The following is a 288,358-nucleotide window of genomic DNA, read 5'->3' on the forward strand; positions in this document are numbered from 1 at the left end:
TCTCCGGTGTTAGGAAGGGGTTTTGCTATTTAAAGAAGAAAAAGACTACAACGCTAATGACAACTACAATGATAAAAACAATGACGATGATTCAGAAATTTGCATTGATACCCACCCCTGATGTTTGAATCCTAGATGGGGTGACTAGCAAAATGGAAAAAGCACGTAGAGCCAGGCCTATCTCTGTAAGAGCACTTAAGAGTAGGGGCATGACTGGGGTATTCTCTCTCGCTTTACTGCTTGGCACATTCAGTAAATACTTGTTGAATGAATTCAGTAAATACTTGAATGAATGGTTCAAACATGAGATGCCATTTTTCTTCAGGTTATGAATTTCTAAAATTAGAAAATGATTACTTGAGACATGGCATACTTCTTTACTTTTCAATGAAATAATTCAAACTTAAAATTGCAAGAATAATATTCAGAATTTTCATATATCCTTTACCCAGATTTACCAGTGTTTAACATTTTGCCACATATTCTTTTTTTCATTCCCTACATATGTGTGTGTATATATATATTTTCTGAACCATTTTAGAATAGGTTGCATATATCATTTCCTTTTACCTCTTATTACTTTAAAAAATTCTTTATGTATATAATTTATAGATGGGGGTCTTGCTATGTTGTCCAGGCTGGTCTTGAACTCCTGGGCTCAAGCAGTTCTCCCACCTTGGCCTCCCAAAGTGTTGGGATTACAGGCATGAGCCACTGCGCCTGGCCCCCCTCTTCTTATTTGTGTATTTCCTGAGAACAAAGGTGTTCTCTTATATAGCTATACATCGATTATTACATTCAGGAATTTAACATTGAAAAAATCGTAAGTCTTCTTACCTCAACTTTTTCAATTGCTCTGATAATGTTCATGAAATTTTTTTCCCTCCAGTCCAGGATGATGTTTTGCATTTTGTTGTTTTTTGTTTGTTTTGTTTTCTTTAGTCTGCAACTGTTCCTCAGGCTTTTAGTAGCTTTCATTAAATCAATCCTTATTTTACAAATGTTCTTCAATTTGAGTTTGTTATACATTTTCTTAAGATTAGATTTCAGCTAACTTATTCCCAACCCAAATAATATATTTTTTCCAGTGTATCACATCCTGAGGCACATTTTGTTCCTCTCTTCCTCATTGATGATCATTTTGATTAAGATGTTGTCTGTTTTCTCTACTGTAGAGTTACTGTTTTACCTTTTGTAACTAATTAGCAGTTACAAAGTGGAGAGACACTTTGAAACTATTTAAATATTCTGTTCCTCACCAAACTTTCCCCCTAGATTTAGCATTCATTAATTATTCTTGCTTGGACCAACCTTTACGAGGATGGTTGAGAATGGTGATTTTCCAATTTCATAAGGTTGGTTGAGAATGGTGATTTTCCAATTTCATAACTCTCTTTACATGTTATCAGTTGGTATAAGGAAGGGCACATCCCATTCTTATTGATTGATTATCAGTATGACCTAAAGAATTCCTGTTTTATAACCAGAGTTATAATCCATTATATTCTTAGTTTGATGCTCACATTTTCTCACAATTGGCCAGTGGTAGCCCGTTCAAATTGGGTCCTGTGTGCATTTAACAATCTCCCATCATGTTTTGAACACTTTCTCACTTCTTGGCTTAACAAGCTGTTCGAGATTTATTTTGTACTTCCCTTACCCCAGCCCTGGGACCAGACATTCCTCTAAGGAGTAAAAACCAAGATAAGGCTTTAGGTGTGCTCATTGCAACTGATTTGACATTGTTTCTAAGCCCTTTCAGAGTTAGGAAATTTAAGAGTTATAAAAGTCCATACTGATAAGTCTCAATCTCAATCCAACCTCCGATTTTTTTTTTTTTTTTTTTTGAGATGGAGTCTCGCTCTCTCACCCAGGCTGGAGTGCAATGGTGCAATCTAAGCTCACTGCAGCCTCCGTCTCCTGGGCTCAAGCAATTCTCCCACCTCAGCCTCCCAAGTAACTGACACTACAGGTGTGTGCCACCATGCCTGGCTAATTTTTAATTTTTTTTTTTTTTGTGGAGACAGGGTTTCCCCCATGTTGCTCAGAGTGGTCTCAAATTACTGGGCTCAAGGGATCCTCCTGCCTCAGCCTCCCAAAATGCTGGGATTCCAGGTATGAGCCACTGTGCCCGGCCTAATTTTATTATTTATTTATTTATTTATTTATTTATTTGAGACAGTGTCTCACTCAGTCACTCAGGCTGGAGTGCAGTAGTGTGATTACAGCTGGCTAATTTTTAAAAATTTTTTGTTGAGATGGGAGTCTCACCATGTTGCACATGCTGGTCTCAAACTCCACCTACCTTGGCCTCCCAAGTGCTAGGATTACAGGCGTGAGCCACTGTGCTTGGCCCAGTGTAATTTTAATCTGCATTTCTCTTACTATGAGTGAAGCTAAACATTTATGTGTGTGTGTGTGTGTATATATATATGAGCATATATATACACATATATATGAGCATATATATGTGTCATGCAGGCTGGAGTGCAGTGGGGCAAACGCGGCTCACTGCAGCCTCAACATTAACATCCTGGGTTCAAGCCATTCTCCCACCTCAGCCTCCCAAGTAGCTGAGACCACAGGTGTGACCCACACATATATATATGTAGACCACTTTTATATCTTTTTGAATTGTCTGTTCATGCCTTTTGGCCATTTTGCTATTGGGTTTTTGGACTTTTTGTCCTGCTCAATTTTAAAGACAGTTTTATGTGCTGTATCAGGGATAGTAACCATTTGTCTGTGATGTACGTCGGGAATACTTCCTCCCAATTTGTATTTTGTCTTTTAACTTTATTTACAGTGATTTTTTTTTTGTCATGCAAAAGTTTTTTTATGTAGTCAAATTTATCAATCTTTCATTTCATTTAGATTTTGAGTCATAATGAGAAAGACTTTTCCTACACCCATTTTATGGAGAAATTTGCCCACGTTTTCTTCCACTATTTTTAGTTTCGTTTTTTACATTTAGATCTTTGATCTATTTGGAGTTTATGCTTGTGTGAAAAGATCGTGTGAAGAATGGATCTAATTTTACCTTTTCCCAAATGGCTCTCCAGTATTTTGTTTTTCTTTCTCTTTTTCTCCCTAAGCCAGACAGATTTGGCATGTTTGGTTGTTTGAATATCATTTATTTAAAAGCCCACCTTTTCCCTGGTAACTTCTGGTACCACCTTTATCATACACTAAATTTCTATTTGTAATTGTGTCTATTTCTGGGCTTCCTATTCTGTTTCATTAGTCTATCTATTCATGCTCCACAATGATACTCTATCATACCAGCTTTGTAATGTGGTTTAATGTCTTACAGGACTGGTATCTCCTCAGAGCCCTTCCTTCTTAGTTTTCCTAGCTATCCTCACATATTTATTTTTCTATATGATCATTTCAATTTGTCTATCTCCAGAAAAAAAAACAAAAAAACCTTTTGAGAATTATATTCGGATCACATTAAATTTATATATTGACTTAGAATTGAAATCTTTTTTTTTCTTTTTGAGTCTGAGCCTCGCTCCATCACCCAGGCTGGAGTGCAGTGGTGTGATCTCAGCTCACTGCAGCCCTCTGCCTCCCAGGTTCAAGCGATTCTCATGCCTCAGCCTCCCAAGTAGCTGGGACTACAGGCGTGTGGGCCACCATGTCCAACTAAGTTTTGTATTTTTAGTAGAGACAGAGTTTCACCAGGTTAGCCAGGCTGGTCTTGAATTCCTGATCTCAAGTGATCCTCCCACCTTGTCCTCCCTCTCAAAGTGCTGGGATTACAGGCATGAGCCACCACACCCCACCTAGAATTGAAATCTTAATGAAGCTGAGATATCCTAGGCAAGAACAGAAGTCTTTCTTTTTGTTTAAGTTCACTTTCAGGTCTTTCAAGAGTGTTTCATAGTTTCATTCATACAGGTTTTGAACATTTCTTGTTAAGTTTTATTTCTATTTTAGCTTTTTGTTGCTTTTGTAAATGGGGTTTTTTCTTCCACCATTATATATCCCAACTGGTTATTACTTGTGTATATGAAAAAATATTACTTGTGCTGATTTTTGTATGTTATTTTTACATACTGCTACATTGATTTTCTTTTTTAAATTGAGTTTATTTTATCATTTTTTCCCAGGGTCTCAGGTGTGCTGTCATGTCATGTACAAATAGAGATACTTTCACTTTTTCTTTTCTTCTAATTTTTATGCCTTTGCTTTGTCTTGCTTTTTTATGCCTTTGCAATTGTATTGGTCAAATACCTGTTGTGTGAATACTAGTGGGCCGGGTGTGGTGGCTCACACCTGTAATCTCAGCACTTTGAGAGGCCTAGATGTGCAGATCACCTGAGGTCAGGAGTTTGAGACCAGCTTGACCACCATGGTGAAACCCCGTCTCTACTAAAAATACAAAAATTAGCCACGAGTGGTAGCAGGTACCTGTAATCTCAGCTACTTTGGAGGCTGAGGTGGGAGAATTGCTTGAACCCGGGAGGTGGAGGTTGCAGTGAGCCGAGATCCCGTCACTGCGCTCAGGTTGGGCAACAGAGCCAGACTCTGTCTCAAAAAATAAATAAATAAATAAATAAATAAATAAATAAATAAATAAATAAATAAATAAAGTAGTGGAGACAGTAGGAATCTTTGTCTTGTTTCTGACCTTAGTCGAAAAGTCTTTAGTATTTCACTGTTATGTAAGATGCCAGCTTTAGGATGGAGATATATATCTCCATATACCTACACACACATGTAATTTATATAGGAGATACGTGCATATAAATATATGTACTGATGTATATATTTTGAATAAAGTAAAATATATGTGTATGTATGTTCATGTATGCATATCCATTATGAATTGTGTCTTTTAATATTAAACATGTCCTTTGACACATTTAATACCTTATTGCTAGATATATAATGTTATGTTTTTCTTTATGTAGTACATCTTTACTATTTTTCCTTTTGGTATTTAGGAACGTTTTCATTTTTGTTCTAATTATATTACTTTTTTTTTTTGAGATGGGGTCTCACTCTGTTGCCTGGGTTGGAGTACAGTGGTGTGATTACTGCTCGCTTCAGTCTCAAATTCCCAGGCTCAAGTGATCCTCCCACTTCAGCCTCCCAAGTAGCTGAGACAACCACTTATCACTATGCTTGACTAATTTATTTTTTATTTTTTGAAGAGATGAAGTCTCACTATGGTGCCCAGATTGGGTCTTGAACTTTGGGGCTCAGGCGACTCTCCTGCCTCAATCTCCCAAAGTGCCAGGATTGCAAGCGTGAACTACCGAGCCCAGCCCACCTGTTTTTGTTTGTTTGTTTGTTTCCGAGACGGAATCTTGCTCTGTCATCCAGGCTAGAGTGCAATGGCATGATCTCTGCTCACTGCAGCCTCCGCCTCCCGGGTTTAAGCAATTCTTTTGCCTCAACCTCCCAAGTAGCTGGGATTACAGGCATGTGCCACCACGCCTGGCTAATTTTTGTACAGATTTTTAGTACAGATGGGGTTTCACCATGTTGGCCAGGCTGGTCTTGAACTTGTGACCTCGTGATCCCCCTGCCGCGGCCTCCCAAAGTGCTGGGATTATAGGCATGAGCCACAGTGCCTGGTCCCCCCCTTTTTTTTTTTTTTTTTTTAAACTAAACCTTTTATTATCTGGTCTGTCAATTTTTTTAATGGTATCAACTTACAATCTAACACTCAATGATCTTATTCTACTTTCCCTTCTCTCTCCTCTCTCCCTTCTCCTCTCAATTTTTGTTTGTTTGCTTGTTTGTTTTGCCTTTTTCTCTTTTTATTTTGGAAACTTGCAAATGTGTACGAAAGTATATAAAGTAATAAGGCCAGTGTTCCTATCACCCGCTTTCAACAACTCTCAACATTTGGTTCATTTTCTTTCATTTACATTTCCCCAATTCACATGTCCCTAGATTATTCTGAAGCAAATTTCAAACCTCATATCATTTTATCTGTAACTATTTAAAAGTATATATAAAAGATAAAGACTTCAAAATTACTGCCACAATACCATTATCCCAGTTAAAATAAATGAATAAGAATTCCTTTTTCTCTCTTTTTCTCCTTTTTTTCTGAGACAGAGTCTCACTCTATTGCCCAGGCTGGAGTGCAGTGGCAGGATCTCAGCTCACTGCAACCTCTACCTCCTGGGTTCAAGTGATTCTCCTGCCTCTGCCTCCTGATTAGCTGAGACTACAGGCGTGTGCCTCCATGGCCAGCTAATTTTTGTATTTTTAGTAGAGACAGGGTTTCACCATGTTGGCCATGATGGTCTCAAACTCCTGACCTCAAGTGATCCACCTGCCTCAGCATCCCAAAGTGCTGGAATTACAGGTGTGAGCCACCGTACCCGGTCAAGAATACCTTAATATAAAATATCCAGTGAGTGTTCAGACATCTCCAGTTGTTTTATAATTTTTTTACATGTTGTTTGTCTGAATTAAGGTTTAAATAAGTTCTAGTTATTTGTGTTGGTCAACATATCTCTTAAGCTTCTTTTAATTTAAAGGTTCCTGTTACTGATGACTAGGGATTCTGGGCACTTTTTTTCTTGCATACTGGCTATTCATATCTCTTATGAAGTGTCTGTTCAAGACTTTTGCCCAATTATTTTTAATTGGGTTTTTGTCTCCTCATTGCTGAGGTGTAGAATTTCTGTATATGTTCTGGATACAAGTCCTTTGTTATGTACATCTGTCTTGAATATAGTCTCCCATTCTATATGTCTAATAGACAACTTATCTATTCATTCTCTTCACGGCATCTTTTGATGAGCAGAAGATTTTAATTTGGATAAAGTCCAGTGTATTTTTTTTTTTTTTTTTTTTTTTTTTGAGACGAAGTCTCACTCCGTTGCCCAGACTGAAGTGCAGTGGCACGATCTTGGCTCACTGCAACCTCCACCTCCCGGGTTCAAGTGATTCTCCTGCTTCAGCCTCCTCTGTAGCTGGGATTACAGGCGCAGACCACCGCGTCTAGCTAATTTTTATATTTTTAGCAGAGAGGGGGTTTCACCATATTGGTCAGGCTGGTCTCAAACTCCTGGCCTCCAGTGATCCACCCACCCCAGCTTCCCAAAATGCTGGGATTACAGGCATGAGCCACTGCCCCCGGTCATGTTATACTGAATATTTTAAGTATATTTTATTATGCTTAATTTTACTATATTTATATACTATACTTAATTATATATTATACTTAATTATACTATAATTCATTATATTAAGTATATTAATATTTAAAATTTTAACAATTTAAAATAATATTTTTAATTGTTTGGAGGTGAGTTATGAAGAGGCACCAAACAGCACAACCTTAGAGGCTAACCCAGTTACAGCATATTTTTTAAAGGTGTCTTCATTGTTTTGTTCTTGCTCTTATTTTAAAACTAATAACTCCTCTTAAAAACTAACTCAGAATTCAGCAGAAAGTAAAAGTCCTTCATAATTGAGGGGGGTGGGGGGTGAGATGGCGAGTTAGGTCTGAAGTGAAACTTAAGTCCATTGCACCTAAAGAAAGATTTTACATTTTTAAACAAATCAAAACAATCATATCCACGTCCAAGCCTCCAAATCCCCTACAACAGAGTAGCAGAATCAAAATGTCTTGCTTTTGTGCTAAGCTTTTTAAAATAAATGGAATTTAATTTTTTTAATTTGAAACAATGACAAAGGCTATGGAAAAGGTGGAAACACAGTACAAAAATTTATTTTCTAAACCATTTGAGAGTTGCTAACCTAATGCATCATACCTCAAACACATATTTATTTCCTAGAAACAAGGACGTTCTCCTCCATAACCATGAGACCGCCATGGAAACGATCAGCACCATCGAATTCTCACGCCCCACTCAAGTTCCTTGATTACTTCAATAATGTCCTCCATAGCAAAAGGATCTAGTTCAAAATCGGGAGCTACATTTCATTGTCGTGCCTAAAACATAAGAATTGCTCATTTGCTTTGGAGCAGTTCTTCAGTCTATCCTTGATTTTCATGACCTTGACACTTTTGAACATTATAGACCAGTTATTCTCTAGAATATCTTTCAATCTGGAGTTGTCAGATACCTCTCTATTATTAAACTGAAATCTGATATTCCACCAAAAACATATTTTTGGTGGAAATATCACAGAATTGACATTGCACTCTCCTCATGACATCCTGTCTGGTGGCCTGTGATTCTATTTTATCTCATTACCAATGGCGTTCGTTTTGAGCATTTGATTAAGTTGTTATCTGCCACTGTAAAGTTGCTATTTTTCTCTTTATAATTACTATGTTGTAGGGAGGTATTTTGAAACTATGTAAATGTTTGCTTGCCCATCAAACATTCCACTTGTTCAGTGATTTATTTGTATCTGTATGAGTTTATGGTTTCCTATTTTAGTCAATGAGTTATAATCTATGACTATCATTATTTAAAATTTTTTTTCTGTTTTCTTTGGTTCCCCAGCAGGAAACGATGACTATCATTATTAATTTTAGTGCTTAGATTGTCCCTGATGTGACTCGTGGCAGATCCTTCAAGTTGGCTTCTTTGACCTTTTGACATGTCCCTATTATTCATTTTATTGTATTTATTTATTTATTTTTCGAAATGGAGTCTCACCCTGTCACCCAGGCTGGAGTGCAGTGGCGTGATCTTAGCTCACTGCAACTTCTGCCTCCCAGGTTCAAGCGATTCTCCTGCCTCGGCCTCACCTTGTTGGCCATGCTGGTCTCGAACTCCTGACCTTGTGATCAGCCTGCCTCAGCCTCCCAATGTGTTGGGATTACAGGTGTGAGCCACCGTGCCCAGCCTACTTCCTGGCTTTATGGCACAAGATGTGCCAGTCTTGTCTAATACCCTCCCTGCCCCTGCCCTGCGGTTACCCATTTTTGCAAGAAGCCCTGGTTTCTTTTAGTGCAATATGGCATTTGGAAGCCAAGATCTGGGTGTCAGGTGTGCTCCTATACATCAGGGTGGTCACTGCACCTACGCTCCCTTTATGAACAGAACTAGGGAATATAGGAAACACATCCAACACCTACTGAATCAGTCTGCAGTGTTAACAAGATCCCTAGGCGATTTGCATGCACTTTAAAGCTTTGGAAGCACTGCTCATCTACAGAGTAGACTCTGCTCTCCAAGCTAGCTATTTGAGTGTCAGCCATCGTGTTGCACGTTAGCCATCACGTTTCATTTCAGCCATCAGGAAGGAGGAGTGGAACAAAAGAATTCACTTCCTGTTGAGTTAGGTCCCTTGAATCCCAGAAGTCTCTCAGAACACTTCTGCTAATGTCTCATTATTTAGAACTTAGTCACATGCCTACACGCAAAGGAGACAGGGAAATCTAGTGTTTTAGTTGGGGGCCATTGCCCAGCTAAATAAAATTAATGTTCTTTTTTTTTTGAGATGGAGTTTTGCTCTTGTCGCCCAGGCTGGGGTGCAGTGGCACGATCTCGGCTCACTGCAACCTCCACCTCCTGGGTTCAAGCAATTCTCCTGCCTCAGCCTCCCAAGTAGCTGGGATTACCAGGCATTCACCACCACACCCTGATAATTTTGTATTTTTAGTAGAGATGGGGTTTCACCATGTTAGTCAGGCTGATCTCGAACTCCTGATCTCAGGTGATCCACCCACCTCGGCTTCCCAAAGTTCTGGGATTACAGGCATGAGCCACCGCTCCTTGCCTTAATGTTCTGTTTCTAAGGAAAAAAAGAGATGCTAGCTATTGGGTGGGTTATAAGAGTCTCTACACCTCTGGTCTCTCTTAGTAGCAGCCTGTGTGTCCTCTCAGCATACAGGGAAATTGTTGGTAGCAGCAGCCAACACCGGGCACAACAACCAATCACCCTTATGTGGACAGCAGGGAAGTCACTATGGTCAGCTCACAGTTGAAGGACAAATGTAAAACCCCTACCTCAACTCTCTTTCTCTTTCTTTCTTTCTTTCTTTCTTTCTTTCTTTCTTTCTTTCTTTCTTTCTTTCTTTCTTTCTTTCTTTCTTTCTTTCTTTCTTTCTTTTTCTTTCTTTCTTTCTTTCTCTTTCTTTCTTTTTCTTTCTTTCTTTCTTTCTTTCTTTCTTTCTTTTTCTTTCTTTCTCTTTCTTTCTTTCCTTCCTTCCTTCCTTCCTTTCTCTTTCTTTTCTTTTCTTTCCCTTCCTTCCTTCCTTCCCTCCCTCCCTCCCTCCCTCCCTCCCTTCTTTCTTTTCTTTCTTTCTTTCTTTCTTTCTTTCTCTCTCTCTCTCTTTTCTTTTCTTTCCCTTCCTTCCTTCCTTCCTTCCTTCCTTCCTTCCTTCCTTCCTTCCTTCCTTCCTTTCTTTCTTTCTTTCTTTCTTTCTCTTTCTCTCTCTCTCTCTCTCTTTCTTTCTTTCTTTCTTTCTTTCTTTCTTTCTTTCTTTCTTTCTTTCTTTCTTTCTTTCTTTCTTTCTTTCTTTCTTTCTTTCTTTCTTTCTTCCCTTTCTTCCCTTTCTTTCTTCCCTTCCCTTTCTTTATTTCTTATATGGAATGCTTTGGAATTGGTGTCATCCTTGCACAGGAGCCATGCTAATCTCTGTATCATTCCAATTTTAGTACATATGCTGCTAAAGCGAGCACTCTTTCTTTCTTTTTTCTTTTTTTTTTTTTCTTGAGACAGAGTCTTGCTGTGTCACCCAGGCTGAAGTGCAGTGCACTCTCTGAGCAGCGCAATCTATGCTCACTGCAACCTCCACCTCCCGGGTTCAAGCAATTCTCGTGCCTCAAGAAGCTGGGACTCATGCATCACAAGAAGCTGGGACTACAGGCATGTGCCACCAAGCCCAGCTAATTTGTATTTTAGTAAATGGGGTTTCACCAAATTGGCCAGGCTGGTCTCGAACTTCTGACCTCATGTGATCCATCCCCCTCAGCCTCCCACAGTGCTGGGATTATAGGCATGAGCCACCGCACCTGTCCTCTTTCTCTCGTTCTCTCTTTTCTTCTTTCCATGAGTGCACTGGTGCAATCATGGCTTACACCACACTTGAACTCCCAGGCTCCAGAGATCCTTCCACCTCAGCCTCCCAAGTAGCTGAGACTACAGGTACACACCACCATGCCTGGCTACTTTTTTTATTTTTTAAAGATGGCATCTTGTTGTGTTGCCCAGTCTGGTCTTGAACTTATGGCCTCAAGTGATCCTTTCACCTCAGCCTCCCAAAAATGCTGAGATTACAGATGTGAGCCCCTGCGCCCAGCCCCAAACCCTCACTTTGATATAGACCCCGTTACTATCATGCCCACCAATCCTATCTGCCCGGCCCCAAACTGGAACCAGGGCCAGAATTCAAGGAGCAATAAGGTAGAAAAGAATGTTTGGAAGGCACTGTTTCACACAGTAGCTCAGCTGGCAGACTCTGAAAACAGATTGCTCAGGTTCAAATACCAGTGCCACCACTTATCAGCTATGGGGTTTTCAGTAAGTGATAGCTCTTTGCTAGGGCTCAGTGTACTTGTATTAAAATGGGGATGAGGCTGCGTTCAGTGGCTCATGCCTATAATCCCAGTGCTTTGGGAGACCAAGAGGTAGGTGATGGCTTGAGCTCAGGAGTTTGAGACCAGCCTGGGCAACATAAGGAGATCTCATCTGTACTTAAACAAAATTTTTAAAAAGTAAAAAAAAAAAAAAAAAAACCCCAGGCACAGTGGCTCATGCCGGTAATCTAAGCACTTTGGGAGGCTGAACCCAGTGGATCACAAGGTCAAGAGACTGAGACCATCCTGGCCAAAATGGTGAAACCCCGTCTCTACTAAAAAGACAAAAATTAGCTGGGCGTGATGGTGTGCGCCTGCAGTCCCAGCTACTCAGGAGGCAGGAGAATCACTTGAACCCGGGAGGCAGAGGTTGTAGTGAATCGAGATTGTGCCACTGCACCCCAGCCTGGTGACAAAGTGAGACTTCGTCTTAAAAACAAACAAACAAACAAAAAAAGTGGAATGGGTGTAGGGCTACCTCACAGGTTGTGGTGAAGATTTGATGGAAATAACTATTATGCAAAGCTCTTGGAGCACCTAGCCCACAGTGAGCTCCCATACACCTTAGTTCTTATTACTAAGCAGAGACACTATAGCAAAGATAGCACCGCCCTGGAGGTGGCTGCCAAGCCTGACGGTGGGCTCAGGCCCAGAGACCCGTTCCACAGAAAGTACAGAAACCACGAACTTGGAGGTGCCATCGATTTACTTAGTACTAAAGCATTCAGTAAAAAGCCCAGTGTTTCCACCATTTTGGAGAAGATTGAAGCCAGCTCCATTTGCCATTCTACACCTCTGTGACAGGCACCCAGGACTTTCCTGTTTTGTTACTGCGTAGACAGCGTCTTTTCTTTCCCCGAGTTTGCTTTTTTTTTTCTTGACTGCTGGAAGTATTTCCAACAGATTTTTTTTTAAAAAACAATATTTTGGAAAAAAACAAGCAGGGAAACAAATTGACCTGCTAGATAGAGCATTTGACTTTGCACACATCCTCTGCAAGACAAAACCTGCCGCCACCCCTGCCCCTTTACAAGAACTTAGCAAACCCTCGCAAGTCTGCATCCGTCACTCGATACGTGAAAAGTGGCACCATCATTTTCTTAGACAAACATCCTGGCAGTTTGGCTTCTTTTACTTTGTCGTTAATACAACCGGTTTGGCTGAGTACCTGAGGGAACCTTGAAAGACCAGTTCTTATTATTTTAACTTCCTCCCTGGCTTATCATTTTGGTGTATAATTCGAACATATTTGCCAATGGCCTCTAGGTACCACTGAAAGAAATACCTAAGATAAACAAAGACCATTTTTTCTTCTTAAGATCCATGTCTCCACATGACAATGGGGAAAGATTTAAAGAATGCCAAAGAGTGCACGAGTGTGTGTCTTTGTGGGTCTTTATGCAAAACTAGGACTAAATGTTCCTGTACAGTATGACTGTAGCTCATTCTGCCACTTCCAAGGCTGGCTGAAACTATTGGAACTAATCTCTGTCCTTTTAACCTCCAACTCAAGCTGGGGCCAAGATGCCACCTCAGGGGCCAGGGAAATGGCTGAGAAGAGTAACAGTGCCCCTCCTGGCGAGTGCTTATGACAGTGAATTTGACAGTAGGAAACCTCCCCCAGGGGGCTCCTGAAGCAGCTGGAACGTGACCTTTGGTGTCTTGCCCTATAGCATATGCAAACTCATGTTTAACGGCAAATATAAATGTAGCAGTTACTACTAAGTATCTCAGGGCAGCCAGAGACTGGCCACTCTATGTTTTCCCTGCAGTGGCTGTGGTAGCTACAGCTGGGATCTGTTCAGCCATTTTTTCCATCCTTCTTTTCCTGGTAACAGTACCACTTCTCTTCAGAAAATCTCTCCCAAACTCTACGTGAATCCAGTGAGTTTGATCAGCCACAGTACCTGATCCTGTCCATAGGGGTGAGAATGGGATCCAGCCAGGCCAAACTTAGTCCTGCATCCCTTTGGACATTGTTGAGTAAGCTAGAAAGCTGGATGTCATCCTCGACAACATCCTCTCCCTTACCTGCCATATCCAAGCTCCCAGATCTGCCAATTTTGCCTCCTGGATCTCTTTCCTGTCCATCTCCTCAATCACCCAAGTCCCAGCTGTTATTATCTAACTTCTCAGTTAGTGTCCTCCTAGCTGATGCTCTCACATTTGCTCTGGGCCACCTCCATGCAGCCTACTGCAGCTGGAGTCTTTTTTTTTTTTTTTTTTGAGACGGAGTTCTGCTCTTGTTGCCCAGGCTGGAGTGCAATGGCGCAATCTTGGCTCACTGCCACCTCCACCTCCCGGGTTCAAGCGATTTTCCTGTCTCAGCCTCCTGAGTAGCTGGGATTACAGGCGCTCGCCACCATGCCCAGCTAATTTTTGTATCTTTAGTAGAGGCGGGGTTTCATCATATTGGTCAGGCTGGTCTCGAACCCCTGACCTCAGGTGATCCGCCTGACTTGGCCTCCCAAAGTGTTGGGATTACAGGTGTGAGTCACCATGCCTTGCCATAGAGTCATTCTTTCAAAGGACAAATATGATTGTGACACCTTACCCACTCCCAATTTTGGTCTCGGCTTCCTACGGCCTTAGGATAAATGCAAAATTCCTTAATGTGGCCCATAAGCCCCATGGATTACTCCCTGCGCCTCTCCTGTCCCACCTTGTCCTGCTCTCTCTGTTTTAGCTACTAGACATCCTTGCAGCCCCAGTTTCTGGTATTAACTAACATGCTCCTTTGTACATAGCGGTTCTTCCATCCAAAATGCCCTTTCCCTAACCCTCCACCTAGGTAATTCATCCTTTTTGTCTTAGTGCAAGCATCATTTCCTTAGGGAAGCTTTTCCCAACCTCCAGGGTCAAATCCTCCATGTACACTCTTAAAGTACCACCTATCTCCTTTGCAAAGCACTTGCCACAGTGCAGCTTCACACTTGCTGGCTAATTGATTTATGTTTGTCTCCCCAGTGATTATGAACTCCATGGGGCTAGTCCTAGTACCATTTTTTGCTCATATTTGTTGAATGATTGGCAGTAAATGAATTGGTCCAAGAGGAGGGCATCCAACATAAATCAGGCCAACTGGAGCCTTTCCCCCAAATTTCCCAAATCAAAGTGGGAGGAGAGTTGCTCTCCTTTCCTCTGGGATCATAAGATACAAGGAGGCAGGTTCTGGGTTGCAGATGACTATCTTTCCTGCCTTATGTGCTCACCTGTCTACAAAATAAAACCTGGCAAGTAGAGAGGAGAGAAGGTCCTGCCAGGTAGGGTCCCTCATTCCATCCCCAGGTCTCTGGGCTCAGGAACTTTTCCTTCAGTTCTCCAAGCCTCCCAAGTCATTCCCAGTTGTGAAAGCCAACAGCTCTCCAGTTTAGGCAGGCTTGTTTGAGTTGGGGTTTTGCCACTCACAAAATAAAGATCTCTGGCTAAGGCAAGTTAACCCAGTGGCCTGGGTCTAGAGATCCAGGACTGGAGAGACATTAGGTTAGGACATTAGGGAAAAAACTGGCCTAAAGATGAGGTAAAACTTGTATCTGATAGGCCAACTTTGCCTACTACAATTAGACTGCACAGATGCCCATTGCTATCTGCCATAGAAAAGGTGTTCATAACCTGCTGGCAAGCATTTGTGGCATGGCTGAGATATTTCATTTGAATGGTGAGTACACGTCTGCAACGAACAAGCAGCCACATGTCTAAGCAGCCATCCGGTGATGCATCACACATGCATTGTGCACCTATGAGCAACACAGATGCTACAGGAAACAGTGAATAAGCTTCAGTCCCCTGAAGAGGTTTATAGCATAGTTTGTTAGGGAGTGTGGCACAGACATAAATAGAAAGACAGAAAGTGCCCAGACCTCTGATGGAGCTCACTCCTGAAAGGCTGGTAATAACTAACATGCTGCTTTGTACATAGCGGTTCTTCCATCCAAAACGCCCTTTCCCTAACCCTCCACCTAGGTAACTCATCCTTTTTGTCTTAGTGCAAGCATCATTTCCTTGCATGAGGGGCCAGGCAGCATGCCCAGGAGCACAAACTTCGGAGCCAGGAAGACCTGGGTGTGAATGTCGGCTCTGCTGCTCACCGCCACTCGAGCTTACATTGTTTCCTCTGCTGTAAAATGGGGATAATCATGCCCTTGTGGGTAATCAGGAGGATTGACAGAGATAAAATACATAAGCTCCTCAGCAGAGGAGCATTTGGCAAATTGAAGTAAGTGTTACCTTATGCCCAGGTGATACTTTGCAACCCACCTAGACAGTCCCAGGCCCAGATCATACTGTTTCACCCCCATGAAAGACATAGCTCTTGAAATCCCAGCATTAGGGATTCAGTTTGGGGTTTATGGTTTGATTGCTGGACGACCCCTGTTAAAATGTATACACACTATTTAAAACCGCTAATACTTTTTTTTTTTTTTGGATACGGAGTTTCGCTCTTGTTGCCCAGGCTGGAGTACAATGGCGTGATCTTGGCTCACTGCATCCTCTGCCTCCCAGGTTCAAGTGATTCTCCTGCCTCAGCCTCCCAAGTAGCTGTGATTACAGGCATGCGCCACCATGCCCGGCTAATTTTGTATTTTTAGTAGAGACTGGGTTTCACCATGTTGGTCAGGCTGGGCTTGAACTCCTGATCTCAGGTGATCCACCCACCTCGGCTTCCCAAAGTGTTGGGATTACAGGCGTGAGCCACCACTGTGCCTGGCCTAAAAGTGCGAATATTTTTATTTGTACTTTTTAATTAGTCATTGGAAGACATAGACACTTATCAAGGGTCAGTTACATTGATCAGCAAAGAGCAGAATAGGACTTGGAGAGGGAGGGAAATGATAATGGAGCCCTGCTGCATACTATGCACCGTGGATTGTGCTTCTCACATCAAATTGACCTAAGCTCTTGGTGGCCCAATTTCCACAACTGAAGACCCTAAGGACATTTAGTCAGGTATGGTGGCATGCACCTGTGGTCCCAGCTACTCAGGAGGCTGAGATAGGAGGATCGCTTGAGCCTGGAGGTCAAGGCTGCAGTGAGCCCAGATAGTGCCACTGCACTCCTGCCTGGGTGGCAGAGTGAGACCCTGTCTTAAAAAAAAAAAAAAAAAAAAAAAAGAGCACCTGTCTCATAGGATTGTTTTGATAATTAATCAAAAGCACTTGCCACCGTGCTTTAGCAAGCCAGCATTGGAGCCCACGTGTCTGAGTGGCTAGGAAGCGCTTGAAGCCAAGGTCCATTTGGTGAGGGAACAGACAACAAAAGAGGAGAAGACCGAGCACGGTGGCTCACACCTGTAATCTCAGCACTTTGGGAGGCTGAGGTGGGCGGATCATGAGGTCAGGAGTTCGAGACCAGCCTGGCCAACATGGTGAAACCCCATCTCTACTAACAATACAAAAATTAACCAGGCATGGTGGCACATGCTTGTAATCCCAGTTACTCCGGAGGCTGAGGTAGGAGAATCTCTTGAACCCGGGAGGCGGAGGTTGCAGTGAGCCGAGATCGCACCACTGCACTCCAGCCTGGGTGACAGAGCAAAACTCCATCTCAGAAAAATAAATAAATAAATAAATAAATAAATAAATAAATAAATAAATAAAGGAGAAGAGAGGGTGCTAAGATACCCTCCGCCAGGAGCAGGTAAGGATGCTGTGCTAACACGACCAGGTTGTACTGCTTCACCGACTGAAAAGGCCACAGATGCAGCTGGAGCCTTTTACAGTAGTAACCTGAAAGAAAACGATGTGACCAGACCTCACTTACCTTCAAGAAATCTGTTCCTGAACTTTCACCAGTTCTGAGAATGTCACATTTCAAAGTGCTTTCTCTCCTCTTATACTTTCCAAGACCTAAGATGTGCTCTCTATCTGGATTCTAAGACAAATGAACTGAAGATAAAATGATGCAGGCAGGAAAGATACTTGGTTAAAAGATCTAAAAGCAACGTAAACACTGGGACTTCTTATTGCAACAGTCCACAGGGGGGCATTGCATGCCAGTTCATAATTTGTGGAATTTTCCATTCCATTGCTAGACACCAGAAGATGAAAAACAACTCCTGGACATAGACAAATGACAACTCCATTATTGTCTCAATGGGGAAACTTGCTGGTCTTCATTAATTCATGCTCCTCTTTCCTCTTCTGACTAGCAAGCAAAGGGTTAATGAAAAAAAATTATAGTCACTCAGCCTGAGTCACTCCCACAGTTAGAGGAGGCTCCCCAGCTGCATCAGGGACGTCCAGGAGCTTTGACATGTGCTCGATTCCCAGGGCCTGTCCCTTGGAGAACCTGATTTAATAGGCCTGAGGTAGGAGGTTGGGGTCATGGTAGAGACTGTTTTTTTTTTTTTTTTTTTTTTTTGAGACGGAGTCTCGCTGTGTCGCCCAGGCTGGAGTGCAGTGGCCGGATCTCAGCTCACTGCAAGCTCCGCCTCCCGGGTTTTTACGCCATTCTCCTGCCTCAGCCTCCCGAGTAGCCGGGACTACAGGCGCCCGCCACCTCGCCCGGCTAGTTTTTTGTATTTTTTAGTAGAGACGGGGTTTCACCGTGTTAGCCAGGATGGTCTCGAACTCCTGACCTCGTGATCCGCCTGTCTCGGCCTCCCAAAGTGCTGGGATTACAGGCTTGAGCCACCGCGCCCGGCCGAGACTGTTTTTTTTTTTTTTGGTGACGGAATCTTGCTATGTCACTCAGGCTGGAGTGCAGTGGTGCAATCTCGGCTCACTGCAAGCTCCGCCTCCCGGGTTCACGCCGTTCTGCTGCCTCAGCCTCCCCAGCAGCTGGGACTACAGGCGTCCGCCGCCACACCTGGCTAATTTTTTCGTAGTTTTAGTAGAGATGGGGTTTCACCATGTTAGCCAGGATGGTCCTGATCTCCTGACCTCGTGATCCGCCCGCCTCAGCCTCCCAAAGTGCTGGGATTACAGGCGTGAGCCACCGCGCCCGGCCTTTTTTTTTTTTTTTTGTAAACAGCTTTATTGGGATACAATTCACATACCATACAATTCACCCTTCTAAAGTGTACAATTAAATGGGTTTTAGTATACCCACAAAGTTATGCCAAACAGCACCACAATCAATTTTAAAACATTTTAACCAACCCCAAAAAGAAATCCTGTGACTATTAGCTGTCAGTCCCCAATCACCCTGTCTCCCCAGTCTCCCCACTCCTAGGCACCCACTCACCTTTCTTTCTTTCTTTCTCTCTCTTTCTTTCTTTCTTTCTTTCTTTCTTTCTTTCTTTCTTTCTTTCTTTCTTTCTTTCTTTCTTTCTTTCTTTCTTTCTTTCTTTCTCTTTCTTTCTTTCTTTCTTTCTTTCTTTCTCTCTCTTTCTTTCTTCTTTCTTTCTTTTTTCTTTCTCTCTCTCTTTCTTTGTTTCTTCTTTCTTTTTCTTTCGTTCATTCGTTCTTTCTTTTCCTTCCCCTTCCTTCCTTCCTTCCTTCCTTCCTTCCTTCCTTCCTTCCTTCCTTCCTTCCTTCCTTCCTTCCTCTCTCTCTCTCTCTCTTTCTTTCCTTCTTTCCTTCTTTCTTTCTTTCTTTCTTTCTTTCTTTCTTTCTTTCTTTCTTTCTTTCTTTCTTTCTTTCTTTCTTTCTTTCTTTCTTTCTTTCTTTCTTTCTTTCTTTCTTCTCTCTTCCCTTCCTTCCTTCCTTCCTTCCTTCCTTCCTTCCTTCCTTCCTTCCTTCCTTCCTTCCTTCCTTCCTTCCTTCCTTCCTTCCTTCCTTCCTTCCTTCCTTCCTTCCTTCCTTCCTTCCTTTCTTCTTTTTTGAAACAGAGTTTCACTCTTGTCACCCAGGCTGGAGTGCAATGGTGCGATCTCTAAAAAATTAGCCGGGCGTGGAGGCGGACGCCTGTAGTCCCAGCTGCTGGGGAGGCTGAGGCAGCAGAATGGTGTATTTTTAGTAGAGATAGAGTTTCACCATGTTGGCCAGCTGGTCTCAAACTCCTGACCTCAGGTGATCCGCCTACCTCAGTCTCCCAAAGTGCTGGAATGATAGGTGTAAACCACTGCCCCTAGCTCATCTACTTCCTGTCTCTATAGATTTATCTATCCTGCATATTTCATATAAATTGAGTCATATATTAATATTTTGTGATCTTTTGTGACTGGCTTCTTTCACTTTCCACAATGTTTCCAGGTTCATTCATGTTGTAGTATGTATCAATATTCCATTGTTTTTGTGGATGAATAATATTCCATTGTATGGATATCCACATTTTTGATGGACATTTGGGCTCTTTCCACTTTTTGGCTATTGTTAATAATGCTGGTATGGTTATTCATGTACAAGTTTTTGTGTGAACAAGGCTTATTTTTAAAGTGCTCCCTGGTTGGGCACGGTGGCTCACACCTGTAATCCCAGCACTTTGGGAGGCTGAGGAGAGCAGATCGCCTGAGGTCAGGAGTTCAAGACTAGCCTGGTTAACATGGTGAAAACTGTCTCTACTAAAAATACAAAACTTAGCTGGGCATGGTGGCACATGCCTGTAGTTCCAGCTACTTGGGAGGCTGAGGCAAGATAATTGCTTGAACCTGGGAGGCAGAGGTTGCAGTGAGCCGAGATGGTGCCACTGCACTCCAGGATGGGCGACAGAGCAAGACTCTGTCTCAAAATAAATAAAATAAAATAAAATAAAATAAAATAAAATAAAATAAAGTGCTACCCTAGGAAGCTGAGGCAGGAAGATCTCTTGAGCCCAGGAGACTGAGGCTGCAGTGGGCTGTGTTCATACCACTACACTCCAGTGTGGGCGACAGTGTGAGACCCTGTCTCAAAAAATAAAAATAAAATAAAGTGCTCCCCTAGGTCAGTGGCTGTCAGCCAGTCTTGATTTTTTTACCCCCAGACGACATTAGGCAATGTATGGAGATATTTTTGGTTGTCACACCTGGAGGAGGGGTGGTCCTGGCAGCAAACAGATAGCAGCCATGGATGCTGCTAAACATCCTACAATGCACAGGGCAGCCTCCACAGCAGTCATCCTGTGAAATGTCTATAGTGCCGGGGTTGAGAATCTCTGCCCCAGGTGACTCAGGTGCACAGCTAGGAGTCTGGGAAGCCCTGAGGGTCCTTATTCTCCCTTCTTCCAACTGAACCACATCTAGACAACTTCGAACCTTTCAAACCTCCGGCCTTGGCTCAGTGCAGTGGTTCATGCCTGTAATCCCAGCTTTGGGAGGCCAAGGGGGAGAATTGTTTAAGCCCAGGAGTTAGAGACCAGCCTAGGCAACATAGTGAGACCCCATCTCTACAAAAAAAAATCAAGAAAATTAGCCAGGTGTGGTGGTGAATGCTTGTAATCCCAGCTACTCAGGAGGCTGAGGCAGGAGGATTGCTTAAGCCCAGGAGGTTGAGGCTGCAGTGAGCTGTGATCACACCACTGCACTCCATCCTGGGTGACAGAGCATGACCCTGTCTCTCAAGGAAGGAAGGAAGGAAGGAAGGAAGGAAGGAAGGAAGGAAGGCCAGCTTTATTTTTAAAAAGTCTTCCAGAGAAAGAGGGATTCTCCCCACCTTTTTTTTTTTTTTTTTTTTTTTTTTTTTTTTTTTTTGAGACAGAGTCTCACTTTGCTGCCCAGGCTGGAGTGCAGTGGCATGATCTTGGCTCACTGCAATCTCCGCCCCCCAAGTTGAAGTGATTCTCCTGCCTCAGCCTCCCCAGTAGTTGGGATTACAGGTGACTGCCACTGCGCCCAGCTAATTTTTGTATTTTTAGTAGAGACAGGGTTTCACCATCTTGGCCAGTCTGGTCTTGAACTCCTGACCTCGTGATCCACCTGCCTTCACCTCCCAAAGTGCTGGGATTATAGGCGTGATCCACCGCGCCCGACTGAGAACCCATATTCCTTAGAACTCTTTCCAGGGTCTGAAATTTATTGTTTATAATAAGGATTCTTAACCCAGGACTTGGGGCAGTAGGGAATTTATAAACCACCTGAAATAGTTTACAAAATTGTAGGCACATGTAAGTTTTCCTGGAGAGTGGGTCTTTATTGTAAGTAGGCATGTGAGCCAGATCCTTCATGTCTTCTAAATCAATTTTCTCTTATCCTGAGTTTTCTGCAGCAACTCAGATAATTGTTATCTGATGTCAATTAATCAAGACTCAGAGCTGAAAGGGAGTCACTGTGCGGATAAGATGGAGGTTAAGCAATTAGTTTGTCCAAGGTCACCCTGTTGACTGGTGGCAGAGACTAGCCTAGACTTGTTCTCTATCTCTCACAGGGAAGGGGCCTTCAATAGAATATGGTTAGTGGTTAAGAGCAAGGGCCTTGGAGCCAGATGGCCTGGCCTGGCATCCCTGTTGTGCCACCTGTGGTTGTGTGAGCTTGGGCAACACACTTCTTTTTGTGCTTCAACTTCCTTATCTGAAAAATAGAACTAGTAGTAATAACCAACTAACATGGTTGTGAGAATTAAGTGATTCAAGTACTTAGAATGATACCTACCAACTGGAAGAGCTTTGTTAGTTTTTATTTACATGGTGCTGCTCTCTATTTTTAAAAACATATGAATAATAAATGTTAAAATATAAAACAGCTGGACATGGTGGCTCATGCCTATAATCCTAGCACTTTGGGAGGCCTAGGTAGGAGGATTGTGTGATATATATCACATATATTATACATATATATCACATATATATAATATATCACATATATATTATATATAACATATATGATATATATGATATGTAGATCGTATGTTTTATGTATATATAACAATGCTGACATCATTCTAAATGTAATATAATTTCCCATTGTCATGTCAGTGTGACTTTTTTGGATGGCTCTGATGTTCAGTATATGATCTGTTGGATGGCAATAAGTGCTGTATAGAACAATAACAGGGGTAAATGGGGCAGGAGTGAAGGGGTGGGAGGAGGGCATGGAGGGGTTTGCATAGGATGTTCAGAAAAGGCATCTCAGAGGAGGTGACATTTTAACAGAGACCTGAAGAAAGTGAGGGATGAGCCAGGTGGCCATCAGGGGAAAGAACATCAGGCAGAGAGAACAGCCAGTGCAGAGGCCCTAGAGTGGGGAAGTGCTTGCTTCAGCCATGAGTCCAGAGTGACTTCCCCCAAGGAAGGGAGAGCAGGAAGAGATGAGGTCAGAAAAGGATGGGAGCAGGGTGAGTTACTACCCCATGTGAACTGCTGGAAGCTGGGTAGGAGTGATATGGCCTGGCTTATAGGAGGGGAAAAGGATAGAAGCAGAGGGACCAGTTGGAGTCTATGTTATTACTCCAGGTGAGAGAAAATGGTAGTTACACCAGGGTGGGTGTAGGAGAAGGTGAAAGGGGGTGGAATTCTGGATATATTTTAAAGGAAAGCCAACAGGCTTTGTCAATGGATGAGTTATGGAGTGTGTGAGGGAGAGAGAGAGAGTCCAGGGTGTCTCCAAAGCCAACAGTAGCCCCCTTCTACAACACAGTTCAACTCCTGTAAATGTTAATATGTTAAGCTATATTTACACATTAAACATATTTAACTTTAAGCTCCTCGAATGCTAGACTAAGAAGCTAAACCTTCCCCAAATACTTAAGCCACCATAGGAAAGCTAATGAATTAAATGAGTAACAACAGTGATTTGCCAGTTATCTCAAACATTACAATATTGTTAATAAACTTGAAAAAATGCTATTTTATTTTTCAACTTAAAATCTAAAGTCTACAATTGAATACTCAATTACACATTTTACACTGGACTCCCAAGGCTAATGTGTTGCATACCCTACCATGCCAAGTCCTCTTAAACATCACAAACATTGTATCATTGCAGGTGCCTATTGATAAATATTACATAGACCACTTAATTAAATGTAACACAAAAACATTGATACAGTGGATTTAACTTTATTATCTCTAAGATTAAGTCTAAGAGTTTCCTGGGGTAAAGTCACATACCTGGGAAGGAAACATTCCAGGCAAACTAGGGGGTACCTTCTATTGACTAGGCTAAGATTACTGACCAATCAGATAGTTTTGACCAGGACGCAAGTTCTGAAGATACAGAGATCTAAGCAGAGTTTTTGGTGTTTTTGTTTTGGTTTGATTTTTTTAATGACAAGAAGGAGCACGTTGAGCCTACAGGAAAGGATTTCTTGCTTTCCCAGAAGGTTATGGTGGGTTGGGGTTTAACAGTCCCCAAATTTAAATTGCTCAAATACTCACTGCTTAATTCTTTTGTAATTTTTGTTGACTTTATCCCCAGATTTGAGGAGACAATATTTTATAACTCCACTCAGGTTGCTTTACCACTTGATGGGATTCAACTATGAACATGGTTCTTAAACTTGGCTGCACAGTGGAATCAACAACAGAGCTCTGTAAAATTGAGGCTGGTGTCCCACCCAGAGACACTGATTTGATTGATCTAGGGTGAGGTCAAGGCATTGGCATTTTAACAGCTTTCAGGTGATGCCAGTGTGCAGCCAGCTTTGAGATCTATTGGTGGAAAGTGCTACTCTTGTTAAGTGTGAGGCCACAGCTTCCCAAGTCCTGATCATGTGGCAATTCAGGGAACTCTTTAGGGTCTTGGAGTACCTCAGGGGCCAGGGCAGGAATATTTACCAATGTTGAAATGATGCAGGATATTTTTTAATGCTGCTTTGCCAGCTGAAGACCGCCACAGTTGGCAATGTTCCCACTCACTTGGCCTGCTGGACCACACCTGGCTTGCACTCTGGGGTGGATCCTGCAGCCTTTGCAACTGCACATGCAGCCTGCAGCAGGAGGGAACATGTGAGTGAGTGAGCGTGTGGTCCAGCCGGCTGCTCCAAGCACTGGCACAGTCGTGGGCTCTGTGCAGGGCTTGAGACTCGACCAGGCATGTTGCGGTGGACTCCAACGTCTAGACAAGGGGAATGCAGTGGCACCCGAACAGGGATGCCCATGACCCTGAAGCCCTAGGGGGGCGTTACAGCATGCTAATAGCTCTTTTCTCCTGCCATCCACGGACCAATGAATGGGGGCATATTAACAGCTCTGTCAGTCCTGTTGCTCCACTCTGGCCCTAGGCTCTGGAACTAGCCCAGCCCTACCACTGCTTCCTGCCATGTGGGGCAGCTACCCTCTGCCAGCAGAGGCCAGAAGGGTTATAGTGTTACAGACTTCTTCATATTTGTGTTTGGTGGGTCTTAAGCTCTTGTCCCACATCCAAGAAGAATGAGATTACACTGACAACTGGATGGTGAGGAGGGCGGGCAGAGAAGAGTTTTACTGAGTGACAAAACAGCTCTCAGTGGAGAGAGGACGTGAGGGTGGTCCCCCACCTGAAGTCAGGTGGTCTCTCTCTCAGTGTGGCTGGGTCCAGGGCTTTTACGGGCTAAGAATTGGGGAATGCATGCTGATTGGCTTGTGAGGTCTGCAAAAAAGGCTAAAACAAAAGTGCCACTCAAAAGTGGGCATGACAGTGTAATAAACCAATTAGGGAAGGGCAGTTATATGTAAGTAAAATAGGTAAAGAGTGGGGATCAATCAGAGGTAAGTGTGCCAAATAGGAAGAAAGGTTCTCGATCCAGTCCATGAATTTATCTGGGACTTATGGCTAGGCTTTAAACTGTCCTCAGCTTGAAGGTGGGGTTCCACTGGGAACCCGTCCCTGTCTGCCTAGGATTTCTCTGCCTCCTGCTTCTATCCATTCATTCCTCTAGGGTTTGTTGAGTGCTAACTCTGTGCCAGCCACTCCCCAAGATACTGGAGGTACAGCAGTGGAGTAGACAAATCTCTGTCCTGTTGGAGACTGTATTCTAGAGGGGAGGTGGTTGGCAGTCAAGTGAAGTCAATAGATAAGTGACAATGTAGAGAGCAGCTATAGAGCCTAGTGGTTCAGAGCCTGGACTCAACCTGGCTGGAGTCCAAACCCTGGCTGTGTGTGACCTTGGGCAAGTTACTTAACCCCTTTTGCCTCAGTTTCCTCATTTGTTTGTTTTTTTGTTTTGTTTTGTTTTGTTTTGTTTGAGATGGAGTCTCGCACTGAACCCTGAGCTAGAGTACAGTGGCACGATCTTGGCTCACTGCAACCTCTGCCTCCCAGGTTCAAGTGATTCTCCTGCCTCAGCCTCCCGAGTAGCTGGAATTACAGGTGCCTGCCACTGAGCCCAGCTAATTTTTTGTATTTTTAGTAGAGATGGGGTTTCACCATGTTGTCCAGGCTGGTCTCGAACTCCTGACCTTGTGATTCACCTGCCTCGGCCTCCCAAAGTGCTGGGATTACAGGCATGAATTACCGTACCTGGCCTCCTCATCTGTAAAAAGAAGATGATGAATATACAGCATTAAGAGTGAACACTCCAGCCTGGACAACAAGAGCGAAGCTCCATCTCAAAAAAAAGAGTCAGCTCTAATATAAACGATGGACTCTGGATGATAATAATGTGTCAGTGTAGACTCATCAATTATAGCGAAAGTACCACTCTGGTAGGGGAGACTGTGGGGTGGGCAGCAAGGAGTGTATGGATGGAAATTCTCTGCACTTTACATTCAATTTTGTTGTGAACCTGAAACTGATCTAAAAAGTAAAGTTTATTAATTTTTGAATTTATTTATTTGTTTTCCCACTATATTCCCACCTGTTTTATCTCACTATATTGACCAGACTGGTCTCAAACTCCTGGCCTCAAGCAATCCTCCCAACTTGGCCTCCCAAAGTGCTGGGATTATAGGCATGAGCCACCACACCCAGCTTATCATTTTTTTCAAAAAAGATGATAAGAACAAGCTCAGTACCAATTCATAAAGTTATTGGGAGAGAATTAGTGTTAATGCCCTTAATTAGCTGCGTATGGTGGCATGCACCTGCAGTCCCAGCTACTTGGGAAGTGGAGGCCAGAGTACCACTTGAGCTCAGGAGTTCCAGGCATCTATGAGTTATGATAGTGCCTCTCTATTCCAGCCTGGGTGACAGAGTGAGATCCTGTCTCAAAAAAGAAAAAAAAAGTTAATGTACTTAAAACACAGCAATTTCAGATAAATACATGCACACACACACACACACACACACATGTATTTTGAGACGGAGTTTTGCTCTTGTCGCCTAGGTTGAAGTGCTATGGTGCGATCTTGGCTCACTGCAACCTTTGCCTCCCGGGTTCAAGTGATTTTCATGCCTCACCCTCCTGAGTAGCTAGGATTACAGGTGTGTACCACCCACCTGATTTTATATTTTCAGTAGAGACGGGGTTTCACCATGTTGGCCAGGCTGGTCTCGAACTCCTGACCTCAGGTGATCCACCTGCCTCGGCCTCCCGAAATGCTGGGATTACAGGTATGAGCCACTGCACCCGGCCTAAATAGAAAATATTTAATAGGAAGTAACCGTTATTTTAACATAAGATACTGATAATATTTTCTTCTCCAGTTTTATTAATGAGACTATTTTGATGAAAAATCAAACTAGGTTAAGGGATAAAACAGGCAGGAATAAGAGAATAAGGGCTGGGAGGGGAAGTGAGAGGGGTTCTTTTAGCTGGGTGTTTAGGGAAGGGAAGGTCTCTTTGTGGAGGTGGCAGTTATGCAGAGACCTGAAGGAAGAGAGGAATGGACTCATAAACTATCTAGGGATGAGAAAACAGCCAAAAATAAGGGCCTGAGGCAGGAGTCAGCTTGATGGGCCCAAGAAGAAGAGGGCAGCAATGCATGGCGTGGAGTGAATGGGGAATGAACCCATGGTGTCATCCAGCACTTCTGCTTGTGGATCATGATCTCACACTAGCTATGAGTCTCAAGTCTTTGTATCACTCGGTCCTGTACCAGGCCATGGAATATGCTGTACAAATGTTTATTGAATAAAGAAAAAATAATGATTAACCTGTACAACCCCTCCATCAGCAAATTAGAATATCAATATTCTAGGCTCAATTGTTCACTCCCTAGTTCCAGGCACAACCCAGCTCAAAGAAGTGATATTTATGGAGCTCTCCTAAGGCTTTGTTTTTATTAAAAAATATAGAGTTCAGCCCACAAGGAGGATGTCCAGATGGGCAATCAGTTGATGAGAACAATGCAAATCCTTTGCTTGGTTCTTCCAACTGAGTGGATTCAATTCCCTGGAGTGCCATTATTATGTACAACTGCTTATATGCAGTCAGGGGTTACCAAAATTAGCCCTCCACTAGTATTTCCTGGGGACTGATTCAACATTCAACAGAGGAGCTTGGCTGCCAAGCCCAGCTCTCTGGCATGGCCATCTCCCACTGTGCACAGCATAGCTGGAATTCCTGCCAATCTTAGGCAGGAAGCTTTGTTATTGTTGCATCATCGATGTTGTTTAGAGGGGATCATGGCTCTCTCTTGCAGTTTTCTTGCATTTCAATGATCATTTTCTGTTTCTCTTCATCCTTAGCAATTTGGTTTGTTGTGGACTTGTTCTGTAAGCCCTGCAGGCTATAGTAGGGAATGTTTTGTCAACAGTTTACCATTTCTTAGGTTTCTAAGTCTTTTTCTATGTTTTTTTGTTTTGTTTTGTGCATAATTGTTGCTTTAGCCTGTCCAGCTTCCCTTCTGCCTTCATGTAATAACGGCACCCCATTTTCCCTTTCGGGAGCCCCTCCCTACTCCATGTCACCTTGAGGGGCTATGTATCTTGGGGTCCTGCCTATTCTGTCTCCCTCCTTACCCCTTTCCAAAGGGTGCCCCACTAGCCAAGCTAGCCAGGAGCACTTTCTTTCCTGGTCACCCCTTGGGTTCAGGAGTGGACTATGACCCACACTAGACCATCTGGCTCATCCTTACAAGTTGGCAAGGTGATGCTCATTAGGAGGGAATACACAGTCCTCTTCCTCTAAGACAGTGGTTCTAAAATCTAACACTTCCTTTTTATAAACAAGTACTTTATTATCCTTTTAATATACTGAAAGGTAATTCATAGATAATGTACATGTTATTTAAAACTTCAGGCAGGGTGCAGTGGCTCACACCTGTAATCCCAGCACTTTGTGGGTGGGAGAATGGCTTGAAGCCAGGAGTTCAAGACCAGCCTGGGCAACCAAAAAAGACCCTGTCTATACCAAAAAAAAAAAAAAAAAAGTAAATAAATAAAAATCAATATGATGCTGTAACTGTAGTACAAAAGAGAAATTATAATAGCTTATAATAAAATAAAATCATTTTTAAAATAGCATGTAATAGAATAATAATGCATCAATATGTAAATGCATGGTTATGCCCACACCAGAAGACACAATGAGGGAGTCGGATGCTTGCTCAAACATGTAGAATCACCGTGAGTGTGACAGCCGCAGATGAAGCCATATGCAGGTGTGCTGTGTGACACCTTCAACACCATAAGTGGCATTGCCATCGGCGATGTGGTTTCTGAAACAGTGAAATCATGAACAGCCCTTGGCAAAATTTCAAACAAAAGAAAATACAACTTTCCCTTGTTTTATACAAGGTAGTATGTATGGACAACACAATATATATTAAAACTGTGCAAGAAATACTTTATACATAAAATGGGGTTAAGTCTAGGCTCAATTAATTACAAATAGGCTTTCCACCCACATAGATGTCCAGTTGGACATTATAAATTTGTGTGGGACACAGGATAATTCTTTGTGTAGGACTATTCCACGTTTCACAGCAAGTCTAGCATAAAATGTAAGCAGTAGCTTTCCACTTCATTGTGACAACCAAAACCATCCCCACAAATCCCCAAAATGCTCTTCAGGGGGTGCTACTGACCTCCCCTTCCACACATGGAGAAGCACTGTTCCGGGATGAGTGGCTGTAACTGCCGGCAAACCAGAGCTACTAGTAGTCATCTTTCCCAGCTTCATGGAAGCAGCCATCTATAGAAGCAGCAGATGAAACCAACATGGAGAGGAAGGCAGAAATGAGAAGTGGTAAGAGAGAGGCAGAGCCCCGAAGGTATTATTTGAGCTCCCAGATTCATGTATGCATGATGTCAGATCACATCTGTATTTCCCAGTTCGCATGAATGTTCAATTTTCTTTTTGCTTGAGTTACATTGAGTGTAGTTTCTGACATATGCAACCAAAAATTAAATCAGACTAATACTTATTTCAAAAGGCCGCTGTACATATAATTTAACCTTTTTGTTTTGCTTCTTTAATGATATTTTATTATTATCACAAATTTATTTTTTAGTCCTGTAAAGTAGGAATAGAAAGAGGAAGTGAACTCCAGAGTGCTGTGTCCTAGCAGGTCAGACTTAGTAAAGCCTGTGAGCACAGGGCCCTACCTTTTCTTTTTCTCATGGAACTGCTAAACACACACCACACGCGCGCGCGCACACACACACAGGCACACACACACGCACACACACACACGCACACACACACACACACAGGCACACACACACACGCACACACACACACGCGCACACACACACACACCACACGCGCGTGCGCGCGCACACACACACAGGCACACACACACGCGCGTGCACACACACACACACACACGCACACACACACACGCACACACGCACACAGGCATATTCATGTAGGATGGCCACGTTCTCTGCTGATTAGACCAGGCATAGACAAATCAAATTCTCTTTCCCAGGAACTTCAAACCAGGGCGCTAGCAGACTGAGTCACTCTCTAAGGCTGGAACTGTTACAGGTAACATGAAAACGAGGATGGAGAAGGGCAAGAGTTATACAGTGACTATATTCTTCCAGGTTATTTTGGGAGGAAGGGAAAATGGATTAGCAGATGTGCAGAGAAAAGAGATACAGAGAGTTTCAGAAACTTTCCAGTTTCAAGATCCATCCCTTCTCAAGACGCAACTATATATATCCTGTCCTACAGTTCTTAAAAGAATCCCTGTGCACTAAATGCATTTCCCCCTTTTATTCAGGATGTCTCAGCCATGCACGGTGGCTCATGCCTGTAATCCCAGCACTGTGGGAGGCTGAGTTGGGCGGATCACTTGAGTCCAAGAGTTCGAGACCAGCCTGGGCAACATGGCAAAACCCTGTCTTTACAAAAAAAAAAAAAAGGATATTTCTAGTGAGTTTCTATGACAAGTGTCTAAAGAGTTCTAAGCTCACATCTCACTTCTATAGCTTCTAAGTTTTCTCCTCACATCAAATTAGATAGAATTAGATCAGATTACATCGTAACGCCACACCGCATAGCAGGATCAGCTCCTGCAAAATTGCCTTCAAGGGGTTTGGCTCGGGGATGGAGAGGTAATGTGTTGCCTTTGGGTTTAATCAAATGTCAACATAAGAAACAACTGGAGTTGTGGTTCAAATTCAGGCTCGGACTCTCATCAGCTGTGTTTCTTTAGGTAAATTACTTCAGACTCTCTTGATCTTTAAACTTGGGACAATAATAACCACAACAGCTAACTGAGATGGTAACAAATGTGCTTAGCACAGCACCTGGGCCTAAGTCAGGGCCCAAACATTGTTTCTCCTATGTCTTCCCCTTTCCTCCTTACCACATTTCAAGAAAAGGAAAATGGGCCAGGTGTGGTGGCTCATGCCTGTAATCCTAGCACTTTGGTGAGGCTGAGGAGGGTGGATCACTTGAGGTCAGGAGTTCAAGACCAGCCTGGTCAACATAGTGAAAACCAGGATCTACTAAAAACACAAAAATTAGTTGGGCATCATGGCGCGCATCTCTAATCCCAGCAACACAGGAGGCTGAGGCAGGAGAATCGCTTGAACCCAGGAGGAGGCAGAGGTTGCAGTGAGCTGAGATCGCGCCACTACACTCCAGCCTGGGTGACAAAGTAAGACTCTGTCTCAAAAAAAAAAAAAAAAAAAAAGAAAAAAAAGGTGGGGAAGGGGAGGTGAACTCCAGTATTTTCAGGTTGTTTAGCTGTTAACCAGTTCTTCCCAAAGCATTAGCACAACAGGCAGTATCTTAGAATTTCAGATCTAAGATTATCTTAGAAATTCTGATAAAGTACAGAGGTTATCTAGTCCCACCCCCTCACTTGATTTTATTTTTCATTTTTAAATTTTTTATCAAGACTGTAGTTGTATACAGGTTAAAGAATCAACTAGTTCTATAAGATTTATGTAGATGAGCTCACCCCATTGTCTCCCTCTCAAGAGGCAACGTTTTTCTGCATCTAGCTGATCACCCTCTATGCCACCAGACGTCATGCTTGTGATGTCACTTCTTTTCTGGAGTAGGCACCAGCCACTGATCTCCCACTGTGGAGAATGAAGATCTGCCTCCTCGTTTTGCAGATCAGAAAGCGGATATGGTTAGAGCCGGGTGATTTGTCCAAGGTCATACTGAAGCAGATAATGGAATAAGGCCAGAGACCCTGCACTTTTTAAAAGCTCCTTAGTATTTTTTTCACACTCAAGTTTGAAAGCTACTCCTAAGGCAGAGAGAGAGAGAAAGCTTTGGAGGCAAAACTGCAGGATTTAAATCTCAGCTCTGATGCTGTCTGGCTATGTTATCTTGAGCAAAACTTTTCTAAGCCTCAGTTTCTCCTTCTTTATTTTGTTTTTTTGAGACAGGGTCTCACTCTGTCACCCAGACTGGAGTGTAGTGGCGCGATCTCAGCTCACTGCAACCTCCTCTGCCTCCCAGTTTCAAGTGATTCTCGTGCCTCAGCCTCCCAAGTAATGGGGACTACAGGCGTGTGCCACCACACCCAGCTAATTTTTGTATTTTTAGTAAAAATGGGGTACACCATGTTGGCCAGGCTCCTCTTCAGCTCCTGGCCTTAAGTGATCCACCCACCTAGACCTCCCAAAGTGCTGGGATTACAGGTGGTAGCCACCGCACCTAGCCTCTGCTTCTTTAAATTGGGCACATTTTAAAGGACTTATAGAAATAAAGTGAGATGACATGGTTAAATGTTGTACAAGGATGAGTGATGATTGGGAGTTCCAGCTACAGAAACTTGGGCATGTTACTTCACTTCTCAGAACCTGATTTTTCTCTTTAGTACCGTTGAGCAGATAATACCAACCTCATGGTGTTGTTTGTAAGATTATATGAGGTAGGATTTGTAAAGCAAAACTGAATCCTTGGTGTGGCCTGTGGGAGCCCTTGCACTCAGCAACCCCCCATGCCTCCTGCACTTTCCCTCCAGGTCACTGTGTCTCCAAGAGAACTTGAAGCTTTCTTTCTTTCTTTCTTTCTTTCTTTCTTTCTTTCTTTCTTTCTTTCTTTCTTTCTTTCCTTCCTTCCTTCCTTCCTTCCTTCCTTCCTTCCTTCCTTCCTTCCTTCCTTCCTTCCTTCCTTCCTTCCTTCCTTCCTTCCTTCCTTCCTTCCTTCCTTCCTTCCTTTCTTTCTTTCTTTCTTTCTTTCTTTCTTTCTTTCTTTCTTTCTTTCTTTCTTTCTTTCTTTCTTTCTTTCTTTCTTTCTTTCTTTCTTTCTTTCTTTTTTGAGATGGAGTTTTGCTATTGTAGCCCAGGCTGGAGTGCACTGGTGCCATCTTGGCTAACTAACCTCTGCCTCCTGGGTTCCAGTGATTCTCCTGCCTCAGCCTCCCAAGTAGCTCAGACTATAGGCGCCTGCCACCACACCCAGCTAATTTTTTATTTTTAGTAGAGACGGGGTTTCACCAGGTTGGCCAGGCTGGTCTCAAACTCCTGGCCTCAGGTGATCCGCCTGCCTTGGCCTCCCAAAGTGCTGGGATTGCAGGTGTGAACCACTGCGCCCGGCCTGAAGCTTTCTTACATTTGCTGTTTTTTTCTGACTAAACTCCCTTTGTTACTGAACAAAAGGGATTCGGTCTAGGTCCTGTTGCTCGCTGCACAGAAAACCAATCAGTGGGACAGCAGTATTGCCAGAAAATAAGGCTTTATTATATTACAGGTAGCATCAGCCAAAGAGATAGGAGCTAAGCCTCAAATACATCCCGCATTTCCAGTTAAAGCCAGGCAAGGAAGTGGCATTGGCCAGCAGGCAGCAGGTAGTTGAATGAGGTTTCTAGAGTCTCACTGTAACCATGTGTAGGAAAACAGGAGTTGGGGGGATGGTAAGGAAGGGGAGTGGGTCAGCAGGCAGCAGGTGCATCTCACTGGGTGAATGTTCAAGTTTCTCCAGCTTCAGTTCTATGGGCATTCAGGTTGTCGGAAAATTGGGCTGGTTTCACCTTCACTCTCACCTTCTACGAGACCTCTTCACCTAGCTAATCTCAACTCATGCTTCAGACATTGATTAAATGTCCCTGGTCCAGTAAGCCTTCCTGTGCCCAGACTCAGGGCTGACTTCCCCAGAGCTGCACCTGCTGTGCACAGTCACTGCTCTGTGCTTGCCCTTCCTAGAGTGGATCACGCTTGGAATCTGATCCACTTGTGTTCTTTCTTGCCGAATGTCTGGCTTCCCCGTAAGACTGTACGAGCACAGAGACATCTACTGTGGGACCCACAGCCCATCCACAGTGCCAGACCCACCGTAGGTATCCACTATATATTCATTCTCTCCTTTCTTGGCTGAATACCAGGCCACCTTGCTTGGCCAGCTCACTGCCAGAGCCGCCAGCTCAACCTTGCGCCTACAACTCCCTGACTAGAGATGCAGAAAAGCTGGTTGTCCCCAAGTTCATGTTTACTTAACCGAAATCAAAGTCCGATAGTTGAATAGTAAGACAAGCTCAGCAGGCTGGACATACCCAGGCACATTCTTATTTATAGTGCACCCTGGCATGGCTGAAAATGCCTTTCCTTTATTCTCCAGCCATGGAGCTGTGGTTCTCATTTCTGCTGAAGAAACAAAATCTTCTTTATATGACCTTTTACTCGATAGGGTTTCCAGAGGGCCCCACTCTGACTGCTTCAGAGCTGGGGGACATCGCCGTCTTAATTCACATGGTATCCTCGCAACTGAGGAAGAGGAGCCAAAAAGAATCAAAAGCAGAAACAAAACAACTCTGAAAAAGCATTCCTCAAAAGCCCTGTGTATTCAAAAAAGCCTTGGTTGGGTAATTTCCAGTCGTACTGTCGAGAAAAGAGCTATCTCTGTCTTTTAACTCTCAAATACAAAGATACTGCTCAGTGGCAATCAAAGATTCCTGATTTTTGTTTATTTCTTTTTTCATTTTTATTTTGGATTTGGGGGGTACCTGTGCAGCCAATACACTGCATGATGCTGAGGTCTGGGCTTCTAATGATCCTGTCGCTCAAGTAGCAAACATGGCATCCAACAGGTAGTTTTGCAACCCCCGTTCCTTTTGGAGCCCCAGTGTTTGTTGTTTCCACCTTCGCGTCTGTGTGGACCCAGTGTTTACCTCTCATCTACAAGTGAGAACATGCAGTATTTTGTTTTCCGTTCCTGCATTAATTCGCTTAGGATAATGGCTTCCAGCTACATCCATGTTGCTGCAAAGAGCATTATTTTGTTCTTTTTTTTTTAATAGAAGAGCATTGATATTTTTTCAAAAGTCAAAAATATGTATTTTTAAATTAGGCCAAGTGTGTTATGATACTGTATTTTTGGGAACAAAAATTTCTAACACTGAGCAAATTCCTACTTCAAAATATTTCCATTCAAGCAACAGCTGAAACAGATATTGTAGAGGGGACTTAAACATCTGGTGGGACAGTTTAGATGAGAAAGGATGGCAGTTATTTATTTTTATTTTATTTTTTTGAGACGGAGTCTCATTCTGTGGCCTAGGCTGGAGTGCAATGGTGCAATCTCGGCTCACTGCAACCTCTGCCTCCTGGGTTCAAGTGATTCTCCTGCCTCAGCCTCCTGAGTAGCTGGGATTACAGGCACCTGCCACCACGCCCAGCTAATTTTTGTATTTTAGTAGAGGTGGGGTTTCACCGTGTTGGCCAATCTGGTCTTGAACTCCTGACCTCAAGTAATCTGCCTGCCTCCATCTCCCAATATGCTGGGATTACAGGCGTGAGCCACCATGCCCGACCCAGCATGGCAGTTATTAAGAGCTTGGGTGCTGCAAATACATGGTATATAGGGTCCAGCCCTATGGGGCTTGGCGGGTGTTCCCCCTGTGTGCGGAGACAAGAGATTGTAATAAATGAAGACACAAAACAAAGATATAAAGAGAGAGCAGCTGGGCCCGGGGGACCACTACCATCAAGATGTGGAGACCGGTAGTGGCCCCGAACGGCTGGGCTCGCTGATATTTATTGCATACAAGACAAGCGGGCAGGGTAAGGAGGATGAATCTTCTAAGTGCAATCTCTTAGAAGGTGAATACTCTTCTAGGGTGAAGCAAGTCACGTGATTACAGGATAGGGGGCCCTTCCCTTTTAGGTAGCCGAAGCAGAGAGAGAAGGCAGCATAAGTCAGCGTTTTCTTCTCTGCACTTATAAGAAAGATCAAGGACTTTAAGACTTTCACTATTTCTTCTACCGCTATCTACCACGAACTTCAAAGAGGAACCAGGAGTACGGGAGGAACATGAAAGTGGACAAGGAGCGTGACCACTGAAGCACAACATCACAGGGAGGGGTTTAGGTCTCCGGATGACTGCGGGCAGGCCTGGATAATATCCAGCCTCCCACAAGAAGCCGGTGGAGCAGAGTGTTCCCTGACACCTTCAAGGAAAGGAGACTCCCTTTCGCGGTCTGCTAAGTAACGAGTGCCTTCCCAGGCACTGGTGTTACCACTTGACCAAGGAGCCCTCAAGCGGCCCTTATGCTGGTGTGACAGAGGGCTCACCTCTTGCCTTCTAGGTCACTTCTCACAATGTCCCTTCAGCACCTACCCTATACCCGCCGGTTATTCCTTGGTTATATTAGTAATGCAATGAAGAGTAATATTAAAAACTAATGATTAATAATGTTTATACTAATGATTGATCATTGTTCATCATCATCTCTATATCTAATTTGTATTATGACTATTCTTATTCTAACTATTTTCTTTATTATACTGAAACAGTTTGTGCCTTCAGTCCTTTGCCTTGGCACCTAGGTACTCTTTTGCCCACAATGGTACAAGTGCCATCTCCCCCCCTGCCCCTGACAGGTGTTGCTAAGTGATCATAGCAGTTTAGCACGACAGTTGAGAATACCAGCTCTAGAATCACACTGTCTGGGTTCATATCCTGGTTCTGTCATTTAACAGCTGCGTAACCTTGGGCAGTTTTCTCAATCATGCAGTTCTTCAGTTAGCTCATCAATAAAGGGAGGAGCAGAAGAGTACCTACTACATGTCATGAGGTTAAATGATTTAATATGGCCACGCACGGTGGCTCATGCCTGTAATCCTAGCACTCTTGGAGGCCAAGGCAGGTGGATCACTTGAGGCCAGGAGTTCAAGACCAGCCAACATGGCAAAACCCTGTCTCTACTAAAAATACAAAAATTAGCTGGACATAGTGGTGCATGTCTGTAATCCCAGCTACTCCGGAGGCTAAGGCACGAGAATTGCTTGAACCTGGAAGGCAGAGGTTGCAGTGAGCCAAGATCATGCCACTGCACTCCAGCCTGGGCAAGAGAGCAAGATTCTGTCTCAAACAAAAACAAAAACAAAATAGGGGCTGGATGCAGTGGCTCACACCTGTAATCCCAGCACTTTGGGAGGCTGAGGCAAGAGGATCTCTAGAGCCCAGGAGTTTGAGACCAGCCTGAGCAAAATAGTTAGACCTTGTTTCTACAAAATTTTTAAAAAAATTGGCCGTGTGTGGTGGTGCATATTATAGTCCCAGCTCCTTGGGAGGCCGAGGTGAGAGGATGACATGAGCCCAGGGGGTCGAGGCTGCAGTGAACCATAATCCTGCCTGGGTGACAGAGTGAGACCCTATCTAGATTAAAACAAAACAAAACAAAACAAAAACCCAAAAAACGACATTAGCTATCATTATTTCCCACTAACCTTATTCTTTTTAACACAGGGCCTCAGGTGTTCACTACCTGAATCAGAGTCAACACTCAGTTCTAGCCTTATCGGTTATCCCTGGTTTTGATGGACTTTTTTGATCCTCTTGCATTTATGAGAATTTATGATTATATAACTTTCTAATCCTCTGAACCTCTCTGGGCCTTAGTGTTTTTTGTCAGTAATATGGAACTTATAATATCTACCTGCTTTTCTGGTAGGTAGGATTGTTGTGAAGATTGAATGTTCATCAAAATGCTCCTAAAAACTGTATGATATGAGGAAAATATAAAGGGGTGATCCATGCTGCATTAGTGCGAGTGTGTGTTTGCCAGGGCTTGGTCTGCCAACAGAACCCGATACTGAGTAGAACCTCTCAAAGCAGCCCTTTTACAAATATTATTCAGATTTATGATTTTAGAGTAAATGCCTTTGTGATCTCATTCTATGGCTAATCATTGGGGTCTGTGGAGAGGAGGGATTCAGAGCAAGGACACTGGAGTTTGACAGGCCCAGGCCAGGTTGCTAGGAGAGGCCAGGCCAGGCTGCTAGGAGAGGCCAGGCCAGTGTTAGTGGGGAAGGCTGAAGAGAGGAACTTTCTGGGCATCAGGTTTGATCCCTACAGAACCTTCTTCCTTTGGGTCAGGGACCCCTGCCACTTGAGTTAGAGCCCAGTGCTGAGTGACATTGCAGGACCTGGTTTGACCTCTTGTGTAAAACACGATTATTTAGTATCACTCTGAAGAGCAGGCATGGGTAAAACATTGTGTTTACAGGAAACAGCATATGTTAGTGGCTAATAACTCAAATGAAGTAAGTTTAAAATAAATAATAAAAATTGCTGCAAAGAGTTTAGGCTTAGAGAGCCTGGATTCAATTTCTTTCTGGCCCTGCCACTTTTAAACAGTGTGACTGAGACAAGCTGACCTCTTTCTGCTTTAGTTTTTTAATCTGAAAATCGGCATTCTACTATTACTATTACAGCTAATACCATTAGCTAATCTGTGGGTAGGTGTGAAGATTGAACAAAGTAGTTTAGGTAAAATGGTTCTCTGGAAGATGCTAAGTGCTCAAAGAAAGGTAAGTAATAATCATAATAACTGATATATAATTTAAGCAAAATCATTTCCACTGTCGTAATTTACTTTCAGCCGAAGAGTGATCTCAATTATATTTTCATTCTTTTTTCCTCCTGTAGTTCCTAAATCATTTTTCTATCTGTTGTTAATCCTTCTATTGTCATCTTTTTCATTATATGGGAGAAATGATACAGCAGAGTTGTCAGTAGATCAAAGAGTTTGTCTCATTTTACCTATGAAAGCAGAATAAGGAGAAAAAGGAAAAGGATTATTAAGTGAAAAAAAAAAAGCTCTAAAGCCGTATGTCTTGAAAGACCTCATTTTGAGGGTGGGGGGTAACTTATAAAGCCAGAGTTTAAAAGACTGGAAAGATATAAACTAAAATTGTACCAAATGTTTGCCAAAAGATCCAAACCAAAACACAAATAGTAATTACTCTTTGTCTTGGGGTTGAGGAAGCTTTTTACTCTCTTCTTTTGGTTTATCTATGTTTTCTAAATTTTATACAATGAATGGATATTGCTTCTACAAAAAGAACACTTAAAAAATAGTTCTGATATCTACGGAGTTGCTACCTTTGTTCAGAAAAGCAGGAAACATTCTCGTTACTTGTAACCAATAAAGATAGCCATCTGTAAGCAAGCAAAAATAATTAAAATGCCTCAAACCGAATATCTTAGATATCTGTCTCTGAGACCTGTACATGGGACAGCCTCAGGCATCTCCTGCTGTGCTCCTTGACCCTGAATGAAAAGAACAGTGATGTTCCCCAACGCCTTTTTTTTTTTTTTTTTTGAGATGGAGTCTTGCTCTGTCGCCCAGGCTGGAGAGTGGAGAGTCTGGAGTGCAGTGGAGCTATCTTGGCTCCTGCAACCTCTGCCTTCCGGGTTCAAGTGATTCTCCTGCCTCAGCCTCCCGAGTAGCTAGGATTACAGGTGCCCACCACCAGGCCCGGCTAATTTTTACATTTTTAGTAGAGATGGGGTTTCACCATGTTGGCCAGTCTGGTCTTGAACTCCTGACCTCAGGTGATCCACCCACCTCGGCCTCCCAAAGTGCTGGGATTACAGGCATGAGCCACTGTGCCCAGCCAGCCCCCATGCCTTCTTATGTCCCTTACTTAATTCTTGATCCTGCTTTGTAATCCATATGTGAATCCCACATGAATCTAAGTTCTTCTTAAATCAACATATTTCCCGCCTTTACAATGCAGTTGGAAGCAGCTGTATTAAAATTTGAATTCCCCCAAGCCTAGCAGCCAGTGGGCACAGAGTAGGTCCCACCAGGAGTGATCAAACAGCAGTCATTGGTTCACCCCTAACCGAGACCTTGACTCATCTCAAAGAAGCTCTTGAAAAGTATGGTGATCCTGGAAACATCTCGTGTGTGCTTACACAAAGTCCACATTGGCCGTGCCCCACTGTGGTCCTAGTGTCTCACAGGTCACTGAAGAGCCTGGGCACTTGAGTTTCAAATTCTGGCTGTGGGACTTACCAGCTGTGCAACTTTGGGCAAGATACTTAACCTCTCTGATCTCAGTTTCCTTGTCAGTAAAGTGCATACAGTAGTACCTATTTCATAGGGTTGTTGTGCGGATCAAGTGAAGTAATATTGTAAAGTGCCTGAATAGTGTCTGACACATGGGACGTACCCACTGCATGTTTACTGTGCTCTTTAATACTGGCTAATGCCTCTGCAGCAGCATTTGAGCATCCACTCTCTGTCGCTCAACAGGTTCCTAGCAGCACAAGAAACAAACTTCCATTCTACGAATGAATGAAAAAGACTTTGAATAAAATCCCAGGCAATGTTTCACAGACTGCAGTTTTGTCTCTGCAAGCTGCTTGGATGAGATTCTAACGCAGCTTCCCAGGGAGGCATTTCTCCAACAGTAGCCTCCATCTCCTAGACAGCATGCTGGAGCCAAAATTGCAGCCTTCAGAATCTTCAGAGCTGTGAGGGACTCTGACCATGGTGGGTTTTGCTCACTCTCCAGTAGTTTTCACACTTGGGAAGCATTACCATCCCGATGCCCAGGCTATCCTCCAAAAACCAATTAAATCAGGATCCCTGAAGTTGGGACCCAGACATCAGCATTTTTTTAAAGCTTCCCAGATGATTCCCATGGTCAGTCTAGGCTGGGCTGAGCTGACCTGCCGAGGTCTAAACAAAATGCAAAGTATTTGTAATATTTCACAGTGGTAATAAATCACAGGTGGGGACCATTTTTTTAGGGTTGTCTTTGTTGTTGTTGTTATTTTTATTTTTATTTTTTTGAGGTGGAGTCTACCTTTGTCACCCGGGCTGGAATGCAGTGGGGCGATCTTAGCTTACTGCAACCTCTGACTCCCAGGTTCAAGGGATTCTCCTGCCTCAGCCTCCCAAGTAGCTAGGACTACAGGTGCCCGCCAACATGCCTGGCTAATTTTTTTGTATTTTTAGTAGAGACAGGGTTTCACCATGTTGGCCAGGCTGGTCTTGAACGCCTGACCTCAGGTGATCCATCTGCCCCGGCCTCCCAAAATGCTGGGATTACAGGCGTGAGCCACTGCGCCCAGCGATGGTGACCAGTGTTACTACTGAAAACCATCAGCAGATGTTAATTTCGTAAACTGACAAGAATGAAGGGCAGAAAAAGCTCAGGTATGAGACCCTCAAGACACCAAAGCCGTAAGGTATTTATTCTGTTGCCTGTGTGAAAGACGCTTGGTTTTGAGGGGTTCCTGGTAGTAGTGCTTGTGTCCTGGTATTTTACAGAGCTTTATGGGAACGGCACCTTCCATCTGCAGACATCCACCTTGCTCTCCATAGAATCCCCCCGGAGTCCAAAGAGAAGACCAAGCTGGGTGAGCCTCACATCTCTGAAGTGGCCCTGCTCTCTCCGGTCTTCTGGGGTCTCACTGAGGAGAGCTGATAGACAGAAGGTAAATAACTGGCCTCCAGCGGTGCTGAAGGCTTCCCGACAGGAAGCCAGGCCCGGAATCCTGGAGCAGGGGAGCTGCGGAGAGTCCCAGAGGAGCTGGGGGCTGGCTCAGGGGAGGCCACTAGGGAGGGTCTAGTAGGGGAATGTCCCTGGGGAAGCTCCTTCTGCTCACCGTGCCTCTGTTTCTTCAAATATAAAATAGGTATAATAGCGCCTCTTTCAAGGTCACTGTGAGTTAGTACAGAATATGAAAAGTGGGTAGTGCTTGGCCCTGAGAAAATCTTCCAAGGGTTAGCTGTACTTACTAATACTATGGAAAGGAGCGATGATGATTTAGACTTTTCTACACCTTGGCTGAAATTTTCCTCAATAACATTCTCATCACCTTTGATAGGCAGAAAACTCTTTTCCATTGTAGCTTTTGGGTAATGCTTTGAGTGGTCCTTAGAACTCTGATGGTCAAGATTTGTATTTATGTTATCATCATGATTGACATCCATGTGACAGCAATAGCGTGTGTTCACTTTTATCTCACTTCTTGGAGAAAGTCATCTGTCTTGTATCATTCTCATTAAAACCACTCATCTTTCCACACACACAAAAAAGGCTGTGCTGCCCTTTGGGGCAGTTGCCAAAGTGGGCGCTTGCTCCCAGCCCCCTGTGGGGATAGGTCAGGCTCAGAAAGGACATAGGGACCAGGCTCCCAGGAGACCAGTGTGCTAGCCAGCCTCTGCTCATTAAGGTGCCACGGGGATGGGCATCTTTCCGTGAGACAATATTCCTGTCTGGGCTCTGCAGAGCACCACCCCCTTCCTGGTATTCTCAGGAACCCGAATGACTAATCAGAGGCTGTTTGGTGAGCATCGGTTCGAAGCAGAGAAAACTGGATGGTCTTGAATGAAATTTTACCCTGGCTGTACAGAGCTTGCTGAACTTTTCCTGCACCCATACTGGGGATTAGAATCCCCATCTACAAGATGCACCTCCTCCTCCTGTGAACGGACCGTGGAGCAGCCTTGGCTTATTGGGAGCCTTTTCCTAGGCAGTCCACCTACTCCTCAGGACCCTGAATATTTCACATCCTTTTCCAGACACTCACAGGATAATGGCATTGGTTAGAGTATGGGTCTAATTGCACTTGGCTCCCAAAGAAGTCTTCCGGTTGCCTTGGCCATACCTGGCAGGCTTTGACTAAGACTCAAGACCATGAGTCCACTTCATTCCTCACCTCTGGGCCTTCGCCAGGTGACTGCACCCTCTCCCGTGACCCTGATCTTGACCCGTATTCCCAATCCCCGTCTTGTCCCTCCACTTCAGATTGGCTCCCAAGCCCTCCAGCTGGACCTCCTTCCCACACATCCAAGCACAGTCTAGACTCCACAGCTACACCTGCTGCCTCCCCAAATGAGGTCCCCTTGGCCAGCAAGCCTGTTCCACCCAAACCCAGAGGCAGCCTCGGGGCTCCCTTCCTTTTCCTTTTTTTTTTTTTTTTTTTGAGTTGGAGTTTTGCTCTCGTTGCTCAGGCTGGAGTGCAATGGTGTGATCTTGGCTCATCTCAACCCCTGCCTCCTGGGTTCAAGCACTTCTCCTGCCTCAGCCTCCTGAGTAGCTGGGATTACAGGCATGCACCACCACACTCTGCTAATTTTGTATTTTTAGTAGAGACGGGATTTCTCCATCTTGGTCAGGCTGGTCTTGAACTCTCGACCTCAGGTGATCCGCCTGCTTTGGCCTCCCAAAGTGCTGGGATTACAGGTGTGAGCCACCGTGCCCAGCCTCTCCCCCTTTTCTTTACTTGCCATGCCTGATTAATCCAAGTCTTGTGTCACTTTCCCTCCTCATTTTTTTTTTTACAATACATTTTAACAAAATATTAATTTACTGTAAGGCATACCATCTTTCTGTGTAAGCTTCATTAGTATAGTGAATGACTGTCAAATGCTTGCTCTTGCACCTGTATTTCTTCAGAATTCAATGCCTGGTTCAGTTTTTCCATACTTCTCACTGCCGGACTGGGACAGAGCAGGCTCACATCTGGAAATCATTGTTGGCAGCAACTATTACACATGAAGAGAGGATCTAAGAGAAAGGAAATGAAAACCACCAGAAAGTGGATCAAGTACAAGTAGCCAAACTTTGCAATGCATTGTGAAAGGATCCCAAAGTGGTTTAGGGTCAACAAATCATTAAAGCCTAAATGGTTATCTTTTGGCTTTTTGAGGACGGGAGCCATTTCTAGCTAATTACACAGTTTGTGCTTTGATCTTAAATTTTTTATTTGTTTGTTTGTTTGTTTGTTTTTGAGACAGAGTCTCACTCTGTCGCCCAAGCTGGAGTGCAGTGGCGTTATCTTGGCTCACTGCAACCTCTGCCTCCCAGGTTCAAGAGATTCTCTTGCCTCGGTCTCCCGAGTAGCTGGGATTACAGGCACCCACCACCACGCCTGGATAATTTTTGTATTTTTAGTAGAGACAGGGTTTCACCATGTTGGACTAGGCTGGTCTCAAACTCCTGACCTCAGGTGATCTGCCTGCCTTGGCCTCCCAAAGTGCTGGGATTACAGATGTAAGCCACCGTGTCTGGCTGTTTCTTTTTAATTTATTTTTCAGAGCAGAAGTGGAAGTTTCTTAAAAAGCTTTAGAACAGTAAGGAAAGGAAAAGAACAGTAAGGAAAGAAAAAAAGGAAGGAAAGTACACTTGGAAGAGGGACAAGCGGGTGACTTGAGAGACCAAGCATGCTTCTTAAATATTTTAAAATCCATCCTTTTGGACACCGCCCTAGCCTAGGCCTCTGTCTTCTGTTGACAGACATTCCTGAGACATTAGCCCCTGCGATGTGAACAGGTACAATGTAAAACAGAGTCCCAGGTTTCCTTGCTGCAGACATCTCAGAGCCCTCCATACACTAAAGCACTTTGTGAACATCCAAGTGGGGTTATCACAGATGATGCCACCCAGGCCTCCCACCCAGTTTTTGAGGAGCACTTTACAAAACTCATATTCTACAATCTTTTCTGTCAAAAAACTTCCTTGCTGGTCTGACTGCCTCTAGTTATGCGACAGCCCCCTCATTCCCTGCACACTGGCCACAGTGATCTCCATCTAGAACACATGCTGTCCACACCTTCTTCCATAGGTAGCTCCTCTTCATCTACAGGCAAACTCCAAGCTTCTTGGCCCAGCAGCTGCAACCTTCAAAAGATCAGGCTGCCTCCCTCCCCAGCCTCACTGTCCACTTCTTAGGCCTCACCTATACTTCTCCATAACAACAAACTCCTGCTGATAAAGACATACTCAAGACTAGGTAATTTATAAAGAAAAGAGGTTTAATGGACTTACAGTTCCACGTGGCTGGGGAGGCCTCACAATCATGGCGGAAGGCAGAAGGTGAAAGGCACTTCTTACATGGTGGCAGACAAGAGAGAATGAGCCAAGCAAAAAGGGGATTCCCCTTATAAAACTATCTGATCTCGTGAGAGGTATTCACTACCACGAGAACAGTATGAGGTAAACCCCCATGATTCAGTTATCTCCCACAGGATCCCTCCCACAACATGTGAGAATTACGGGAGCTGCAATTCAAGATGAGATTTGGGTGGGGACACAGCCAAACCATATCTCCTGGCTTTTTGTTTTTGTTTCTTTTAATTACCCCAGGTCTTTGCTGTGTTGCCTTCCTAAAATGCTCTTACCAGTTAACTCTTCCTGAATAATCTCTCTCAAACATCACCTTCTCCAGAAAGCCTTTCCTTCCCCGCTCCTCCTTTGTGCCTGCTGGGTCAATGTCCCTCCTGTGTGCTGTTGTGGCTGACTGGACGTCACTGTGCCCCATCCCCAAGGTGCTGGTATTTAGCAGTTTTTGAGTATTGTCTGCCTCCTCTTACTAGGCAGTGAGGCAGACAATACTCTGGCAGCTGGCCCCACTTGCTGTTTCATTTTTTTTTTTTTTTGGAGACAGATTCTCACTCTATCGCTCAGGCCGAAGTGCAATGGCACAATCTCAGCTCATGCAACCTCCACCTCCTGGGTTCAAGTGATTTTCCTGCCTCAGCCTCCCTGACAGCTGGGCTTACAGATGTGTACTACCACGCTTGGCTAATTTTTGTATTTTTAGTAGAGACAGGGTTTCACCATGTTGGCCAGGCTGGTCTCGAACTCCTGACCTCAAGTGATCCCCATGCCTTGGCCTCCCAAAGTGCTGGGATTACAGGCGTGAGCCACCACACCCGGCCCCATCTGTACTTTTTCCATTTTCATCTTTCAATTCCCACATTGAATGTGGTGCCTGCACAGAGGCCCTGGAAGGGATGTGTGCTCCTCAGCAGCACATTCCCAGGTGCCCTGGGGTGGGGGTCACTTCTGCCATAGCTCGATTCCCAGCAGTTTCATTTCCATAGAATGGTATTTTCCTGATGTCACCCCTCAAATCTGGAGACTCTGGATTTTCCAGAGTTCCTCACATGAGTAAGTACAGACTGAAAAGTTGTTTTTGTTTGGATGAGTGATTAGGAGTGAGGGCTTTGGAGACTTTCCAGGCAGCCTGGATTTGAACCTTGACTCTTCTCTTACAAACTGTGTGACTTCGGGTGAGTTATTGATTTCCCTCCACCTCAGTTTCATCTCCTATAAAATAGGGATAACAATCACACCAAAGACCACGGCAGTGGCTCACATCTGTAATCCCAGCACTTTGGGAGGCTGAAGTGGGAGGAGCACTTGAGACCAAGGGATTAGAGACTGGCCTGAGTGACATGGGCAAAACCCCATCTCTACCAAAAAAATAAAAAAATTAGCCGGGTGTGATGGTGCACCCCCGTAGTCCCAGCTACTTGGGAGGCTGAGGTGGGAGGATTACCTGAGCCTAGGGAGGTCAAGGCTGCAGTGAGCCATGATCATGCCACTCCACTCCAGCCTGGGCAACAGAGCAAGACCCTGACTCAAAAACAAAAACAAAAACAAAACCAACCAAGTTCAGATGGTTGTTGTAAGCATTAAATGAGTTTGTGCATGTTACACAGAGTTACGTCTGGCCCAGAGTGAGTGCTGTGTAGGGTTAGCCAGTCTTGTTACTACATTCAGGACACTGTTCCTCAGATTGCAGGTCTCCTTTCCTCTGAGCTGCTCTTTCTCTGTTCCATTCTCCTCCCAGATGCACACATGGCCAGGGGCTCAGCCCTCTGTTCTCTGGCATGAGGCTGACTGTGGCCACAGCATCAGTGTAGGTTTTTCTCATGGCTGCATAACAAAGTGCCTCAAACGGATGGCTTACAACCACAGAAATGAGTTCTCTCGTAGTTCTGGAGGTTGGAAGTCTGAAATCAAAGTGTGGCAGAGCCATGCTCCCTCTGAAGGCTCTAGGCTGACTCCTTCCTTGTTCTCCTGAGCTTCTGGTGGCCTGAGGCGCTCCTTGGCTTCTGGAAGCAGAACTCCAGCTCTGCCTCCATGTTCACATGGCCTTCACCTCTGTGTCTCTGTATTTCCTTTTCTGTGCCTTATAAGGACACGCTAATTGGATATAGAGCTGCCCTAATCCAGTAGGATCTCATCTTGAGCCTTACCTTGATGATGTCTGACAAGACCGTATTTCTAAATCAGGACACTATTCAACCAACTACAGTGAGTCTCTGAGTTTAGATGTTCTGGGCCAGAAAATCCTCCAGGAACCATGGACATTTTAGAACCACTAGTGTGATTTTGTAGTTCTCCTATGTATCATATAATTTTGTATATTTCCTCAAATTCCAAAAGACCCTAGAACACTCAACACAGACCAATACAGGTAAAGACAGAGAAAGACACACATCCCAAGCCATCCAGCCTTACCTTTCTGACTCACTGGTCTGAACCCCAAGAGAGTGAGGAGGAGGTGGGCAGATGAAGAAAGATACACAGGATGTGAAGCCTTAACTCTGCATACCCCACCTTCCAGCTCCTCTCCCTTTCTGTGTTTGCTCAGTATAGGTGTCCACCAACCAGGAATCTCTTCCATGTTTGCTCAAGACCGTTTTTTTCATATGGCGACAGTTTTGACTGTTGGGATGATGTGCCCAACACCTGGGCTATAAGAAAAGATTCAGCAAAGGAACCCATAATGCACATTGGCTGAGGTGTAGAGCACCAGCCATTAGGATCCACCTTGTTGGTTCCCTTGTGGACCCTACTGCCCTCCCCATCCCAGAGGCCCAAGGGTGTGAAGGACTCAGGAGAGGTGGAAAGTTGCACAACAAGACAGAGCCATACCTCATTATCCATACCTCCAAAACAGTGTGGGTACCAGATATCAAAGAGCCAAAAAGATTACACACCAAGTAGATGAGAGGCAACATGCAAATAATGCCTAAAGCTTTAAAAGTAGGAAATAGTGTACTTGTTCTATAACACTATGGACCACACTATAGAAATTGCCTCTTTTTAAATAAGCTTAGGCTCCATGACGTTAGGGGACTGAGGCTGCCATGTCTAACAGTCTCACTGCAGCACCTGGCCCATAAGAAGCACTCAATGAATACTCCCTGAATGAAGAAATATTAAGCTTTGATTGAGTGCTGAATCTGAGCCAGGCACAGAGTAAATTAAAATACCCCTTGGAAACAATATAGAATTGATTCAGAAATTGAACACCATAAACGTTTATTTCAAACTCCATTAGGAATTAAAAACTTGTGGGCTGGGCGCGGTGGCTCACGCCTGTAATCCCAACACTTTGGGAGGCCAAGGCGGACGGATCAGGAGGTCAGGAGATCGAGACTATCCTGGCTAACACGGAGAAACCCCATCTCTACTAAAAATACAAAAAATTAGCCAGGCATGGTGGCGGATGCCTGTAGTTCCAGCTACTTGGGAGGCTGAGGCAGGAGAATGGCGTGAACCTGGGAGGCAGAGCTTGCAGTGAGCCAAGATTGCGCCACTGCACGCCAGCGTGGGTGACTGAGCAAGACACCATCTCAAAAAAAAAAAAAAAAAAAAAAAAAAACATTAAAAACTTCTGAAGGGTGCACTTGTCAAGTCATGGTACAGATTTCCCCAGACACCCCTGAAAAGCAGCTTCACAGAGCACAGGCTCTAGAGGCAGACCACTTACTTCACATCCCCACTCTACCACTCACAAATTCTGCAATTCAGAACAAGTTTCTTCATTGCTCTATGCTTCAGTTTCCCCATCTGTGAAATGAGAATAACATCAGTACTTACTTCAGGCAATTGTGAGAATTAAATGACTTCATTCATGTAAAGTGTTCAGAGCAGCGCCTCCAATCGCGTAAGCTACCATTATTATACTTATCTCTTGGTTATGTTTGAAGATTGTCTTGTAGTGTGGAGTCCACAGAAGGAGCTCAATAATGTTCACTGACTGAATGACTGAATGGCTACAGCAGACGTCAGGTGTGCAAGAGGACAGTGACTTACACAGAGGCCTGTCCTGTTCCAGTTCAACTCCCGGGGGGCACTTAGTGAAAGGAAGGGAACGGCCCTGTGTGGACATCGCCATGGGGTGAAGCCAGAGTCCAGGCCATTCACTGGAGCAAGAAAGTTCCAGGAAGGCTGGGGCCACTTCTGGGTCTAACCAAAATGCTCTGCTTTGCCCTGAAGATCAGACCAGATTCCGGAGCTGCCCTGATCAGCCTTTGCCCCAAGAGGCACTCAGGAATGCCCCTGGCCTTCGTATAGGGAGGCCTTCCAGATCAGAGATGGCCTATGGGCAGGGGAAATACCCTGAGGCCCATCTATCATGGAGTGAAAATTCCCTTGAAGTGAGTAGAGTTATTAACATGATTTCATAAGAAGGAACTGCAGCTTAAAGAGTGCACTAATTTCACACCTGTAATCTCAGCACTTTGGGAGGCTGAGGTGGGTGGATCACCTGAGGTCAGGAGTTCGAGTCCAGCCTAATCAACATGGAGAAACCCTGTCTCTATTAAAAAATACAAAATTAGCCAGGTGTGGTGGCATATGCCTGTAATCCCAGCTACTCAGGAGGCTGAGGCAGGATAATCACTTGAACCCGGGAGGGAGAGGTTGTGGTGAGCTGAGATTGCACCATTGCACTCCAGCCTGGGCAACAAGAGCAAAACTCTGTCTCAAAAAAAAAAAAAAAAAAAAAAAAAAAGAGACCACTAATTTGCCCAAGACCTCTCAGCTAGAAGCCACTAAGCCGGGACACGAATTCCTGTTGCCATTCTCTTAACTCCTATATGATATTGCTTCCCTCACTTAATGGCCCTATGTCTCGATTCCCTTTTCTATAAGACCAGAGCTGTCAATCGCTCCTAGCCCAAGGTGATTGTGAAAATTAAATGACATAGCGTATGTCAGGTCCTGGCACACAGCAAGCACACAGGAGGCACCGGTGTTTGTCAGGCGTCACTTCCCCTTCCCAGACATGCAGCTCTTACCCAGAGATGACTGGCATTTGGAAGAACTTTCAATGATCCTGATGAAGTCCTGCAGTAAATGACTCAGACCCATGAAAAAAATGCCCTGTGAGCTTGGACAAGTTCCTCCTCCCCCTGGGCCTGTTTTGTCCATGGTAGGATGTCCTCTGACACCTGGAAGAGTTATGGGTGGATTAAGGGAGAGAGGGAAGAATAGAGTTAGCCCAGGGCTTGCTACAGAACAGGTTGGCGAGGCCTGCAACATCTCTGTGCTCATTGATCACGGCGAGATGGGAGGATTTCTAGTCTCATTTAACTAAAACAAGAGAATTAGGAAGATTATTTTCCACAGCAACTAAAAATGAGAGACTGTTTAAAGAACTTGCACTGGGTAGTCCAGAGAACCAAGTGTTCACGTGAATGCACCTGTCTAAAAATGAGGGCTTCTCAAGGATCAAGAGAGACCCAAGCCATTTCCATTTTGGGGGGCTTCTGGTATTTAAGGGGAAAAAGCAAGATTGAAAGAATAACGCTAAAGCAGGGTTGCATATATTGCTGAATGTCTTGTGTTACATTTAACAAATGCCAATACAAAAAACTGACCAAACATAACCCTGCTAATCATAAGGCAGTTACCAGATCTATGTAATTCCAGAAATCTTAATTAGTGCACTGCAGGCAGTGTTGGCAGGTAATGGAACTCAAACTGTTTTCAAGCCCCTCGCGGGCCTGCTTGGAGAAAATGCCAACAGTGGCCGATGTCCGGGGTGGGGGTGGCCGTGGATGCGCCCCAGCCCCGGTCGCCACCTATTCCGGGACCGAGCAGCGGGGCTGGATGGGGCGGGCACTGGGAGGCGGCGCGGCCCGGCCCCGGCCCCACCTGTGGATGCCCCGGGCCGGGAGAGCGGGCGCCGGGGTTCGCCCTGAGTCGCGTAGCAGACCCAGCTGCGTCCGCTGCTGCCGAGCTCAGAGCTGCGCACCGCGCCGCCGCCGCGGGTCGGGTTTCCAGCGCTGCTCCCAGGCCACCGCCCAGCCATGAAGATGCATTTCTGTATCCCGGTGTCCCAGCAGCGGTCCGACGCGCTGGGGGGCCGCTACGTGGTGCGCCCAGGGCCGGGGTCAGGCTGGGCAGGGAGGGGGCCGGTGACAATGCTCACCTATCCCTCGGCTTACCCGGGACGGGGTGTCTGTGTTTGCAGCTGTACTCCGTGTACCTGGACGGGTTCCTCTTCTGCAGGGTGCGCTACAGCCAGCTGCACGATTGGAACGAACAGGTGAGCAGGTTGGAGGCGGGTACGAGCCCATCCACTGAGACAGGTGGAGAAAGTTGTCCCCAAAGCGCTCTGTTCCTCTGACTCTGGCAAGACACTGGGCCTTTCAGGGCCTCGGGCTTCCTATCGGGCTTCCTATTGTGAAACAGGGTCGTGGTAAAGATGAACTGAATTGCTTGGCATACAGTTGGATGAATGCACGCTGCGGCTCCTGGTGGCCTACAGCTGTGAGATGAGGGAACGGGGCGTAGGTGATTCTCCCAAGCCCCTCGCAGCCCGGTGATCTCCGCTAGCCCGGCCTGGCAGGGCGCTGGGGCTATGCTGAGCCCCATTTCAGTGCCCGCTGTTCCCCAGGACAATGTCTCCCTCCAAAATGAGCAAACTGGGTCTAGATCAAGGCCTAGAGTCTTTGGAGTCTTGTACATGGGTATTTAATCTCCTTTGTCTCAAGAGTTTCTTAAGTTTGCCCCCTTTAAAAAGGTGTGTCACTAGTTTTGTTTTCGAATGGCCATGAGGCTTCAAGTACTGGCAGGCTGGGAACCAGGGAACATGAGTTACCAAGCTAGCTAGGATTGTTTCTCACCCTGCTGTCTCCACAGTATTTTCTCTGGGAGGCAGACTGATTTATTAGTCTGCTCTAATGGGTTTCATTGTTCTTATAAGGAGGTGTTATAAGTCTTCAAAATGGATTAGAGAAGTAAATGAAAGTTTAGACATAAGCTTTACCCTCCTCCTCCACTCTCCCATGAATAGTGCTTTTTTTGTTTGTTTGTTTTAGATTTTAGATTATAAAGAGCACATACCTAACATTAAAAACAAAAGTATAGCCCAGGCACCTTGACTCATGCTTAAATACTAATACTTCGGGAGACTGAGGCAGGAGGATTACTTGAGTCCCAGAGTTTGAGACTAGCCTGGGCAACATAGCCGAGACCTTGTCTTTATTAAAAAAAAAAAAAAAAAAAAAGAGAAAACAGAAAAAACTTGCCCAGAGGCAACAACTATTAATTTTTTTTTTTTTGAGAGAGAGTTTTTTCAGACAGTCTCTGGGTTTCTAGTGAGTTAGATACGCCATGTTTCATTTAACCATCTTCTGTTGACCGACAGCTTAGTTTGTTTTTTCTGCTATTGAAATTGTCACTGTAGCAAGCCTTCTTGCTCACACATCATAGTGCATTGGAAAGTCCATTTTCAAGGTGAGATTAAGTATCTTTGAAGTCAACCAAGAGCAGTTGTAATGTGGTTACTAGTTAATTTGAGTGGTCTTCTTTGTGTTACTAGTGCTGTGACCCAGTAGGTCCTTTGGAACGATTGTCAAATGATTGAATGAAGAATGGCATAGATTCAGATCTCCAGAAGATAAGAAGCTACTTGTGACTGAAACACATGGGGAATTGTGAGGACCGCAGAGGCAGGGATCTCAGAGGAAGAGAAATAATGGGTGTCTTAGGCATTGGCAGGGGGAGGCAGGGTATCCTCTCCTACCCTCCTCCGTCTTCCTGCAGCTTGAGGTGGGGAAGGGAAGGGAGCAGAGCAGGAGGCAGCAAGACAGCCTGTGACTGATCAACTGCATCCTGGCTGATCGCCTCACCTCTCCTCTGGCCTTCAATTTTCTCATCAGAAATAATAAGCAAATAGGTCCTTATGGGTGTCAGCCTCACAGTTTGCTTGTGAAGATTAGGGGCCAACTGTTCGTAGAGCCTGGTACATAATGTATGCTCAGCAAACATTTGTGGACTCAGAGGCTTCAAGCATTCCTGAATCCGGCCCTCCTTACCCAACAGACTTGGGAAAATGCTTATTTTCAGGAAAACTCAGATGAACCAAATCCTGGCAGGTCCAGAAGCAGAGGCATAGAGTGAGTAACTTTTATTCTTGATCTTCTATTTGGTAAGATATGAAGTAGAAATTGTCTGTTATTTACTATGGGGGCCTTTAAATAAATATTGAATTACCATGGCTTAGTGCCCTCAATAGGGTATACAATAGATTTTAATAAAATAGATTTTAATAAATATTTCCTATTTGTCCCAGATTTCTCAAAATCCTAAAATGGAAATTTCTTTGTCTAGTTTCCAACTTCCATATATCTTATATCAATATTTATCATTTTCCCCCTTTCTATACAAACTACTACATTTTTAAAGAAACTATTTAGATCTTAGATGGCTGGTGGTATTTATAATCAATATGAAACAATAACAAGTAGTTACTGTGTGCTGAGTTTGGTACCAAACACTTTACCTGTAATAGCTTAATTTTTACAATAGCCTTATTATAGGCTAGCATTAGAATTAGTCCAATTTAACAGATGAAGAAACTGAGGCACAATTTTCCCAAAGTCATATTGTTACTGTTGGAGGCAGGATTTGATTTCCAGAACCTGCTCTGACCTATTACATTAATGTGGTTTCTTTCTAAAGTTGATAAAATAAATCGTATTAGTAAAACAATGAGTCAAATGACTAAGTCCTAAACTAACATACTTTTACTATATTTTGGAATCGTGTAATGAAATAAAATTCCCCAACTTTATGAGTTCAGTGTAATGAATTTTGGTAAATGTATACAATTACCACCACCATGATCCAGGTTAAAAATTTTGTTTTGCCTCACTCTAAAAGTCCCTTGTCCTTGAAGGAAACCAAAATATTTTATCCCAAAATGTACTATTATGACATATTTCAAGATGGCTGTGTAGAGAGCTGGAAATATCAGAATAGCTGAAAAGCTGCCTTTTGTGGGGGAGATTTGCACCCGTAGAGAGAATTTGTATTGATGCAGCCAGGCTTTCTCTGAAGTCCTCTCTTGTTCAGATTCAGGAAATAATCACGGAGAGTCTGACACCTTTAAACGTCTGAAAGAAATGTTTACCAACTATTCTCTCTGAGAGCTGCTGCCTGTGGGTTTCCTCTGTATACTAGACCACCTTTGCTAGCCAGGTCTCTCCTCTTCTTACCATGACCTGTCTTGCCACCATAACCTGATTTGCCACCATAGCCTGTTTTTGGCCATGCTCTAAGCCCTGCTTTTTTCTGTAATCTCAAGATGGTATAAAACCATCAACCATCTGGTCATTTCTTTGAGTTCTTATATTTTGGAAGACTCCCGCGCATGTTAGTGAATTTGTATGCCTTTTCTCCTATGAATCTGCCTTTTGTCAGTTGATTTTTCAGTGAAGCTTCAGAGGATGAAGGGGAAGTTTGCCCTTGGCCCCAATATTCTTTTTGCTCTCAATCCCCTTCACTCAGCCCTGACAGCAGGCCTCCAACATCCACTCTCTGTCATGAGAGCTCCAGACACAGGATTTTGTTCCAGCAAGTCCCCAGTGAGGTCAGCAGTTCAATCATCATCATCACTCTCATTTTATAGGTAAAGAGTCTGAGGCTGGGTATGGTGTTTCACACCTGCAATCCCAGCACTTTGGGAGGTTAAGGTGGGTGGACTGCCTGAGCTCGGGAGTTCAAGACCAGCCTGGGAAACATGGCAAAACCCTGTCTCTACCAAAAATACAAAAAATTAGCTAGGCATGGTGGTGCTCCTGTAATCCCAGCTATTCAGGAGCCTAGAGTGGGAGGATTGCTTGAGCCTGGGAGGTGGAGGTTGCAGTGAGCCCAGATTGTGCCACTGCACTCCAACCTGGGTGACAGAGTGAGACCCTGTTTCAAACAAACAAACAAAAAAAACTGGAAGAGTCTCAGTAGGGTCGCTAGATTTAGCAAATTCAAATACAAAGTCCTCCAGTTAAATTTAAATTACAAGTCAACAACAAACAATTTTTTTTAGTATGTCCCATGCACCACTTGATACATATTTAATTGAGCATCCTGTATTTTATCTGACTACCCAAAGTCTGAGACTGAAGGGTTGGGTGACCTCTCCCAGATACTTCTCAGCTAGTTTTTATTTCTCCTATTCAGTGGAGGATGTGAAACAGCTCAGAATTCTTAATCTGATTTAACACAGAGCACTGTCAAAGACGAAATAGTAGAAAGTCCCATCTGTGCGTGTGTTTGGGGAATATGAGTTTATTTCCAGTTTATTTTCTGGGAAGTTCTGCATCCTGATAGGATAGTTTTCATCTATAGAATTAACCGATTATTTGCTTAAGAAATATTTACCAAGTTTCTATTATCTGCCATGCATTCTGTTAAATTACGACTATTACTGTAGCATGTGTGATCTTCGGCTTTAAGAATTGGGCTTATATTTTGCATGTTGGATAACGAGATTGAGGGGCAGTACCTGGCACAGGTGAAGTGGCCTCTACTCCATCTCAGCCAGGGTATGTGGAGAGCTAATGCATAAAAACTGGACCTGTGTTGGCCAGGAGCAGTGGCTCACACCTGGAATCCCAGCATTTTGGGAAGCCAAGGTGGGTGGATCACTTCAGCTCAAGAGTTTGAGACCAGCCTGGGCAACATGGTAAAAGCCTGTCTCTACTAAAATACAAAAAATTAAGCCAGGTGTGGTGGCATGTGCCTATAATCCCAGCTACTTGGGAGCTACTTGGGAGGATGAGAATTGCTTGAACCCAGGAGGCACAGATTGCGGTGAGCTGAGATCTCACCACCACTGCATTCGAGGCTGGGCAACAGAGGGAGACTCCGTCTCAAAACAAAAACAAAAAGGAAAAACTGGACCTTGGGAAGAGGTGGGTGTGTTTCCATGGGCTCTGCTGTGACCTGCACCCCCTGTCATCTTCACCTGCAGTCCTGTCTGCAGTGAGGCTCCCTCAGGCTCTGGCAGCTTGACCCTGTGTGCTCAGTGCTGCCCGTCTTCCTGCTGTGTGAACTGGCTGGCCCCAGCTTTTCCTGTGCCTTTAGATAAACAAAACCAGTTTGATTTATGCTCCTGCTCTTGCCGGCACCACCCTGCCCAAATAGATTTAAAGAAATCTGTGAGGGAAGCATTAAATCAGCTCATTTCGACCAAGTTACAGATGAGGCCATCTTGTGAAAGTGATATGGGGCTCTGTGAACAGTGATATGGGACTCCATTTCTTTGTACTCTGCCAGCATCAGACATGGCAATGGGGACAAGTTGGGAAAGCTTGCAAAGGACCCGTCAGCAGGAGGGGAGGGCTGTGCAGCCTGTATGCGCTGGTTCAGTTGTCCTCCCTGCCAAGTGCTGACCCAACCTGGCTGCTTCCCCTCTGACCTAACCTGATCTCCTCTTTCCCTACCCATACCTCCTGTTCCTAGCAGGCTGGCTCACTCTTTGTTTCTGACTGCCTCACTTCCTCTACTGGGGATGACTCCTGGTTTTAGTCTACCTGTCAAGGGAGCAATCGTTTCTCAAAGCCCACCTCAGTCCCATCTCCTCTAGGAAGTCCCCCTTGACTGCATGAGATGCCTTTCTCTGATTGCTGTGCCACCTCATGTTTCAACCTTGTCATGTTCCTTCCTCTTTTTGTGTGTATATTTTGTCTTCCCTGATTATTTACAAGCAAAACGCAAATATTTGAATGAAGGGACAGAATGAAGGCTTGTGGGTATGGAACACCCAGCCTGGAATTCTGCCTTGGTAGTTGCTCAGCAGAGATTTGGCGGAAAAGGTGATGGTGGTGGTGATGACAGCAGTGAGAAGACTGACTCCATCTTCTGCCAGTCATTAGCTTGGACGTCCTAGTTTTAAGTCACTTCATCTCCCTGAGTCTGGGGTTGCTCCTGCTCAAGGTGGAATTTGACAATGTTCGTGGTGCTGAGGATCTATCTACCTCGTAGTAGTGTTTTGAGGAACAAATGGGATAATATGCAAGCTCTAGGCCATGCTCTTAGGGGCTAGATGCCACCACCCAGACTCTGAGCTGTGGCCCATTATCTAGTGAATTTGGGTTTTTAACTACAAGGGGACTTGGAGAGGTGGGATGAATGAGTTGACTTAGAAACAGACACCGTTTGTGTCTGTAATTCTACTTGTCCCTGGCCATCACCATTTTGGCATAGGTATTGGGGGGTGTGGATGCAGTAAGGTGGGGGAAGTAGTTGACATTTTCAACTGACCTGTAAAGTCCTCTTCATGTTAACAGGGAGAGCTGTACGAAGAGGAAGTTGGTACAGGAGATTGTTCTGGGATTTTTTTTGTTTTTGTTTTTTGTTTTGTTTTGAGATGGAGTCTTGCTCTTTCACCTAGGCTGCAGTGAAGTGGTGCGATCTCCGCTCACTGCAACCTCCACCCCTGCCAGGTTCAAGTGATTCTCCTGCCTCAGCCTCCCGGGTACCTGGGATTACAGGTGCCCGCCACCACACCTGGCTAATTTTTGTATTTTTAGTAGAGACGGGGTTTTGCCATGTTGGCCAGGCTGGTCTTGAACTCCTGACCTCAGGTGATCTGCCCGCTTCAGCCTCCCAAAGTGCTGGGATTACAGGCATGAGCCAACGCCCGGCCTGTTCTGAGGTTTATGAAAATATTTGTCAGATAACAGTCTTAAAAAAACCCCACAATACCCCAAACAAACAAAAACACCACATAATAAAAGAGCAGAAGAGGTATGTTTTCCTTTTGATCTCTTTAAATAGGTTTTTGAAAGACAGATAGGGCTGAACTGTAGTACCAGATAATTCTCAGTACGCTGGTGGTTTTGATAGCTCAACTGTGCACCGAGACCCATAGAATAGGTCATCTTTTGGTGGCGTTGAATTTGGATTTGATTGTTAACTTTTGGCACATTTAAGTACTCAGTTTCTTTTATGTTCATTGTCCCCCTTAGATCGGTATCAGAGAAGGGAGGGGAAAGATTCCTTGACAAGTCAGCTCAGGTTGTAAAAACCTGCTGGGAGGGTTTCTGCTTTGTGATAGGTATTAGAACCTTAATCCTTGTTGATTTTTCCCCAGATCTTGGCCTCAGAGCTTCCCCAAGATACTGCCTTGTAGATAGATAACTCAGGCAGCCCTGTTCATTCAAGGCTGCTGTGATTAGAACTGATTCGGCAGCATCTGCGACATTAACAAACACATGCCAATGAAGACAATTGCCTTTTCAAGATCACTTCATCAGTTAGCCAAGAAATAATTGTACACAAGAAGTCAAATTTTTGCTTCTATTTAATGGAATTAGCAGAGATGGGTGCATCAATCCCAGGTTGTTTCAGCAGCACTGCCTGGGATAACGCTCCAACTGGGATGCCTTTTGGCAGTTTCTGGAAGGGCAGAAAAATTTCCTTGAGTTTAAAAGAAACAGAATTGTCACTACAATATTTTATACTAGGTTTAATCATACTCTAGCCTAGGCCACAGGAGTCTCAAAAAAAAAATTATTCTAGGTTTAGATGAGAGATTGCAAACCTAAATGGCTACAGGCAAGTTTTTATATATATACATATATATAATATATAATATATATATATAATTTTTGTTTTGTTTTGTTTTGTTTTCTTGAGACAAAGTGTCACTCCTGTGGCCCAGGCCGGAGTGCAGTGGTGTGATCTCAGCTCACTGTAGCCTTAGCATTGACGTCTCCAGCTAAGGTTATTGTCCCATCTCAACCTCCTGAGTAGCTGGGACTACAGGCACATGCTACCACACCGGGCTTAATTTTTTGTATTTTTAGTAGAGACAACATCTTGCCATGTTACCTAGGCTGGTCTTAAACTCATGGGCTCAAGCAATCTGCCTGCCTAGGCCTCCCAAAGTGCTGGGATTACAGACATGAGCCACCGCAGCCAACTGGCAAGTACTTTAAATGAGAGATGAGGATCAAGTGAACAACAGTGGAGAGTGGTGGGAACGGCTTAGGTCCCCTCACCAGACAGTTGCCTGAGTGTGAACCCATTGATTGCAGATCTCAGTTTTCAAGAGAAGCCAGAACATCAGTTTTTTTTTTTTTTAATAAACTTTATTTTTTGAAACAGTTTTAGTTAACAAAGAAGATAGGACAGAGGGTTTCCATATAATCCACAGTTTCCTCTATTATTAAGGTTTTATATTAATATGGTACATTCATTACAATTAACAAATCAGTATTGATACGTTCTTATTAACTACAATCTATAACTTTTCAGACGTCCTTAGTGTTTACCCAATGTCCTGTTTCTCTTCCAAGACCCCGGCCAGGGTTCCATGTTACATTGAGTTATTAGGTCTCCTTAAGTTCCTCTTGACTGTGACAGTTTCTTAGATTTTCCTTATGTTTAATGACCTTGATAATTTTAAGGAGTATTTGTCATATATTTTGTAGAATATCCTTCTTGGAATTTGTCTTACATTTTTCACATGATTAGATGGAGGTTACGGGTTGGGGGGATGAAGACCCCAGAGATAAAGTACCACTCTAATCACATCGTATCAAGGGTACTTGCTATCATCTGACTTACACTCTTGATGTTGATCTTCTTCACCTGGGTGAGGTAGTATTTGTCAGGTTTCTCCACTGTAAAGTTCCTCTTTGTCTTCTCTCTCCATAGCGTCCTCTTTGGAAGGAAGTCACTATGTGCAGCCCACACTGAGAGTGGGGATTTATGCTCCCCCTCCTTGAGGAGTATCTATAGAAATTATCTGATATGGCCCAGCGTGGTGGCTCAGGCCTGTAATCCCAACACTTTAGGCGGCCGAGGTGGGCAGATCACTTGAGGTCAGGAGTTCAAGACCAGCCTGACCAACATGGAGAAATCCCATCTCTACTAAAAATACAAAATTAGCCAGGCGTGGTGGTGCATGCCTTTAATACCAGCTACTTGGGAGGCTAAGGCAGGAGAATCGCTTGAACCCAGGAGGCAGAGGTCGCACCATTGCACTGTGGCATGGGCAACAAGAGCAAGACTCCATCTCCAAAAAAAAGAAAGAAAAAGAAATTATCTGATGTTCTTCTGCACAAGAGATTTGTCTAGTTGCTCCTATTTATTTAATAACAAGTCTATAAGGACTCATGGATATTCACTTTATACTTTGGGCTATATTTCACTACTACTTGGTTGGTCAAATGATTCCATCTTGGCCCATGGAAGCCTTTCATTTTGCTCCTTTGCCTCTGAGGTACTCCCATTTGTGACTTGTTTTTTTCATTTGTTTTGAATATTTCCTTACTTTCTGGAGCTACAAGATACTCCAGGCCCATCTTGTATATTTCCTGCCTCAGTCCTAGAAATCAGCCATTTCTCCATAGATCCTTGGTTGCATTTATTGTAGAATGGTATTGGAAATTAAGATCTGGGCACTAGATATGTTCATTGCTACTGGAGTGTTGTTGCATCTATGTCCTCTCAGCTGACAGAGCAAGGAAATATATGTGTGTATACTAACCCATGTATATGGACATATGAACAAATATTTCTATATGTAATCATCTGTATCTATATTAAACTAAACATGTGGTCATAGTAATATATTCAACTCTAGTGCATTACCACATGGATCATTCTAGCCCTTTTCCCTTATGTGTAAACTCCCACTACAACAGTTGGAAACCTGACTCCCACTATCTGCCATTCATTTACTTGTTTGATTCTGTATACACATGTAGGAGTATAGCGCTGTTAACCTATACTCCTGTGGGAAACAGCTTTATCAGCCAGAGTCCAATGCCTGTGTACAGTTAGCTTCTTTGCCTTTAGTTTACAGACTCCACTCAGTTAAAGCGACTTAGGTCAGCACTTTGTTTCTCACCCCGTTCAGTGAACCGGTTTCATACATTTGTAACGTAGTTTTATCACATTCTACATTCCATCCTCAGATTCCCCCAACCTCCTAAATTATTTCTAAAAATATTTGCAAACATGAAGCTTCTGTTGTAAACTTCAGGAAACATGAAGTTCTGTTGTACTTTTGACTAATGCATAGTGTCATGCATCCACAATTCTAGTTTCATATAGACTAATTTTATTGCCCTAAAAAACGTCATGTGTTTCAGCTATTCAGTACCTCCCTGCCCCAAAACTTGGTGGCTGTTGATCTTTTTATAAAATCTCTGTACTTTTGCCTTTTCCAGAATGTCATATAAATGAAATCATATAGTATATAGCTTTTCCAGACTGACTTCTGTCACTTAGCAATATTTATTTACGTTTCATTCATGTCTTTTGTGTTTTGATAGCTTATTTCATTTTATTTCTGAATAACATTTCATTGTGTGGATATATCACAATTTGCTTATCCATTCACAGATTGAAGGACATCTTTGTTGTTTAAGTTTTGGGGATTATGAATAAAGTTGCCATAAACATTTGGGGGTTATGAATAAAGTTGCCGTAAACATTTTGTATGGACAGTTTTCAAATCAGTTGGGTATTTATTGCTGGATTATAGAGTAAGACTATGTTTAGCTTTGTAAGAAATTGCCAAACTGTCTTTCAAAGTGGTTGTAATATTCTGTATTCTCTTCAAGATACACATTTTTAAAATTTTAAATCACACAAATAACTGCTGTTACCAAATTCCAGTTATCTAAAAATCAAACAACCAACCACCAAAAAAATGAACGAGGGGACCAGGTGTGGTGGCTCACGCCTGTAATCCCAGCATTTTGGGAGGCCAAGGCAGACGGATCACGAGGTCAGGAGCTCGAGACCATCCTGGCTAACATGGTGAAACCCCGTCTCTACTGAAAATACAAAAAAAAATTAGCCAGGTGTGGTGGTGGGTGCCTGTAGTCCCAGTTACTTGGGAGGCTGAGGCGGGAGAACGTAGTGAGCTGAGACTGCGCCACTGCACTCCAGCCTGGGTGACAGAGCGAGACTTGGTCTCAAAAAAAAAAAAAAAAAGCATGTTTTGCCCACAGGCAGGCAGTTAATAACCGCTCCAGATGTTAGACCAATGTTTTTCAATACAACTTTTGTGCTGATGGAAATGCTATATATCTGCTTTGCCCAACTGAATAGCAAATTACAATATTTCAAGTGGCTATTAAGCATTTGAGATGTAGCTAGCAAGACTGAAGAATGAATTTAAAAATTTTATATTATTTTAATTAGGTTCAAATTTACTCACAGGTGGCTAATGCCTATCATATTAGATGGCACAGTTCTGAGTCATTGTAAGAATTTTGGGTTTACTTGATTGAGATGAGAAGTTGAGGAGGATTTTGAGCAAGACAGTGGAATGATCTGACTGACTTTTCTTATTTTAAGAGATGATAGAGTCTTGCTCTGTTGCCCAGGCTGGAGGGCAGTGGCTATCATAGTGCATCGCATCCTTGACCTCCTGGGCTCAAGCAACCCTCCTGCCTCAGCCTCCCAAGTAGCTGGGACTACAGGTGTGCATTACTGCACCTGGCTGACTTACATTTTAAAAGTATCACTTTAGGCTGGGTGCAGTGGCTCACACCTGTAATCCCAGCACTTTGGGAGGCCGAGGCAGCCAGATCACCTGAGGTCAGGAGTTTGAGACCAGCCTGGCCAACATGGCAAAACCCCATCTCTACTAAAAATACAAGAATTAGCCAGGCGTGGTGGTGCACACCTGTAGTCCCAACTACTTGGGAGACTGAGGCAGGAGAATCGCTTGAACCCAGGAGGTGGAGGTTGCAGTGAGCCAAGATCATGCCACTGCACTCCAGCCTGGGCAGCAGAGCATGAATTTGTCTCAATAAAATAAAATAAAATTAAAATAAAGTATCACTTTAGATGCTATGTTAGGAATAGACTGAAGGAGTCATGGGTAGGAGCAGAGAGACTTGTTGGAAGTCTACTGCAATAATCTAGAAAAGAGATGACAGTGGCTTGGACCAGGGTGATGGTAGTGGGCATAGAGAGAAGTCATCAGATTCTTGACTTTTTTGAAGTTAAGGCCTATCTATGCAAGGTAAATATTTGCCAAATACTTACTGTATTTGTGACAAAGGCCATGGAATTAAAAATTCTTACTGTTTGCAGCCTCATTTTTCTTATTCCATCTTTCATTTTCTTTAAGCCACTGAGTATGGTAATAGTAAGATTTCAGCCCTCCTGCTCTAGAGGTACCATGTTAAAACCTGATTGGATTTCTGAGTGGTTTCCTTTGTCTTATTTTCAGGAGAATGATTCTGTGCCTTACCTTCAAGCTGCCACTACAAGTGTAGGGCTGGAATAATTTTTTATGCATCCACTTTTTAGGTTCCATAAAAATAATTACTACCATGGTCATGGGTCATAGATGAGTAAGTGGGAGAGAAGGGCCTGGCTGGTTTCTACTTGGGATCATATGTCAGCATTATTGGAATTCTGTAACCAGCACTGGTCCAATAGAAACATAACGTGTGTCTCTCGGCTGGGTGAGGTGGGCTCACGCCTGTAATCTCAGCACTTTGGGAGGCAGAGGTGGGCGGATCACCTAAGGTCGAGAGTTCAAGATTAGCCTGGCCAACATGCAGAAACACTGTATCTACTAAAAATACAAAATTAGCCTGGCCTGGTGGCACATGCCTGTAATCCCAGCTACTCAGGAGGCTGAGGCAGGAGAATTGCTCGAATCCGGGAGGCGGAGGTTGCAGTAAGCCAAGATCGAGCCATTGCACTCCAACCTGGGCAACAAGAGTAAAACTCCATCTCAAAAAAAAAAAAGAAAGAAAAGAAAAGAAAAGAAAAGAAAGAAAGAAAGAAAGAAAGAAAGAAAGAAAGAAAGAAAGAAAAGAAAGAGAGAGAGAAAGAAAGAAAGAAAGAAAGAAAGAAAGAAAGAAAGAAAGAAAGAAAGAAAGAAAGAGAAAGAAGGAAGAAGAGTCACCTATGTAATTTAAAATTTTCTGATAGGCACGTTAAAAAGAGTAAAAGGAAACAGATGGAATTAATTTTAATAATATATTTTATTTAATTCAATGTATCCAAAATATTATCATTTCAACATGTAATCAATATAAAAATTATCAGTGAGATATTTTACATTCTCTCTTCTTTGAAATTTGGAATGCATGTTATACCTACAACACATCTCAATCCAAACTAGCCACGTTCAGGTGCTGATTCACCACAGGTGGCTGGTGGCTACCGCATTAGGTAACACAGCTGTAAGCATATGTCAAGTTCAGATTTGGTGGAGGTAGGGTTGAGGAATTTAATTCCCATTGTCATTGATATCACAGACACTATTGTGGAATGAATCAAGATAATATAGTATGATGTGAGCAGTGGCTAGTCTTGTAAAACAAATGAAAGATAAACATACATCTCAGCTCTATGAAACTTAGACTGGAGCTGCCGGTCTGTGATATGTCTAGTAATATCTCCAGAATATATACTGAAATAAATTCCTCCTTAAGAAAATCAAATTGTCCTCTTTTCCCGCTTTGAGCCACCAGGAAGGCTTAACTTGAAATAAAGTGCTGGGATGGGACTTGCCCTAGAGGAGGCTTTAGTAATCTCATCAACCCTGAACTGGTAGGTCACCTGCCTAACTGTGTTTCCTGGATCTTTCAGCTAAGGCGGGTCTTTGGAAATTGCCTGCCACCCTTCCCACCAAAGTACTATTTGGCAATGACCACAGCTATGGCTGATGAGAGGAGGAACCAACTGGAACAATATTTGCAAAATGGTATGTATTTGCAGGGTTTTTTAAAAAACAGATTTATTGCAATGTAAGTTATATGCCACAAAATTCACCTGCTAAAGTGCACAAGTCAATTCTTTTACAATATATTTATGTAATTAATTGTGTGACCATTACCATAATCTAATTTTAGAATATTGTCATCACCCCCGAAAGAAACCTCATACCCATTGGCAATCACATCCTCTTTCCCTCCCCCACCAGGCCCTGGCAACTACTACTGTAATTTTTATCTCTAAAGATTTGCCTATTCTGGACATTTCATATATAAGGGATCATATAATATGTGTTCTTTGTATTTGGCTTTAAAAATACTTTTTTTTTTTTTTTTTAAAGAGATGAGGTCTGGCTGGGCATGGTTTCTCACACCTGTAATCTCAGCACTTTGGGAGGCTGAGGCAGGAGGATCACTTGAGGCCAGGAGTTCAAGATCAGCCTGAGCAACATAGAGAGAACCTGTCTCTAAACAAAATTTTAAAAATTAGTCAGGTATGGTGGTGCGTGCCTATAATCCCAGCTACTCAGGAAGCTGAGGTGGGAGGATTGCTTGAGCACAGGAGGCTGAGGCTGCAGTGAGCCATGATTGCTCCACTGCACTCCAGCCTGGGTGACACAGCAAGACAGTGACTCTAAAAAAGATCAAAAACAACAACAACAAAAAAATAGATGAGGTCTCACTATGTTGCTCAGGCTGATATCAAATTCCTGGGCTCAAGTGATCCTCCTGCCTCAGCTTCCTAAAGTGTTAGGATTACAGGTGTGAGCCACCACACCCAACTTAAATGTCTCAGCAGTTATATACTTGCTGATTTTATTTTATTTTTTGAGACAGGATCTTTCCCTGTTGCCCAGGCTGGAGTGCAGTGGCACAATCATGGCTCACTATAGCCTCGATGTCCTGGGGTCAAGCAATCCTCCCACCACAGCTTCCCAAGAATCTGGGACTATATATGCAACACACCATGCCTGGCCAATTAAAAAAAATTTTTTTTTATAGAGATGGAGTCTCACTATATTGCCCAGGCTGGTCTCAAACTCCTGGCCTTAAGCAATCCTCCCATGTCAGCCTCCCAAAGTGCTGGAATTACAGATATGAGCCACTGCACCCAGCTAGTATGTATGTATGTATGTATTTATTTATTTATTTATTTATTTATTTATTTATTTATTTATGACAGAGTCTCGCTCTGTCGCCCAGGCTGAAGTGCAGTGGTATGATCTTGGCTCACTGCAACCTCTGCCTACCAGGTTCAAGTGATTCTCCTGCCTCAGCCTCTCAAGTAGCTGGGATTACAGGTGCTTGCCACCATGCTCAGCTAATTTTTGTATTTTTTTAGTAGAGATGGGGTTTCACCATGTTGGCCAGGCTGGTCTCCAGCTCCTGACCTCAAATGATCCACCCACTTCAGCTTCCCAAAGTACTGGGATTACAGGGGTGAGCCACCATGCCTGGCCTACTTTATGTATTGATATAATAATGTTCAATGTATCAAAATCAGGAAACAACATTGATACAATGATGTTCAATGTATCAAAACCAGGAAACAACATTGATACAGTAATTTATCTAGAGACCTTATGCAAACTTCAACAATTAGGCTAGGCATGGTAGCTCATGCCTGCAATTCCAGCACTTTGGGAGGTTAAGGCAGGAGGATCCCTTAAGCCCAGGAGTTCAAGGCCAGCCTGGGCAATATAACAAGACCCTGTCTGTACCAAAAAATAAAAAATAAACAAAAATTAGCTGGGTGTAGTGGCACGTGCCTGCACCTACTTGGAAGGCTGAGGTGGGAGAATTGCTTGAGCCCAGGAGTTTCAGGCTGCAGTAAACTCTTATCTTGCCACTGCAGTCCCTCCTGGGCAACAGAGAAAGACCCTGTCTCAAAAAATAAAGTCAGCAAACATAAAACTGCTGAGACATTTAGGCTGAGAGTGGTGGCTCACACCTGTAATCCCAACACTCTGGGAAGCTGAGGCAGGAGGATCACTTGAGCCCAGGAATTTGAGACCAACTTGGGCAACATAGATCTCGTCTCTTTTTATTTTTATTTTAGAGTCATTGTCTTGCTGTGTAACCCAGGCTGGAGTGCGGTGGTGCAGTCACAGCTCACTGCAGTCTCGACCTCCTGAGCTATGATTTGAGCAACTGCACTCCAGCTTGGGTGACAGATGGAGACCCTGTCTCTAAAAATAAATAAATAAAGCATCACCAACTATTATACTAATGTCCCTCGTAGCTCAAGAAAAAAGATTTTCTCCTGTATGTTGACTTTTTTCTCTTAAAATATATATCTTAGAGGTCATTCTACATCAGCAGTCATAGATTTATCTCATTATTTTTCATGGCTGCATCTTTTTCTTAAACATAGTACGTAAAAATTCTAGAAGCCACCTATTTCCCATTAACTTTTTTGTTTTGTTTTGTTTTTTTGTCATGGGACCATACTTCTTTTTAGACCTACTGAATGAGCTCTTTCAAAGTTCAAGTTCAAAATGTAATATCTTTTGAATTTTCATTCTCCCTTGGTTTGTTTTCTCATGTCTCAGCAAAATGCTCCTTTAATACCTGGCCTTTTTACAAGTTCTCACACTGCTTAAGGTTTTGCTTTTCCAGGACTGGTCTTTATTCTTATCAGAATGACTTGTGTACCCTCTTTGACAAGGTCAAGTAAGAAGACAGTACGGCTTTGCCTCATGACTCAGAGCACAGGTTCTAGAATCAGACCCAGTGTCAAATTCCACTTTAGTTCCTTACCAGCTGTGTGACCTTGGGCAAGATACCTACCTTCTCTGAGCCTCCGTTTTTTTTGGTCCATGAAATAGAAATAATTTACCTCAGAGTTTGTCATGAAGATTAGATAAGCTAAAATATACAAAGTTTTTAGCCTAGTACTGGTACTTAATAGTCATGCAGTAAATACCAGTTGGGTGAATACCTTTTTCAGCAGCTTTCCTCATTCCCAATAACTTATGCTGATGAATATAGCTATTCATAGTTTGACTATATGCCCCATTGCAGAAAATAATGCAAGGGCTTCCCCTCCTCCACCCTGGGCATCACCCCTCAGAAAAGACAGAATGATTTTTATAAATAGTTTCTCGTGTTGCAGGGACTTTCTCTCTTCGTTTATTTTGAAAAACATGATGTCTTTTGGGAAAGGCACAGCCTGCAATGAAGTCAGTGATAAAAAATGCTGGTAGAGGATGTTTAATGAAATTAGTAAAACAGGCCGGGCATGGTGGCACATGCCTGTAATCCCGGCAACTTGAGAGAATGAGGCAGGAAATTGCTTGAACCTGGGAGGCGGAGGTTGCAGTGAGCTGAGATCACGCCATTGCACTCCAGCCTGGGTGACAGAGCAAGACTCCGTCTCAAAAAAAAAAAAAAAAAAAAAAAAAAAAAAAAAAAAAAACAGTAATGAAAACAGAAGGAAGAAAGAAATTTGGCAGCATTTAGTAAGTATGTAACACAGGATATAGGAGAGGATCTGTGGCAAGGGGGGTGAACCAGGAGGAACCAGGCTGGGCCATACTTTGTGGGTTTGCAGTTCTCATGGGGGTGTGTCTGCCCCATCTGCTCTGCCCATATCTCCTGGCTATTTGTGTCAGGAGCTTTAAAACTAAGGGTGAAAATATTTTTGTTAAGTATAGAAGAATGAAATATTTTAAATCTCTCTGACTGCCTTGTCATTGGTTTTTTTTTTTGTTTTTTTTTTTTTTTTGGTAACATCTTGAGAACTCCTATCATTCAAAGGGGTGCTCTTGGCTGGGCGCTGTGGCTCACACCTATAATCCCAGAATTTTGGGAGACTGAGTCAGGCAGATCACCTGAGTTTGGGCATTTGAGACTAGCCTGGCCAACATGATGAAACCCCATCTCTACTAAAAACACAAAAATTAGCCAGGCGTGGTGGCGGGTGCCTGTAACCCCAGCTACTTTGGAGGTTGAGGCAAGAGAATCACCTTAACCCAGGAGGCAGACATTGCAGTGAGCCAAGATCACATCACTACACTCCAGCCTGGGCGACTGGGTGAGACTCCAAAGAGGTGCTCTCAATCGATGTTTCTTGGTTGAATTACATTTTCAAATTACCCTGTGTCTTGTTAGTCTGGGAGTCTAGATGTAGGTTTTAAGATCTTTCTGATTCTTCATATAAACTTCATTATCATCCTGGTAAGGCAACAAAATAGATGTTGAGTAGTATGGGTGTGTATAAATAAAGTGAGATGCCTGGGAACACTGTCACCCTGGATGGGTGTCATGAGTTCCTGTTGTTAAGGCTGCCTGTAGGAGGCAACCTTTGGGGGTTTTCCTGTATTTGAAAGGTTTCAACATTCATCACTTCAGGGAGGAGACAGAGTACTGGCAAGGCATGAGCGATCTCTAGAGGACACAGCAATTAATAGGCAAGGCCCAGCCCAGCTCATGCTAACCTGGCTCACCGTCCATATTTTTCAGTAACCATGGACCCAAACGTGTTGAGAAGTGATGTCTTCGTTGAGTTTTTAAAACTGGCACAGCTGGTAAGCTTGCTCTTCTTTAATGGGGCCATCATTCCTCTTCAGGACACTCTTCATGAACCATGTGTGCAGGTACACACACATGTGTGCACTGGCCACAGCCCCACAGAGCCTGGACTTGGGCAAAATATATTCATTTCAAGTCAATTGGGGGATGATTCCTATTTTGTTCTTTTGGAGGTTTAGACTTTAGATGGAAAGTGAAGTGTGTCACTTGACCTTTGGCTCATTTTATTAAGTAGATCCCTTTTTCTGTAGCCTAAGAATCATACATCTCAAAACAGGACATGAAGAAGAGGACCTTTGAGTATAGTACAAGAACTACAGCCTTTATCATTAAGGGTTCCCATAACATGTCTCTGACCCTGCTTCTGTAGCTGAGATTTCCAAGTGGGCCACAGTGAAGACATCAGGAAAGCAGGCCATGCCGGCTATTCCTTGTGTATTCTCTACTTCTACCTTTATTGTAAATGAATCATGGAGAAAATTCAACATAAACAGAATGACATACAGCAACTCCCTTTCCTTTGTTGATCTAAAGAATCATGGGTCACTTGCTCCCTAGGCTGAAACTGTTAAGTACATTTGTTCAGAACAACACTCATTCTAACGGCACATAAAGAAACATTGTTATGCCTGTATGTATGAGCTTGGCTGGAAAAGCTCTGAAAGAATTGACGTTCTGCAGTAATATGATACTAGTTAACTGGATCCTTAGCCAGGGGAGGGAGGAAGGATCGGATTTGCAAAAACTGGAACACATTTCATTCATTTATTTACTCATTTATAAAATAAAATCCTATTGGGTTCTCAGAAAAAGTCTCATGTAGACAGGGGTTCAAATGTGTTGGGATATTTACTGGCCCACTCAACCTGAGAAATGGCCCTAGAGCCTTCTGTTCTGTAGTGGTTCATATTTTCACATTTGCTTGATGGTTTGTATATACACATACTTTGTTATTCTTTGAAAAGTTTGTTGTGGAAGTGGTGATGATAGTAAAATTCAAATAGCACAAGTGTATACAATGAAAAGTAACTTTTCTTCCCTTATGATTCCCCTCCTCAGTGACAACTGTTGTTTATAGTCTAATAGTTTATAGTGCTCTTTTGCTATACATACATGCACATATATAAGCATGCATATATACACATACATGCACATATATATACATACATGCACACACACAACCATGTGTCACTTAACAATATGGATTCCTTCTGACAAATGCATCATTAGGCAATTTTGTTGTTGTGTGAACACCATGGAGTGTACTTACACAGACCTAGACAGTAGAGCCTACAAACCTGTATACTACGTTACAGTACTTCATACTGTAGACAATTGTAACACCATGGTATTTCTGTATCTAGACATAGAAAAGGCATGGTAAAAATATGGTACTATCATCTTATGGGACCACTGTCATATGTGCAGTTTGCTGTTCACCAAAATGTCATTAAGGAGTACATGACTACACACACACACACACACACACACACACACACACATTTTATTTTATAAACAAGCGCACACTCAACACACTTTTTGAACTTGCTTTTTAATGACTGGGTGCTGTGGCTCACGTCTGTGATCCCAGCACTTTGGGAGACTGAGGTGGGCAGATCAGCCGAGGTCAGGAGTTCGAGACCAGTCTGGCCAATGTGGTGAACCCCTGTCTCTACAAAAATAAAAATTCAGCCGGTTGTGGTGGCTCACGCCTACAATCCCAGCTACTTGGGAGGCTGAGACAGAATTGCTTGAACCCGGGAGGTGGAGGTTACAGTGAGCTGAGTTCGTGCCACTGCAATCCAGCCTGGGTGACAGAGCAAGACTCTGTCCCGAAAAAAAAATTTTTTTTAAATTGACCTTGCTGTTTAAAACCTATGTCTTGCAGATCGTTCTATATCTGCACATATGATGGTACACTGTCTTTAGTTCAGTCATCTTTTGGGGGTGCATTATGGGTTTTGCTTTCCGTCATTCATGGGATCATTCAGTGTTTCTGAGCTTTGTCTTATATATCCTTGTTTGTTTGTTTTTCAGACGGAGTTTCACTCTTGTTGCCCAGGCTAGGGTGCAGTGGCATAATCTTGGCTCACCGCAACCTCCACCTTCCGGGTTCAAGTGATTCTATTGCCTCAGCCTCCCAAGTAGCTGGGATTAAAGGCATGAGCCACCACGCCCAGCTAATTTTTGTATTTTTAGTAGAGACAGGATTTTTACCATGTTGGTCAGGCTGGTCTTGAACTCCTGATCTTGTGATCTTCCTGCCTCAGCCTCCCAAAGGGCTGGGATTACAGGCATGAGCCACCCTGCCCAGCCAGTTTTGTATATCTTATTTTCCTGATAATTTGAAAGGTTTTATACCTGCTTTTAGTTCTTCAATATTTTGCCTTTGTGACTTCATACAAGAGCCTTATACCTCTAGCTGTGTTTTTCAGTGCCTCTTTTTACTTTTTCTAACACAATTTTCACTTTTGTAATGGCTTTATTTTCCTCTTCCATTTCTTCCATGAACTTTGCCAGCTCACTTTTATATCTTTTTGTTATCTTATTTCTTGAGGCTTTTATCTATTCTTTGAGGTCTTCATTCAGAAACACCTTCTTTTTATTAACCCATCCATCATTTTCATCTGCTTAATGATGCAATTTTTTTGGTATATGTTTTTTGCCTTTCATTGGTCACGTTTCTTTCCTCCTTTCTTGCAGGATTGTTACATAGGTCTCTTGCCAGTTATCTTGAGGTCATCAATCAACTTTGAAAGGGGCTGCTGTTGTGAGCTAGCTGTTTGCTGACACAGTATTGGGGAGGGGGCCTGAGTTGAATTCATTGAATCTGTTGTATTTCCAGTTCTTGTTTCTTGTTTCTGAGCACTTTCTTATGAACACTCTACCCTAAGGCCTGAGTAGACTGTCTAGCAGCAAAGCTTTAAACCACAGCTCCTCATACCATGATCTAGCCTTCTAATATTTTGATTGACTAAGATCAGCATCCCCTGACCTGGTTTAGGGGTTAAGAGTTCAGGCTAAGTAGTGAGATGGCCTCGATTCAAATTTTGGCTACCCTACTTTTGATTTATATGACTTGGGTCAATTTACTTAGGCTTTTTGTGCCACAGTTTCCCCATCTGTAAAATGGGGAGAAGAGCTCCTGTCTCTTGGGGTTGCTTTGAGGATTAAATTAACTGATGCCCTAAAAACATATCATCTGGCACAATGTTAATAGATGTGAGGTAGTCACTCCTTCTGCCTCCTGGGTTCAAGCGATTCCCTGTCTCAGCCTCCCGAGTTGCTGGGACTACAGGCGCGTGCCACCACGCCCAGCTAATTTTCGTATTTTTAGTAGAGATGGGGTTTCTCCATGTTGGTCAGGCTGGTCTTGAACTTCTGACCTCAGGTGATCTACTCATCTTGGCCTTCTAAAGTGCTGGGATTATAGGCGTGAGCCACCACGCCCGGCCAAGACATAGGTTTTAAAAAGCAAAATCTTAATGCCAGTCCCTTTTCTTTCCCCAGCCATGCTGAGAGATTGCCTTTTGCAAAGATGGAGTGTCTGTATGTCTCTTCAGCATCCCTGCCACTAGGTGGTGTCCAATGGGGCCCGGAGTAGCGCTCCCAGACAGGCTGAGCACCACGTGATTCACTGCTTTCAGGCAGCTTATGCATTGCTTGAGTTCTGCAGCACTTTGAGACTTCTAATTCCCTCCTTCCTGACCAGGTTCAATTTTCACTGCACTTGGCAGCCCTTCTGAAAACCTCAGGCTATTTGTAAGTTTCTTCAAGGATGCTTTCCTTTTCATTGTTTTCTGTCTGCCTCTAAAGAGAGGTCAGGACAGAGGTAACAGTTACTTCCCAGAGCCTTAACACGTTTTAAAATATGTGCTCTTTTTGAGTTCAATTGGGTTGAATTTAACAACTGGAGAAATCTTTTAATTTTTCAAGGAGATCAGTGCGCTTTGTTGCTATTCTGCTCTGAGGCAGAGGAATGTCTAACAGCCATGGTGCCCATCCAGGAAAATCCATATGCAGATTCACCGGGCTGAAACCTCATCACATGCAATGATGGGCCACTGTCATCTCTCTACAAGGGAAATGGGAAACATTCTTAAGAATGTTCCTCTGCCTCAGAGCAGAATAGCAACAAAGCGCATATTTTAAAACGTGTTAAGGCAGCCCATGTGTTGGCAGATTTTGAGGTTTCTTTAAAATGAATGTGTTTTTGTTAGTTTTCTAGCATGAATTGTGTTTTTTCATTTCTACTGCATCATAGATCAGTACGGCAGCTGGGCCAAGCGCATGGCAAATGGCTCACACCTGTAATCCCAGAACTTTGGGGGAGAATTACTTGAGGCCAGGAGTTGAAGACCAGCCTGGGCAACATAGTGAGACTCTGTCTCTACAAAAAAAAAAATAATAAGAGATATTTAGATGGGGGTAGTGGCACGTGTCTATAACCCCAGCTACTCTGGAGGCGGAGGCAGGAAGATTGCTTGAGCTCAGAGCTTTGAGGCCACAGTGGGCTATGATCATCCCACTGTACTTGAGCCTGGGCAATACAGCAAGACCCTGACTCAAAACAAACAAAAAAAGATAGCAGCTTATTTAATGTTTTGTTTTTTATACAAGCCAGTTCTACCAGGTTGACTTTTCCCCACAATTGGTTTTTGTATTGCTTTTACATTTCATTCATTTTGTAAGTAATACATTAAAACATTCTAGTAAAATTCAAAGATCACAAATAGAGCCAAATTGTTCTTTGATTTCCACTCTAAACTTGTTTGATCTGTTTTGTGGTTGCTTTGATCTTATCACACAAAGATCTTTTAATGCCATCAATTCTCCTCTTTATTATATTGCTCTGAAATGTTTGTTTACTTACCAAAGCAAAATGTGCTTATAGTTAGGAAAATGAAATAGATATCATGGATGGAATAAAAGTTTAAAATCTAAAAATAAAAGTGAAATAGTGCTAAAAAGGATTATAACACTCCCCTGTCCTCCAGAGGCAATGACTTTCAAATCGTACAGCCTTTTCTTCAGATATTTAAAAATATGGAGGTTAATTATATATATATATATCTTATTCTTCATTTTATTTTTTCTAGATACAGGATCTCACTATGTTGCCCAGGACTCCATCTCCTGGGCTCAAGTGATCCTTGCTCCTCAGCTTCCCCAGGAGCTGGGATTATAGGTATATGCCATAGCACCCAGCTATTATTCTTCAATTTTTAGACCCTATCCACTGACTGTAAGGGAGGTGAGGATTTCAGCTTTCTTATGTCACTTCTTCTATTCTTCCCTTCTTCCCAACTTTAATTTTAAAAAATTAAGTCCTTAGTCAACACCTTCCCCTTGCCCCCGCCGCATCCCCCAGCACCCCCACCAGCTGGAGTTAAAACTGAATCACTTAAAAGAAAAAAAAATATGCTTAGTTGTCTCAAAACATATGACTAACTCCTTCCGTTATATAGCAGTGCTGAAGACAGAATTTTCCCCATAGTCAAGCACATCAGGTTCTTTCCCTTGGAGATGATCTACCCAAAGTCTCTGACTTTCTGTTTTTTGCTGGTGAGTAGGAGCCGGTAGAGAAGGAGAAGTGGAAGATGGCAGTATGCAGGAGGGACCTTGATAATCAGTGGCTCCAAGTCCTTCTGGAAGGAGAACTGCACAAGGTCTGGGATCGGGTGGAGGAAGGGCACCTTTTAAATTGAGTGTAGGACAAAGAAAGATAGAGCAAGGCTACAGGCAGGGTCCAAGGCTGGACAGTGAGTGGAAGTCGAGTAAGTTCCCATCTTGCTGTTTTCTCTGTGACTAATAGGAAGTGAGGTTAGCTGGTGGGAATGAGGGAGGAGGAGAGTGTGGCTGGAGTCCTGGGGAAAGTGGATGAGGTTGACGATGAATGTGAGTCAGAATTCCACTGGGTGGGGCAACTGTTTGGTTTTCTGTTCTCCCCCAAATCCCATGTTGAATTGTAGTGCACAGTGTTGGAGGTGGAGCCTGGCAGGAGGTGATTGGATCATGGGTGGTTTCTCATGAATGGTTTAGCACCATCCCCTTGTTGCTGTTCTTGTGACAGTGAGTGAGTTCTCACGAGATCTGGTTGTTTAAAAGTGTGTGGCACCTCCACCCACCCTTGCTCCTGCTCATGCCTGCTTGCGCTTCGCATTCCACCATGATTGTAAGCTTCCTGAGGCCTTCCCAGAAGCTGAGTAGCTGCCAGCATCACGCTTCCTGTACAGCCTGCAGAACAGTGAGCCAATTAAACCTCTTTTCTATATAAAAATTACCGCATCTCAGGTATTTCTTTATAGCAAGGTGAGAACAGAGTAATACAAACCAGTAGGGTGTGACAGAAGGAGGAAGGAAAGTGAGGGCAGTTGCCAACTGATTTGTCCATCCTGGCCAATGGCTGCGGGTCGGGTGGCTCTTTAACCTCTTGCCTCCCTTGATGTGCAGGTTCTCTACTGAGAGGAGATTACGTCAGCCAAAGCCAGTGCTGTGACATCAAAACAGAACATTGGAGGCTTTAACCTTAATATTCTCTTCTTACATATCTGTAGGATAAGTATGCAGTCGTGGGCTAGAGAGGGAAGTTCATGTATCAACACTCTATTTTTAAATGCCCCCATTTAATTTATTATATGTATGTGTGTATGTGTGTATATGTGTATGTGTGTGTGTGTGTGTGTAGAGAGATATATATATATATGTATTTTTTTTTATTTTTTATTTTAAGAGGGAGTCTTGCTCTGTTGCCCAGGCTGGAGTGCAGGGGTGCAATCTCAGCTCACTGCAACCTCCCCCTCCTGGGTTCAAGCAATTCTCCTGCCTCAGCTTCCCAAGTGGCTGAGATTAGAGGTGTGTGCCACCACGCCCAGCTAATTTCTGTATTTTAGTAGAGACAGGATTTCACCATGTTGGCCAGGCTGGTCTCGAACTCCTGACCTCAAATGACCTACCCACTTCAGCCTCCCAAAGTGCTGGGATTACAGGTGTGAGCCATGGCGCCTGGCAAATGCCCCATTTTGGACACTACTATGCTAGTAATTTTTCTCTTCTCACTGGGATTATTTTGAGAAATATGGAACCAAGATTATTAAGTGTCTATTTGTACAGGGCACTCTTCAAGATAAACTCACCACATAATCCTAATCTGAAGGAGCTTACCTTGTAGGTAGCCATCTAACCTGGCTTTAAACTAATTAAGTGTAAAAAAAAGCCAAGAACATTCTACAAATAAGCATTTACAGTGGAGAAGGTAGAACTCAACTACTTCCAATTAGTCAGGTGATTTTCATTGTCAAGGCCAAAATCACAAAAGAGAAATTTGTTTATTTAACTAAAAGGTCATGGAAAGTTGGCTGGCTCCCACTTCTCACCCCTACCCCAAACCCTGCTCTTCTCTACGTTGACTTTATTCTCACAGAGTTTCCCTCCATTTGCTTCAAGATTAGCAGCCTCAGCTGAAGGCAAGGACCCTGCCCTTCCTTCCTCCTTCCAAGGGAGTGAGAATTGCGCTGAGGTCAGGAGTTTGAGACCAGCCTAGTCCAACACAGTAAAACCCCATCTCTACTAAAAATATAAAAAATTAGCTGGATGTGGTGGTGGGTGCCTGTAATCCCAGCTACTCAGGAGGCTGATGCAGGACAATCGCTTGAACCCAGGAGGCAGAGGTTGCAGTGAGTTGAGATCACGCCACTGCACTCCAGCCTGGGCAATGGCGTGAGACTCCACCTCCAAAAAAAAAAAAAAAGGTGTGGAAATTTATTTTGCTTTTCTTTTGCTTATAGAATACATTTGACATCACCCCCAAGAAAGCTTATCTGGACATATTTCTGCCCAATGAAGAGAGTATTAACATCGAAATTATAACATCAGACACTGCTGAAAGAGTCCTAGAGGTAAGCTTTGTTTAGACTCCAGCTCCTGAACTGAATCTAGGGATAGTTCTGTTTGGAAAGCGGAGAGTGGGATACGGCTGCCTTCCAGGAGCTTCTGGCCTGTTGTGTTACTCTGTGGATGATTATCTGCAGAGGTACTGGCATTTCCTGGGAGAACAACCAAGGAACTTGAGACACAGCCAATCCTCCAGGGCCTCTTTGATTTCACCCTTCCTGGGGACACCAATTTTCCAGAGATCTCTTGGAAGGCTGCTGGCATTTCCTTGGAACTTAGCCAGGGATGTGGCCTGGAAATATGTAAAATGCTTTATTATTGGATGTCCCATCGTTGGGAGCAGGAAGGAAAGTGGGGCTTGGCAGAGTCTGAAACAGGTCATACCTAGGTGTGCGGGTGACACTTCCTGGCAGAGGGTGACAGGGGAGTTCTTGAAGGTTCCTGTTCTCCCATAGGGAAAATTCTTGAAACCACTGCTCCGTCAGGGCTAATTCTGGGTGCAGAGGGCCCAGACGTGAGTTGTAGTCCACTCTCCGAGGACTAACAGGACAAGACCCAGAAGGCTTCATCCTTCTTCAGCAGCTCTGCCTCCCAGACCCCTTTTCCATCTGCTAAGCAGGGCTGCAGAGGGAGGGCCGTCTTCTCACACCCACATCCTGCACCCCGGGGTCAGCTCCCAGGCCCTTTTCATCTGGAAGGTTTTAGCTCTAATCCTCCAGAGAAACACCCAAGAGAAAATATAAAGTTATAAACATGAAGAAGAGTCAGAAAGTTTCTAGGACCTTTCAAAGGACAGAAAGTTGTTGTTTTTGGGTTATGGTGTCTGACCCTTTCTGAGCTGAGAAATGGAAGCCCTCCCATTTTGGCTGCTAGCTCTTCCGGCCTGCCTTGACTTAACCTATTCCTGTATCTCCAGCTTCTCTCATATTCATTGCCTCTCCGTTTCCTCCTCTCCATCCTACATCCCGACCTTAGTTCCAGCCTTTATCGTTTCGCAGCTAAACCTCTACTGCTGCCCCTAAACTAATCTCCCTGCTTCCAGTCTTGCTAATCTTCTGTATCAATTTCCAGCATTGTCTTTCTAAAAAGTATCAAAGGTCCTTGATGCTTGAGGGAGTTTGTATCCCAAACACAAAAACCTCAATTGCCCAGGATCTAGAAGTGGGAGACCGACTCATAAATGAAGTAGGAGTAGGAAGGCAGTGATAGAGTCGGAGCCACAGACTGCATGTGTCTAGGGCCAGGCAGGTAGGTCTGGGGCAGCTGCAGGATCAGAGATAATTTGGAAATGGATGGAATTGTTCAGAACAGGAGAGAGCACCTCCCTTGCCCAAAGACATCATCATTGACTTCTTTTTTCACACACTGGGCTTGCTGACCAAACTAGACATGCCTGCAGCTGAAGGTGGTGGTGGTGGTAGTTTGGGGTCTTCTATCTTCTGGGTTTAGAATGAGTCCTGGATTCAAATTACAGTCATGTGCCACATAATAATGATGTTTCTGTCAACATTGGACTGCATATACAATGATGGTCCCATAAGTTTATGATACAATATTTTACTGTACTTTCTCTATGTCTAGATATGTTTTGGCCGGGCACGGTGGCTCATGCCTGCAATCCCAGCACTTTGGGAGGCCGAGGCGGGCGGATCATGAGGTCAGGAGATCGAGACCATCCTGGCTAACATGGTGAAACCCTGTCTCTACTAAAAAATACAAAAAAATTTAGACAGGCATGGTGGTGGGCGCCTGTAGTCCCAGCTACTCAGGAGGCTGAGGCAGGAGAATGGCATGAACCCGGGAGGTGGAGCTTGCAGTGAGCGGAAATCATGCCACTGCATTCCAGCCTGGGCCACAGAGCAAGACTCCAACTCCAATAATAATAATAATAACAATAGATATGTTTAGATACACCAATATTACAGTTGCCTACAGTATTTAGTACAGTAACATGCCTACTATACTACTATAAACCTGGGCTAACAGGCTTGTAGCCCAGGAACAGCGGGCCATACCATCTAGCCTAGGCATATAGTAGGCAATGCCATTTAGATTTGTGTAAGTTCACTTCGTGGTGTTCACACAACAACAAAATCGCCTAACGATGCATTTCTCAGACTGTATTCCTGTCATTAAGCAACACACAACTGTACAGTGCTGCTGTGTAAGGACTGTGTGAATTTGGGTAAGTTACTTTACAGACAATGTCTAAGTAAATAATTATAGAAATAGTTCACGTTCCTGAGACAATGGCAGTTGTGTTTATTGATCATTATTGGTATTGGTATTGGTATTGATATTGATATTGGAGGGAGTGCTGAATAGGGTTCTGTGGTACTATCTATTTTGTCCATTTCCCTGGAAACTAATAGCATACATTTGATGAGGTATATTCGCAATCAGAAAAATGTGCTTCCTCTCTTCCAATCATGTTGGCTTGTGAGAAATTCAGACCCAAGACAGTGACATCATCAGACCAGATAAGTTTAACTGGAGGTTCTACCCTAGAAGTGGTAGTTTCTGTAACAGGTGAAGTGATCACTTGGCCAGCGACAGGTGTGAATTTCCTTCCAAGAGCTGGGAAATTCTCTAGCTTGCATAAAACCGTAATTCAAGTTTTGTAATTAAAAATCACCTTCTGCATCTTCTCCAGCACACTTGCTGCCATTCTCACTTTGATTCCCCAGGTTTGCCTTACCCACAGCCTGCTTTTTACTTTTCAATGGTCTCTTTTTTTTGTTTTTTTGAAATGGAGTTTCACTCTTGTCACCTAGGCTGGAGTGCAGTGGCGCGAACTTGGCTCACTGCAACCTCTGCCTCCCAGGTTCAAGCGATTCTCCTTCCTCAGCTCCCCAGTAGCTGGGATTATAAGCACGTGCCACCAGGCCCAGCTAATTTTTTTTTTTTGTAAAGACGGGTTTTACCATGTTGGCCGGGCTGGTTTCCAACTCCTGACCTTAGGTGATCCACCCACCTTGGCCTTCCAAAGTGCTGGGATTACAGGCATGAGCCACTGTGCTGGGCCTCAGTGGGCTCTTTAAGGGCCAGCAGCAAGCTAAAATCTAGGACTACTGTGGTGCTAGTGATAGTGTTCGTGTTTTGAATCATCATTAACATTTGCTAAGAGGAAAAATATTATTATGTATTTTTTTGCTGATGCTCACTCTTCTCAAAAGAAGGCATTTATATTTATGTCTTTATGAATGTGAAAGGCTTCTTCATTCTCCTTTTGTCTCCACACCTTTCCTCTGTCTGCCTTGGCATGTAAGCTTGTTGTTTTCCCTAAATTAGACAGAAAAGAAGGAAATCTAATTTGAGTGGACCTGGGTCAGGTTTACTCTGGGAAAGAGGTCTTTGCTATGCTGTTACCTACCACACACTCACCCACTGCGTTTGGCTTTTGGGCGTTTTGCAACCCAAAGCATGGGGGAAAGAGAGAGACAGAAAGAAGGGGAAAGGGAATTGCTTTGAACGTGGTGAAACTATTCCTGAGCTGCTCTTTATTTTCCAAGCTATGCTGAGAACACCCACTCATACCAGCCACCTAATCAGACTGCTTCCTGGGGGTAATTTATGTATCTCTGACAAGAGAAGGCCCCCTGTGAGCCTGGTATTTGTACAACTGCCACCTAGAGAACTGGGAGCCGTGGGTAAAGCAGCTCTTGAAGGCAGTGCCTGGAGGCGACTCCTTGAGTGTTACAGAGGTGATTTAGTGAGTTAAGACCAGGAGTATAAAGAAATTACTCGAGAGCCCAGTGTTAAAGAGGGAGGTAGCCTGTGGTCATGTAGAAGTTTCTGCTAAGGGAGCATGAGTAGATGTCCAATGCAGTGAGGTGACACGTGATAGGCTGATGGCAAAAATGAAGCCACTGGTGTTGAAATGAAAGCTGTTTGATACAAAAGTCAAAGAGGAATGTGAAGGAAGGCAACCTGTGCCTGGGATCTGAGATTTTTTGCAAACATCATAGTAAATGACAGTTGACCATCGCAGGAAACATCAAGGTGAAGCAGGCCTGGCGTGTCAAAGGCGGGCAGTAGTGCGTGCATGTTTGTATGCCAGCCGAGCGGCGGGGAGTGATCCTTTTCCAAATAGCTGGTAATGCAGCCCACAGGAAGGTAAATTAGTGTGCAGGCTCCAAGGACAGACATCACAGAAGGACAGATGTTCATGGAGCATGGCTGCTGCCCTCCAGGGGAAAATAAAGACCAAGACGATCGGGGATCCTGTCCACATCTGAGATGGGATGACCAACCTCAACTGGGGCCAGCCTCTGTCCACTGTGGTGGGACTGATTTTTATTTTCTTTATTCTAATTTTTTGTGTTTTAAAATTTTCTAAAATGGATACTGTTTCTGGATTCCAAAAAGCTTTCTTTGAGTGTTCACTAACCCATGACAGCACTTTTTATTGCTGTGTACCGGCCATTTCCAAGTCTGCATGTCACAGTTAGGATGCATGGTGGGCACACCTAACTTTTCCCCCTTCTGCTTGTTTTTGGTTAAAGGTGGCATCACACAAAATTGGACTGTGTCGGGAGCTCTTGGGCTACTTCGGCCTCTTTCTCATTCGGTTTGGCAAGGAGGGCAAGCTCTCTGGTAAGAAGGAAGGAACAAATGAATCAGCTAGGAGATGGGGTGGGCAGGTGTGAGCAGGGGCTTGATGCAGGACTCACAGCTGAGGGACTGGCCACCCACCGGGCTATGATCCCTACTGCTGTTCTCAGTCACTGGGTTAAGGGTTTGGGGAACGGGAGGTTGCGTCCTTGTTAGGGGAGAGTGGAGGCAAACCACTCATACCTTGGGTGGTCCAGTAACTGCACTTGTGCACCCCCAGCCCTAATTCTGATGCCCCTCCCCTTTACTGCAGACTGGGCCTGACCACTGACCACCTGCCTGCACCCTTTCCTGTGAATGGAGTGCTAGACTCTGGGGGTCAGGACGCCCCACCACAACATCACTTTTCCTTGTTAAGGAATATTTGTGGATGATATCAATGAGTTATTAGATACCTTTTTTAAAGCGTAATGAGATAGTGTAAGAAGACAATCTGATTCTCATATCTTTTGTTTTCTCTATAGTATGTTTTAAGATATTACAAGGTTTTTGTGTGAAATGGTGTCAGTTATATAAAAGTAGTTTGTAAATGTCCTCAAGAAGCCAGGGGAGGTGATTTTGAGTTGGAAGATAAGGGGCTTGTGTAGAGGGTTGGCTGCTAGGCCCTGTGGTGAGCTGCAAAGGCGCTGGATGTCTCTGGATCTGTTTTTTCATCTGTATCACAGTGTAAAACATCCCCCACTCAAGGGGCTGATATTTTTGAGGATCAAATGATATTTATTTTTTGAATGAACTTCAGAAAGTTAAAATTACATATAAATACAGAGGATATTCTTACTGTGATTTTATTATTTCCAATAATAAGGTTTTATTTTCTCATTTGAAAGCTGCTATATATAAGCTGTCTGTGCTATTTCAGCCAGTAAGACCGGCTTTCCCCTTTCTCTAGTTGTGAAAAAATTGGCCGACTTTGAACTCCCTTATGCTAGTCTTGGAAGTTCTGAAGTGGAACACTGTAAGGTTGGACTCCGAAAGTGGTAAGTAGGTACCGAAAATGACAGAGGCGCTTGAGGACATTTCGCCATTGCCCATCAAGACTTATCAGAGTTCCATCACATCCTGCTCACAGCCTGACAGCTGGAGACCAAGAACTTAGAGAAGGTTGTAAGAAAAGCAATGAAGGCCAGGTGCTGTGTCTTATGCCTATAATCCCAGTACTTTGGGAGACCAAGGCAAGAGGATTGCTGGAGCCCAGGAGTTCAAGATCAGCCTGGGCAACACAGCAAGACCTCATCTCCACTAAAAATAAAAAAAAAAAAATAGCCAGCTGTGGTGTTGTGCATCTATGGTCCCAACTATTCAGGAGGCTGAGGCAGGAGAATCACTTGAGCCCAGAAGATTGAGGCTGCAGTGAACCAAGATTACACCACTGCACTCCAACCTGGGCAGCAGTGCAAGACCCTGTCTCAAAAAGAAAAGAAAAGCCATGAAAATGAGAGAGGGTGAAATAAACTAGTTTCTGAATATTTGTCCTAAAGAATAGGATGTTGAGGATGACTTTCAGTAGTCTCAGGTAAATACTCGGGGCTGGGTGGGGTATGAAAATGAGGAGGGTAGTCATCTTTCTGTATCTCTACTGATAGGCGAACAAGAAAGTAAGACTTGAAAACCAGGGGCGGGGCCAGGGGATGTGGATCAAAGCAGGTAATGGTGAGAAACGGCTGGCCTTGGGTTTGCTTTGCAGTGCATCACTGACTGTATTAATGGAGGGACTTTGTTGGTGATTACAATCAGATCCGATTCATCCGTAGAAGTGTGGCATTCCCTGAAGGTGAAGGGTGGAATCAGCCAGTTTGCAGTGAATTTGAACTCTAAGTACTGGGCTTACACAGGCCTAAAGGATGTGTACCACAGCCATCTGTATTCCTAGATAGATAGGACACAAATGTCCCTCAGCAGAAAATACTGTCATTTCCTCTACTAACACAGGGGCCTGTGGAGAACAAAATATTATAGAAAATAGCACCAAGCAGCAGGACCTTATGCATCCCCAGTCCTATAACCTGCAGCTCCCAGCGTTTATTACTGTGGCCACAGGGGATTGCTCCTTAGGCTCGCTCCCTCCCAGTCCATTTATTCTGCTATCTGAGTACAGAGGTTTTAAAGAAAAGTATTTTGAAATCTAAGAATTCCCTTGACCTTGTGATGCCTTGCTCTAGAGCTCCAGTTTGTGGCTTTGAATTATGGAAGGATATTCCCAGCGAGGCAATTTGTATACTGCTGTTCAGAAGTATCTTGAGGAATGGTCCAGCTCTTGAGGTGTGAAACCCCGAGAAGGGGAGAAGGACTTGGTTCCATTCAATGGTTTAGAGAACAGCTCTTCTGGAAGCTGCTTACTGTAGTGAGTGGCTGAGCACAGTTGTTCCTAGAATTACAGTATGTGAATCTAAGTCGCGGCTTGCTCAGGTCTTAGCTGCATAAACCTAGCCAAGTTTGTTCAAGCTCTCTAAGCCTCAGTTTCTTTATCTGTAAAATGGGAATAATAAAAATAGTGTCTACATCATAGGATTATTGTAAGGGTTATGTAGAATAGTCCCATATACTCAGTAAGTTTGGTCATGTTTGTGACTGTTATATTGATGATATGGTGATTATAGGAAGTAAAAAAAAAAAAAATCCCCTGGGGCTTAGATTTTCACTCAGGTGCTCTCCTGAAAACTTGAGATCAAAGGAGAGATGACAATTCTGTTTCTTATCTTGAAGCTTGAATTAGAAATTAGGCACTGCCTATGTCTTTATTAAACAGGTAAACTCTAGGTGATACATGCAAGAGAAAACATCTACCCCAAATTATAAGCCAGCAGCTCAGATTCAGGCAGATTGCCTCTGTTGATGGGAACTGGGAAGAAAGGAGGTCCCACTTCTGTTGTTACAGCTAAGGATCAGGTCTCTGGAGGGGAGATTCTGGCATAGGCTCCTGCAGGTGCCTTGCCCTCTTTCCTGAGGGAAGTCTTGTTGGGTGGGAGCTGGAAGGCTAACTCCAAAAGCCGAGTGATTCCCAGCAGGTGAAGCCTCAGTGAGGCCTGAGTGGCATCTTAAGAACTGTTCTGTCCTTAAGGAGAGATGCCTGGGTGCATCTCTCCAATGTTGATGATATGGCTTCCTCCAGGCCAGAGGGTGCCTGTGCTGGCCTGTGGGAGCCCCAGTCTGGGATGGGTCTTTTCTCTGCACACAGGCGCCTCTGGGATGTGTGGGTGCATAGTTACCTGGAATGTAAGTAGGGATGCTTCAGTTACTTCTCCCCACCCCAAAAGGAAGTTGACCTTCAAGCACCATATTTATCCCTTTCGTGGTCTAAGCCAACCCCATTGGTCTAATCACCCTATTCTTCTGAGCGTAGCAACTCTGCTTACCTCTGCCTTCTGGTTGGTAGAGATCAGCCATCACCCTTTCCTGACAGTTTCAGTCCCTTCTTAACATACTACTGTGCTTCTACAGTCATTAATTTCAGTTCCTCGTGATTCTGGATCTGATAGGCAGACACGGAGCCCCTGCGATTTGCAAATCACTCTACCAAGATCCAGAGGGGCAACTCTGGATAGGCCCCTGGCCTTGGGGTTCTTCACAGATGGTGTCAAGAAAACTTAATCAGGGCGGCGATTGGAATAAACTCAGGGTGCAGAGGAAGCACAGTGGATGGGCAGGCTAATACAGCCTTGGGAAGTAGGGACCAGAGGAGGGGGCATTGCTTGAGGCTTGCAAAGAAAGGCCAATCAGTCAGGGGAGGAGATTGGTGAGGGCTTGGTCTTCCAGGCAGGGGGACAGGAGAGAAAACATGGTTGGAATGTAGCATTGGTGGTGGGGTTGGTGAGAGATGGAACTGGAAATGAAAGTGGGGGTGGTCCCGGGAGGAGCCTTGAAAGCGAGCAGAATAAATATCTAACTCTGGAAACCATGAGAGTCTGAAAAGTTTCACAGGAAAGACCACTCTGGTTAGAATGTGGAGCATGAGGTTAAGGGCACATGGCTGAAACAGAAAGCCTGGGAAGGAGGCTCCCAGAGCAGCTCAGGCAACCGATGAGGGTGGCCCTGCTGCAGGGTGCTGAATATGGGGGTGGGTCCGTATGGGGCAGACGACTATGCCAGGTATTGTGCGGTGGAGAAAGGGATTCCAGGGCTTGGTGGCCAAGAGTGAGGTTGAGTATGAACAGGGATGCAGACCATTCCCCTAAAGCTTTATTTTTTGTGCCTCTTTACTCTCAGAGCCCTCCAGGTAAGAGCTTACAGTGTAAAGAAATTAGGAAACAAAAGAGGTGGAGGGGCAGAGTGAAAGCTGGGCGAGTGGAGGTGTGGTTTTGTTAGAAAAGGGGGCCCCAGTTCATAGGGTAGAGGGCCACCACTTTCCAAAGCACTTGCCAGGTGTGTCCATGAGCCATGTCACAGGAATGAATTTCGCGCTCCTGAATTTTGCAGGTATATGGATCCATCCCTCGACTCCACGCTGATGGACTGCAGGGCGGCCTTAGATTTGCTCTACATGCAGGTGAGGGTCACCAAGAGCTCTGACAGCACCGTAGATCAAAGGCCATGTTGGCTTGGAATCACTGAAAAAAAATCTATGGTAGTTAATAATTCTACCTCCATACCTAAAATAGGCAAATTCATAGAGACAGAAAGTAGAACAGAGGTTACCAGGGGCTGCGGGGAGTGAGGAAGGAGAAGTTGTTTGATGGGTGCAAGTTTTTTTGGGGGATGACAAAAAGTTTTAGCTCTAAATAGTGGTGACGATTATCCAACATTGTGAATATATATAATGACTCTGAATTTTGTGAACAGTTAAAATGACAAGTTATGTTGTATATATTTTACCACGATAACAATAAAATGTAAAAAGTAGAGGAGTTTAGAGAGAGAAAAGGAACTCTATCTCTGTTTTAACAATCCCCTCTGAATTTGCAGCTGACGCACCATCATCATGAGCCTAGAAAGGCTATCCCTGATAACTTAAAGTCAAAGGCTATCCCTGGTAACTTAAAGTCACACGTGATCCCTAAATCTCAGTCTAGCATAGCCTTCTCGCCCCTGAGCCAACAAGCAGCCTGGGAGGGCATGTGGCCCGCGCGGTTGCGCTGGGCTCCGGGCTCACAGAACCCATGCTTCTGTAATGATCGCTGTTATCATCTTGAAATTCTTCATTTTATTTTTATTTTTCATTAAAAAAATTAAATTTTCATTGGTACATAGTAGGTGTATATATAATGTTTATGGGTTACATGAGATATTTTGATGCAGGCATGCAGTGTGTAATAATCCCATCAGGGTAAATAAGGTATCTATTTCCTCAAGCATTTATCCTTTACGTTACAAACACTCCAATTATACTCTTTTAGTTATTTTTAAATGTACAATTAATTTCTTTTTTTACTGTAGTCATCCTGTTGTGTTAGCAAATACTAGGTCTTATTCATTCTATTTTGTTGTGCCCATTAACCAAAATTTTTAATTTTTGAACAGCATTTTCATTTTGCACTGGGTAGACCCTAAAAATTATGTAGTTGGCCCTACCTACTCCTACCCCCAGCCTCTAATAAAGTGAATTTTGAGCTTGGCTTCAGTTCTCTTCTCCTGCTTCGTGTGGTGAAGCTTCTGCCAAGTCGTGGAATGGTCAGCCCGTGCTGCCCCCAACATACACACCCAGGTCACCAGCTGCCCCAGGTGTTCACACTCACCACACCGCCATCTTCAGAGACCTGATCTTTTCCAGGCTTGGCTTCCACAATTCTGGGAAGAAAGCTCAGAAACTTCTTTCAGTGAGTTCCCTGAGAATATCTCACAGTCTATTCTTAGGCAGCAGGCAGGGTGGTGGGTCACAGCCCTGCCCTGCTCCAACCCCTCCCAGACTTTCCGTCTCACTCAGGCTAAACCCCAAATCCCAATGTCCTTGTTCTGTTTCCTCCGCAGCATTTCTACCATCTGCCAATGTAAGTATGTGTGTGTGTTGTGTATATTTGTTTACTCTCTCCCTACTGGAATGATTTCTCCATGAAAGTGGCTATTTATTTGTTCACTGCTGCGTCCCCAGAAACTGGAACTGTTCCTGGCATGATGTCGGCATTAAGCCCTGTGGTGGGCCTGGCATCGTATTAATTAAGTGCATTATGTCATTGGAGCTTCATAACAACTCTGTAAGGCAGTTGGTACCATCCACATTTTCAGGAAGAAAAACATTAGGTTTGCTGACAAAAGATTGAGTAGTGGGTTTGGATTAATAGAAGATGTAGATGAAGAAATTTAACAACACTTATTTGCAGGTGGCTTTTATTTAGCGTGATTCTAAGCTGCTACACTCGATAGCTTTTATAAACTCAGGAGAGAGAGAGAGATGGTGGGTAAGTTCTTATTTTTAATGAGCTTTTCAAGTGGAACGTTAATAAAACCTTCTGTAGTACTTTGTGTATAGAAAAAGGTCAATGGTGGATTTTGATACCCTGGCTTACCAGAGGGCGTAGAAGAGGGAAAGAAACTTAACCCATGCCTCCTTAAGTGACTTTTAGAGATCAAGACCCCAAAAGCTCTTCTAAATTCTAAGAGGGTAAATCAAAATATCACTTATTAGATGTTTAATGTTCACTATTGTATTTTTATGGCTAGAATATAGCTTTGAGTTTATTCCATATTATACATTAATCAATGTATAATTATGTTCTGGTTCAGCCTGGGCACGGGGGCACACACCTGTAATCCCAGCACTTTGAGAGGCTGAAGCAGGTGGATTACTTGAGCTCAGAAGTTCAAGACCAGCCTGGGCACTATGGCAAAATCCCATCTCTACTAAAAATATAAAAGTCAGCCAGGTGTGATGGTGTGTGCCTGTGGTTCCAGCTACTCAGGAGGCTGAGGTAGGAGGATGGCTTGAGCCCAGAAGGCGGAGGTCACTTGAGATGTGATCACACCATTACACTCCAGTCTGGGCAACATACAAAGAACCTGTCTCAAAAAAAAAAAAAAAAAATCACGTTCAGTGTACTTGTGTTATATGAGTTAGAGCATAATTTTCCACTCTAAATGTTTATTGAGGCCCATCCTTGCTACTGTATCCTTGCTATTATGATACATTATTAGCTGTGTCTGGTTTGATACCACGTCCTTGGTTGAGATTGCATCACATAATTCTAATATTGTTCCTGTGGGAAATGTCATCTTTATGGCATGTCTTTTGCTTCTCATTATGATGAGAGGTCAGAGCTTTGAGCATCATAATGTGACTTTTTAAATTTGTCTTCATTAAAGAGTTATAACCAGAGGGAAACAGATGATGGTACTTCCTCTGCTCAAAGCTAAAAAAGAAGGGGGCTTCATGGGAGGCACACTGAATTGCAATTTAAGAAATGAATTCTGTCCCTTGTTCTGCCACTGGTCCTCTCTCTGGGTGACTCTGGGCCAGCCACTGCATCCTTCTGAACCATGACATCTCCCTGTTGAGAGGAGGTGGAACTAACATCATCTCTAAGTTTTCTGCAAACTTTAATAGACTGTCATTCTAACCTCAGCTTATTGCCTGGCAAAGTCTCCAAAAAATTGTCGTTGATGTCATAATAATCTTTATCATCACTGTTATCATCATCATCGTCATCATCATCATCATCATCATCATTGTTCCCTGAATCTGGGTAGAGGAGCTAAGAAGTCAAAGGTGGGTCCAAGTTCAGTAGGAGAGTCAGGACCATAATCACTACCTCATTTGGGAGGCCTGCCTTGGCTCTCCCCAGAAGAAAATGCCTGCCTTCCTCCAACTTCTCCCAACCAGACTCTGAATGGCCAAGGGCAGAGACTGTCTCATTCCTTCTGTGTTCTGGGTGCCTGGAATATGTGAAAGACTAAGAAGTGGCCAGGCGTGGTGGCTCACACTTGTAATCCCAGCACTTTGAGAGGCCAAGGCAGGTATTTTGAGGTCAGGAGTTCAAGAATAGCCTGGTCAACATGGTGAAACCCCGTCTCTACTGAAAATACAAAAATTAGCTGGGCATGGTGGCGCACGCCTGTAGTCTCAGTTACTCGGGAGGCTGAGGCAGGAGAATCACTTGAACCCAGGAGGCAGAGGTTGCAGTGAGCCAAGAATACGTCACTGTACTCCTGCTTGGGTGACAGCATGAGACTCTGTCAAAAAAGAAAAAAAAAGACTAAGAAGCAGTTATCCTTTAAAAAAGTTAACATGAAAAGCTCTTGAGTTCTGATAAATAATGGAGCCATCATAATTAACTATTAAGGGGCACAGCTTTGATTTTCTAAAGCAGATGTGCCCATTGATAGCCAATGAGTCAACTGAATTCCCACAGCCTGTTTCCTTTCTTCTCCTCCTCTTTTAACCTGAGTTTAAAAATGAGAGATTACATTTAAAACTGTAAGTAAGTATAAATTTTGAAGGCTCAGTCAATTCTGGGCCTGCATTTCAGCAGGGCCATTGCTGGCCTGGACAGTAATACAAATTAGAAAAAGGTACCCCATCCTCCAGGTGGGGCTAGCCCTGCGTCGGGGCCCATGGCTTGGTGAGTGGAGGAGGGCTGACCTTTGGCTTCCTGACTCCCCCATGCCCTGGTGACCTTGTCCAGGCAAATGTGTCCCTCGCCCTTCTTTACCACGCATTAGCCAGAACCAAGTGGCAAGTGCCTGCCTTTGAGAGGCATGTGACCTCCATTTCTCGCTACTGTGCCCTCTGCAGAGGATGCTAGAGCATGTGTGATCGAAGCTCAGGAAGACCATGGCTTATGTGATTTTGCTTGAGTTTTAAATTTTTTAATTTTATTATTTTTTCTTTTTTTCTATCTGCAGCACCTTTAGGATGCTTGATTTTTTTAAGTTCAGTTCTGCATAAACCCCTCTCAGCCAGTGTTCAGGGAACCATGTAACTGAGTAGACTTGCCTAGACTCGACTTTCATTGTCTGGACCTACTCAGAGTGAGGCACCGTATAATATCGCATTTGAGTGATGACTTGTGAACCCATAATCAGGGTCAACTCTTTTCAAAGGTAATGATATAAGGCTGGGCACAGTGGCTCACGCCTGTAATCCCAGCACTTTGGGAGGCAGAGGTGGGCAGATCACCTGAGATAATGAGTTTGAGACAAGCCTGGCCAATGTGGTGAAACCCTGTCTCTACTAAAAATACAAAAATTAGCCAGGTGTGGTGGCACACGCCTGTAGTCCCAGCTCCCAGCTACTCGGGAGGCTGGGGCGAGAGTATGGCTTGAGCCCAGGAGGCAGAGATTGCAGTGAGCTGAGATCACATCACTGCACTCCAGCCTGGGCAACAGAGTAAGACTGTCTTAAAAAAAAAAAAAAAAAGGGCCAGGTGTGGTGGTTCATGCGTGTAATCCCAGAACTTTGGGAGGCCAAGGCAGGCCAATCATCTGAGGTATCTGAGGTCAGGAGTTCCAGACCAACCTGACCAACATGGTGAAACTCCATCTGTACTAAAAAGACAAAAAATTAACTGAGCATGGTGGCACACGCCTGTAATCCCAGCTACTTGGGAGGCTGAAACAGGAGAATCACTTGAACTCAGGAGGCAGAGGTTGCAGTGAGCCGAGATTACACCATTGTACTCCAGCCTGGGCAACAGGAGTGAAACTGTCTCAAAAGGAATGAAACAAAACAGTTACGTTACCTTTGCTATAGGACATCTGCATCTCTGTGTCTGAGGATCCAGTTACTCTGATGGTGAATGACATGTCTTGGGTTAGTACTTACTGCCGTGACTCCTGTTTATCTTTACACAGCCATCCCTTCTTTTCGATACTGTTCCCCTGTGCTAACAGACCTTACCGGATTCTACCATCAAGTACAATTCAGGAAAGAAGGCAGTGTTTAGTTCTTTACACCCATGCTTTCTCGTATGGTCTGTAGATTTGGTTTGAAGAAGAACTGGTGACAAGGAGAAAGCCTTGGGGTAGGTAGCTACCTACCTGCTAAGAATTCAGTGGCTTGGGCAAGGGTAGAAGGGCCTGCTGTAGTGCCCAGACCTGGGTTTGCTCTAACTCCTGCCACTTACTCGCTGGGTCATCTTGAACATCATAACCTCTCTGAACCTCAATTTACTCATCTGTAAAATGGTGGTATTGTTCCTCCCCACAGAATAGAGTAGGCCCACCTTATTCTTGGTCTGGCTTTCTGTGGTTTCAGTTACCTGCAGTCAAGCATGGTCTGAAAATATTAAGTGGAAAAATTTCAGAAATAAACAATTAATAAGTTTTAAATTGCACGCCATTCTAAGTAGTGTGATGAAATGTCTTCCTGGCCCGGAACATGAATCATCTCTTTGTCCAGTTTATTCATCTTGTCTGCATCATCCACCCATCAGTCACTCAGTAGTGATCTCAGTTATCACCATCCTGGTATCCCAACACTTGTGTTCAAGGCCCCAGTTTTACTTAATAATGGCCCTAAAGTGCAAGAGTAGTGATGCTGGCATATTGTTATACTTGTTCTATTTTCTTATTAGTTATTGTTGTTCATCTCTTACTGTGCCTAATTTATAAATTAAACTTTATCATAGGTGTGTATATGCAGGAGAAAACACAGTATATATAGAGTTTGATATTATCCATGATAGTACCAGTCCATCCTGTCTGGGAGTCTTGGATAGTATCCCCCAAGGATAAGGGGGACCACTGTAGTTGGGAAAAAGTCAATAACAAAATCGATCTAAAGCAAGTTTTCAACAAATATTAGTTATTTTTCTTCTCCTCTCTAAACCCATGTCCTTTTCCCAGCCTAAAGCAATATTGAAGGCATATTCAGCTTTTCATTATTCTCTGAGAGATAAAGCAAAACCTGCCAATATCACTGAGGGATGTAACAGATAGGCTTATGTTCAGACTAAGGTGAAAATAAGTGCCTGATAATTGGCAAAGAATTGCTGGGCATTGCCGTATGTAGGACACTGGGCAAGGCACGCTGAGATGACGGGCGCAGTGTCTTCCCTTAGGGGTTGACAGCCTAACTGAGGGACAATGGCCAGTTCTGCTCTGTCATGACAAGTCAGAGCAGCACAGGCCGAGTGTGTGCAGCTGAGGAGGTGGACAGCTGATTCCATGGCTTCCCCGGGGCCAGACTGGCTAAAAGGGGAAGGGAGCTGGGTGCCGAGAGGAGAGGGAAGGAGCACAGGAAAAGGTGCCTAGCTCAGGGAGGGTAGGCTGAGACAATAGGCTTTGTTACTTCCACGTTTCATGTTGCTTCACCACAATCCTGACGGGCTTCCACAGGGGGCTGTTGCCTTCCAGGAGATTTCTGCCTTTGAGCCCAGTGTCGTTCTGCTGAAGTCTACAGTGGATTAGGAAGCAACCAAGAACCCCATTAGGGATTTAGAGTTTGGGAACACTTGCTGGTAGTGGTTACCCTAGGCTGACCAGACAGGACCCAATAATATATTCAACTTTAATTTTTTTAATGTAAAATTAGTTTTTATCTTATAAAAAGTTTGCAAGTGTGGAAGAGTTCAAAAATGAAAGTAGATGTCACCCCAAATCTTAAATCAACCAGACATATAAACTATTAATTAACTCTTTGGGCATATTTATTTCATATACATTTCATGTATTTGCACATCCATTTCCTTGACTCGTAAGTATCCATATGAGGAATTCTTGTTGTTTTACATTTATTTTTTGTTGTTTTATAAAAATTAGGGTCTACTACTAGACTCTTACTTGGTAATATGATATTTTTCATGTACATTACACACATTTCCTATGTTGTTAAATATTCTGTGTAATTTTTAATGATAGCATAGCCTATTATTTAGTTATACCCAAACTCAATTACCTCTTTTGGGGCATTTCATAACAGTACTTACGTCATAGGATGGCGGTAAGGATTGACTTTTGTTCTGAAGCAATTAGAACATTGTCTGACACACTGTAAGCACTATACATGTGTTTGCCACTATCAAGTTGAAAATGTTTCATTGTTATAAACAATAGCAGTAATTGACTTATCGATATATTTTTTTCCAATATCTATGTTTATGATTCAAATATACTTATTATTTGGAATTCCTTTTTGTCAATTGCCAATACATAGCTGTTGTCCATTTTCCTGCTGGTGATGCTTACATTTTTCCTATTGCTTTATATAAATATTAACTGTTTGGTATATATGATGCAATCGTTCTCCTTGGTTTTCCATTTGATTCTTAGTTTTGTTTTTGGTGGTTTTCATGTACAGAAGTTTTATGTTTTCACGTAATTATATATGACTATTTCTTCATTATGACATTTTGTTTTTATATCTTAAAAAAGATATTACCTACCTCAAGGTCAGATAAAAATATTTACCTTTTTTTTTTTTTTCTAATTGTTTTATGGTCTTATACATTTAAATCTTTGTCTGGAATTTATTTGATTGGGTGGTGTGGGGAAAGAGCTGATTTTATTTTCTTTTTTGCCAAGTGTTGCCAATTGTCCCCAAGCTATTGAACAATCCTTTCTTACTAATTTAAAAAATAAGGCTTATAACATGCTAAATCCCTAAATATATATCCACTTGGGTTTGTTTTTATATCCCTTCATACAAGAGTATGTTTTTGTCAGATTGATTAATTTCTGCTAAGACTGCTAATTTTACAACTTCTGTTATTTTAAGGCAATACAGGACATTGAAAAAGAGTGGGCCAAACCCACACAGGCGCAGAGGCAGAAATTAGAAGCTTTCCAGAAAGAAGACAATCAAACAAAGGTGAATCAAATATTGCTCCAAGAGAAATCCCTTGGAAGGGAGTTAAAGAAACATATTAGAATTGAACTGTTTCTGTAATTTATAAACCTACCAAGCACTAAAAGTGGGGCTCTTTTTAAAAAAATGAGAATACCTTCATTGATTGTTCTGAGTACGGAATTAGTAAAAGCTTATTGTTTAAAGATTCTAAAAAAATACAGATGGTATATTGTGAGTCCTCTGCTAAGTTAATTAATATAGATCCTCCGCATTATTTTTAGTGACTACAGAGTATTCCATTTTATGGTTATATTATCGTTTGGCTAACCACTTTTCTGTTATTGGAAGTCGGGTTGTTTCCAGCTCTTGCTGCTATAAATCACTTTGGCAGCAAGAGCCATGAGGCCCAGGGCTATATCTAATTTATACATACTCTGCGTATTCACAGCACCTGGTACAGTTCCTGGCTGAAGTCCCTGAATACTGCAGCCAACATCCTCTTTCTATGCGTATGTGTTCTATTATTGCTTAGGATATATTTCTAAACATTCATTTTTAAAGTTTCCGTAAAGATGTTACCAACTCACATACCTCCTGCCCCTAAGCAGCGAATGTGAGTCTGACAGACAAGATGCATTTTAAGAGAAGAAACGGCCTCTGTTTCGTTGTGTTGTCTTTTTAAAAATTCTTTTGACTTTGCCAGTGTTCACAACTGCAACACTGATTTTTGAATGAAATACAACCAAAATTTAGAGGACTCATTTATACGTAACAGAAAATAATTCTTCAAAGGCTCACTGAGATTTTTATTGATGAACTGCAAAAAAGAAAAAGGAAAGGCACATATTGCCACAATTTAGTATCCCCTGCCACCCGCCAGCCCGGTGTTCTACCTCAGCTTTGTCACAAAAAAAGGAGCTCAGTTTTTCTCTGTGTTTGGAAATTTTGACAAGTGCAGCTTCTATTTTGATAGATAGAATATTGCTGTTACTTTAGATGCAATTACAAACTGTGTACACCACAACCAAGTCTTTGTACGTATCTGCCCTATAAACCTCTTAATTTGGTAAGAATGTTGTTCTTACCATGCTCTGCCAAAATGTGTATTTGTAGTTTTTCCACAAAATAAATTTTATCTTCTATGATAAACATTTGATCTGAATTTACCATACTATTTGTAATAATGCTATTTTTAAAAAGCTTTGCTTTGACTACATAAATTGAATGAAAAAAATTTAATTATTATTGAAATTTACTTTCTCTCAAAGCATCTGCATGTACTGATATGCAACCAACATTATTTGTTTGTGAAGTTCTTCGGCTAATGGAGCAAACACATTAACAACTATATTTTATGTACAAGAAAACTTGGAATTGAAAATGAGTGAAATTAACTTAAAGAAGACTCATTTGATCTAAATCAGAGAAAGGCTGTGGTCGATGGGCCATGTTTTTTGTAAATAAAGTTTTATTGGCACACAGTTACAATCATTCATTCATGTATTGTCTAAGGTTGCTTTTGTGTTGCAGTGGCAGAGGTAAGTAGTTGCAACAGGGACCATATGTCTGTATAGCTGAAAATATTTACTAGATGGTTCTTTACATAAAAGTTTACCAATACCTGATCAAAATGAAAATAAATTAATATAAACATATTTTCTGCAGCTGTGTATGTCAAATTGTCTTTTTTAGATACAATCTTAACTAATTTTCAAGTAGATAATCCTTGTAGCTTTCTGTCTTCTGGTGTTCATATAGTTAGTAACATCACAACACCTGTTTATCGAATGTCAAATGCCAACAGGTATTTTATATAAGTTACTTACTGATCACCAACTTTTTTGCAAAATAGAGCTTCACTTTTCAAACACTTTCATTTCTTTTAGTTCATTGCAGTCAAGAGATTATTACAATTTTAAAGAAGTGTTATCAAACAATAAGATAAACAATTATAGATTTATACCATATCAGTTAGAAAGTGTCGTAGCAAAAGCATGACACTACTCTCTGTCTGCTCTGTGGCAAGATGACTCAGCTCCTGTCCCCAGTCACTGCACAAGTACCATGTACTCACAGCCTGTCCTTTCTGAAGTTTCTCACTGACCCAACCAAAGGCCAGCACCTTACTGCATCTCCCTAGCTGAAGCCTGGACAGTGGCACAATGAGCTGGCACATGTGGCTGGATGGGACAGTGGCTTTGAATACTCCTGCCGGCATGAGATCAGGAGTCAGCTGTCCCTTACTGCTTCTGTCTCGGCCTGTTTCACTGTATCAGAGAATGCCACTGGAGTCTTTGTAAAGGAAGTGTGAGTTACCTTGCTTCAGGAAAGGATCACAAGTTGTCACTGGGTAGTGTTCTTTCTGATTTAGCCATGTGCTAAAGTGGGAACTGTTCTCTGCATGCACATCTCACATACCACTAGGCCAGGCCCATGGCGGAAGCTGGAAGAACAGAGTGGAAGTCACCAAACCCATACCAGCTTATTTAAATGCAATCATTAATAAAATGAAAAGCCCTGGACAGATGTTAATGAGACAGGATGCCTTGATCAGTGGTGTGACTGCAACTGTCCTCAGTTCTTATGTCACTTCAGAAACAAAGGGAAAAGTTAAATTTTAAAAGTCACATAAAAGTGTTCCTTTGGCAACTGGGGACTCTCTGGAATTCTATTTAGAAAGCAGACCAGCTCGTGCCCTCATTGCCATTTCTAAAATCTCTTTCTCTGGCAATTAATAACATCATCATATAAAGCAGCCTGTAGAAATGAACTACTTTTCTTCCTACATAGATCTCAGCTTAACTTTTTAAAAGCCAATATTTTAGGCCAGGCACAGTGGCTCACGTCTGTGATCCCAGCACTTTGGGATCCGAAGCAGGCGGATCACGCCGAGATCAGGAGGTCGAGACCATCCTGGCCAACATGGTGAAACCCTGTCTCCGCTAAAAATACAAAAATTAGCCGGGCACAGTGGCACTTGCCTGTAATCCCAGCTACTTGGGAGGCTGAGGCAGGAGAAATGTGTGAACCAGGGAGTCGGAAGTCGCAGTGAGCTGAGATCGCACCGCAGCACTCCAGCCTGGGTGATAGAGTGAGACTTCGTTTTTTTGTTTTTTTTTGTTTTTTTAAAGCCAACGTACACTTTTTTGTTTACTTGCTATTATAATCTGCTGAGACAGAATCATATCTGTTCATCCATTTTATGGACTCTTTTCTTCATTCTTCATTTACTCATGGAATATTTTCATTTCCACTGTGTACCAAGCACCATAACAGGGGCAGGGACACAATGGTGAAAGAGGCAGGAATGGTCCCTTCCCTGGAAGGACACTCCAGGAATTTCCCCCAGGCTTCTGGTGAGCACCAGGGCATTATCTCCATTTGTATGACCAAGAAGAAAAGGTGCTTTCACTGTGACTTAGTTCCGTGTATTCTCCTAGAATGGCAGTAGCTTCTGACATGAGGTTTTCATCTGTTTCAAGTGGTCTTTTGCTTCTTCTTGCTTCTCCTCCTGCCCATCACCCTCTTTGGAGCAGTTTTTGGAGCTGGCCCGGGAGGTACAGCACTATGGATACCTGCAGCTGGATCCTTGTACCTGTGACTACCCAGAACCAGGCTCTGGAGTTGTTCTTTCTGTCGGCAATAACGAGATCAGCTGCTGCATCACCCTGCCTGACAGCCAGACCCAGGATGTCATTTTCCAGATGAGCAGGGTGAAGTGCTGGCAGGTCACTTTCCTTGTGAGTATCTTGGCACCTTGCTTTGCCCATGACTTAAAAATCCTAGTACACTTGATGACAACGTTGACACTAGGGAGACAGGTTTACCATTTGAATCTGTACCTTGAGTGGAGTGACATCTAAGCCACATTAAATATCACCTAGTGGTAAAACCTATCTGTGGTCTGATGCAGGTTCCCCACCCAGGGAATCAGAAACATCGATCTTTCCACCTTCCAACAGCAGGCCTCCCTACTGCTTGAAGGGTGGCTGTAGTAATAACAGCAGATGGCAATAACAGCTATCATTTATTGAGCACTTACTACGGGCTCGGTGCTGACAAGGTCTCTACCCTTCAAGACTGGCACCGACTGGCAGAGTTTTTCTTACAACACCTTGGCATCATGCTTGCATTGCCAGCTCCTTGCAAGAGAAACCCTTATCAGATTTATTGAGTGCCCACTTTTTACCAGGGACTGTGCTGCACTGTCTCATCTATTATGTAATTCAGCCCGTAAGACCCCAGTGAGCTAAGTGGTGTTATCCTCTTTACACAGGAAGCTGAGGTTAACTAATAGAGGACAAAAGTTATCAGAGCATGACACCCACTTGTTAAATCCATGGAATCCCTGGGAATTTTTCAGCTGGGCTCATACTTGACCTCTCTGTGGCATTCGATACTGTCAACCATTTCTTCCTTCTCAAAAATCTCCTTTCTCCCCTACTTTTGTGGGCCACTTCTCCCTCTGAGCATTCCTGAAATGCTGGTGTTTCTGGCATTGCATTCTAGCATAATTCCGCTACATATTCTATGAAACCAATCGCCCAGATCCTTCTCAAAGGCCCAGTTTTTCCTACCTCCGGATGCCTTCAACCAGGTGTCTCACAGACATCTCAAACTCAGCCTTTACCCAAAGCAGACGTGTCCTTTCCTCCTTATGCCTTTCATGGGGTTCTTCTGCCTGTGTTCCCTATCTTGGTCAAGGGAATTTCCACTACCACACCCTAACTGCCAAACCAGAAATCTTGAAATTATCTCTGACTTTTCTCTCTCTGACCCTACACATTTAAGTGCTAATGGAGGCCTATCCATTCTATACTTTGCTGTCCCTCAAAAGTCTCCCTTACCAGCCTGGGCAACATGGCAAAATCCCATCTCTACAAACTAATACAAAAATAAGCCAGGCATGGTGGTGTGCACCTGTGGTCCCAGCTACTGGGGAGGCTGAGGTGGGAGAATCCATTGAGCACGGGAGGTAGAGGCTGCAGTGAACTGAGATTATGCCACTGCACTCCAACCTGGGCAACAGTAAAACCCTGTCTCAAAAAAATAAAAATAAAAAAATAAAAAGACAAAAAAAAATTTCCCTCTATCTCTGCACTCACAGCTTGGTCTCAACATGCCCTGTGTGGATGGATTGAACAGTTTCCTAACCCTTCTCCCTATACCACTCTTTCCACCTGGAGGTCAGAGAAAATATTTTGTATGATCTTAGCCCTTTGAAACATATAGAAACATGTGTTGTGGCCCCAGCTCTGATCTATCTTGGTAAATGTTTCACATGTATCTTAAAAGAATGTGCCTTCCATTTTGGGTAGAACATTCTATAAATATCAATTGCCTTAGAGATTGGCTCGTTTTTGCTCTGCATAACTTGTTGGAAGTCCATCCAGTTGCTGACTGTATCAGTAGTTTGTCTCTTTTTCTTGTTGAGCAGCAGTCCATGGTCTGGTTGTTCCAAAGTTTGCTTCACCATTTACTCATTGAAGAACCTCTGGTTGTTTCTAGTTTTTAGCTATTATGAATAGAGCTGCTATAAACCTTCACATACAGGTGTGTGTTTGACCATGAGTCTTCATTTTCCTGGAATAAATGCCCAGGAGTACAATTGCTGGGTCATATAGTAATTGCATGTTTACTTTTTAAAGAAACTGCCAAACTGTTTTTGAGAGTGGCTATATCATTTTACATTCCCACCAGGAATGTGCAAGTGAGCCAGTTTTCTGCATTCTCACCAGCATTTGGTGTTGTCACTATTTTTTTTTATTGTAGTCATTCTAATATATGTGTAAAGGTATTTCATTGTGACTTAAGTTTGCATTTCCCAATGGGTTATGATGCTGAATATCTTCATGTGTTTATCTGCCATCTGTATATCTTCTTTGGTAAAATGTCTTCTCATATATTTTACCCATTTTTGAATTGGATTGTTTGGCTTTTCCTGTTGAGTTTTGAGAGTTATTTATGGATTCTAGATACGTGTTCTTTGTTGGCCATCTGGTTTCCAAATATTTTCTCTTACTCTATAGTTTCGGGTTTTTTTGTTTGTTTGTTTGTTTGTTTGTTTGTTTTTGTTTTGAGACAGAGTCTCACTCTGTCACCCAGGCTGGAGTGCAGTGGTGCAATCTCAGCTCACTGCAGCCTCTGCCTCCCAGGTTCAAGGGATTCTCCTGCCTCAGCCTCCCGAGTAGCTGGGAATACAGGCATGCGCCACCAGGCCCGGCTAATATTTTGTATTTTTAGTAGAGCTGGGGTTTCACCATGTTGTCTTGGCTGGTCTCAAACTCCTGACCTCAAACAATCTGCTCATCTCGGCCTCCCAAAGTTCTGGGATTACAGGTGTGAGCCACCACACCTGGCCCACTCTATAGTTTTTCATCCTCTTAAACAAGGTCTTTTGCAGAGCAAAAATTTTTAATTTTGATTAAATCTGATTCATCAGTTTTCCTTCTTTGGATTGTGCTTTTACTGTCAAGTCCAAGAACTCTTTGATAAATCCTGTTATAGATGCTGAAGTTTTTCTATTTTTTTTCCTTAAAGTTTTACAGTTAGGGGTTTTACATGTAAGTTCATGATCTATTTTCAGTTAATTTTTGTATGGAGGATGAGACTTAGGATAAGGTTATCAGACCAGGTGCAGTGGCTCATGCCTATAATTCCAGTGCTTTGGAGGGCCAAGGCGGGCAGATTGCTTGAGGTCAGGAGTCTGAGAGCAGCCTGGCCAATATGGAGAAACCCTGTCTCTACTAAAACTACAAAAATGAGTGGGCTGTGGTGGTGTACACCTGTAATCCCAGCTACTTGGGAGGCTGAGGTAGGAGAATCCCTTGAGTCCGGGAGGGGGAGGTTGCAGTGAGCTGAGATTACGCCACTGCACTCCAATCTGGGAGACAGAGCAAGACCCTGTCTCAAAGTAAAATAAAATAAAATAAAAATAAGATGGTTATTCCCCCATCCCCAACCTTTTGTTTGTTTGTTTGTTTGCTTCTGGAGATCCAGTTGCTCCAGTACCATTTGTTGAAATGACTGTCTGTCCTCAATTGAGTTATTTTCACACCTTTGTCAAAAATCAGTCGGGCATGTTTGTATGGGTCTGTTTCTAGGTTCTCTGTTCTGTTTGGCTGATCTATGTGTGTATTCCCCCACCAATATCACACATGTCTTTCTTTGTAACAGCTTTATTGAGATATAATTCACATACCATACAATTCACCCATATAAAGTATACGATTCAATGGTATGGTATTTAGTATATTCACAGAGTTGTGCAGCCATCACCACAATCAATTTTAGAACACTTTATCACCTGAAAAAGAAGCCCCATACCCTTTAGTTGTCACCTTCCTGTCCCCCCAGCCCTAAAAAACCACTAATCTACTTTCTGTCTCTATAGAACAGATTTGCCCATTCTGGATATTTTATATTAATGGAATCATATGACATGTGATGCTTGTGACTAGCTTTTTACTTAGCGTGTTTCCCGGTTCATTCTTGTAGCATGTATCATCAGTACTTTATTATTTTTTATGGCCAAATAATAGTCCACTTTATGGTTATAGCATATTCTACCCATTCGTCCATTGATAGACTTTTGGGTTGCTTCTATATTTTGGCTGTTATGGTTTATGCTGCTATGAACATTTGTGCACAAGCTTTTGTGTAGACGTATGTTTTTATGTCTCTTGGGTATATACCTAGGAGTAGAATTATCATTGGGTCAAATGATATTCTGTGTTTAACTTTTTGAGGAACTGCCAGCCTACTTTCCAAAGTGGCTGCACCATTTTATATCCCCACTAGCAGTAGAGGGTTTTGATTTCTCCCCATCCTTGCCAGTACTTGTTATCAATTTTTTATTATAGCCAACCTAGTAGATAGATGTGACATGGTATCCCATTGTGATTTTATTTATCTTAGTATTTTTTCTCTCTCTGCTTTATTTGGGGTTGTTTCTATTGCTATAGCTTTAAGATTATTGCTATTTTCTGCTGTAATGTCTAACATTGCTATTTATCCCATCCAGTGCATTTATACTTCTAGTGTTGTATTTTTCATCTCTAGAAGTTCTGTTTAGGTCATTTTTACATCTTTCATTTCTCTCCTTATCATACTTCTATTTTTCTCCAAATTCCTGAGTGTATGGAACATACTTTAAATAGCAGTTTCAATATTTTTGCTACTATTTCCATCATCTCTGTCATTTCCGGATCTACTTCTACTGATCGATACTTTTTTCTTTTTGTTTGTTTTTATCGCCTGACACTGAGTATGCACCATTGATTGATTTTTCTACTGTTTGCAGATCATATCTTCCTCCTCCTATGCATGCCAGGTAATTTTTTGTGGTATGCTAAACATTGTGAATTTTACATTGTTGAATGTTGCATTTTACTGAATTCCTTTAAAGAATATTAGATGTTATTCTGGCGTGCAGTTAAATTACTTAGGATTGGTTTTACTTTTTTTTTTTTTTTTTTTTAAAGAGATAGGGTCTCACTCTCTTACCCAGGCTGGAGTGCAGTGGCACAATTATGGCTTACTGCAGCCTTAACCCCGTGGGCTCAAGAGATCCTCCTGCCTCAGCCTCCCAAGTAGCTGGGACTACAAGCATGTGCCTATGCCCCGCTAATTTTCATTTTTTGCAGAAACAGGGTCTTGCTATGTTTCCCACGCTGATCTTGAACTCCTGGCCTCAAGCAGTCATCTACTTCACCTTCCCAAAGTGCTGGGATTACAGGCATGAGCCCCCATGCCTGGCCAGTTTTACTTTTTTGATGCTTGCTTTTAAACTTTCTTTTCTTTTTTTATTTTTTATTTATTTATTTTTTTGAGATGGAGTCTCGCTCTTGTCGCTCAGGCTGGAGTGCAGTGGTGCGATCTCTGCTCACTGCAAGCTCTGCCTCCCGGATTCAGGCCATTGTCCTGCCTCAGCCTCCCGAGTAGCTGGGACTACAGATGCCCACCTGCCTTAATGAAGTTGCAGAGCAGTCTTTAGGGCTAATTTAGCCCTTTATGCCTTAGCTACCATTCTTAAGACTCTACCTGACATCTTGTCTATTGTCTCTCTGCTCTGGCTGATGGGAACATGAACTCTTTCCATCCTTGTTTGTGAGCTCCTGCAATTTCCAACCTACTGCTTTCCAGATGTTCTTTCCCCAGCCTCCTGTAGGTTTACTCTATACACACACAGATCATTATTCAGCCAAAGATCTGTCAAAACCTCTCTAGAGCTCTCGCTGTGTTTAAAGCCCTAGTCTTTGGTATTCTGCACCACAAATTCCAATCTCAACTTCTTGAAACTTTTACCCTTTCTCCTCCACCCACTGAGACCCCTGGGCTCTGTTTGGGTTCCCTGTCTTTGTGTTATATCCTGGAAACCCCTTCAGGTAGTAAGCTGGGATACTTACGGGCTCACTTCATTTGGATTTCCTTCTCTCTGGGTTAACAGTGCTGCATTATCTGTTGTTCAGTGTCTGAAAACAGCTGTTTTCCAATTCATGTTTTTGTTGTTGTTGTTGTTGTTTTGGAGATGGAGTCTTACTCTGTTGCCCAGGCTGGAGTGCAGTGGTACAATCTCAGCTCACTGCAACCTTCACCTCCCAGGATCAAGCGATTATCCTGCCTCAGCCTCCTGAGTAGCTGGGATTACAGGCACCAGCCACCACACCCAGCTAATTTTTGGTGTGTTTTTAGTAGAGATGGGGTGTCACCATGTTGGCCAGGCTGGTCTCAAACTCCTGACCTCAAGTGATCTGCCTGCCTCAGCCTCCCAAATTGTTGGAATTACAGGCATGAACCGCTGCACCCAGCCTCCAATTCATGTTTTAACTGATGCTGCCAGACCAATATTTCTAAAATATAAATATAATTCCTGTTTTTGGAGACAAGGTCTTGCTATGGTGCCCAGGCTGGTTTTGAACTCCTGGCTCAAGAGATTCTCTTGCCTCAGCCTCCCAAAGTGCTGGGATTACAGGCATGAGCTACCATACCTGGCTAAAACCTCTTAAGGAAAAGCTGTCGCCCTTGGGATAATGTCTGTTGCCCCCTGGGGGAAAAATATCTTTTTTCTTTCCCTATTTCTTTTTTCTGTACTGCATATGATCTGCAGGAAGGGATTCTTAGCTTATAAAACCTGTAAGAGTTCAGGCTCTTTGGTGGCAAGCAATAGAACCATTGGACTCTAGTGGAAAACGGGATGTGTTGGAAGGATATGGAGTAACCTACAGATTCAAAGGAAAAACTGATGCAGAGGTTTTAGAAAGTTAAGAACCAAAGGAGCTCAAGCTTTCTAAGAAATAGGAACTCTATCAGCACCTACAATTTGGGTCTCTCTGACTGAAATAACATGAGAAGCAGAGAGAATTACTTGTCCAGTTGGCCTGAAATTGGGTCATATGCCGCCCTCTGACTTTTCATTCCCTGACAGTCCTACATAGATAGCCAACAGTGGAAGAGGGATGGTTTTCCCAAGGGTATTTGAGACTCCATTACTAGGAAAAAGAATGATGGATGTTGCAAAGCAAAAATCACAGATGTTGCCTACCAGGCTTTCAGGATCTAGTCCTAAGCCTCTTCTCATATCACCCTCCATGCCTTGGAGCCTGTGCTGCAGCGACATGCATGGTCCCTTTCAGTGTCTCCAATATGCCTCAGGACATTTGCACTCACTATAGTATTTCCTCTTTCAAAAATCACTTCTCACCTCCCCTACACACCACCAAAATAAAACCACCACAACAAACTTGGGTAGTTTCTACCTCTGCTCAGATGGCCCTTCCAGGGAGCCTTCCTTTGCCCTCCTAGCCTGGGTTAGGTGCCCCTCCTATTTACTTCCATAGACCTGTGTTTCCTTCCTAACACTTAACTATTAACATATCAAACTGTGGTGATTTACTTTCATGGCTCCTCCATAGACTGATACCTTCTTGGAAATAGGGACAGTCTCCCTCATTTTGATATTTTGCCCAACACATTAATGAGCTTTTTTTTTTTTTTCACCCAGGCTGGAATGCAATGGCGTGATCTTGGCTCACTGCAAACTCCGCCTCCCTAGTTCAAGTGATTCTCCTGCCTCAGCCTCCCGAGTAGCTGGGATTACAGGCACCTGCCACCATGCCTGGCCAATTTTTGTATTTTTAGTAGAGATGGGGTTTCACCATGTTGGCCAGGCTGGTCTCGAACTCCTGACCTCAGGCAATCTGCCTGCCTCAGCTGGGATTACAGGTGTTAGCCACTACATCTGACCAATTAATGGGTATTTAAATTTACATTGAATATAAAATATTTTCCTTTGTAGGGAACTCTGCTGGATATGGATGGGCCCCAGAGAACTTTCAACCAGAACTTAGAGCTCAGATTTCAATACAGTGAGGATAGTTGCTGGCAGTGGTTTGTTATTTACACCAAACAGGTGAGTTCTCAGGGCAGACCTTGAACACCCTCTGTGCTGAAATGCTGTCTTGCTTGCTGGGGTGGACGAAGCACATGACCCTAACCCAACTAGAGCAGGACACTAGAGTATTCTATGTACTCTCGTTTGGACTGTAATACCTTTTATTTTGTTTTAGGTTTTGTTTTATTTTACTAGTCACCATGGCCTTTGTGTCAGTTAGAAATGAATTTAGTTACCAAGTAATAGAAGATTCAACCAACAGTGGCTTAGAGCAGGAGTCCATAGACTTTTTCTTAAAGGACCAGATAGTAAATATTTTAGGATTTGAGACCCATACAGTCTCTGTTGCAACTGCTCAACTCTGTTAAAAGCAGCCATAGACAGTAGATAAACAAGTGGGTCTGGTTATGTTCCAATAAAACTTTATTTATAGAAACAGATAGTGATCTGGCCTTGTTTGCCAACTCCTGACTTAGGCAATATAGATTTTTATGATCTCAGTTAATAAGAATACTGAAGGTAGATGATATTATTCTTTTGAGCTTTTCCAAGCAGATAAAAAGCCACCGGTTGAGTAGCCCTTATCCCAAATGCTTAGGACCAGAATTGTTTCCAACTGCAGATTTTTTTTTTATCTTGAAATATTTGCATATACATTCATGTAGTACATAACATTTTGGTCAATGACAGTGTGTGTATATGGCAGTGGTCCCATAAGATTATAATATAGTATTTTTACTGTACCTTTTTTATGTTTTTTTTTTAATGTTTCACCTTTTTCCTGCAGTACCTTTTCAATGTTTAAGTGATACACATACTTAACACTGTGTTACAATTGCCTCAGTATTTATTCAATACAGTAGCACGCTGCACAGGTTTATAGCCTAGGGAGGCTCTATCATCTAGCTTAGGTATATAATAGCAGGCTCTACGATCTAGGTTTATGTAACTACACTCTATGTTGTTTGCACAATGACAAACTTGCCTAATGATGCATTTCTCAGAACTTACCCCCATCATCATTAAGTGATGTATAACTGTATATAATGAGATATCTTGAGGATGGGACCCAAGTTTAAACATGATTCAATTATATTTCATATACACCTTAAACACACAGCCTGAAGGTAATTTTATATGATATTTTAAATAAATTTGTGCATGGAACAAAGTTTGTGGACATTGAACCATCAGAAAGCAAAGGCGTCACTACCTCAGCCACCCATGTGGACCATCTGTGGTTGTTGTTGGGCATCACCATCATTCCTGACTCTGAATTTATATGCTACTGATAAGCAATCCATTTCTTATACTTATTTCCATGTGAATAATCGACAGTAGAAAATATGACATACATTAATACAGTGAAGAATTATGTGTTCAGGGTAGCTAATCAGCACAATAGCACCACCAGAATACCTGTATCAGCTGTGAAACCTGTGAAACAACAGTAACAGAATCTGTGCTGTACACCTGGATTTTGACTGTTACTAGTCACAGGAGGTCAGGTATGGAATTTCCCACTTGTGGCATCATGTAAGTGGCATAAAAAGTTTCACATTTTGGACTTTTGGATTAGGGATGCTCAACCCATATCTCTCTTATCTGGAAAGCAAAAGTTTTACCCCAGAAACCTCCAGTAGACTTCCTGTTGTGTTTCAATGGCCAGAACTGGATCCTATGACCACTCCTAGCTGCAAGGGAGTCTGGGAACCAAGCATCTAGCAAAGAGAAACAGGCTTTATGATTGGCTTAGAGTAAGCATGAACCATTGCCAGGGGCTGAGCATGTTATTGTCCCAAACAAAATCAGGATCTCTTAGGAAAGAAGGGGCAATGGCTGTTGGGTAGCCAACTATCCACGTCTACCATAGGTTTTTAACTAAAATTGGAGTAGAAATGCTAAAAAAGAGAACATCTAAACACCAAATCCAATTGAAAAGTCCTTTTTACTAAATTAAGTCATTTCAAATCGGAACCAAAATTGTAGATGTTCTGAAATGGAATCAAAATAGTAAACTACTCTTTGCATCAATGTCATATTCAACCTGAGTCTCTGGTGATCAGGCTAAGTTCCATGGAACATTCTGGTTCAGAAACCAAGGCCCCTTTCGACTCTTTACTTCTAGTATAGTTGAGTCATTATATCAAAGTCCTCTGAAAACATGAAGTACTAAACCGAAATTCTAGGTTAAAGCAGTGGGTCCTTAGGTTCACCTTAAATATGAAACATCTTTAGGGAAATGGTAGACTGGTTTGCTGAGGCAAGATTGTCAGTCACTTGGAGAGACACAGAGAGATTTGGGTAGTAAAACTACCTCCCAACCTCAGAATGCTAAGTGTGGTTAAATTTTACTATGATTTTTAAATCTAGTCAGTAGCAAATGAGTTTAAACCACCATAAAGAGGTGCAATAAACATTCTTTCAAAGGATTCCTAGTAAGGTCTTATTTCCCCTGGAGTGTGAGTTTTATTGATGTACACCCAAGGGCTACTTTTTAAGAAGTTATAATTTTTATGGATATATAATAGTTGTACATACTCAAGGGCTAGTTTTGCAAAATTGGAAATGTGACTTGTGTGCTTTGCAAATACAAATGAGGGCTTGGGCCCAAATCTTTTTGAGACCTTTTAAATGAAATCTGAATCCTTGGCCAGAAGCGGTGGTTCATCCTGTAATCCCAGCACTTTGGGAGGCCAAGGCGGGCAGATTGCTTGAGGTCAGGAGCTCGAGACCAGCCTGGTCAATATGGTGAAACACCATCTCTACTAAAAGAACAAAAATTATCCGGGCATGGTGGCAGGCACCTGTAATCCCAGCTACTCGGGAGGTTAAGGCAGGAGAATCCCATGAACCTGGGAGGCGAAGGTTGCAGTGAGCCAAGATTACACCACTGTGCACCAGCCTGTCCAGCCTGGGTGACAGAGCAAGACTGAGTCTCAAAAAAACAAAACAAAACAAAACAAAAAACAAAAACCACAACAACTCAATCCTATTACTTTGTCTTTTTAAAATTTTTTATTCATTTTCAATCTTTTCATATTTAACAAACCTGACGGTTTATAGCAGAGTCCTGGCCTACGTACTTGTGTACATTGTATAGGAATATGGAATTGGTCTGACACTATTAAACATCCTACCTAGGTGCATTTGCTCAGGGTTTTGTTGTTTATTTTATTATCTGGTTTTGCATAGGTTACATATATGAACATATAAACAGGGCTAGTTATTAGCAAAACTAGGAAGTCAAAATGTTTGCACAAATGCCACATCTGTTAATTCTTTTAAAAATTGATGTCAGTCCTTTCTTCTTCTTCCCTCTTTTCCCCTTTTAAATAAAATTAATTCCTATCATGCTCTACACCCTTGCAAGACACTGAGAGCTGTATGTAGCCCATTTTCCCTCTAATTCTGCTTTCCGTGTTGTCCCCTCCAATAACTTTCTACTTGGCTACCACCCCAGACTGTGCTTTCTCTCACTGTCTCCTCCCTTCTCCTTTCCATCCTCCCCTCCAACACAGTGACCATCCCTGAACACAACACTGTGCTAAGGTCTTATAGCCTCAACATTCATTGACAGTTTTCCCAAACCTTAGTAGGGTCAACGGAGAAAACAGCAAGCCAAGAATCAAGAGCAGGACAAGAGAGAAAAAGGATTAGTGGGAAAGGAGCAAATGGGAAAATCATAGGGAACCTTCAATTTTGCTCATAGTAGTGCAAAGCCTGGAATAAGGAAGCCCAGCTTTTGTGTAGCAAGATGTACAACTGTGAGTGTCTTGGCACCAATGATGATTAAGCCATGAAGGATAGTGGAGGTGACCATCAGTCTAGAACATGAGTGATTAAAGATACTAGAAAAATAAGAAAGTAGGCCGGACACAGTGGCTCACCCCTGTAATCCCAGCACTTTGGGAGGCCGAGGCGGGTGGATCACTTGAGGTCAGGAGTTCGAGACCAGCCTGGCCAACATGGTGAAACCCTGTCTCTACTAAAAATACAAAAAAATTAGCTGGGCATGGTGGCAGGCTGAGGTGGGAGAATCGCTTGAACCCAGGAGTCGGGGGCTGCAGTGAGCCGAGATCGCAGCCACAGCACTCCAGCCTGGGTGACAGAGCAAGACTCTGTCTCAGAAAAAAAAAAAAAAAAAAGAAAGAAAGAAAAAGAAAAAGAAGAAAGTGAAGTGAAGAAAAACAGCTAACCTTTTTTTTCAGTTTAGTAAAAGCAATAAGTTGCTAATATGTTCTTTCAAACAAACCAGTTACTATTTATGCTCAGTAGAGGTCTCTCAATAATTATGTATACAATGTCTAGAATTAAATATAGGATTGACCATCATCAGTTCATCTCATTATAACAATAATAATTCATTTTTATTGTTTGTTGCTCAAAAAACATGATCTACTTACAAAATAATAGAAAACATGGGATGCAAGGGGGTGAGTTTTAAGAGGAAAAATATTAATAGTGAGATCCTGGACATTTTTCATTTCTTTAAAATATTTGCTGTAAATATATCCACATAATTGAGAAAATTTATAGTTACTTCCTAACTGGATCTTAAGAAAACTTCTGGAAGTTAACGAAGAAATCTAAATTCTTGAATGTGTGTTATTGGAGGGCAGAGCTCAAAATCTGCCTTGTGGTGTGAGGAGGGAAGGAAGAGAGTGAAGATTTCTTCAGTTACAAGAGTTCTTTATTCCTGCATTTCTTAGGCTTTTTTGCTGAGTAGCTGCTTGAAAAAGATGATCTCAGAAAAGATGGTAAAGCTAGCTGCTAAGAATCCAGAAATGGTGAGTGCTCTCATCTGTGTATATTTTTCACTTTACGTTCCCATCATCAGCCAACAGTTGGAGACCAGTCTACACTTATGAGCTCTCTGGGCCAGCAGGTCTGGTCCTAAAGGGAGGACTCCAAACCACAGAAGTGAGCTCCTCTTCCCACTGGTAGCTCAGTGCTCAGAATGGCAGAGCAGAAGGAAGCCTGTCTTTAGAATTAAAGTCATTTTTCCAATGAGAAGTCATCTTTGGGTTACTGAGAATTCTAACCCTCGACTTTGTATTGTTTTATTTCAGCCTTCTCTGACATGGAGACTTTCAGATTTATTATAGAAGCTACATCTTCAAGTCGGGGTCTTGAGGGGGTCCTTAACACAATGGGGATGATCTTATTATAAGTTTGTCTCTAGAAAGAATCCATAGCTTCTTGATAATTCCATTGTGCCAAATGAAAATGCCTTTAACAGTTGGGAGGAGTAAAACTCTCAAGGCTACTTTTTTTTTCTCAATATAAAGTTAAACTTTATTGTTCTAGTGTACATTTATTTATTAAAGGCTTAGTAACTCATCAAAAAGGTTGGTGAGAAGGCTGTGTAAATATTAGATTTTAAACTGTTTTAATTGCCTAGTCATCATCATGATACAAGTATGTCCCAAACAAGACAGTACAATTTTTTTTTTTAATGATTAGAAATACCAATGCCTGGGGCCAGGCATGGTGGCTCATGCCTGTAATCCCAGCACTTCAGGAGGCCGAAGTGGGGGGGATCACTTGAGGTCAGGAGTTCGAGACCAGCCTGGCCAACATGGTGAACCCCTGTCTCCACTAAATATACAAAATTAGTTGGGCTTGGTGGTGTGCACCTGTAGTCCCAGCTACTGGGGAGGCTGAGGCAGGAGAATTGCTTGATCCCAGAAGGCAGGGGTTGCAGTGAGCCAAGGTGACACCATTACATTCCAGCCTGGGCGACAGAGTGAGACTCCATCTTAAAAAAATAAAAAAGAAAGAAAGAAAGAAATACCAATGCCTGGTTGACATTCATAAACTTAATTCTTTTGTAGAATATTACATTAATTTTTAAAAATATAATAGAAAATATTGGGAAATTTTTCTTTTTTTCTTTTTATTTCTTTTTTTTTTTTGAGACAGAGTCTCTGTCGCCCAGGCTGGAGTGAGTGCAGTGGCACAATCTCCGGTCACTGCAAGCTCTGCCTCCAGGGGTCACGCCATTCTCCTGCCTCAGCCTCCTGAGTAGCTGGGACTACAGGCGCCCTCCACCACTCCTGGCTAATTTTTTGTATTTTTTTTTTTAGTAGAGACGGGGCTTCACCTTGTTAGCCAGGATGGTCTCGATCTCCTGACCTCGTGATTCACCCATCTCAGCCTCCCAAAGTGCTGGGACTACAGTTATGAGTCACCGCGTCTGGCTGGGAAACTTTTCTAATGTTTTCATTTAAATTTAGTCTAAGAGGGTGGATAACATCTTTAGTTAACATTGATCTTTACTTTCCAGCTTTTTTCTAAGAAAATAGTTGTGTTTTGTAATTATTTCTCTTTCTTTTAGAACTGAACGTACCTTTTCCAAGGAAAATAAATTCACTGCCTCTTGTTGATCGAACAATTCAAAATGTACTAGAGAGTAGTAAATGAAAGCAATAAAAGAATCAAGGAAACTCTTTTTAAAACGGTAGTATAATAAAATCCAACCTCTCAGGCAGGATGGACCCTCTTAGGCTGAGATTATTGTAGGTATAAAAAAGAAGAAAGAAAAAAGTAATTAACTGAAGTAGCCTCATTAAAAGGGAGAAGTGCTCTCAAATGTGGATGAATAAAATGTAAGCTACTTGATTCAGGAAATACTTGTACAATGAGTAGCTAGAGTTAACTCAGTAAAATGGAGAAAGTAGTAATCCATTTAAAGTTTTCAAGAAAAACAACCACACTATATTCCTTAAGTTTGCACATGAGTTGAAATCCCTAATTTATCTCTGAGGTTAGCAAAATCAGCACATTAGTCAGTACCCTTGTATTGCTTTATCTAAATATTTAACACGTTTTATTTCTGGAAACTCTTTATTTTTTTACTTATTTTGGCTCTTGGAATGAAAAGTTCAGACCTTTCATTTTGAAAATTGGGTTTCCAAGAGGATTTTGTAAGGATAGTTTGCATTTTAATCTTGAATTTTATTTACGAAGCTCTGGGTAGAATGGAACCTGGAAGGTAGAGAGAACAGACAGTTCGGTGTTTGAACTCTTCCTGAGTTCTGGGCGCCCTCACAAGTACAGTCGATTGAAGTCATTCTGTGGCTCAAGGAAACCATATAAATGTACCATGGTGACATTCCCTTGTTTTCCAGGGAAACACACCAAGTCAAAACTGACACATAGCACTTGTAGAAGGCTTGTATGGACTAGGACACAGAGTCTGTATTTTTCAGGGCAGGTTCTGAGTTCAAGATTTTGATCATCTTAAAGAATCTGAAGCAGGGAAGAGAACTGTAATCAAATGAGCCCCATAAATAAGGCAGATGGTCCCCAGAAGCAGATTAAATAGTGCTAGTTTTATCCTAGTAAGAAGAAATGAGGGAAAAAAGAAATGTATTGTTAACTTAGCTTAGTTAGCTTTAGGTAATGTTTCAAAGATAAAACTTGTGCTCTGTTTATGAAGACATCATTAAAATTTTGGTCCAGCAAATGCACTGAAGAATAATATAAACATACAGCCACAACAAAAATATATTAAGTTCTTAAATTATATATGTGTGTGTATATATATATGTGTGTGTGTATATATATATACACACACACATATATATACAATTTTTTTAAAGACAGGGCCTCGCTCTGTCACCCGGGCTGGAGTGCAGTGGTGCAATCATGGCTCACTGCAGCCTCAACTTCCCAGACTGAGGTGACTCTCTTACTTCGGCCTCCCAAGTAGCTGGGACCACTGGCATATGCCACCACACCCAGCTAATTTTTTATTTTTATTTATTTATTTTTTTGTAGAGATAAGGCCTCTCTATGTTTCCCAGGCTGGTCTTGAGCTCCTGAGCTCATCCCACCTCGGCTTCCCAAAGTGCTGAGATTACAGACCAGAGCCACTGTACCTGGCCCTTAAAGGCAATATTAACCATAAACCAGAGGAAAAAAAAAAGTGTAACATTCTTCTTAAAGCTATGCTCCTGTACAAAAGCTTGAATCAATTTCCTTAATATTTGCTGCTCTTAATTAGAGCAGAATTATAAAGGAGTGCTTTATTTAAAAATAAAGTATATTAGTTAGAGTTAGGTTTTGCTGCATATAATAGAAAATAAAAGACAAAACAAGTGTCTTAGACACAATAAAAGTTTGTTTCTCTCTCATCTAAAAGAAGTTCAGAGGTAGGCAGTCTAGGGCTGGATGGTGGCTCCATAATATCAACACAAACCTTTCTGTTGTGCCATCTTCTGTGTGTGGCCTTCACCTCATGCTCAAAATGGCTGCCAGAACACTCATCATTACATCCACATTCTAGGCAGCAAGTATGAGGAAAATATGAAGCAGGGCTTACTTCTTCTCTTCAAGGAGGAGTTCCAGAAGTCTCACACGGAATGTCCCCTACAACCATTGGCCAGAAGATAGTCACATCACAGGCCCATGCCTAGCTGCAAGGGAGTCTGGTAAATGTAGTCTTTTAGCAGGGTGTGTTGTCTGTTCAAATAAAACTGGGTGTAATTACTAAGGAAGAAGGGCAGAATGGATAATGGAGTAAACTACCAACAATCTCTGCCGTTTAGAGAATTCCAAAAGACACCAAGAAATGAAAGTTGATGTATTTTATGCAATAGATGTGTTCCTAAGGAATTTCTGAAAGTGCATTATTATTATTTTACATATTGAACCATAATCTGGATATATGAGATGCACATCAGGAGTATGCTGGTGAATAATTTTCTGACTTAAAAAGACTTTTTTTTTTTTTTTTTTTTTTCCTGACAGGCTCTGTCTCCAGGCTCGAGTGCAGGGGTGCAATCTCAGCTCACTGCAACCTCCGCCTCCCAAGTTAAAGCCATCCTCCCCACCTCAGTCTCCTAAGTAGCTGGTACTATAGTCACACACCACCATGCCTGGCTAATTTTGTATTTTTGGTAGAGACAGGGGTCTCACTATGTTGCCCAAGCTAGCGTCAAACTCCTGAGCTTGAGCTCAGCCTGTCTTGGCCTCCTGAAGTGCTGGGATTACAGGTATGAGCTACCATGCCTGGCAAGAAACAATTTATATTTCTAATAATATATACCTAGTTTGTATATTTTTCCCTTTGATTTTCTTAAAAGTAGATCCGATCTCAAAATTAGTTTCCCTCAAAAATGGTAAAGAACAAGACGGCTTTCTGATTTCTGATTACCTTTCACCTCTCACTCCATCCTCAACTACCATCACCAGATGTATTTTTCCCTCCATTCTTCTTTCCTTTTAGGCAAGGTGAAACTATTTAAAAGGCAACTGGCAATTTAAAAAATGTTTCTATTATGTGGTGAGGAGGGGAAACACCAAGGGCAGTGGCCTCTGATATCTGAGGAATGTTAGCCTTTTGAAGAGCTAGTCCAATATAGAAAATGGAAAAACTGTGCATGGCAGTCAGGATAATGGTATGAGCATAGCAGGAGGACACAGTTTTAGAGAATCAGGGGGAAATTACTGTGCAGAAATGAGTGATTGTGTTATTAACAGAAACTATTCTATTGGTTAAAAAGAAAGTGTGGGAATACTGCATTATGAGAAAAGATTTGCTTGTTTCCCCAGCTTTAGTTCCCCCTAGTATATAAAGTATTGAAGGTCTTACTGCAACAAGTCAAGGAAGCTGATTATATCAGGAATTGCTTAACATTTGTAGTGGTTCTATTTTATTTACTTTGACATAGGGGTCAGGAGGGGAAGGAAACTAGGAGAGAGAAAATTCTGAGAATTTTCCTCCAAGTTCTGTATTTCATGGCTGCAAGACTCTTTACAAACTCTAAGGTAACATTGTAAAATAATAATAATAGTAGCAAAACACATAAAACATCAGAGTGTTAATTTCTCATTTACCAAGACTTAATAACTAGTTTTTAAAAAAATATTGAGGCTGGGCACAGTGACTTGCACCTGTAATCCCAGCACTTTGGGAGGCTGAGGCAGGTGGATAACTTGAGGTCAGGAGTTTGAGACCAGCCTGGCCAACATGGTGAAACCCCATCTCTACCAAAAATACAAAAATTAGATGGGCATGGTGGTGCGTACCTGTAGTCCCAGCTACTTGGGAAGCTGAGGCAAGAGAATCGTTTGAATCCAGGAGGTGGAGGTTGCAGTGAGCCAAGATTGTGCCACTGTATTCTAGCATGGGCAACACGGCAAGACTCTGTCTCAAAATAAAATAAAATAATTGAAATAGGCTTGAATATGTGAACATTTCCGTTAAGAATACTAACCTAAAGGAAGTCTTATGCATACCTCCTTAAAGCAATTGATTTTACAACAAAGTTAACCATAGGTAAAAGAATGCTTTTTTGCAGTGTCATGTTATTTAGCCTACTTATTTTGAAATGTTTCAGTCTACATTCTCATGAGAAGTAAGCAATAATAAACAATTAATTCACTCTTTCATTCTGTCATTTATGAATGCCTGTGTGTACCATATGATGGCTAAACCTGAGAATCCAGGGTCAAAGAGCTACTATGTTGGAGGAGAAAGGCAATTAGTGCAGAGATGTTGACAATTGTAGAGTGAATAAATACTGTGCCCTGTTTGAGTTACATACCTAATGCACAGTTGTTTAATAGCAGTTCTTTTCTTTCCCATTAAGAAGAATCTAAGTACTCTTTCCCCCAAAAAACCTGGCTAGGTGGTGTTTACTAGGTGTGCCAGGCACTCTGCCTTTCCAGATTCACTGCCACTCTGCTCTGTGCCCTGAGAGACTGTGTACTGCAACCTTACCCTCAGTGGGATAACTCAAGCTTGTCCAACTCACAGCCTGTGGGCTGCATGCAGTCCAGGACAGGTCTGAATGTGACCTAATGCGAATTCATAAACTTTCTTAAAACACTGAGGTTTTTTTGTGATTTTTAAAAAGCTCATTAGCTATGTTACGTGGGGACCAAGACAATTCTCTTCTTCCAGTGTGGTCCAGGAAAGCCAAAAGATTGGACATCCCTGGATAACTCATTGGGAAACCCAGCAGGAGATTGGAGGCTGGAAGAAAAGTGACAGTGGGTGTTTATTTCTCCACATTGGAACCTGCTGGGTCTCTGTGGTTGGAATGTCCCTCTACTGAGGGCTACAGCTCCCGTCAGGCAATCTCTCCTCTTTATAGCTACAGCTACTCTCTGGTTCCAGCCACTGTGCTCCCTCGCCCCTTCAGGCCTAGAGGTGGTGGGAATCTTCTGGAAATCCCCTCATTGCTAGCCCCTGGGGGCCCCAATATCCCTTCATGGATTCAATGTAATCCTGCCCACACCTCCATTAAATAGTTAAACGGTTCCTTCCTAACATACTCCTCAATTACCCCAAGATTGCACCATCTGTTTCCTGCTGGTATATTGAGTTTACCTTATGTACATGAGGTATATTCAAGTGTCTTGAACTTCGCTTTGATTCTTCGTTTGATTAATGGTGCCTTTTGATTAACCAAAGCCCTGCTGGGCTTTGAGTCAGCATATGGATTGCAACCCCAAGAATTATTTCAGGATTTAGAAGGACGTTTCATTTTGTGTGATGTTCTTTTAAAAGCTTTCTTCAATCACAAAATCCATAGGCAACCACTAATGTGAAACATTAAGTTTTACTTAACTTTTTGGGACTCTTATTTCTATAACATTTAGACCCTGACAAACGAAAGAGGAATGCACAGATGACAAGCAGGTGTACCTGTTGACTGGCAGCCTTTGGGAATGTTAAGAGGATTATCGTGGAAGGGAAAGTGTGCTAGTTAAATAGATTGTTTGTGTGCTTGCTTCTCTGGGCGGAGCTGACTGACATTTCACTAATCTATTTAGCAGATTGAAGTTCCGGAACAAAGCAAAAGTAAAAAATACCACATTCAACAAAGCCAGGTCTGTGAGTAAAATTATGTAATTGATATATTATAATTTTGATAAATCTGATCTTTCTTCCTCTTTTACCAAAGTCATCCCACTTTCAATAATAAGTCAGAATTCTGTTTCTCAGAAGCTCCTCTATGTAGATTGGGCCAATTGGAAGGCCATCACAAAAATATAGTATTTTTATTGTAGCACCCCATAGCACTACCAAGAATTTTTACATAGAAAATTTCCAAGAGAAACACAGAATTTCCTTGGTGATTTTTTTTGTACACCCCATGCATTTTTTTGGAGGCAACTCTCTTTCTAGTTTGTATATGTTACATATCTAGTATATTTTGGCCTCATAGGTTTTCTGCAGTATACTCTGTATAAAGTAACTTTTAAGTTTATAAAATACTTTTTTGAGCATTTAGGTCTGCTGTGCAGATAATAAAAGAAAAAAATCACAATCAATGGCATTTTTGAGCACTCATTATTGCCAGGCAGTATTCTAAGCACTTTTATGTGAATTAACACATTCCTCACAGCCCTGTAAATAAGTTGAGGAAATTAGGGCACAGAGAGGTTATGTGACTTGCCAAGGTTGCACAGCCATCAATGATGGAAGGAAGCAGGCAGTCTGACCCTGGAACTGTGCCCTTAACTAACTGTGCTCTTACTAACTCTTCCTTTCTAAGTCCAAATCCTAGTGTAGATGAATGAAAGAAAAGTGACTTCTAAGTAGCATTTGAATGGGATTTCTTATTGCTCCAGCACCTTCACAGAGACTGGTGTGTATGTAAGCATCCTTAGTGTATATGTACAGTATTTATAAATATGTAAGTATATAAAGTCCTTTCTTGAATGAATACAGTCAGGGAAAAATAAACTAGCATAAATGCAAAGCATTCTCCTTCATAATCACAGCATTTCTGGCTGGTTGGATAGAGAGAGGAGATAGGAACTCTACTGCTTACTGGCTATGTGTCGTTAGGCAGATCCAAAACCTAACTGCACCGCACTTCCATTTCTTTATCTGTAAGATGCAGATGGTAATCACTTCATCATTTTAATGCACCCATTTTAGCAGCATGCCGACAGCATGGAGCTGTGGTTCTCAACTTTGGCTGCACATTGGAATCACCTGGGGACCTCTAAAAACCAATACTTGAGTCCCACCCTCAGAAATCGGGAATTAATTGGTCTGAGGGGCCTGGGCAATGGAATTTTTAAAAGCTCCCCAAGTGGTCCTATTATACAACCAGACTTGGAACCATTATCCTAGAACACCAGTTCTCAGTGTGTGGTCCCTGGACCAACAGCATCTGTATCACGTGGATCTTATTAGAAATTCAAATTCTCAGGCCCCAAACCTACTGGATCAGCAGCTCTGGGGGAAGACCGCAGCAATCTCTTTAACACGCCCACCAGACAAACCTGATGCATGTTCAAGTTTGAGAGCCACTGTCCTAGAACAACAGCTAACACTCAGCACAACTGTGATCAGTTCAGCTGTCCTCTCAGATGAGTGGTAACTCTAATACAGGCCAACTACCTCATGCTGTGACTAGGACCAGCAGGTCAGAAAGAGACCTAATGTCCAACTATATTGAGTTTTAATTTATTTTGCAAACCCTTATATAGACCTTATCCTGAGCCATGAACTGCTATAATTACTTTTTATGTATAACTCTTTTAATCCCAGTAAACAACCAAAGCACTGTTGTTATCCACATAGAGAACTGAAACACAGAAAGGTTAAGTCACTTGCTCAAGGTCACACAGTCAATTAACATCAGAGCCAGTATTTGAACCCACGCAGTCTTTATTCATTGTTTAACAAATAAAATTAGTTTGTTGCTTTAACCACTCGGGAGTGAGGGCCCTCTATCAAAACAAATCCCTCGTAGAAAAAAAAATTGTAGCCCACTTGCCCATTGAGGGGCTCTGCAGCTTTTTTTCACTTTCTGCTTTCCATAACCCTGTCTTTGAGATTTCTTAAGTACCGAAGGCAAATTACTCATTAAAGATTTGCGGTAACCCTAACCTCTAAAATGTGTTAAGTGTAATATATATATATATTTTTAAGTGAGACAGAGTCTTACTCTCTCGCCCAGGCCGGAGTGTGGTGGTGTGATCTCGGCTCACTGCAACCTCTGCCTCCCAGGTTCAAGCTCAGCCTCTTGAGTAGGTGGGATTAGAGGCGCACACCACCATGTCCGGCTAGTTTTTGTAGTTTTGGTAGAGACAGGGTTTCACCATGTTGGCCAGGCTAGCCTTGAACTCCTGGCCTCAAGTGATCCACCGCCTCAGCCTCCCAAAGTGCTGGGATTACAGGAGTGAGCCACTGTGCCAGGACTCTTTTTTTTTTTTTTTTTCTTGAGACGGAGTGTCACTCTGTCACCAGGCTGGAGTGCAGTGGCACAATCTCGGCTCACTGAAACCTCTGCCTCCAGGGTTCAAGCAATTCCCCTGCCTCAGCCTTCTGAGTTGCTGGGACCACAGGCGCCAGCCACCACGCCTAGCTAATTTTTTTGTATTTTAGTAGAGACGGGGTTTCACCATGTTGGCCAAGATGGTCTTGATCTCCTGACCTCGTGATCCGCCTGCCGCCTGCCTTGGCCTCCCAAAGTGCGGGGATTACAGGCGTGAACCACTGTGCTCGGCCGCCCAGCCTCTTTTTTAAAGTTTGTGTTTGTGTGGAATGTGCACTAAAGATTTTGGGCAAAGTTAAAAATGGAAAGTTGCATGGCTTTAAGGGGGAAAGAGGCAAGACAGGTAGAGTTAAATGTTACCTGGGTGACATCACAGGGCCCCAAAAGATGCTCAGGACACATCAAACCAGTAGGCGGCGCTCTTCTCAGCCCTAACGAGTGTTTTTACAGTCACCCCAAAATAAAGCTTCTACAGAATAAAACTGTTTAAAATAACCATTGCTTATACAAATATAATCTTTCTGTTGCCCTTTCAGTACTATTTTAACCTCTGTGATTTTGTTATTGTTATGGAAATGATTTCCTTTCATTTACATTTCTGACCTCTCTGTTTACTTCACAGCAGAAAGACTATTCTAGTTTTCTATCAAGAAAAAGCAAGATTAAGATAGCTAAAGATGACTGCGTTTTTGGGAACATAAAGGAAGAAGACCTCTGAAGAAAACTCTCATATTTTAAAAATCTTTGGAGGCTCTCTTAAGACAGTGAAAGAACTTGGGGATTCAGGTGGGCTACCTACCATCAATGGAGGAAATTTGACCTCTTCCCATTGTTTTGGCATTAAGATAGACTGTATTCATCAAGATATTATACCACAGCACTCTATGGAAATCTCAAGATTAGAAAAAAAGGAACCATGTTATAGAGTTAGTTTTTATTTTATTTTTGCACTTCGTCATGACCGTATAGTTTGTTTTTAATGTCTCATAAATGACAAGTGGCAAATTCAAATCAACTCATATGAAGCTCATTCTATTTTTTCTCTAAAATACATGTTTATGTGGCTTCATGAAGTCTTTTAGGTGTTCTGGATTTACATAAATGAAAGTCTCATAAAATATCATAAATGTATTTTGGGTCAATTTCTAAAGATGTGACTCTTCAATGGAGGAAAATATGGCTCTAAGAAGTGGAATCACTGAAAAAGAAACCTGGGTTTCTCTGATCTATCCACACAGATTTAGAGCAAGGAGGTGATGAAATACTGATTTGTTTCCTCACAGCAGTCTGAGCCTACCAATATGGATGTAGTCAAAGTAAAAGGCTGCCCCGTTCTCTGCTTGACCATTGTTATGATTGTATTCTGTCCTTAGAGTACTGAAAGCAGTTCGATAATCAACATGCTATTTGGAATGTTTTAATTTGGAAAGCAGTAAGGCCCTGCACCTGATATCAGATACCTTATAAGTCTCTTAGCTTTAAAACTATGTATACTTTCTCACAAGGTTTTTCCTTATCTAGCTTCATTTCTCTCATGGTAATTAATGTAATTATGTATAGAATTAAGACCACAATAAAGGAGATGATCAGAGGAATCTGTATAGTGTAATTAGAAAAAGTGCAATATTCTAATGTTCTAACTGGGGTGTACACCTAATTATATAATAAATACAAAATAATTCTAGTGAATATAAAATTTGTTGATTAAAATTCCATGAATAATCTTTTTGAAATATAGAATATATTAAAAATTCTATAATATTTATAAACATATGCCTATAGCCGTAACTCCTAGTACTGGAAGTTTTTATTTTTAAATCTTAGGCTGTAGTAGGATGTTTTTGCAGAGACTCACAAACATGTCAAATCATCCTAAGTGAATGTATTAATGGACTAGGATCCTCTTCAGATTAAAATGGAAGTTTATCTACTATTTTGCCAATTTAAGAGTAGTCAAGCTCTCTCTATTTTTAATAGCAAACACCTACACAATGGAAGAGGCTATAAGAGAAAACAAGAATGCAAAGAATTGTATTTGGGATAAGAAGACACATAAATTGAACCGTATATAACTGCTGTCCTTGTAGGCCAAAAATAGTTTTATGTTGACAATTTCATGTTTCAACTTGATATATAAGAGAGTGAGTAATCCCAGACAACATGTGGTTGGTATTAAAAGTGTGGTATGTGGGCCGGGCACAGTGGCTCACTCCTGTAATCTCAGCACTTTGGGAGGCCAAGGCAGGAGGATCACTTGAGCCCAGTAGTTCAAGACCAGCCTGGGTAACATGAGACCCAATATCTATTAAACAACAACAACAACAACAACAACATAGTGTGGACCTGCATGTCAAAGGAAGTCGGGGCCATCAGGAAAGCCCCAAGGGGAAGAGGGACTTTGAAGAATGAGTAGATCCATGTGAGCAAAGGTGGGGGCACCCTAGAGAAAGGGAAGGATAGTTACAGATGGGAGAATACTTGTGACATTGCAGAAAAAATGAGTAAACCTACTCTGTGCTAGCGCAGTTTTAGGTTAAGGGAGTAGTTAGGAGATAAAGCTAAGAAGTGGGATGGATCAGAAATATATGCATATCCTAATGCAGCATCTCCACAATATATGTAAAGCAGTTTATCCTTTGAGGATGACAAAAACAGAAGCATTTTATTTAATAGTTTTTTTTCCAAACATTGAGATTATCATCAGTGTCAGAATATGAGAAGAAAAATACAACTGATGACATGCATTCTACAGCATATAATTATAACATGAAGAATAAAGGAACTAGGGTAGCACCTGATAAACAAAACAAAAATTCAAACAAAATTCTAAACTTATTTTGTAAAATGATACATTTCTTATTAGTTAAGTGAGAGAAGAAGGAGCTATTAGCCTTTTTCTGGGATTACTGGGCCTAGTTTTATCTAGGAATTTAGGAGTTTAAATCACTTCTGGATCAAAACACTTGATCATTGCGTAAAAAGTCAGAACTTCAGCTGCCAGAGTGAGCTCCCCAGCTGCAGGGAGTGGGAGAAGATGGCGAGTGAGACCCCCTCATCACTCTGGGAGGTGAGGACCTCACCCTGCGGCAGTCCCTGCCACCGGCACAGCTGCCCCAGCACTGGAGAAGCTGTCAGCTGGTGCATGGCTTTATCAGGTAGGTGACTGTTGATATCCTTCAGTAACTGCTAATCCTAAGGGGTGTGACATGGCTTTGCCAATTACCAGCCTTTGTCCACAGATTCACTCCTCATATCCCTGCAAAAATGGTCCCCAGGCAGTCACATTTTCTCCTGCCATGTCTATGTCCACCATCACTTCTTTCCACTTCTAGACAGTCATATAAGATTTTACTGCTGTTTATACTCCTAAAATAACTAGCATAAGCAATTTGCCCATAGGCAAACACAACTGAGTTTGGAAATTTCACACAAACCATAATGAGAATAACTATTGGACAGAGGTGATTAAATTGTGGTCAGGCCCCACCGAGCCCCCTTGGACCTATGGAGGGAAGCATGTGCAGGTTTGATTGAAGAGCTGACAGCAGAGAAACATGCTACAGGGAGTGACAGTGCCCAGAAGAGTTCCACAATAACATGGAAATGGTTTCTAGGGGATCATGCCACCTGGGGAATGCAAGAAGGAGATACTCATGAGCAGGGAGCCTCTTTACCCCCAGGACTGACGCAAACTGTGAGGTGCTGCTGGTTTCTATAGACATTTGGACAGTGCCCTGTGAACAGCTCTTGATTGACCAACAAGGAGCTGCTCTGTTTACAGAAAGCATTTCCAAAGTGAATGGACAACATCCTCCTGTTTGGAAGGCTGCTGCTTTGATCAAAGAAGGTAAAAACAGATCAGCTCAGTGGGCTGAACTCCATGCTGTTTTTCTTACAGTAATGGAAGAACTGAACAGTAGTAGAAGCCCCCATGTTTGGGTTTTTACTGATTCATGGGCAGTGACCAATGACCTGGCCATACACTCAGGCAAGAGGACAATGGAAATCTGGTCTATTAAAGGAATGTCCATATGGGATATAGCCCTATAGATATTTGAGGGGTGCGCTAAAGGAGAATAAGTCAATGCCCATCAGAAGAACTTCCTCCCCAGGCTGGGAAGGTGACTGGAATAGACAAGCAGCTATTTCTGTGTTTGCCCTTGTGGTCGCCACCTGGGTCCCTGAAGGGAGTGGATATAGGAATACTGCAGAGTATTACCTGTACTGCAGAGTACAGAGATGGGCTGAATCTAAACATGTTCATTTTGCATCCTTGCAGGCACAGAAGAACTGTCCTGTTTGTCAGCAAGAGAGACAGAAACTGCCGATGGCTGTGGGGCAGATTGCCTGGTAGGAAGGCCCTGACCAGAGCTGGCAAGTGAGACTGATGCTGGTAGCCCTAGGGGGGCTACAAATGGGTCTTGACAGGAATTAGATGCTGACTCTGGACTGGGCTTTGCTTCCTTAGTGGAAGATGAAAATGCTCAGAGCACCATAAAAAAAAAAAAAAAACAAAACAAGAACTGAAGACATGCATGGATTTGTACAGACAACTGTCATTTCTTCAGACCAAGGAACAATGTATAAGCCATAATATCCAACGATGAGCAGAGAGATACCTCCTTAGAGTAATAGTTTAGTAATAGAGAAGTAGAACAAGTATAAAATGTTGGTTGTCTAGAACAGGGAGATAAAGTATGCAGGGCTGGCTTACACGCCTTCACAGGTAGGTGCTCACACTCAACATGGGTGGGACTAAAGGAGTGTCCCCGCTAGATTTTTCTGGTTTTTAATTTTTTTTGGTTGATCTGGGGGAGAGGGGTTGGGGAGGATGCTGATAGCACTATGCAATTCTTGCCAAGAGAGGAGTACACTGGTATAATGACTATAATTTTCTCTTTCTTCCCCAAATAACCTCAATTTTTTTTTCTCTCCTCTATCTGATGCAATGATCCTAGAACCAGGGCTACAACTACAAGTGCTGGAAGCAAGGAAGATTTCTAAGCAAGAAGCTGTAACTACAGTTTTAAAGTTTGTATCTGAATTCCTAACGGGATAATGGGGGGCGGATTGTGCCTTCACCGCATCTAAGAAATTGGGATCAAGAGTGAATGCCGCTATGTTCTCTGGTGGCAAAACTAGCTCACTAGTTCTGCACCTGTGTAACCTTACTCTATCTGAATGGCAGCGGACTGAGGAGGAGCTACTTGCTAGACTAATATTTCTGCCCACCATCTAAACCAGCACAGTGGCAATTCTAATGTCCCTTCCAAAGGTGAAAATGTTTGAGTATTAATGGAGAGAAGGAGAAATAGTAGCTGAGAGTAAAGAAAAAAATGGTGATTAATAGAAAGAAATTCAATATTACATTAACACCTCAAAAGGGTCTCAGAGCAAAAGATGACATGATGTCTCAGCTCGGTTATTCTAGATGCCTGAAAGGGTGAGGCTATACAGTTGCCAAGACCACTCCTGTTTTTGGCACCTGACAAGATTGAGAGGAAACCTGCAAACCTGAGTGACTTTACTCTGGGAGACATTCATACACTATGATGGACTGGACTAATTATTAATTACTACATGGTATTCTAGTAATAAGGCAGTATCTTTTAAATTATATATCCTTTTTTAAAAATTATTTTTCTGTAGAGACAAGGTCTTGCTATGTTACCTAGGCTGGTCTCAAACTCCTGGGCTGAAGTGATCCTTCTACCTCTGCCTCCCAAAGTGCTGGAATGACAGGCGTGAGCCCCCATGCCTGGCCTCTATATTCTTTTGATGTAAGGGATCTGTGTTTGAAAACCAGGGGGTGGCCTGATAGTTTAGAGTAATCATTTAGTAATAAAGAAGTAGAACAACTAATTAGAGCATTGGTTGTCTAGAATCGGGAGATAAAAGTATGGAGGGCTGGCTTACATGCCTTCACAAATATGTGTTCACACTCAACATGAAGGGACTAAAGGACTGTCCCCATCAGTGGCCGGTGGTGTTATGATATATATGTGTTTTCATCCATGGTTCCTGGCTTCTAACTCCTAAAATCCCTGGGACATATATATATATGCTAACATCCTCCCCAGAACTAGGTCTCAGTCTACATCAGCATATGGTCGGCATACAGCTTGCACACATCCCTATATGGACATTTAAGCAAATTTTGCATTAAATATTTCAGTTAGAAATTATCTTAAGCTTACCCTCAAAGTAAATTTGAGACGAGCTTGGTGATCCTAATTGTGGAAAAAACAAGTAGGTGCCAACCTTTGATGGTAAAACAGTGGCAAAATGTTTCTAAAATACCAAACAAAGGAAAACTACAAAAGAAAACTGAGCAATAGAGGCAAGTCTACCTTCTCAGCTGCTGTTTTAGCTGTCACTTGTCCTGCAGTGCGCATTCAGTGGCCCATCAGGCAGGCTGAGGGGAGTGGCTTGTGTGGACACAGGACTGTGGAAGACGGGAGTTCTCTCCTTCACAGGGTGGTCTCCTTCCTGTCACCCACAGTCCAAGAAAAATGTCAAAAAAGTAAGTACGATTTTCTGTTACACAAAAAAAGACATGCTGAGTTAACTTTAAAAAAGTATGGCTAACCAATGATTTCTTACAAGGTGGCTTTTAAGCTTTGTAATTGTACTTTCTCCCCACTTTATTGAGGTATAATTATATTTTGCTTATAAGTTACTTTATAATAGCTAACAGTTGTATTCTTATGAAGTAAGTTGTTTGTATCACAATTTTAAGAAAAATTAGACAGCTACTGAAAAGTACATGATGTCCTTGGTGGGCTTGGGTCTTTGGTCTAGCCCTAGCCCATGTATTTTTCTGTAAGGCTAAGTCTTTAGCTAACCAGATAGCTTTACTTGTGTGATAGCTTGAAAGAGGTTAGACGTTCTGTTGATTTAAAGGTGCTGACCTTAGTGATTTTGCACTGCTCCTGCACCAAATGTGGTTTCTTTCCCAGAAATGTGGGAACACACAGTTCGCTGTCCTTCCTAATGGGTTTTCCATCTGTCCACATGAGCTCATATATATTTGATGGGTTCCGAGTTGCAGCAGTTGTCTGGGCGGAGGCACTCAGAGCAGCAGGCTGAAACTGGTCCTGAGTTGGCTTTGCTGTGGGCATGCATGCTCTTATCCTCACTGGAAACTGGTCCTGGCAGAATTTCTGGGGAGATCCCCTTTGTCATGGTGTCTAGTGTGCAGAGGAAGACAAGATGGAAATCTACTACTGTATTTGGGTCCTGATCAGGGGAAGTTCAGAATTTGATTTTCCAGAAAACAAAAATGCTGAGTAAAACAAGTGAAATGGCAGTTATTAAACTTCTTAGGTATATTGTAAAAGTCAGCTACCTGAAGGCAAATTCCGTTCCAAAATCAGCTATTGAATTGATACCTGGGTGTTGCCTCACAATAGCTGGTGGAACATCATGCTCTCCAGAGGCACATTGCCAAAAAGTATCCCACTTATGCACAAAGAGAAAGCGATTCCACTACCATGACTTGCATAGCACCACATTAAGGAAGAAAATAGTAAGATTATAAATTAGGGCTTATTTTTAATTATTGACTGGATACAAGTCATAGTGGTTAAACCTAACATTTTTACAGGTAACTGGATTTTTACTAATCATGTAATATAAGTATTAGTTACTCTTTTGCAATTAACTCTGGGTTGTTTGTGTCATAGATTCATAGATTTTTTTTTTAATCCCCCTTCTTTTTTTTTAACTTCCTCTGTTTTCCCTTTTTCTTTGTCAAAATTAAAACAGGTGACAGGCATGCAGTCTGGGGGTTCACAATGAAGATAGGATGAGGAAATCTTAGCCAGTGAATTCACTGTAGAAAAATCCTAAAACCTTACTGCCCTACTGCAAACTCTTACCTGGGACTTAAAAAATCCTGTTGGGTGACTAACAAAACAAAAACACAAAAAGCAACTAACTCCATTTATTTTGTTAATGTCTCTTGTGACCTGCCAGATAAACATATAAAATTCAGTTTTCAGGTCTTTGAAAAATAAAAATCAGGCCAGGCATAGTGGCTCACGCCTGTAATCCCAGCACTTTGGGAGGCTGAGGCGGGAGGATCACGAGGTCAGGAGATTGAGACCAACACGGTGAAACCCCTTCTCTACTAAAAATAGAAAAAATTAGCTGGGCGTGGTGGCAGGCACCTGTAGTCCCAGCTACTCAGGAGGCTGAGGCAGGAGAATGGCTTGAACTCGGGAGGTGGAGCTTGCAGTGAGCCAAGATCGCACCACTGCACTCCAGCCTGGGCAACAGAGCAAGACTCCATCTCAAAAAATAGTAATAAAATAAAATAAAATAATTTGAAGTCATTGTTAAGAGTCTTTTCTCATTCTGTTTGCCTTAAAATAAATGCATAGGCTAACAGCAATTTGTATTACTTATCTACCTATTTGTTTTTCTTATAAAAATGTCAAAAGTTTCCTTTCTTGCTGGTCACAAGTTGCTATAGTTTCAATGTATGTGTCCCTACAAATTTCATATGTTGGAGCTTAAACTCCAAAGTGATGGTTCTAAAAGGTAGGGCCTTTGGGAAAATGACTAAGTTAAGAGGGCCCTCCCTCATGAATGGATTAGTGCTCTTATAAAGGAGGTTGATGGGAACACCCTAGTGCATTTTGCCCTTTCAACTTCTGCCACATGAGGACACAGCAAGAAGGCACCACCTTGGAAGCAGAGAGAAGCCTTCACCAGACACAGAATCTGCTGGTGCCTTGATCTTGGACTTCCCAGCCTCCAGAGCTGTGAGAAATCGATTTCTATTCTTTTTAAGTTATCTAGTCTGTGGTATTTTATTATGGCAGCCTAAATGGAATCAGGCAGGAGTGTATGTTCAAAAGATATGTTTGCTCAGTTGTATTTGCAGAAAATATTGCAGATATGTTTGCTCAGTTGTATTTGTCAGAGTATGACTATATCCTCAAAAGTCAGAGTAGGATAGCCTCAGGCTTTACCCTGACATTGGCATCACAATTTTGTAAAGGTGGAAATGAAACCACAGGGTCAGTGTTTTGAGACGAGGAGAGCAGATCTGAGGCAAAGTCTAATACAGCTCCTGGCATATGTTTCAAGATTGAGAAGGAGATGTGCTTTGCTTCTGTTTCAATGATTGCCAGGAGTTTGTTTTGAGCTAATGTGAGAGTTAAGATCCCTCTAAGCCTAAGATTTCAGTTCAGTATAAGTCTCTGGGGTAAGCTAAGTTCCATTTTAGGGTTGAAGTGAATCTTTTAACAACACAGATTGCTGGAATCCTCAAATCTCCTCATTATCTGAACTGAATGGGTATCCCAGAGACTTATGGGACCCATATGATCCCTTAACTTTACCTTTGCCCAGACTTAAGAAGCCATGAACTATCCTGGTCTCAAAGGAGTTGAAATATTACAAGATTAGAAAGGAAACTGGGGTCAGAAAGGAACTGGAGGAAAGGTAAGATGAGCCTGGACCATGAGCTTTTCTAGTATTCTGTTACTTTTCCTTGCCTGCTTCTAAGCAAATTTATCAAACCATTTGCTATGATTTGAATATGTTCCTCAAAAAGCATGTGTTGGAAACTTAATTCTCAAAGCAGCAGGGCTAGGGGGTGTATAGGACATGAGAGCTCCACCCTCACCTCATGGATGGATTAATGCTGCTTATAAAAGGGCTTGAGTCTTCAAGGTTCATCTCTTGGTCTCTCTTTCACCCTCTGGCCTTCCATCATGGGATGACACAGCAAGAAGGTCCTCCCCAGATGCTGGTCAGCATCTTGATATTGGACTTCCCAGCCTCCAGAATTGTATTAAAAAAAAAAAAGAGTATCTTTTCTTCATAAATTACCCGGTCTTGAGTATTCTGTTATAGAAACACAAAATGGACTAAGACGCCTATTGACTTCCAGAATTTCTGGTGCTTGTTCTGAAGTATAAAATAAACGACCAAATACGTGGGCATCATCACTTCTTACACACTTTGGAGTTTTCATTGACTTTTTCAATGATATTCAGCAGTGCTCTTTGGTATCATTTTTAGGAACTTTGGAATCCAAGTTCTCATATTCTAAATCCCAAGTAAGATACAGTGTTCTGCTGTCATCTTCAGTTTCACTTTCCATGGTTTTGGTTACCAATGGTCAACTGTGGTCTGAAAACAGGTAAATACACTACAATAAGATCTTCTGAGAGAGAGAGAGATTATACTCATATAACTTTTATTACAGTATGTTGTTATAATTGTTCATTAATTTTTTACTGTGCCTAATTTATAAATTAAATTTTATCATAGGTATGTATGTACAAGAAAAAACATGGTACATGTAGTATTTGATACTACCTATGGCTTCAGGTATCCACTGGGGGTCTTGGAACTTATCCTCCATAGGTAAGGGGGGACTACTGTACTACTTTAAAATGCCTGATATTCGTATCTCACAACTCAGTTTGAGATCTGGTGGCCACAAGCATAACTTTGTACCAGAAATCCCCTGTAACCCAGGTGCCCAGAGATGACAGAATCAAGATAGTCCAACTTAGGCATAATGATGGTACGGAAACTACTCATGGACTCCTAGCCTAGGGAGGAAACTCAGAAGTGACGCATAAAATATTTCTATGATTATCTGCTTGAAACACTTAAGTGTTTAAGTTCCACAAAAGATGGGAGGCATGACAGTGCAGTGGAAGATGATCCCTCTGATCTGAACTCTACGCTTGCTTCTGCCTCTAGTTACCAATGTACATTTAGGCAAGTTACCTAACTTACATGGTACTCAGTTCTCTCATCTGCAGAATTAGTTGTAAGAGTCTACATGTGTGTTAGATTGTTTTTGTGTTTTGTCAGTTTGGCTAAGTTGGGAACTACATTTTTCCAGAATCCCCTCTCCTATATGGTTCCAGTTTAGATTTAGCCCAAAGAGGACTTTGCATGAAAGTTGGGAGACAATAAGGGAATGGCTGATACCCTCTGAAGGTCTTTTTACAATCACATAGGGTGACATGCAGAGTCAGAGGTGCCTGGCAGTCTCCAGCTTGCTTTTGACACCCTCCAGTCCATATTCAGCTCTTCCTGACTGCTGGCCCTTCAGACCACCAGAACCCCAGGCCCACCATCAGATGCTTGGTGGAGGCCTCTCAGAAGCAGTAGCTACACAGAGGCAACAGCATCCACAGACCATTCCACCAGCTTCCTCTTAGTGGCTCCACATCAGTAGGGACCCAAGCCATGCTTGGCTTCCCAGAATCATCAGACTAGTTTGTGATTTTTTATCTGATCCTTGAAAAATCCCTCCCAAACCTTCACTTTCTGCACCCTTGCTGCTGCCGTGTAAGGTGGAATTCCTGGAATAAATCTGTTATCCCATAACACAGTAGTTCTGCTTCCCTGACTGATACCAGCATTTCACTGACCACCTTTACAAGCCTTACACAGCATTTGCTTAAACGTTTGCAAAAGGTATTTCCTTACAATCAATTCCTTAATTTTTAGAAGGGAATATTAATCAGGGAGAGAGGATTCTGGGGAATGTAGTTTCCAACTTAGTCAAACTGACATAAAACAAAAATAATCCAGCATACACATAGGCTCTTGCAACTAATTTTGTGGATGAGAAAACTGAGTACCATATGTTAGGTAACTTGCCTAAATGTACATCCCATCACATTATCTCGCTGTGTGTGTGTGTGTGTGTGTGTGTGTGTGTGTGTGTGTGTGTGTGACAATCTGTGTGGTTCTGGCATGTGTAGGTAAGTGGAAAGAGAAATGACAGGTGGATGTTATGACCAGGAGCTGAGATCTTTTTTTTTTTTTTTCTTTCCAAGGGTCCAACTGTTATCTTAGTAACTTCAGAAACTCAAGGACATCTAAGATGTTTACGCTGCAATTAACAAAAGAGATCCCTTTCTGAAAGTTTTGCTTGAATATTTTTTAGTTGTACCAGTTGCTCTAGGAAAATATTATTCTCCTAGGCTTCAAATGTTTTCCCTAACAGTTTCGCAAATACGTCCGGCACACAAAACACTTCGCTTTTTTTTTTTTTTCTGGTTGTTTAAATGTTTTAAATTGTTGGGGAACTGAAATGACCCTAACTTTGGTGTAGATAAATATGTGCTACTTGTCCCCTCTCCTGTAGCTTACTCATTCCATTGTTATGCCTGATAACTCACAGTGTTGTGGAAAACACCTGCTAGCCGGGCTTAAGAGATGGGGGAACCCATGGAAGCAACACCTGTCAGGAGCATGTCTCCCTCTCACGGTCATTCATCAGTACTACAGAAACCAAATGCACCCTGGAATAGGAAAGTAGAGCTCAAAACCCCTTACTTCGTAGGTGCGGTGTATTTTTTTCAAACCCCTCCTCATTCTGACCACTTCTCCTTTCTACAGAGACAACTAGTTACATTGGGATAGTTGCTAGATCACTTTCAGTCTCTTGATGAGCATTCAAGTATAATATTTTTGAAAGTCTGTCTGCATTTTTTAAGACTGGATAGGAACTTATATCACAAATATAGCCAAAACCTTTCTTATTCCTAATAAGAAAATTTTCTAAATGAAAACCCTACCCAAAGCAAATATTTCCTTTCACTTATTCATTAATTCACTCAATTGTATCTAATACAGCGATTCTTAACTCAATCCTAGCTGCACATTAGAGTCCCCTGAACAGCTTTTAAAAATGTAGATATCTGGGCTGTACTTCCAAACAATTCTAACTTGATCTTGGCTAGGGTCCAGACACTGTTTTTTTTGTTTGTTTGTTTTTGTTTTTGAGACAGAGTCTCGCCCTGTTGCCTAGGCTGGAGTGCAATGGTGCGATCTTGGCTCACTGCAACCTGTGGCTCCCAGGTTCAAGCAAGTCTCTGCCTCAGCCTCCCGAGTAGCTGGGATTACAGGAGCCCACCAACAAAAAAACATTAGCCAAGCTAATGTTTGTATCTTTAGTAGAGATGGGGTTTCACCATCTTGGCCAGGCTGCTCTTGAACTCCTGATCTCATGATCCGCCCGCCTCGGCCTCACAAAGTGCTGGGATTACAGGCATGAGATGCCTCGCCCGGCTGGCACTGGTATTTTTTAAGCTGCTGCATGATTGTAACGTGCTGCCAGGTTGAAAACTACTAAGCTAATATTCCTGAACACGTCTGATGTGCCAGTCACTGTGGTGGTGCTAAGGATTCAGTGGTAGAGATACTGCCGCAGAAGGTGACAGCTTTCTGCTATCACCATTCACAGGCCACACATATCATCTCCTCTGTCTAGAATACCTCCCTTGTTCATTATATAATTAATTCCTCATGCTTTGCACCTTAGATTAAATATCACTTATTTAAAGACATTGTTGCCCTTCTATCTAAATTAACTCCCATATTGTTTGCCCTCAAGGAATCTTTTCTCTTTCCCTTCATGACATTTATCCCGGTTGTAATTCTAGGCATTCCCCCGCCATTGGAACTCTCACAATCAAAACTCAGGACCAAATAGATTTTGGTAATTCTGGCTAACATTGGAGTGACTAGAGGCATTTTGGGGATCCAGCTAAGCAGAAATGCAGTTGGGGGTACTTCGGTTTGCATTTAATGGGACATGTTCATGTGGTTTGTGGTCACTTCCATGCAGATTTGGTAAGAAGAGGCAGACTTACCTGAAGAGAATGAAGTTTAAGCTTCAGGGCTCTTGCGGTAGGCTGGATAACAGTTGCTCAGAGATGTCCACATGCTAATCCTAATCCCCAGAATCTATGAATATGTTGCTTTGCATGGTAAAAAGGGCTTTGCAAATGTGATTAAGTGAAAGATCTTGAGATGGGGAGATTATTCTGGATTATCCAAGTGTGCCCAGTATAATCACAAGGGTCCTTATAAGGAGGCAGGAGAATCATAGAGGAAATGCAAGGACAGAAGCAGAAGTCAGAGGGGAGAAAAGATGCTACACTGCTAGCTTCAAGGATGGAAAAAGGAGCCATGAGCCAGGGGATGTAGGTGGCTTCTAGGAGCTGGAGAAGGCATGGCAACCAACTCTCCAGAGAATCTCCAGAAGGAAAGCACTTCCCGCACTTTGATTTTAGCTCAGTGAAACTGATTTTGGACTTCTGACCTCTTGAGCTGTAAGATAATTCTTGTTTTAAATTATTAAATTTAGGATAATTTGTTACAGTGACAATAGGAAGCCAATATACAGCCCTCCCTTGTTCAGGCCCCTTCCAAGACCCTGGGAAGCAGTCTGGAAATGTGTTGACATGGTTATATGTTTTTGTAAAGCTTGCAAAATTAAAATACTTTACCTACAATTGATTAAGATTTCTCTTTCCACTCAGACTTCCTGAGTATTCTTCTACTGGCTAACATCGGAGTGACTAGAGGCATTTTTGGAATCCAGTTAAGCAGAAATGCAGTTGGGGGTACTTGGGTTTGCATTTAATGGGACATGTTCATGTGATTCATGGTCACTTCCATGCAGCATTAAGTTATTGCTGGAGTGTAGCAATGGCTTCTATGAACGCTCCTGTATTAGTCCATTCTCACACTGCTATGAAGAAATACCTAAGACTGAGTAATTTATAAGAGATGTAATTGACTCACAGTTGAATCACAGTTCTGCATGGCTGGGGCAGCCTTAGGAAACTTACAATCATGGCAGAAGGCATTTCTTGACAAGCTGGTAGGAGACAGAATGAGTGCTGAGCAAAAGGAGAAGCCCCTTATAAAACCATCAGATCTCATGAGAACTCACTCGCTCTCATAAGAATAGCATAGGGGAAACTGCCTCCATGATTCAATTATCTCCACCTGGTCCTGCCCTTGACCTATGGGTATTATTATAATTCAAGATGAGATTTTGGGCAGGGACACAGCCAAACCATATCAGCTCCCAACAGCCACTGTGTCAAAGTGCCCAGGTGTGGTAACATGAAGGAGTCATAGAATATGTGCAGCATGCAGTTCACTTCTTTAATCCCATCAGAGAAAAAGCTGTCTTCACCATCCCTAAATTTTTTCATATCAATCAAAAGCAGTAATTTATGAAGAGGAAGAGATAAATTTGAATAGAAGTAAAAGGAGAGGCTCTCAGATTGTTGGATGAGTCAACTAATGAAGAGCAAATCTTACAAATACATTGGGAAAAGCTTTAATTTCCTTGCTAATTTGGCATAATTTATAGGCATCAGTGGAGATATTACAAACTCAATACATGACCACAAGGAGGACATCAATAACGAACTGATTAATAAATGTCATCAATTTAACAAGTAATATTGCTGATTAGTCATAGCACAATAAAATGTGAAATGCCCTGAGATCTTAAAACTTTTTTTTTTTTTTTTTGAGATGGAGTCTTGTTCTGTTACCCAGGTTGGAGGGCAGTGGTGAGATCTCGGCTCATTGTGACTTCCGCCTTTTGGGGTTCAAGGATTCTTGTGCCTCAGCCTCCTGAGTAGCTGGGATTACAGGTGTGCAACACCATGGCTGGCTAATTTTTGTATTTTTAGTAGAACCGGGGTTTCACCACGTTGGCCAGTCTCGAACTCCTGACCTCAAGTGATCTGCCCACCCCAGCATCCCAAAGTGCTGGGATTACAGGTGTGAGCCACTGTGCATGGCCAGATCTTAAAATTCTTACGTGAAAGAAATTTAATAGTGATTTCCTCAAATATGACAATAGTCCTAAACCTTTACATGACATTTTCAAGAACAAATTATTGGACAGGGTAGATGGTCCTTGAATGAATGAACCATGAGATACCCTAGAACAGGTGTGTCCAATCTTTTGGGTTCCCTGGGCCACATTGGAAGAATAATTGTCTTGGGCCACACATAAAATACACTAACACCAGCAATTGTTGATGAGCTAAAAAAAAAATTGCAAAAAAAAAAAAAACCCTCATAATGTTTTAAGAAAGTTTACGAATTTGTGTTGGGCTGCATTCTAAACTGTCCTGGCTGCATGCAGCCTGCAGGTGTGGGCCATGGGTTGGACAAGTTTGCCATAGAGGATGGCTTGGTTGGATGAGGGTGCTAGAAATCAGCGGACGGTCACTGTGCAGTGGGAGTGTCTTGGCTGTAGGACTGGAGTTGGTAAACTGAAAAAAAGAAAAAACTAGTTTTGCATGAAAGAATGTTTCCAGCATATAAATGTCCCACCGTGCTTTTAGTTAGTCTTGACTGTACATGTTGCAATAAACCAAGGAACCCTACAAAGTAGGATGGAAGGATTAAAACCGAATCGCTTGAACTCGGAAGGCAGAGTTTGGAGTATGCAGTGAGCCGAGGTTGCGCAACTGCACTTCAGCCTGGGCGACAGAGTGAGACTCCGTCTAAAGAAAAAAAATTCAAACTGCTTTTGAAAAAAATAAAAATGCAGGGTTATATTTTAGAAATAGCGCAGCCAATCATTAGTGGCTATTCCTGATATGTCAATTTGGGGTCTATAGAAGACCTGCCTAGCGGCCAGCAACTATTAATTGATGCTTACTTATAGCACCTAATGAAACTGCCCTTGCCTTTGAAGCCCCCATTTAGCTAAGGAGATTGGATGTGAATTTAGAATAGGACGTGAAAAGTGCGAAATGCTTCCGGACTCAGATCGGATAAACCTCTTCTAGGTTGTCTTTCTCTTCTGAAGCCACAGTTGTGATGCTTTCCCTAATTCAGAGCAAGCTTTCCCAGAGTCTCTGACTCAGAGCAGCCCGAGCCACCGTGAGGACAGCCCACCTGCAGGGGGCGCGCCGGGGGCTGCAGCGCGAGACCGCTCTGGCCCAGCTGGGACTCCGACTGCGCCCGTCTGGCCCCTCCCCTCCGCCCGTCACCGCCGCTGGGAAGGTGCTGCTGTCGCGGCCGCTCGTTGGAGTCGCAGGTAACTGGCCCCGGGCCCATGGGCAGACAGAGCCTGGGCGAGAGCCACTTGATACCTCTTGCACCGTCCCTGTGGCACTGGAGGTCCAGTAGGCCTGGCCCAGGGCCCTGAGGGGCGAGGGTGCCCCGGCTCCCCGCACCTTCCGCGGCGACTGGAGGGAGCCGGGCCGAGGAAGCGACCGCGGGTCCGTGATGGCTTCTTCGCGGTCTGTGTGTTCAAGAGGGCCGGGAAGAGGCCTGCGAGGGTTCTCGTTTGCGCTTGCGGGTTAGGGCTGTGGTCCGGGGAACCCCTCGGCGGCGCGGGCAGCGCTGGCTCGCGGTTAATCTGGAGGTGAGCGCGGAAGCCCCGCTGCAAGTCCAGCTGCTCGGCCGGGGCGAGACGGTGCTTTCGCGGTGTGTGCTTGGAGGAGCGCAGAGTTCAGGCGCCGGGACAAGCTGTTGGGGTGTGAGTGAGCTCTCCAGAATGGCACATTTAACACGGGGTGCCCGTGTTAAAAGGCAGGATTTGCACACCTTCCACTTAGGGCTCGGGTAATCGCAAACTTCCTTTCTGAATTGGCGTGCAATGCTAAAAAGCAGATCGTTCTCTCTGAGGTTTTCCCAAAAGTACCTCAAAAAAAAAAAAATCTGTTTTTTTAAACGTTCCACGGTATTCGGAATTGGCTACAGAACGTAATAAAGTAAAAATATGCCATTGAATAGTAACACTTCTCAATCTTTAAAAAATGACGGTGGTACCTAGGAGCCTCTTAAAGAGCTGTAATATGAGTGGTGTGGGGATTATTTTTATGCTCTAGTAATAGCTATTTTCAGTGCTTATTTTATGTCAGACACGGTGCCGTTGCTTTAAATACCTAGTACCTTTAATCCTTGAAGCAACCCTATCAGGTACCATTTCCATTATACAGATAGGGAAACTGAGGCACCGAGAGTCTGACTTGTCCAAGGTCAGACAGCTAGCAAAGGCTGAGCGAGATTTGGTCTCATCTTCCTTACCTCAGTATCCCTGCGTCTGTTACCTAGCCAGACATGTAGTGCTAAGAGTTTTATCAATTAGATTTGTAGCCTGAACAGTTTTCTCTGAGGCTTAGTTTTCATGGCTATATGCAGGAGTCCTATATGAACTCCTTTTTAGTTTAAAAGGAGTTTAATAAGAAAAATGTTAGCTCATTAAGGACTATAGTGATAATAAAGTTAAACTTGGACTGGGGTTCTCACTGTGCCAGTACAATTTGATTTGAAATCGAGATGAATTTGTTTGGTTGTTAACACACTTTATTACACTTCTTCATTATTTATGTTTCCATACCACTTTTAATGAGTTCACTTTGCAATATTATGATAGCAGTACCAGAGGGAAATCAAATATTTTTTGATGATAGTTAATATTTTACAGAATACAGGAAAGGCATTGGAGAGAGGCTGTGAAGTGATAAGGAATTTTTGGCATGTTATTTAGAGTAAATTGTGTTACTTACTATGGAAAACAAGGGATTCTCACAGTTCTTTGTCAAAAGGGAAATTGTATTTCCCATTGTGGAAAGAAGTTGGGCTTTATAGTCCCAAACTTCTCAGCCTTACCTATTATAGATTTAAGAATTTGCATATTCGGCATCCATATAGCAAGCATATATTGAGTGCCTTCTATGGCCAGGCTCTGTTCTAAGCACTTGGGATGTGAGAGTGAACAAATGAAGTCCTTGTCTTCCAGGAGCTAACATGTCACTGGGGGAAGGTGGGGTTGGGGACAATAAACAGAGTTTGTGAAAGTTAATGTATCTGCAGTTAGCTGGTAACAGTTACTAAGAAGAAAAACAAAGTAGCAAAGGGGGATAGGAAGCATCAAGGCAGGAACAGGTGCAGTTTTAAAATAAGGACTGGTGCCATGGAAAAGACTCAAGCAAAACTGAAGGCATCGGGGACCGCCGTGCAGCTGTCTCGGGAAAGCCTACGAAGCAAGGGCAAAAGCCCAGAACCCGTCAGTCTCATTGGAGGAACAGCAAGGGAGGAACAGCAAGGGGGCCAGTAGATTTGAGCACCCAAAGGGAAGGAGGATGAGACAAGGTCAGAGAGTTAATGGGCCCGGGTAAGGACTTTTGCTTTTACTTTGAGTAAGAAGGGAGGTGGTTGGAGGGTTTTGAGCACCAACCCTCCAGGGTGGTTGGAGGAGTGAGGGGATTTTTAAAGGATCATTCTGGCTGCTGTGTTCAGAGTTGACTGTAAGGGCAAGGATGGAAGCGGGCAACCTGTTAGGTTGATGCAGTAATGGAAACCAGAGAGAATGGTGGCTTAGACCAGGTGGGTAGTAAGAAAGGCAGTAAGAAGCTGTCGTATTCTGAATATTGCTGATAGGATTTGCTTATGGTTTGGATGTGCTTATGAGAGGGTGAAGCATGACTCTGTGGCCTTTGGCCTGAGCTATTGGAAGGCTTTAGTTACAGTGTACTGAGATGGAGAAGACTGAATGTGAAGGTAGTGGAGCCAGTTTCAGTCAGGTTTGAGATGCCTGATCAAGTGGAGTTATAGAGACGGGAGTTGAAGAGAAAGGTCCAACTGGAAATAGAGGTTTGGAAGTCACTAATGCAAGCTTGTGCAACCCAAATTTGTAAACTTTCTTAAAGCATTATGAGATTGTTTGCATTCTTTTTAAGCTCATCGGCTATCGTTATATGTGTGGCCCAAGACAGTTGTTCTTCCACTGTGGCCCAGGAAAGCCAAAAGATTGGCCACCCCTGCATGGAAGGGTGGTATTTAAAGCCATAAGCCTATGAGATCTAGTGTAAGGAAATGAGAATTGAGCCCTAGGGCTTTCCACATTCAGATATTGGAGAGATGAATAATTACAAAGGAGACTACAGAGGAGAGGCTTTTGAAGGTAGGAGGGAAAGGGGCCTAGTATGGAGTACTGAAGGCCAAGTAAAGAGTATTTCAGGGAGAAAGTGGCCAACTGTGTCACCTCCTGCTGATTGACAAGTAAGATGAAGACTAGGAGATGACCACTGGATTTAGTAATAGGAAGTTCCTTGGTAACCTTGCAAGAGCATTTTCAGGAGAATAGTGAGGAAGAAAACCTGATTGGTGTGGTTTCAGGAGACAACAGGAGGAAAGGAATTGGAGACTGCAGTACGGGCAGCTCTTTGGAAGAGGTTAGCTGTAAATTTTTCATGTGTCTGTTATTTGAAAGTACTGTAGTCATTCCCATAATAAATTTTTATTTCTAACTTAAGCTACTGATTAATACCTACTACACTTGAATTGTTTTATCAATGACTGGTGGAAATAAAATAGCTATCCTACTGCTAATCATAATAATAACGTATACTTAACTTTCTAAACCAGTAAAGCTTGTCCTTTTTACATGGTACATTTCAGAGCCCATAAAAATGCTTGGGGGAGCTGGGCGCAGTGGCTCATACCTGTAATCGCAACACTTTGGGAGGCTGAGATGGGAGGATCTCAGGAGTTCGAGACCAGCCTGGAAACATAGGGAGAGCTCATCTCTACAAAAAATTTAAAAATTAATTGGGCGTGGTAGCACACAGCTGTGGTCCCAGCTACTTGGAAGGCTGAGGTGGAAGCATCTCATGGGCCTGGGAGATTGAGGCTTCAGTGAGCCATGATTGAGCCACTGCATAGTTTCAAAAGGTAGTAAGTGTGTAAAAAGAGTGCAATTTTAACCTTAAGACATGAGTTCAGGTTCTTGTTTCTGCCCTCAGCAAGTTAATGTCCAAACCCAAATACAAAATAATCAAGGTATGCAGTAAAATACCAGATTTACACCATCCTGACTGGACACATGTGCCTTTTCCATAGCAAATACAGCCATCTGTTGCATTGTAGATGTAAAATGATTAAAATATTTCAAAGTTTAGGGTTATAGCTACTGATTTTTTAAATCCAATAATTTTATCTAAAAGGTGACAGGTCCTTTATACATTGAAATCTTTTTTTCTTTTTAGCTGAGGAAAATATTAAGTTGGTGCCTTTTGTTTTCTTCTTGTTTTTTTCTCCAGGAATTTTTCATTGGTTGGCTTTCCTTTCTTGTTCTCATTGCTGTCATCTCACACATCCTTTCTAACTTTTTTCTTTTGCATAGCTTCTTAAGTTAGGCCCTTCCATCACTGATTTCCTTACTGCTTGCAATTTGGATTTTAAATTTCTGTTGTGTTTTTATTTAACTTAGTCTTTTTTTTAAGTCCCAATATTCTCCAGTACTGTTTTTCCTGCACCCTGAGTTCTTAATTTTTTGTATGTCCCTGAGAGCACAGTATTTTTCTGGATTTTTTTCATTTTCTTATGGTAACTAATTCTCAGTGATGTGCTTTTCTTCATGTAGATCTAGTGCACCTCTTTGCTTCTGGTGTAGAATATTTTCACTGACTCCATGTTGACTTTCTTTTTTTTTTTTTTTTATCCTTTAAAAATGAAAGAACTTTTGAGACTATAATTTTGAATTTGTCATGCTAGTACCATTCTACTGAAGATTTTCTCTAGATTTCCTATAAGGAAAATAGAGAATTGGGTTTTGTCTAGGCATTCTATAAAAAACACTATTGTGATGTTTGTAAAAGATTTCTATTTAAAATAACTTTCAGTATTATTAAAACTTAAGTTTATGGTTATATCTTTGTGAAAGTTTTGTGTTTTTTTTGTTTTTTTTGTTTTTTTGGATGTGGAGTCTCACTCTGTCACCCAGGTTGGAATGCAGTGGCACAATCTTGGCTCACTGCATGAAACAATTCTTCTGCCTCAGCCTCCTGAGTAGCTGGGATCACAGGCACACACCACCACACCCGGCTAATTTTTGTATTTTTAGTAGAGATGAGATTTCACCATGTTGGCCAGGCTGGTCTCTAACTCCTGACCTCAAGTGATCCACCTCAGCCTCTCAAAGTGCTGGTATTACAGGCATGAGCCACTGTGCCTGGCTAAGTACTTTTTTTTTTCCTTGTGTTTTTTTTGAGACAGGGCTTTGCTCTGTTGCCCAGGCTGGAGTGCAGTGGCACAATCATGGCTGAATGCACCCTCCACCTCCTGAGCTCGAGTGATCCTCCTGCCTTAGCCTCGAGTACCTGGGACAACAGGCATGCACCACCATGCAAGGTTTATTTTTAAATGTTTTTGTAGAGATGGGGTTTCACACTGTGTTGCCCAGGCTGGTCTGGAATCCTTAGGCTCAAGTAATCCTCTTGCTCCAGATTTCCAAAAGTGCTGGGACTACAGGTGTGAGTCACTGCACCCAGCCAAGTACTTTTAAAAATTAAACTGGTAAACAGACATTAGAAATTACCAATGGAAACTTTATATCTAAAACCAAAATCAGTTACAAAGGATCATTATTTTCCAAAGTAGATACTTTTTTTTAGTGCTGTTCAGTTTTTCTGAAGCTTATCTTTGTTCACAAGGATTATTAGCACTTCCACCAAATCAGTGTTTAGATACCTTAAATAACTTAATGTCTGACTTGCCAGTACATTATTAGAGAAACAATTCCAAGGCCAAAACATGTTGAATAAACAGGAGATATACACCAATTTGATTTTAAAAGGGACAGCTTTCCTGTCTCTAGCTCTTTCTCATGTTGCCTTAAACACACATATGCCAAAGAAATCATATACAGGTACTTGCATGCATTTAGTAAACTAGTAAGTGGTACTTTTAATAAATTTCTGAATACAATCAATTAAAAGATTTGTGCACAATATTATTTAGGTATGGTACCAAGTAAATCAGAAACAAATGCAAGAGCACAAATGGTTTATTTAGCTACCTTTCCATATTGGGTCTTTATGACATTCGATACTCTACTGTATTTTATTTTTTAAACTAAACATATGAAAACTAGCTAAATAACCTGTATTTTCTTTTATTACATTATGATGCCTTTTTTTGGTTCACCTAAGTTTTTTTTGTTTTTTGTTTGTTTGTTTGTTTTTGAGATGAATTTTGCCTGTCTCCCAGGCTGGAGTGCAGTGGTGCAACCTCAGCTCACTGTAGCCTCTGCCTCCTGGGTTGAAGCAATTCTCCTGTCTCAACCTCCCAAGTAGCTGCGACTGCAGGCACATGCCATCACACCCAGCTAAGTTTTGTATTTTTAGTGGAGACGGGGTTTGACTATATTGGCCAGGCTGGTCTCAAACTCCTGACCTCAAGTGATCTGCTGGGGCCTCCCAAAGTGCTAGGATTACAGGCATGAGCCACCGAGCTCAACCTGCCTAAGTTTAATTAAAAAAACAAAAATGTTCTGAGTGTGACTTTGCTGAAACAACTTATACAGGCATTTTAACTTTGGTGGCAGTTTTAGTCCTACTATCAGTCATCTTTTTTCCATTAGCCCAGCAGTGCTGCTACTTTAATTTAAATCTGCCCCTCTGCCCTCTCCTCAGTCTTTTGGCTGTATTTTGCCCATTGACTGTTAATGCCGATTTTTTTTTTAAAACACAACAGAAACTGTGGATTGCTTATAAAAGAGTTTTCCCACAATAGGCTTATTTTTATTTCACTTGTTTATTAAGAATATTCTTTCAGCTTGTTCTTCAGGTTATCTCCTTGGTTATTTCCTAGAATTTACCAAGTTCTCAGTCAGTGTTCAATCTCCTGTGCTGAACATGAGATTTCTTAGGCCTTAATTCAACTCCTTCTCAAAGGGAGTTAAATATCAGTGTACTTCACCCTTCCTTTGACCTTTGTCTTTTGCTGAAACATGTACTACAAACAATATTTTTTTCCCTTTTTAAGAAGCAATGACAGAAACATATAAGAGTGGAAATCAAATAGTAATGACCACTTCAGATTCTGTGTCATTTAGATATTTTGTTCTAAGTAACAGAAAACCTAATTTAAACTGTCTTAAAAAGATCCTTTATTGATACCCATAATATGAAAAGCCCAAGGCTTGGCCCTGTTTATCTGTTCTGCCTCACTCTGTATACTTGCTATCTATGAAATATATATCAAAATGACAAAAGCAGTTTTAGATATCTCATTTACATACCATATTTTTAGAAAAATAAAGTGAATGTATTTCTCTGGCATTCCAAGCAAAGAGTTTTTATTGCACTGGTCACTTGCTCACTTTTAAATAAACCACAATAGCTGGGGGAATGTGATCTGTTACATGGCTTTAGATAATGAAGACTGACCCCTCCAAAGCATATGAGCAGTGAAGAGTAGTAGAGCTGATTATCAGCGGAACAGGTGGGAATGGAGTCTAGGTAGGCCATGGACATCTGAGGAAATTAAAAACACATAGTTGATTTTCAGTCAAAGTAATATATTAAATTCATGTTTGGGCACCTGGCAATAACTGATGAGGAAAAAAAAAAAAAGCCCCAAAGTATAGTCAGAATAGTAAATAGGTTAACCATCTCCATAGAGTACAAGCACAAAGTAATGAGTGAGGCTGTAGCTGTTTTGGAATTGGCCAAAATAGAAATCATCCAATATCTGATCTCAGACCAAAAGGAATTGAATTAGAATTTGATAACAGAAAGATAGCTGGAAAATCACTGAATTCTTAGAAATTAAATAACACATTTCTAAATAACATAAGTCAATGAAGAAATCTCTAGAGAAATTAATAAATATTTTGAACCAAATGAAAGTGAAAACATAGCCTGACATTTGTGGGATACAGCAAAAGCAGTGCTTAGAGGAAAATTTATAGCATTGAATGTATATATTGGAAAAGAAGAAACATCCAAAATCAACCATCTAAAGCTTCCACCTTATGAAACTAGAAAAAGAAGAGCAAATTAAACCCAAAGTAAGCAGAAGAAAAGAAATAAGAATTAGAGCATAAATTAATAAAACTGAAAGAGAAATCAATAGAGAAAATCAGGGAAACTAAAAGTTGGTTCTTTGAAAAGACCAGTAAAATTAATAAGCCTCCAGCCACACTAAGAAAAGAGAGGACATATATTACTAATATCAGAAATGGGAGAGGACATCACTAGAGATCCCATGGACATTAAAAGAATAATAAAGGTATACTACGAACAACTCTCTGCCCACAAATTTGATAACCTAGATGAAATTCACCAATTATTTGAAAAGCACAAGCTACCAAAATTCACACAAAAAGAAATCAACCATCGGAATAGGCGTATATTCATTCATTAGAGAAATTGAATAAAAAATGCATAACCTCCTAAAACAGGATCAGGCCCAGGTGGGTTCACTGGTGAATTCTACCACACATGTAAGGAAGAAGTTATACCAACTGCCTACAATCTCTTTCAGAGGATAGAAGCAGAGGCAATACTTCTTAACTCATTCAATGAGGCCAACATTCCCCTAATACCAAAACCAAAGACATTACAGGAAAATAAAACTATAGACCAATATTTCTCATGAACAAAGATGCAAAAATCCTCAACAAAATATTAGCAAATCAGATCTAACAATGTACAAAAATACTTAGCATCCTCACCAAGTGGAATTTATCCCAGATATGCCAGGCTGCTTCAACATTTGAAAATCAGTTAATGTAATTCATCACATTCATTAGGCTAAAGAAGAAAAATCGCATGATACTATAAGTAGATGTAAGAAAAGTATTTAATAAAATCTAAAACCTGTTTATGATTACGAAAAAACTCTCAGTAAACTACAAATAAAGGACAACTTCCTTAACTCAATAAAAAAAAAGATCTTCAAAAACCCTACAGCTAATATAGCTAATGGTGAGAAACTTGGAGGTTTCTCACTGAGATGAGGAACAAAGCAAGGATGTTCCTTTTCACCACTGCTTTTCAATGCCATATTGGAAGTCCTAGCTAATGCAGTAAGAAAAGAAAATAAAAATTACACAGGCCAGGTGCAGTGGCTCACGCCTGTAATCCCAGCTACTTGGGATTCTGAGGCAGGAGAATTGCTTGAGCCCAGGAAGCAGTGGTTGCAGTGAGCCGAGATTGCACCACTAAACTCCAGCCGGGGTGACAGCATGAGACTCCATCTCAAAACATAAAGTAAAATAAATAAAAGTTATACAGATTGGGAATAAAGAAATAAAACTACCTTTATTTGCAGATGACATGATCATCTATGTAGAAAATCTGAATAAACTGACAAAACCCCTCCTGGAACTAATAAACAATTATAGCAAGAATGCAGGATACAAAGGTAATAGGCAAAAATTAATTGCTTTCCTATATAACAGCAATGAACAAGTGGAATTTGTAATTAAAAACTACTGTTTACATTAGCACCCTCCAAAAGCAATCAAACAAAATATGCATTAGACTATAGGAGGAAAACTACAAAACTGATTAAAGAAATCAAAGAAGAACTAAACTAATGGAGAGATATTCCAGGCTTGTGTATAGACTGACTCAGTATTGTCAAGATGTCACTTTTTCCCAACCCAATCAATCCCAGTCAAAATCCCAGCAAGTTGTTTTGTGGATATTGACAAACTGATTATAAAGATTATGTGGAAAGGCAAAAGACCCAGAATAACAAACACAAGATTGGAAGAGAGCAAAGTTGGAAGACTGACACTCCCCACCTTCAGGATTTACTGTGAAGCTATGGTAATGGAACTAAATAGAAAGCCTAGAAATAGACCTACATAAATATAGTCAGCTGATCTTTGACAAAAAAGCAAAGGATACAATGGAGAAAAATAGTTTTTCTATAAATGATGCTGGAACAACTGGACATTTACATGCAAAAAAATTTGATCTCGACACAGACTTTACACCCGTCGTAAAAATGAACTGAAAGTGGATCACAGACCTAAATGTAAAACACAGAACTATACAACTCCTAGAAGATAACATAGGAGAAAATCCAGATGACCTTGCGTTTGGTGATGACTTTTTAGATACGACACCAAAGGCATGATTTCTTTCACGATTAGGGTTCACTCGGTGTTACATTTTCTGTGTGTTTGGACAAATTTATAATGACATGTATCCATATTATAGTATCATACAGATTAGGTTCACTGCCCTAAAAATCATCTGTGCCCTGCCTGTTCTTTTCTCCCTCCTTTCTAACCCCAAACCATGGATATTTTTACTGTCTCTTTAATTTTGTCTTTCCCAGAGTGTCACTTAATTGAAATTGTACAGTATGAAAGAATTGATAGTTGGACTTCATTAAAATTAAAATTCTCTGCTCTGCAGAGACACTATTAAGAGAATAAAAATAAAAGGCACAGACTGGGAGAAATGTTTTCTTTTCTTTTCTTTTTTTTTTTTTTTTTTTAGACGGAGTCTCACTCTGTCACCCAGGCTGGAGTGCAGTGGTGCGATCTTGGCTCACTGCAACCTCCTCTCCTGCCTCAGCCTCCTGAGTTCCTGGAATTACAGATGTACACCACTATGCCTGGCTGATTTTTGTATTTTTAGTAGAGGCGGGGTTTCACCATGTTGGCCAGGCTGGTCTCGAACTCCTGACCTCAGGTGATCCGCCCACCTCGGTCTCCCAAAGTGCTGGGATTACAGGTGTGAGCCACTGCACCCAGCCCAAAATGTTTTCAAAAGACATATATGATAAAGGCTGTTATGCAAAATACACAAAGAACTCTTAAAACTCAACAAAAAGAAAGGTGGGTATGGGCGCTGGCTGGAGTTGCTCAGTGCTCACCATCCTCTTCTCAAAGCCGTGTCTGTAAGACACCATGGTGAAGGTGAAGGCCAGAGTAAATAGATTTGGCCATATTGAGCGCCTGGTCACCAGGGCTGCTTTTAACTCTAGTAAAGTGGATATTGTCACCATCAATGACCCTTCATTGACCTCAACTACATGGTCAACATCTTCCTGGTATTTCTACCCATGGCAAATCCCACTGCACCGTCAAGGCTGAGAATGGAAGCTTGTCATTAATGGAAATCCCATCACCATCTTCCAGGAGCAAGATCCCACCAAAATCAAATGGGGTGATGCTGACGCTGAGTACGCTATGGAGTCCACTGGCATCTTCACGACCATGGAGAATCTCGGCCAGGGCTTACGTAACGGGGGAGCCAAAAGGGTCATTATCTCTACCCCCTCTGCTGATGCCCCCATGTTCATAATGGGCATGATCCATGAGAAGTATGAAAACAGCCTCAAGATCATCAGCAATGCCTCCTGTACTACCAACTGCTTAATCCCACTGACCAAGCCCACCCATGACAACTCTGGCATTGTGGAAGGACTCGTGACCCAGAAGACTGTGGATGGTCTCCGTGGGAAACTGTGGCATGATGTCTGTGGGGCTCTCCAGAACATCATCCCTGTATCTACTGGTGCTGCCAAGACTGTAGGCAAGGCCATCCCCGAGCTGAACAGGAAGCTCACTGACATGGCCTTCCATGTTCCCTTCTGCAAGTGTGTTGGTTGTGGACCTGACCTGCCATCTGGAGAAACCTGCCAAATATGATGACATCAAAAAGGTGGTGAAGCAGGCGTTGGAGGGCCCCTCAAGGGCATCCTGGGCTACGCTGAACACCAGGTTGTTTCCTCTGACTTGAACAGTGACACCCACTTTTCCACTTTCAGTGCTGGGGCTGGCTTTGCCCTCAGTGACCACTTTGTCAAGATCATTTCCTCATATAACAATGAATTTGGCTACAGCAACAGGGTGGTGGCCCATATGGCCTCCAAGGAGTAAGACTCCTTGACAGCCAGCCCCAGTGAGAGCACAAGAGGAAGAGAGAGACCTTCAGCTTCTGGGAAGTCCCTGTCACACTCAGTCCCCCACCACACTTGGAATCTCCCCTCCTCACAATTTCCATGCAGACCCCACAAAGCTCTGCCTTGTCGTATACCATCAATGAAGTCCCCTGTACTCAAAAAAAAAAAAAAAAAAAAAGAAAGAAAATGAACAACCTGATTTTAAAAATAAGCCAAAGATCTTAATGGACACCTCATCACAGAAGATATACACATGGCAAATAAACATATGAAAAAGATGCTCCACGTCATATGTCATCAGGGAAATGCAAATTAAAACAGTGAGATCCCACTACACACTTACTAAAATGGCTAAAATCTAGAATGCTGACACCACCACCAAATGATGGTGAGAATGTGGATTAACAGGAACTCTTATTCATTGCTAGTGGGAATGCAAAATGGTACAGCCACTTTGGGAGACAATTTGGTGGTTTCTTAAAAAAACTAAACATGCTCTTACCATCCAGCAATTACATTCCTTGGTATTTAGCCAAAGGAGTGAAAAACTGTCCACACAGAAACCTGCATGTGGATGTTCACATCAGCCTTATTCATAATTGCCAGAACATGGAAGCAACCAAGATGTCCTTCAGTAGGTGAACAGATAAACTGTAATACATACAAAGAATGGTATATTATGCAGTCCTAAAGAGAAGCTATGAAGCTGTGAAAAGATACAGGAAACTTAATACATATTACAAGGGAAAGAAGCCAATCTGAAACAGCTACATACTGTATGATTTCCATTATATGACATTCTGGAAAAGGCAAAATGATAGAGACAATAAAAATATCAGGGGTTGGGTAAAGGGAGGGATGCATAGGCAGAGCCCCGAAGATTTTTAGGGCAGTGAACCTAATCTGCATGATACTGTAATGATGAATACATGTCATTATACATTTGTCTAAACCCATAGAATGTATAACACCAAGAGTGAACCCTAATGTAAACTACGGACTTTGGGTGATAATGATGTGTTAGTGTAGGATCATCAGTCATAACAGATGTACCCTCTGGTGGTGGCAGGGTGGGGGATATGGGAAATCTGCTCAGTGTTGCTGTGAACCCAAAACTGATGTAAAAAATAAAGACCATTTTTAAAAAGATAAATAATGAAAGATATGCTCATAGCTCAGTCGTGATACTAGTAATGCAGTTTTTTTTTTTATTTTTTTTGCAGAATTGTGCTTTTGAAGAAATCAGAATGTTATTCTCAATTTTTTGGTGATTATTTAAATTTTCCCCATTTTTATATGGCTTCTTTTAAAATGTTTCACTTTATTCTTTTCCTAATTTATATTAGAATGGCAATATATGTTTAACACTTGTATTTTTATACATTTATGGGTTTTTAATGTTCTGAAATGTTGTTTTTTACTTCAAATGTGTTGAATATTTAACTTGTTAAAACATTCCAGGCTGGGCACAGTGGCTCACACTTGTAGTCCTAGCACTTTGGGAGGTTAAGGCAGGAGGATCACTTGAACCCAGGAGTTTGAGGCCAGCCTGGGCAGCATAGTAAGACACCATCTGTTTAAAAAAAAATCTGAATTAAAAAAAAAAAAAAAAACCAGCATTAATGCTAGTGTTCCATATTATGTAAAATAAGTGTGAAATACCCAAACTATTGTTTTGCTTTCATATTGCTATTGCATTTCTTTCTTTCTTTTTTTTTTTTCATTTCTGAGTAGATCTTTAAAATTTGTTTTTAATTTTAAAAAATTTCTTATTTCTAAAAATTTTTGTGGATACATAAATAGGTGTATATCATATTGCATTTCTATCTAATATGTACCTGTTTATGGGAAGAGTCAACAAATGTTTATTATTTCTAAATACTCCTATTTCTCGGACATTAAAAGATGTTCAAGAAGTAGTCATGTGAACATGATTTCTTTTTAAATGTGATATCAATTTTATTGGTACCCAATTTTTGTCATACATTTTTAGTTTAGTTATATTTTTTGGGTACCTTCAGTGAATGCCTTCATTTTCTTTCTTTTTTTTTATTTTTGAGACGGAGTCTCACTCTGTCCCCCAGGCTGGAGTGCAGTGGCACGATCTCAGCTCACTGCAAGCTCCGCCTCCTGGGTTTACGCCATTCTCCTGCCTCAGCCTCCCGAGTAGCTGGGACTACAGGCACCTGCCACCATACCTGGCTAATTTTTTGTATTTTTAGTAGATGCGGGGTTTCACCATGTTAGCCAGGGTGGTCTCGATCTCCTGACCTCGTGATCCACCCGCCTCAGCCTCCCAAAGTGCTGGGATTACAGACGTGAGCCACCGCGCCCTGCCAATTCCTTCATTTTCATTGTCATTATATAAGCATTTATACTGACTTCCAGACTCCACTGAAAGACTTGTTTGAATGCATATTTTGTGTTTGGACCATACATTCACTTAACAGAAAAGATACAGGTTGAGCACTTAGTGTGTAATAGGTAATGCGAAATACTGTGGATAGTGCAGAACAAGACAAACTCATGCGCTCAAAGTTTACTTTCAAACTGGGGAGATGTGTACATCATGATTAAGCACATAAATAAGAAAATTATAGATTGTAATGAAAACACGAACAAAGTAAGCAGGGTGATGTGAGAAGTAACGTGGGGAGAAGTAGGTGACATTTGAGCTGAGACCTGAATGATTCTCCATCCAGGGGAAGTACATTCTAGCAGAAAGAGAAGTGCACCCCTTAGGCAGGAAGGAGCTTCAGGGAATGTAAAGGAGGCAATCACGGGTAGAGTATAGAAAACAAGAAAGGGGAATGGTTAAAGATGAATTTGGAGAGGTAGGCAGGAACAAAATTATCAGGGCTTTGTAGCCTTATAATTTATCCTTTATTAAGGATTTTGGCTGTTTTAAATGCATTGGGCTGCCATTGACATATTTCAGGTAAGGAAATGGTTTGTGTTTTTGGAAGATTTTTTTTTTCCTGTATTGAGAACGGATTGTAGAGAGGCAAAAGTGGAAATGGAGAATAACTAAAGTAGAAGGCCATGCTTGGGCCATGGGAGCTACTAAAAATACTTTTAGCTTGGAAGTGATGCTCACAAAGCATGGGATGAAAAAATGAGCATGGTAGCTTCATGCAATTGACTGGGGTTAGGGGGTGACAGAAGAGAGAATGAGACTGAGAGACCAGTTAGGAAGATACTGGAAAACTTCATGTATAAAATTGTTTGTTAGGGCACAAATTAAGAGTGAAGGCAGTGTCAATAAAATGGAAAAAGAATTTGCAAGACAATGAAAGAACTGACAGGGCTTTGTGTCTGATTCAGTGTCAGGAGAAAAGAAAGCATCAAGGATTTGAAGACAGGGTTTCTAGGGAGGTATTGTTACCACCGGCAGAGAATTTTGGAGTAGTGTCTTTGGAGTATATGTATGGAGTACTGGTTTTATTTTATTTTATTCTATTTTTTAAGACAAGATCTTACACTGTTGCCCAGGCTAGAGTGCTGTGGCATGATCACAGCTTACTGCAGCCTCAAGCTCCCAGGCTTAAGCCATTTGAATTAGTCTGTTTTCACACTGCTCTAAATAGCTTATAAACGAAAGAAGTTCAATTGACTAACAGTTCCTCATGGCTGGAGAGGCCTCGGGAAACTTAGAATCCCTGGGGAAGGTAAAAGGTAAGCAAGGCACATCTTATATGACGACAGGAGAGAGAGAGAAAATGCCACTTTTAAAACCATCAAATCTCATGGGCACTCCCTCAGTATCATGAAAACAGCATGAGGGAAACCGCCCCTATGATCCAGTCACCTCCCACCAGGTCCCTCCCTTGACATATGGGGATTACAATTTGAGATGAGATTTGGGTGGGGACATAGAGCCAAACCATATCGTTCTGCCCCTGGCCCCTCCAAAATATGTCCTTTTCACATTTCAAACCAATCATGCCTTCCCAATAGTCCCCCAGAGTCTTAACTCATTCCAACATTAACCTAAAGTCCAAGTCCAAATCTGATCTGAGACAAGGCAAGTCTCTTCCATCTATGAGTCTGTAAAATCAAAAGCAAGTTAGTTACTTCCAAGATACAATGGGGGCACAGGCATTGGGTAGATGCTCCCATTCCAAATGGGAGAAATTGGCCAAAACAAAGGGGCCTCAGGCCCTATGCAAGTCTGAAACCCAGCCACGCAGTCATTAAATCTTAAACTCCAAAATCTCCTTTAACTCCGTGTCTCACACCCAGGGTACGCTGATGCAAGGGGTGTGCTCCCATGGCCTTGGGCAGCTTTGCCCCTGTGGCTCTGCAGGGTACAGCCCCTGTGGTGCTTTCATGGGCTGGCATTGAATGCCTGTTGCTTTTCCAGACGCACGGTGCAAGCTGTCATTAGATCTACTTTTCTGTGGTCTGGAGGACAGTGGCCCTCTTCTCATAGTTCCACTAGGCAGTGCCCCAGTGGGGACTCGGTGTGGGGGCTCCATCCCCACATTTCCCTTCCACACTGCCCTGGCAGAGGTTCTCTATAAGGGTTCTGCCCCTGCAGCAGACTTCCGTCTGGACATCCAGGCATTTCCATATGTCCTCTGAAATCTAGATGGAGGTTCCCAAAGCTCAACTCTTGTCTTCTGCACACCTGCAGGCCCAACACCACATGGAAGGTGCCAAGGCTTGGGGCCCGCACCCTCAGAAGCAATGGTCTGAGCTGTAGTCTGGCCCCTTTTAGCCATGGCTGGAGCTGGAGTAGCCGGGACGCTGGACACCATATTCCGAGACTGCAGAGAGCAGCAGGGGCCTGATCCCAGCCCACAAAACCATTTTTCCCTCCTAGGCCTTCTGGCCTGTGATGGAAGGGGCTGCCATGAAGATCTCTGACATGCCTTGGCGAAATTTTTCCCATTTTCTTGGCTATTAACATTCTGTTCCTTGTTGCTTAGGCAAATTTTTGCAGCATGCTTGAGTTTCTCCCCAGAAAATGGGGTTTTCTTTTCTACCAGTCAGGCTGCAAATTTCCAAACTTTTATGCTCTGCTTCCCTTTTAAGCATAAATTCCAATTGCAGATTATCTCTTTGTGAACCCATTTGTACACTCAGAAAAATCCAGGCCCCATCTTTAATGCTTTGCTGCTTAGAAATTTCTTCTGCCAGATACCCTAAATCATCTCTCTCAAGTTCAAAGTTCCACAGATCTCTAGGGTAGGGGCAAAGTGCCACCGGTCTTTTTACTAAAGCATAGCATGAGTGACCTTTACTCCAGTTCCCAATAAGTTCCTCATCTCTTTCTGAGACCACCTCAGCCTTGATTTCATTGTCCATATCACTATCAGCATTTTGGTTAAAATCATTCAGCAAGTCTCTAGGAAGTTCCAGGCTTTCCCATATCTTCTGAGCCCCCCAAACTGTTCCAACCTTTGCCTGTTACCCAGTTCCAAAGTCACTTCCATTTTTTCAGGTTATTTTTATGGCAGCGCCCCAATCCTGGTACTAATTCTCTGTATTAGTCTGTTTTCACACTGCTATAAAGATACTACTTGAGGCCGGGCACGGTGGCTGACGCCTGTAATCCCAGCACTTTGGGAGGCCGAGGCGGGTGGATCACGAGGTCAGGAGATTGAGACCATCCTGGCTAACATGGTGAAACCCCGTCTGTACTAAAAAATACAAAAAATTAGCCGGGCGTGGTGGCGGGCACCTGTAGTCCCAGCTTCTTGGGAGGCTGAGGCAGGAGAATGGTGTGAACCCGCAAACTAGAGCTTGCAGTGAGCCAAGATTGCGCCCCAGCACTCCAGCCTGGGCGACAGAGCAAGACTCTGTCTCAAAAAAAAAAAAAAAAAAAGAAAAGACACTACTTGAGGCTGGGTAATTTATAAACAAAAGGTTTAATTGATGCGTGGTTCCACATGGTTGGGGAGGCTTCAAGAAACTTGGAATCATGGTGGAAGGTTATGGAGAAGCAAGGAACATCTTATATGGTGGCAAGAGAGAGTGTGGGGGAAACTGTCAATTTTAAAACCATCTGATCTTGTTAGTTCTCCCTCACTATCATGAGAACAGCATGGGAGAAACCACCCCTATGCTCCATTCACCTCCCACCAGGTCCCTCCCTTGACATGTGGGGACTACAATTTAAGATGAGATTTGAGTGAGGACACGAAGCCAAATCGTATCACCATCCTCCCACCTCAGTCTCCGAGTAGCTGGGACTACAGGTGCGTGGTCACCACACCCAACTAATACACACACACACCCCCCCACATATATATATGTGTGTGTGTATATGTGTATATATGTATATTTTTTTTAAGAGACAGGGTCTCACTATGTTGCCCAGGCTTGTCTCGAATGCCTGGGCTGAAGCAATTCTCCCACCTCTGCCTCCCAAAGTGCTGGGATTACAGGCATGAGTCAGCACACCCAGCCTCTGGAGTGCTGGTTTTAGATATGATATTAAAGCTTTGGCAAATACCCATTTGAGACTTTGATCTGCCCTATGTACGTACTCCTGTGCCAGTGTACAATACTGTTATTATCTCCTTGGGCTTCTCTGCTTGTTCACTCTGTAAAGAGCACCAAACTCTACAAGTTGCTCTGACCCCATTCAAGGCAGAAATCTTTTTACTTGTTGTTACCAAGATGTGGAAATCATTTTACCCTTAACTCAAAGTGAACTTATTTTGAGGGAAACTTTTACTAAGAAACTAAGAAAAAAATATATGGCATCTTATATTTGTATATTTCATTATAGTTTTCAAAGTTCTGTACAAAAATATTGTGAAGTAGGTAAGACAGATATTATCCCAGTTTTGCAAATGAGGAAACTGGGACTCTTAGAGTTGGACTACTCAAGAGAGTACCTTAGAAAATGGCAGAGTTGGGACCTAAGATGCAAACCTTTTGATTGGTGTGTAGTACTTATTGCTTATCCTGAAAAATAATTCTGGATAAATTCACAGATCATGGCTCTCTTGATTCAAGTCTGGAAGTCTGCCTTCGCTGTTTATCATTTAAGATCACTTGGTTGTTTTTCCTAGCTTCAGCCTTGTCTAGAGTGAGAGGCAAGTTGTACTTTGAGGTTAGCAGAATCCTGACACTGAGATTTGATCCAATGCTCAGTTCTTTCTAGATGTTGATTATAGTCTTTTCTCCAATTGCTAGGCCTCTCCCCAACTTTATACTTATGTTCATTGTCCTTGCTTCTGTATGTCTTGATCTCATGGATGGGTAAGGGATTTTCTTTCCTGGTGGAAGTGGAAGTGTTCTGCTTTGAAGCTGGCTGAAGAGAGTTAGGGATGGTGGTACAGGCAGATTTCTTCCTGCTAGGGGTAGCCAAAAGGAGGATAAGCGAGATATTGAGAGACATAAATGAGAAATATTTCCTAAAGTGTAAGGGAATAGAAAAGGTAGTTGTGAGTCAAGATCTGGGCGGTGGAGTTAAGTTCTAAGTGTGCAAAGTCCAACTAAGTGATGGAAGTGATGTGGAGATAAAGGTCTTTGACATTAAAAACTCTGGGGTTAATCTTTAAATGATTACACTGCTGAAACCATCCAATAAAATAAAATTAAAAACAAAAATTTGGGCCAGAGAGACATGGTATGAAAGCACACTATTTGAATAAAATATTTAGATGTATTTGGAATAGATTTATTTTGGTAGTTGTCACTGAAGAAGACATGCAAAAATATTAGTGGTAAATTTAATAGCTACCTTAAACCTGAAAGTTTGCCTTTAATTTGTTTTTGTGTGTTTTTTCATATACTTCTCTACAGCTTAAGATATAACATTTTATATTATAGTTAATTTCCCCAAATTCAAAGCTTGTCAATCCTCAGAGTGTAATTTATTTATTTAAAAACAGGAAACTTACTCTCTTATTGTTTGAAGACTGTGAAGCCGTTATCTTCTGATAGCATTTTAAAGAACAATTTTAAAATCATAATTATCTTTGCTTAACACTGTAGTTCTCTTGAGTACAAGGACAAAAGTTTAAAGTAGCAGTTGTTCAGACTTTTAAAAACGAGTTCTTAACAGCTTTATATTGTGTCCTGCTCCTATCTACAAGTCATTTAGAAAATTGTTTTTTGAGATAAAGAAATTTACCATATTATTTCCAGTTTCCTTAGTATTTGTTATAGAACGAATGGCAAAATATTAAATGGTTTTGAGATTGAGAATAAGAATTAGAAGGAAATAAGGTTTGTATTAACAGTTGCTAACACTAGGAATTAGTTTTGGAATTAGTTTTAATTGACAGTGTTTAAACAAAGCCTGTTTATTAAAGACATTTCCTAGAAAGCAGCAAATCTGGAAGAGCTGTGTAGCTATTAAAACTTAAGATCCATAGTCTTTGACCATTCTTTCCCATGTTAGTCACAATGGGCAAGTCTCTGGTCTCTGGGCAGTTTGCAAAAATAGCTCCATGGGAAACTGATACAGGAACTTGTCATCCTCTATTCCCTTTTCTAAAAGATTGTCCAGAATGCTCTGAGTACACACATGTAAACTGAGCTAACTCACAGATTCACCATTTTAATAGGAGAGGCTGTGTGTAGGGGCCAGGGCTCAGTCAGAAAGAGAATTGCTGTAATTCATTGTCTTCTGCTTGAAATTATTACTCTACTGAAGAAGTTATCAGGACTGGTGATTGAGCTCTGCTTTAGAATATTGATGTCTTCCACTTCTTGCCCCACCCCTTCCTAATTGGCAGCATGAAGAAGGCGCTAGCCAAAAGTTACAACTTCTGCCTATAATCCTTTATTTATTTCTATCCTCATAAACTAGGCTAGAAAACCTGGGGGGCAGCGAATCTCTGTTTTTCTTTTGTGAATCTGGAGCCATTTCTAAGCATGTACTTTCTACTTTCTTTGCAGAAAAGACTCCTTCCCAAAATAGGTTACCCCCAGTCCAGAGCAGGGACAGCAGGAAAAGAGCCACACATTCCCTTTAAACCCACAGACACTGCTCAACTCCCTTAGATATAAGACTATTTATTCCTTTTCTACCAAAGATCTCAGCATTAAATCAACATTTCCAGTGGAGAGAAAAGAAATACATCTAATACCACACATACGAGTCATTCTGCTGTTCCTCAGTTGTTTCACGTCTGTTCTAGAAACATGCCATTTTAAAAATACAGTTTGACTAAGCCATCTCTTTAGTCCACTGTCCAGTTGTCTTTTGTTGTATATCCTTATTTACGAGGGCCCCAGAAGGTTGGAGTGAGTGAGGTGGGATGTGGGTGTAATAAGGATACGTAAGGAATTCTGAATTTTAAGGGTTTACTCTATGCCATAGATGTATATATGGTAAATGTAGGCTAGAGTGATTTGCATAGCTTCACACACAGCAGACCCCACCTTAAAGAAGTCCACTAGATCCTCCAGGGTTTTATAGTGTAGGGAGGAGGGCCCTTGTCCACCCACTGTCGTTAGGTGTGTTTTGTGTGAAGGATGCAGTACATGCTTGTACCCATCTAGCACATAATCTAGAGCATGGAAAGGAACAAATTACAACAGAATTGTGAAAAATAAACTATTATGTTGAAGATGATGTACAGTCATGCGTTGCTTAATGACAGGCACATGCATTCTGAGAAATTCACCATTAGATTATTTCACTGTTGTGTAAACATTGCAGAGTGTACTTACTACCCAAACCTAGATAGAAGAGCCTACTGCACACCCAGGCCATATGGTATGGCCTGTTGTTCCTAGGCTACAGCCCTATACGGCATGTTACTGTACTGACTACTGTAGGCAGTTTTAACACTGGTGAATATTTGTATCTAAACATAGAAAAGTTATAGTAAGAATACTGTATTCTAATCTTACGGGACCACCTTCATATATGCAGTCCATCGTTGACCAAAATGTTAGTATGCAGTGCACGACTGCATTTTGTATTTCGACAGTGAATCATGAATAGGACTGGAACCTGTGGGGATAAGGGGTAACGTGTAAAGTAGCAAAGTTACAGCCTTTCTGGTTTCAGTGTCCTTATTTGTAAAATAATGAGATTGAGTTAAATGATGTTGGATGGCCTTCCAGCTCTAAGAATTTTGTGGAAATACAGTCGTGTATAGCATGGGCATGTAGTAGGCTATGTCCTCTAGACTTGTGTAGGAACCTAAGGATACTCTGATGTTCACATAACAGTGAAAGCACCTGACAGTGCTGTTCTCAGAACATATCCCCATCATTAAGCGACACATGGCTACTACAGTTAAGCTTCTTCTAAGAATACAGTCTCATACCTCCAAACTTATTTAGGGTGAAGTCTGGTTTAAATTTTGTAGACTATTTAGAAAATAAGGAATATTTTGCAAAAGCTACAATTCTTATATTTTGAAACAACACAATAAATGAATAAGTTAGAATGCCATTTAAGCAGCACTCACTTAAAGTCTGCTAAGGTGAGTTTAATGAGGTTTAGATTTCTGACTAGGCCTAGAATCATATTTTTGCTATTAATTTTCTTGATAAAGTTTTTTTAAAAGGAAAATTGAACTTCATCCCAACTTTAGATTTTCACAAATTCAGTTAGTGAGAATTATGGTAAATAACTTGAAATGGAACGGTGAAACTTCAGAGGTACAGTCTTCTCACCTTGTGCCATACTAGATGCTGTTGAACTTGAAGCCTACGCAGGCCACAAGGTGGCACCCTTAGGCCATATAAGTAAAGTGCTGTTGCAACTAGAGAAAACAGTTCTAAAGAATCAAATAACTTTATTATGTAATGATAGACAATAAACTGGAAGCCTCCTGAGGAGGAAGTCCCTTGCTAAGAATTTTAAACATGGTAAAATTACGTAGTAAAGATTTTGGAAAATACTAAGATATTAGAATGTGAAATAAAATATCCAAAATAACCAGCATTCCTTTTGTGAACAATTAATTTTGATTTGTCTTAAGCCAGTACCTTTTCTAAAAGTTGAATTGTAACTAAACTTTAATAATGCAAACAAATAATAGTTAAGCAATATAAATATTGCCAGAAATATATCAGAAATCCTTGTTTGGTGTTTTTTGATTTCCTGAAGGAGAAAGAAAAATTTAGGTGTTTTCTTGTTATCCCAGTCAGTAAGAAGTACTTGAGAATAATGAATCTAAGAATTTAGTCACCTGTGAAGCAGAAGATTTTTCCAAAAATATTTTATTGTTATTTTTCCATACTTTAAAAAGTTACTTTGTATAAGATGATTAAAAAGAGTTAATTTGGCTTATGTGTGCTAGAATATTTTCTGTAAAGTAAAAGACATTTCCAAGTATTGTTTCTACAATTTAAAAAGAAGTTCAGTTTGAATGAAATGATTGTAAAGAGTTATATGGAATGTATATGCTAGACTAATGTTCTTATGTTTGATGAAGACATTTGCTAAGCTAATTCATTAGACAAAAAATCTTATGAAACAAACTTAGTGACTTTTTTTTTTTTTAACTCATGAAATGGTTATAATGATAGTATGCAGTACCTTGTAGGGCTTCTATGAGGATTAAATGAGTTATTACAGGAAAAACACTTAGAACTATGCCTGCAGTGTAACTTAATAAATGTAGAATACTGTGTATCTCAGATGTTGCCAAGTAATTATTTGCATAGTAATACCAGACATAACAAACAAGAAATTCTTTTTTCCCTTTTCATTAAGCTTAATTCCAGAACAACATCTAAGTAATAGCTGATTAACCGAGTTTTAATTATTATATGAACTTAACACAATGCGCTGGCCTTTTTTGTTTTTTGTACAGACAGGGTCTTGCATTGTTGCCCAGGCTGGTCTCGAACTCCTGGGCTCAAGCAATCCTCCCACCTTGGCCTCCCAAAGTGCTGGGATTATAGGTATAAGCCACTGCACCTGGCTAGTGACCTGTCTTTAAGTATCATTCTGTAATTCACATACTTCAAATTAACCTCACTTTTACTGCATTAATAGTTTTAATTATGAAGTTACTAATAGCTTTGTATTGAAGACATCACGAAGTTAATTTTAGACACAGCCACATTAGACTAAAATGTTGGAAATAACACAAAATATGTGTTTTCTACAAAGTTGGATATAAAATAAAAATATGTGTTTGTGGTAGATCCATATCTGCCTAAAAATTGCTCCAAAAAGTTGCTAAAAATTGGAACTTCTGTTATTATTGAGCCTTGGAAATAAAATTCAGAAGATTCTGCTTATAAACTTCTTCCTTCCAATGTTCTTCATAGTACTGGGATATCCTAAAAGGATAGTATTCTTAGTTCCTTCTTTTATTTACTTCCTGCAGAAAGAGAGCAACTCTTTTCCTAAGAATCCAAATAAATATTCACATATTTTATCTTTATTTAGGACAGATCACTAAAAGGTTAAAAACTGGGGTCCTAGCCATATGATCAGGGAGAATTTACTTCCTAGGCCCTTGTAATACAATTTTCTAAAAAATAGAGAAATAAGGAACTTAAATCCAGCCAGATTTAGGATGAACCATAAACCAGAATCTTAGAAGTTTTGCAGTGAGCAAAGAAAGCATTGCATCAAGATTGTCATCACAGTAAAACTGTTCACCGGTCAGAGACTGGTTCCACAGCCATACATTAGACAGCTTTCATCTGCATCACAAAATTCTGTTTATATTTTGATTAGCCAAAAATGTCAATGAATCTATGTGATAGGAAAAATATAGGACAAATTTATAGGCAAGGAAAAAAGCCATGTTGAAAAGAAATTTAGCTGTAAGCAAGTAAGAATTTTAACAATTTAAAATCCTTCCCAAAACATTAACAATATATTTCTTCAGTCTGCTTATCTTCAGCAGCTATTTAAGCAGTAACTATTTCTCCAACAGAGAATACATAATGTGTATTCTCTTTTAATGTGCTAAGGAATTCAATAAAATTATGGTAAATACCCAGAATACAGTCATCCCTTAGTATCCATGGGGGATGGGTTTCAGGACCTCATGCAGTTACCAGATTCACAGGTGCTCACATCCCTGGTACAGAATGATACAGTATTTGCATATAACCTATGCACATCTTTTCATATACTTCAAATCATCTCTAGGTTACTTATAATACCTAATACAATGTAAATGCTACAGAAGTAGTTGTTACACTGTATCGTTTAGGAAATAAGAAAGTGTACTTACGTGTTCCGTACAGATGCAATTTTTTTCCCCGAATATTTTTGATTCATGGTTGGTTGAATCATGAATTTGATTTGATTGTGTGCAGCCTTTAGTTTCTTCTCTTTTTTCATATTTATTTCCTAAAAATTTTTACAATGCACTGCAGAACTAGTCATAAGAAAAAAATATTACTTTAAAATCCTGTGACAATGAACTTGAGTGTACATTCAGGAAAGAATTATTGGATTTCCCTATGTCTAGACTTCAAGAAAAATTAATGTACCAGGCATTGCAGTCAGCCAGTATATATAGACAAATCAGACCCATTTCTTGGCTTCTAGAAACATATTCTGGCAGGAATTTTAGGACGGTTGTGAACAAGCAACAAAGTTTTACATGAACTGTTTTCTCCTGATTATCTTGACAGCTTACAGTGGCTGCAGGGCACATTGAAAATATATAAACTAAATATGAAGCATCACCCTGCCACTTAAAGCAGTATGGCCCTAGACTCAATGCCTGTGGGCCTTAGGAATTAAGATCACTCTGTTAGAGAACTAGTTACTGTTTAAATAGCTGCTGAAGATAAGCAGACTGAAGAAATATATTGTTAATGTTTTGGGAAGGATTTTAAATTGTTAAAATTCTTACTTGCTTACAGCTAAATTTCTTTTCAACATGGCTTTTTTCCTTGCCCAATATCTTTGGATTTTTGCAGAGCTCAGGTTTTAAGAACAGTAATTTTAAAGTACTAGCAGTTTAACAGATTTAATGACTTCACTGGAAATTTTTGTTTTATAGTTCTCTGAGATTGTATTTTGAAACAACTGCATCCTCGTAAAAGGATAAGAATAACCAAGTGATAGAATCTAGATTTGGGGTTTCATTTACTGTGGATCATTCATTTTTTCAGTTTTAGTACCTTTCTTTGACATTAGAAAATGGCAAAGGCAATAAGATCTGATAGAATATCTTTCCAGCTGTGTCGTTTTTTCCTTGTGTTTTGCTGAAATGTCTGGTGCTTTGATCTCTTACCAAAATTGCTTGTGTAGGCATAATGTAGTCAGTCCATTTGAAGCAAGAATGTGGTACTTAGTCCTGCCTTTCCAAATGGCCTTTCAAAATGAAAAATCAATCTATTATGTATTCTTGTTGATATTGGATATAGAACAGTTTTTAGTTATCATAAGTATGCATTAACCGAACATATTTTCTCCATTAGTTGTAAACCATTAAGGATACTATTATATCTTAAAGTTTTACAGATTGACCTAAGATTGTGGATCCAGAATTTGAGATATAAAAGAAAATTAGGCATGATTTTTCCTCAAGTCAGTGAATCACAAGCTCCATCAAAATCTTTTTATTGTTGTTTGGGTTGGGACAAGCGCGCTGGTTGACATAAGAAGCTCTTGTTGCCGAGATCTAAGTGACTGCGCCATGTGAAGAAAGGATAAATGACTCTATCTTCATCGAGTCTCTCAGGCTGTGCCACAGAACACAGAGTGAGGAGTTTTAAGTGTCAGGCTGCACCAGCCCTCTAAAACCTGACCCCCAAAGTTCTGCTTTTAACAATGCCAGCTAGTCTGCCTCTGAACCAGTCGTTGGACACTGTTCCTCATGGACACTGTTCCTTGGGAACCAGGGCGCTGGTCAGCAACCAGTGTCCTTTCTGGGGCGTGGTTATTCCCATATTGGCTGTTCTTGCACTAGACTACGTGGTTTTTCCTCTGCCAGGAACCAGTTATTTTATTTTTCTTTCCTGAAGGTCTTCACTCCCCACTAGATGTCACCCCATTATCAGAAGCTGCTTTATTACCAGGGGCTCAGTGCTGTACGCAAACTTTCTTCTGTACAGCTGAGGACGGTCTCCCCAGAGCTGTGCTAGCCTGAAAAGGATAATAACTTATTTTTGAGTGCTAAGTCATACAGCTAGTAAGTAGCTGAGCTGGGGTTCAAACCCAGGCAGTCCAGCTCCATATATGTTCCGGGTGGAGTAATCAAGTTCTTTTAACAGCATCTGACAAGAAAATTGTCTCTCTATGTACACTCGTAAGAGTAGTGCCTTTCAGGAGAGTCAGACTATCACATATCTCTCCCCCCTACTTTTCCCACCTCTACAAGCAGGCTTCATTGTGTTTACTTAGGTTTCACATCCATTCACAGGGGCACAGACTCAGTCCTCAGTGAATCTTGAAAGATTACTAGTTCATTATTGACACTTTAATTAGTGCCTCTAATTCTGTTTGTAGAATGGTTTTTATTAAACACTCCCTTTGGTAAATGCCAGTATATCCACCTGTGACCTTGCAAATGCTTGGTCCTACAGGTTCTTCCATAAATAACCTGACACTGAGACACATGACTCCAAAGATGACCTTACGTTCTTCTTGAATGGGGAAAATAGACACCATCATGCTCAACAGTCTTTTAGTCACAATCTTTAGGCCTTCATACAACTCACTAGTTGTTCTCCTGACCATTTATCCTAGAGAAATGAAGATTTACAGCCACATACAAAAAAATGTTTGTAGAAATTTTAACAATGGCCAAAAACTGGAGACACCAGATGTCCTTCAGTAGATGAACTGTTACATTGTGGTACACCCATGCCACGGAATACTGTTCAGCAATAAAAAATGGACAAACTATGGATACACATAGCTACCCTGGATGAATCTCCAGAGAGTTAGGCTGAGTGAAAAAGGCCAATCCCAAAAGGTTCCTGTATGTGCTGTATGGCTCCATTTACACATTCTTGAAATGACAGAATTAAAGAAATGGAAGACTAAGTAGTCGTTTCTAGGTGTTAAGGAGAGACTGGAATGGGAGGGAAGCAGGAATAGCTATAAAAGGGCAACATATGAGAGATGGTTTGTGGTGATGGAAGTGTTCTGTATCTTGACTATATCAATGTCAGTATCCTGGTCGTGATGTTGTACTATAGTTTTGGAAGATGTTACCATTGGGGAAACTGGGTAAAGGGTGCACAGGATCACTGTGTTAGTTCTTACAATTGCATATGAATTTATAATTATCTCAAAAAGTTTAATTTAAAATAGTCTTTACTCCACTCATTTGACAGTCGTTAAATATGTGCTCTGATTTGTATTCACTTTATGACTTCTTAGGTCAGCTATTAATAGAGTCTAGTGAGTAAGGTCTAATTGAGGTCTTGGAAGTTTTCTTGGCAGGTTTCTAGTAATTTAGTCTAATGAATTTGTGTAATATTAATATGAAATCACACAAATCTGTCATTTGTTCAAGTGTATTTTCTTATGGGGCATTGTAATACCCTTAGAAAATGGCAGACTGGGTACGGTGGCTCACACCTGTAATCCCAGCATTTTGGGAGGCCAAGATGGGTGGATCCTGAGGTCAGGAGTTCAAGACCCGCCTAGCCAACATGGCAAAACCTCATCTCTACTAAAAATACAAAAATTACCCAGGCATGACGGCACATGCCTGTAGTCCCAGCTACTGGGGAGGCTGAGGCAGGATAATCACTTGAATGCAGGAGACCTCTGCAGGTGAGTTAAGATTGCACCACTGCACTCTAGCATGAGCGACAGAGCGAGACTCTGTCTCAAAAAAAAAGAAAAAAGAAAAAGAAAATTACAGAAGCATTGTCTTTCTTGTGGATTTAAGAGAACATTAGGATTATTGGCGGGCATAGCCATATGAACTATAATTCTTTTTTTTTTTTTTTTTTGAGAGGGAGTCTCGCTCTGTCGCCCAGGCTGGAGTGCAGTGGCACGATCTCGGCTCACTGCAAGCTCCGCCTCCCGGGTTCACACCATTCTCCTGCCTCAGCCTCCCGAGTAGCTGGGACTACAGGCGCCCACAACCGTGCCCGGCTAATTTTTTTTGTATTTTTAGTAGAGACGGGGTTTCACCGTGGTCTCGATCTCCTGACCTTGTGATCCGCCCGCCTCGGCCTCCCAAAGTGCTGGGATTACAGGCGTGAGCCACCGCGCCCGGCATTTTATTTTATTTTATTTTATTTTATTTTATTTTATTTTATTTTTTTTTTTGAGGCGGAGTCGTGCTCTGTCGCCCAGGCTGGAGTGCAGTGGCGCGATCTCGGCTCACTGCAAGCTCCGCCTCCTGGGTTCCCGCCATTCTCCTGCCTCAGCCTCCCGAGTAGCTGGGACTACAGGCGCCGCCACCACGCCCGGCTAATTTTTTTGTATTTTTAGTGGAGACGGGGTTTCATTGTGTTAGCCAGGATGGTCTCGATCTCCTGACCTCGTGATCCGCCCGCCTCGGCCTCCCAAAGTGCTGGGATTACAGGCTTGAGCCACCGCGCCCGGCCATGAACTATAATTCTATCTCTAGATAAAAAACAAAAGTTATTCTTTTTCCATAATGTGAGCTCTGCCACATCCAGAATAACCCACTTGCACCATTTTAATTAACATTGAAAATTGAAACCAAATCATACATTAAAGACAGGCTCTAGCTGTCAGAACAAGAGAGGAAAAATATTAGGCTTTGGGTGAATACATAATATTTGTTTAAGGAAACCAAGTTGAGTGGCTCCATGATACGAAGTTTGTCTACATTGATACTGTAGTATCACAAAAAAAAGTAGGAAATGAGGAGCGTAGATGTTTGGTGTATTATCATGTCTTCGTGAAATTTGCTGACCCTCATGTGGGACTGGTCCTGACGTACAGTTTGACAGCCATTGTCATCAGTTCCAGCTTAGCACTGATAGCCTTTATGATACAGTCTGACTTACATATTGTAAATGGAGCTCCATAAAATACCATTAATTATTTCCCTATATAAATTTGTTCACAGGGATTCGATAACGATGAGCATGGATGACCAGTAAAAAGTTAACCTGTATTTCACCCTGACCAGGAATTTGGGATTTGGACTTGATAGCATGGTATCTATCACGTTTCAGGCATACAGTGAATGTTTGTTTCATGAACTAATATTGCTATTTTTGTGGTCCTTACTGCCTGCCCATGGCCCTGCTTCCACGGTCCCTCCAGAGAAGAGTTGAGCGGGTAGACAGGGTGCCCTTGAAGTCTCTCTCAGTGCAGAGGGGTGTAGCCTGGGCGGGCCAGCACCACAGTTAAGGGGGAGCAGGGTCAGGCTATGTAAAGAAGATTACAGATAGATTTGGGCCAGGTTTTCTTTCACGATGAAAAGACAGGGAAGGGAACAGATTTAAAGAGATTTAAGTATCAGCATTCAAGGTAGATTCGAAATATTTTTTCTTAAATGTATCCTGTTTGGTTTAAATATAAGTATTGGCTTTTTTAACTTTCATTTTTTTTCCCATTATGAGTAGTATTTTATTTATAAAAATGCTTTTGTGAACTAATCTGGGATGTAGCCTCCATTTATAATGTGAAAAATATGCATTCTGAATTCCAAGTAATGACTGAGAGAATTTTTGGAGCCCAGTTTGTTCTTTACTGATGGCACATAATTTGGTTCTTATTCTTTTATCTTTCTGTCTTGCTTTCTTGTTTGTGGGCCACAGAGCAGCTTCTATTAAGTCTGTGGCCTTTGCTTCCTTTTCACTACTTTGTTACTCATCATGTATTTTTCTGGCTTCACAAGTTGATGCCTCACCTACAGATTTTCTAGAGAATTTCTACAGGCTCAGTAACCTGTCTGTATTTAATAGAACAGTGAGTTCTGTTTCTCACCACACTTCTAACTGAATTTTCTATTTACTGTAGATCCTTGCCAGCACATTACAGAATATTTTTGTTGAACCTTCTTGAGAATTCAGAGAAACTGCTGAGTGACCACTGAACGAAAGATCTAATCTTTAGAGTTACGTGAGTATTTACTACTGTGGACTTCCTCACAAGATGTGAAACCTTCAGTGAACCTCTTTAGGGCAGATTCAGTTCTGTGATCAAGATGAAAAATATCTATCATTGGGCTTATTAAATGTGGGATTAAGTTTAGCAGTTGCTCAGGGACACAGAGAAACTGACAAAATACACACTTATTCTCACCTGAAAAATAGACACAGAGACTTGTATTTCTTGCTGAGCCAACATTCAGAAGAATCCTAGTCTGCAAACCACAAGAATTCTTACTGTGTTTGAATCAAAAACGCCAAGTAGATTTTAAAAATTATTCTTAAAAATTTAACCAAAACACATTACCTTTTGAAAAGTACTTCATATGTGGCATTTCATTATTAAAAAGGTTTATGATAGCTTTTCCATTTTTATGATTCAATACTATGCAAGCTCGTCCAACCTGCAGGCCAGAACAGCTTTGAATGCAGCCCAACACAAATTCATAAACTTTTAAAAAACATTCTGAGATTTTTTTTTTTTTTTTTGAGACGGAGTCTCGCTTTGTCCCCCAGGCTGGAGTGCAGTGGCACGATCTCAGCTCACTGCAAGCTCCGCCTCCTGGGTTTACGCCATTCTCCTGCCTCAGCCTCCCGAGTAGCTGGGACTACAGGCGCCCGCCACCTCACCCGGCTAGTTTTTTTTTTTTTGTATTTTTTAGTAGAGACGGGGTTTCACCGTGTTAGCCAGGATGGTCTTGATCTTCTGACCTCGTGATCCGCCCGTCTCGGCCTCCCAGAGTGCTGGGATTACAGGCTTGAGCCACTGCGCCCGGCCCTGAGATTTTTTTTTTTGCAATTTTTTAAAGCTTATCAGCTATCATTATGTATTTTATGTGTAGCCCAAGACAATTTTTCTTCCAGTGTGACCCAGGGAAGCCAAAATGTTGGACACCCTTGCTGTAAGGGAAAATATTTAGATTACCCTCACAAAAGAATTCCTGACTATTTTATTGAGTAAATTCTTCTCATTGAGTTTTTCTGTGTGTTGGTTTGGTTTGGTTTGGTTTGGTTTTTTGAGATAGGGTCTCACTCTGATGCCCAGGCTGGAGTGCCGTGGCTCAATCTCAGCTCATCGTAACCTCAATCTCCCAGGCTCAAGTGATCCTCTCACCTCAACATCCCGAACAGGTGGGACAAAAGGCGTGCGCCACCATGCCTGGCTAATTTTTAAATATTTTATAGAGACAGGGTCTCTCGCTATGTTACCCAGGCTAGTTTCAAACTCCTGGGCTTCAAGCTATCCTCCTGTCTTGGCCTTCCAAAGTGCTGGGATTACAGGTGTGAGCCACTGTGCCCAGCCAGATTTTTAAAAAAGTTATCATATGTATCATAATCTGAAGTTTATTTTAATCTCTGTATTTTTAAATCATAAACATATATTTTTTTCTTATTTGAAATTATTCTTAACAGCCCCTTTTCACTCTTCATTTCATATCCAGTGAGTCATTAAGTTGTGCTAATTCTGTCTTCTCTATTCCTCTCCAGCGTGTCCCCTTCTGCCTGCCACTGCCTTAGGTCAGGTTTTCATTTCTTGCCTATATGGCTGCAGTGACCTAATGATTGATCTCCCTGCCTCCAGTCTTTTTCTCTACAATCCAAACCCTCCATATTGCCATCCAAGTAATCTTTCTGAAAGACTAATAAGACCGTGCCATTTCTTTGACTTAAAATCCTTCAATGGGCTGGACTCATTGAAATAGTAGTCCCAGCTATTTAGGAGGCTGATGTGGGAGGATTGCTTGAACCGAGGAGTTTGAGGCTGCAGTGAGCCATGATTGTACCACTGCACTCCAGCCTGGGTGGCAGAGTGAGAACCTGTCTCAATTTAAAACAAAAAATCCTTCAGTGGCTCCTCACTGAAATTCAGGTATTAAAAAAACCTTACTGTGGAGTTATTAGGAAGATTAAATTAAATTCATTAAAACCTCCTAGTTGGCACCTGGCTCAGAACGAGTCTCAATATATGTTAATGCCCACTCTTCCCACAGAGAGCCCATGGTGGTAGCAGAGCCCTTGTGTAAGGCAGCCCCAGATTTTGGGACAATGGTTCTGCTGAGAAGCCAAGTTGAAAGGAATAGGGGCAGCGATCTCACCAAACTCAGCAACCAGGCTTCCCTGAATCCCCTTGAGGTTAGGCACAAGAATAGATGGGTCTAGCATCCAGTTCCATCAGTGTTTCAGAAAGAGACTTTACCTGATCAGCTGTATAAGCCAAGTCCATCTGTGACTAAGCTTTTGTAACCTAAGAACTAAAAAGCCATCTCTAGAAAAGCATTGGTGTCTGCCTTTCTGTTTTCTTGTCAATTTTGTAGCGAAGTTTCTTTTGACAGGCTTTAAGTCTTTCTTAAATGAACCTAGGGGAAGAGAGAGAGACCTAGTTGTATGCACTTTGGTAGAGCAGAATGTCCTGAGAGTTCAGGTGCAGCAGGCAGGTGCTGAACTCTCGCCTGAGTTCAGGTGCACCAGTGGGGCCAGGAAACATCCGTGAAAGAGATGTGGGCAAACTGGTGAGCTGGATGAGTCCTAGAGATGAAATTCACATCAGACCTGGTTGAGATTGCTGCTTTGTCCTGACTTGGTATTCCCAGACAGCCCTACTTGTTTTTTTCTCACCTCTCAGTCTTTGGACAGTGGGAATTTGGCACAGTCACATATTGAGATAACCACAGAGCACAGCAGAATAAGATCAATACTGTAAAAAGAAGCATAATCTGAATTGATTTCATGCTCTGATTTTTAAATTCAGTTTGTTACTTTCCTTAGCCTTTCTCTTAAAATTTGTGCTATAGGCCAGGCACGGTGACTCACGCCTGTAGTCCCAGCATTTTTTCTAGGCTGAGGCGGGCAGGTCATGAGGTTAGGAGTTCAAGACCAGCCTGGCCAACATGGTGAAACCCTATCTCTACTAAAAATACAAAAAATTAGCCAGGCATGGTGGCAAGCGCCTGTAATTCCAGCTACTTGGGAGGCTGAGGTGGGAGAGTCGCTTGAACCCAGGAGGTGGAGGTTGTAGTGAACTGAGACCACGCCACTGCACTCCAGCCTGGGCAACAGAGTGAGATACCGTCTCAAAAAAAAAAAAAAATTGTGCTATAAACATAACATTCTACAGGTCTTTGTTGAGTATAACTTCTTTTCATGCAAGTAGTTTTAGTTACCATGTAGAATATCTCAAATACAAGAAGAAGCAAATATATCAAAGATAATCAGTTTGTTTAAATATGAATGTCTACCAGCAGTAGCATTTATATATGGGTAGTTCTTTGATGTTTAAACATCATGTTATCTATGTGTTCTGACAACGTAATACTTAAATCTAAGCTATTATATCTTGCTTAACTTTAAAAATATCTCTTAATCTTTTTACATGATGAAAAGCAAAATAGAGCTTTACAGTAATTAAAATTTTAATCCAGCAGATATGAAGAAAATAAAATGTTTTAATGGAAAATAAAATATAATTGATAACTTTGTTGTTGTTTCTGTTTGGTAAAGTAATTTATTAGAGGCAGGAGGCCAAAAAGGATGAGAAATAGTGCTTTTCTAAATGACTCCTTTGCCTTGATTTCATTTGTCTTCATGGTATCTCACTCACCTGTTTCATTACAGGCGTGTTCCATCCACCACATCAGAACAATGTCGTATGTTTTTGTAAATGATTCTTCTCAGACTAACGTGCCCTTGCTACAAGCCTGTATTGATGGGGACTTTAATTATTCCAAGCGGCTTTTGGAAAGTGGCTTTGACCCAAATATTCGTGACAGCAGGGGCAGAACAGGCCTTCACCTTGCAGCAGCTCGAGGGAATGTAGACATCTGCCAGCTACTGCATAAATTCGGTGCTGACCTTCTGGCCACAGATTATCAAGGAAACACGGCTCTTCACCTCTGTGGCCATGTGGATACTATCCAGTTTTTGGTTTCCAATGGACTCAAAATTGATATTTGGTAAGTTCTCTATGGTTTTAGAAGTCTAGTCATTTCTTCCCATTAGTCTCTCGCTGATAGTCTTATCTCGGGTCTTTGGATTTTGTTTTCTCATTAATCAGTTGAAATAAGTTCAGAAAGGCATTGAAGACAGTGTAATCCTGTTAGGCAAGTAAGGGAATGAGGGGCTGACCTCTAGGTTTTTGCTGAAGCAGCATATTTTTTTCTATGAAAATAGTGGGTAGTTTCTGCTACTAATTAATTGTGTAGTGTTACAACAAGGGAAGAAGAAGAAAAGAACATTTGTTGAAAATCTATGAGCTGGACCCTGTTTACTTGTTAGCTCATTTAGTCCTCAGAATGAAGAGCTCTCACGATAGGTGTTTTCTTCATTGTACAGATTTGATAGTTAAGACAAAAAAGGATTGGACAAAGTTCACACAGTTTATAGAGGATTTGAAAAGGTCACAGTTTATAAGGGACAGAGCTGGAATTTGAACCTAGTTCCGCTGACTCTAACGCTTGTGTGCCTTCTGTCATGTAATGCACCATGTGAGCTTCGTAATCTCCCTGGAGTCCAAGATCCTTTTTATACTGAACAATTTGAGGAAGTCATGGGGCTTTTTGTTTGTTTTAGTGATACTCTGCTTTTCCAGTGGGAACGATGTCAAGTCACCTGTAAAACTGAGCTTGACCTTTAAATTACAGTTACACACTGCCCTAATTTATTGATGCCATAACGCCCCTAAATCTGAATAAGACAGTAAATGCTTCTGTTTCTGCAGGACACAATGGGGTAGGAATTGACTGCAGGATTTAATGTGGTTCTCTCCTATTATTAGCGTTAAATAGCTGCGTGAACCATGGCAGCTTATTTGACATTTTTTTCTTAGATGTTAAAAAAAAGTACTCGTCTCATAAAATGTAAATATCAAATAAGAATGAGTTTAGAACTAGATTTATCCACTTTTTTTTTTGACTATATGTTCTCTTTTTCCTTTTCCCTGGAACTAAAAAAAAAAAAGAAAGAAAGAAAAACAAGGGTTAATTCAAAATTCAACTCCACTGGATGTTTGGCTCAGCTCTGGGTTTTACTTTTGAGTTAATTGGACCCATCTTCCCCCCCCCCCCCCGGTGATTTGTTTATTCTTCATAAACACTTTCTGTAGTACAATTCAGAAAAAAAATGGAGGCACACTGCTATAACGTCCACCACAATCTGCTGTTGAGGAGACATTCAGTGTGAGGATGGGGCTGGAGGTGGGGGACGTGTTTGGGTAAGAGGATAATGGCCTCTGTGATGAACTGTGCAGAAATCCCATCAGGCAAGGTCTGATTGCAGCCTGCTGGTCAAGGCTTATGGTAGAAAAGTTGCAGTGAGCCAAATACTCCTTTGGTTCCCCACGGCCCTAGGGTAGGTCCTAATTGGGCCCATTCTTTCTTCACTGAGATCTATACAAATGGGTACTAAAAATGGAACTGACAATGTAGTGTAACTGCTGTGATGGCTTCTTTATTTTTATGAACTTTTTTTAGCAATCATCAAGGTGCTACCCCTTTAGTTCTGGCAAAGCGCAGAGGAGTAAATAAAGATGTCATCCGATTGCTGGAATCTTTGGAAGAACAGGAGGTAAAAGGATTTAACAGAGGAACCCACTCGAAACTGGAGACCATGCAGACAGCTGAGAGTGAAAGGTACTGGAAATTTTTTTTTTCTCTCACTGTATTATTCATGCTGGACTTGAACTCCTGGGCATTCCTCCTGCCTCAGCCTCCTGACTAGCTGGGACTATAGGCACATGCAGCCACGCCCAGCAAGATAATATGATTTTTTAAGGGGAAAGTCACTTTAAGTACCTGGATTTGTGGTAACTTTGTGAACTTTAATATTCATTTGCTTTTAAGTGCAACTTGAACTTTATATAGGACCTTATGGCTGCAGATTACAATTGAGAAGCTATTAACAGAAAGTACTACATGTCATGTGCACATAATGTTCTGTTAGCCACCTGCTGTATTGACAGTACAAAGAAGAAATAGTAACAACTGAATCTAAGGGAAGGAAACTGGAGCTTTGGTTTAAGTACAGGTCACAAAAAGAATGGAATTTCAAAAAAAAAGAGAAGTATAAGTAAAGCCAAGAACTTGGGCAATTTTAGAAAAGACCAAAAGGTAGTTTCATGGATAGGGAAGTGGACTGCTGAGAAACAAGAAAACAGGAGAGGGAAAGCAGGATGGTATTTAACACATGCACAGTTCAGTAATGTGAAAGTGAAAGTGATGATCATATGAGTTGGAGCTAATGAAATTTGGACTCCTGTAAGTAATTGAAGCTAAGATGTGGTGACTGACCGGGTCTTGAATAGCTCATCATGTCTCATCTAGAAGCAATGGAGAACACAGTTCAGGAAGCTCCAAAAAGGTGGCAAACCATCTTTTCTCCTGACATCACTGGGCTCAATACGTAAAGTTAATAGGCCAGACTTAGTTCCAGTAGCATATAGTCTGATTGACCACCATGCAGTTTATACACGTGAAGGAAAAAGGATGCTGAGCTTCCATAGTCTCTTCCCAACATTCTCGGTAGGTTGTAAGTAGAATAAACAAGGGCCCACATCAGCTGTTTACCTAGTAGCTGATGGACTAGGACTTGGATTTAGAATCACATAGTCCACTTAGACCATTGGGATCCTTGTTTCTGTGAGTTCTAGATGAAATCCTCTGTTTTTCATAGCTCACCGTTCATTTGATTCCTTTGTACCTGTTTTTGCTTTCCTCCTCTCTGTGCCAGTTGATGTGCTCTTTGGGGACCATTAATTCCGCTCTGAAGCTTAGGTCTGTTTTGTTTAGATACTTTCAAGCACTTAGTACAGTCCTGAGGAAATCCAGGAGCTTTACTTCTGGAACAGTGCATACTCCTCATGAGTGATCACTGAAAGCTGACAGATAAACAAGAAGTCAGAGATGTATTTACAAGCCCTTTTTTTTCTCTCCTGTGTACTTTGGATTGACAGAATGGCGTAAGCACTTTAACAACATTGAGTTAACTATTATTTGTTACAGATTTGTTCCTCCAAAATAACTTGAAATTTATTTTTATCTTTTTATAAAATAACATTAAGTACTTTAAGCTTCTTTACCATGAAAAACAGCCAAGAATGTGTTTTTGTTTGGAATATTTTTAGGGCCTTTATTTTGTTAATAGCCAGTTTCTTGGCACCTCTTTAGCAGAAATATACTTTTGGCCTTAGTTTGCCTCAGTTGTGATTACTTACTAAGAAGTGATTAGTACAAAAAAATATTCCATTGGATGAGCAGTTGAAGTACTCCTGCTTCCTTCACATACCTGCCATTTCACTGCAGCATGAGAGTTTGTATTAATTGTAACACTGTGTAAAGCTCGTTTCTCAAAAATTGAGTTATTAACACTTTTATTGCCTAGTTTTCCTGTCTTACTTCTGCCCCTCAGTTTCATGGTAGAAATTCAGTGGTTGAAGTTTAAATCAGAAAGTTGAAAGGTAATGTCGTTAGGAAAATGCAGATGAGGACTACAGTGAAATGCCACTTCACACCCACTAGGATAGCTGCAATTAAAAAGATAATAACAAGTGCTCTGGAGGATGTGGAGAAATTGGAACCCTCATACACTGCTGATGGGAATGGAAAGTAGAACAGCTTCTTTGGAAAAGTCTGGCAGTCCTTCAAAAAGCTACACATAGAGTTACCGTCTGACCAGCAGTGCCACTTCTAGGAATATACCAAAGAAAACTGAAACATATGTCCACACAAAAGCTTATATATGAATGTTCATAGCATCATTATTCATAATAGCCAAAACGTGGACACCACCCAAACATCCATCAGCTGACGAAGGAATACACATCATCTGTTCATCCAGTGGAATATTGTTAATATGATTATTTTGTACTGATACATGCTACAGCATGGATAAATTTTGAAAACATGCTACATGGGAGAAGCCAGGCACAAAAGGCCACATATTATATGATTCTGTTTATGTGAAATATCCAGAATAAGCAAATCCATAGAGACAGAAAGTAGACTAGGAGCTGGGAGAAGCGGCAATGGAGGAGTGACCGCTAATAGTACAGAGTTTCTGATAGAGGTGCTGAAAGTGTGCTGGAATTAGAAGAGATGGTTGTATAATTTTGGGAATATATGAAAAGCCACTGAATTGTACAGTTTCAAAGGGTAAATATTATGGGATGTGAATTATATCTCAATAAAAAGTAGAGGAAAAGGTTTAAAGAGATTGGCTAGCACATGGCATTATGGCATAATTGTGTAACAGCTTTTTCTAGAGCAGAAGATAAAGCAGGGTTTTAAATGTGTTTACTATAATATTTTTCATTTCTCTTAGGAGTCCCCCGAGACAGCACAACTTCTACAGGCCTTAGAAGGGACTATAAATCAAGTTAATGAAAAATATTTCCCCACTCCTCCATATAAACTCTTAAGTTTAATTCCTTTTTACTTTGTAGGTGTGGGATAACAAAAACAGTTTAGCTGTCACATTTTTTTAAAACGGTACACACAAACACAACCCCCAAAGACAGTGTAGATACCACGTTTTTAAAAAAGGATTACACACACACCCCATTATGTTAGAATCAGATATTCCCTGGACAGTAGAAAGCATTTCATTGGATAAAGTCTTTATAGAAGATCCTGATTGGCAGCGCTTCATGAGCTCTGAAGAGCAATGAGAGAATGCTCATTGAATTTTCATTTTATACCTAACATGTTTGAGTATAAGGGCATGTCAACTCATAATCAGTAAATTTTACATAGGCCAAACTAAGCCTCTCCAGAACTTTGTTATCCATTTGTGGTTTTACTCTTTTAGGCCTTCTCAAAATTCTAATCTTATTTTTAAACTTGCTCTCAAGTTGTCCGAAATTACTGTATTGCTGTAGATTCCCACTGAAAACATCATCTCTTATTCAGAGAATAAACATGTTTTAATTATTTAAAAAAAAATTTGGGTGTTAAGTAGACTGGCCCATTAGGAAGTCAGTTTCCCATGATCAGAGAAGACCTCTAATGATGGTAAAGGCTGAAAGACCTTTGTTTGATGGTATCAAGAAGTAAAATAAAGTTGTAGGTTAAAAAAATGCCAGTTTTGCATGTTTACTCATAGTTCATAGTGAATGAGACTCTAAGAGATTGTTTTATGGGAGTTAGGAAGGATAGTAATGAACTTTGATAACCAGTAGATAGTTGGTTCCTATGATCATGGTCATTGTGGCTTTAATCTAAATGATACCCTCTTATTGGGCCTGTATGTTGTGACATAACCATGGGTGCTCTTCCCTTAGTGCTTCCAAGTACCAAAGTCAGATGCAGTTTCTCTTTGTGGTAGTCATATTTCTCATTGATAAAGTTCTGAAAACCAGAATCAGTGTTTTTATGGTATTTGCACTACCTTATTTTCAATTAGACTAGCCTTTATGCAGAAGAGAAATGGACATATTCTGTCTTATTGTACAAGATAGAACTAAAACCAGTAGGAAGAAACTATTAAGAATTCCTAATGACTAGGCCAGCTGTGGTGGCTCATTCTTGTAATCCTAGCACTTTGGGAGATCAAGGCAGGTGGATCACCTAAGCTCAGGAGTTCAAGACCAACCTGGGCAACATGACGAAACCCTGTCTCTACTGAAAATACAAAAATTAGCCAGCCATGGTGGTGTGCACCTGTAGTCCCAGCTACTTGGGGGGCTAAGGCAGGAGGATTGCTTGAGCCGGGGAGGTGGAGGTTGCAGTGAGCCGAGATCACATCACTGCATTCCAGCCTGGGCGGCAGAGTGAGATTCTGTCTCCAAAAAAAAAAAAAAAATTCTGATAACTAGATGAGTCCACATGGACAACAGGCTGAAGAGTAAGCTTCCATTATTAGAGAATTACACTTAAAGAAGGAATTCCTTCATTGGTCAGATTATTGAACTAAATTAATAAAAATTCCCTTTTAACTTTAAGATTCACACACACTATATAAGTGACTTTTTAGATTTACTCATCTTTCCCACCACTGCCCCCTCAAACAGACGTTTGTTTTCTCAGTTCTAGGGCCTAGAAGTCTGAGATCAAGGTGTCACAAAGTTGGTTTCTTCTAAGGCCTCCCTGCTTGACTTGTAGATGACTGTCCTCTTCAGGTGTCATCACCTGCGTGTCTGATTATTCATATTAATACGTTCTTAAATTATGAGTCTACCCTTTGAATCTTCTAAATTTAACATAACAATAATGTATTGTGGTTTAATATCTTGATGGAAACAACTCATTTAACCTATTTCAAGACTTCTGCTCAGGACACCTTAAAAAAAATAGAGATGGGGGCTAGGCGCGGTGGCTCAAGCCTGTAATCCCAGCACTTTGGGAGGCCGAGGCAGGCGGATCACAAGGTCAGGAGATCGAGACCACAGTGAAACCCCGTCTCTACTAAAAATACAAAAAATTAGTCGGGCGCGGTGGCGGGCGCCTGTAGTCCCAGCTACTCAGGAGGCTGAGGCAGGAGAATGGCGTGAACCCAGGAGGCGGAGCTTGCAGTGAGCCGAGATCGCGCCACTGCACTCCAGCCTGGGCAACAGCGTGAGACTCCGTCTCAAAAAAAAAAAAAAAAAAAAAATAGAGATGGGGTCTTGCTATGTTACCCAGGCTGGTCCCGAACTCCTGGGCTCAAGTGATCCTCCCTCCTTGGCCTCCAAAAGTGCCAGGATTACCGGCATGAGCCGCCATGCCCAACCAGGACCTTTTTAACAGAATTTTTAACTTGACTTTACTAAATTCTAAACCAAGAGAAACATACTCATTACCATTTAGCAATTTACAGTTTAGGATATATTGTTCAGATACATAAGCATGTAAGAGTGTATATATGTATGTGTGTGTGTGTATTTGGTCTTTTCTAAATAATAGTCCTATAGTTTTATGTTTTTGGAATTGCTGTGTTTTTTAATGCCCTTTTTGCTCTTTCTTCTTCCACAGTGCTATGGAAAGCCATTCACTCCTCAATCCCAACCTGCAGCAAGGTGAAGGGGTCCTTTCCAGCTTCCGAACCACGTGGCAGGAGTTTGTGGAGGATCTGGGCTTCTGGAGAGTGTTGCTTTTGATCTTCGTCATTGCTTTGCTGTCTCTTGGCATTGCCTATTATGTGAGCGGGGTGCTGCCCTTTGTGGAAAACCAGCCTGAACTGGTGCATTAAAGGAGCTCATGGAAGATGAGGCAATGAATTGCCTATTTCCTGGCTTCCAATGTTTGTTCTCAGTTTCTCAGAATTTTTCTTAGTGCAAAGCAGTGAGGGCGGTACATGTTTCTTTTTGCATTTTTAATTATTGTAATCCTTTTAGATAACGATGTGTTCATTTGAACTAACTACATATTATGATCAAGTATATTGCATCCTAACGCTACCTCTGACTCAACCTGACTTTGTAGGAAAACCTGCACATAGCCTTGTTTGGTAAAAACACAAATGACTAGAGAATGGAAGATAAAGGAAGAGGCTAGGAAGTCCTTGCTATCAAAACCTTATCCTAATATAGGACCAATTGAAGTATTCAAAAAGAAAAACAGTGTCTTATATGATTAGTTTTTGTTGGTGGTTTTGTTTTCATTTATTTTTGCAAGAGCCACTTTTTATTTACTGTCTCTAGGGACAAGAGATAATTTAAAACTTGAAGTACTTTTTTCAAATCTTGTGCAGCAAATTAGTATTGTTAGAATCTATTCGGCTTATTTTAGTATTTTTAAGTCTAGTCACAAACCAAACAAAACTTTTGAAAATGAGCTATATTTTGTTCAAAGGTGATTGATTTGATCTTATATTTATTTGTTTTTAGGTTAATTTTTGATTTTTTGTAAACTGCTTTGCTCGTTAATATCTGTGAAAAATAAACGAGTTCATTTTGTTCACTTTCCGATTTTCCCTGGTACCCTATTCATCAGAGATAACCATTCATCAGAATTACAGTCAGAAAATCCTTTTTCTATTGAAGAGTTAGCAGGGAAAAATAATTCTGATATTTAACTGTCATAAATCTGTAGTGCTATTATAGTGAAAAATTCAGTTCTATAAGCTAGCTGTGTTGTCACAGTTTTATCATAGTTCATAATTATTTCATGTGCAGTTCTATTTAGAGGCCCTGTTAGACTTTTAACAATCCCATCCATATCTGTAACTCTCTGATGGCAAGAATGGATGGAGCATTTCTGAGTTAACGTGCTGAACAGTATTGTACTGGGTGTCATAAACTCTTTATGAATGGTAATATTATGTAAATTGAAATCTGGCCCTCAAACTATATTGCAGCTTTCAGCAATATGTTTGAAGGCCTCTTTTGTTAATGATCCTGTAATGTATGAATTATGTTCTTGAGTTATTAAAAAAGAATATGAAGGCTTGATAATTATTCATTGGGTAAAGTCAGGAAATTGTAGTGAAAGAACTAATGGTTTTGTTTTTTGGAATACAGGCACCTAAGCTATTGCTAATTGAATTGCTGCTAGAATTAGAAATTATGCTTTAGAATAGAATTGGTATTTCTGTGATTCTTTTTGCTTCTTGGTGTTTTCTCTTGTATCTGTATATCTAGTATTGAGGCTCGCTCTTTCATGTGGCTTTATCCTCTCTCTAATAGCTGTTGTAAAATTCCTGAGTAACTGGCTGCTTCAGGATCAGCTTGCAGAGTCTTGCTTTTAGGTTAGATACAAAGTAAATCATAGTTGGTGTAAATACAGCAAAAAACAGCTGGCTTTAGAATGGAGAACACTACAATTCAAATTTGAAGTATATTCAGAAGAAAACTTTGCTTTACATTTGTTTGTAAATCTAAACAAATATGCAAAATTGGTCAAAATGTAAGTATATAGCATTTTTGAAGATTAATGGTTCCTTGTATGTGCTGATTTCTTTGTATTCTGTTCTCTGCATTCATCATTCAGGAATACTACCAATAAATGTATTTATATATCCCTTAATCATGATTTGTCTTTTTGTTTTTTTTTTTTTTAAGTGTATTATAGTTTTTCTTGTAATCTGGGGATTTTGTAACAGATTGCAATTAGCTGCTTTTTAAAACACAGCTTTTTTTCAAACCTAATGTAATAGGTATATTGAGTTTCATTTATGTTTGCCTTATAAATACTCAAACTAGTTTGAGTGAATTGCTTGTAGATTTAAGGGTGATGATAATAACTACCACAATTAAGCCCCTCCCAATTATGCAAGGTTTTAGCGTGCCTCACCTCATTTTACCCTACGCTCCCTTGAGCACTACATGTCCCCAGTTTATAAGATGAGAAAATGGACACAGGGAAGGCTAAGTAACTTGTCCAAGGTCAAACAGGTAGGTCTTGGTAGAAGAGGGATTCCAGATTAAGGCTCCAGCCCCAATTATGCTTGCCCTTTCCTCCTGTCCCACTGTCTTTCATGAATCTGGAAATGGAACCATGTTTATTCAGAACCTCGCCTGATACCATTTCAGCAGGACATTACTAAATTTTCCACTCGTGGTCCTATATACTTACTTTTTTTCCTTTTTTACACATCTTCCCAACGATAGAAACTTTAATACTCAAAGTCCAACCCTGGCTTGTCAGAAAGTCTTCCATAGTTAACCGTACCTGACTGCCTCCTTCCCAACCCCTCCCTTCCCCACCACTTACCACACCCAGGTTTATTACTTGTATTTTGCATTCCTTCATCCGTTTCTCTGTAAACATGATTTTCTTTCTAACTGGTTTAATTGTAAGCTTCATGAGAGCAGGGACTTGGTCTATTTTTATAACCTCATCTGTCCACAGAGCATCCTGTAGAGCTCTTTGTACACAAATACTAATAACATTACTTCAATACCTGTAGCTATATTTTTTCTTTTCAGGTTTAATAGCTCTTTGCCTTTTATGCATCCCCCGCAACAAGCTGCAGGTGTGAGCTGTGTTTGGTCCTCCTTCCACAGCGCGTCTGTAGCTTGATGAACTAACTATACAGGCTGGCAGTGTGGAGACCCCACACCTGTGGAGCATACAGGCTTCTGATCAGCGGCACCTGCCATAAGTTTACCGCTTGGTATAGAAGCCCAGGAACAATGTTCACCTGCCACTGCTGCTGTTTTGGTTTCGATGTTTTTATTTCAAAACCAGGCCTCAGTCTTTGACTTGTGAAATTGTTTATGCATGTATCAAAGTGCTTTCAGCTGCAAGAACCAAAATCCAAATTCAAAACAGCTTACCCCATAGGAAATGTATTTGTTTATGTAACTGGAAGTCCAGTCACATAAAGCCCATTTACATAAAAAGGTAGGGTAGACCCCAAGGGTGACATCATCCAGAATCTTTAGCCCAGTTCCCTTGTGCTCTTGCCTTGCCCTCTTTGTTGACTGCTTCCTCCGACTGGTTCTGTGATGAGTACAGAATTTTTAGACATCACATCCATTTACAACCACGTAGAGAAGAGACCGTCTTTCCTGTGACTCTCTCTTAGGGGACTTTGATGCAAACTTAAGCTGTTTCATTGGCTGACATTATATCACATACCCCATTCTCACACCAACCAATACCCTCCACAGGTTGACTTAGGCCTGGATTGATGAACCAGTCATTGGCAGGGGTGGGGTTGGTAGAATTCATATGTTAGGCTTGGACTAATGGTTTTAGAAGTGATTGGGGCCACTCCTGGCAATCAGTGGGCAGGGACCATAGTTGTTTTACATCCCACAGTACATGGGACAGTTCAGCCTAACAAAGGATTGTTCTACATCCCACGTGATTCTTGAATGTTCTGCTGGACATTCATGTGTTTAGAAAACAATTTTAGATATCTGAACCTAAAACCCAGCCATTTCACATTTTAAAACAAGATATTATTTGGTATAGTGTTAATGTATCATAAATTTTTCAAGAATACAGCCACAAGATAAATTAAGGGAAGATTCGACTTCATTTTGTTCAAAACTTTATCAAGAATTGCACCGCTTTTTAAAAATCTTGTTATTGACAGCAGTGCTACTTATACTTAAGTCATCAACATAATTCTACTACAGATATTAATGATTTTGTTGTTTCTTCTAATGTAGTTGGGCCTGAGCATTTACATATTGAAATATACATTTTATTATAAATTTCTTTCCCTTTATTTTGTGTTTCTATTACATAATTTATGTGAAATCATTTTATTGATTTTGACAATTGTTAACTCCTACTTATCTGAGACCCATCGTATAGCTTAACTTATTTAATCTTTTTTAAGACAGAGTCTCACTCTTTCACCCAGGCTGGAGTGCAGTGGTATGACCTAGGCTCACTACAACCTCCGCCTTCTGGGTTCAAGCTATTCTCCTGCCTCAGCCTGCCTAGTAGCTGGGATTACAGGTGTGCATCACCATGCCTGGCTACTTTTTGTATTTTTAGTAGAGATGGGGTTTCGTCATGTTGGCCAGGCTGGTCTTGAACTTCTGACCTCAAGTGATCTGCCCACCTTGGCCTCCCAAAGTGCTGGGATTACAGACGTGAGCCACTGCGTTCAGCCTTATTTAGTCATCTTGATGTAACTTTTCCAAATAGTATATCTTGGAGTGAACACCAGGAAGTAGCTTTTCCCAAAGTTAATAGAACATTTTGGGAAAATGAGGCCAGTGTCTGATTAAACCACCTTTAAAATTGTTCAGGACGAAGCAATTCCAGCTGTGCTAAAGTAGAACTTTGGGATGAGGTTCTTTCCTTTGTGCTCCAAGTAGATTCAAAACTATTTTCTAGGGGGGGATCTTGGCCTTGGCTCCCCTCGAAGCACACATAGGCTGGCATTCTGTTCTGTTGCCCAATCTTGACTTTTCACAGCACAACCAGACTGCTCCACAGCCAGAGGCATAGGTGTCTGCATTCACCTGGGGACAGAGATTTGGCCACACTCCTTAGATGTCAAGGACTACAATCTGGAGTTCCTCATTACCTAACACTCCTTAAAAGCTTAGCTGATAACAGTATTTAGAGAGTATTGCTTGGAGGATGTTTTAGAGCAACACTGTCCAATCAAACTTGGCAACGTTGAAAATTTTCTATATGCTGTCCAATGCAGTAGCCGCTTGCCACCTGTGGCTGTTTAAATTACATTAGAAATTCCTTTCTTCATTATATTAGCCACATTTCTAGTACTTTTGGGCAGCACAGGTAAAGAAGATTCCATTTTTACAGAAAGTTCTCTGGGACCACACTGTTATAGAAACTGCCTTGAGTTCAAGTCAGGTCAGTGGAGAGCTGGGTACTTGAACTGTGCTAATGGTAGTGCCCAGCCCAAATGCTTTTACTGAACTTTTCATTAATAAGTGGTAATGCTATACTTACTAACTCAATCTCCACAAATGCTGTTCTTATCTGCACCTCACCATTAGAGAAACTAAGGCACATGAGGCAGGTTTGAATAGCATGCCCAAGGCAACATGACCAGTAAGCGGCAGAGCTGGGATTTGAACTCAGCAATATGGAACTGGGGTCTCTTGTCACCATCATGCTGTTATGCCTGTCTACTTAGTTGTGATGCGATTGTCTTAAAGTGAAAATTGCATTCTACCCTGTGGATTGGACCCTTGGATCTATAAAGGAAAGCTACTGAGGATACTGTTGGCACCATTCTTTATGAAGACCCCTGACAGGGAACTTTTGTTTCTTACTGCACACAACTGCATTTCTGCTGAGCAGTTACCTTACTTTCATTTTATGTTCTCTAGGAGTTGCGTAATGGATCAGGTAGAATTTGTCTTTCACACTGGATGCCAAAAAGCTTAATGCTAAATTTGGGTTTCACCACAAGCAACTGTAATATACGTCATTATGATGATTTACTAGAACCTCATTCCTATGTATTTTAAATCCTCATCTTTAGTTTTATTTTCTCATTCTAAATGTTCACTTTAGCCTACTTAAGTTATTTTTAGATTATGATGGGGGGTGGTGGATAGTTAGACAGCTATTAGTATGAGTTGATATGACTACCATAAAATTACTTTTTGATTTCTGAAACATAACAGCAGCAAATGTATTGACCTTTTGCAATTTGAAACAATACTTTGTTGCCTCATAATCAAAATGTAGTTATGGTTTCTAGCGTACCTGGAAATGTCAGTTTACCTTATTTGTGTCTTTCTGTGTTCCAAAAAAGTATTTATGTTCAGCTGAATAAACAGATCTTATTCTAAACTATGGAAATAAAATGATCTGAGTTCTATTCTAGCATTCTGATGAATCATTTGAATGAAGCCTGAAAAATGAACATTAACAAGTTACTGGAATCATAGAATTTTAGAGCTGGGGCATTAGAAGTCATCTGGAGTAGAGAGGGATGGGGAGACCAAGGGGAACTGAATCACTATGGTCCCATTCTTAGGAAAGGAGCAGAACCATTATTTGAATCCAGACACAGTCTGTTGCTCTTCCCTCTTCCATACTGCCCCTCCCTCACATGCTGCCATCACCGGCCCCCCACCTCAGTGTGCCATTCTAAATATTAAAATTATAATAGTCTGGTGTGTTCTGTGTACTTTCATAGGCCAAATACGGACTGATCTTGATCTTTTCATCAAACTGATAGTCATAGCTGAGGATGTGGATTTCTGTAACCTAGTTTCTATTTTTGTGTTAACAGGAGACTCACTCTAAACTTACCTTCTCTTGATGAAAAATTTTCTTTTGAGAAACTCTGCCACTTCTCAAAAAAAAAAAAAAAAATCCATTTCAATTAATGCACTTTCTCTGTAAAGCACCTTGAACCATGGAAATACTGTGAGCAAGCTGAGCAACAGGCCCCAGGGTTTCAAGAGCAGACATGATGTTACCACATTTTGCACTGACTAGTCACGAAACTTTTCTTAATAGGAAAGCAATTATTTATTCAAGCTCATTGTCTGCTGCATACTTTTGATTCATGTTAGAAGATCAATGGTTGCAGGAACGTTTGTCAACTTAAGCCCTGGGATTATAAAATGCCTTTTTTGATGGCATTAAAGAAAAAATTTACTGCCTGTTTCTCCAGTCTGCCAGAGATGTCTTCAAGGTATTAATTAAGCTCTTCAATGTTTTCCTCTGTATCCTTTGCCACATCTTTAGAAGCATCTCTGAAAAGGCAATGAAATATGTGTGAAGATGGGGGAATAGGGCTTGGCATGGTGGCTTACACCTGTAATCCCAGTACTTTGGGAGGCCAAGGTGGTTGGATCACTTGAGGTCAGGAGTTCAAGACCAGCCTGGCCAATGGTGAAACCCCATCTCTACTAAAAATACAAAAATTAGCCGGGTGTTGTGGCACGCGTCTGTAGTCCCAGCTACTCAGGAGGTTGAGACATGAGAATCACTTGAGTGAGCCCCAGGAATGACTTGAGCCCCAGAGGTGGAGCTTGCAGTGAGCCGAGATTGCGGCACTGCACTCCAGCCTGGGCGACAGAGTGAGACTCTGTCTCAAAAAAAAAAAAAAAAAAAAAAAGGAAGAGGAAGAGGAAGAACACTTAGGATAAAAGTATCATTGTTTCTGCTTAGGAATCACTTTTTTCAGGATATTGAATAGATTCTCCTCCCTTTTTTCCATAGAGATTTATTATTGTTTTGTTGTTTTTAATTTGGATTATTTTTTCATGTCTGAATTAGTTTAAGAATCAATTTAAACATAAGCTCTGACCTAGGGAAATTTCTACTTAAAATGCACAATAGTAAATCTTCTAAATTAAAAAAATAGATAAATATTTGCTGGAATCATTACAAATTAATGTTTGCGTATATTATTTTATGGATAGATACATCTTGGCAAATTTCAATGGTTTTCTTCTTTTTCACAGTATCCCTTTATGTACATTTACAATTTTATGGTATGCAACATCAGCTTTACAGAATGCTTTTGTGTTTTTATGTGTCCCTAGGCCAAATTACTTTTTGGAGGTTCAAGAATAATTGCTAGCCTAATTCTCTTGCATCTTTATATCATAAATTGCAAATAGGAAATGTGGCATTGAAGAGTTAGTTATTTCTCCCTATGATTGGGCTATGAGAAGATTATTCTCTGCCACAATAAAAGTTGCTCCTTTTCTTTGGGGATTAATTTCTAAATTTGAAGACTCCGGGTCACAGTTGTCTGGACCGTTTCACCGAAATTTCAGCCCATAAGAAATAAAAATAGATTTTGAAGTAGTTTCTAGGTCACTGGCACAGAAAGCTGGCAAAAATCTGTAACTTACTTTGGATAGTCCTAGTTAGTACAATTCCACCAGCACAGTCTGTTCTTTTAGATTGTGATTCAAGTTTAGGAGAAAAGAAAATTTAGAGATCCTTAAATGTTACCCTAACCCCAAAAGTGCTTTTGCATTCTTACACTAGAACTTTAGTTTGGGTAATTCTCTTTGTAGATCCCCTGATTTAGGGTAAAGGTAGGCATATTTAACCAGCTAACAGTTCTATATTTCACCTTATTGAACAATCCACATTTATTTGTTATTTTAGGTAAGTTCCAATTTTGGATCAGACAGTGGAGGCTGTGGTTATACAAGAAAACACGTAGACTTGGAGCCAACAAATCCTGACTTAATATGAACTGACCTTGGTCAAATACATTTTCTGAATCTGTTTTCATGTTTAAAACAAATAATAGCAACCTCACAGACCTATCATGATTAATAAAAATAATAATTATGTTTTTTAAGTGCTGCATGTGTACTAGGCCTTACCAGCATTTATAGTTATTATCCCCATAAAGAAAGTGAGGCTTCAGAAGTTAAGTATGTATCCTAAAGTCAGGGGGTAGAGTCAGTTTTGAAACCAGATTCTGCCTAACTCACTCCAGTGATTTTGTGCTCAACTATTATGCCATCCATGGTGCTTCTTTGAAGGAAGACCCACATCTGAACGGACCTGGTACTCTGTAGGGACTCGATGTCTGTTATGTGTGTTTTATTGACTAAACTCCAGCTTCTTATGGTCAACTCATCTACATACTATCTCAATATTTCTGATATGCTAAAGAAGTATTAGTAACCACATTATCAGTTACAAATCCTGTTCATGGTTTTTCATAGCAATGGCCTTATAAGAGCCCATGGAACCTTCCAGGCATCCTCTCGGGAACTCTAGCAGTCTCTTCTCAAGAAAGCCTCAATAGAGCCCAGAGACCTTTCTAGTGATGGGAGAAGGAAAATGCCCGGGCTTCTAACCCCCGAACTGGCCAATCTCAGGTTTACATTGAACAGGGAAGAGTATACTTTTTAACCAATCATGAAATTTTCCAATGCCCAATGCACATCCTGTGACACTCAAGAGGATGATTTTGATTGAGTTCCATGAGCAAAAATCCAAATATTGGTAGTCACCATTGCAAAATTCAAAAGGTATTCCTCTAATAGAACTGCTGTCAGAGCTAAGAGTCAGTGAGAATTATGGAAGCTTATATTTTCTTTCTGGTTGAGATTTTTTTTTCTGTTTAGGAAGCATGAAACTGTTCTCTCACGATTTTTGACACTATAAGACCCTAGAACTGTGGTGACATTATCTTGCCTAATTACAAAAGAGTTCTAATGGCTGAGCTCAGAAATCCACTCAACTTCTTATAATCTTCAAAAAGTATGTGTTGGTCACAAGAAACAGGAATGCACTACATCCTCAATGAACACCTTCAGCTATTGTCTGGTCATCATTCTGGAATTCTCATTCTGGGAAGTGCCAGTCCCAGTCCCCAGTGGAGAGAGCTCTATCCTGTTTCTCCTTGACAAATTCTACACCTTTTCAAGGCCTGCCGTGCCCTAACCTTGAGCTGCAGGCGGAAGAGAGGCTTGAAGGTAAGCAGCCGCCTTGCTCCCTGCACCTGGCTCAGAGAATGCTATAAATACCAGGGTCCTGGAGCTCCCCACCCTCGAGATGATGCTGTTCTACAGACCAAACACCTGACCTTGCTCAGAATGCAGTTTCTGTTAAATAAACAGGCTCATTCATTCTCACTATAAAGAAGTTATTCCAATTCCAGAGTTATGTGGCAGAGCCTCCTTACCCCCTTTCTCCTACTGATTGAAATTCTTTATTGTCTTTTTGTTTGTTTAAGATAGAGTCTTACTCTGTAACCCAGGCTGAAGTGCAGAGGCGTGGTCTCAGCTCACTGCAGCCTCCGCCTTCTGGGTTCAAGTGATTCTTCTGACTCAGCCTCCTGAGTAGCTGGGGTTATAGGCATGCGCCAGCCCACCCAGCTAATTTTTGTATTTTTAGTAAAGATGGGGTTTCACCATTGTTGGCCAGGATGGTCTCGAACTCCTGACCTCAAGTGATCCACCCGCATTGACCTCCCAAAGTGCTGAGATTATAGGCGTGAGCCACCATGCCCAGCTGAAATTCTTCATTGTCTTTAACGGAATCCTAATGACTCAGCCAACAGCCTAACTTTGGTTTATCGGTTTACAACTGTTCAAATAACATTCCCAGCCATGGAATAAATACAGACAGTCAACTTATTTCAATGTCAACCTTTTAAAATAGGTACATGTATATGATGTTTTTTGTCATTTAATTTGGATAAAATAAGTAGTAACGGGAAACACAGTGCTTCTGAGTTACAAGAATAGATGTGAAAAGATGAGATGCCATGCCTACCCTCAGCCAGCACCCCACAGGACACACACACACACACACACACACACACACACACACACACACATACACACACACACACAACTTGGTGATAACCTCACCATTTACCAGATGCATAAGAAAATAAACAAGGCACTCCTTGTCACAGATACTCACTCTTTGGTGACTGCGAGGCAGAAGAATGTGGTGGTGAACACAGGGGTCTTGCAATCAGACAGACCTGGGTTTGGATCCCCAGCCTATATTATGATGGAGTGGCCTTGGGCAGGTTACCTACCCCCGCTCCCCTAGCCTCAGGTGCACCATCTGTTCAATGGGTATATTCCTTCCTGACTCAGCTCATCATCTGTTACATGTGAATAGTAACGCTAACCAGGGGATCAGCTGCAATGTGTAAGCCGCTCAGCGCTGGTGTTGGTGCACAGCAGCTCTCAATAATCAATGTAATTATATGATTACTTCCTCTAGGCCAAGCACAATCTAGAGCTCTGCCTTGTGCTGCATTTGGAAGCATTTATTTGCTGAAAGACAGGCCAACCTCTATTCCTGTGTAATTGGTTAGGTCTGCAGGCACTGGGTAATTGGGTTCCCAGATGGCTTCAGCTCTTCTTTGAGCTTCCACTAAATAATACCTTAATTATTAGCTCAAGAGGACATTGAACACAGTCCCTGCCAATCTTCCCAGCCTTCCCTATCGGAAGCCAGGGACAGTTGTGGAGGGGCAGGACCCTTCCTGTGAGCGTTGAGAACTGAGATGGGCAGGAGAGAAGCAAGCCCACCCTTTCTGGTTCTATATATTTATGATTGTATCTGGTCCTGGCACATCTCTGCAATAACAGAACTGGGATTTTTTTTTTTTTTAAACCTTCCCCACATTTACAGAGAAGGACACTGAGGCTTGGACGCTTTGCAAGGCAAGACAGAAGCTGAGTCCAGGCCGTCTAACCTCCAGGTCAGTGTCCTGGGCTCCTGAGCCTCAGAAGGCAAGAAAGAAGGGACACAGACGTCAGCGTCCCTGATGGGTGGGGCTGTCTCCGTCACGACTTGTGTCATGGAGCATCATCACAAAGCTCTGCAGTTAGGAGGCAGAGCGACCTGCTACCACCTGTCCCCTCCTCTCCAGTCCTGCCCTGCAGGCAGCCCGGGCACCTGCTGTCTTTCTGGCCTCCCAGATCCTCAAGACGGAGCTCCAGGAACTATCCCTTCCTCCGCCCGGGCAGGATGCCACCTCCGCAAGGCAAATCACATCCATTTGATCTTGAACAAAAGGCTGCCGTGGTGTCTGAAATGACAACCCCCAGGCGGGTGATGTCATGCTGTTTTGTTTGTCTCCATGGACTGTGTGGATCCAATTTCAGTTGTGAAGAAAACGGTCTGGGGAAAAAAGTTACTTCATTCGGAAAATTCCGAGAAGCCATAAATACAGCTTGCAGCGGAGGAAAGCACTTTCACACTCAGACAATGGATTTGGGTGGAAGAAAAGACTTCCCACCCCCAAGGCTGAGCCCCTTCACTCCCACCCATCGCCACTGGCAGCCCGCTTCTGCCAGCAGATAGACGTGTGCATGGTTCTGGCAAGATCTCAAGCAATCCCCTTCCCCAAGGAGACTCTCCATGACCCAGTGGCAAGTTGGCAGGGGATGTGTTTTCCCTGGTTCTCATCCTAAATTGTCTCCTGCCCAGAGTCCATCCCTCAAGTATCGGGCACTTCCCTCTCGTAAATGGTTGACCTGCATCTCTGAGTTGCTGTTAAAGCAAATTTAAAATAACATTTTGTTGTTTTCATTTCTTATTCGCTCTCTAGCCTTGCAATCTCTAGTGAATCCTTTTTGCCTTTCTTACTCTTTTCTTTTTTCTTTACACTTGGCACGGTGAGAAAGAGGCAGAAACAGAGGGTCAATGTTATTGCTCTTTTCATGAGAAACTTAGCGTATAATTCCCAGTCCAGATCTTCAGCCCTAAGTCAGGAAGGAATCGTCCCTGCTGGGAAAGACCAGGGCCAGAAAGCTTAGATCCAGGGGGCAACTTTTCTAGAGATGTTGCTCCCTGGATTCTCCCACTTTATTTTTTTAATCCCATAAAAACAATATGGCAAAATAACAGAATCTTGGAAGACAGGAGAAAGTCTCTCTAGACCACCCCTCCTTTCATTACTTGTCTTCCTGGTGCCACGTCCTGTTGGCCACTGAGCTCCTCTCTGTCTTCCCTGCTCCCCTGTGACTCCTAGCTTTGTTAGGGCACCCTTCTCCCCTGGGCCTGGCCTCCAGGAAGTTGCAGCTCCACGGCATTCCCCAGGCTCTCAGACTCATCTTTCCTGAAACTCTCCCACAGCCTCTTATATCCATCCCCAAAACAGTTCCCAGAGTCAATGGGTCCCTTGCGTTTAGTCCTCAGAACACAAAGCCTCCCTCCCTTCGCCTACAAAGCACACAGATCTCTGAGCAGCATGTGCAGTGTCAGTGCCTGACCATTGCTGGGGAGGAAAACTTTTCTTCTATGCTCTTACATTCAGTGTTTAGGGACCTGTACATTAAAGTGACAAAAGACAGATTAGCAAAAGAAAAAGCCAGGCATGGTGTGGCTCATGCCTGTAATCGCAGTGACTCTGGAGGCTGAGGCAGGAGGATCACTTAAGCCCAGGAATTCAAGGCTGCAGTGAGCCCTGATCATGCCACCGCACTTTAGCCTGGGTGACAGTGAGACCCTGCCTCCAAAAAAAAGAGAAAAAAAGAAAACATACTATTGTTCAAATTTGTATGTACATGAGAGTTCACACACACACAAAAGCTGAGGAGGTTAGAATCTGGGGCTCATATGCCATCTTAATAGGGAGTGGGCAGATGCAGAGGGGAACTTCTACGTGACCAAACAACTTAGGAAAAATAAATAGATTCTTAGGTGACTCCACGGGAAGTATGTATTGTCTCCATGGACTGTGGGGATAGTTTTGTGACAATATCTGTTCAGGCAATTTCTTATCCAGGTGTTACCTTGTGTTGACTTATCTTCAGTGATAAGAGTCAATCTTCTCTTCTTGTGAAATTCCCGGGAAAGGGATTTATTATAGTTGAATTCTTTGGGGAGGCTTTGCATTTAGGAAGATAAGGGGAGTTCAGGAAGAGCCTCTTCCTGCAGCTGTTGATTTTCAAATGTCCAGCTCAAAATACTCCACATGGTCCTGTGGCATACTGCAGACCTCTTCAACCTGCAAGTCTTTCCTCTAGAATACCCTGCCAGCCACCAGCAGCCTGTCCACAGGCTGAGCTCAGGGCCCAAGCTTTGCTCCTCTTCCAGGCCTGTACTGACACTGGCCCAGGTCTGATCAGGCACCCAACCCCCAGTTCCATGGCTGCCCGTGTGAGCTTCAGTGGGCGACCCACCACGTGTGCCATGTTAGGAGGGAAGCTTAGGGAAGGGAGGCTGGAGCCAGGCTCATTGAATCCCCAACTCCTCACCCAGCTCCTGGCATACTGTAGGAGTTCAATAAATGTCTGAGGAACAAATGGAGGAGACTCTGAATGTTTTGTGAGGGCTTCCTCAGGCAAAGCATCACAAGATGATATAAGGATACAAAGCCAAAGCTTTTAAAGAAAGCCTCATTAACTGAGTTAGTCATGTTCTGAAGTGGCTTTTATCTTAATGGAATTTCACTGTATCTCAGTATTATTTGAAGTAAAGGAGCCATCAGTTTGGGTTTAGGAAATGTGGATTTTCAGGGTCTTGGGATTTGATTTCTAGATGTGGGTTGTTTTTCCTCATACACCAGAACCATTCTGTAGAAATATAATGCAAGCCACTGATACTATTTTAAATTTTCTAGTAGTCACATTAAAAGAGTAATAAGATACAAGCGGCTGGGCATGGTGACTCATGTCTGTAATCCCAGCACTTTGGGAGGCCTAGGAGGGAGAAATGTTTGAGCCTAGGAATTCGAGACCAGCATGGGCAACATATTGAAACCTCCCCGCCCCCTCAATCTCTACAAAATATCAAAAATTTGGCCAGGTGTGTTGGCATACACCTGTGGTCCCAGCTACTCGGAGGTTGAAGTGGGAGGATTGCTTAAGCCCAGGAGGTCGAGGCTTCAGTGAGCCACAATCCCACCACCACACTCTGGCCTGGGTGACAGAGTGAGACCCTGTATCAAAAAAAAAAAGAAAGAAAGAAAGAAAAGAAAGAAAAAAAAAAGAAAGAAAGAAGGAAAGAAAGAAAAGAAAGAGAGAGAGAAAGAAAAAAGAAAGAAAGGAAATAAGAAAGAAGAAAGAAAGAAGTGAACTTAATTTTAATCATGTATTTTATTTAACCCAATACACCCAAAATAGTATTGACATGTAATCAATATTTAAAATTATTAATGAGATATTTTACATTCCTTTTTGTACTAAATCTTTGAAATTTTACCCTTTCAACACATCTCAGTTGGGACTGGCCAAATAAGTACTCAGTAGCCACATGGCCAGTGGCTGCTACAGTGGACAGTGCAGTCATAGACATATGTCGTCTGAGTATTCCTGGAAGGTCCCCGAGAACTATGACGCCAAGCAGTGGGCAGTGGCTCTGAACACACAGCTGCAACCTAGCGAACCAGAGGCCCAGGTCTGTCTGAGGTCACGAGGCACAACCAAAGACAATGCAGGAAGAGTCCAGAGCCTCTCTCAATTCTCCCAGTCCTGGGACAGGGCAGGATCCCTCCAGATCCACCTTTTCTCTATCATCTCAGTCTGCTCAGACCTGGGCTGATAGGCCAGAGGTAGGAAGGGTGCTCCTGCTGGTGAAACTTTATTACTTCATTCAACAAGTACCTACTGGGCAGCTACTACGGACCAGGCTCTGCTCTAGGACTTGGGATACAGCCGTGAACAAAACAGTTGCCTGCCCTTGAGTAGATAGACAATGAAAAGTAAACAAAATAAATAAGCAGATTGAATAATGTACTGTAAAGTAGTGAGTGTTGTGAAAACAAAGGAAAAATAAAACAAGGTAAGGAAATAAGAAGTGCTGGGAGTAGGGCAGGTTACATTAAATTCTGTGATCAGAGCTGGCCTCAGGGAGAAGGTGAGATTTGAGAAGTTTGAATGCACAGGGTTGAAGGAAGTGAGCAAGATGGTCAGGAGCGTACCCCAAACAGAGAGAACAGCTAGAGCAGAGGCTGTCAGGTGGGCAGGAGCACACCCGACATGATCGAGAAACTACAAAAAGACCTGAATGTCTGGAGAAGACTGGGCAAGGACGAGAGTGTTGGGAGCTGAAATCACAGAGGTAAGGTATCAGGAAGGAGAGAGCAGATCACTTAGGGCCTTGCAGGCCATTGCCAGGGCACTGGCTTTAATTTTGGGAGAAATGAAGAATTGCTATGTGATTTTGAGTGTAGTAGCAGTGAAGATGCCGAAGGATCAATGGATTGTGTATGTATTTTGAAGGTAAAGCTAGTGGGGCATGAGAAACGGTAGTCAAGGATGACTCCTAGATTTTTAATTTGAGCAAATTGCAAGATGCCAGCCCAGGAAAGGCTACAGCAGGGACAGGTTTAAGGGAGAAGATCAGTTCGGTTTGGGACATGTTGGGTTAGAGATGTCTATTCAACATCCAAAGAGAAATGCCAAGTAGGCCATTGGAATTATGAGTCAAAATTTAGGAGAAGGGCCTGGCTAGAGATAGAATTTCTCAATCGTATTGGAAATTCTCAGCATATAGGTGGAATTTATAGCCCTGGGACTTGGTGAAATCATCTGAGGAGGGAGCACAGAAAGGGGAATCCTGAGGCAGCCAACATGAAGGAATTGTGGAGAGGTAAGGAGAATCAGCACAGAAGATAGAAGAGGAGTAATCAGAGGTAGGCGGAAAACCGACAGACTACTGTGTCCTGGAAGCCAAAGGAAGAAAAAGGAGTCAACAGTATGGAATGCTCCTGACAGGTCAAATAAAATGTGAATGGGAAATGGGAACTAACCACTGGATTTAGCAACATGGAGGTCACTGCCGCCTTGATGAAAATGGTTTCCACGGCACAATGAGAATAGAAGGCTGGCTGGGGTGGGCTTCAGAAAGAATGTATGGGGTAGAAGTGGAGACAGTGAGTATCAACAGCTCTTTCAGGAGTCTTGCAAAAGGGGAGCTGGCAGGGTAAGTGGGATCAAACAAAGCTTTTCAGAAAATCAACCTTATTAAGGCATAATTTACATGCAATAAATTTGAAGTATACAATTTAATGATTTTTGACAAATGTGTGCATCCATGTAACCACCACATCAAGATATATATCACTAACATCATCCCAAAAGGCTCCTTGTGCCCCTTTTGTCAATGTCTCCCATCATCACCTCCCCAGTCCCCAGCTCCAGGCAGCCACAGACCTGCTTTCTGCCTCTGAGATTAGTTTTGCATTTTCTAAAATGTCGTATAAACTGAATCATATAGGATGCACTCCTGTGTCTGGCTTTTTTTGCTCAGCATATATTTGAGAAATATCCATGTTGCTTAACTATGAGTAGTTTTCCTGTTGAGTTATATTTCATTGTATACATATACCACAATTTGATTACCCATTACTTGTTGATGGACATTTGAGTTGTTTCTAGTTTTTGCCCATTATGATGAAAAATGGGATGAATATTTGTATACAAGTCTTTGTGTGGACATCCATTTCCTTTCTACTGGGTAGATATCAGGGAGTAGAATTGTTGGGTCATTTAGTGATGTATCTTTAATTTTATAAGAACTACCAAACTGTTTTCCAAAATGACTATATAATTTCACATTCTCGCCAGCAAGGTATGAGCTCCAGTTACTCCACAGGTTTATCAATACCTGATATTGTTCGTCTTTAAATTTTAGAGGAAGTTTTTGTTGTTTGTTTTTTAATAGACTTATCTTTGGAATAGCTTTAGATTCATAGAAAAGGTGAAAAGACAGTACAGGGTAGAGAGTTCCCGTATGCCCTTCACCTAGCTTTCCCTTATGTATATTTGTCAAAACTGAGAAATTCACATTGGTATAATACTAATAGCCCAACTATAAACTCTGATCAGATTTTTTTCAATTTTCTCACTGATGTCTTTTTTCTGTTCCAGGATACCACTCTGCATTTTGTCATCATGTCTCAGTCATCCCTATCTGTGATCATTTCTTAGTCTTCCCTTGTTTATCATGACCTTAAGGGCTTTGAAGAATACTGGTCATGTATTCTGGAGAATGTTCCTCAATTTGGGTTTATCTCATGTTTTCTTATTACTCAATAGATTTGAAGAATACCACAGTTGGGAAGTGCCCTTCTCATGAGATCGTATCAGCAGGTGCATGATAGTAACATGACTTATCAGTGGTGATGTTAACCATCATTTGGTTAACAAGGTATGTGCTGGGTTTCTTGCCTCTAAAGTTACTTTTTCCCTTTCCATACTCTACTCTTTGGAAGTGAGTCACTAAATCCAGTCCACTCTCAAAGAGAGTGGATTTAAGCTCGGCTTCCTGGAGGGGAGAGTATCTACATATGCTGTTTGGAATTCCTCTATAGAGAAGATTTTTCCCTTCTCATTCATTTATTTGTTGAATCACTTATAATGAAGAGCATTTTTTTAAAGATGGAAAAAGTAAGAGGTATTTATTTGTGTGTTGATGGAAATGATCCAATAGAGAGCAAATTATTGTGAGTTTCTTTAGTTTCTACAGCAAGTGTTGAAAATTTTTTTCACTGTTAGCTTTCCACCAGGCCTTTCCTCATGTCTTTTACAAATGCACTTCTTGGCCAGGCATGGTGGTTCACACCTGTAATCTCAGCACAGGAGGCCAAGGCGGGAGGATCACTTAAGGTCAGGAGATCAAGCCCAGCCTTGGCAACATGGCAAAACTGTCTTCCCAAAAATTTATAAAAATAAAATAAATAAAAATTTTCTTTTACCCACAATTCCGTTTCCTTAGGCCCTGTAGGAGGTCTGCTGTTAATGTCAGGGCAGACACTTCACAGCTGGCTGGTGGAACCAGGGGTCAGTTCTGGTGATCTGGCAGAAGTCCTTGGTACCTGGTGGCAGGGGTCGCCTCTCTCCCCAGCACTCACTCTTCACACCTCCTCATCTCCTCAGCCACTCACAGGAGTTCAGTGCAGGGCTGGGGAAGGGCCTGCGTTTTCCTCTGGGTAGGAAAGAGCCAGGTATCCATAATGGGGAGCTGGGACAGCTATAGGCCTCTGGAGGAGACTGGAGGGGCTAAGGGTCCGTGGGGGATAATTCAACGGAAAGGAAGCAGCAGATCGAATTTCTTGGCTCCAACTCAGAATCCAGAAAAATGGGTCCTGTGTTTCTTCTGTCCCTTTGTTGGGAGGATGGAACTCTGAGGACAATGGTCCCAGCCACAAGCCCAGCTGGGGGCTCAGGAGAGACAGGTCTGAGCACCCCAGGATGCAGGAATGAGATATTCATAACCTTAGAGACCCAGGTTAGAAATTCAATGGTGGAAGTGACAGCCTGGGGAGAGGCCTAGGACAGATCCTGGATGGAACTTGGACCACTACCAGTGGCTTACCACCCCATTCCCACCCCACCGTCCCCATCCCCACCACACAGAGACCTCTAATCTGGCCTCCAGCTTGGGAGCTCCCCACCCACACACCTGGCCCTTGCAGGGTGTGGAAGTGGTGAAGAGAGAGTGGTGGTGACAAAGGTGACATCTCCCGGGCAGCAGAAATGGTCTCCAGGCATGTATTTTGCAGAGGCTAGCAGAATGGCATCTATATAGATGTGTATATTTGTATATGAATCAATCCACACCCTGCGGTGACACCAGAAAAACCTGTCACCATTGAAAGGAAGGTGGTAAATTCCCTCTCATTCAGAGAATACTTTTCTCAACCAGCTGCCCACGGGTTTCTCATCAAGATAGTAATTCATTGTACAGGGAAAGGAACTCACCATGTGGAAATTCCCACTTCCTCGGAGAACAGTGTGCACAGTGTTAACCTTGGTGAGTAAGAATTCCCCCTCCCCTCACACGCCTGATGGCAGCTTTCCTCTCGGAAGCCTGTGGTCACTCTCAGTCTTATCCACATCTGAAAAGTGACGTAGGGGCAAATCTGCCAAGCACCAACAACCCGAGCGACTGGAGTAGATATTGTCATCTTTTTGGTCTGCCCAGCAACCCCTCTGACAATAGCACTTCAGTTTTCCTTTGGGGGAAAGCGGCTCTTCTTCCCTCTTTTCATGTGATTCTGGTAGGGGAGGGAGTATGTGACCCAAGCCTGGCCATCACAGAGGTACATCTCTCTGGCCACAGCGAAGGACATATAGCCCAAGCTGGGCCAGCCAGTCACCTTTGGCCAACACTGCTAGACTGTAATGCAGGGCAGAGCCTGTCTGAGGATGGAAAATTAAGAGATGGACAGAGGCCTGAAAGCAACCTCAGAGCTCCTGGGTCCAGCTGGTCTTTTTAGTTATAAGCAATTTATAAGCAACTTTCTTTCTTTCCTTCCTTCTTCCCTTCCTCCCTCCCTCCTTCTTTCCCTCCCTCCCTTCCTTCCTTCCTTCCTTCCTTCCTTCCTTCCTTCCTTCCTTCCTTCCTTCCTTCCTTCCTTCCTTCCTTCCTTCCTTCTTTCCTTCCTTTTCTATTGAATGAAATCTATAGGAGGTCACTGATTTGGGCTGAACTCCTGCAGGAGGCCTCAGTGGACCAAACCAAGATGGAGTCACTCATGCTAAGTTCAATATCACCAAACTGAAACTAAGCCATCAGACCTTCCCAGAACTCAAGACAGAGAGAGATAATATGCAAATCCCCATACAGGCCAGTTGTAATCAGCAGGATAAGGAAGTCCCCTCTACTTTAATCTTCCTAAGGAAAGTAACCTGAAGTAACCTGAGCTTACCAATCTGCTTTTTGTTCCCTGTGTCTGCTTTCTTCACCCTTTTCTGCCTAAAAAGCCAAGCTTCTCTGTTCAGCTCATCAGAACACTTTTCCTAAAGTTTTAGAGGAGATGTTGCCTCAATTAATGAATTACAAATAAAAACTAATTCAATCATTTAACTAAATTTGTTGTAATTTTGCCTTTTGACATTTCTCCCTTTTTCTTTCCTTTTCTTTTTCTTTCTTCCCCCCGTCCCCACTTCTCTCTTTCCTACTTATTTTGGCTCAGGTCAGTTTGAATTTGGCTTTTGTGTCTTGCACTAAAATTTTTCCAAAAAATACCCTAATACCCAAAAAATACCATTGTCACCTCACATGCCTGTCTGTCCTCCAACATTGGTTGAGAAAGGCTTAAGGTCTCTGTTTTTGAGTTGTCACAAGGAGACTGAACCGTCCCAACCCACAACTTCTTTTGTCCCGTAAAGTGTAAAACAAGAATATCTTTTTAAGATTGAATACATGTATTTTTCTATTATACAAGTCATACAAATATTTAATTTTAAATGACAGAAAGGGGAAAAATCAGTCATAGTCCAGCAACTGTGATTTTAGCTTATTTTATTAATTGCTTATTTCCTTACAAATATTTCCCTACACGTTTATATAGCCACAGGCTCCACGCATACAAAATGTACGCTGCTATGATCATCAGAACCATCAGCAAGCAGGCATTGTCATCAGCACTTCTTTCTTTCTGTGGTTTCTCAGTCTCTTTTCTTTCTTTTTCTTAAAAAAACAAACAAACAAACAAACTTTTTTTTTCCCCTGGTCAACAGGGCCTGGGCAACATGGTGACACTCTGTCTCTTTAAAACAAAGAAGAAAAAAATTAGTCAGGTGTGGTGGTGCATGCCTGTGCTCCCAGATACTTGAGAAGTTGAGATAGGAGGATTGCTTGAGCATGGGAGGTCAAGGCCGCGGTGAGCTGTGTAAAATAAAAATAAAAACTAAAAAAAAGGAAAGAATAAACTTAGTTTTTTGAAGAGACACTATGTTGCTCAGGCTGACTTCAAATTCCTGTCCTCAAGCAATCCTCCCACCTCAGCCTCCCAAAGCACTAATGATTACAGGGATGAGCCACACTCAGCCCAACGTCTCAATTTTCCATGACTTTCTTAGTGGAGGTAGAGTTGTGAGATGGGAAACTACGTCAGTCACCTACAACAATGTCAACACACCTGTTAGGTGGGAGCTGTTCCGTCACCTGGAGTTTTTATGCTGAGGCCTGGGTCCCGCCTCCAGAGATTCTGCCTCAGTCGGTCCGGGGTGGTTTCCGATGAACCTTTGCGAGTGGCTCCTGGGTGACACCCACGCTGGCAGGCCTCAATGTGTAGGAATGCTTTTGCTATCTAGATGATAAGCATATTCAAGTTTGAGAAGCCAAGATATAGATAAGTCCTGATTTCAGTTTAGTAGTCATTTACTAAACACTGATTCATGCACCTGTGGTTTTCAGAAGCATACATTTCTCTTGGGGACCAAGTTTCCAAAGGGTATGACCCACAGCTTCATGCCTAAAGCCCTTGGGAACTGCCAACTTCACATAACCTAAATGGGGAAAACATTAGAAAAGCGTTTCTTTCACTATTGTCTCATAATCACCCTTCAAATGGGTCAAGGTTAAGGGCAAGCTGTAGGGGAGCTGGAGCCTTTGGTGCAGTTTCATAGTTCTCGAGTGTTGGGGACTATGCCAGGGATGCAGTGATGAATAACCCAAAACATGATCCCTGCCCTCTAAGAGCTGACGACCAATGAGAAGATGACCACAAAACAAATAACTGCTACACAACTGGGAAATAGCTGGGGCAGAGAAAGGCACAGCATGCCCTGGGAGCAAAGAAGAGGCACCTAGCCAGCCCTTGGGGACCTGGGGAGACACCCTGGAAGCAGAGCTGAGGGAGGGTTCGCCACATGGAGGAAGGTGGGAAGGGCATCCCTGGCAAAGGGAAGAGCAAAGGCAAAGCAAGGAGATACAAAACATCATGGTGCCCTTGGGTGTGGAATAGTGAGCAATGGAGTGGGAAGGCGAGGTGGGGCGAGGCCCAGACACCTGCAATTGGACGGGCAGGTGGAGCCTCTGAGGTCTCTAGTCCTCAGCCCAACATGGGGCCAGCTTTGGACCATTTGAGAATTTTCCACCAGTCCGCTAAGTGGAGTGACTCGGCTTCTCTGATTACTTGTGGTTTCACCTCAAAGGCACCACATTTTGTCAATAAATCCCCAAGCCTGGTCTAGGCCTGCACACACCTGCCTGTAACCACACATTTTTCTAAGGACAAGGACAATGTATTGGTTAAGTTGCTAATAGCAAACATATATAGCGGTGGCTCACATGAAATATAGGCATTTTTCCCTGGGAAACAGAACAGGATGCAGACAGTGGTCCCATGGTCAAGGTTAAGTATGTCCAGCATTCTAATCCACCACCCTTAACTCTCTTGCTACCAAAAGTGGGACCATGGTCCAGCAGCAAGTACCTCACTGGGTGCTTGTTAGAAACACAGAATGAACTCTACTCCAGACCTACTGAACCATGGTCTGCCTTTTAACAAATCCCCAAGTGATTTATTTGCTAACTGGTAGTTGAACAAGTTGGCCTTATTACTGGTTGCAACGAGGAAGACACCATGGGGGAACCATTTCAGTAAAAAGGTGTTCGAAAGGACTTATAGGCTTTGGGCTTTGGTTAGGTGAATTTGGGGAGGGTCTAGGAGGGGAGGGCTTGCTCTGCATTGTCTGCTGTCTGGAAGTGGGACAATTCTGTGGCTGGGTATGTTAGTAAATCTTATCTTTAAGGACAGCAGACAAGATCAAGCCTATAGTTGTAGTTGATAAGGAGGCCCTTGTCACTTAATGAGCCAGGAGGGCGTGTGTTTAGTATTTTCTGGGGTCTTTTGTTTGTGCTTAGACAGAGTTCTGAAGGGGTCTCTTTTGACCTCTTCATCATAGTTGCAGAGTGGCAACTGACAACAGTGTTTGTGAAAATAGCCAGGCAAGCTTTTAATAAGATTAAGCCCTAGCTCAAAGTGTCAGGCCATTTCCCGGATGTCAGGGGATACCTTTTCTTTTCTCAGCATTAAAGGTTGAGAGTCAATGTTTTAGTTTGTGGCTTCCTTTTTCAAGGTTACCTCATGGCCCAGTATGGTTGCTAGAACTCCAGCCATTACATTAGTGTTTTACGGTTAAGAAAGAGGATGGGGAGAGTGAACAGCACATTTCTTAGATCCCTTTAAGAAGCTTTTAAGGCCCGGTGCAGTGGCTCCAGCCTGTAATCCCAACACTTTGGGAGGCTGAGGTGGGAGTGTCAGAGGCATTTGAACCAGAGGGACTCCATCTTGAGTAGGGGCTGGGTAAAATAAGGCTGAGACCCATTAGGCAGCATTCCCAGAAGGTTAGGCATTCTAAGTCATGGGATGAGATAGGAGGTCAGCACAAGATGCAGGTCACAAAGACCTTGCTGATAAAACAGGCTGCTGTAAAGAAGTCAGCTAAAACCCTCGTGATCTGGATCAGGACCCCTTTCCTGTAACAGGAGCATAACTTGAGCCTAGGAATTCAAAACCAGCCTGGGCAACATGGCAAGACCCCATATCTACAAAAAAAAAAAAAAAAAAAAAGTCAGGCATGGTGGCACGCACCTGTGGTCACAACTACTCAAGAGGCTGAGATGGGAGGATCACTTGAGCCCAGGAGGTGAAGGCTGCACTGAGCCACGTAAGCCAAAAATAAAATTCTAAGTCCCCTCAACCATCTGAATGGACCCTTCCTCTTAGTCAAGGGCATTCCAAAGTTAACCTGAAAAACTAGTTCAGGCCATGATGGGAAGGGGGAGTCAGACATGCCTCATTCTACCCTCCTCCCTTCAAAACCCCTCATCATAACCCCGACATTCTTTTCTATGGATAATAACTCTTTCAACCAATTGCCAATCAGAAAATCTTCGAATCCACCTAAGACTTGGAAGTCCCAGTTTTCAGTTGTCCCACCTTTCCAGACCAAACCAATGTACATCTTATACATATTGATTGATGCCTTAAGCTCCCTAAAATGTATAAAACCAAGTTGGGCACCAACCACCTTGGGTACATGCTGTCAGGATCACCTGAGGTTAAGGGTGTGCCCTTAGCAAATAAGCTTTCTAAATTGATTGAGACCTGTCTTTGACACTTTTGATTTTACAGCCGTGATGCTGCCGCTGCACTCCAGCCTGGATGACAAAGTGAGACTCTGTCTCAAAAAAAAGAGAAGCTTTTAGGACCCCAGCCCCAATAATTTTCATTTATACCTCATTGGCTGTCCCTAGTTTCAAGAGATTTGGGAAGTATAGTCTTTTACTTGGATGTATTGCTGCCTGCCACCCCCACCCCCATCCCAAATCAAGTACTTTTGGTAAAGCAGAAAGAGAAATTGGGAATTGGTAGGTGACTGACAGTCTCTATCTCAGACAGGGAAGCCAGGGCTCAGGAATGGGGAAATGCCAGGCCCTGGAGGGTGAAGATTTTATCTTCTCTTCTTTATCAGTGCTTAACATTCCTGCAACCAGAACTGCCCTAAGCTTCCTTGGTAAAAGAGAAACAACCTGTCTGCACTGTCTGTAAGAAATGTTTATATGGCAGAATTCCCTTCTCAGGTTTTCTATCCTGCTGGCTGGGAAAGTAGGAGTGATATATAAATGTAAGAGTCAAAACAGCCCCTGAGGCCATGGCCACATTGGGAGAACTGTAGGGATAAAGAGGATCGGTCTGCTCTACAGGAAGGCTTTATCCCATCCTTAGGGAAGGTGAAGAATCCTTAAAACAAGGCAGTCAGAGCTACTAAGAAGGAAGCCTGGCTTCCCTTTTCATTCCACAAACCAGCACAACTCCGAAAAACGAGTTTCAGGCACCACGTGACCGGCTGCAGTGACTGAGGCGCCCTCGGAAAGGGTGGCCATGACACCTTCCACTTACCCACCCCATCCTCCGCTCCCGGTTCTGGATCCCCTTTCGTCCCCACGGTAATCCCTTTCTGCAGGAAGGGAAACTGAGGCTTAGCAAGGGTTAAGCAAGTTGCTCAAGATCATACAGCTTCTAAACAGCAGAGCCCAGCTTTCCACCCAGTTTGACCCGTCTCAGCCCCTGCTCCTTCCGCTCCCTTTCACAAGAGGCAGGCGCTGGCCTAGACTTTTAGGGCCCAGCTCTGAGCCAGGCGATCACTCCTTTTCCTGCAACCTCAGCTTCATCGCCTTCCAAGCCATCCTCCCACTTTCCAGGTGAGGGTCTTAGGGTGGGGCAGGAAGAGACTAAAGGATGAAATAGAATTGTAAAAAGGTGTCCAGCTGACAAAACTGCCTTTTGCAGCCATTTATACCCATTTCCCCTAATTCGGGCAACTCAGAATGTGGGAAAAGCATTCAGCTGTTGCAAGAGTGTTATTTTACTCATTACAGAGAACAATTATTTTGAATCTATGAGAACTGTCTAGAAGTCACATGTCATTTTCACTTTCACCTATTAACGCTGAAGCTTACATTCAGCTGTTTAAAAAGCTTCCCAGTGCAGGGGTAGCTGCCAGCTAGCAGCCCGCAGGCAGGCTGGGTCTCAGGCCTGTGCCCCAAGTCACACTGCTCTATGGAAACATAGACCCAATCAGCAAGCTGCAGTGCTGGGCTCAAACCTGAATATATTTTGAGAGAAAGAAAGGCCTGCCAAAAGGACACAGTGAACCAATAGGAAACAATCAACATCTGTCATTATCTGGACTCTCCCCCTGCTTGGGAGCTGCGTTCAGCACGGTCAGGAAGCCTGGAAAGGGAGGAAGGCAGCTGAGAGAAAATGGAGTTCCTGGGCCTGGGCAAGACCCCCTCGCCTCTCTGCCTGCCTCACTCCCAGGCTCTGCAGTGGGCCCGGAGCCGGAGCCAGGACTTGCCTACAAGGGGCATCTGTGAAGTTCTTTGAGCCAAAGGCCAAGGCTGCTGCCTCTATGATCAGGGATTCCGACAGCAGAGTCCCCAATGTCCTGGCTACTATGTTAGTAGAGTCATGTTTCAGTTTACTGGGTACAGAGGAGACCCACCGCATGGGGCCAAGCAGAGGGGACGTGTGTGTGTGTGTGTGTGTGTGTGTGTGTGTGTGTTTGTACACACCTGCAGTTTTGGGGAGTCAGGGTATTTGCATAACACAGATATCTTTGCAGATACCAGACAAACAGGAAGTTTCAGAACCTAGTCCGTTTCCTTTCACTGTGAATCAGTAGCCGCTTTTTTCTCACATAGAAATGATGACAATCACAGGGTAGGCCACGGACGCGGAGTTCAGGCGAACAGCACAAGTGCCTCCGAAGTCTCCTCTGGTCAAGGGACTCCCTGTATTCCCCACCCTTGCACTCACTCCTGCGGCCATGGCCCCCCTGCTGTCTTCCCAGAGCGCTTCAAGACACCTCTGAAAATCCCAGCCACACACCAGGAGCACAACAGACTCCCGCACACAACCTCTGTTACACTAACGCTGGGAATGGGGTCCAGCCACGAGGCTTGGGGGAGCCCTCACCCCCGAGTTCCCGGCGAGACTCTTGTCACAGAGAGGGATTGCAGAGTAACAGGCACACCCTGGACTTGGCCCTGGAATGCCTGAGCCCAGAATCCCATTCTACCCAGCAAGACCTTGGGCGCGCAGCCTCCCCACTGAGACTGGGCTTCCCTGTCAGTTAAATGAGGCTGATAATGGCTACCCTGCAGGTTTGGGGTTAACATTACACACAAAAGGGAGGAAGATTAGGTAGCAAATCAAAGCACGGGCTTTGGCCGGGCACAGTGGCTCACACCTGTAATCCCAGCAATTTGGGAGGCTAAGGCAGGAGGATCATTTGAGCCTAGGAGTTCCAGACCAGCCTGGGCAACACAGTAAGACCCTGTCTACAAAAAATTACAAAATTATCCAGGCATAGTAGTGTGTACCGGTAGTCCCAGATACTCATGAGGCTGAGGAAGGAGGATCACTTGAGCCCAGGAGTTTGAGGTTACAGTGAGTTATGACCACACCACTGCACTCCAGCCTGGGTGACAGAGTGAGACCCTGTCTCAAAAAAAAAAAAAAAAAAAAAAAAAGAGCGCAAGAGAGAGAAAGTGAAAAAACTCAGGCTTTGGAGTCAGATACTTGAGTTCAAATCTCAGCTTTACCATGTATTGGCTATAAGACTTCGGGTAGATTACCTAAGTTTCTTAAGTCTTAATTTCCCCATCTATAAATGGAAAAAAGTGTCTACCTGAGAGTCTATTGGGAGGGCTAAATGATATAATCACTTAGCACCAAGTGCAGTGCCTGGCTCACAGGAAACTCTGAATAATATGAAGCAGACTTCTCACCACCTCCTCCCCTCCTCCTTCTTCCCACCCACTCACTGCCGCAAGAGGCATGAGTTAGGGACCGCAGCAGCTCTCCTTCCCCAGTGTGTGCCCAGAACCTGGGCTGGCCCCTAAAAAGGCTTAATAAATCAGTTAAATAACAAATGGATGCTCCTGGTTCATAGCATGTGCCAAGGAAATATATCTATAAAAACATAAATTTAAACAAAAGCCAAACACCAAATCCCACCCTCTCTGTTTTTGAACTTCCTATGAGGGGACAGTATAGAAGAATGACGACAGACATCACAAGCTTTAACAGCAGTCAGGTCTGGTTTGCATCCTAGCTCTGCCACTCACAAGTGTTGTGTCCTTGAAGTTCTCTCAGCCTCCCTTTCCTCATCTGTAACATGGACATCATATAGTCACTCAGTCACACCGGGTTGCTTTTGGTTTAAATGAGATAATGCATGCAAAGCACTTAACACAATGCTCATCTTGCAATAAGCATGTGGAAGAATGTGTCAGATAAATCCCACCCTCAGGACCTTAGAAGAAGATGATGTTCTTTTTTCAGGACAAGCCTTAGGGCCGATCTCGCTTGTGCCTCATTTCTCTTGGTCCTCTCCTTCCCAGAAAAACTCCCTCTCCCTCCTGAAGCCTAGTGGTCTTCTCTTGTTGAAGAGCTGGTGCTCCTACCCACTGTGGGACTCCTGAAGAAGACAGTGAGCTACAACCCATGCCCTTCTACCCGCCACCTCACCCCAGCCACAGTAGGAAAGTAGGGGTTGCAAGAGGCCCGTCTCTGTGCAAGGAAGACAGCACACTCACTCAGGCATTTCTCCAGGGCATGTTTGTTTCACTGGCCAGTGCTCCAGGGGGAAGTCCGGGGTGCCGTGGAGGTGCAGGCCAGCTGTGAAGATCTGGGATCAGACAGCCTGGCTTGGAATCCAAGGCTCTGCCACACACGAGACTGTGTGATCTCAGGCAAGTCGGCTACCCTCTCTTAACCTCGATTTCCTAATCAGTAAAATGGGAACCAATCCTAGGACCCAAGGCCGATGGTGAAAATATTCAATAACCAGCTGAGGCACTAACCTATTAAATGGCAGGCAGCCAGTACAAGGGTGCACCTGCTAAATATTAGCCCTGCTCACCTCTCCTGCAGAGGTTGCTGTGGCACCTGATATGTTGCGAACACTCCTAAACATTTGCCACTATTTTTACTATTTTGATGTTGAGCTCATGTCCTGCAGTTCCTAGCACAGCCTCCAGTGGAGGGCAGTTCAGTGAGGGTGGTGACCCTAAACAGACCTGGCTTGGTTCTCCCCAAGGCTAACTAAGGCTTATTTCCCTTCTTGCCTCCCTATGTTCAGTAAAAAGTCACAGAACTGCTGGGGATGGGATGAGACCTTACTCTTACCTGTCCAAGTAAATCTTGGACAACATTCCTTGCTGCCCATGGATGGGAGCTGTTTTCCCCATGAATATTCTTTGTACATTTCATCACAGCAACATAGGAGCCAAATATCTAATGGCCCCATCACTGGGTACATATTTGTAGTACAGACCAAACCAGGGTGTAGCTAACATATCTCACCTGGGGGCCTCTTGCCTTGTCTGGAAGGAATGCCTGGAGATGTTGCTTGTGCACGTACCGCTGGACAGGTTTCCCTATCAGGGGCCAGAGGTGCTGCCCCTCATGTTATCACTCCTTGGACCTGTGTTTTTAAATGGGCTCCCAGGGCTTTCAGGGCAAGGAGGCAGCCCTCCATAGCAGCAGGAGTTTAAGCTCAGCTATCCCCAGCTCTGCATCCTGTGCCCCAACAATGCAGAGCCACAAATATCAAGGAAACCAAGCCTAGCTGCCCAGAGATCAAGATCATCTCTGCCCCCAGGGAAAGCCGGCTGGAGTCCGAATCTGGTAGCAGCCAGGACAGCTGGTCACCCAGGGAGGCCTGTGATTCCCCGCCTGGGCTGTGACAGCCCACTGGGCCCTCCTGTTGTGAGGATTAATAGCAACCATCCCTCTCCTGCAGTCCCAGCAGTACCAGCAGCCCAGGCGGCACAGCTATGAAGTCCCCTCCAGTCATCTCATAAAAGATGCTCCCACTGCAGACAGCATGGAAGCCAGCCAGGGAGGGGGATGACTAAGCCTCAGAGCTCTAGCTTGGGAAATGCAACTGACATGATTGCTGCCCACCAAAGCCAAAGAACAGCATGCAAAACTAAACGGGACTTTCTGGTAGCTGTTTTATCCACAGATTTAAAAAAATTAGAATCGCAACCTTCGTGAACACAGCCTAACAGGAATCCATACATGGGTTACGGGAGCGCCTATATCAGTCCTTGGCTATGTCATGACTGTGCACAATACAACATAGCAGTGTGCTCACCAGGCTGCTGCTTCTTGCGTGTAAGCTAGGTTTTCCCTCGGTCAGGTTTTTGTATATATTTTCTCACCTATGATTTATCCCTTCCCAAAAACCCATGAGGAAGACATTATATATTAAGAACAATGAATTGGTAACATTTATTAAACTTTTTCAGTGTGCCAGGGACTGTGCTCCAAGAACCTCTAATGAAGTAAGTACTATTGTTGCCCATTTCAAGGATGAGGAAGGAGAGAACTGGGACCCCATCCCAGATCTGTTGCCCCTGGAGCCAGTGAGCTTCCCGGTGGCTTCCTCCTGCCTCCTGTGTGAGTCCTGCTTCTCTCTCATTCACCTCCTGCTTATGCAGGCAAAGGCCAGGGGGCTGCAGACCCATGGCCAGAACTTGGGTAGCTGAATTGGTCAAGCTCCAGGACGCAGACCTGCCTGGCTGCTGGCAGGTCAGAATTCTTGGGCCGTGCCCACCACCTCCCTGCCCAGGAGGCATCAATACAGACCATGTCAGCTCTCCTATTCACACAAATAAAATAACTTTCATTTGTGCGTCAGCATGGAACATTATTACTGACTAATGTCCCTGGCTTGCACTAAGGTTCACTCTTGGTATTGTACACTCTATGGGCTTGTAATGACGTATGTAGGGGCCAAGGAAAACTTCCCCTTCACCCTTTGAAGTTTCACTGAAAATTAACTGACAAAAGGCAGACGAATAGGAGAAAAGGCACACGCATCTATTTGGTCATAGTTTTACATGACAGGGGAGCCTTCGGAATGAAGACCCAGAGATGCAGGGGACACTGCCCACTTCTGTGCTTAGGCACAATAAAATATGTAGAAATGTGATTGGACAAAAAAGGGAATGATCTAACCCCCATAGAGGGAGTAGGGCCCCCCACAAGCCCTGTCTAGATTCCTCGTGGCCTCTCTGGGCAGCACTGCTTCCTGCTGGGTACGGGGCAGGGCCCTCTCTGGAATGGGGGTCTCATGACCTACCACCAAACAAGGCGGGTCAGATGACTTCCTTATGACACATTTGCACACGGAAGGGTGGTCGGGGGGTGGAAGTTAGAGTAACATTTTTAGGTTTTATGACTGGCTTTGGGGAAAAGGGGTTTGAAAGTTTCTATGACCCACCTTGGGAAAAAGGACTTCTGATTTCTATGGCTGACCTCGGGGGAGAATGAGGTCAGGGATGGGAGGGCAGGGGAAACTTTTGCTTCTGAGGCGTTCATTTGGGGGTATTGTTTTCTGAACCCCAGCTCACATATCCACCATTCTGGTATGATATGGAATTGTTTCACCGGCCTTAAAATCCTCTGTCCTCTACCTTTTCATCCTTCCCTCTTAACCCCTGGCAATCACTGATGTTTTCACTGTTTCTATAGTTTTGCTTTTTCTAGAATATCATACAGTCATGTATAGCTGTAGCTTTGCAGGTGGGCTTCTTTCACTTAACAATATGTATTTAAAGTCTTTCTGTGGCTTCATAGCTCATTAGAAAAAAAAAGAAATTCAAGATTTTAACTCATTTCTTTTTTTTAATCACCAAATAATATTGCATTGCCTGAATGTACCACAGTTTACCCGTTCACCTATTGAAGCACATCTTGGTTGCTTCCAGGTTTTGGCAAGTATGAATAAAGCTACCATGAACATTCGTGTGCAGGTTTTTTGTTGTTGTTGAGACGGAGTCTCACTCTGTCGCCAGGCTGGAGTGCGGTGGTGCGATCTCGGCTCACCACAACCTCCGACTCCCTGGTTCAAGCGATTCTCCTGTCTCAGCCTCCTGAGTAGCTGGGATTACAGGTGCGTGCCACCACGCCCAGCAAATTTTGTATTTTTAGTAGAGATGGGGTTTCACCATCTTGGCCAAGATGGTCTTGATCTCTCGACCTCGTGATCCACCCCACCCGCCTCGACCTCCCAAAGTGCTGGGATTACAGGGTAAGCCACCCTGCCTGGCCTGTGTGCAGGTTTATTTTTATTTATTTATTTATTTATTTTATGAGACAGAGTTTCACTCTTGTTGCCCAGGCTGGAGTGCAATGGCACAATCTCAGCTCACTGCAACCTCTGCCTCCTGGGTTCAAGTGATTCTCCTGCTTCAGCCTCCCAAGTAGCTGGTATTACAGGCATGTGCCACCACGCCCAGTTAATTTTGTATTTTTAGCAGAGATAGGGTTTCTCCATGTTGGTCAGGCTGGTCTCGAACTCCCGACCTCAGGTGATCAGCCCACCTCAGCCTCCCAAAGTGCTGGGATTACACGTGTGAGCCACCGTGCCCGACCTGTGTGCAGGTTTTTATATGGAAGTTTCCAACACATTTCGGTAAATACCAAAGAGTGTGATGCCTGGATCCTATGGTAAGACCATGTTTGACTTTGCAAATAGTATTTTAAACTTAATTTTACTCTGGATGTTTCATGTTTTAACGGGATTACTTGGTTTAGGGATTTGCAACCCTTCCAGCAAGAGCAAGAGCCTTCCTAAGTCCTCGGGGTGTGACAGCCCAGGGTCCCCTCCCTCCGTTCCTCAGCCTCCCTGTCATTCTCCATTCAGCTGAAGCTGCTCTCAAACCCACCTGGATTCTACATAAGTGGCCGGTTCATACCTTTTCCAAGGCAGGAAAGTGATTGTTGAGATTTAAAACCAGCTAAGATGCAGTTCCTGCTGAGGGTGCACAAAGATCTCATTTATATCAAGCTAAATAGTTTAGAATGTCAATCAAATTTGAAAGGAATATTTTGGGAAATTTCTGAAATATAGTCAAACTCATTGTAATATACATTATTCTAATATGACCTGAATTTTTATATGTTTTCCTTCTTTCTCTTCCCTGAATGCGTTTTTCTTACTGAATCGCCCCTTCCTTTTCTTGACATGCATACCTCTAACAGGCGGGGCAAGTCATATTTGTCTTTGTAAAGCCTAAGTAAATATATATTGAACGAGTATTTTGGAGAAAAGTATCTTGTTTTCCTTCCGGTTTGGCAAGGTCTTTCCACTGAGTTCATCTTTGCAGGGGTGACCCCACGAGCAGCATTGGAATGTCATTCACATGCTGACTTCACATGTGTTGAAATGTACTATTGACTTCCCCAGGTCACAGAATCTTGGAGGAGATGATCAGGGTAGGAGTTGAACCTCAGGGGCGAGTCTTGGGTTTCCAGGCCTTTCTCGTCAGCTCCTAGAGGAGTCTGTTGCTGCCATCAGAGTCCTTGCACACTGTCCCTTGGGGTCTCGCCACTCCCTATACCATGGAGGGTCTCTGCCGTCCCATCACCAGGGGTACCGTCACCTCAGCTTTGCCCCAGCAGTTCCTGCCAGTTTCCAGAGGAGCTCCTGGTGCCTTGGACCCCTGATACTGTGCTGCTCTGTAAGCGCTGTAAGCCCATCAGCCCCGGGTTTTCCATTCTTACCAAGCTCCTCAAAGGAAGCCTGTTGATGGCTGGTTTGTCTGATTAACCTGTGCTGCCCTCCACTGAAGAAACAAACTCAAGTTTCCAGACACCATTTTGAATGACATGTCACACTCAGCATCTCTCCTCCTCATGACCCAGGTGTGGCTCAAGAAGAGCCCTGCTCACGGGGACCCTCCTCCCACCTCACAAGAGGATAACTCACCCTCCCTGCTGTGTTTAGGGGCCCTAATTTTGGCATCCTGGGTCTTGACTGGCAGCTCCGGTGTCCTCACCTTTTCTCCCCTAGGGTGTGAGCTCTCTGAAAAGCGGAGTTTCGGTGGACCCTGCTCCCATTCCAGAATCGCTGAGCGGGGCGTGCTGAGTGGGCCCTGCTTTAGTTAGGGTAGGCTGAACCACCATTAAAAAAAGATCCCAAGGCATGCTGGCTGAAATATGGAAGTGTATTTCTAGACCACCTTCTTGCGTAGAGGCTCCAGGGCAGCAGCTGGCTCTGTGCTGTGTGGTGACTCAGGGACCCAGGCTTTTTCCAGCTATGATTCCATCAACATCCAGGGACTTTGAGCTACTGCAAGGGGAACAGGAGTGTGGAAGGGGCAGCCTGCTGTCTCAGAAGCCCCTCACTCCACTGGCCAGAATTCAGTTTGTGGCCACCCCAAATGCAAGAGGGGCTGGTAAATACTGCCTAGCTCTTGCCCGGCAAAAAGGAGAGAATGGGTTTTAGTGGAAAGCCAACAGTCCCTGCCACAGATCCCATTACTCTTCCTCCAATTGCTCCTTCTCTTACCTGCCTACTCGCCCCATGTGTCACTCTTGCAATGCAAAGGATTGAGGTTTTTATAACTCCAGGACTAATACAATCAAGAGGCAGCCACCTACTGCTCCTAAGAAGCAGATAATAGAATCTGCTCACCAAGGAGTAATCATTGCTCTCTTGTAACACACATCATATCCTAGCACTGGTCTACATTAATGTTCTTTGAGTTTTTATTTTGTTTGTTTTAAAATTTATTGTCCATGCTGTTATTCATTATCTCCAGGCCTCACTGACGTGTACAAGTTCCAGGGGAAATAAAAGCCAAACATTAGCAAATATCTTCCCTGAGCACAAATACATTTCAGAGCTTCCAGCTCACTATCAGTCTTGTGATATTAACCTTTGAATAGGTTATGTGAATCCCATTCAGGCACATTCAATGTGTTTACAATTATATTGTTCGCAGAAAACAGGACCAGACTTGGGATTACAACCTTTGATACAAGTGTGTAGCTTCCACCCCAACTCCAATGAAGGCTGGTCCTCGAATCTGCCAAGGAACAACAGAAGTCAAGTTGATTTAGGGGCAGATAGACATCTGAATAATGTGCACTTTGGGTGTGGAGATGGGGGAGGAGCAAAGGGAGAAGAGGGGATCAAAGGTGGCATCTCCAGAAATTGCATGGTGGTCCATGGAAATTTGTCCAACTGGAGGTAGCCGTCTACCTTGTGATAACAGACTCCCCCAGTTTTGTGTCACCCCAGGTTCCCTTTTCTTTTCCTAATTCTTCTTATTGTGAGTGCCCTGCTAAGGGGCTCTGTTCTTGTTTTTCTCCCTATTTGTGCCTCAGAGAGATTATTCTATCGTGTGATTTCTTGGGATTACTTTTATACCCAGGCCTCTCAAATCAACATCTCCCACCTGAGATTTCACCTGAGGCTCCAGGTGGGCGAAGCCAGCAAGGCACTTCCCTGAGATGTTCCATGTCGCATCAGACTCTGTCAAAGGCAGAACAGAGCTCAGCTGTCACGTGGGATTTCCAGCCTTTCTGTTGAAGGCATCTATCTCCACATTGCTAGACAGGGGGTTGTGCCTGGGCCAAGTCTTGCTGTGGGCAGGACCCATGGGTTGATGACACTAACCCAAACATGCTGGAGACATTTTTCTTCTTATCAGTTTACAGCTGCTCACACGTAGTCACCAAAGTCTGTGTTTTCTGTCACGCTGCCCCCTGAATTCATTTCTTCCTCCTCACTTCCATTCCTACCACTGCATCCCCACACAGAATGCCATCATCTTTGGCCCCACACTCCACACTCCAACCTGGCTACACATCACCTTCTTTGCAAGTTTAGTTCCATCCAACCCCATGATGGTTCTTTCTTAAGGAATGTTCCCAGGAAAGAGATGACAGCTTTCTGGCTGAGGCATATTGGAGCCCTAGCAGTAGGGATTGCTAAAGGAGGCAGAAAATCAGGAAAAGCTGGGCTCAGGGCTATGGGGACAACCATGTTGACAGGGCCTATAGGGAGGAGAAGATCTGGTGATACTCACATTAATCATGCTGGTCACAGTGGCCTTGGAAACCCAATCTTAATTCCAGCTGGCATCACTGTCCAAGAGCATCCCATCAGTTGGGAGGACAACAGGAGCTTCTGGGCAGCAGGAACGCTCAGTCAAGTAACAGGCAGCATCATGGTTCAGATGGCTTTTCCATTGGAGCTCCCCTTTCTCTTGGGGTGTGATCCAGTGTCCTCAATTTAGAAGACAAAGCCTTTTGCAAATCGCCACATCCATCCTACTTCCCAGCATGAATCTGGTATCCCAGGTACCAATGGAATCATCTCCCACCTGTCACAGCTGTGTGCCCACCTGGTTTCTGAGCTGATCTGAGCACTGTGGTGAGGTAATAGGACTCGCTCTCCCCACTTCAAGGTCCAGAGTTCATTTGCTGCCACAGACTCCCTGAGCTGCCTGAGCTGCAGGCTTCTTTTCTCTCATCCTCTGGGGGATGGACTTTAGCTTTGGTCTTCCCCACTGGAAATTCACTTTGACTCTAAAACCAGGCCCACAGACTGACGGCTGACCTCCTGCCTGCTCTGGATAGCCTCTCAGGAGCTGGATTCAGCAGAGTTACAGCCTTAGAGGCAGAATCTTGGGCCTTCAATGGGGACTACTACACCCCGGTAATGCACTGCCCACACAAAAGCTACAAGCATCCCTAATTCACCTCTGAGTCCTCTTCAAATTCTTCCTAGGTCTTCTGCTAGATTCTCCATCCCAGATGGAGTTTGTGCCATTTGGAGCTGGGTATTCTGCTGCTAACACACTCACTGACCTCAGTTTGTCCTGATGCCATCCATCACTGTTCCAGGGCTTAAGATCTTGCTGATACTCTTCAATGTGTGACTTGGAAAGCTTCCATTTCCAGGTTCAGTCCTCTCCACCTTGATGGCCCCCTGCCTGGGCCTCTGCTCCAAATTCCTTGTGAGAACCCCCTGCTGTCTCCCCTTCTCCCAGTTTTAACTCTCCCAGGTACCAGTGCCTGGACTGCATCCTGCATGCCAAGGCCTGGACACCATTAGGCACTGCCCTCTTTCTCCCTGGCACTGCCTCCATCAGCAGTCTGCAGTGGCTGCTGGTCCTTCCAGCTCAGGACCCCTTCTACTGCTCCTTTCTCTCCCTACCAGCAGGGAAGACTTCTGTGTGCTTCCTGTTGCCAGAGCCCACACAGGAACTGAGGGCCACTTCCACCTGCCCCCTTCCTTCCCACTGGTTTCCCTGCCTGAAATCCCTGATCCATTGCATTTTGTCTAGGCTTACCTGCACATTGTTCAAGGTCCATGGTCTTCCATGGAGCCTCCTCTGATAAGCCTGCAGGGGATTTAAGTTCTATCTCATTGTGTTAACCCATTCTCACACTGCTAATAAAGAGACATCTGAGACTGGGTAGTTTCTAAAGGAAAGAGGTTTAATTGACTCTCAGTTCTGCATGGCTTGGGAGGCCTCAGGAAACTTACAATCATGGCACAAGGGGAAGCAAACATGTCCTTCTTTACATGGTGACAGCAAGAAGTGCCAAGCAAAAGGGGGAAAAGCCCTTATAAAACCGTCAGATCTTGTGAGAACTCACTCACTATCATGAGAACAACATGAGGGTAACCACCCCCATGATTCAATTACCTCCCACCAAGTCCCTCTTGCAACACGTGGGGATTATAGGAACTACAATTCATGATGAGATTTGGAGGTAGGGAGGGGAACAGTCAAACCATATTACTTGTTCAGGACCATTGGTTTGGGGTAGCTTTTACCAGACCCAGGTGGGTTCTCCACTCTGGGATTCAAAGGGAACAAAAACTCCGCTATATTGCTTCACAGGGCTAGAAGTAAATAAACCATCCCTCAATAGAAGCTTTTAACCACAAAGCAGTTGTGGGGTAAGGCACACTTTGTCTTTGGACAGAAGACAGTGTAGAAACCCCAGGCGAATCCCATCTCTAGGGGCTGTGGCCAAAAGTTACTGCTTCCTTTGTTGGGGGGAATATATTGTGACCTTAGGAGGTTTGGGTGAAATTTTTACCCTAGCTGCCCCTAGAGGTGGAAGTTTCTCCAGGTGTGGTCCTTGGACCACCTGCATCAGAACCATCAGTGGTGCTTGTTAAAATGAAGATTGCTGGCCTTCCCCAGACCTACTGAACAAGAACTTTGGAAGGCAGGGCCCAGGCATCTGCATCCTTATCAGGTACTGTCTCTAGTGGCTCAGATGTGGTCAGGTGTTAGGCACAAGATGCTGTCATCAAGGGCCTTGCAGCATACCTTGGGGTCCTGGGGCCTCCCGTCTCAGTTCAGAGACCTGTTGGACCCACTTCATGGCTCCAGGCTGAGTCAACCCTGATTTTGGCAATGTACCCTATGCCATTTTGCCTAAGTGGGCATTCTATGGATATTTGTTGAACTAAACCAGTACCCTTGCAGGCCAGGCATTGTCTGCTCTATTTTGGGGGGCCACCCACTGGGACACAGAAAGTGCGCAATCTATTCCTGACAGTAGATTGATGAAGGCGTGGGTCCAGGCTGTATCAACAAAAGTAAAGAGAAGAGGAGACAGACACTTTAGTTATCACCCAGCCACATGGCTCCTCCAGTGGTTTCTGGAGGCAGAAGAAGCTGTTTCATTCATGTTCACTGTTCATAGATTCTCGGCTAGGCAGGGACACCCTTGGCATGACTCAGGAAAGGCAGACATCAGCACAGATGAGTTTTCTGAGAAAGAGCCTACACTAGTAAGCAAATGAAGTCAACCTTGAGGGCTTTTCATAATGACATGGCCAGACAGAACTTCTGTGGGCAGTTTTGGCTATTGTTCTCTAGCATTAGTTATATCAGCTGTCCTTGGTATACTTCTGGTGTGGCTGGTAAACTCCCACAAGGACTCTGGTCCTCATAAATGTCACGGGGAGAGGCTATCCCATGGCAAAGGTCATGGCCAGGTCTTACTCAACAAACAGCCTGTTTGGCAATGCCCTGTGGGCCTGCTTGGAGGTATCATGTATGGCTTCTGTCTACAGCTGTCCCTCAAGTCCTCCCAGTTTCCAGCAGAATGATGTGGGAGTCAGTGACTGGGATGGCCTCTCTCACTTACTCAAGGTGAGGGGGAGGTGCCTAACCAAGGAACTTGCTGGAAATGAACTGACCTTGCTTCTCTGGACTCCTGGATTTTTGAGCCTCTTGCAGGGTCTGACTGGGGCCTGGGATCACTCAGTTTAAAAGAAGAGTAGGTATTTGAATGTGGCCTGGAGAAAACTTAAATCATCTGGATACAATTTTCTCATAAGTCAAAGTCCAAAAGGAAATCAGGAAAGGCTGAAATAGCCCTCGGACAACGCTCTAACAACCAAAAATGAAGGGTCTCTTGCTGGATCTGGGAAATGCACATAACACAAGCATGGGAAGAAGTGCAAATGATTGGCCCATGAGGATCATGCTCATTCATGCTCATGAAAAGCAAATCACCTTCATTCATGTCTCAATCAATCAACAAGCATTTACCAAGCATTCACTACAGGCCAGCCTCTCTGCTGGCCTACAAAAGCTATGCAGAACAGCCACTGGCCTCAAAGGCTCAGATTCTGAGCCTTACTTTGAATCCTAAATATTCAATTTTTCAGTATCTTCCATACTTCTATAGTTGAAATCTACTTGTCATAGAGTACTCAGTTGCAAGCAACTTTACCTGACTTGAAATGAAAAGAAATTTAGTAGTAAATATGTAACTGAAAGGTTGAGGAACTAAGCTCAGAAAAAGGCAGAAACTATGAGAGGCTGTACAGCAGGAAGCACCACTGGGTAACACTGCAGGAATAAGTACAGGAATAAGGAATAACCCCATTGTCATCACAGCAAGATCCAGGACTCCAGGGTTTGCACCACCCACACCCTGGCACTGTACTCTGCACACCACAGCCGCAGCCTCTGCCCCGGCTGCCACTGAAACTTGAGCAGATTCTCTACAATCCCTGTCTTTTTAATCATTAGTTGTCAACTCTAAGTCTGGGACCAGAGTCCTGAGCCACATGCCCACATCCTAGCTGCAAGGGAAGCTGGAAATAGAGTATCTGGAAGTTTCTGGTTTTTAGGGGGAGGTGGGCACCCATGCATGAGGCACAGAATTTCACAAACATAGGAAGGGGTTCAGATGCAGGGCAGCCAAAATCAATCACAAATGTTCACCACACCTCCCATATCTTGCACAGGAACAGGAAGTATGAATGTGAAAGAATAGCAATTAGTTAGTTTTTTTTTTTTTTTTTGAGACAGAGTCTCACTCTGTTGCCCAGACTGGAGTGCAGTAGTACAGTCTCAGTTCACTGCAACCTCTTCCTCTCGGATTCAAGCAATTCTCATGTCTCAGCCTCCCAAGTAGCTGAGATTACAGGTGTATGCCACCACACCTGGCTAATTTTTTTGTATTTTTAGTAGAGATGGGGTTTCACTATGTTGGCCAGCTGATCTTGAACTCCTGGCCTTAAGCTATCCATCCGTCTCGGCTTCCCAAAGTGCTAGAATTACAGGTGTGAGCCACTGCACCTGGCCAATTTATATGTTTTTTAAAAGGAATTATTCAGACTAGGCATTGTGCTGGTTGTCAATTCAATAAGCTTCTGCCCAGTGGGAGTTGGGGGATTCTTAATGAAAAGGGAGCCCTTGAAGAGTGTGAAGGTTTGGGAGAGGTGGGGAGGAGTGGAGAGGGACCTCAGCCTGGGGAAACTACACAGTGGTGGGGAGTTAGCTTGACACAGTGTTGGAGCAGTGAGGTCACAAGGCCTTCTCTACCTCTGTGGTCAAATCTTCCTCTGCCTCCCTCTTCTAAGGACCCCGGTGATACATGCAGGGCTGCCCAGATAATCCAGGACAAACTCTTGCCTCAAAATCCTTAATTCAGTCACATCTGTAATGTTCTGTATGCCGCATATGGTGACATTGATAGGTTCCAGTGATTAGGATGCAGATGTTTTGGAGATTACCACACTCACCAAGCTGGTAACTCCCTATCTGCCTTCCAGGTTCTGCTCAGACTTCATCATTCTCCTCTGAGTGGCCTCCCCGATCCCCAAGGTTGTGTTCGGGGCTGCACCTTTGCTCTCCACAGCCCCCAGATCCCTGCTGAAGCTCCCTGAAGTGCCCTGGATTGCAACTGCCTTTTCGCCTCTCTTCTCGCAACTATTAGCAGCTTGAGGGCTGGATCTCATCCGCTTTCTTCCTCTCAGTATCGTAAAGATCCGGCACAGCATACATGCTTGAGATGTGTTTGCAGGAAGGAAGGGGTCCCTTCTGGCTGACAACCCCAGGATGAAAAGGCCTGATGACGTGGGCACAGAGGTCCCCTATTTAAAGTGATAACGGGGCCCGAAGAAAGCAGGGCTATGGCTGGGAGTGCTGGTGGACCAGGCCACATTATGCCTTGTGGGTGTGCCCCTTACATCTGGACTCCAGAGCTTTGCACAAGGAGTGCAGCAGCCCACCACTAAGAGAGCCCCCAGGTCCCTCTGGTCATATCTGTTGCTCACTGCAACCTTCCTGTCACTCTGACCCCAGGGACATGACCTTGGGGGGAAAGTGCTGGGAGTCCAACCTCACTGTACTTCTGAGGTGGTCTGTGACTGGCTCACTTAGACATTGATTAACTTTTCAAGGAAACACAATCATTAGGCAAATTCCATCCACCTATCAGGTAAGGTAAAAACATCAGCAAACATTAACCCAGACCCATGGGTTTACAGCTCACAGCTGCCCCAGGGCACACTGGCAGTGGCAGCTTGCCTCGGGTCCAGGTAGCTGCTTGGTTAAAGGGGATAAAATTCACAGTCCTGTGCAACAGATACAGGAATGTGACCCTTGGAATGGGGGCCTGCGCATCACCAACGTTTATGAATCAGCAAGAAACACAAAACCCACATGCCCTCCAAGGCTGAATGACAGCTCACGCTGCATCTGTTCATCTCTGACAAGGCTAACCTAGTTTTAACTATTTATGCTAAAACTTATAAGCCACTAAAAATGTCCGGCAGAATGAGGATACGAGGGAAAGAAGTCTGGGTAATCTGAGACCCTGCTGCGCTCTGCTCTTCAGCCTCACTGGCAACAAGCTCGGGCTGTTTCTGGGGAGTCCTTTGCTGTGTGGTCAAAGCAGAAAGGGTGGGAGAGGTTTCTGTGAGTTTCTGTTGGAAGGGTAGGGGTGGAAACAGAGCTAGGGAGTCTAATCTACCCTCAAAAAGCATAAACCTCTCCGAGACTGCTAAAGCCAGGGCAATATAGGACAGAGAAACCCCCTCCATGAAGCCCACCAGGCCACTCTGCTATCACAACCCCCTCAGGTGTCTGGGTGCTGGTGGCTGGACATTCTGGAACTCACAGTCAAAGCACTGGTCATATTGGCAGCACCAACAGCTTTGCTCCAAGATGATCCCTCAGCTGATGGTCTTTGACCCTTTTTATGCAGTTCAGAGGCCTTCACTCCCTGAATTTCCCCAAGAATCACCCTTCTACCCTCTACATTCCCCTTCCCTTCTCACTGCTCTGCATCTTTAAGCTACACCTTCACTCTGTTACCTCCTCCAGCTGGAGTCCTGTGCCCTCCAGCATCCTGGGAAAGGGAGAAAGATGACCCCAAGAGAGGGATCTCGGGATGAATAAGAACTATTCATGTGAGCCTCTCATGTCACATGACTCATATCAGTTATATAAAACTTGGGTTTGTTTTCTCTGTCATTAACCCTGACTTGACAGGCACCCTAGGGCCATAATTAAGAACATGAATTTGGGGATCAGACAGACCTGGGTTAGTGGTGGCTCTGTTATTTATAAACTGTGTGCTCTTGAGGAAGCTAACACACCATACTTTTCCTCAGTTTCCCTACCCATTCCCACTAAAATAACAGTGATACCCAGCTCACAGGGCAGTTATGAGAAGGAAATGAGATCTTGCATGAAAAAGGTTTAATGATTCTTTGTATGCATAGTGAGTGTAATTGACGTAATAGGATTGTGGGTAATATAAAAACCATGTAAAGAAACTTTGGTTAGAAAATGCTGGTGAATCAACCACTGTGACCTCTATCTTATATTCAGGGTGGATGAAGTTGAGTGGGAAACTTTCCCAAAAGCACATGGGAGGTAAGTTCCTATAGGGATGCGATTGTGCAAGCTGCTTCCAAATACCACCTGGATCTCCAAGCAAACGAGCGTCATATCCGAATCCCGCATTGCTTTTGTGGAGAATCTGGCCCACAGAGAAGCATCTCAACAGACAGGATCACGCAAAGTTTTTGTGCTGGGGAGGGGCTGGGCCATCCAGCTTCAGAGTGTAGGTCTGAAAAAAAAAGAGCAAATGGTTCAGGGATCGCTTTATCTCACCTAGTCAGCAGCCTGATGGGGCCCAAAACTACTTTATCAGGTCAGAACCTTTAAAGAAGGAACTGCTCAGGGCTGAAGTAACCACAAACAGATCCAACTGGTTTTTGTGTTGGGTAATATTTGTTTGACATTATGTCCAGATGTCTAGGTTGTGAGACACATATCCTTAGCATCAAAAAGTGTTTGTAAAATTCTTAGTTGAGCTCCATAGTGAGTTAGATCCTGGCATGAATCAAACTGAAACCAAATTAGAGGTGCCATCCGTGTAAGGAACAGGCTGGAGCCAGTCCCTAGTTTCAAAAAAGTGGTAACCAAACTAAAGGAATTATCTGGGAGCAAAAAGGACTTGCTCAATGTTCTCAGCTGTTTTCCAACTCCAGGAAAAATGCTACATCATGGACATGGCAAAATAATCAAGAGCTTTGTTAAGATCTATTTTCCCAGGGGAGTCTGGGACAGGGAGAGGGCCCCCTCCCTGGGAACACTTGGCTGATTTCCATTGCCGGGCATTTCATAAGATGCCCTGCTTAGCAACCTCTTAGAAGTGTGAGAAGTCAGCACTCCACCCCCCCCCCGACCCCCCCACCCAAAAAAAAACCTTCCCCCTGCTGTGCTGGGTTACCCTTTCTTGGCCTTTCTTTGAAACCTAAGCATCCATGTCCTCTCTTTGGGGATGACTTTCTCTTCTAGCAAAGAAGTGGAAATGGTTTTATTGGTTCTTGGTTTTTTTTTTATATCCTGGTGCTGGCTATAATTTCAGATTTGTATTTTTAGGTTTGACTTTGGGTAGCAGAATGGAACACAAGCAGACCAAGTCAAGAACTTCCATACAGAATCAGCTAGGGACAACATTTGCTCCCCTCCTGGGAGACGCTCTCAGCGTAGCATCCTAAGAAGGAAACTGTCCCTAAGTGTCATTCTTGTGAAAAAAGATGGAAGTAAAAAGAAGAGCCTTCATCAGCTGACTTAATCTCAACAAAGCCCCGCTTATACCTGGGCCTTAGACAATGACAACAAACTTCTCCACAAACATACTAATATGTTTGTAGCATCTGAAAAATTATTTGTATTCACAGTTAATTTTAAAAGAGCTCTATGACTGAGATGCTGTTATCTTTAAAATAGTCTGAAAATTACATCCTGTATTTGTCCGTTTTCACGCTGCTAATAAAGACATAGCAGAGAATGGGCAATTTACAAAGGAAAGACTCTGTGTGGCTGGGGAAGCCTCACCATCATGGCAGAAGGGCAAGGCGGAGCAAGTCACATCTTACGTGGATGGCAGCAGGCAAAAAGAGAGCTTGTGCAAAGAAACTCCCATTTTTAAAACCATCAGATCTTGTGAGACCTGTTCACTATCACCAGAGCAGTATGGAAAGACCTGCCCCCATGACTCAGTCATCTTCCACTAGGTCCCTCCTACAACACGTGGGAATGATGGGAGTTACAAGATGAGATTTGGGTGGGGATGCAGAGCCAAATCATATCATATCCTTACTTTGATGGATAAGAGGTGAAGGAATTGGAAAATAGAGGAAGAAACACACTTCATCCCCCACACCACTCCATTTCCTATGAACGTTTAAACTACTCATGCACACTTTTTTTTCTTTTCTGTTTGAGGCAGGATTTTGCTCTGTCACCCAGGCTGGAGTGCAGTGGTGCAATCACAGCTCACTGCAACCTCAACCTCCTAGGCTCAAGTGATCCTCCTGCTTCCACCTCCTGAGTAGCTGAGACCACAGATTCGTGCCACCCACCGCAGATAATTTTTATTTTTTTGTGCAGACAGGGTCTCACTATGTTGCTCAGGCTGGTCTCAAACTCCTAGGCTCAAGCAATCCTCCTGAGGCAGGCTCTGGTGTCAGCTGAACTGGATTGGAATCTTGGCTCCACCATTCACTAGTAAGTAATTCAACCTCTCTATGTACCACTTTCTTTATCTGTCAAATGGAAATTATTATATGACTTGTATCTTTCAAGGTCCTTGAAGGATAACCGAGGTGATGCATGCAAAAGCTTCAACATGCTTGTCAACCACAGACTAAAAATGCATTTGATGTGAGACTCTCCACTATCTCCCAAAGGCCACAGCAAGAGGGTGATGTCATCAGGAAGCTTGTATTAAATTTATATAGACATTAAAGACCAGTTTCAAGCAGGCTTAAAACTAAAAATGTCAATATACACTGTTGCCCCCTTTTTTTTGAGGCGGAGTCTCGCTCTGTCGCCCAGGCTGGAGTGCAGTGGCCGGATCTCAGCTCACTGCAAGCTCCGCCTCCCAGGTTCACGCCATTCTCCTGCCTCAGCCTCCCGAGTAGCTGGGACTACAGGTGCCTGCCACCACGCCCGGCTAGTTTTTTATATTTTTTAGTAGAGACAGGGTTTCACCGGGTTAGCCAGGATGGTCTCGATCTCCTGACCTTGTGATCCGCCCGTCTCAGCCTCCCAAAGTGCTGGGATTACAGGCTTGAGCCACTGCGCTCGGCCATGTTGCCCCTTTTTTTAAAAGAAGAAGGAGAAGGAGAAGACGACGACAAGGTACTTTGCAAATAGTAGAGATTTTGCAGGGCTTTCTAGAATAAAAATGTGTCAAATGCCAATAAATTTTTTTTCAGTGGTGCTAATACAATTTTATTACAGGATTTGGAATATGAATAAATGGATTCAAGCTCAGGACTTGCCCAGTACAAGCTGCCAACTTCTTTGAACTTCAGACTTCACGTGTCTAAGACTGATATCTTAGTACCTAGTACCTGGCAGGGCTGCTGCCAGGATTAAGTGAGATCATTCAGATGGGAGTGCTTGGTTTACAATGAACTACCAGTCAAGTGCTAGTTATTTCTATTATTTTGTATTCCTCCAGAAAGTATCTTGTTACATCGAAATGGCAGAGCAGCTCACGAACCAACTCTTCTTCTTTTGTCTTATTTTTATTTTTTTATTTATTTCTTATTATACTTTAAGTTCTAGGGTATATGTGCACAATGTGCAGTTTTGTTACATATGTATACATGTGCCATGTTGGTGTGCTGCACCCATTAACTGGTCATTTACATTAGGTATATCTCCTAATGCTATCCTTCCCCCCTCCCCGCTCCCCACAACAAGCCCCGGTGTGTGATGTTCCCCTTCCTGTGTCCAAGTGTTCTCATTGTTCAGTTCCCACCTATGAGTGAGAACATGAGGTGTTTGGTTTTCTGTTCTTGCGACAGTTTGCTGAGAATGATGGTTTCCAGCTTCAGCGATGTACCTACAAAGGACATGAACTCATCCTTTTTATGGCTGCATAGTACTCCATGGGTATATGTGCCACATTTTCTTAATCCAGTCTGTCACTGATGGACATTTGGGTGTGCCAAGTCTTTGCTATTGTGAACAGTGCTGCAATAAACATATGTGTGCATGTGTCTTTATAGCAGCATGATTTATAATCCTTTGGGTATATGCCCAGTAATGGGATGGCTGGGTCAAATGGTATTTCTAGTTCTAGATCCTTGAGGAATCACCACACTGTCTTCCACAATGGTTGAACTAGTTTACAGTCCCACCAACAGTGTAAAAGTGTCCCTGTTTCTCCACATCCTCTCCAGCACCTGTTGTTTCCTGACTTTTTAATGATCACCATTCTAACTGGTGTGAGATGGTATCTCATTGTTATTTTAATTTGCATTTCTCTGATGGCTAGTGATGATGAGCACTTTTTCATGTGTCTCAAAAAAATGTCTTCTTTTGAGAAGTGTCTGTTCATATCCTTTGCCCACTTTTTGATGGGGTTGTTTGTTTTTTTCTTGTAAATTTGTTTGACTTCTTTGTAGGTTCTGGATATTAGCCCTTTGTTAGTTGAGTAGATTGCAAAAATGTTCTCCCATTCTGTAGATTGCCTGTTCTACTCTGATGGTAGTTTCTTTTGCTGTGCAGAAGCTCTTTAGTTTAATTAGATCCCATTTGTCAATTTTGGCTTTTGTTGCCATTGCTTTTGGTGTTTTAGACATGAAGTCCTTGCCCATGCCTATCTCCTGAATGGTATTGCCTAGGTTTTCTTCTAGGGTTTTTATGGTTTTAGGTCTAACATTTAAGTCTCTAATCCATCTTGAATTTATTTTTGTATAAGGTGTAAAGAAGGGATCCAGTTTCAACTTTCTACATATGGCTAGCCACTTTTCCTAGAACCATTTATTAAATAGGGAACCCTTTTCCCATTTCTTTTTTTGGTCAGGTTTGTCAAATATCAGATGGTTGTAGATGTGTGGTATTATTTCTGAGGGCTCTGTTCTGTTCCATTTGTCTATATCTCTGTTTTGGTACCAGTACCATGCTGTTTTGGTTACTGTGGCCTTGTAGTATAGTTTGAAGTCAGGTAGCGTGATTCCTCCAGCTTTGTTCTTTTGGCTTAGGGTTGACTTGGCAATCCGGGCTCTTTTTTTAGTTCCATTTGAATTTTAAAGTTGTTTTTTCCAATTCTGTGAAGAAAGTCATTGGTAGTTTAATGGGGATGGCATTGAATCTATAAATTACCTTGGGCAGTATGGCCATTTTCACGATGTTGATTCTTCCTATCCATGAGCAGGGAATGTTCTTCCATTTGTTTGTGTCCTCTTTTCTTTCATTGAGCAGTGGTTTGTAGTTCTCTTTGAAGAGGTCCTTCACATTCCTTGTAATTTGGATTCCTAGGTATTTTATTCTATTTGAAGCAATTGTGAATGGGAGTTCACTCATGATTTGGCTCTCTGTTTATCTGTTATTGGTGTATAAGAATGCTTATACACCTGTTTATCTGTTATTGGTATATAAGAATGTGATTTTTGCACATTGATTTTGTATCCTGAGACTTTGCTGAAGTTGCTTATCAGCTTAAGGAGATTTTGGGCTGAGACGATGGGGTTTTCTAAATATGCAATCATGTCTTCTGCAAAGAGGGACAATTTGACTTCCTCTTTTCCTAATTGAATACCCTTTATTTCTTTCTCCCGCCTGATTGCACTAGCCAGAACTTCCAACACTATGTTGAATAGGAGTGGTGAGAGAGGGCATCCCTGTCTTGTGCCGGTTTTCAAAGGGAATGCTTCCAGTTTTTGCCCATTCAGTATGATATGGGCTGTGGGTTTGTCATAAATAGCTCTTATTATTTTGATATACATTCCATCAATACCGAATTTATTGGGAGTTTTTAGCATGAAAGGCTGTTGAATTTTGTCAAAGGCCTTTTCTGCATCTATTGAGATAATCATGTGGTTTTTGTCTTTGGTTCTGTTTACATGCTGGATTATATTTATTGATTTGCATATGTTGAACCAGCCTTGCATCCCAGGGATGAAGTTCTCACTTGATCATGGTGGATAAGCTTTTTGATGTGCTGCTGGATTCGGTTTGCCAGTATTTTTTTGAGGATTTTTGCATCGATGTTCATCAGGGATATTGGTCTAAAATTCTCTTTTTTTGTTGTGTTTCTGCCAGGCTTTGGTATCAGGATGATGTTGGCCTCATAAAATGAGTTAAGGAGGATTCCCTCTTTTTCTATTGATTGGAATAGTTTCAGAAAGAATGGTACCAGCTCCTCCTTATACCTCTGGTAGAATTCGGCTGTGAATCCGTCTGGTCCTGGACTTTTTGTGGTTGGTAGGCTATTAATTATTGCCTCAATTTCAGAGCCTGTTTTTGGTCTATTCAGGGATTCAACTTCTTCCTGGTTTAGTCTTGGGAGAGTGTGTGTGTCCAGGAATTTATCCATTTCTTCTAGGTTTTCTAGTTTATTTGCGTAGAGGCGTTTATAGTATTCTCTGATAGTAGTTTGTATTTCTGTGGGGTCGGTGGTGATATCCCCTTTATCATTTTTTATTGCATCTATTTGATTCTTCTCTCTTCTTTATTAGTCTTGCTAGCAGTTTATCAATTTTGTTGATCTTTAAAAAAAAAAAAAAAAAACCAGCTCCTGGATTCATTGATTTTTTGAAGGGTTTTTTGTGTCTATCTCCTTCAGTTCTGCTCTGATCTCAGTTATTTCTTGCCTTCTGCTAGCTTTTGAATGTGTTTGCTCTTGCTTCTCTAGTTCTTTTAATTGTGATGTTAGGGTGTCAATTTTAGATCTTTCCTGCTTTCTCTCGTGGGCATGATTTAGTGCTATAAATTTCCCTCTACACACTGCTTTAAATGTGTCCCAGATATTCTGGTATGTTGTGTCTTTGTTCTCACTGGTTTCAAAGAACATCTTTATTTCTGCCTTCATTTCGTTATGTACACAGTGGTTATTCAGGAGCAGGTTGTTCAGTTTCCATGTAGTTGAGCGGTTTTGATTGAATTTCTTAATCCTGAGTTCTAGTTTGATTGCACTGTGGTCTGAGAGACAGTTTGTTATAATTTCTGTTCTTTTACATTTGCTGAGGAGTGCTTTACTTCCAACTGTGTGGTCAATTTTGGAATAAGTGTGATGTGGTGCTGAGAAGAATGTATATTCTATTGATTTGGGGTGAAGAGTTCTGTAGATGTCTATTAGGTCCACTTGGTGCAGAGCTGAGTTCAAGGCCTGGATATCCTTGTTAACTTTCTGTCTCATTGATCTGTCTAATGTTGACAGTGGAGTGGTAAAGTCTCCCATTATTATTGTGGTGGGAGTCTAAGTCTCTTTTTAAGTCTCTAAGGACTTACTTTATGAATCTGGGTGCTCCTGTATTGGGTGCATATATATTTAGGATAGTTAGCTCTTCTTATTGAATTGATCCCTTTACCATTATGTAATGGCCTTCTTTGTCTCTTTTGAGATTTGTATTTGGTGCTTCAACAGTAAGCCACAAAGGCCAGCTCTGGTAATAAAAAATAAAGAAGTTTATGGAAAGGGAATTGGCTAACGCACAGACTTAGCGGGAGCCTGGAGAAGCAATTTCACAGAACGATGTCCAAATCCATGCTACAGCCCTGTCCCGATGAGGAAGCTGCTGCCACCAGGGCAAGGGCTCCCATCGAGGTAACTCCAGTGATGCCATCTTAACCACATTTCTTCGCAAAGAAACCTCTGTTACCTGCCTTGCCAGCAAAGTGGGTTCTGTAAGGTCCTCACTTCCAAGTCCAGGTCCCCCACAGGTAACTTGATTGGGAGAACCCAGCTCATCTTACTTGTGCTCTAATGGCAGAGGAGTTTGTAAACTGAATTTTCTGAGTTGTTCCAGGTGAAAGTAGGACTTACAAAGCAGGACATTTCCCAAGTAGAGCAAAGGTGAGTTTAAAAAGTTGCTGGACAGCCAGGAAACATGGCAGGTGTCTGTTTCATTCAATTGCTTAATGGGCCCCAAGGCCAACATCCACCATCCACCAATGTTAAGCACAACATCAACTACAACAAAATTCTCCTGCCTAACACAGTTCAGCTCTCCCTCATGCAGGCTAAAAAGACTCCTCTTCTGCCTGAAGTGGGAGTAGTTCAAACTCAAATTCAAACAGTAATGGGCCCTCCAAAGTCAAACAAACAAAAGAGAAGCCATCTCATCTTTTATTGGAGAAAACTAGCAAGAGTATTTATTGTATAAAACTTTTGGGGAGCGATTGCTTGGTTAAAGAGTTATCAAGAACCCAATGGGGCCAGGCGTGGTGGCTCACATCTGTAATCCCAACGTTTTGGGAGGCCAAGGTGGAAGGATCACTGGTGCCCAGGAGTTCAAACCAGCCTAGGTAACATAGGGAGACCCCCGCCTCTACAAAAAATTAAAAAATTAGCTCAGCTTGGTGGTGCATGTCCCATCCCAGCCGAGACTACAGGCTACTTGGAAGGCAGGAGGATCGCTTGAGCCCAGAAGTTCAAGGCTGCCATGAGCTATGCTTGTACCACTGCACTCCAGCCTGGGCGAAAGACGCCCTGTCTTAAACCAACCAAAACCGATTGGGACCTCTCCTTTTGTTTTTATTTATTTATTTATTTATTTATTTATTTATTTATTCATTTATTTATTTATTTGTTGGAGACAGAGTTTCTCTCGCCCAGGCTGGAGTACCGTGGCACCATCTCGGCTCACTGCAACCTCCACCTCCCGGGTTCGAGAGATACTTGTGTCTCAGTCTACCAAGTAGTTGAGATTATAGGTGCGCAGCATCATGCCTGGCTAACTTTTGTATTTTTCATAGAGATGGGGTTTCACCATGTTGGCTAGGCTGGTCTCAAACTCCTGACCTCAAGTGACCCACCCGCCTCGGCTTCCCAAAGTGCTGGGATTACAGGTGTGAGTCACCGCACCTAGCTGGGCACCTTTCCTTTTAAGAGCTCACTTATTCCTTGCCTCACGCAGGAGAGAGGAGCTATTCCAGAATCATCTCTCCAGCTTCCTCTGAAGTGACAGACGCTTTGGACTCTGGGTGACACACATCTGGGAACGGAGCTGCCCCCTCATAAGGGCTCAAGATGTCGCTGTCCAGACCAGCAGCACTGGTGGGCTCTGAGCTGTGAGCATTGCCTTTCCTGTGTTGTGCAGCCCTGAGCCAGCTTCCCAATTACTCTCCACATCCCTTTTCCCCTAAGCTGCTCTCCAGAAAAGGACCACAATCAAGTGTGAGTGGTCATTCATTCTTCTCTGGTTATGTTAGAATCCTAGCAGCACTGTCAGGTCCCCCAGAGGTAGTGTCCTGTGACCCACAGGCTGAGGCTCCAAGTGTGAGAATGCTGTCCACAGTTACCCAGGAGCTGACAGCAGAATTGGCACTAGCATCTAGTTCTCTACTCTCCCACTATAGCACCTCTTGTTCAGGGATATTTGCATTTTAATAGAGGATGTAGACTGAAGCCAAAGGACTGAGTCTCCTGTTGTGAAACATCAGTCACCTTTGAGCCCTCATGCTAAGGATTGCTGAGGATCAGCTCAGCCTTTTCTAGGAAGCCACCGGCAGGTCACGATAGAGTGAACAGAAATGCAGCCCTGTGACACCAGCACCCAATGGACCCTTGGTGCCCTCCACTCACAGGCAATTCAGACCATCAGCCTAGAGGAAGGGAGCCCATTTTCCAGGCCATCCCAGCTCACGGCTGTGAAGTCTCAGCACCCCAGGCCCCAGTGAGCATGTTTCTCTTTCACTCCTAACACCCAGGGAAATGCTAGCCCCTTGGTCTTGCTGGTCAAGTTCAGCTTCTGTTACCATCTCAGTTAGCAAAGCATGTGTTAGAGGAGAATCCACAGGAATTCAAGTGCCCTCCTCTCTCAAATGAAGGAGTTGGGCTATATGACCTTTAAAGTCCTTCTGGGCCCAAATTCATGAGAATCCCAGTAGAGGAGAACCCTTCTCCAGGACCTGTTTGCAAGTGGCTCTTGCACACAGGTCCTGGAGAAAGGTTCAGTTAGGGTTTCAATGCCTGTAAACTGTGAACTTATCTGCCTTCTAACTAGAACCTGAAATGGGATGACAGTCACGGCTCTGGTGCCAATAGCCAAGACATTCTGATGGCAGCGCTGGTTAACTCATGGCGTTAGGAGGTGAATGCCTGAGACTCTGTGGGATCAGGGATGTCTGTCTCATGCTGTCTGTGCTGGCCTTTGCCTGTTCAATATTCAGAGAGCTAGAAGCAAGGTTGGGGCTGCCGCCTCCTCTGGGAACGTGCCAGCTTTTCTCACTGCTCTGCCACACTTGTTGCCCCCGATGGAACCCCTCAATCCTGTCACTCAGCTGAACAAATGCTGTGGTGTTCATTTAATTTCTCAAATAAGGTTTATCATCTGCATATAGGATGGATGAATATCAATCTGTGCAAAAAGTGTTATGACCCTATTGAAGCTGTGGCTTCACAGTCCAGTCTCAGAGTAAGACCATGATACATGAAAGACAGTCTAGCCACCAAAAAGCGATTAGAAATCACATAAGGCCTTTATTTGTACTTCTCGGCCATCCTAAAGAAGATGGATGTCAGGCAATACAGTTCTCAGCCCTCCTTCTCTTTTCCTCTGCTTCCTTCTTAACCCACAAATGCCCTAGCTTCTCTTGCCTCTTAAATCTTGGGGAAACCCTCTCTAATACTAGTCTGGGTGCTTCTTATCCTTCTACTCACTTGACTTTCTGCATTACCAAAGCTCCCAAGATCTGAGCTGGAAACACAGAACCCTGATGGGAGGCAGGGAGGGCAGCGCTGACCCATCAGGACAGCTATTCCTGAGCAGGACCAGATATTTACCAAAGCAGGTAAGCGTTCATCCAGCACATGCTTGGGGCCACTTCCTTGGGATCCACCCTACTTTCTCATTCTGAAAAAAAATACTTATACGTTTCAAATTTGTTGTGGCACCTCAGAATAGAAGGTCAGTGGTGACCATGGGACAGAGCTAGAAGAAACATCAGTACCCGTGAAAGAAAACTGTTGTGCGTTACAGGTGGGAGTTACTGACATGAACAGAAGAAAGGAGGAGAGAAGAGTGGCGATGATGCTGATTGGTTGCAGTCAATCTGCATATCTATTATGCTGAAGCTGGCTCAGTAGTTAAGAGCTATAACAATACTAATATTTACTGTGTTGATTATGTGCCAGGTACTTTACACTCTTTTGTTTATTCTGCATGACAACTCTGCAAGGTACTCTCCCTCTGTTAGGGAGAGAATTTAAAGCTAAGAGAAGTTAAGTCATTTGCTCAAGGCCTCACATGTCCGTAAGTGGTGGAGTCAGGATTTGAACCTAAGCAATCTGATCAGAAACCATGCTTGTAACTTCTGCCCACACTCTACTGCCTTCTCACAAAGCCAAGTTCCATTCGGGAGGGTGCAGAGAGAGGTATACAGAGACTCAAACAAGGCCACAGGGCACGTGGGCGGCACTGGTGCTCTCTGCACAAAGATAGGAGCAGGGGGAAATCCCACTGTTACGAGATGCGCTTCTTAGGAAATGCTGCATGGGCATTATCTTAGTCAACACAGCAAACCGCTGCAAGCAAAAACCCACGATATTAACAGCTGAACACAAAAGTGTATTTCCGACTCGCACAAACTCTAATCAGACATTCCTGGTCAGGCAGCAGTCCTGGGCTCTTCCTCCACCCAGCGACTCAGGGCTCCAGGCCTCTGTCCCTTAGTGATACAGGCTGGGGAAGAGAGTGAGGAAAGCCACACTGGACACTTAACCACCTCAGCCAGAAAGTGACACATCTCTCAGGCTCTTATTTCACCGGCCAGAATGAAGGACATGGGATGGGTTGAGAGGCTGGGAAATGGAGTCCCTGGTTAGTCACCTACTTCTCAACAGCAAGTTCATACTATGCAGATCAAGGAGTCAAGGAGATCATGACTTTTCAGGGGTCAGCTAGCCCTATTTATCACACTTGAGAGAGGGGAGGGTGATATGATGATCTGGCAGAGGTTAGTAAATGGCACATGAATTTCAGCATTATTTGGGCTGTGTTAGAAGTGGGACAACCCAGGGATGTAGGCTGGGTGCTTCTCTTAAGGAGTGACTCTGGGGGGTCAAGCTCATTCCCCAGGCATCTGTGGCCTGCTGAATCTTGGCCTAGGCACACTGATTGGCTCTGCCCCTATCTGTATGTCTGCCCCAGACTGTATGTCTGCCCTGGCATACAGTCCAATGTCACTGAATCTGAACCCAAAGGCAGACTTGCCAGAGATTTGGTTTCTGAGAGCAAGGCCATCCTTCCTGTGGCCTGAGTTAGAATCAGTTCTCTCTGGTCACATGACATACTGAGGTTTTTAATAAGCCTTTGTTGACTGGCGACTCTGAGAGTTCAGGCAAGAAGTACTGAATCCCAGTATCTAAATTTGCAGACTACAGACATGTAGAGAAAGAATTTGAATTAATGTGGCTGTCAGAAGGGAAAGGGGCCAAAAAAAAGGGTGGACAGATTCTGAGCAAGAAAAAACACACCAGGCTGTTCTCAGAATCATATTTCAAATTCCAAGGTTTATGTCTTTTTTTTCCCCCCAAATAGTCATTAATTATGGATTGTGTGTCTCTTGGAAGTTTGTTAATATTATTAGTTTTGGAAAGGCGTTTCCTGCTTCTTTTCCATACGCAACTATTTATTTAGTCAGCTGGTTCTCATTTCTGAATGTAGGTTCAGTGGCTCAGCTGAAGGATAATGGGCTGAAATGTCTCAAATGAAACTCAAATAAAGAACTTTGATTATTGTTTTTCAGGAGTGGATGAACACAGTATTGAATCCATTGGAACTAGCGTGGCCTTTTTTTAAAAAAAGTGCTCCTAGATGGAAATAATAATGGATCTGAAAACACTTGAGCTCCACATTTTCTGAAATGCCAGCTCTCTTTCTGCATACCTGAGGCTTTGTACTTGGAGGATGGTCTACAACTACCCGCGAAAATACCCCTCAGAGGAAAACCGTAAAATTTCCCTTGGTTTCCAGATGAGGAAACAGACTCTTAAAAAGACAAACATCTCTCCAAGGTCACGGGGCGAGCACAGAACTTGGAGACTCTGATTTCCAATTTCTGATCCCCTGGTCAATTTCTATCAAAGGACACAGGATAGACTTATAGGGATCTAGTGGGTTGTTATGAGAACGTTTAGGATAATTGTAGGAATTTCCATTTGAAATTAGTGCTCAGTGCCTTAGTTCACATTAGAAAGTCACATTAAAAAGCCTCCAAAGGGTCGTTTGAGCCCAGGAGGTTGAGGCGACAGTGAGCTGTGATCATACCACTGCACTCCAGCTTGGGCCACAGAGCAAAACCCTGTCTCCAAAACAAACAACAACAACAAAAAACCGCCTCCAAAAGAGGAAAGTTTGCCTTTATTTGAAATCCTTGTGTACCTATCAGCCTCATTCCACCTGCCTGACTCCACTCCATGTCTCCACTATGACACCTTGACACTTCTCTTATTTCAACACTGCAGCGTTCTCAGTTGCCTTCTTGATGCCCCCTTCCTGCCACTCAGGTGACCCTCTTCCCTCTCTGCACAAGAACAGCCAGTTTGAATGGGCAGGGCTCAGGCTGAGAGTGGTCTTGGGGGCCCAAACTCTTGTGTGTTCCAGTGCCCAGATGTGGGCTGTGGTGGACAGCACCAGGCTCAGCTGCCGCAATAGGTTGGTGGGACAGAGCTGAGATAGCACGGCAGGAGGTCACAACCTTGGCCGCAGGGGCAGGTGGGACTCTGAACCAGAGATGGTACCAGAGGCAGCTGTAGAGTAGACAGCTGTGGTGTCATGGAAAAGGGAACTTTGGACATGAAGTCAGAAACCCTGACTTAAAATCCTGCCTCTGACCCGTTACCAGTTGTGTGGCTTTGGACAAATGGTTAACATCTCTGAATTCGACTTCCTCATCTATAAAGTGGAGGCTACCACAACATTAGCTAACACGTGTGCAGCTCTGAATATATCCCTGACATCTCTCTGTGCATTTTATATATATTAACTCATTTAGACCTCACACCAACACTGTGGAGTGTGTACTGTCATTAGGCTCAGTGTACAGTTAGGGAAACAGACACAGAGAGGTTCACTAACTTGCCCCAGATCTCATGGCTTGCAGTGGCTGAGCTGGGGTTTGAAGCCAGGTGGTCTGACATCATTATCTTATAGGGCTGCTAGGAGGCAATGGTTGCTTCTAGCTCAGTGCACAGAGTCAACACTCAACAAAGATTTAGAAGTAAAAGAGGCTTGATATGGGGTGTGGACAGGGATGGAAATCAGCGAGGAAAGAGGCAGAGGAACACATATGGATAGAAGGACAAGAAATGGGCTATACAGACAGACCAAGTGAGAGTCCAGGGTTTAAACCAAGCCCGAGGCCTCAGCTTCACTGTTGCTTCTTCCAGGAATTCTTCCCTGTCTTGTGTGACTGAGTTGGGAGCCCATTCTCCAATGTATCCCACAGCATGTGGGCCAGGCTCTCATCTCAGCGCCTACCACACTGGACTGTCATTGCTTAAACTCACTTTGTCTCTTCACGGTGGGCTCAGCAGTAACTTTGGCTTACTTACCTTTCTGTCTCCAGGGCCTGGCATCCAACCTGACACATAGTAGGCCTCAGCAGCTCTACTCAAATGAATGAATGAACAAATAGGCTCAAAGGGTATCTGGGCACCAATATTCCTGCCTCTAATCTGCGTGTTTCCATTCTCACAACAGTTAAGTCCTACTACAAAAGCCGACCTGGTCTTCCTTCCCACTCCAAATGTGAATGGATCAGGGTAAGGGTGTCGCCTTGGGTCTGTGGAGCTTGTGGCTGGGATGGCAGCCAGGTGGCCAATGGGTACCAAGAGCTAGACTACCAATAGCTAGTCAGGGCCTGAAGGAGAACCTGTGGCAGAGCTGCGCCTACCTTGCCGCTTCACAGCCACCTTCAGCCCAGACCCTGGCAGTCCTGAAGGGTGTGGCTGGAGCAGAAGCAGCTGGGACCAGCAGGGGAAATCACACTTTCAGAGCACACCCTACCCCTCTCAGGATCCCCCAGGCCGTCCCAGGGAAACTGACAGGATGTCTGGAGAGAGGGTATCACAGAAACACCCCTTTCAGCAGGAGTAACACTTTTTCTTGAGGTCAGTCCCCAACAAGGCAGGCACGGGGGTCACCTGCCCAGGCTCCCATGCTGCCATCCCTAAGACCTTCTCTCCTCCTTTACCAAGCTCTGCCTGTTCCTTCCACGCCTGGGGCTGCTGGGAGCAGCTCTCTCCGGGGAGTCTCCATGGGAACCTGTAGGGGAATTCCGAGCCCCATAAACCGCCTGCCGCCTGGACTTGGCTTCTCTAACAGTTGCTCAAGAACGCTGGCACACAGATTGAGAGGCTCAGCACAAAACGCCTTGCTTTTCTTCATTTTCTTTCCCCAACACTGTTGCCCCAGCCAACCCCTAGTACTGAGGAATGCGCCCAATTGTGTAAGCTGGAGACAGGCAGGCCAAGATCTGACAGGTTTTGGCACAAAGTACAAAATCAATGTATTATCACCTAACAGGCCCTAGGTCAATTTTTATGTTTTTGTTTTTGTTTCTTTTAACAAAGTCTTGCTCCATCGCCCAGGCTGGAGTGCTGTGGCGTGATCTCGGCTCACTGCAACCTCTGCCTCCCAGGTTCCAGCAATTCTCCTGCCTCAGCCTCCCGAGTAGCTGGGATTAGGCACCACACCTGGCTAATTTTTGTATTTTTAGTAGAGACGGGGTTTCACCATGTTGGCCAGGCTGGTCTCGAACTCCGGGCTTCCAGTGATCCACCTGCCTCGGCCTCCAAAAATGCTGGGATGACAGGTGTGAGACACCGCACCTGGCTCAATTTTTATGGTTTTAATTTGCAGCTTCTGTCAGGTCAAACTACTTCTACAAAGCAAAGGCAGGCAAAGTTATAGTGGCCACCAGGGCGCTGGGCATGACTTCCAGGTTTGGACCTTCTCAGCTGGGAAAAATCCAGGCTTGGGATTTGTACTTCCAACCTGTACTCTTTGCATTTCTTTTTCTGGATGCAAGATACAGCAGGAAACAGATCATGGGAGTCATTGTGTCGGAGAGATTCAGGAGGCTCTTGCTGGCAGAAATAAAACACTTCCTGCTAATCCCTACTCTGGAAAATAAAGTGCTCAGGACATTTCAGGCAGCCCTCAGGTATCCAGCAATAAGAAAAGTTATCCGTAAATGAAATTGATGTTGTAGGATACAAGAAAAAGATGCAACCAGGGGTTGGGTAAGACTGTGTAGGCTGGGTTTGCTAAAAGCATGGCACAGCCCCACAATATTCTTGACAGAGGGAGGGGATCAGACCAGGCTGTGGATCAGCTGAGTGGGCAGCTGCCTCCTTGGCGTGATCTGAGGGGTGATGAAACATCAGGACACTCAGAAGACTCGAAGCCCAGCTCCAGATCTCCTCCCAAGACCTCAGCAAGTCTCTGAGCTGAGTCATGGGGATGACAGTACCTGCTCTACTTCTCGGGATTGTCATGAGGTTCAAACTAAGTGACAGAGCCTATGTGACTATGCTGGCTGTTAAGCTATTGTTTCTCAGCACTAATCCGCCTCTGCTCTGGGATGCTGGAGCTGGGACTCTGCAAACCATGCTCCCCCTGCCAGCTGCTCCTTGTTATGATTGCCAACAGCGGGGAATAGTCGCAGGGCACGTCACAGGACAAGCAGAGGCAAGCAAGCAGGGCACCTGGGACGCAGCATGTCAGGAGGCACTGACTCTCAGTGTGGACCCTGCAGTGGAAGTGCTAAACGCTGTCCTTTTGCCATCTCCAATTTAAGAACCCGGCCCCTGGTGTCACTTACAGAAAGCCAATCTCCCCAAACTTCAGGGATCGATGTTTTAATGATTTAGGTCTCTTTTTTCCCTCCTGTGACAATGGACAAGTTGCTTTTCATCAGCAAGAGAGCTGTCAGGACTTCAGTGTGGCTGCAGAAAGGTCCGAAGGTAGTGAGGATGGGGAAGTCCTTGTTCCCCGTCCCTAGCGTTGGTGAACCCAGGATGAATGAAAGCAGGACAAAAGGATTCAAGTGGCCTGGATTCCGGGGCTGTCAGGGTTGTCCTTGTGTCCACACCTTGCCTAGATGGGAAAGCAAGCAGCACAAAGGGCAGATGAGCAGCCCCAAGGATAGGCTTGGAAGCAGGAAAGAGAAAGAATGCAAATTACCAGGGAGAAGGAAAGAGTCACATGGAGTTAGGGGAGTTATTCACCAACAGCAATCAATGATTCACGTGGACATTATTATCCTCGATTCTAGTGAAATCAGGATTCCATCTGGTTTAAGGAAAATAAAATAAAATCTATAGAGTTTAATGATTTTGTTCCCATAATAACGCTAAATGAACAAACAACATCTTTAGCTCTGCTTGGAGAAAAGCAGAAATGGTTCTAACCGAGTAGTGTTTAAATATGAGCTCACTCTGATTTACCTCTGATGTGCTTATCCCAGGCTAGCTACTCTAACCAGCATGGTATTGACATAACAAATGCTAAGTCATTACACTGTTGATTTCATGCCCTGGAGCATCTTGGTTACCACGACGGCGGCCTGATCTTTGTGTCTGTATTCCATCTACAGCCTAACTCAGGCTGGCCGAACCCCACAGATGGCAGCTTAGGGCCAGAGAACAGAACATGCAGTTGGTTTTATTTCCCCATGCAAGAAAATTATACAAACAGAACAAATACAGGAACTTTCAGAAACATCCTTATCTCACACTGTTTAACATGTAATTTAGAAATAGACTCTTCATCAGTATCAATTTTTTAGGGTTGCCGTAACAGAGTACCACAGAGCAGGTAGCTTCACCAACAGAAATTTGTTTTTCACAATGCTAGAGGCTAGAATTCCAAGATCAAGGTGGCAGCAGGGTTGGTGTCTTTTGAAGCCTCTGTCCATGGCTTGTGGATGGCTGGCCTCTCCCTGCATCTTCATGTGGTCTTTCCTCTGTGTGTATCTGCGTCCTTATCCCCTCATCTTATGAGGATGCCAGTCACATGGGATTAGGGTCTACCGCTGGGACTGCATTTTACTTTAATTATCTCTTTAAGAGTCCATCTCCAAATGCAGTCACGTTCTGAGGTACTGGGAGATAGGACTTCAACATATGAATTTTGAGGGTGACACAATTCAGCCTCTGCCAAGTGTGAGTGACGAGAAGAGCCAACCTTTCCCAAAAGCCTATGAAGTGTTTAAAACTGTAGTGAATGCTCAACTTGAATTTAACCCTTAAAAATAGTCCCATATGGTGGGCATCATCGTTCTTCTCGTTTTACACATTGGTGATGAAGGCTTGAGGTTAACTGCCTTGCCCGAGGTTACACATGATGAAGCACAGGGTGGGAAGTGAAGTGCATATAACATAAAGTGAGCCCAGGCCTGTCCAACTGCAAAGGGATTCAAGTTTTAAAGAATTCTACAACCATTTCCCTTCCTGGTGAACTAACCAAAACAACTTCCTGTAATCCTAGCATTTTGGGAGACGGAGGCAGGTGGATTGCCTGAGCTCAGGAGTTCAAGATCAGCCTGGGCAACATGGTGAAACCCTGTCTCTACTAAAATACAGAAAAATTAGCTGGCTGTAGTGGTGCACGCCTGTAATCCCAGCTACTAGGGAGGCTGAGGCAGGAGAATTGCTTGAACCCAGGAGGCAGAGGTTGCATCGAGCTGAGATTGTGCCACTGTACTCCAGCCAGAGCAAGACTCTGTCTCCAAAAAAAAAAAAAAAAAAAACCTTTACTAACACTTAGCACATATACATTGATGAGAATGAATGAAATATCTTTGAAAGAGACATAATGCCTGATATTATTGAAATTTTGAAGGAGATGCATGGCATATGCTATTTCTGTGTGATAATCAGTTTCACAATTGAGAAGCATTTTTAAGACCAAGCTAAAGAAAAAGCAAAACAATAAATAATTAAACTTACATTATTGATGGTCTTGGCATTGCATTAGAAAACCAATAATGATTATCCATTTTGGAGAGAATCCCAGATCTCAAGGATACACTTTGTACTGTGAAATTTGAACCTTACACAAAAACAGAAACAAAAGCTACACTGAGCAGGTAAGAAACATCAATGTTTATTTTTCTCCTACTTTAAATATAAAATTATATAATTTTGTTGATAGTCTGGATTATCTCAAGATTATCTGGTCTAAGTCCTCAATGTTCCTTACCTCTTTTGAGATTCCTATTCATTGTAATTTATTCAAAATAGCTTATCAGTAATCCAACTGTGTCACTCAAACATAATATCTATGTTGCCAGTCCTTTCCGCTCCGCCCTTGCCACTCCAAGCACACTAGCTACATATGAGACTGATAATCTTAACAGGAAATAAAATGAGCAACTATGATTTGAAACTATTCTTGAACTGAATATTCCAAACTTTCCAGATAAACATGAACTGCTGGCTTCCTCTAAAATGTTAGAAATCCCCAGCAAATGTTGCTGGTGTTTGAATAACTAGTTAATGTTAGCCATAGTTCTGTAATCAGCAACAATGAATATGTCATTCTCATTACAAAAAGTATATGTCCAATGTCTCTTATACATGGTTTTGTCAAAGTTACTATAAAAAGTAAGTTGGGGCCGGGCATGGTGGCTCACGCCTGTAATCCCAGCACTTTGGGAGGCCAAGGTGGGTGGATTACCTGAAGTCAGGAGTTCGAGACCAGCCTGGCTAACATGGTGAAACCCCGTCTCTACTAAAAATACAAAAAATTAGCTGGGTGTGGTGGCATGTGTTTGTAGTCCTAGCTACTCGGGAGGCTGAGGCAGGAGAATTGCTTGAACCCAGGAGGTGGAGGTTCCAGTGAGCCAAGATCTTGCCTATTGTACTCCAGCCTGGGAAGAGCGAAACTCTGTCTCAAAAAAAAAAAACAAAACAAAACAAACAAAAAACAAAAAAGTAGTTGGAAAGATTGAGATTATGCCCTTAAAGATGTAATACAGGCAATATTTAAAGATCAATGATCTACTTTGTATATATTCTTGTAAAGACCCAAGCTGGCATAAATTGATATTAACATGCTAATCTTTAATTTAACCATGAAGAATGTCTAAAGACTGACATAGAAAAAATTACACTTATTTTTTAACCCAAGCCTTCAATCTGATCTGACCATAAATCTACTTGCCATTGAGTTCCTGAACACATAAAATGTACAGTCGTTAATAAAAACATTTGATAGAAAGATTAAGTGACAAAAATCAGTAGTGGCTACTTTGAGACTTTAACTGAAACAAACATAAATTAGCAAATCCTCCGAGGAAAAATAGTTTCTTTATAATAAAATCAATACTGCTTTTATAAATCATAAATATTGTAAAACAGGGCCAATATCAGTAGCAATTGCCCCACAAAGATACACAGGTCCACCCCTGTACCCCACAAAAATACCATCACCTGCTTATCTTCTAGTGGTAGGAAAGGAGGCATGTTGCAGTTGAGCTCTGTTTTCAGGAGTACCTGTAGGGGTGTACTGCATACCCCATCATCACTGTCCAGCATGGAGAATGTCCTCAAGCACAGTCTCATCTTCAGACTCTTTCTCCTTGACCTTAACTTCTCCCTCTGCATACTGTGGTTCCCAAAAACTCATTGTCTTTTTTCCCACAACATTTGTGATTATTTATTTTTATTTATTAATTTTTTTGAGATGGGGTCTTGCTGTGTCACCAGGCTGGAGTGCAGTGGCACAATCTCTGCTCACTGCAACCTCCACCTCCCAGGTTCAAGCGATTCTCCTGCCTCAGCCTCCCAAGTAGCTTGGACTACAGGCACATGTCACCATGCCCAGCTGATTTTTGTATTTTTAGTACAGATGGGGGTTCACCACCCAAATAGCTGGGATTATAGGCATGTGCTACCACGCCAGCTAATTTTTGTATTTTTAGTAGAGATGGGATTTCACCATGTTGGCCAGGCTGGTCTCGAGCTCCTGGCCTCAAGTGATCCACCTGCCTCAGCCTCCCAAGGTGCTGGGATTACAGGCATGAGCCACCATGCCTGGCCTCTGTCTTAGTTTTTAACAACAACAACAAAAAAATTTAAAGAAAAAAGAATAAAGTAATTTAAAAATATAACAAAGCTAGTAGCATAAGGATGTAAAGAGAGAAATATTTTTGTTCAGTTGTACCATGTGTATTTTAAGCTAAGTGTTATTATAAAAGATAATATGTTTTTAAAAAGTTTATAAAATAAAAATTACAGTAAGCTAGGTTTAATTTATCACTGAAGAGAGAAAAAAATTAATAAATATAGTATAGCCTATGAATACAGTGTTTATAAGGTCTGCAGTAGTGTACAGTAATGCCCTAGACCAAGCTTGTACAACCCATGGCCCACGGGCCGCATGTGGCCAAGGATGCCTTTGAATATGGCTCAAGCTTTGAATACAGCCCAACGTAAATTCATAAACTTTCTTAAAACATTATGAGATTTACGCACATATCTTTTCTTTCTTTCTCTTTCTTTCTTTCTTTCTTTTTCTTTCTTCTTTCTTTTTTCTTTTTCTTTCTTTCTCTTTCTTTCCTTCTTTCTTTCTTCTTTCTTTTTTTCTTTTTCTTTCTTTCTCTCTCTTTCTTTCCTTCTTTCTTTCTTTCTCTCCCCCTCCCTCCCTCCTTTCTTTTCCTTCCTTCCTTCTTTCCCTCCTTCCCTCTCTCTCTTTCTTCTCTCTTTCTTTCTTTCTTTCTTTCTTTCTTTCTTTCTTTCTTTCTTTCTTTCTTTCTTTCTTTCTTTCTTTCTTTCTTTCTTTCTCTCTCTCTCCCTTATTTCCTTCCTTCCTTCTTTCCTTCCTTCCCTCCCTCTTCCCTCCTTTCTTTCTCTCTCTTCTTTCTCTCTCTTCTTTCTTTCTTTCTTTCTTTCTTTCTTTCTTTCTTTCTTTCTTTCTTTCTTTCTCTCTCTCTCTCTCTCTCTCTCTCTCTCTCTCTCTTTCTTTCATCAACTATCATTAGTGTCAATGTATTTTATGTGTAGCCCAAGACAATTCTTCTTCCAATGTTGCTCAGGGAAGCCAAAAGATTGAACACCCCTGCCCTAGGTGTTCACATTCACTCACCACTCACTGACTCTCTCAGAGCAACTTCCAGTCCTGCAAGCTTCATTCATGGTAAGTGCCCTATGCAGGTGTATCATTTTTTTATCTTTCATACCATATTTTTACCCTAACTTTTTCATATTTAGATACACAAATACTTACCATTGTATTGCATCTGCCTACAGTATTCAGCACAGTAACACGCTGTACAGGTTTGCAGCCTAAGAGCAACAGGCTATACTGTATAGCCTGGGTGTGTAGTAGGCTATGCCATGTAGGTTGATGTAAGTACACTCTGTGATGGTTGCACAATAACAAAATCGTCTAATGACAAATTTCTCAGAATGTATCCATGTCAGTAAGTGACACATCTATATAATGGTCAGTCCATAAATGTTTGTTTATTAAAGAGATGTTATAAATTTGTCTTTTTGTTTGTTTTTCTATCATGTCCAACTCCTTCAATCTGTCGCTTAGTAGAATGCATCTTTATGCATATATAGGATTTCTTTCCTTGGTAGCAACATTTTTAACCACAAAGTATCTTTTCAAACTGCATGTGGTACCATGCATCTTTGTTGATAAAATGCGCATTGTATACATTCAGTTACTTTGCTGAATGTTGAACCGGCTAGTCATAATAAGATTCAGTTACAGACTATGCTCTTAATACCATATTAAATAAAATATTAAAGGAATTGGAGAGAAAAAGGTCCAGTTAAACTAAGATTAGATATTCTCAATAACTCAACCAACAAATACTCTTTTCAACTTTCAAAGAAGAAAGGGAGATGCTGAACAATTAATCTTGTGTCTTTCTATGTGACTCAGATTTTAGAAGTGATGTGATGGAGTGAGAGTAGGACTGTCATCTGGAAATCCCCCAAAATGGGTACTTGTGGTCCAGTCCATTCTGAAACTCTGTGGTGTGGCGTAGACCGGTTGCTAGGCAACCCTGAAGATGGGACCATGACTCTCTGCTTCAATAAAGCTGTGCTCCAGCCCAAGTAAACAACCCTGCTCTACACAGGCAAAGGGCTGTCAGCACAATATTTTCACTCCTCGCCGAAAACCTATCATTTCCAGCCGTGGAGGGTACACAGTGCCCTTTTGCTAAGAGGAATCGTCTCCTGAAAATAAGAGGAGACATATTTCAAAGCTAGGACACCACAGACCAGACCACATGACACTCAGGACCAAATGTTCAGAAAACAGGATCACCATTTTGTGCTTAAGCAGTTGTTTTTCTCTTGGGCTGAGTGTGGAATACTGAAAGCAGGTGTCCACATTTGCATATGTACTTCCCACATTGCAATTCTGTTTGCTGGTGGCATTGGCTTGTCAGGTTATTTCTGTTAACCAAGGAAACTCTTTACATTGACTTGACCTAACTAGGATGTTCTGCTCAAATAACCTTGTTTTAACTTAGAGCCATCCCCAGGACTTAAAATCCCAAACCTGTGGCATAGCCTTCTAGTGGAAGACAGAAGTGAAGAGGGTATCATCAGAGCCATTTCACGCCTTCCTCTGCCAATATTCTAAGAGATAGATTTTATTTTATTTATTATTAGTATTTTTTTGAGAAAGAGTCTCTCTCTGCCACCCAGGTAGGAGTGCAGTGGCGCCATCTCAGCTCACTGCAACCTCCACCTTCTGGGTTCAAGCGATTTTCCTGCCTCAGCTTCCTGAGTAACCGGGACTACAGGCACCCACCACTATACCCACCTAATTTTTGTATTTTTAGTAGAGATGGGGTTTCGCCATGTTGGTCAGGCTGGTCTAGAATTCCTGACCTCAGGTGATCCACGCAAGTTGGCCTCCAAAAGTGCTGGGATTACAGGTGTGAGCCACTGCCGCCTGGCGGAAACAGATTTTAGATGGAGCACTCCTTGAGACAGTGAGCTGTTAAATTGTTGGAGTTAAGCTGTTTTTGAGTCATTCTCTAAGAAACCAGGAGAATTGACTGAGAAGATGAAAATCTTTCTTCGTCTTCCATCACACACACATATTCTCTACCTATGACTCTGAACTTTTTAAAAAAGGCTTCATGCAGCCAACTCTGTATTTTTGTTTTAAATAAAAGAAGACGAATTTTTGTTGCTCAGGTCGTGTGAAGGTCCTCTGGGTGTTCTGAAGTAGGTCAGTAAACACCTGTCACAGTATTATGTGGTGTTATTAAAATACGTCTACAAATTCTTTGGCATGCCTTCCTTCAAGAAGCAGAACCTAATTCCTTCCTTCCTGAGCGTGGCTGGATTTACTGACTGATTGCAAATGAAGAGACTGTGGCAGAAATGTGAGGTTAAGTCATAAAAACGGTAATTCCTGCCTGGTTCACTCTTGTATTGCTTGTCTTGGAGGAAGCCAACCGCTGGGCAGTAGGGACACTGAGCAGCCCTCGGGAGAGGCCCAGGTGTTGAAGGGCTGCACCTCACACCAGGAGTTAGCATTTACTTGCCAGTCATGTGAGTGAACCCTCTTAGAAGTGAATCCTCCACTCCGATCAAGAATTCAGATGATTGCAATCCCAGCCAACATCTTTTGTTTCGTTTCATTTTTTTCTTTTCTTACTGCAGCCTTAACCTCCTCCTAGGCTCAAGCAATTCTCTCACCTCAGCCTCCCAAGGAGCTGAGACTACAGGTACATGCCACCACGTCCAGCTGATTTTTTTTTAATGTTAAGGAAATTTATTTTTTTATATTTATTTTTGTTATTTTATTTTATTTTAAATTCAGACAATACATATGCAGGTTTTTTACATGGATATATTATGTAATGGTGAGGTTTGAGCTTCCAGTGAACCCGTCATCCAAATAGTCAACATTATACCCAACAGGTACGTTTTCAGCCCTCACGTTCCTCCCACTCTGCCCCTTTTATGAAGTCCCCAGTGTCTATTATTTGCATCTTTGGAAATATGTTCATGTGTTTAGCCATTAATAAATCTAGTTTTTAGCTTTCACTTATAAGTGAGAACATGGGGCATTTGATTTTCTGTTTCTGAGTTTGTTCACTTAGGATAATGACCTCCAGCTCCACCCATATTGCTACAAAGGACATGATGGCATTCTTTTTCTTTTTATGGCTGCATAGCATTTCATGATGTATATATACCACATTCTCTTTATCCAATCAACAATAGGTAGACAGTTAGGTTGATTCCATGACTATGCTATTGTAATAATGCTGCAATAAGCATACAAGTGCAGATGTCTTTTTGATAAAATGATTTATTTTCCTTTGGATAGACACTCAGTAGTGAAATTGCTGTCTCCCTACATTGCCCAGGCTGATCTCAAACTCCTGGGCTCAAGCAATCCTTCCACCTTGGCCTCCCAAAGTGCTGGGATTATGGGCATGAGCCACTGCACCCAGCCCCAGCCAATATCTTGACTGTAACTTCATAAGAGACCCTGAACCAAACTCACCCAATCCAACTACTCCCATATTCCTGACCCATAAAAATTGCAAGAGATATTGTTTTAAACTACTAAGTTTTGGGGATAATTTGTTACAGAGCAATAGAAAAACATTGGCACTCTACCCTCCTGTGCCATAACCATTTGTTATGGAACTCTTATCTCCTGAACCAGAACACGGCTTCATAACCCGTCACACATTGCATTAGGCAGCCACCACCATCACAGATGAAACCCATTTGCCAGCACAGATCTGGGGGACCAACTAGAAAAGTTGAACATTTAAGCAAACATTTTAGAAAGTGTCCCTTTACTCTTAATTGTAAATGAAGACTAACTTTAGCAACCTTTCCACTACAATGTAGATGCCACTTACACAGTATTTACAATTGTGCACAAGTAAAAGTGTGACCTGTGGAGATTGATTCTTTTGTTTGACTCTGGTCTGTTTCCCAAGGCCTTTTTAACTTACTCCACTGAATGCAAGTATCATCCATCAGGTTCAAGGATTTGATCAAAGTGGATTCATGTGTGTAATCCAGTTCCCCAGGCCACAGTAGTATACAGGTAAAAATAATGTCACTGTTAAAAATATAGCTGAGGAATGATGTCAGCAAATGGCAGAGTGGGTAGCTCCAAGCTCTCATCTCCCTACAAACACATGAACACACATGAACACACACACACACACACACACACACACACACAGACACACACAAAAGCAGAAACTGTCAGAACCAACTTTGTCAGAACTCTCGAAAACAGCCAAAGGTTTACAGCAACCATAAGAATGCTGAATCGAGAAAAAGCAACTTGAAAATGGTAGGAAAGCTTTGTGGCACTTTTTCCTGTCCTTGCCCACCTCCTCCCCAGCATGGCAACAGTCCTGAAGAGGTAGCAGCCCATGTTTCCAGAGAGGAATTCTGGTCCCTGGTTCCAGAAGAAGCAGAGAAGATCTCACTCACAAATTATCCCATGTGTCTGTTATAACCTGTTTGGGGACTATGTGAAAGACTGACACAGACGCCTGTACTGGTTTCACCTAACTGAGGCTGGAAAAGTGGTGGCCATCGCTCAAAAATACAGCAAGGTGAACTGACCATTCACAGAAACCTGGGGAAAGAGCTTATGGTACAGATATTCAATAGACTGTCTGAGGCTCAGGAAGAAAGGCTGGGGCAAATTCTTTGTAAAATAGGACATTTAAAAGTGCCTGGGTGTATGGGGGAATCTAGAAAACCAGGCACATTCTCAGGGCAAGATGCACGCTCAGAAAAGACATGGGAAGACTCTAAACTCTCGCCTCCAGCTGATAAAAGCTGAAGGAGTTTGTTTAGCCCTAAAGATTGCTAAAGGGAGTCCTCCAGGTTGAAATAAGAGGACACTAGGCTGTTGCCATAATGAAGTCATTATGAGGAAATAAAGATCTCTGGTCACGGGAAATACATGGGCTAGTATAAAAGCCAGTATTTGTGTATTTTTGGTCTGTAACTGCATTTTTAATTTCCTACATGATTTAGAAGACTCATGCATAAAAGTAATTATAAATCTACAGTATTAGAAATACTATATGTAAAGAAATGTCATTTCTGACAACAATGACATACAAGGAGGGGAAAGAGCCATGTGGGAGCAGAGGTTTTACACACTGTTGAAGGCAAATTGGTATCAACTCAACTTAGATTATTATAAATTTAGGATGTTAAATGTAATCTCCAAGATAAACACAAAGGAAATATTTAGAGAATATAGATAAAAGGAAATGAAAAGAAATCAAAACCTTTCACTATGAAAAAAAATCAATTAGTCACAAAAGAAGGCAATAATAGAGGAAAAATCTAATATCCTTTTATGATAAGAAAAAACTCTTAGAAAACGAGGAACAGAGGGGAACTTTCTCAATATAATAAAGGGTATTAATGAAAAAAACCACACACACAGATAACATTGGACTTAATGGTGAAAGACTAAAAGCTCTCCCGCTAAGATCAGAACCAAGGCAAGGATGCCTGCTTTCACTGCTGCTATTCAACATTGTACTGGAAGCTCTAGCTACCAGATTGAAAAGAAATTAAAGGCATCCAAATTGTAAAGGAAGATGTAAAACGATCTCTATTTGTAGATGCCATGATCCTATATATAGAAAATCCCAAAGAATCCACAAGAAATCTACTAGAGCTAATAAACAAAGCCAGCAAAGTTGCAGGGCACAAGATGAACACACAAAAAAGTTAGACTCTTACCTTATATGTACCATTTACAAAAATTAACTCAAAATGGATCAAAGACCTAAGCTTAAGAGCTAAAACTATAAAACTTTTAGGAGAAAACACTGGGGGAAACCCTCGTGACATTGGATTTGGCAGTGGTTTTGTGGATGAGACACCAAAAACAGGCAATAAAAAAAAATAGATAAATTGGGCTTCATCTAAATTAAGAATTTTTGTGCCACAAAGGACACTGTTGAGAAAATCAAAAGAGCCTACAGAGGGGAAAAAATATCCACATGTCATATATCTGATAAGAGATTAGTATACAGAATAAATAAAGAACTCCTACAATGCAACAACAGGAAAAAAAAATAAAAAAATGGAAAAAAGATTAAATAGACATTTTTCCAAAGAAGATACATAAGTGGCCAATAAACACATGAAAAGATGCTCAACATCAGTAGTCCTTAAGGAAATACAAATCAAAACCCCAACAAGATACCACTTCATATGTACTAGGACGGTTATAATTTTTTAAAAATAGAAAATAACAAGTGTTGGCAAGAATATGGAGAAGTTGGAACCTTCACACATTGCTAGTGGGAATGTAAAATGGTGCAGCCAGTGTGGAAAATGTTTAGTGGTTCCTCAAAAAGTCACACATAGGATTACCATACGATTCAACAACTTCATTCCTCAGTATATGCCCAAAAGAGCTGAAAGGAAGGACTCAAAAAACGGATACTTGTATGTCAATATTCATTGCAGCATTATTCACATAAGCCAAAAGGTAGAAACAACACCAGTGTCCATAAATGGATGAACGGAACAGATATCCATAAACAAAATGTGCTGTATACGTACAGTGGAATATTATTCAGCTGTATAAAAGAGTGAAGTCCTAATACATGCTACAACATGGATGACCTTGAATACATTGTGCTAATGAAATAAAACACAAAAGAACAAATATTATATGATTCCACCTATATGAAGTATCCAAAAAAGGTAAATTCTCAGCAGCAGAAAGTAGATTTGAGATCACCAGGAACTAGAGGAGGGGAGAATGGGGAGTTATTCTTTGATGGTTACAGAGATTCTGTTTGGAGCAATGAAAAAGTTTTGGAAATATAACAGTGATGGTTGTACAACATTGTCAATGTAATTAATGCCAATGAATTGCACATTGAAAAAATGGTTAAAATGGCAAGTCTTATGTTATCGATATTTTACCACAATTAAAAAAAAAAAGTATAGGTGGGATAAAGGAAGGGGATCTCTTACTTTTCCTGGGGCACTTTCTTCTTTGTCAACTCACTCCACTCTCTTTTCTTTCCTTTCTTTTTCCCTCCCCTCCCCTCCCCTCCCTTTCTTTCCTTTCCTATGATATCGAGTCTTGCTCTATCACCCAGGCTAAAGTGCATTGTCTCGATCAGTGCTTACTGCAGCCTGAAACTCCTGGCTCAAACAATCCTCCTGCTTCAGCGAGGCCTCCACCACTATGACCGGCTAATCTTTTTTATATTTCATACTATGTTGCCCAGGCTGGTCTCCAGCTCCTGGCCTCAAACCATCTTCCTGCCTCCCAAAGTGCTGGGATTATAGGCTGGCCCTTGTCAGTATTTTAAAAGGTATCTTGTTAACTCAGCCATTAGTAAGGCCATTACGGAAAATCCAATAGAGGAAAACAAGACAGGTTCACTTGTTTACCCACCAGCCAACAGAGCAGGCCCTCAGGAGACCCCACCCCTCCCTGGCCCAGGCCCCAGGCTTTCTCTGCCTCAGGTGACCATGCAGTTACACTCTGACTTCTCCAAAAAGATTTTCCTAAATAGATCTGGCAACCCTAGAGAGATGTCCCAGGTGGGCTTTGGAAATTCCCTTGAGTACCATGTGGCTGCTGTATTTTCTCCCAACAATAAAAGCTGCCTTGCAGGTTACTATACTGAGACATCTGAGTTTCTGATTCCCATACTCCAGACTCCAATAGACACCTCCTGGCATCAGAGAAGAGATACACCCTCTGTCCCTCCACATGTATACTGTGTTAAAAGGTCACAAGCTGGACTGCCTAAAGTCCTCAAAGTATAGAAGAGCTTTTAAGAAATGGCTTTTCAGCTTTGTTACTCCTCCCCTAGAGCTCAGGCAGGAGTCCATGGGGGCTAGAAGAGGGGGTAGAGTGAGGAATTAGGGGGACAAACACAGGGCTGTGCTCAGAAGTATTAATACCTGTGCCCTTCAGCTTTTATCCACTGCCTTCCATCAAACTTGGGAACTTTAATTATCTTCCTTTAGCACAAATTCTCTCCTGGGAGGAGCCTCAGACCATCACGCAAATATAGCCATGGAAGGCTAGATTCTCCAGTTCCCCAGACTTGCTTTGACATGCCTGCATCCGGGGGGTGTCCTGCTCATTAATAGTTAAGGTTCGTGCTGGCTTGCTGTGTGCCAGAAATCAAAGCTTTAGATGCCCTAATCTCCTTTCTTTTTTCCTTAACTTAAAAAAAATTTTTAAATAGATTTAGTGGGTACAATTGCAGTTGTGCCACATAAATATACTGTGCAGTGGTAAAGTTTGGGCTTTGAGTGTGCCCATCATCCCGATAGTACCCATTGTACCCAATAGGTAGTATTTCATTCTTCCTCCACCCTCGCCTTCCCTCCTTTCTTTTTTTTAATAAAAAAAAAAAGTGGATGGTGTTTATGATACTTAACTGCTTTGGAAAATTTGTAATGTAGCAAAAATTATATATAGGGTCATTAAAACTTGCCCTCAACTTTGCTGCTTATTATTTCATGTAATCCTCACCACAATCCAGTGAGGAAGGTTTAATTGCTTCTAGTGTGCAGTCAAGGGAAGCTAGGTTCGAAGAGAAGTGAAGGGCCTTGTCTGAGGTCACACCTAGGAAATGGATTTGTGCGAGCTCTTCCCTGGGGGCCACACTGCCCCCTCAAGCTGAGACTCCAACTCTAGAAGCTGGTGCAGAGCCTCCTGTATGCTCAGAGGCCTCCTTCACAATTTTCTATACCCAGCCCCTGCTGCACTGATGATCCCCCAAAGAAGGAAAGAGACCCAACTGCTGCCAGCCACAGAAACAACTTTGGCAACATGACTTCCTAATCTTAACAATGAGGGTTGAACTAGTCCAAAGACCATTAGAGATAACAGGCCTGAGGAAATACCTGGCACTAATACATTCACAGAAATGCTGGTTGTATGAATAAATGGATGTCACTCCCACGTCAAACATTCCATCCCTGTCCTGCCTGTTAGTGTTTGAGCAGCAATTATGCCTGGACCACTAATATCAGAGTCAAACTGAAATGGGAAGCCTCTCATACACAGAGTCAGACACCCTGAAAATTACAGGGAACACACCACCAGGGCTATAGTTAAGGTAGGAGTGTTAGCCCCAAGAAAAGATATTATTTTGCTTTTCTTAAATTCTACAGTGATTCTTGTTTTTGCTATTTTGATGACCATCTCACCAAAGTCAATCTTAGGCTTTTTCCAACCATACTATACTCAAGAGGTTTGGGAGTTCTCTGCATCACAGGCATAAAAAGTTTCCCAGAAGTCCCTGAGTTATCTTTGGGATAAATTCCTTTCCCCAACACATTTCAATTCTTCTCTAGGCGGTCCTTAGTGATGGTATGAACAGCCTGCAAAAGGAGTGCTCTGTTTCTTCTGTTAGGGGGACATCCTGGCTTTGGGCATATCTGGCCAAAGACATTATAAGTTCTCTAAACTGTGTCTTTTTTCCACAACCCTCAAAGCCACCTGCAAGCATTAGAGAAGGAGATGCTTCTCCACTTAAAACTCGCCCCCAAAAGCTGACTTGCCTTCTGTGGTTCACTATGTCTCTGGGAGAGAAAAAATTCAGCCCTCACAGCTTCAGGTTGAGTACACACCCAGCCCACTATTTCCGTAATAATGCAGCTAACCTCTGACTAATCCTCAACTTACGAATGATTCACACATACAAATGAGCTCTGAGCATCCCCACCGCCGCCTCCACCACCACCAAAGTTCTCCCGAACTACTCCCTGCCACTGCCAGAGCCACTAGGTCCCTATCCCTTGTCCTCCTCCCCACCCTTCTCAGGGCTCAGAGGAGCTAAAGCATCAGAGACAGCCTCCCCAGCCCCTCTCAGCAAGAGGCACTGACGCCGAAAGGCAGTAAAGTTTTCAGAACCAGGACCTTGGAATCAGATAGGCCATGCATCGTGTCTGAAGTCCTTCACTTATTGGCTATATGGAGCTAGACAAGTTCCTTAATTTCTCTAACCTTTGTTTTTCTCATCTGTAAAATGGGAAGACAACCATACTAATCCCCTGCGGGATCGTGAGGATTGAATAGCGTAAGACATATAAAGCATGTAGCATATAGAAAGTGCCTTATAAGAAGTAGTTATTATTCTCTTCCAAAGACATTATTAATGCTCAAACACTCAGCTCCACTAGGAGGCAATGGTAGTCCCAGCCCACCATGGGCAGCCCAGACTTGTACCCAGTGATCTACTTCTGTTGTCTCATACCCCATCCCTTTGCTCACTCTCTCAGGCAAGTTCCCAGAGCATGCCATCTTCCTTCTTGCCTTCATACCCTTCTTCCCTTTATTTTGCTTTTATTTTTTTATTTTTTTGAGATGGAGTCTCGCTCTGTCACCCTGGAGCTGGAGTGCAGTGGTGCAATCTTGGCTCACTGCAACCTCTGCCTCCTGGGTTCGAGTGGTTCTCTTGCCTCAGCCTCCCAAGTAGCTGGGACTGCAGGTTGTTAGAAATACCAGAATTGTTAGAAATAGATAATTGGTGCAATTTTGGTATTTCTAACACAAGTGCCCACCACCATGCCTGGCTAATTTTTGTATTTTTAGTAGAGACGGGGTTTCACCATGTTGACCAGGCTGGTCTCCAACTCCTGACCTCAGGTGACCCGCCCACCTCAGCCTCCCAAAGTGCTGGGATTACAGGCGTGAGCCACCATGCCTGGCCCCTTCTTCCCTTTTGTCTGGCTAAATTCTCATCTTTTAGGTCTCAGCTCTGATGTCATTCATCAGGGAAGCCTTGCAGAGCCCTCTTCCCACCAGACCTAATTAGATTCCCCCTTACTGTTGTTAAATACTGTCCATCTTTGAAGGGCTGTCTACAATTTTAGTTGTACCATTATAAATTTAACCATTGTTACATGTCTATTTCCCCTTCAGACTACAACTTCCATGAGTGTAGGTACTGTATTAATCATGGTATCATTATCACCTAGGAATTGGCTTGGCACATGGTGTGAATAAATGAGTGAAACAGAAGAAGGAAGGAAGGAAGTAGTAGGGAGGGAGAGAAGGAAAGAGGGAAGGAAGGGAGGAAGGGAGGAAGGGAGGAAGGAAGGAAGGAAGGAAGGAAGGAAGGAAGGAAGGAAGGAAGTTAGTTCTTGGGTACATATGAACCATCGAAATCATACTATTCTATTTAGACCCCTGCCATGCTGGCTCAGCTCAGAGTTCTAGGTTTCTGTATCAACTTGCCTACACAGCTTTGAGTCTGTTCCTGGATCTCAGCCAGGTTTGTGGAGCCCAACACCATACCAAGCTCTTCCAGACCTTTCCTTAGAGGATTAGTTGCTGCTTCCAAACCCACTAGACAGTGCCTGAGACCCTACTGGGCAAGAGTGAACTTTTTTGATTTGTGCCCCAGACACCTGCCTGCCTTCGTTTATTTCCTCCCACCTGGATTCTAACTATTGTGCCCAAGCCCATGGATTAGCCACCTGGCCTTGATGGTTGCCAAAATGTAAGGAAGTTCTGTGCTCTGAAGATGTTAGACTCACCCCAGACCCCAGCCAGTGAAGCCTTAGTTCTCCCCTCCACTGCTGTGTGACTGAAGCCCAGCAGGCCTCACGTCCCTGGTTCTGGACACCTGGAAATGCAGAGCTCAGGGTCACCACTAGCACTTCTAGGATAGTCTAGGAGCCTAACTCAGTGTAACCCCCACGGGATCCAACCCACCAACTTTTCATGGAATATTGTAGAAATGCAATGACTTTTTAAAATGACCCATTTGAGGCCGGGAGCAGAGACTCACATCTATAATCCAAGCACTTTGGGAGGCCAAGGTGGGCAGATCACCTGAGGTCAGGAATTCAAAACCAGCGTGGCCAACATGGTGAAAACCCATCTCTACTAAAAATACAGAAAATTAGCTGGGTGTGGTGGTGGGCGCCTGTAGTTCCGGCTACTCAGGAGGCTGACGCAGGAGAATCCCTTGAACCCAGGAGGTGGAGGTTGCAGGGAGCCAAGATTGTGCCATTGTACTCCAGCCTGGGTGACAAGAGCAAAACTCCATTTCAAAAAAAAAAAAAAAAAAAAAAGAAAAAAAGAAAGAAAAGAAAAGAAAAAGAAAGAAAAAAAGAAAGCCCATTTGAAAAATATCAATTTTTCATGAAGCTTCTTACTTGCTTGAGGACTACTTACCACAACTGTGTTAAACTAATCAGCACACCACCACCCTCACCCTCACCTCCACCCTCAACATACACGTACTTCAGTCTCACTCTGCCTTTGCTAATCACTACGTACAACTTTGTTTCTGTGGGAAAATGCATACCCAGATTCAATCAACCAATCTAAATAACAGTCTTTGGAGCCTCAATCCTCAGTAAATGCAGGGCTGGCTGCCTGGCTGTCCACTAGGCCATAGCCTTTCTAAAGTTAGGAAGGACAGAATTTGAAGGAGGGATGTAGTTCAAATCCCACTTTAAAGTAATGGGACTAGTTTAGGTATGTGCTTGGGGAAATCCATCACTCACCAGGTGGCCTTCCTTTCTGTTTCCCACCTTTTACCCCCAAGTCTTTGTTCACACAGATTCTCCTGAATGGGATGCCTGCTCCCCTGACCTCCACTTGGTTAGATTTGGCCCATCCTTCTCAACCTGTCCTTGTAGGTTCCTGAGACTTCTCCAGACTGCACCTACCTGCCCTCTTATGAACTCTTTGGGGACTTAACACGTGGCACATCCTGCTTGCTCTAGAATTGCCTCATTTCTGTTTCCCCAATCATATTATAAGCTCCTTGAGGGCAATGACTGTGTCTGATGCATCTCCACAGGGGTGAGCTCACATCAGTTCTCATAAATCCTTGATCTTATGAGATTGGAACTGAAGTCCTGGACATCTCCCATTCTCTCCCCACCCCCAGCTCTCTAACATCACTGGGACCAGCCTGGACCACTCTGGTGTCCTATATGTCAACAAAAGGTGTGGTTGTTTCTATCCACCAAAGGTTTCTGCTCGTGATGGGGAACCACATGCTTTATAGGAAGGAAGAGCATCTTCTCATTCAGCAAACTCAGTTGTTGGGTTGTGTGGGGTGATGGGTAGAGAGGAGAATCAGAGAAGCTAAAAGAAGGCAGAGTTACGCTCTGCAAGAGAAGCCAAAGGAGATAACCAGCTAAAGGAATCTTATACAACGGAAGAGGCTGGAAAGAAGAGGGAGTTAGAAGGAGAGCCTGTGTGGCTACAAGTTCCTGAAGAGAGAAGAGGAGGATAGGGAAGCTGAGAATGAGGGGGAGTGATGGAGCAGACATTGCCAGGGGGTGAGACTTTAGGGTAAAAAGACATGTTTAAAGACAAGTTTAAAGAATATCTGGCATGGTGGCTCACAATTGTAATCTCAACACTTTGCAAGGCTGAGGTGGGAGGATTGCTTGAGCCCAGGAGTTTGAAACCAGCCTGGGCAAGATCTCAAAACTCTGTTTTTCTTTAAAAAAAAAAAAAAAAAAAAAGCCTTGTGTCATGTGATGTAGTATATACCCCTCCTCAGTAAAAACCTGCATTATTCCTTGATGTTTTCTGAATCAGCTGCATGGAGTTTTCAGTTCATTGTTTCTATAAGGCCACAGGTGCAGTAGTTCTCATGGTGGGTGTGGAGTGAGTGTGCACAGCCCCCAAGGAAGCCCGGCTCAGGTATAAATGGGTAATGTGTACATTTGTTTGTTTAGAAGATGCCAGAGTCCTTCTTTATTGGTGTAACGATTAAATAAGGAAAATGCAATTTATGAAAATGAAAAAAAGTTACCTTGAGTTCTATCAGGTTAACACCATTTTTTCTCTATTTTTTTCAAATCCTAATTGAAACTTTGAGGAAGGTATTCTTTATTTGGTTGGTTGGTTCATTTTTTGGCATGGGGTCTTGCTCTGTTGCCCAGGCTGGAGTGCAGTGGCACAATCATGGCTTACTGCAGCCTTGACCTCTCAAGGCTCAGGAGATCCCATCTCAGCCTCCCAAGTAGGTGGAACTATAGGCATACGCCACAACACCCAGTCAATTTTTGTATTTTTTGTAAAGATGGGATTTTGTCATGTTGCCTAGGCTCGTCTCGAACTCCTGGGCCCAAGGAATCCTCCCGCCTCAGCCTCCCAAAGTGCTGGGATTACAGGCATAAGCCACTGCGCCCAGCTGAAGGTGTTCTTCAGCTGGGACCTGGAGAACTTCTGAGACATGAGAGAATCCTGGTCTTTGACAACCTATGTTGTACCTATGGACAGTCTACTGCTGCTTACTTGTGGCTCAACTAAGACCAAAAAAAAAAAAAAAAAATTCCAGCAGTTCTGAAGAACGCTTTCCTGTCCCTTCTGGGGATGATCAAGGGGTCAGGGAGCTCTCGGCCTTCGTGGGAGAGCATTCTCCCAGCAGCCACACCCTGCAGGCTACATAGCATGCTCATACTTATAATTTAATTCAAGAAACTGGAGCTCCAAGCCAAGAGCAACAGCTTGTGATTTGTGGGTGTTAAATGCGCCAGAAAGCGGTCAGCATGTAGGCGACAGATGGGAGGGGAAGGTATTCCTTAGCTGCGGTGGAGGAAGAAGGCTGAGCGCCTTTTCCATTTTGGAACATGTGGCTTTTCTCTGCTGAGGATGGCTGGCCACCCTGGGGTGGCCCTGACCAGGAAAGTCTGAGTCTGCAGCCTCTGAGCCTGAAGGTCAGGCATGGTTACTTTAAAAATAAACTCTTGTGACTGTAACCTTGGCTCAGCGCGTGCAGTTGTGGCCTTGGACTGAAGACACTGGCCACAGCTATGATTTGCATTCACCAAAAATAGTCATTTCAGCATCTGCGAGTGAAATCGGGAAGGAAGAGCCAAGTTCCGTTTCTTCCTCTTCTGCTGCTGCTTTTCTCCATGGGACTAAGCAGATCAACTTTAGTCTGTGCTCTTCTCTGTTGCTTCAGTCACCCTGCTCAGGATTAGACACCTCCCTTCAACAAAGGCTTGTTGAGGACCATTTATGCGCCAGGCACTGGGGATTTAACAGTGAACACAACAGACCTGGGTCCCACCCTCCAGGTCTTTAAGGTCTTACTGGGCGTGTGTTCATGATGTGGCTGCCATAACTAATTACCACAAACTGGGTGGCTTCAAACACCACAAATTCTTTTTCTCACTGTGTTGGAGGCCAGAAGTCTGCAGTTAGGTGTCAGCAGGGCCATGCTCCCATGAAGGCTCTGGTTGGGGGTCCTTCCTGGCCTTGCTGCTGCTGGCGGCTGCTGTCAACCTCGGCCTTCCTTGGCTGATCGATGCCTCATCCCAGTCTCTGCCTCTGTCTTCACATGGCTTCTGCCCGTGTGTCTAAGTTTCTATGTCCAGTCTTTCTCTTTTTCTTCCTCCTCCTCTTCTTCTTCTTTTTTTTTTTTTTTTTTTTTTTTTTTTTTTTTTTTTTTTTTTTTTTTGAGACAGAGTCTCTCCCTGTCACTCAGCTGGAGTACAGCGGAGTGATCTTGGCTCATTGCAACCTCTGCCTCCTAGGTCAAGCAATTCTCCTGCCTCAGCCTCCTGCGTAGCTGGGATTACAGGCGCCCGCTACCTCGCCTGGCTAATTTTTTAGTTTTTTAGTAGAGACGGGGTTTCACCATGTTGGCCAGGCTGATCTTGAACTCCTGACCTCAAGTGATCTACCTGCCTCAGCCTCCCAAAGTGCTGGGATTATAGGCGTGAGCCACCGCCGCCTGGCCAGATCTTGCTTTTCTTCTGAGTACACCAGTCGTATTGGATTTAGGGCTCACCCTAATTCAATATGACCTCATCTTAACTACTACATCTGCGAAGACTTCATTTCCAGAAGAGGTCCCATTCTGAGCTTCCAGGTGAACATGAGTTTGAGGGGGAGGGAGGGACACTGTTCAACCTGGCACAGGGTGTCAAATGGGAAATAAACAAATACATAGATATGAGGCAGGATTATAAGGCAAGTATTAATATTAAGCAGGTGGCCGATGTGGTGGCTCACACCTGTAATCCCAGTAATTTGGGAGGCCCAGGCGGGCAGATCACTTGAGGTCAGGAGTTTGAGATCAGCCTGGCCAACATAGTGAAACCTCATCTCTACTAAAAATATAAAAATTAGCCAGGCATGGTGGTGCACGCCTGTAATCCCAGCTAGGGAGGCTGAGGCAGGAGAATTGCTTGGACCCAGGAAGCTGAGGTTACAGTAAGCCAAGATTGCACCACTGCACTCCAACCCAACTGACAAAGCAAGACTCCCTCTCAAAAAAAAAAAAAAGAAAAAAATTAACCAGATTGTTTTCTGTATATTTTTGTTTCTATCTTCCTTTTCACTGGTACACCAAGTCAATATACACCAATAGGAAGCAGACTCCCCTCAGTGTCGCAGGAAGATTCTGGAATGCATGCAGCCTGTAGAGACTATTTTCCTCTCTCAGAGACCAGAGAAGGGCAGCCAGGCCTGAAGACAGGAGAGAGTGGGAAGACAATGTGGCAACAAGAACAGGGGAGGCAGGGGAGGAGGAAGGGGTGCCTCCTGTGGAGAGAACCGGGGAAGGGAGTGGATAGGCTGTCCTTGAGTGTGGGCCCCTCCCCTGACCCCACAGACACGGCATGTTCACAGCTCCCCACCTCGTCATGTGTCCCAGGCACTTATAAGTCCCTCTGAACGGAGGGCAGGGGACTTGAGCACCTCTGGAGATGGGGTTATAGGGTTACAGGTAGAACTGGACAGAACCAACTGGAACGTCCCTCTGAGCTAAAGCCTCATGAACCCCGCTTCCCCTACTGTGCTCTATAATGTCAGGTGGTGGCGAACAGAATGGGGCACTACACAGAGTAAGAGGGCGTGACTTTCGACTCAGGGCCAGGAGGGAGCTCCCTGAGGAGGTGACTGCCCAGATGCAACCTACAGGATGGGAGGATGTTCACAGGCAGCGGGGCAGGCAGGGAGGACTTTTCAAGCAGAGGCAGCGCCCTGTGTGCGGGTCTTGAGTGGGGACAGAACGTCTCAGTCTCTGAGCTGGGGCGGAGAGAGGCACCACGTGGGCTGAAGAGGGAGGCAGGGGCCAGAGGCTCAGGCCTGGCGGGTCACAGTCAGGAATCTGGAGGCAAAATCAACAGGACTCAGTGACAATGGAAATCCATTCATTGTAAACATGTTGGAAATTCATACCATCAATAAGAGGCAAAAAGAGGAACGTTTGCACAAAACAATGAACTGTAAACGTGTCTCCCTGACCGTATGTATCCTACAACAGAGTGTTTCCCAGCTGATGGAGTTTGATTTAAGTTGTTCCTGACACACCCTGTTATGAACAACACTGAGAAGAACAACCTTGTTTTCGTGTATATCCTTTCATTATTTCTACAAGACAAATGCCCAGAAAAGCGAGAGGTTTAATGTTTTCAATGGCTTTTGCTCATTGTCGCCACATTGCCCTTCAAAATGGCTGGGCCAAACTAAAAATAGAGCTGCCATCCAGCCATCCTATTGCTGGGTATATCCCCAAAAGAAAGGAAATCAGTATATTGTAGCGGTATCTGCACTCTCAGGTTTGTTGCAGCACTATTTACCATAGCCAAGACTTGGAAGCAATCTGAGTGCCCATCAGCAGATGAATGGATAAAGAAAATGTGGTACACACACACAATGGAGTACTATTCAGCCATAAAAAAAGAATGAGATCCTGTCATTTGCAACAACATGAATGGAACTGAAGATTATGTTAAGTGAAATAAGCCAAGCTCAGAAAGACAAACATCACATGTTTTCACGCATCCGTGGGACCTAAACGTCAAAATAATTGAACTCATGGCAATAGAGAGTAGAAGGATGGTCACCAGAGCCTGGGAAGGATAGTGGGGGTTGTAGGGGGAGAAGTGGGGATGGTTAACGGGCACAAAATAAGATAGAAAAAAGTTAATAAGACTTAGTATTTGATAGCACAACAGGGTGACTATAGTCAGCAATAAGTTGATTATACATTTAAAAATAACTAAAAGAGGACTGGGCGCTGTGGCTCACGCCTGTAATCCCAGCACTTTGGGAGGCCAAGGCGGGCGCATCACGAGGTCAGGAGATCGAGACCATCCTGGCTAACACAGTGAAACCCCGTCTCTACTGGAAATACAAAAAAAAAAAAATCAGCCGGACGTGGTGACAGCCGCCTGTAGTCCCAGCTACTCAGGAGGCTGAGGTAGGAGAATGGCATGAACCTGGGAGGCAGAGGTTGCAGTGAGCCGAGATCATGCCACTACACTACAGCCTGGGTGACAGAGCAAGACTCCGTCTCAAAAAAAAAGAAAAAAAACCTCAGAGTATAATTGGATTGTTTGTAACACAAAAGATAAAAGCTTGAGGGGATGGATACCCTAATTTCCATAATATGATTATTACACATTTCATGACTCTATCAAAATATCTCATGTACCCCATAAATATATATAGCTACTGTGTACCCACAAAATTAAAAACGTAAAAGAAATGGTTGGGCCTATTTATGAAGCTATAGGTGTGGTTTGACCAAGAGGAGCACTCAAACAGGGGAGGCTCCCCTCCCCGCTGCAGCCACTACCCAGGGGGCTGGGCAATCCATGGGTGGGGGTGGGGAGTGGGTTTGGGAAAGACTCCAGTGCACATGTCTGAATGAGGAGCTTTCGGGCACTGGAATGTTCCTGAAAAGGGTTATTCTCCTGAGTGCCAAGAGTGACTTCAGGAGCAGAGCTGCCCCTCTCACAAAGGTCAGGGTTCCCAGCTGAGTGGCACTTCCATTATCCCTGGGGAGTGCGTGTTGGTTGTGGTGATGGGGCTAAGACATGCCAGCTGGAATCGGATGGCCAGGGTCAGAGAGAGCTATCTGGCTTTAACATGCCACCCTTATGCCACCAACTGCTTCTTATTTCGGCCTCTTCCAGGGGCCTGGTGACCAGTACTGAGTGGGGGCCAACCCTGAGGCATCTAGATGCAATCTAACAGCACCTCCCCTGGGCTTCGGAGACACAGTCAAGGAGGGAGCTGGAACCTGCTTGGTGCTCAGCAGGTGCAACCTGGAACCTGGAGGTAACACAGGCCTAAAGGTTTCCCCTTTCTCACCCCATCGTCTGTCCCCAGACAATGAGCAGTTGGATGCGGCATCTTTGTAACTCTCTCTCTTTTCCTGCTTTGCTCCCCATTTCTCCCGCTCACTGGATCACACTCCCCAGTAGAGGACTCGACTTCACATTTTTGTGTTAGGTTCTGCTTTGGGCAAAGACCCAGGCTAAGACAGCCACTTCTAGTTGTGTGACTTTAGGAAAATGCCTAATTTCTCTAAACCTAAATGTTCTTATCTCCAGAATGGTGACGCACAGGAGCTATCATTGTGGTAAGCAGAATAATGGCCCCCTAAAGATGTTCACTTTCTAATCCCTGGAACTTGTAAATATGTTAGGTACCAAGGCAAAGTGAAATTAAAATTGCAGATGGAATTAAGGATGTTAATCTGATCTGAAAATAGAAAGATTAATCTGAATAATCCAGGTGAGCCCAACGTAACCAAAGAGTCCTTAAGAGTGGAAGCGGGAGGCAGGCAGAGATGCGATGCTGCTGGCTTAGAAGATTGAGGAGGACACTGTGAACCAGGGAACAGGGCCAGCCTCCAGAAGCTGGAAAGGGCACAAAAATGGATTCTTCCCTAGAGAGTCTTCAGCCCTGTTGACACCCTAATTTTAGCCCAGAGAGACCTGTGCCAGGCTTCTAGCATTCAGAACTGTAGTAATACATTTGTGTTATTTTAAGCTACTGCATTGTAATTGTTACAGCAGCAAATAGAGAACTAATATACTTACCTCATGGGCTACTGTGACAATTTGATGAGATAATATCTGTAAAGTACTTAGCTCAAGCCCTGGCACATAGGAGATGGGTGGTGATCGCTGTTGCTGTTTGGCAGTAAATAACCTGAGAGTGCCTGGCTGATTTCTTAGTGTAGCCACCTGAGTCCCACCCCTGGCGATTCAGGAACCTGGGCAAGGGAAGGAAAACTGTAGCCTATAGGACTTACACTTGGCCCTGATACATAGCCAGGTGTGACCCTGGAGCCACACCTTGGGCCACCAGCACATCCCATCCTCTGGCCCCTTGGTACCACTGTCCTTGCCCCATCTCAGGCTGCCCCAGCCACCTGAAAAGCATGCCAGGACCTGAAATAACAGCCATATTCCTTGGTCTGCAAAATTCTTTTTTCTGCCAATTTGATATATTTGTCATTGTGAATCCTCATGCTCTGCATTTAAAATATGAAAACACCTATTCAGGTATCATCAATGCACCAGGCAGGCTCTGTTCTCCAGGTGTGGGCCCTGGAAAGCAGCAGCAGCAGCATCCTCCGGAACTTATTAGAAATGCTCCTGCTCACGCCAATCCCAGACCTATTGAATCCAAAACTCTAAGGGTGGGGCCCAGCCATCTGCTTTTTAACAAGGCCTTCAGGTGCACTGTCAAATTTGAGAACCACTGCACCACTACACAGGGCATTGGACCAGATGTCAAATGCAGGTGGCTTGGCACCTCTTACCAGGGCATAAGTTTAGAATCCTGTCTATTCTTACCACCCTCTGGGGTCAGTCACACAGGATATAAGCCTTATTAATTAATTCAACAAATATTGAGTGCCTACTCTATGCCAGACACTGAAACAAAAAGTGGGGTACAGTGGGTAACAAGCCAGTTTGGGGCCTGACCTCATAGAGCTAACAGAGAAGAAGACAGACATTCAATAAATCATTGCCTACTGACACCTTACAAGATGCTTTGCAGGGTTTTAAAAATCAGTGCTTCTCAGTGCTTAATTTGGGTACAAATCCCCTGGGATCTTGTTTGCATGCAGGCTCTGATTCAGTAGGTCTGCAGCAGGCCTGAGAGTCTAGTATGTCTTTTGAACAAGCTCTCAAATGAGGCTGCTGGCCTGAGGGCCACACTTTGAGTAGCAAAGTTTTAACCTCTTGAGGCAATTTCATACCTGATATCCTATTCTAGCCTACAGTTTAGCTGATGGGAAAAAGTGACAGGAATCGTTATTACTTTTCTTTCCTCTAGAAAAACCAGGAAAGAGTCAGGAACGGTTATCCTCCTCTCAGGTGAGAAAACCAGGTCCTGGCGCTCCCAGTGTCACATCGAGGCTGGGCCCTGGGACCCCAGGAGCTCAGTGCACATTGCCTGCATTACCAGGAGGTTCAGGTAGCCGAGACAAAGGACAGACGAGGCTCGCTGATTAACTTCTGCCTGTGAGTTTTATCACAGAGCCACAGAGCTCTCTCCCTGAGCCAGCCCTGATGTTGGGGAGACAACTGCTTGGTTCTCCCTCTGGCCCAGGACTTGGATAAGAAATTAGATGTGGATTTGCAATGCCTGTGAATCAAGTGAGTTCTTTGGGCTGAATGATAAAAAAAGGCGCATTCCCCACCTCGCTGAAGAGAAGAAAATAACATAGGATGATGGCAGCCCCTCTCATTCCCCCCAACCCCGTAAAAATAAAGGCTTCCCAGTCCCCTACAGCGAAGGGAAGCAGGCTTTTCTTGGCTTGTTTCCAGCCAGGGCAGCTGGAATCTGTTGGATACATTCAAACTGTCAGTCTCCCTGAGATAGGCTGGCTGGGTAAACACTTCCATTTCATTTAAGGAGGCTACTTCCCCTCTTGAACCTCCCACCTCACCCAGGGCCACCCTTCCGCTCTCACACCCCAGCTATGTTTCTTGCCTACACTGAACTCGCAGTGTTTGTGAAGTGGATTTGTATGATTCCAAGTGATTTCAAGAATTCGTTTGAAGGCTCCACTCCACATCAGCAAACATATTAAAAAGCATCTGGGGCTGGGCGCAGTGGTTCATACTTTGTAATCCCGGCACTTTGGGTTGAGGCTGGAGGATTGCTTGAGGCCAGGAATTTGAGACCAGCCTGGGCAACAAAGCAAGACCCCATCTCTTTAAAAAAACTTCTTTTTAAAAAAACCACTAGCTAGGCATGGTGGTATGAGCCTGTAGTTTCAGCTACTCAGGAGGCTGAGGTAAGAGGCTGAGGCAAGAGGATCACCTGAGCCCAGGAGTTAGAGGCTGCAGTGAGCTATGACTGTGCCACTGCACTCCAGCCTGGGAAACAGAGTGAGACCCTGTCTCTAAAAAAAACCCAACCAACCAACCAACAAACAAACAAAAAAACACCCCACACATCTTATGTGTTAAGTATTTGGCCAACGTGAGCAAGTTTTATTTGCTAGCATTTTGACTATAAAAAAAAATGATGCTTTTATAATTCTACTTTTAAAATAATTCGCCTACCAGGAATACATTCAGTCTATGATTGGCTGTGCTTTCTCAACCATCTGTATGCAAGCCAGAAAATCTTTTCAAAGAAAGAAAAGCAAGCTTTATTGTTTTTTAAGCATAATGAAGTTTTATGAATTCCCAATTTATTCACAAAATCAGCATGTAATTTTTGTAGGCATTTAATTCAACCTTTAATTTCAGTTTTGCAGTTCTTTTTCTGCTTTGGAGGTCCTTACTATTTTTTAGGGGAGGGGGTCTTAAGCGTCTCGGTTAGGCCCTTGATGGTACTTAATAGCTAAAATGGCCTTGAGTCGGGGAGGGTGCGGCAGCCGAGGATCTAGGCAATGGTGGATGCCGCTCGCCAGGGGAAACCACTCCCCAGCTCTGAGAGTCTTCTCCGCACTTCACTTTTTTCTTGCATTTTCTTACCTCCAGGGATCCAGTTTCAGCCAAGAATTTGGTTGCCATGGTGACGGTAAAAACTAGGCAGAATCGTCAGGTTCTGGGCTTTGTTCAAACGGACTAAATTTTAATTACAGAAAGCTTGGTGAGCAGCAGGCAAGGAGGGTGGAATTCCAGCGCGCTGTGATCTGGATTGAAAAAGGCCACAGAGAGAGAGAGGGCGTGGCAAGAAGGTGGCAGAGTGAAGGGTCTGGGGGCCCAGGCAGCTACCCGAAGGTTATATACACAGGGTGTAGTCCTGTAGGCCTGGGGTCAGAGATGGCCTTTCAGATCTGGCTCTCCTGCTCCTCGTCGTGCGATCCTGAGCAATAACTTGACATCTCTGTGCCTTCCTTCCATTCGTGTAACAGTATAATCACAATAACACCTGCCTCCTACAGCTGCTGTAAAGATTACACGAGCTACTGTGTTCAGCATAGTAATTGGCACATATTAGATGATCCAATATTATTATATTCATATATGTATGTATTGATTTACATTTATTGAATTCAACCAAAATAATAACTATTATTATTGAAAGCAAACTTCACAGGTCCAAAGAAAGTATTCGAGTCACTCTCAATGTCTCTGCCCTCATAGAGTATGACGTGACTTCGGTCCTAAGGGAAAGGAAAATACTTTCTGTCCAGTGCCTCCAGTGTGTGTTAGGACCCTTAGACATCCATCTTTCTTATCTGCTCACAGGTACAGCCAATAGCCCACACTGCAGAGAGAGTGTTTCCTCTAAGAAAAGTTAAAGGATGAAAATATCAGTCTGCATTTGTAAGCCACTCAAGAAACATCAAGCCAGCTGAACCCACTGTATGTGGCAAAGGTAGTAAGCAGTGGTTAAAACAAATGTATGGGGTCGATGATTCTCAAACTGGGATGCACATTGGAATCCCCCCCGAGTCCTCCACTGGATGCTCGACTTCATCTAGGAGAGGGGAGGAAGGGAAGAAGGATTCAAGAGAGGTGTCATGGGCCAGGCCTGGGGGTGAGCAGCATTACTTCCATCCTCACTCTGTAGGCCAGCCACAGGCACACACCACCTCCGAGTGTAAGGGACTGAGAAACTGGTCAACTGCATAGCCAGGAGGAAAATCAGCCTGCCGCTGCCACATGGATGATTTTAATGCACTGCTAAGTTCAAAAACTCTTCTGGAGTAAAAGGGAAAGATTCTTGAGGTTTCAAAAGCTGAAGGAAGAGACAGAAGGAGGCAAACAAAATAACATCTTGCAGTGGAAGAGAAGCTTATACGGTTTACAGAGCACTATCACACATACCCATGAAAATGTTTCAGATAAGGTATCACAGGCTCCAACATGCCCTCAAAGTCTTTCTACAGCACCCTGGCCAGACCTCCCCTTCCCCACCCAGCACACTCTAGTCTCCTACGTGCCTGCTTATCTCAATTAGACTGCAGGCAAGGCTTCAACTTATTCATCCTTGAATCCCAAGTGCCTGGCAAGGTGCTTGGCACACAGTAGTGAGAGCTGGTTGAATTTAGTCTAGGAGATAAATGGAAAAGAAGAAAATAAGAAGCAGAGAAGACCCCCAGGGGTTAAGAGCCCTGAATTTGCCACTTAGTACCTTGGTGACCTTGGATAGGTGACTTTAGCCTCTCAGTGTCTTTGTTTCCTTGTTTGTAAATAGGGTCTATGATTGCATCGACCTCAGATGGTTATTGTGAGGGTTAAATGAGCTAAGAGATCCAAATGTGCTTAGAAGAGCATCTGACTCACAGTAAGTCCCTGGTAAGTGTTGTTGCTATTTTTGTTAGTAAGATGATAAGAAGTCCTACCACTGAAAGGATGTGCGGGTAGAAATGAGCAATTGCAACTAGAAGGGCCTGTGTGCCCACAATCAGGGGTGAGGAGGAGTGTCATGGAGCAGGTAAGTTTCCCCACACACCATGGCCAAGAGAATTCAAAGCAAGTAAACATGAGAGGGTGACATTTGACTTTTTGCAGAGCAAATGGAACAGTCACTGTGCTAGCCTTGTGCAGGCTGGGGCAGGAAATGGGTTAGCCGGAGTGAATGGTTGACATAGGTGACAAGGAGTCCATGGTGCCAAGCCAAGGCTGCGGTTTTGAAGGGAGAATAAAGATGTATGTGTTGGTGGGGGTGGGGGAATGTGATTTGGTGGGGATGAAGAAGGGTAGAAGAGAGAAGAAATTTCTTGGGGCATCTGAGATCCACCTGATAATATTTGACACTGTCTTCAGGCAACAGATAATTGCTTTATTGCATTAAAATTTCCAAAATTAAAAAGATGTATTGCAGCAGCTGCCTGATAAGATTTCAAAGATTCAGAGGAGACAACGATGTATTAGAAAAATACCCTAAAGCCCTGCATGATAAGACTAAGCAGGGAAATAATGCAATGGATGTCAGCTCAGTTATTCAAGGTTTACTTTGATTTCTCATGGAAATGAAACACCACCTCTTATGACATCAAGATTAGGTGTGTAATTTGTAGATAACCTAGACCCCACTGGCTCCTTCTCCTCTTGTTAGCCCTTCTCAGATGAAAAACATTGTGAGATGCCATTTATGCGAACCTGATAGAAGTGAAGAAAACCATTTTAGCCTGCCCTTCAGAAGAGCCTGGGTGACAGGTGGGCTGTGGCTCAAAGGAATTCAAGGATCCTTTCTGTTGTTAAGACCCTAGGATTCTAATCCTGCCTTCTATATGGCGATGGTTCTGTTGTCCCATCATCAGGAAAACAGGCAAAAGGTGCTTTCTCAGCTTCCTTTGAGACTAATCTGAATCCCTTGTGAGGTATGTGATAAATTGGGAGAACAGCCCATAATTAAAGAACGTTCCACCAATTCTCTCCCGCCTCCTGGCCAACACCTGTAATTCTGTAGTCAGATAATCAACCCTTGTCGTTGAGGCTTTGACTGCCATTACAGTGCAAAATCCTGAAGATGTCTTCTGGCGTTTGCTTCTTAAGATTGAAAGTCATTTTAGAAATCTAGGATCTGAGGGCTGGGCACGGTGGCTCATGTCTGTAATCCCAGCGCTTTGGGAGGCTGAGGCAGGCAAATCACTTGAGGTCAGGAGTTCACGAACAGCCTCGCCAACATGGTGAAACCCCGTCTCTACCAAAAAATACAAAAATAAAAATAAAAATTAGCCAGCATGGTGGCATGTGCCTATAGTCTCAGCTACTTGGGAGGCTGAGGAAGGAGAATCACTTGAATCCACGAGGAAGAGTTGCAGTAAGCCGAGATCCCACCATTGCACTGCAGCCTGGGTGACAGAGTCCGTCTCAAAAAAAAAAAATCTAGGATTTGAGAGCAGCTAAGAACATAGGGGGGCAGTGGTGAGATGGGTACCTGGAGGGGAGTGAAAGAGAGGCCAGGGTTGCCCAAGTCCAACCTCATGTCTCTGCTCTGCTTAAACCCCTTCTGCAGCTCTCTACTGCCCTGAGAATGACATCCCCACTGTTCACCATGGCCTTAAATCCCCTGCGAATTCCACCTCATCCTCTGCCACTTCCTTTCACTGCTCTGAAGATGCCCTGGTCTTGTTTCAGTCCCTTGGACATACCCAGCTCTTCTCCATCTTTGCATGTGTCATAGCCTCTTCCTGGAAAACCTTCCTGCTGCTCATCCCAGAACTGACTCTTCATGGATTTACTCTTGTTTTGAGAGAAGGGGGGCATGTCCACCACCAGAGGGGAACTTGCTATCTTGGTAGCCATTGTCCCCTGACACCTGGCGCACCTACTATATAGAGTCACCATTCAAGTGGATGTTGAATGAGTACACTTGTTTCACAGTTTGGTTGGGCAAGCCCCAAAGCTTGGTTCCCGGTAGGATCAGGCTTTGTGAGTGGGCTAAGTTTCTATAAAAGTCTCCCTACCAGTTTCCAGTCTTGGTGAAACTATCTTTGTGGGCACAAATGAGAAAACTTGCCAATTGTATCACCAGTTACCAGCTATGGATCATGCGAGCCGGGTCCACAGAAGAGCCTGATCCTCCTTTCACTTTTTATTTCCTCCAGTCATGGGGACAGAGGGGCGCCACCTTTTCAGAAACTCTAAGAAAGAGTGTTCATGAAAGTGGTCAGAGAGTTTTACAATTTTGCCATTAGGAATGATTAAATATCCGTGACCAATGCCTCTGTGATTAAATTGCATTGGGAGTTCCAAAGTTTTCTTTCTGTGCATTAAGAGTTAAATGAGAAGCAAGCAACTGAACTTCTCATTTAGAAAATATTTCTTCTCTCCTTGGCCCCGTGCAGCAGCTCACACCTGTAATCCCAGCACTTTGAGCGGCCGGGCGGGGGACCACTTAATGCCAGGAGTTAGAGAGCAGCCTGGTCAACATGATGAAACCCCATCTCTACTAAAAATACAAAAATTAGCCAGACACGGTGGCACGCACCTGTAGTCCCAGCTACTCAGGAGGCTGAGGCAGGAGAATTGCTTGAACCTGGGAGGTAGAGGTTGCAGTGAGCCGAGATCACACCACTGCACTCCAGCCTGGACAATAGAGCGAGACTCCATCTCAAAAACAAACAAAAAAAAAGTGAAAAAAATAACATTTCTTCTCTCCTGGACCCAGAAGCACCTTCCATCCATGAATCCAGGAAGTAGGAATGAGAGCTGCACCTGCAGGGTAGAAAATGCGAGTAACCCTTATGTGAGACGTAACACCCAGGCAAGGTGAGCCTCAGGAAACGGGAACCCTCCAATGGCGCTGCACATCTGGACTGGGCCACTCTGCGTGCCAGAATTTGTATAACGTTTTAGATTTGCATAGATATAGGAATATACAAGAAGGAGAATATATAGGAGGATTTAGCAGTGGTTATTTCTAAGAAACAGGGAGTACATGTAGTTTTGGGGGTTTTGCTTAGCTTTTTTTTTTTAAGTTTCTGGTTTGCTTTTGGAATGAACACGAACATGATTTACTTTCGGATTTTTTAAAAAACATTGAATATTTAAAATTTTTTAAATAATAGGCACTCATTAAGCAATAAAATTACAAAACAGAGTTACAAAGGAGGAAAAAAACTGTTCAAATCAACTGCTATTTATGTTTGGGGTTTTTAAAAATTGTATTTTTTAAAAATAAACTGGTTTGTCTTATTTAGCATAGCTATAATGATACTACATATAAAATATTTTTGCTTGCATTCTTTCACTTATTTCATTATAAGTACTTTCCATGTTATTACTTAGTCTTTACAACACTATTTTAACTTGCAAATAAAATTCTGTTGAAATATCACAGTTTGACTTTTACTTCTGTCTTCAACAGGAGATATATATGTTCTTTCCAATGTTTCATGGTTACAAGCTGCCCTTAGCATGTCATGCCATAGAGTTTAGATTCTATTCTTAAGGCAGTGGGAAGTCACTGACAGATGCTAGGCAGCCAAGTAATGTCATTGAGTTTTCATTTAAGAAAGTTCTTCTGGGCTTTCTGAAAAAGTTGGCTAGGGTAAGGCTGAAGGTAGGGAGAACAAGGAAGCTGAGGCTGAAGCTGAAACTTCCCAGACCTCTCATTTCACAGAAATTGATACTCACAGTGCCAGTCTTGCCCTCACTTTACACCGGATTACAAAAGTTTGAGCATTATGAGAATTTTGGGCTCCAACTTCTTCATTTTACAGTCAAATAAGGCTCAGAGGGTTTAAGTGACTTCTCTAAGGTCACATAAAGATTTAGTGGAGCCTAGAACATAAGGCTTCTGATTTTAGTCTCATGTCCTTCACCACAGCAGGCTGCATCATGCAATAATATAAATTAAATGTCGTTGGTATACTCAGCACTGTGTTAAGGTGAAGAGAGGTTTATAAGTGTGTAGAAGACAGAGATCCTTTATGATAGTAAAGGTGGTGATAGTGATGATGATGATCATAATATTAGTGATGGTGGCAGTGGTGGTGGCAATGGTGATGGTGGTAGTGGTGGTAATGATGGTGGTAGTGGTGGTGGTAGTGGTAATGATGGTGGTGGTGGTGGTAATTGATGGTGGTAGTGGTGGTAGTGATAGTGTTGGTGGTGGTGGTAGTGATGGTGGTAGTGGTAATTGATGGTGGTGGTAATGATGGTGATGGTGGTGGTGGTGATAGTGGTGATGGTGGTGGTAATGATGGTGATGGTGATGGTGGTGGTGGTAGTAGTGGTGATGGTGGTAATTGATGGTGGTGGTGGTAATGATGGTGATGGTGGTGGTGGTGATAGTGGTGGTGGTGATAGTGGTGATGGTGGTGGTAATGATGGTGATGGTGATGGTGGTGGTGGTAGTAGTGGTGATGGTGGTAATTGATGGTGGTGGTGGTAATGATGGTGGTGGTGATGGTGGTGGTGGTAATTGATGATAGTGGTGATGGTAATGATGGTGATGGTGATGGTGGTGGTGGTAGTGGTGATGGTGGTAATTGGTGGTGGTGGTAATGATGGTGGTGGTGATGGTGGTGGTGGTAATTGGTGATGGTGGTGGTGGTAATGGTGGTGGTGGTAAGTGGTGGTGGTGGTGATAGTGGTTGTGATTCTTTACAAAGGACAAAGTACTTCCACAGCTATGATCTAATTTGATCTTCAAAATAACTCGAATAATAGTGGCCAGGATTTCTTGCCACGCTAGGCATCATGTGAGATGTTTTATTTATTTGATACCATAGCCCTGTGAGATAGGTATGATTGTTCTTCACATTTTACAAATGAGGAGACTATGACTCAGAGAGGTGAAATGACTCACCCAAATAAACAAGGAAGCCATCATTAGAACCCGTTTTATCTAACTATGTGAATTTTACTGACTTGTTTTTTTCCAGGAATCACCATGCAGACAATACTTTCCTCTGATGGGTAATTTAATCAAACTATTGAAGGGCATGGCTGAATAAGAAGGGAGGAGGGCTGGCTGGCCTGGCCAGGTGCCCACGCACCTGGGTTATTGGGAATAGGCTAGCCACTCCTTCCAAAGATACCCCTCCTGAAGGACATGTAATACAAGGAGGGGTACTCCACACAGCAGCATTCTTCATGTGTAACAGCGGCCCGTGAAACAGGGCTAAATGCTAAGGAGCTGAAAAGCATGAAAGAGCTAAAAACCACTGGGCCACTTTGCCATGTGAACCTCATTATTAAGAATGCTACCTCAGGGCTGGGCGTGGTGGCTCATGCCTGTAATCCCAGCACTTTAGGAGGCCGAGGCAGGTGGATCATTTGAGATCAGGAGTTCAAGATCAGCCTGACCAACATGGTGAAACCCCATCTCTACTAAAAATACAAAAATTAGCCAGACATGGTGGCATGCACCTGTAGTCCCAGCTACTTGGGAGACTGAGGCAGGAGAATTGCTTGAACCTGGGAGGTAGAGGCTGCAGTGAGCAAAGATCACGCCACTGCACTCCAGCCTGGACAATAGAGCAAGACTCCATCTAAAAAAACAAACAAACAAACAAAAAAAGAGGCACAAGATGTGATGGGTATGTGAGTTGGTAGAAGACAGAACTGTTTTTCTTTTTCTTTTTTTTTTTTTTGAGATGAGGTTTCGCTGTTGCTGCCCAGGCTAAAGTGCAATGGCATGATCCCAGCTCACCGCAACCTCTGCCTCCCAGGTTCAAGCAATTCTCTTGTCTCAGCTTCCCAAGTAGCTGGGATTACAGGCATGCACCACCATGCCCGGCTAATTTTTTTGTATTTTAGTAGAAACAAGGTTTCTACATGTTGGTCAGGCTGGTCTCAAACTCCCTACCTCAGGTGATCCGCCCACCTCGGCCACCCAAAGTGCTAGGATTGCAGGCGTGAGCCACCATGCCTAGCCAGAACTGTTTTTCAATCCTGAAATCCTCTGAAAATTGATCACTCCTTATAGGTTCCTATCCTAAATCTAAACATTTGTTGCTATAGGCAACAGAGTTTGTGAGTGAACAAAACTGCCCAGGGCAAATGTGCTTCTGGAAACATGATAGCAAACAATTATTATTGGGTCATTTCAATGTGAACTTATTTGGAACAGCTGTACTTGGTTCAGGTATATGAGTGTAGCCCACAATTAATTAACCATCATGATTGATTTACTGGGGAAAATGCAGAACACCAGGAAAGTAAATGTCACATTTGTTTTTATTTTCTGCCCTAAACAAATCATAAGTACCATAAGTTTAGTAGTCTGACACAACTGTGCCAGGGATATTCATTCTCCTGTAATGAATGAGATTCAGGGAAAAATGTGATGATTGCCAAAAGCACTGACCAGGGAGACAAAGTAATTTCTTCATTAAAATATACACACACACACACACACACACACACACACACACACACACACACACACAAATCTAGGCCCGGCGCGGTGGCTCACGCCTATAATCTCAGCACTTTGGGAGGCTGAGGCAGTTGGATCACCTGAGGTCAGGAGTAAGAGACCAGACTGGCCAACATGGTAAAGCCCCAGCTCTACTAACAATACAAAAACATTGGCTGGGTGTGATGGCAGACGCCTGTAATCCCAGCTACTCGGGAGGCTGAGGCAGAAGAATCACTTGAACCTGGGAGGCAGAGGTTGCAGTGAGCTGAGATCGCACCACTGCACTCCAGTCTGGGCAGCAAGAGCAAAACTCCACCTCAAAAAGAAAAAAAAACAACAAAACAACAACAAACAGGAAAACACTGATCCTTATACAATGGAGGAGAAAACCAAAGACCACCGAAAGCACCTGTCTTTATTTCAATTTGACCATGTTACAAACTGGGCTTTCTCAGGGTCATTGGTTTTGCTCGCCATGTGGCAATGGGTTTTCTGCTCCTCATCCTCCCCCAGACATCAGCACAGTTCACTTTCTCCTTCTTCAGGCCTTCTCTCAGATGTCACCTTTTCCTCAGTGCCCTCCCTAGTTCTCTATCTAAAACCACGCACTCCCCTCCCTCCACACTGCCTATGCATCTTTCCTGCTTTTTAGCTCCTTAGCACTTATTACTATTTCAATACTCTATGTTTTAAATATTTATTTGTGATTGCTGTCTCCCCCACTAAAATGTAAGCTCTGTGAGAGCAGGGATCTTTGTCCTTTTTGTTTTCCCATTTTTCCAATGAGCACAGTGCCTGATACACAGTAGGCTCTAAATATATATTTATCGAACAGGTGAATGAATGAATGAATGAATGAATGAATGAATGAAACAATCAGTCAATCAATTTCTTCAATAAAGTTATTGAGAACCTACTAAGAGGCAACACATAGCAGGCTCTAAATACCTATTTGTTGAACAGATGAATGAATAAATGGGTCAATCAATCAATCAATCAATCAAATTCTTCAATAAAATTATTGAGAACCTAGTAGGAGGTGTAACTACGGAGTGATGGAGAAAATATCATTCATTGAGCCTCTTAATAGCATTTATTCAGCCTCCATAATCTGTCTTAGATATGGAAAGCTAGGTGATTTTCATGTCTTATACAGAAACCCCAAAATGCTATTTTAAAATATGGCTGCAAGTTGTCGCCTTTGCTCTACCGGGTGGGGACAGAATTCATCCTAGAGATAAAACTGCTCTACTGTGTAAGAAAATATTTCATGGCACTTGGCTGTGCAGAAATGAGGGGAAGGTGGACTGAGGTTGTTCTTCATAAGCAAAGCAAAATCGACAGTGATTTTCTTGGGCAGTATTTTTGGTTGTTTTTGTGAAGGCATTGTCGGTTTGTCCCTGACAAATGTAAAATACAGAAATTCTGGTTTGAGCTGAGCTGGGGAGGGATTCTAGGTTTGAGCACGAAAGCAGATTTGAGAAGGAGCTTGGTTCTGAGGGAAGAGACCCCACAATCATGGAGGCCAACTGGTGGCCAAAAAGAGAGACTGACTGTCAGGGAGGGGCTCCTTCTAATGGGAGATGATGATAGACCTACAGTAATGTTTAAGATCTAATTTTCACTTGCCCAAGCAATGTGCTCCACCCCTCAGCAAATTGGTTACACAAAACTACTGAGTGAGCACCAACTGTATAGCTGTACTAGGTGTTAAAATATTAAAATATTTCATACTGGTTGGTAGATGGCCTCTGTCCTGAGGCTTTCTCTCCCAGTTATCCCCTAGGACACTGTTACCTTGAGTACCCCAGCCCACCCCAAGCCTCCTTAGCCACCCCGTGATCCATAACCCTAAGGGTTATGCCTGACACCACAAGGATCCTTTGGGATGGATTGGCCATTCTCTGGGCTACAGCAGTTGTTAAATACTCTGACTCTCATGGCTCATGCCTGTAATCCCAGCACTTTGGGAGGCCAAGGTGGGCAGATTGCTTGATGCCAGGAGCTCAAGACCAGCCTGGGCAACCTGGCAAAAGCCTGTCTCTACTAAAAATATGAAAAACAATTAGCCGGGTGTGGTGGCATGTGCCTGTAGTCCCAGCTACTCAGGAGGCTCAGGTGGGAGGATGGCTTGAGTCTGTGGGGGTGAAGGCTGCAGTGAGCCTTCTGCACTCTACCTGGACATTGGAGTAAGACCCTACTTCAGAAAAAAAAATTCTGACTCAGCCCTGCCTCCACACACGTACCAGCCTGGTTTGGGAGGTGAGGTAGAGAATAAAGGGGAAGACTGTGTCCACAACCAGGTAGAAGCAGAGCAGAAAGAGGCAATAGTATGAGAGACTGGAGGGCCAGCTACAGTGGAGAAGGGGAAGGTGTTGTGGGATGGGAGGTAGGGCGTAAGTCACAGGCAACACCCAGGACACACAGGCACTTGGCAAATATCTTCAGTACTATCCAGACGGCCCTAGTATCCTGCAGTCACACAGAGCAAGGATTCAGGCTATCACTATCTAGTGTTAAACAAAATGAGTTTGCAGAAGGCTAGGAACTCAGGGACGCTGAGATTACATATCAGATGGAGAGAAATACAATGTAGCCCTTCCCAACAAGGAACTGCTGATTCTGATAGATTCCATTTTATATCAAAGGATAGTTGGTGTCAGGGAAGAATGGGCTGAAAGAAAACAGCATCATTCCCCATGTATTTAATCAGATGTTCAACTGTGCAGGGGTTTGGCAGGGCTGTGGCTGGCGCCCTCATGCCAGCTCCAAATCTGACACATTCCACGTCGCGAGCGCCCCAGGAAGGAACGCAGGGCCCCCGCTGTGTTTATCAGACTCTCTGCTCAGCCCCAGCACTCTTTTCTCTTAATATTAGGAAAATTAAAGAGAAACTATGCAGCAGAAGTCAAAGCAGGCATCTTCAAGAGACCCAAGCCAACACTTTTGGGGAGGTGGGGACTCACATTTTCATAGGCCCCTTCGTTCTAGTTCTCTCTTCTCCTTTTGTCCTTCCACGTTCAATCTCTGCTTTTCCTCTCACACCTGCACCTTTTCCTTAATGATAAGGATCACACCCCACTCGCCGGCAACATGGTCAGCCCCGTGCCAGGCACTGAGGTGACACTCTGCCCGGGGCTTGCTAAAAGCAGACCAACGGCTCCCTTCTCACTGCAGAAAAGCCAGCTTGTGCTCAGAAAGTCAGAGAACGAAAATTGCAATTCACCATAACTAGGACTCAAGACAGAGCTATCAGAAAGCCTAGGAGGAAAGAGCCAGTGGTCCCTTCATCCTCCTCCTGCAGGGCGGTGAACACTTCAGAGAAACACTTCATTTGAGACCAAAGAGGTATGTCTGCCATGCCTAGCAGTATTCGTTCAGGATCTTCTAGAGCAAAATGTCTTCCCTGCTGCCTCTTCGACCTTCTCGCCTACAACTCTCCCCATGCTCCACTCTGGCCACACGGACTTCCTTGCTGTTTCAGGGATTTGCCAAGCATGATCCTTCCGCAGAGCTCTGTACCTCCCATTCTGTGTGTCTGGAACACTCTAGATGTCTCTGCAGCACCTTCCCTCCCTTCCCTCAGGTCCTCGCTCAAATATCACTTTCTCAGAGATCCTCCATGACGACGCTACCAAAAAATCACATATACCTCTAGTCACTCTCTCCACCGTTACCCAGCCTTATTTCCTTTCCAGCACTTTCCCCACCAGACATATGTGATGTTTGTTTATTTTCTGTCTCTTCCATTAGTATGTAAGGTCTCAATATCAGGCACATGTCTGTCTTGTTTGCTGCAGAGACCTCAGTTCCCAGAAAAGAACTTGGTGCAAAGCAGATGCTCAATAAATAATATTGAATAAATGACCAAATGGTCCCTCAACTCTTGCACCACCAAATATTATTTTATTATTAATTTTTCCCCCAAAAAATCTTAAGAAATCCTTATGACATCACTGAAAGCCAGTCTAAGCTTCTGAGAAGTGAAACTAACTGATGTAGCCTCACTAACTTGTTATAATCCCAGCCATGGGAGCCTTTTAATTGACCTTGTTAGCTTCATTCCAGGTAAAGGTGTAATTTACATTAGCCTCTCCTCTCCAGCCCCCTATAACCCAGGGCACAGATGTGCCCTGGCTGGGAATCACTGCTTCACGCCTTCAGTAAGATCACTTCTTCCCACTAACAGAGCATCTACCCTCACACACTGTGTGTATACACTTGTCTACACCCCCATCCAGATGCCCAGGCACCACACAAGCACCAGACTCAAGAATATCCCATTTGATCACTCAATATCAAATATTTTTCCCACACCTACAAGATGTTGGTAATACAGCAATAAACAACAGTGCGTGGAACTTACGTTGTAGAAATTAAACAATTAAATGTTAACTTGAATTAAAACTGACCTAGAAATGTGGAATATTCAAAGACATAATCTATGTTAAAATTTTTTATTTTCATAGTTCTGGAAATGGATAGTGGTGATGGCGTCACTATATTGTGAATGCACTTAATGCTACTAAATTGTACACAAAAATGGTTAAAATGGCAAATTTTATGTTATGTGTATTTAACCACACAAAAAAATTTTTTCATTTTCTTTCCTGGGATATGCTTTAAACATGTGTTTTGTGGTTCAGCAATCTGCACCTTTTCACTTAAATTTCTTTGATTAGGTAGAAAAGGAGTTTATACAAAGGGTATTAGGTAGCTCACAGAATTATCAGGAAGACTGGAGAAACAGGCTTGAGGCTGTGTTTTGAGAGAGAACATTCACAGAACTGCTCTCTCACCACTACAACCAGGCACTGGATGCTCAGTTCACAGTGTCGCTACTTAAACCAGGATCTTACTTTACCACAACTGCTGCTGCCCTCAACACCAGTAGTAGCACTTCTGAACCAGGGATTTGACTTTTCAGCCACTGCCACTACAAAACATCCCCTCCACTATCTTCACCAGAAAATGGATTCTGGATGGCACTGGCATTCCTACATTGTCCACTTTCAAAGAGAAGTCTCAAGTCTCACACAAGCATCATGTCTGGTGGGTGGAGCCCAGATCCCATGCCAGGGCATTAGCTGCAAGGGAGCCTAGGAACATGTTTTCAGATGAGCTCATAAGGCAGGACTTTCTCCAAATACCAGAAGGCTTTTCAATAGGTGCTGTGCGGCCAGGAAACATGACAAGTGTCCCCTACAGATATGCTCTTATTTTGCTCTTTTTTTTTTTCCCTCCTAACCACATTTTCACTTCTCCAAAGCTTCACTTACATTCCACTTCCTCAGACTCCTATAGAGCAGCCGCTAGAATAGTTTAGAGCCTCCCCCAAATTTCTCTGTGTACAGATGCACAGTGGGGTGTCAGGCTCACTGTGGGCCGGAAGAGAATCAGAACACAGAGCAGTTTCTCTGCAAGCCAAACTTCCCTGATGCTTAATCCCTAGACAAAATTCAGACACTTGAAGATAGACTGTAGGATGGATTAGACAGACAGAGGCGGAGTGAGCCAGATAACAATTCCTACCCTGGAAAAATATTGTCAACCTAGCAGATACTCATGAAGTCCTTTCAGTTTATTTTATTTTATTTTATTTTGTTTTATTTTATTTTATTTTTTGAGATGGAGTCCTGCTCTGTCACCCACACCGGAGTGCCATGGTGCAATCTTGGCTCACTGCAACCTCTGCCTTCTGGGTCCAAGCGACTCTCTTGTCTCAGCTTCCCAAGTAGCTGGGACTACAGGCACATGCCACCACGCCTGGCTAATTTTTGTACTTTTTAGTGGAGACTGGGTTTCACCATGTTGGCCAGGCTGGTCTCGAACTCCTGACCAGCGTGATCTGCCCACCTCGGCCTCCCAAAGGGCTGGGATTACAGGTGTGAGCCACCATGCCTGGCCAAAATCCTTTCAATTTATGTTAATTCATTGATTCAACATTTCACAGATGTTTATCAAGGACCTACATTGTTCAACGGGCCAGGCCCTATTATAGATGCTGGGGATTCGGTCATTGATAAAATAGATGAAATTCACTGCCTTCATATACAGTCTAGTACATGAGGAGAAGTACTACTCAACCAACTTATCAACCGATTTCCTGATGGAATGACCCGTAGACAATCCAGTGTGGTGGTTCCTGGCCTTCTTTCTAGTGGTAGACGTAGAATAAACGACACCAGTAGCTCCAAAGGGGTGACAGTATAGTAGCACTAGTTATATGCCAGGCACTGTGCTAAATGTTCTCCATACATGAACCCACTCGGTCCTCACCACAACTCTCTGAGGTAGGTTCTCTTACCATTCCCATCTACAGATGAGAAACTGAGGTAAAGAAGGTAAAGTTGCTTGCCCAAGGTCACACAGCTAGTAACAGCTGAGCCAGGAGTAAAACCCAGGCAGTGTGGCTTCAGTGTTCAGCTCTGCTACAGCACAGCTGGCAAATACAGGGGATTATTGCGTCATTCCCTGAGAGTCAGCTATAACTAACTAATTTTCCCTGCTACTCAGAAAGCAACTTTAAACCCATGCTAATTCAATTATGTTGTTAAAGACATAATTCAATGGAAAACGTTTACTCTTTTCGATCAGTAAAGAACTTGCTGCAACATACATTACGTTGGTCATGACAGGCTGGTTGGAGGCTGACTTAAGGAAACTCGGGCAGGATGATTACTTCTGACCAGCTAGTGTTATTCAGTTCCAGGCGGGTTTGGGGGCACCTCTGGAATGAATCAGATTGCCAAATAAAAATACCTATTAGGCGGGGGGGGGGGGGGGGGAGCGGTGACTCATGCCTGTGATAACAGCACTTTGGGAGGACAAGGCGGGTGGATTGCCTGAGGTCAGGAATTCGAGACCAGTCTGGCCAACATGGTGAAACACCGTTTCTACTAAAAGTACCAAAAAAAATTAGCCAGGCTTGGTGGGTGCACCTATAATCAATGCTACTCAGGATGCTGAGGCAGGGGAATTGCTTGAACCAGGGAGGTGGAGGTTGCAGTGAGCCAAGATTACGCCACTGTACTCCAGCCCGGGTGACAGAGCGAGACGTTGTTTCAAAAAAAAAAAAAAAAAAAAAAAAAAGGCTATTATTTATTTAGGGCTTATGATGCGCTGGACAATGATCTAAGCTCTTTAAACATATTAACTCTCCTGTCTACTTCAAGGGCTCTTTTCCCAGCACAGAAGCCAGCCCAAACCCATGCCCTCTGAGAATGTCCCCAAGAGATCCAAGATGGTCCAGGCAAGAAAGCTGTGTTTACCCCAGTTTCTTGAAGGACCTGTCAGTCCAGCCCGGCCCTGCCTTGGCATTGGAGAAGCCAGTGCCAAGGTACGCAGTTTCAGGGACCTCTTGGTGAGCTGCGATGGCCTCCAAGAAGGAGACAATGTCATCACCTCTCCGGGAAGCAATTTGCCCTTCCCCTCTCCACCTCGGAGGGCACTCTCTGATTCACTTAATGCTAGGCTGCTTCTGAACAGTGATCTGCTATTCAGAACTGCTCCATCCTCTGTGACCAATCAAAGAACACAACATCCTAGAGACAAAGCCGACAGGCATACCTTATTCTGACTTGACAGCTTTCATGTCTGTGTCAGCCTGCCTTATTCTATTTAGGAATCATCACAGCTCCAGCTTTCCTTCTCAATAATACAGTAAACATCTAGCCATGACTCAAGCCAGATATTTGCTGCTGCCCAAACTGCACCTTATCCAGGCTCTCTTGTGGTCCCTAAGTCATTATCCACACAACAAGCCAGGTGCCAGCTCCACCTAGCAAGGCCTCCCTCCCCTGGCTTCTTGCCAAGGCTGCTCTTAGCCTGGGTTAATGAGCCCCCTCCACCCCCACCCCACCCTCTGCTCTCTCACCCACTCAAGCAGGCTGGAATTGAGAGAGAGAGTTCAAGAGCTGTGAAAAATGAGCAAGGCTTAGAAAACAGGAAAAATGCAAACTGAAAGCCCTTCACGCCAATTTTAGGGCAGCCCCCGTTAGGAGAGCAATAAAGAAATAGCAATTTACGCAATTTAGAAGCAAAAGGCCCTTTCATCTGGAGTGGCTGTTTAATGAGAAGCACGCTCCGCTGCAGAGGGGGGTGGGCTCCAGCTAGAGTGCACACCTTCCTGCAGCAGAGGAGAGGCTGCCTTGCTGAGCGGCCGCTTGCGGCTGCTCCTAAAGCAGTGGGAGGCGGGGTGACTGAGCAGAGAATCGCCTGGTGGATGCGAAATTCCATTTTAGGCTGTTGTGTCTTGTGAATGTTCTCTTCCAGGGGGTCTATCCTATGCTCAGGTACAGGAGGCAGGCAGCTGGCCGGAGCATTAGTCATGCTGAACTGTGTGATGGAGAAAGAAGGGCAGTAAGAGACAGCAAATAGCAGCAGCACTCCATCTCTGGAATAGTCTGCAGGGCTAAAATTGGAGATTTGCTGTCATCAGAAAAACACCACCTTTATCAATCTAACCACTTGAGCCAACTCCTCCTCCCCCCGCCCACAGCATGAGGTGGACGGTTTGGAACCAGCTAGGCCACTGCTCTCCAAGTGTGGTTCGGAGACAGCGTGGGCATTGGGATTACCTGGAGTTTAGTAGAGATGCAGACCGTGAGGTCCCACTACCCAGGAGCTACTGAATCCAAACCTGCATTGGCCCACCATGCCCTGGTGATTCTCCTGCACTCATTCCCTGATTAGAGCTGTTCTAGGCCTTCCTCTTGGTTGTGAGGAGAGAGATGAGGGGGAGGAGACGAACCCCAAAGGCACAGGCTCTTTCTTGGGTGTGCTTGTGGATAGACACAGGGAAAGTGGCCTGTGAGTAACACAGCAGCTCTTCCTGCTTGCAGGAAACTTTCAGCACTGAGTCACCATCATTGTCCAGCTAACTTCTACAGCCCCTCCTCTCTCCAGCCAGGTGAGAAACACCAGGGGGCAATGACCTCAGCCCTTTACATATACAAACCTGTTTATTTCCTTTTGCCTGTAGGAAATCATGTCCATTAAGTATTCCTGGAGCTTCTGACCGCATCAAATTGAGAGGGGCTCAGCCCCTTGGGAGGAGCTCTGCCAGTTCAAGACCCTCACCCCCACCCTCTTGTCTGGCCCAGGCCTTATTCTCAGCTATCTGGGGCTAGCAGGCAGGTTAGCCTTCACCACTGAGGTCCCTGGTAAACTTCTACAGATAAACCCCATTTAATTTTGTGTGTGTGTTGCCTGCCCCTCCCCCGCCACCGCAAGATGCCAGGAACAAAGAAAGGTTATATTACAAAAATTATTTGAAAGAAAACCTCCTAAGCATTTTCTTAACCTTGCAAATATTTCAAGAATGTCTGTGTTGTCAAGAGTGTGAAGAATGTCTCCTTGGACATCCATCAGTGTCACTGAAAAAAGAAATAAATCTCTGATGTGGAGAGTGTGAAAAACAGTGTATGAAGGAAAAGCAGGACTTTTCTTTTCGTAGTAGACAATGCTGGCGTGCACATGTTTTCTCATGTTACATTAGAACATGCTCTGGCCCCCGTCCCTTCTGCCCCCATCTGCCCTTCTCTGTTTGCTTCAAGAAGGCCTTCAAGATAGGAATGTTCATTTATTTGAGCAAAGATGTGTCAAAATTGGTTTTAAAAAATTGCTGTGAGAAAGCTACATGAACGTGATCTTTGAGCCAGCTAATTACTCACAAGCTGGGGCCATTTTCAAGTATTAACAGAGTTTGACAGAACATCAAGTATGATATTGAGGACCTTATTATGTTTGTGCTGTATTCCCAAGCCCAGCACAGTTCCTGCCACGTCGTAGGCATTTGGAAAGTGTCTATGGCTGAAGGAGTGAAGGAATCAGAAGAACAGAGGGCCAGATAGCAGGCAGTGCATCTCAGAGTGCCTCACTGCGTTCCTCCACAGGGTCATGTCAAGCACCCAGAGACCCTGCATATTTACATATAAATTGAGGATGAAAACGGAACAATAAAGATTTGGGGGAAAGTGAATCCTAACAATCCTCAGGCCTCCTAGTCTGTAGAACCCTACCATAAGTATCCTTTTCTATTGCTGGGGGATGCTGTCTTAGGCTGGATTCTGTTAATAGCAGAACTGGAGACAGGGATTCTCATGCAAGTGATTTATCAAAGAGTGCTCCCAGGACAATGGGAGCGAGGACAGCAGGATAGGGAAAACTAGCAAGGAGAGAGCTCAGGGAGTGCAAACTTCACCACCAGGTTGGTCCCACCTTGAGGCAGGGGCCCATCAGTCTCAGTCATTGAGTCATTGACAGGATGTGAAAGGAGCAGGGTGAGGAGAGAGGTTGGAAGTGAAGTTGTATCAAAGGAGTTGTATCAGCCCTAAAGGGGATTGGGCAGTGCACCAGGAGCATCTACCACATTCCCAAGTTCTATTTCAAGTTGCAATTGGGCCTGCCTGTCAAGTCTTTGTAATAAACATCTAAGTTGATTTTTGTGGATGCATATAATTTAGGAGACATTTTAACAGCCTTCCATCCTGACCCCCCTTCCTTACTCTATTTACATGCTACATAGTTCATTCATCTTTATCTTATTTATTATCTGTTTCCATACACTAGAATGGGAGCTCCACGAGGGCAGGCATTTGTCACGCTTTTGACTGATGTATCCTGAGGATAGTGCCTGACATGTAGAAAGTACTGGGTAAATATTTGTTGAATGATAGAGTATTCTGACAAACACATTCTGCCTGGTTGTGGTTTAGGGATTTTTGTAATGATTTTTTGGGTCCAAGCAATCAACTTCTGACCTGCATGAATAAGCAGGGAACTCTAACCTACCGGAAGAAAGATTAGAGAGCCCTGTGATTCTCAGATTTTAGCGCATTTAAGAATCACCTGGGAATCTTGTTAAAAATTTAATTCTTGGTTCCCCCCACCCAGAAATTCTGATTCAGTAGTTCTGATGGAGCCCAAAAATATGTATTTTACAAAAGCATAACTATCGATTTTGATGTAGGTGACCTGAGCACACATTTTGAAAAACACTGGTAGAGTCTGAGACAGTGGGTCAGTTATAGATAGCTACCCTAGCCCACCCAGATGATCAGCCACAGAGCTAGGGCTAGACCTGGCTCTTCCCACTTCAGTGCAGCATGTTTTCCACTCACATTCTTTCTTAAGATATGTTTATAAGCTTTGCACATATGTTGGTTACCATGGGAACATAAAAGCCTGCTGAAATCTACAACTGTAGTTGGGCTTTGAGGCATAGGTTGATAGATATCTTTAGCAAAATTTGGCTTCACAGTTTATTATGGCTTGTATCGCCCCTATTTTCCTGTAGATTCTTTTAAAATTGTAAATGTGCTTTTGTGGTGTGCTGATGTAATAATCGTTTGTCAGGAGTGAATCCAGTGTGAGCCAGGAACTGGGGCAAAGATGCACGAATTGATTTGGGGGGTGTACTAAAGACATGGGGAAGTTGTACGGAAAACTGTGAAATGAACTGGTGTGATTTAATGCATGGTGAAGAGCTTTGGGGCAGGAGTACATTTGCTGATTAAGAGTTAACAAGCTAAAAAAAAAAAAAAGCTGTGAGGAGGAATTTCTCTGGGCCTAAATGAATGAATGAATGAATGAATGAATGAGGGTTGGCTTAACGATATTGCAATGAAACAAATTTCATTCACCACAAATCTTCTGGTTGAGAGCATGGACCATCTTTAAAAAGTGTGTGCTGTGGGTGGGGGTTAGATCTCAAAGGAGGCGTTCGGTGGACAAAGGTGGTTGATAAGCTGTCTCCTGAGAACAAATCCTTGAAGTAAGCACTGTATTACTTGTAGTATGACACTTACAGTGTGCCAGGCCCTGCTTTAAGTTTTCAATATCATTTCATTTGACTTCATAACAATACTCTAAGGTAATAATTATTTTTTAAACTTGAGACTGCGTCTCACTGTGTCACCCAGGCTGGAGGAGTGTAGCGGTGCAATCATAGCTCACTGCAGCCTTTGACTCCCGGGCTCATGTGAACCTCTTGCCTCAGCCTCCTGGGTAGTAGAGTAGAAACTATTATCTTCATGTTACAGATGAGGAAACACAGAAGTTCCATCAGTTGTCTAAATTCATTCAGTATTTGAGCTAAGATTTGATCCAGGCAATCTGGGCCCAGAAGCTTTGCTTTTAACCAACCACTCTTCTCCAGTGCATCTGAAATGTAACAGACGGGACTTTGTCTTCTGGAGCATTGACAGTAGGGTTGAAGAACCATTTAATAAAGACAGCTGGGACAAAACTGAATTTCTTGGCATGTTGGTAGGGGAAGGGTATCAGGAAGGGGAGAAGCAGCACTGAAAATGGTCTTGGAAGATGCATTTCAAGTCATTTTTCTGGAGTTATATGACCTAGATTCTCTCCTCCTTGCCTCTTCGACCTATACAGAAAGTGTACCATATTCATTATTGCATTTTTCAAGTGGATTCTTTTCTGGGGGAGGAGCTCAAAAAGGAGGAAGAGGGGACAGTTGACATCAGTGCCATAGAGGACTGGAGGCACTGGGTTGAAGAGCACAGGGAGTCTGTTTTAACCGTTGTCTTGAGTTGTGTGCTCTGACCCAGGATTCAGTAAATGAGGGACCCAAGGAGAGAAGAGCAGTAGGACTGGGGAGGAATGTGGTCTAGATCCTAAATGCTTCCAGGCTGTGGCTGGGAAGCTGTAGGAGAAACCCCATTGCCTTGGCAGTAGAGGCTGCCCAGAGAAAAAGAGAGCCTGAGAGACTGGCCAGGGGGAAGAAACCACCGGAGGCTGGAAACGAAAACCAGAGCTGGTGGCAAAAGTTTGCACCAAACCTCAAACCAGAGAACCTTCTTTTCATATATATGCCATCAGAGAGAGGCCCTGTGAGTGGGAATTTTTCTGGAATTCATCTTAAATGCAAAGAAGCTAGAGGTGGAAGGGAAAGAGGAGGTCTTGAAAGAGAAGCTGGTCTCACTCAGAGTGGTGCATAGCTCCTCCCTGATCCTACATCCTCTGTCCCTCTTTTCCTCCTCCTCTTCCTCTTCTTCTTTCACTAGTTCTGCTACTTCATGTCTCCCTCCTCTGTGCTCAGCTAAGGTGTGATGAGAGCAAATGAGATAGAAATATACAGAAAGGTTTGTAGACTTAACCCTTCACCCAGGAAGTGTATTTACACTCTAGATAAAGTGCAGCTTGTTAGCCCCAGAGAATTTCTAATTATGAATTTCAAACAGGTGACTGTGGATGTACAGGGCTGGACGAAGCCAGGCAGTGGTAGTGGATATTTGTGAATGAGACATCTACTGTTTTTCCTTTCTTATGCAGGAAACCCTATGCAACACACACACACACACACACAAACACACACACCATCCTATTCACATGCACACCTGCACTACAGTTGGGTCATACTCTGGGAAAGGCTGCCCAAAGACTCTGCAGTCTCGAGGAGAAGGAGAGTTAGCCAGGTGAAGTAGGTGCTCTAGGAATAATGCCTTGGACCTGGTAAAGCTAGTGGGGAAGGAGCCACAGCTGCTGAAGTAGTAACATTAGCATCTCATCAAGTAACCCTATAGGATCCCTCTTATACAAGCCTTTGCTAAGTACCAGTACTTTAGTGTGGTCTGATACCAGTATTCAATGTACCAGCATCAGTATATCTTTGGAAGACTGGCTCTATGTAGCCAAACCCTCTCCACCTCCCAGCCAATCTCTCCCAGAGACTGCCAATGTTCAAAGTCTCATGTTACTGTGACCTCTTTGGTACCCACAGGCTAGCAAGGTCTGGGGATATTTGAGTTACAGAGCAAAAATAGAAAAAAATATGTTTTTGCCTTATTATTTGCAATTCAAAGCATGTTCCCTGATCTTTTTCAGTCCATGCATATCTAATATGGCAGTGACACAAACACAGCTTGGTGAGTAGTCCCCTCCCTGTCCCTCAGCCCTCACATGTATATTCACAGATGTGACCCCCTCTGCCCTGGGAGCCTCATAGCCTGGCCTGCCCCATTCCATGCATCATCATTACAGTTCATTACTTACAACCATCTATGATTTAATGGCGAGTTGGCAACAGAGATCCATACAACGGCTGTATTTTGGGTACAAATAGTATGGTTGATTTTTTTTCCCAAGTTCTCAGTTTATTTTTGAAGAGTGAGATAGATTTTCTCACGCATTGAGGGTTTGGAAAGGTTTCTGGTCTGGGAAATCCATGACTGTAATACAAGGGTTTATCAAAGCTGGTTGTTTCCGAAGCAGGGTGTCACACACTGGTGTGAACAGTGCTGATGTGGGTCCTAGGAGGGTTAGGCTCAGAGGGCAGGTGAAACCACCTGATGTCAGACAAGAGCCAGAGATACTCAGGAATCAGGGCTGTGGCTGGGGACACTCAGGAGAGACTCCAAAATAGGAATCAAGCAAGGGGCCTCCCCCAGACCCCCAGGAACTCCCTCAGAGGGTGACGCAGGGTTGTGACAAGGAAGGCAAGTGTGGGAGATTGGCACATCCTGCCAAAGAGCTCCAGCTTCTCCCACCCCACAAATGTGCTTTGCCTTGTCCTTTGATTACTGACCTGCCAGCCCTCACGTGGCTCTGCACTCTGCGACCTCTGGACTCTGTAGATGCCTGGTTTCTGTTACTTCATTTTTCGCTTTCTAAAGAGGTGTGACCTCTTCTGCAGAAGTTAGGGGCTCAAGTCAATGGTTCACGGGAAA

The 288,358-nt window shown here is 43.0% G+C and overlaps 2 protein-coding genes, 1 long non-coding RNA gene, 1 other non-coding gene and 1 pseudogene across 19 annotated transcripts; 3 read left to right on the forward strand and 2 right to left on the reverse strand.

Annotated features, from left to right (window-relative positions):
* Nucleotides 1–10,473: 10,473 nt before the first annotated feature.
* On the reverse strand, nucleotides 10,474–10,577 carry LOC112425637 (U6 spliceosomal RNA). The gene has a single exon (XR_003016758.2). It is a non-coding gene; the product is annotated as a U6 spliceosomal RNA (small nuclear RNA).
* A 39,893-nt stretch (nucleotides 10,578–50,470) lies between these two features.
* LOC105476051 (sorting nexin 31) lies at nucleotides 50,471–134,956 on the forward strand. Of its 10 annotated transcripts, none has more exons than XM_011731678.3 (14): nucleotides 50,471–50,688; nucleotides 50,787–50,861; nucleotides 64,181–64,295; nucleotides 68,770–68,834; nucleotides 76,626–76,736; nucleotides 81,237–81,327; nucleotides 82,235–82,322; nucleotides 85,759–85,828; nucleotides 93,926–94,018; nucleotides 97,534–97,737; nucleotides 105,294–105,407; nucleotides 110,102–110,179; nucleotides 117,180–117,236; nucleotides 120,264–134,956. In XM_011731678.3, exons 1-14 carry the CDS (start codon nucleotides 50,623–50,625, stop codon nucleotides 120,357–120,359), a joined length of 1,323 nt encoding a protein of 440 aa, XP_011729980.2. In that variant the 5' UTR covers nucleotides 50,471–50,622; the 3' UTR covers nucleotides 120,360–134,956. The 10 variants fall into 10 exon arrangements, with proteins under 10 accessions (XP_011729980.2, XP_011729982.2, XP_011729981.2 ...); XM_011731680.3 differs by having other exon boundaries at nucleotides 120,267–134,956; XM_011731679.3 differs by having other exon boundaries at nucleotides 117,183–117,236.
* Nucleotides 134,957–136,387: 1,431 nt separating this feature from the next.
* On the forward strand, nucleotides 136,388–179,982 carry LOC105476054 (ankyrin repeat domain 46). 6 transcript variants are annotated; one of them, XM_071067945.1, is made up of 6 exons: nucleotides 136,437–136,490; nucleotides 166,024–166,114; nucleotides 166,923–167,019; nucleotides 170,666–171,003; nucleotides 172,519–172,677; nucleotides 177,991–178,472. In XM_071067945.1, the coding sequence occupies exons 4-6, from the start codon at nucleotides 170,693–170,695 to the stop codon at nucleotides 178,205–178,207; spliced, it is 687 nt and encodes a 228-aa protein (XP_070924046.1). In that variant the 5' UTR covers nucleotides 136,437–136,490; nucleotides 166,024–166,114; nucleotides 166,923–167,019; nucleotides 170,666–170,692; the 3' UTR covers nucleotides 178,208–178,472. The 6 variants fall into 6 exon arrangements, with proteins under 6 accessions (XP_011729992.1, XP_011729988.1, XP_070924046.1 ...); XM_071067943.1 differs by having other exon boundaries at nucleotides 136,439–136,490; nucleotides 166,923–167,024; nucleotides 177,991–179,982; XM_011731690.3 differs by lacking the exon at nucleotides 166,024–166,114 and having other exon boundaries at nucleotides 136,388–136,490.
* LOC139355796 (glyceraldehyde-3-phosphate dehydrogenase pseudogene) lies at nucleotides 136,827–164,832 on the forward strand (annotated as a pseudogene).
* Nucleotides 179,983–199,059: 19,077 nt separating the features above from the next.
* On the reverse strand, nucleotides 199,060–206,919 carry LOC105476055 (uncharacterized). Of its 2 annotated transcripts, none has more exons than XR_983817.2 (3): nucleotides 206,650–206,919; nucleotides 199,676–199,846; nucleotides 199,060–199,224 (listed from the first exon to the last, which is right to left on the reverse strand). It is a non-coding gene; the product is annotated as an uncharacterized lncRNA (long non-coding RNA). The 2 variants fall into 2 exon arrangements; XR_011606478.1 differs by having other exon boundaries at nucleotides 199,060–199,422.
* Between the last annotated feature and the right edge of the window lie 81,439 nt (nucleotides 206,920–288,358).

This window comes from Macaca nemestrina, chromosome 8 (genome assembly GCF_043159975.1).
Source record: "Macaca nemestrina isolate mMacNem1 chromosome 8, mMacNem.hap1, whole genome shotgun sequence".
NCBI lineage: Eukaryota > Metazoa > Chordata > Mammalia > Primates > Cercopithecidae > Macaca > Macaca nemestrina.

Excerpts from the sequence above, each read along its gene's own strand:
- LOC105476054 (XM_011731690.3), top strand. The coding sequence starts at position 170,693 with ATGTCGTATGTTTTTGTAAATGATTCTTCTCAGACTAACGTGCCCTTG. Across the intron at positions 171,004-172,518 it reads GGACTCAAAATTGATATTTG|CAATCATCAAGGTGCTACCC; the intron begins GTAAGTTCTCTA and ends AACTTTTTTTAG. Across the intron at positions 172,678-177,990 it reads CAGACAGCTGAGAGTGAAAG|TGCTATGGAAAGCCATTCAC; the intron begins GTACTGGAAATT and ends CTTCTTCCACAG.
- LOC105476051 (XM_011731678.3), top strand. The coding sequence starts at position 50,623 with ATGAAGATGCATTTCTGTATCCCGGTGTCCCAGCAGCGGTCCGACGCG. Across the intron at positions 50,689-50,786 it reads CGCTGGGGGGCCGCTACGTG|CTGTACTCCGTGTACCTGGA; the intron begins GTGCGCCCAGGG and ends CTGTGTTTGCAG. Across the intron at positions 50,862-64,180 it reads TGCACGATTGGAACGAACAG|CTAAGGCGGGTCTTTGGAAA; the intron begins GTGAGCAGGTTG and ends TGGATCTTTCAG.